This window comes from Cryptomeria japonica, chromosome 2, assembly GCF_030272615.1.
Source record: "Cryptomeria japonica chromosome 2, Sugi_1.0, whole genome shotgun sequence".
NCBI classification, from domain to species: Eukaryota; Viridiplantae; Streptophyta; class Pinopsida; order Cupressales; family Cupressaceae; genus Cryptomeria; species Cryptomeria japonica.
Genome location: NC_081406.1, coordinates 458,431,316 through 458,719,673, shown reverse-complemented (window position 1 = coordinate 458,719,673; position 288,358 = coordinate 458,431,316). Strand labels below are relative to the sequence as shown.

General features: G+C 36.0%; 1 pseudogene; it reads right to left on the bottom strand.

Moving 5' to 3' along the window:
- Positions 1–64,634: 64,634 nt before the first annotated feature.
- LOC131058820 (ATPase family AAA domain-containing protein At1g05910-like) lies at positions 64,635–217,005 on the bottom strand (annotated as a pseudogene).
- Positions 217,006–288,358: the final 71,353 nt, after the last annotated feature.

Here is a 288,358-nt window from a genome sequence, read left to right as displayed (position 1 = left end):
TTGGAACTTGCATATTTGCCTTGGAACTTGTGTTAGGGTATTGCAGTTCAATCCGAGCTGTAGATCTTCATACCGATCTTTCTTTACCATAGATTCTTTAACAATCTTCATGCAGGGCTTACCAATCATTGAATTCACTCCAGCTCATCAGCTTCCTTCATTAAATATCACATGTAAACATTTAATGCATTCTATTATAGCTCGGTTGTAACTCAGTGAATACTAAACTTTACTTGGTAGACATTCTGCCTTCATTAACCGATAGCGATAACTTTAGGGTTTACCGACTAGGTTCTTTGCCTGATAACATAGTATAGTATTAACCTTTAGATTTTACAATATATGTATGATGTTAAAACAATCTAAAACATCATGATCTCATCATTGTCTAACTCGGTAGTAGTTGCCCATTGAATAACTTATCCCCTTATTCATCATATTCTTTCCTGTGTCTTTTACCGACTTCTTTATAATCTTCATATCACACTTCTCAAGATATGGCAACATCATATTGAATTAGAAAATCAGTTTCTTGACATCAATGACAAAATAATAATATCAAGATAGTAAAACATCTTTAATCAGTTATGTCCATAATCATCAACAACCTTCTCAATATCCTTATTGAAATGTCAACAATCTTTCATTGTCTGTTATAATGTAATATTGCCAACAATCTCCCCATTTGGCATTGATGGTAAAACCAATTGATTTGACCTGTAAAAGATTTGGATTGTTGTGATTCTGAAATGCTTGAAATGCTCTCCCCCATACATTAGACTTCTCTTCTGTTTTTAGTCTTTATTTCAATATGTATTCTTCTCTCAATCTTCTCCCATATACTAGTCTTCTCCCCCTTTGGTAAGTCTTCTTCCCCATTGGTAGGTCTTCTCTCAAACATTGGTCTTCTCCCCTTTTGACAACAATGCGAAAAAAAAAGAAAAGAACTAAAACATAATTTGTTTTTGTAAGAAGTTATTTCCTGCTATTGTATATCGACTGAGTCTCGGTCAGAGCATTTGTCTTCAATTCATGTTCCCTGTATCATTCTCTGTAATATTCCAGTATTACTTCCAGTACACTTTTAGAAAACATTCTAAAGTGTATAACTCTAGCATCAACTCCCCAAAATATTTTCAATAGAGTCATCGGATTGATGTTGTTGTTCACCAAAAGTGATAACCCAAGTATACCTGCAATCCTTCTATGAAATGGCCAATTTTAGTCTATGAAACACATCAGGGCTTGGACAACATAACATAGGACCTTAATTGATCCTCCTGCACTTCAGGTTCTGCTAGACCTAGGGGGGACACCCTTTTGATGCACTGAATCAAACTTATTCACTCACCATGATAGAATCAATGAAGCAGATAGAGCATTCCACAAACTCATCCAATTTAGAAACACACTATAGATTGGATAGATCTATATAAACCACAAATGAAAAAGAGCTTGGATTGAAAGAACACAACCCCTAAACATAAAGGGAAATAGATTTTCTTTTAAAATTGTTGTTCTGAGACCATTCCCAAATCTGTCAAAGACTAGTGCCTTGTTCATTGGGCAGTAGAGTCACACACAGAACTACAAATATAAATCATAGATGCAAGTTTATTTTCCTTAAATAAGATATTCATGCATCAATACCTTATATTAATGCACTATTTGATTCATTCACAAATTTATCAAATCTGGATACATATTTCATCATTTATGACTGCCTACAGAATTTAAAACCTTCATTGAAGGATACCTATCAACAGCCACAACAATCTCCTTGAAATTGACTAATTTCATCCTCCTTGAGGATTCAATTTATGATAATGAAATACATACCTAGAGACAATATTGTGTGGAATTTACTTATGCCTGACACATGCAAGACCTGCAACTAAAACCACATTTAGAACACTGCACTGAAATCTCTATACCTTGAAACCAAAAAGAAGCATTTACAAACTTGGGTCAAGATCTTCAGAAAATGGAAGCCATGAAAAATAGATCCACTCTCATAGAATTGTGGAACCCTTACAAATGAGAAGAATTGGGAATAAGAAGGAGAGGGAACCAAATCAAATCTGCAATTGAATTGCCAAGTGTCTCCTCTCTAACTGAATTTCATTCTCGACCAAACTACTCCCAAAATATCTGATCTTCACCAAAATTAACTCCATAATCAGATTCCTCATTCCGAGAGCTTTCCGAAAACATATAACACTTTATATTTTGGCCAAAATTGAGCCCTAGGCGAATTAATTACCCATTTGTGCACATCATTTAAATTTTTCATTTATTTGATATAGTTTGCACTATGTAATTTACTGATTTTAAATTTGATTTTTGCTCTGCTTGTGCCCTGACGCTTTGCCATGTGATGGCCTCTGATTGGTCGATGGGGTCCACTGGGTGCCACCTGGGATGACACCTCGTCAATTCGCCATGTGTCCGCTTGCTTGTCGTCCACCTAGGCACCACCTCTGCACCACGTCATCGCCACCTCACCGGGACCCACCTACTAGACTACTGACTGGACCTGCCACTTGTGCACCACCTAGCTTTTGCCATTTCGCAGGGTTTATCTGACGTGCATCTTCACTCCATGAAACCGCACAGGCCGTCGATCTGCTCTGAACTTGCTCGACCTATACCATGCTGCATTTTTGCCTTTTTTGCCATTTCGCATTTCTCTATTTCACAAGGCTTAACTGGCGAGCAACTTTGGCCTGCAAAACCGGGCAGATCATCTGATCAGTTGGAACCTGCATGATATTTACCTTTTTTTCCATTTTGCAGGGTGTAACTCGCGTGCATATTCGGCCCACGAAATCACACGCTTCGTCGGATCATCTCGGACTTGCTCACTAGTTAAGCTGACCCTTCCCTGCAAAATTTGTCCATTTGTCTCGAGAAGCGTGCCTACATGAGGTCCACTTGGTCGCTGCTCAGTCACCTCCTCTGTCAACTCAAGATCTATGCCCACGTGTGGGCCCACCTTGGGCGCCCATAGGCACCGTCTATCAAAAGGCCAGATGGCTTTGACACTATGGATGTTTTTGTTTATGCTTATACACATTAAAAAGTACAACTTCCCATTGAATGTGGGGTAAAAGACTTGCCCAGAAAGTGCATCTTGCTTGAAAGTTTTACATAGAGGGAGGACTAACTCTCTTCTTTGGTGCCTTGCTTGGGGTTTTAATGGAGATTGCCTTATACACACACTGCAGAAGATCACGCGAAGGGAGGAGAAGACAACATTCCACATTAGCCACATTGCATTACTTGGAGTTTCATAAAAAAAATGCAAACCCCATACTAGCTGACAATTTCCACTTCATTTAAAATCTCTCCACCCTTCACTGGCTTCCATGAAAGGAGGAAGTTGCTGCTGTGAGTATGTTTTGCATTCTGCTGAAGCTTCAATTTCTTCTACCAGCAAGGACGAAAGAATGCTAGCAAGGGTGATGGGGTTTCTAAATGCTGAAGTTACAAAACTGTTGTTGTATCCCCTTTTACCCATACCACACCACGTCCTGGGCACTTTGCATTTGATTGTTGTTTATTAAAACAAAATGCCCATTCCACAAATTACATGGAGGATACCAACATTCTATTTTTGCTTAATGGATTCTATGGCTTTTTCACCAACCACCACGCCTAGCTTAGATTTCTTCTACAACCCTTCTCCAATCCCCACGTGGACTGCTGGGAGGATTCTGCAAACCATTTCAACTACCATGTGAGACTTGGAGGTCTAGATTTTTACATTGCCTTGGTTTCAACACTGCCCATACACCCACGTGAGGGAGGAGATTTCATTTGTTTTGGTTGCTTGTTGTTTGCACTCATTTAAGAGCTCAATGCTGGATCCTTCAAACACCACATTTCTTGTTGTTCCCTATCCACCATGTAGGGGACATTGGCACTCACCATAGCACTGCAACTCCAAAACACCACGCCCAACAAGTATTCTAGAAATTGCTTTAATTTTCAATCTGGCCCCCCCTCTTCACCATGTGAACTATCATTTTGCATTTGCCATTGAATTTGGTTGTGTGTTGTTTGCTGCTGCATTTCATCAAAACTCCAACGTTGCTCTTTTACCATCCTCCATGTCACGCAGGGGGGAGAGAAGAAGTCATTTGCTGACCATTGCATTTTCTTGAAGGTATTTGTTGGCTGCCATTACCCTACGAATTTTATTCACTAAAACATAGCAGAGATTGTCATGATGGACTATCTTTGTGTGCCTTTATCAAAATAATGAAAACTCTTCTTTACCACATTCATTTTAAGCATTTCTTTCAATGCAAGACTAACCTCTTCATTTTCATATGCGCATGCCCAATCAATAATATATATTGGTAAATTTAATATCTCTCTAAAATATTTGAGGTTTGCCACCAGAGTGCAAGAAACACACTCATCAATCCATAAAAAACAAGCAAATTGAAATCACCTCTCACCATCCCATTGGCGAATTGCAGTCGAGCCCCAAAGTGGGCCCACCTAAAAAAAAATTTGTTTTCATACAATTGACCTTTGAAATGATTCACAGACCTCAAACATACCTCTGGAAACAATCGGCATCATTTTTAGATCATTAATCTGCATTCTACGACTTTAAGGCACTTGTGCCATGTTTTCGCATTTAATCGTGAAGACATATTTTTCAAACCTATCAAAACACCTTTCTGGAGCTCGCCGTCTGACAGGCGTGTACTATGATATACAAGCATGAAATCAAAAAATTAGTTTCTCAAGATGAGTCCCGAGCGAAGAGATATTAATCGGCGAAAATGACAAACTGGCTTTGTCGACACTACGGACCTGATGAAGTCAATGTCCTGGCAACACATGACGCCTTTCTCAAAAATATCAAATGACCTCCATAGGCCCTCAAATTTGAAACATAGGTACCTTGAAGTACATATTAAAACTTATAATTCTCAGTTCAATCACCAGACTAATAGGATGCAAACGGCGCACTCACAAAAATGGCTACATTAACTAATACGACACTGAAAGTACGGAAGATTGAAAATGATGGCCAAATGAACCTGGAACAAACATTATGGCATTACGCTTACTGAGGTAACTTTTACACTTGTGCGAAACAGGGCTCTGACTAGCTGTCGAAACATGGACTAGTCAAACCACACAAACTGCAAATGGATTTGTTAGAACTTGAAATTTTGCAGGCTGACTCACATTTATGCATAGAATTGAATCCAACTTGAATTTCTCCATGACAATCAATAAGGAAAAAGATGTAATCGCTCAAAGTAAGCTACTCAATAAAATCTACATTTGTGCCTAAAATGCACTTCCAGCTCACCCCTCAAAATGGGTACCTCATTAACTTATCCAAATTGAATCTTGCAACAATACCTAGTGGATGTGCTATATCTAGCCTGTTGTGAACAACATATTGCAACTTTCCAATCATAGATCGGTAAAGTGTCTCATCAACAGATGCAGATTCATTATTCTTTGATAGTTTACAGTTGGTAGTCATAGGAGTACTTATTGGTTTTGAATCCTCCATTCCAAATTTCTTCAAGATTTCCTTTATGTACCTGGATTGAGTAATGAAAATCTCATTTTTCATTTGCTATATCTATAAACCTATAAAATACTTTATCTCACCGATTAATGACATCTCAAATTCTTTGCTCATTTTTTTTCTAAAGTTCTTGCATAAAGAGTCATTTCCACAAAATATAATATCATCAACAAATATGGCTGAGGTCAATATTCCATTTTCATCATTCTTCATGTACATGTTGTTGTTCTCACTTGTCCTTATAAAACCAATCTTAATCAAATAAGAGTGCAATCTCCCATACCATGCTCTAGGTGCTTGTTTCAAACCGTATAAAGCTTTGTTCAATTTACATACCTGATCTTTATCATTGTCTTCAACAAATCCTTCAGGTTGTTCATTGAAAACTTCATCTTCTAATATTCCATTCAGAAATGCAGATTTGACATTCATTTGATATACCTTGAAGTTATTGAAAGTAGCATATGCCAACAATGGTCTTACTCCTTCAAGTCTAGCAACAGGTGCAAAAGTCTCACCATAATCAATTCCTTCTTCTTGGGCATAACCTTTGCAAACTAGTCTTGCTTTGTTCCGAATGACCTCCCCTTTTTCATTTAGCTTGTTTCTGAAGATCCACTTTGTACCGATTACATTTTTCTCCTTCGGTCTTGGGACCAATGTCCATGTGTCATTCTTCTTGATTTGATCAATCTCTTCTGTCATAGCATTTATCCAATCTTCACTGTTAAATGCCTCTTTCACTATTCTCAGTTCAAATTTAGATATCAAACATGTGTTTTGTCTTAGTTTGTTCCTTGTCATCACTGGATCATCCTTATCTCCTAAAATCTGATTTGGTGCATGATGTCTTCTGACATACTTGGCTAATACAAGCTCGGTAGGCTCTGTATGATCTTCTTTATCACTCGGTAACTAGATATTTTCTTCATTGTCTTCAACAGTTTTCTCAGTAGGACTTCTCAGTTGCACATAGACAAATTCATCATAGTCTTTTGGTTCTTTGGAATTTCCTTCATCATTTCTTTCTGCAAATTCATCAATTTCCACATTTGCAGTTTCTACTATTTTGTTAGATGATTTGATCAGACATTTAAATGCTTTGCTTCTAGAAGAATATCCTATAAATGTTCCTTCTTCACTTTTCTGATCAAACTTGCCATTTCTATCATCTTTATGAACATAGCATTTACTTCCAAAGATTTTAAAATAGCTTACATTAGGTTTCTTGCCATACTAGATTTCATAAGGTGTCTTCAAAGTACCTTTCTTCATTGAACTTGATTCAAGGTGTAAATAGATGTGCTTATTGCTTCTCTCCAAAATGTTTGTGGAACTTTCTTCTCAATCATCAGTGCTCTAGCACAATCCACAATAGATCTGTTTCTTCTTTTAGCTATTTCATTCTGATGTGGAGTTCTTGGTGCAGAGACTTGTCTTTTAATACCATGATCATTGCAAAACAAGTTGAACTCATTAGATGTGAACTCTCCTCCTCTGTCTGATCTAAGACATTCAGTTATCTTCCTGTTTCATTTTCAACTCTAGCCTTGTACCATTTAAACATTTGAAAAGCTTCTGATTTCTCTTTTAGAAACATTACTGACATCATCCTTGAATATTCATCCACAAATAATTTGAAATACTTATCACCATAATAACTCTGAACTTTCATAGGCCCACAAAGATCAGTGTGCACAAGATCTAAAATTCCCTTAGAAGTGTAGGACTTACTTGTAAAGCTAGATCTTGTCATCTTACCCATCCGACATCCTCGACACATAACATTCTCAGGTTTTTCAAGACTTGGTAGACCTCTTACTCGGTGCTTCTTACTTATTTTGATCAGATTATAAAAATTAACATGACAAAACCTTTTATGCCATAACCAGGTATCATCAATCTTTGCATACAAACACTTATTGTGAGTTGAGTCAAGGTGAAATGTATTACCTTTTTTTTGTGTCCTAGTAGCAGCTAACTTTCCATTCTTGTCATGAACTTTGACAATTCCTTTCTGAAATTCTATTCAGTAACCTATGTTGTTTAGCTGTGCTACACTCAACAAATTGTATTTCAAACCTTCAACCCAATAAACATCATTACATCTTGCATTATCAAGAAGTGTTATAGATCCTTTACCTCTTACCAAACATGGTGCATCATTACCAAATCTAACATAGCCTCCATCATAATCTTCTAACATAACAAACTTGTGTTTATCTCCTATTATATGATGTGAGCATTCACTATCTATAATCAAAGAATCATTAGTGTTTATGTGAGATATTCGGGTTTTTTCTTCATACCTTTCTTCATCTAATCCATCCTTGATAGCCACATAAACAACTTCCTCTATATCAGTCTTATCTGATTTATCATCGTCAGATTCCTCATCAGCTATTAAGCATGTTTTTCTATCTCTTCTTCTGAAGTCTCGATGTCCTCTGTAATGGTTATCTTTCTGTCTGTCATCTCGGTAATCTCTCTTTTTAGTGAAATCTTTGTCGAGACAGTTAGAAGCCATATGTCCAATCTTACCACAATTGAAACATTTCAAAGGTAGTTTTCCTTTATACTTACCTTTGCTTCTCGGTAACCTTTTGGCCAATAGTGCTTCAAACTCTTTTTGCTTTCTGATTTCTTCATATAGTTTGTGTACTTCTTCCATGTTCTTCCGAAATATTTCACTTGCTCCACTATGATCTCCTTCAGAGTACTTATACTTTCTTTCATTGTAATCATTAGATTCATTCAGATGAAAAGAACTAAATGCAGATTCAACTTTATTTACCAATGACCCACTGTTATCAAAATTACTTAACTCAAATGCATGTAGCTTACTAATAGTAGCATCCAAGGAAACTAGCATATTAGGTACAGACCTCAATTCATTGATTGTAGAGACTCAGATTGCATAGGCAGGTAGAAGGGTTCTTAACAACTTACTTGTTACATCTTTTTCTTCAATAGTTCCTCCTGCTCCTTTAATTTGAATTACAATCTTCTTTAGTCTTGTACTGTACTGGGTTATGTTCTCACCTTCATTCATCCTCATAGATTCAAGTTCTCCTCTTAGACTATCTATTTTTTCTCTTTGAACATGTTCATCTACTCCATATATAGATATGAGCTTAGTCCACATTGCCTTTGCATCAGTACATCCTTCTAGATCATTAAACTCTGAATCAATCAATGCAGATGTTATTTCAATCATTGCTTGAATATGTTCTTGCCTCGCCTTTATCTCTTCCATAGTCAATGGATAGGTTCTCGGTGCAACAAAATAATTCTCGAGATAGTATATAGCATATTCTCCAACTCCTGATAGATGTAGCTCCATCCTTTTCTGCCATGTAGAGAAAATTGACTTGTTCAGCTTCGGTGCATCCCTCTTATACATGTTTGGATCTTTAACTCAAGTGCCTTTAAACTTTCCTTTTGGAGTCCAAAGCTCTGATACCAATTAATAGTTCTGATACTTAATATAAGTACAAATCCAATAGCCAACAAGATGAGAGGGGGGGGTGAATCATACAAACTTAATCATCCATTAAAACATCAGATTCAACCTCGGTAACATATATATCAGTCATATAACCAGAAACTGTCAAACATGCAAACTCAAAAGCATATGAACAATATAAACCTCATAACACTAGATTTAATGTGGAAACCCAAATAGGGAAAAACCACCATGGGATTTCAGACCCACTAAGAAATATACTCTTCTAGAGTATGCTCAGTTAAAAGCAAATCCTATTAAAGATTACAAACACATTGCTAGATGTGACCTGGTTAAGGGATTTCCCTCAGATCTGTTAGGATCTTCACTTTGTTAGAAGTGACCTTGTCAAAGTATTTCAAACACTCAATAAGAATGTCACCTTGCTAGAGGATTTACATATAAGACTATTAAGTCTACTCGATTAAGAGATTTTCTATCACTTTCACAAAATAACAGTAATAAAAATCTATCTACAACTTCACATCTAAAATGCTAAAGAGGATTCCTATTTGTTCAATACAATATAGACATAGAACTAATCTTGTCTATCTGTTGGGCATCTATACTCTGTTATTCTAACAGATCTTCAAGCTTTTGTGCTCGGTAATCACTATGTAGCATTCCTGTGCATACACTTGCTCACATACATTGTTTATCAATAGTTTTCTATTTATAAATAATCTTCTAACTGCTTAATCTCCTTGATCACATTTCCCATTATCAATCATAGCCATCAGATCTTCAATCTTGTCCACGTTCAATGTATTCTTTGATCTGAAAATGTTTTACCCCACCTTGGAACTTGCATATTTGCCTTGGAACTTGTGTTAGGGTGTTGCGGTTCAATCTGAGCTGTAGATCTTCATGCCGATCTTTCTTTACCATAGATTCTTTAACAATCTTCATACACGGCTTACAAATCATTGAATTCACTCCAGCTCATCAGCTTCCTTCATTAAATATCACATGTAAACATTTAATGCATTCTATTATAGCTCGGTTGTAACTCGGTGAATACTAAACTTTACTCGGTAGACATTCTGCCTTCATTAACCAATAGCGATAACCTTATGGTTTATCGACTAGGTTCCTTAGGGTTTACCGACTAGGTTCTTTGCCTGATACCATAGTATAGTATTAACCTTTACATTTTGCAACATATGTATGATGTTAAAACAATCTAAAACATCATGATCTCATCATTGTCTGACTCGCTATTAGTTGCCCATTGAATAACTTATACCCTTATTCATCATATTCTTTCCTGTGTCTTTTATCGACTTCTTTATAATCTTCATATCACACTTCTCAAGATATGGCAACATCATACTGAATTAGAAAATCAATTTCTTTATATCAATGACAAAATAATAATATCACGATAGTAAAACATCTTTAATTGGTTATGTCCATAATCATCAACAACCTTCTCAATATCCTTATTGAAATGTCAACAATCTTTCATTGTCTGTTATAATGTAATATTGCCAACAGTAAGAAGCAGTCAGACTACCAACTTGACCACCCAAAATATTACTAATTTTAATCCTCCTCTTCGAGGTATTGATAAAATAAATAAATCTTTTAGACTAGTTTATAAGTTGACCAGTGGCATTTCCATTATTATCCAAAGCCTTTTTTAATCTTCTATAATCCTTCATTGTATCTTTCCCCATTATTATAGAATCATCAACAAACTATTGATGGGAACATATTTGTTCCACCAAAGAAGGATTCAAACCACAAAACTCCCTTTTCTCAACCAGCTTTCCAATACATCTCCCCAAACATTCCGCCATAATGATAAAGATAACTGGGGATAGAGGGTCCCCCTATTTGAGACCTCTAGAAGCTTTAAAGAAAGGAGAGGGAGATCCATTCATTAAAACAAAGAAAGAAGTCGAAGAGACAAGTTGCCTGATAAGGCTAACACTTCTGGGGCTGAAGCCAAAAGAAGAGAGAACATCCATCATAAAATCCCAATCCACTCTATCATAAGCTTTAGAGAGATCAAGCTTTAGAAAAAAACCTTCCTTTTTAGAGAAACAGAAAGAGTGGATATTTTCATGGACAACGATGATTGAATCCAAAATTTGTCTACCTAGGACAAAGCAACTTAAGAATTCTAGAGGTTAGAACCTTGGAGATAATCTTATAGAGAGAGTTGCATAGACTAATAGGTCTAAAAAGATCCATTGAGTCAGCCCCCATCTTTTTGGGTATAAGACCAATAAAGGTACCATTAACTTCTTTCAACATTATTCTAGCACCAAAAAAGTCTTTCACAACTCTGGTAACATCATCTCCAATAATATGCCAGTACATTTTGAAGAAGAACATGGGAAAGCCATCCAGACCTGGGGCCTTGTTACCCTCAAAGGAGTTTACAGCTATCTGAATTTCATCATGGGAAGGGATGGCAGTCAGGTGAGCATTCTGATCATCCCCTAAAATGGTAGGAATACTATCTAGGAGGTCCCTTTGGGCCTGTATATCCAAATTCTGATCCTTAGCAAGTAAATTGGAGAAAAAATCCATAGCAGCCTTGCTCATGGAATCATCATCTACTACACATCTGACATTCATTTTAATATGAACAATTCTATTAATGGCCTTATGTCTCAAGGTGGACATATGGAATTATTTAGTATTCCTATCCCCCTCCTTCAACTAGACATTTCTCGATCTTTGTTTCCAGTAGGTTTCCTCTTTAACTATAATATCATGATATCTCATAAGAATAGCATCTTCGGTGTCTCTAGACGTATTAGTATAACAATTTTTTTGTATCTCATCCTAGATTTCCTTGAGCTCTAAGAGGATTGTAGCTTTTGAGGTAAAGATATTCCCAAAGCATTCTTTATTCCACTTCTTAACATTATCTTTAACAATCTTTAGCTTTTTGACCACTTTGTACATGGTGTTTCCTTCAATACTGACCTACCACCAGTCCTTAATCTTACTTTCTAGATCCGGGTGTCTAGTCCACATTTTTTTAAATCTATAAGGGAAATGTCTCCTTCTATTCTTTACTTCAGCCATGAAGGTTATAGGGTAATAATCTGATCCTGCCCTTATATGAGAAGATAAAGAGCAATCATGAAGGTTAAACCAATCTAAGGAAAGGAGAGCTCTATCAAGTCTAACCTGAATCAAATTTTCACCACTTCTTCTATTAGTCCAAGTGTATATGACTCCTTATAGCTCCATATAGTGAATGGCATTATTGTTTATGAAATCCATCAAGTCTAATCTATTGTCCAGATTAGCTTGACTCCCTCCCTTTTTCTAATTTTCCTTCAAGGGTGTATTGAAATCTCCCATGATTAACCAGCTGTCCTCAGCAAACCTACTTCTCAACCCACTAAGATTTCTCCACATCTCACTTCTCCCAGTCTTAGTGTTAGGCACGTATAAATTAGTTAGGACCCAAGTAGTGCAATTCTTGAGGTGCTTAAATCTTATGCAAGCTAGGTTGTTGTCCTTGATAACTCAATGATGAACCACTAGCACCAAACCGGTACTGAGAGGGGGGGGTGAATCAGTACAAACATAAAATAGTCCAAAATCGGTTTGACAACAAACACTCACAATGACTGATAAACAAAGATACTGGTAAAACAAAGTGCAACTGGTAACATCTAGTATAGCTCAGTCAGTCATCAACCGGTCACTCACTAAGCTTTTCTCTTAGCTCAATACCACATTATCATAATATTCACATGCATTAACTAGTTGACTTAACCATCAAATATTCACAACAGTGAGTTCAATATGTTTTATAGATAGGCATAGAACATAGAACCTTCATGTGCATCATAGATAAAACAAAGCATCACAAGACAAAAGCATTTCATATGACACACATATTTTTCACGTGGAAACCCAACTAGGAAAAACCATGGTGGGGATGAATACCCACAAGCTTCTTTTTGAACTCTTTAGAAGTCTGCTCTGTTAGGAGCCTTGTCTGGTTAAGAACATTACAATAGGTTTTGGTAGGAACCGATCCTGTTAGGGATCACCCGGTTAAGGAATACCCGGTTAAGGGTTAAACCCAGTAGGGTCACCTTGTTAGAGGATTTTAAGAACTCAATAGCTGAAAGGATCTCCTAAGCTTCTCTAGCTTCTTAGAACTCATTAGCTTCGAGTTACCCGGTTAAGGGATTTATAGCAAGTCGGTTAAGACCACACGATTTAAGGGATTTTGAATCAAGCCAGTTAAGGCTACCCTGTTAGGGAATTTTACAACTGTTGACGTGGTTAGAGATCAACAGGTATTACAATGATCTGTTAACAACACTTAATACTAATACAGATCCATTTAGGCTCGTCTTTCCTTCTGCACATTCACTTTGCAGGTATCTCTTCTCTCCTATGGTCTGGCAAGAATCTTGTATCGCTTTCATTGTATACACACTCACAACTTCTGCCAACAACTTCAGACAAAAACCTAACATCGACCTTAAAGGGAACATATAGGTCGGTAGCAAAAACGTAAAACCCTAAACTTGTTAGGTTGAGCAATTCAAACGGTTCGATTCTGACCATTGAAACATACTGCATTAAATGCACCAGTCTTGAGTCAAACTCAAGACATTCTCCATCTTCCATTATCCACCGTTTTCATGGCAGCTGATAACCCATCACGCATTATCACTATTTGACAGACTTTGCACATTCCCGAGGTAGATAGGAATAGTCTTCTTCATGCAAGATCCTTCACGCGCACAAAGCTTACGTGACAACATGATTTGTCCTCCATCATATTGCTAACTCATCACATAAAGATCACCGATTGAGTCACACAAACTTGAGATACTCCAACTGGAAACCCCGAAGTAGAAGCTGCCTTACCAACCGATAGTCATACAGTGCTTCCATGTGTCGGTTCCCATAACTGCATGCCAGTTCACTTTGAACAAATGTGCCACTTCACTTTGGCATATACCGGTTCACACATATGCCGATTCCTCTTTTTTCACTTATCTCATGTGTCGGTTCACACTATGTCTCATATTGACATCAATGACAACATACAATATCATTATGTCTTCATGCCAGTTTACATAAGGCTCATGTCGGTTCACATAATGCCAACAATCTCCCCCTTTAGCATTGATGGAAATATACAAAAGATATCTTCTCTGCTTCACATCTTCTCCCCATTTGCTGCAGATATCTTTTAGCTTCACTTCTTCTCCCCCTTTGACAACAATGCCAAAGTGGAGGTACAATCATCACTGTTTCCTCATGCTGCTCCCCCTAAGGAGTAGCATCCTTAAACACACCAATCAACCAAATATTTCTCTATCCAGTACCTGACTGATGTGGAAAAACCACTTTTAGTTCACCTCCTGAAGGGGCAATACCCCTAATTCACCTCTCAAAAGCACAAATGTTGTATTTGGGAGAGGCTTTGTGAATATGTCTGCTAACTGCTCCTTACTGGACACATGTTCTAGTGCAATCTCTTTATTCTGAAACTTTTCCCTCAATAAATGATACTTAAGCTCAAAATGCTTGGTTCTAGAATGTAAAACTGGATTCTTTGATATATTGATAGCACTTGTGTTATCACAGAATATACTTACCGGTTCAGACATAGGGATCTTGAAGCCTTCCAATACATGCTTCATCCAGATTGTCTGAGTGGAGTTCATGAAAGCTGCAACATACTTCGCTTCCACCGTAGACTGAGAGATGCAACTCTTCTTTTTACTCATCCATGAGACCAATCTACCACCGAGAAAGAATGCACCACTAGTTGTGCTCTTCCGGTCATCCACATTACTGGCCCAATCAGCATCTGTGAATACTTTCAAATTGAAATTATTGTTGTATGGGTACCACAATCCATAGTCAATTGTTCCCTTCAGATACCTAAGAATCCACTTGACTGCACTCAAGTGAGATTCTCTTGGACTCTTCTGGAACCTTGTAGTGATGCTAACTACATGTGCAATATCCGGTCTGCTATGCACTACATAATGCAACTTATCAATCATTGATCGGTATTCCTTCTCATCAACCAGTGTGGAATCATCCTCCTTTGTCAATTTGCAACCGGTCACCATTGGTGTACCAACCGGTTTGCTATCTTCCATGCCAAACATCTTCAACACCTCTTTGACATATTTGGACTAAGTGATGAAGATTCCATCTTTCATCTGCTGGATCTACAGTCTAATGAAGAACTTAATCTCCCCTATGAGTGACATTTCAAACTCTTTCTTCATCTCATCAGCAAACTCATGACTCATCTTGTCATCTCCACCAAAGATGATGTCATCAACAAAAACTTCATAGATCAGGATCTGATCTTCTTCAGGCTTCAAGTAGATATTGCTATCTTCACTTGTTATGTCAAATCCAATCTTCACAAGATGGGAATGTGGGTGCTAATACCATGCCCTAGGTGCTTGCTTTAGACCATATAATGCTTTGTGTAGCCTACATACCATGTCACTGTCTTCAGATAGGGTAAACCCATCTGGTTGCTCAATATATACCTACTCTTCAAGTACACCATTTAGGAATGCTGATTTTACATCCATTTGATATACCTTGAATCTCTTAAAAGCTGCATATGCAAGAAGCATACAAACTCCTTCCAATCAGGATATAGGAGCAAAGGTTTCCCCATAGTCTTCACCTTCTTCTTGAGCACATCCTTTGCATACCAGTCTGGCTTTATTCCTAATCACTGTGCCATCCTCATTCAACTTATTTTTGAACACCCATTTGGTGCCAATGACATTTTTATGCTCTGGTCTGGGTACCAAGGACCATGTACCATTTTTCTCTATCTGGTCAAGTTCTTCTCCCATTGCCTTGATCCAGTCTTCATCATTATGATCCTCTTTGAATGATTTAGGGTCAAATTCAGAGATCATACATAAGTTTTCTCTAATCTTTCTTCTTGTAAGGATTCTTGCATCCTTATCACCTATGATCTACTTGGGATCATGATTCAACTTGACATACCAAAGAATGGTCTTAATTGGTTCTTCTTTCTTTTCTTCTTCATCCTTATCTTCATCAGTATCAACATTCAACAGTTCAGGAAAACTGTTACTGGTGCTCGGTTGACTGACAACTGGTTCCTAGAAGGTTGCAACCAGTTCATTTATAACTTGCTCACTGTCGGTTTTCTCAGTCTTCTCAGAGGATTCATCAACTCTTACATTGATGCTTTCCATAATTCTCTGAGTCCTATTGTTGTAGCACTTGAAAGCTTTACTCTTGGTGGAATATCCTAGAAATATTCCTTCATCACATTTAGCTTCAAATTTGCCCTGATGTTCACTCCTCTTGATGTAAAATTTTCTACCAAAGACCTTAAAATAGTTTACCACAGGGGTCTTACCAGTCCAATACTCATAAGGAGTTTTGTCCTTGCCCTTTTTGATGAGTACCCGGTTCATAGTGTAAACTCCAGTGCTCACCGCTTCTCTCCAAAAGGTGTGAGCAACCTTTCCTTGGATCAACATAGTTCTAGCTGCTTCAACCACAGTTCGGTTATTCCTCTCTACTAGGCCATTCTGCTGTGGAGTCCGAGGGGCAGATAGCTATCTCTTGATGCCAAATTCTTCACAGTACTTGTTGAATTCACTGGAAGTGAATTCCCCTCGATCAATTCTGAGACACTTGATTTTTTTACCGCTTTCCTTTTCCACTAATGCTCTGAAAGCTTTGAATTTCCCAAAAGCTTCAGACTTGTCTTTCAAGAATGTGACCCACATCATTCTTGAGCAGTCATCAGTGAGAATCATGAAGTACCTATCACCCTGCACACTTCTAGTTTTCATAGCACCACATAAATCAGTATGCACAAGATCAAGCAAGTTGCCAGCAGTGAAAGATTTACCTTTAAAAGTTGAGGAAGACATTTTCCCCAATTGACATTCTCTACACAAGGTATTATCCAGTTTTCTCAGCACCGACAACCCTCTAACTACCTTGATCTTACTAGCCTTCACAATGTTGTCAAAGTTCACATGGCTGAATCTCCTATGCCATATCCAGCTATCATCAAGCTTAGCCATAAGACATGTACTTATATTAGCATTTAGATGAAATAGGTTACCTTTAGTCTGCATGCCAGTGGCTACCAATTTACCATCTTTACCCTTGATTTTGCAAACTCCATTCTTGAATTGCAGAGTGAGTCCACTATCATTTAACTGGGCAACACTTAGAAGGTTGTGTCTGAGACCATCAACCCAATACACATTGTCAGCACTACTCTTTCCATTCAAGGAGATGGACCCTTTGCCTTTGACCATGCATGGTGCATCATTGCCAAAGTGAACCACACCACCATCATACTCTTCTAATGATAGAAACTTGCTCCGGTCACCAGTCATATGGTGAGAGCAGCCACTGTCAATGATCCACTCATTGGAATCATCAAACCGAGAGACAAGAGCCTTCTTGTCTGTCACATCTTCCTTTACAGCAACGAACACAATGTCTTCATTCTCTTCATCTTCTGATTCCTCATTTGTGACACCTTCATCAACTACCAAAAAACAATTTCTCTGGTTTCCTCCTTTGAATTTCTTGAACCTTTCCGGTTTGTCCTTGTTGTCACTATTAGGACAGTTGATAGCAATATGTCCTATTCGGTTGCAGGAGAAACATTTCAAAGGTAGCTTACCTTTGTATTTACCAGTTCCTTTTGGGAATCTCCTGGCTAGAAGAGCTTCAAATTCCATTAGAAATTCTTCATCCTTCATTTCTTTGTTCTGACTAGGTTCCCCACTAGTGCTAGCCTCTTTTCCTTTTCTGGATGGTATAGCAGAAGCTTTAAAAGCTGATTTTGACTTTTGAATAGTACCATCAAAGCTATTCAGCTGATAGGCTGTCAACTTGGCTATGATGGAGTCCAAGGATGCCTTAGACTTGTCTATTGATCTCAGCTCCTGAATAGCAGCAACCCTTATTGCATAGACCGACAACAGGGATCTCAGGACTTTACTTACCATAGTGGAATCTTCTATTTTGCTACCTGCACTCTTTATTTCTCCAACAACTGTTTTGATTCTTATTCCATAGTGTTGAATGGTCTCTCCTTCAACCATTCTCATGTCTTCAAACTTTCCTCTCAAGCTCTCTTCCTTAGCCTGTTTTACATGCTCATCACCACCATAGATATTTTCAAGAGCATCAATAAACTCAATGTCAGATAAAGACTATTGATGAGGGCTTCCATGACTTGCCCATTTTCTTGTATCTCTCTCTTTTGGTCATCGGTGAGAGTACCAGTAGGAACAACATATATATTTTCAACATAACTCCAGTGTTGAAAACCCATGCTCTTGATGAATATCTTCATCCTGTCTTTCCATATACCAAAATTTTCCCTATTGAACTTTGGACCTTCCCTCTTCATCATTTGGCTAGGATCTTTTCCTCAAGCGGTTAAGCTTACAACTTAGAGGACCTGGAGTGCTCTGATACCAATTGATAACTCAATGATGAACCACAAGTACCAAACCGGTACTGAGAGGGGGGGGGTGAATCAGTACAGACACAAAACAGTCCAAAACCGGTTTGATAGCAAACACTCACAATGACTGATAAATAGAGATACTGGTAAAACAGAGTGCAATCGGTAACATCTAGTATAGCTCAGTCAGTCATGAACTGGTCACTCACTAAGCTTTTCTCTTAGCTCAATACCACATTATCATAATATTCACATGCATGAACTAGTTGACTTAACCATCAAATCTTCACAACAGTGAGTTCAATATGTTTTATAGACAGGCATAGAACATAGAACCTTCATGTGCATAATAGATAAAACAAAGCATCACAAGACAAAAGCATTTCATATGGCACACATATTTTTCATGTGGAAACCCAACTAGGAAAAACCACGATGGGGATGAATACCCACAAGCTTCTTTTTGAACTCTTTAGAAGTTCGCTGTGTTAGGAGCCTTGTCCGGTTAAGAACATTACAATAGGTTCTTGTAGGAACTGATCCTGTTAGGGATCACCTGGTTAAGGGATACTCGGTTAAGGGTTAAACCCGGTAGGGTCATCTTGTTAGAGGATTTTAAGAACTCATTAGCTTCGAGTTACCCGGTTAAGGGATTTACAGCAAGTCGGTTAAGACCACCCGATTTAAGGGATTTTGAATCAAGCTAGTTAAGGCTACCCTATTAGGGGATTTTACATCTGTTGAAGTGGTTAGAGATCAACAGGTATTACAATGATCTATTAACAACACTTAATACTAATACAGATCCGTTTAGGCTCCTCTTTTCCTTCTGCACATTCACTTTGCAGGTATCTCTTCTCTCCTATGGTCTGGCAAGAATCTTGTATCACTTTTGTTGTATACACACTCACAACTTTTGCCAACAACTTTAGATAGAAACCTAACATCAACCTTATAGGGAACATACAGGGCGGTAGCAAAAACCTAAAACCCTAAACTTGTTAGGTTGAGCAATTCAAATGGTTCGATCCTGACAGTTGAAACATACTGCATTAAATGCACCAGTCTTGAGTCAAACTCAAGACATTATCCATCGTCCATTATCCACCATTTTCATGGCAGTTGATAACCCATCACGCGTTATCACTATTTGATAGACTTCGCACATTCCCGAGGTAGATTGTAATACCCCTGCCCTAATCAGTTTTTAATCTCAGTTTTATCTTAGTTAGTTTATCATAATATAATGATTATAGTCAGATGTGTTGATTTAGTGCATAGCTGTTGATGTGGTTTTCGCACTAGTTGTATGCAAGTTGTTTAGTGTTCCTATTTTGTGGTATTAATATTGGGCTAACGCTTTCATTAAGTTTATATATGTATGCATGTATGACTCTTGGTTGTAGGAGATTTCAGGTACAACGACACATGAGTGTGAGGTTCGTCTTCACCTGGATTTGCAGGTTTGAGTGTACCTCTTTAATCCTTAGAGTTGGATTAGGTGATTGTAAGACCCTAGTTGACCATAGTCATGCTCAAGTGAGCATCGTCAGTTGTTGTCGGTATCCCCTTTTTGTTGGGTTTGCGAGTCATTTGTCTGGTTGACTTTCTTGGTTTGCGTGCTTGGTGTGTATGGTTAAATTGATTAATTAGTCCTTAGTATTTAATTTGATTAAATATGTGTTTGTGCATTAAAGATTATGGACTAGTTTAAACAGGATTTCTTTATGTGATTTATCGTTAATCTGAATTGCTCGATTTAAATTGGGAACAAGTTCAATTAAATGGTTAAATTTAAATATTAAATGTATTATGTTTATGCCTAAGAAAAGAAGATCTAATTTTAATTGGAATAGAATTAATTTTATCTTCTTGGTATTTTTGAAATAGAAAGGTTAAATTTAATTAATTGAGAAAATCAATTTTGAATTGAAAAGCAATTTAATTTGTTGATATAGTTGGAAAATAGTAATTTATGGGGAATTATTTTAAATAAAAATTTTAATTCCAAAATTGAAATTTTTGGTTAACCTTTCCCATATAACCTAGACTTTTGGAAATTTTGGGGATGGAATTTTTTTGGAGAAAAATATAATTTTGGAAAAATATTTTGGATGCAATTTGGGGGTTTTGGGAGGAAGAAGGTTTTTGGAGCTTGTAGGTTGGGCTCTCCTTCAAATCTCTTCTAGGAATGCGTATGGAGGTAGGAATTACCTTATTTGTCTTCCTTGTTACCAAAGAAATGGTCTGTGGTTGAAAGAAAAATGTTTGTTGTTAAAAAAATCAAGCTTTCAAATTGATTTTAGATTTAATTTGGATATGTGATTTTAAAACTATACATATGACTGGTGTTCTTGCAAAAATAGTTGAATCATTGTGTTAAAAATGATTCTTTTTGCCCATATATGGATTTTTGTTGAAAAAATTTATTTGGGGTTTTGATATTCCTCAATTTGTTTTGGGTGTTGAAACCCATCTGTGTTTGGAAGGAAGAATACCCAAAAAAAAAAAAAAAAAGAGAAACCAAAACATATTTCATACCAAACTGATTTTTATTGCAAATCGAAATTGTGTTTTAAAAAAAAAAAAATGAATATTTTAAGTCTCTGGGAGACTATTTTTTTTAGATTGTGTTTTACACAGTAAATAGTTTTTTTTTTTAAATGAAAATAAATTAAAAAATATATAAAAAAATGTGGAAACCCCAACCACGTGGGAGAGTACCCCACCACGTGGAGGGGTGCTGCTTGTCCATTGGGCAGCAGCGCTTCCCATGGGGGCTGCGTGCTCTCTTTGGGAACAACAGCGCTCCCATGGGGGCTGCGTGCTCCCAATGGGCAGCAGCATGAGGTCCCAAGGGGGGGGCCCACGTGGGGGTCCACGTGGGTACCCTCCCCCATATAATGTTGTTTTTTTTTAGTTTTAAAAAAAATGTTATTTTTTATGTATTTTTTTTTAATTCAAAAAAAATATATATATAATATTTTAATATTATTTAATGATAATTTTTAATTAAGTTTTTAATTATGATTAATGTGGCATAAATTATAATTCATGATTTATTTGAAATTAATTAATTGTATAATGGAATATATACGTTAATTAATATTCAAATTTCATTTTATGATTAACGCACTTTTTCTAATTAAATTCCAGAGTTGCTAATTTCGCAATTAAATATTAATTGGTTATATTTTGATTAATCTTGGATTAATAAATATATACCTTAATTAATAGCTAATTTGGGTATTTGTCTAATTGAGGAAGTATTGTTTTTTTTTTTTTTTAAAAAAAAATAGAATATTATTTTATTGGAAAATTGTTGAAATATGATATATTTACTAATTGATTATGTTAAATAATTTTTTTTATTCGAGAACATATCATTTGAGTAATTGAGAAGTAAATGAAATATTTTATCATTGGATATTTTGATCATTTAAACGATATACTATTGGAAATTAATAATGTATTGTTTGGAATGTTGATGAGTTAATGGCATTTTCAATTTGTAAAACAAATGGTATAGTTATAATCTTCCTCTGTTTTGAGACATAGGCGAATGGACCATTGAGATTGTGGTATTGTACTCACCTGATAACGGTGGTTTTTCTATCAATGCAATTCGAGAACTTAGATCATTAGAAAACTTGATTGACTATTAATGTTCAAATCAATATGAGAAAATATTGTCTTTTCTGGTTATTGCCTTTGCGAGTTTAATTTCTGTATTCGTTGTTGCTTAAGTAATGGCAAGTCGTGCTTTGTTTGATTGGATCCAGTCGTATGGTTGATTTGGGGTACCTATTTCAGTCCTCAGTTCCAAGTTGACTTTTGTTTTGTGGTAGTGTCGTATTTGGTCATATCCTTTGTGAGGGTGTCGAATGATGATTCGTGTTTGACCATGGTTGGTCAGGTCTCTGGTTAGAGTACTGTCAGTAAGTGTACCTCTTTTGAGTCATGTTTGACCAGATGGTTGTTCCCTCCTTCTTGAACTCCGTTCGTCTGACCATGTCTATTCCCTGGGTTTTGAGTTCGTCTGAGTATAGTCTTGTGTCGTATGAGAAAGTGGATTTCGATTGGGGGCCGCACCCAAAGTGGTTGCTGGGTAACTCGTCGAAAGTGAGTCTAATAAGTGATAACCTAACAGTAGATTAGGATGTAATCTCTAAGTAAGATAAATGTGCCTCGCACATGGGACAAGTACTAACATAGACTCGACATGCTGTGAGAAGGCCTGGAATGGCAAACCATCATCCTTGTCTTCACGAGAGGATGTGTGGGTCCACATGAGGCTTGGATGGGCCAGAGGCTTAGATTAGGTTGCCAGGGTAACCCAGTGTATGGGGCCGGGACCTATGAAGACTTGCCATGGTAACCGTACCAGGTTGTGTGATGACACTTGTCCCTACGTTCGCTAGTGTGTTGTCATTTTGTCCTGTTAGGAGCACTTTTGTGGGTCGCCCTATTGTCTTTACCCTTGTGAGTACCTGGTTTCATGTTAGACCTTGGGTGGTGATGGCTCAGTTTTGGGGATGCTCTCCTGGACCTTTGTATTAGCTTTGATTTTGTTCAGCTGGATCCTTTTCTTTTCAGGGATCGTTTATGTATTAATTGACCGATGCGGTCACTTGTATATTGTTTATGTTTCGCCTTGATGACCGGATTGTAATGGTGTAACCTCTTGTATTCCTAACTTTATTAATTATCAGAGGGGTCTTGTAGTTGAGCAAACCCGGAGATGTAGCCCTTTAGGGGTGAACTCCGAGATCATTATGGTGTTATGTGATGTTATTCTCTTATGTTTCCCTTATTCAACTTTATCATGTATGAATAGCTTATGTTAGAATGTATAAGTGGATAAGATGGAATTAACTTTAAATGTTTATATGCAGTTCTTTCTTGAATGCCATTTTGATTGAATGCATAAGTGGTTTAGATGAGATTTATCGTAGATGCATGTATGCAATCATCATTTAAATGCAATAAATTGGAATATGAAAGAATGTAACTTAGAGTAATGGAATCTATTCAGTTGTGGTTAAGGAAATTAAATATGCATGAAAAGATCTCATATGTTTACGATAAAATTCTAGTGTGTTAGAATAGCAGATGCATGGCTTATATTTTAATGAAAAGCTTGAATGAGGATTATGAATAGATCTTAATGGATGAACCTTATCTTGTGATTTATATTTCCATCTTTTGAAAGAAATTATCCTTGTTTAAGAATTATCTCGTTATAAGATAATCAGCTTATTGGATTTATTAGTGTGTTAAGTGAAATGTCTAAATTAAGTAATCACGTTGGGAAACTCTTTAGGTGTTAGTTGATGTCTTCCACTATGTAATCTGAATCTTTGATATCTTGTTGTATCTTAATGTGGTGTAACTTTAAAAAAAAAAAATTATTGCACTCTATTCTTGTGTTATGGCTTAATCCCTTTGGGGTTTCCTGGTAGGGCATTATAGGAATAGTCTTCTTCATGCAAGATCCTTCATGCGCACAAAGCTTACATGGCAACATGATCTGTCCTCCATCATACTGCTAACTCATCACACAAAGATCACCGATTGAGTCACACAGACTTGAGATACTCCAACCGGAAACCCCGAAGTAGAAGCTGCCTTACCAACTGGTAGTCATACAGTGCTTCCATGTGCCGGTTCCCATAACTGCATGCCGGTTCACTTTGAAAAAATGTGCCACTTCACTTCGACATATACTGGTTCACACATATGCCGGTACCTCTTTCTTCACTTATCTCATGTGCCGGTTTACACTATGTCTCATATTGACATCAATGACAACATCCAATATCATTATGTCTTCATGCCAGTATACATAAGGCTCATGCTGGTTCACATAATGCCAACAGTCCTGAATGAGTACCTCACCTTCTACATTGTTTTTGTTCCAGAAGGTAACAATTCCTCCCGATGCACCTTTTGAACTACCTCTGTTGACTCCTCCATTTTTGAACATATTCAGACTTTCAACTTTATCTTTTGCCATCTTAGTTTCTTGAATCAAAAAAATATCAGGATTTTTATCTTTAATCATACTTTTAACTAAATCATATTTGTGAGGTCTGTTCAGTCCCCGAATATTCCAGGAGATGATTTTCATGGGTTTTAGGAAATACCTGCCTCAAAGATGGTTCTTTTGGTACCATCTGCTATGTTCCTGCTTGTTTCCATTGATCTTTTCTTGGCATTTGAATGTCTTCTTGGAGAAGTGTGTTGCGCTCCCACATCCCCAAGCCTGCTCTTGGTGTTTCTAGTCAGCGTACTATTGATTAGGTTATTTTTATTCTTTTTTTTTGCTTATTCTTACTTTTGTCCTTTGTTGCTTCTTCATCCTCCTGCTTTGTTTCATTCTTCCCTAGTGCCTTTTTTATGTCTTCCTCATCTCCCCATTTTGGATCTTGTTCCTCCGAAAAGGCCAGCTTTACTTTTGCTGAGGTAGCTAATGAGATTTCCGATAGCCCTTGGCCTAGGATGTTATCAGGTTGAGCCTCTTGGAGCCAGTCTAGTTCTTTATCCGTATCATGAGATCTTGCAACAAGGTTAAAGTTATCTCCTTCCTCTTTGTTATCTGAGGGCTTTTGATCTACTTTACTCTCACTTTTATCTAAGACTAACTCTGTCTTGTCCTCTTCTACATCCTCTTACTAAATGTTGTCTCTTTCTTTATGCTCTGAGTCCTTATCACTTGGTTCCAACATCTGAATCTTTAGTGTTGGCATTATAACAGGCAAAGGGAGATTGTTGGCATTTCAATAAGGATATTGAGAAGGTTGTTGATGATTATGGATATAACTGATTAAGGATGTTTACCGTCTTAATATTATTATTTTGTCATTGATGTCAATAAATTGATTTTCTAATTTAGTATGATGTTGCCATATCTTAAGAAGTATGATTTGATGAGTATAAAGATGTCGGTAAAAGACACAGAAAGAATGTGATGAATAAGGGGAGGAATAAGTTATTCAATGGGCAACTATTACCAAGTTAGACAATGATGAGATCATGATGTTTTGATTGTTTTGATATCCTACATATGTTGTTGATTATAGGGTTGATACTATACTATGTTACCTAGCAAAGAACCTAGTCAGTAAACCCTCAAGAACCTAGTCGGTAAACCCTAAGGTTATCACTATCGGTTAATGAAGTCAGAATGTCTATTGAGTGAAGTTTAGTATTTACCGAGTTGCAACTGAGTAATAATAGAATGCATTGAATGAATAAAAGCATGATTTAATGAAGGAAGCTGATGAGATGGTTATGATTAAATCATTGGTATGCTGTGAATGAAGTTTGCTAAAGAATCTATGGCAAAGGAAAATTGGCAGGAAGATCTACAACTCAGATTGAACCGCAATACCCTAGCACAAGTTCCAAGAAATGTATGCAAGTTTCAAGGTGGGGTAAAACATTTTCAGATCGAAGGATACATTGAACCTAGTCATGTTTGAAGATCTGATGGCTATGATTGATCATGGGAAATGTGATCAAGGAGATTAAGCGGTTGGCAAATTGCTTATAAATAATGAACTATTGATAAACAATGTATGTGGGCAAGTGTATGCACAGGGATTCTACATAGTGATTACCGAGCATAGAAGCTTGATGACTTGTTTTGAATAACAGAGTATAGAGCCTAGTAGATGGACAAGATAAGTCCTATTGTATTGAGCAAATAAGAATCTGCGTTAGCATTTTAGATGTGAAGTTGCAGATAGATTTTTATTATTGTTATTTTGTAAAGTGACAGAAAATCTCTTAACCGAGTGGACTTAACAGTCTTATTTGTAAAACCCTCTAGCAAGGTGACATTCTGATTGAGTGTTTGAAATCCTTTAACAAGGTCACTTCTAACAAGGTGAAGATCCTAACAGATCTGAGGGAAATCCCTTAACTGGGTCACATTTAGCAATGTGTTTGTAATCTTTAACAAGATTTGCTTTTAACTAGGCATACTCTAGAAGAGTATATTTCTTAGTGGGTCTGAAATCCCACAGTGGTTTTTCCCTATTTAGGTTTCCATGTTAAATCTGGTGTTATGAGTTTTATGATTTTTATATGCTTTTGAGTTTGTATGTTTAGCAGTTTTGGTTATATTACTGAAGTATATGTTACCAAGGTTGAATTTGTTGTTTTTATGGAAGATTAAGTTTGTATGATTCACCCCCCCCTCATTGTATTAGCTTGGCATCTATACTTAACATTAAGTATCAGAACTATCAATTGGTATCAGAGCTTTGGACTCCGGAAGAAGAATTTTAAAGGCACTTGAGGAAAAGATCTAAAGATGTATAAGAGGGATGCATCAAAGCTGAACAAGTCATGTTTCTCTACATGGCAGAAAAGGATGAAGCTGCATCTATCAGGAGTTGGAGAATATGTTAAATATTATCTGGAGAATGATTTCATTACACCGAGCACCTATCAATTGACAATGGAAGAGATAAAGGAAAAGCAAGAACATATCCAAGCAATGATTGAAATAACATCTACATTGACCAGCTCAGAGTTTAATGATCTAGAAGGCTGCAATGATGCAAAAGCAATGTGGGACAAGCTCATATCTATGTATGGCGGTGATGAACATGTTCAAAGAGAAAAAGTGGATAGTCTAAGGGGAAAACTTGAATCTATGAGGATGAATGAAGGTGAGAACATAACCCAGTACAGCACAAGACTAAAGGAGATTGTCAATCAAATCAAAGGAGTAGGTGGAACTATTGAAGAAATGGATATAACAAGTAAGTTGTTAAGAAGCCTTCTACCAGCTTATGCAATCCGAGTCTCTGCAATCAATGAATTGAGGTCTGTACCCAATATGCCAGTTTCTTTGGATGCTACTATTGGTAAGCTACATGCATTTGAGTTAAGTAATTTTGATAAGAGTGGGTCTTCGGTAAATAAAGTTGAATATGCATTTAGTTCTTTTCATATTGGTGAATCTGATGATTAAAATGATAGAATGAGTAAGTACACTAAAGGGGATTACAGTGGAGCAAGTGAAAGATTTTGCAAGAACATGGAAGAAGTACATAAACTGTATGAGGAAATCAGAAAGCAAGAAGAATTTGAAGCACTATTAGCTAGAAGGTTACCGAGAGGCAAAGGTAAGTATAAAGGAAAACTACCTTTGAAATGATTCAATTGTGATAAGATAGGACATATGGCTTCTAACTGCCCTGACAAAGAATCTACTGAAAAGAGAGATTACCGAGATGACAGACAGAAAGATAATCATTACAGAGGACACCGAGATTTCAGGAGAAGAGATAGAAAGTCATGCCTAATAGCTGATGAGGAATCCAATGATGATAAATCAGATGAAACTGATCCAGAGGAAGTAGTTTATGTGGCTATCAAAGATGGATCAGATGAAGAAAGGTATGAAGAAAAAGCCCTAATATCTCACATTAATACTAATGATTCTTGGATCATAGATAGTGGATGTTCACATCACATGACGGGTGATAAACACAAGTTTTTTATGTTAGAAGATTATGATGGAGGCTATGTAAGATTTGGTAATGATGCACCATGTCTGATAAAAGGTAAAGGATCTATAACACTTCTTGACAATGCAAAATGCAATAATGTTTATTGGGTTGAAGGTTTGAAATACAATTTGTTGAGTGTAGCATAGCTAAACAACATAGGTTACTAAATAGAATTTTAGAAAGGAATTGTCAAAGTTCATGACAAGCATGGAAAGTTAGCTGCTACCGGGACAAAAACAAAAAGTAACACATTTCACCTTGACTCAACTCAGAACAAGTGTTTGTACGCAAAGATAGATGATACCTGGTTATGGCATAAAAGGTTTTGTCATGTAAATTTTTATAATCTGATCAAAATAAGTAAGAAGCACTGAGTAAGAGGTCTATCGAGTTTGGAAAAACCTCAGAATGCTATGTGCCGAGGATGCCAGATGGGTAAAATGACAAGATCAAGCTTTACAAGTAAGTCCTACACTTCTAAGGGAATTTTTGATCTTGTGCACACTGATCTTTGTGGTCCTATGAAAGTTCAAAGTTACTATGGTGATAAATATTTCATATTATTTGTGGATGATTACTCAAGGATGATGTCAGTTATGTTTTTAAAAGAAAAATTAGAAGCTTTTCAAATGTTTTAAATGGTACAAGGCAAGAGTTGAAAATGAAATAGGAAGACAACTGAAATGTCTTAGATCAGACAGAGGAGGAGAGTTCACCTCTGATGAGTTCAACTTATTCTGCAATGATCATGGTATAAAAAGACAAGTCTCTGCACTGAGAACTCCACAACAAAATGTAATTGCTGAGAGAAGAAATAGATCTATTGTAGAATGTGCCAGAACCTTGATGATTGAAAAGAAAGTGTCAGAAACATTTTGGAGAGAAGCAATAAGCACGCTAGTTTACACCCTGAATCGAGTACAACTGAAGAAAGGATCTTTGAAGACAACATATGAAATTTGGTATGACAAGAAACCTAATGTAAGTTATTTTAAAATCTTTGGAAGTAGATGCTATGTTCACAAAGATGATAGAAATGGAAAGTTTGATCAGAAAAGTGAAGAAGGAACATTTCTAGGTTATTCTTCTAGAAGAAAAGCATTGAAATGTCTGATCAAATCATCTAACAAAATAGTAGAAAGTGTAAATGTGAAAATTGATGAATTTGTGGAAAGAAATGATGAAGTAAATTCCAAGGAACTAGAAGATTATGATGAATTTGTCTATGTTCAACTGACAAGTCTTATCGAGAAAACTGTTGAAGGAAATGAAGAGAATATTCAGTTACCGAGTGATGAAGAATATCATACAGAGCCTACTAAGCCTGTATTAGCCAAGTATGTCAAAAGACATCATACATCAAGTTAGATTATAGGAGATAAGAATGATCCAGTGCTGACAAGGAACAAACTGAGATAGAACACATGTCTGATATCTGAATTTCAATCGAGGATAGTGAAAGAGGCATTTAACAGTGAAGATTGGATAAATGCTATGATAGAAGAGATTGATCAAATCAAGAAGAATGACACATGGAAATTGGTCCCAAGACCAAAGGAAAAAAATTTAATCGGTACAAACTGGATTTTCAGAAACAAGCTGAATGAAAAGGTGAGGTCATTCAAAATAAAGCAAGACTAGTTTGCAAAGGTTATGCCCAAAAAGAAGGAATTGCTTATGGTGAGACTTTTGCACCTGTGGCAAGACTTGAAGGAGTAAGAACATTATTGGTATATGCTACTTACAAGAATTTCAAGGTATATCAAATGGATGTCAAATCTGCATTTCTGAATGGTATATTAAGGAAGAAATTTTTATTGAACAACCTAAAGGATTTGTTGAAGACAAGAATAATGATCAGGTATGTAAATTGAACAAAGCTTTATATGGTTTGAAACAAGCACCTAGAGAATGGTATGAAAGATTGCACTCTTATTTAATCAAGATTGATTTTATAAGGACAAGTGAAAACAACAATATGTACATGAAGAATGATGAAAACATAATACTGATCTCAGCCATATTTGTTGATGATATTATCTTTTATGGAAATGACTCTCTATGCAAGAAATTTGGAAATGAAATGAGCAAAGAATTTGAGATGTCATTAATCAGTGAGATAAAGTATTTTATAGGTTTACAGATACTCCAAATGAAAAATGAGATTTTCATTACTCAATCCAAATATATAAAGGAAATCTTGAAGAAATTTGGAATGGAGGATTTAAAACTAGTAACTACTCCTATGACTACCAACTGTAAATTATCAAAGAATGATGAAAATGCATTTGTTGATGAGACACTTTACCAATCCCTGATTGGAAAGCTACAATATGTTGTTCATAGTAGGCCAGATATAGCTCATGCAGTAGGTATAGTTGCAAGATTCTTTGTAGATCCCAAGGAAACACATATGACAACAATCAAGACAATTTTTCAGATACTTGAAAGGCACTGAAGATTATGGCTTAGCATATTAGAAAGGAAATGTTTTTGATTTAAAAGTTTATACTGATGTTGATTGGGCAATCAACATTTATGACAGGAAAAGCACAAGTGGAGGAGCTTTCTTTTTAGGAGAAAGACTAGTGAGTTGGCGTAGCAAGAAATAAGAATGTGTTTCACAGTCAACAGCAGAAGCTGAATATGTTGTTGCAGCATTGAATTGTACCAATATAGCATGGATCAAACAACTATTGGAAGGTATAAATGAGCAATTTACTGAGCCAGTAACTATATTCTGTGACAATACTATTTCCATTAACATTTCAAAGAATCCTGTTATGCACTCTAAGACAAAGCACATCTCTATCAAATATCATTATCATAGAGAAGAAGCTCAAGAGAAGAAAGTGGTGTTGGAGTATGTTAGCACAAAGGAACAAATAGCAGATATCTTTACCGAGCCACTGCCAAGGGACACTTTTCAGTATCTCAAAGTAAGTTAGGGGTCCTACCCCTATCTTGCATTCACTGACCAAGTTCAGTGAAAGCATCAATTCGATGACTCTACAAAATATATTTTAGGATTTGATGCTGATTTACACACTTTAGGATGTTTTCTAAACGTGTGCAGGAAACAATAACAGGGAACAGGAATTGAAGACAAAATTCTTTGACCGAGACTAAGTTGACACACAACAGCAAGAAATCACTTCATATAGGAACAAAATATGTTTTAGTTCTTTACTTTTCGGCATTAATGTCAAAGGGGGAGAAGACTGAACAAAAGGGGAGAATACTAATGTATGGGGGAGAAGACTGATGATAGGGGGAGAGCATTTCAGCATTTCAGAATAGCAATCCGAATCAATTAGGTCAAATCAATTGGTTTTGCCATCAATGCCAAAGGGGGAGATTGTTGGCATTTCAATAAGGATATTGAGAAGGTTGTTGGTGATTATGGATATAACTGATTAAGGATGTTTACTGTCTTAATATTATTATTTTGTCATCGATGTCAAGAAATTGATTTTCTAATTTAGTATGATGATGCCATATCTTAAGAAGTATGATTTGATGAGTATAAAGATGTCGGTAAAAGACACAAAAAGAATGTGATGAATAAGGGGAGGAATAAGTTATTCAATGGGAAACTATTACCGAGTTAGACAATGATGAGATCATGATGTTTTGATTGTTTTGATATCCTACATATGTTGTTGATTGTAAGGTTGATACTATACTATGTTACTGAGCAAAGAACCTAGTCGGTAAACCCTAAAGAACCTAATCGTTAAACCCTAAGGTTATCACTATTGGTTAATGAAGGCAGAATGTCTACCGAGTGAAGTTTAGTATTTACTGAGTTGCAACCGAGTAATAACATAATGCATTGAATGAATAAAAGCATTATTTAATGAAGGAAGCTGATGAGATGGTTATGATTAAATGATTGGTATGCTGAGAATGAACTTGGTTAAAGAATCTATGGCAAAGGAAAATTGGCAGGAAGATCTACAGCTTAGATTGAACTGCAATACCCTAGCACAAGTTCCAAGAAATGTATGCAAGTTCCAAGGCGGGGTAAAAAATTTTCAGGTCGAAGGATACATTGAACCAAGTCATGTTTGAAGATCTAATGGCTATGATTGATCATGGGAAATGTGATCAAGGAGATTAAGCGGTTGGCAAATTGCTTATAAATAATGAACTGTTGATAAAAAATGTATGCGGGCAAGTGTATGCACAAGGATGCTACATAGTGATTACCAAGCATAGAAGCTTGAAGACCTATTTTGAATAACAGAGTATAGAGCCCAGCAAATGGACAAGATAAGTCCTATTGTATTGAGCAAATAAGAATCTTCTTTAGCATTTTAGATGTGAAGTTGCAAATAGATTTATATTATTATTATTTTGTAAAGTGATAGAGAATCTCTTAACCAAGCGGACTTAACAGTCTTATTTGTAAAACCCTCTAGCCAGGTGACATTCTAATTGAGTGTATGAAATACTTTAACAGGGTCACTTCTAACAAGGTGAAGATCCTAACGGATCTGAGGGAAATCCCTTAACCGGGTCACATTGAGCAATGTGTTTGTAATCTTTAACACGATTTTCTTTTAACCGAGCATACTCTAGAAGAGTATATTTCTTAGTGGGTCCAAAATCCCACAGTGGTTTTTCCCTATTTGGGTTTCCACATTAAATCTGGTGTTATGAGTTTTATGATGTTTAAATGCTTTTGAGTTTGTATGTTTAGCTATTTTGGTTATATTACTGAAGTATATGTTACCAAGGTTGAATCTGTTGTTTTTATGGAAGATTAAGTTTGTATGATTCATACCCCCCCTCTCTTCTTATTAGCTTGGCATTTGTACTTAATATTAAGTATCAGAATTATCATTTAGTTCATTCCCCACTTCACTAGTGAGTTCTTCCTCCACCCATCCAATCTGAGACTGTTTCTCCTGATCTGGGTCATTGGACTCCAAGGCTTTTAGAGGCTTATCCACTTTTTTCCAAATCTTAGTTTGGAGGTAGGGTTTACCCTCGATACTTGGACATTTTTTAGCCCAATGTCCAACTTTTTTACAATGAAAAAAAGAAAAGGGGATAGTTTCAAAAACAATATTCTGCTTCCACTTCCCCAGTTTAGATTATATCTCTATTTCTTCTAGCATATTCATGTCAGGTCCAACTCCAACACAAATCCTAGCATAAATCAGCCTTCTTCTTGATGTCATGATCTGGTCAATACTGATAAGCTCCTCGAAGGTATTGGCTATTCCTACAAAAACATCTTCCTCCCAAAATTCCATTGGAAGCCCAAGGAGCTTGACCCACATCGGGACTTAGATCAATAAATTATTCCCTTTTGCCACATTAGGGTGCCACTTGTGGATGTACATGATGTATTTGCCTATTGCCCAAGTCCCACTATAGACAATGTTTCTTCTATCCTCATCGCGAGAAAAAGAAAAGGATAGATAGCCTTTGTTCATTGCTACCACCTCAACCTAACCTTTCAAGAGCCACTTTCTTTTGACAAATCCATGAACTATTTCTATATTAGGTCTAGACCCAAAAAAATTACCGATCAATGTATTTTCCATTCTAGCAATGTTTTGGTCTATGATTTGATTTGGAACGATGATAGCAAACTTGCCCTTAGACACATTTGAGTTGTTTTTAATAGGAGGCGATGAGGACTTACCTTTAGGTTTAACCCCGAACATAGAGGTCCACTTACGTCTCTGTCCATTCAAATTGTGTCCCCCCTTAACATCCGTTGATGAAAGATCCCTTTCTAGATGATCTTTTCCCTCCACTGTGTTCTTCAAATCCCTAGTTGCTTGTTGTCCTTGGGCTCCTTCTGAGTTGCCATCTTCTATTTTTGAAGTTTGAACCTACCCTTTCCCGCTCTCATCTGCTAGCCTCTCTTCACGTGGTGTTGGTCCTTCCCCTGGGTCCCCCAAATCCAAGGGATCATCGAGATCCTTAGTATCTAAACCCCCCCCATCTGCAGGAATCTCTGAGTCATCTGCCTCATGTTGTCCTGACGCCAATCCAGAACTCCCACACAAATTAAGACTTTCTTTTTTTCTAAGCCTCTCTCAATGAATTCCTTAAAAGTGGACAAACAAGCTTTCCTCAAGTCATAACCAATTTATCTGTTGACATTATGTGTAAACATCTCTACCACTTGTTTTTGTGGACTTTTGCAAGAGCATCTGCTAGCTAAATTCCTCTATCTTTGAAAGAATGATGAAAATGACTCCCCATCTTTATGTTTGGTATTGCACAAAGTGGAAACTGATATATTTGTCTCTATGTTATATGATAAATGTTGGATAAATGCCTCTGCTAAGTCACCCCATGACTTAATTCCAAGTGGAAGTTGGTAGAACCATTCCATAGCTTGTTCACCTAAGCTTTATGGAAACAATCTCATCAAGTATGTTTCTTCTGCTGGTTTTGGTGTATTGATGTCCTCCATATTATTTTGTAAGTCCTTGATCTATTGTTCCAAATTGTTTTTGGGTTGATATTGACTTCTTGGACCATATCCCATGCCTGAGCCACCATGTGGAGGATGAGGATATTGCATGTATGAATCATATTGATCGTGAACATGCTCATATGGAGGGGGTCTATAATGATGATGTGTGTAGGGACCTTCTGATATAGGGCCATAATGAGGATTGGAATGTCTATTTATACCATGTTCTATAGGCATATCATGAGTTTTCTTCTGTGTATTGCCCCCAAATTTGACATGGGGTTTTCTTGTGTCCAAATTTTGAGCATGCCTATGGGTATCCAAGTGCTTTTCATGTTCCCCTATTGTTTTGTTGTCTGTGGTTTGTCTCTTAGTAATGCTATGACCTGTCCAAGGATATGAGGACACCATGAGTCTAGTATGAACTGGGGCATTCCTTGTTTGCAAGTATGTTTGTTCACCTAAGCTTTGTGGAAACAATCTCGTCAAGTATGCTTCTTCTATTGGTTTTGGTGTATTGATGTCCTCCATCTTCTTTTGTCAGTCCTTGATCTGTTGTTCTAAATTTTTTTTGGGTTGACATTGACTTCTTGGACCATATCCCATGCCTGAGCCACCGCGTGGAGGATGAGGATAATGCATGTATGAATGGTATTGATCGCAAACATGTTCATATGGATGGGGTCTATAATGATGATGTGTGTAGGGACCTTTTGATATAGGGCCATAATGAGGATTGGAATGTATGTTTATACCATGTTCTATAGGCATATCATGAGTTTGCTTTTGTGTATTGCCCCTAAATTTGAATGGGTTTTCTTGTGTCCAAATTTTGAGCATGCCTCTGGGTATCCAAGTGCTTTTGATGTTCACCTATTGTTTTGTTGTTTGTGGATTGTCTCTTAGTAATTCTATGACATGTCTAAGGATATGAGGACACAGTGAGTCTAGTATGAACTGGGGCATTCCTTGGTTGCAACTATCTAATCTCCATACAAATAGGTACAATGACTTTCTAGGTCAAACCTATATTTGGATTGTCATAACCTATTTTCCATAATAAATCTCAATGATGATAAAGCACAAGAATCTCTATCTTATTCTAGGGCCTTTGCTTGAGTGTATCTTCTTGAGTAGTTTCCTGATTGGCAACGTATGTCCTATCACAAAATTGTCAATCCCAACCCTATTTTTTATCCTTGTCTTCCCTAGAGGACCTATTTGAGTGTATCCTCTCAACAACTTATCCAATCAACATCATATGTTTATCACATAACTGTTGATTTGACCTTGAAGATGTAAACACACTTTAAACATACACAAATGTGCCTTCCCTCCACATACACACCTAAAACACACAGACGTGACTCTATCTTGCATAAGCGCACCTTCTCAATATAGACACACTTGCATCTGGCACAAACATCTTTGAAATCATAGATGTGTTTAAACTAGAAATAGATGCGCCTATCCTTCCCAAACATGCCTAGCACCAACATACGCACCTTAAAGTTTTTTTCCCCCTACTTGAAATTTTCTATCCCTACCTAACATGCATTTATGACAAAAATTAATACACCAAAGTACAAGGAGGTTTTTTGGTACTCACTGGATCTCCTACATTTGCTGGCCTCTAATATCGGCGAACACAGTTGAATCTGTGCACCAATGTCATATTTCCTAACTTCTTTTCTCTTTACTCTCTCTGCACTTTGATCTCTTAGGTATGTGGATGCCAATGAGGATGTTTTCCCTCATAGTCTATCTTATAGGCTACCCTATCCCTAGTCTCTTGTGTTAGTCTTCTTTATCTCGTGATTATGTCACTCTATCCTATCTTATCAGTCCTTTCTAGCCTTTCTTTATTATTGAGAGATTGTCTACGATCTTTTCAAACATATTCATCCAATCTCTCGAGGTGGCATATCATTCTCATCATGGGGCAACTTTGTATCAATTTATCATATCTTCTTTTAGCCAACATGACAAGATACATTGTCTCAAAGAGGGGGAAAATGAAGACACCTAAAATTGTCATGTCTTATTAAATAAATATTTTTATTTATTTAATTATTTTATCCTAAGTCTTATATTAATTAAATAAATATTTATTTAATTAATTCATTCATTAATCCTCTTCTAAGCCTTTTTCCACATTTAATTAAATAATTTTATTTATTTAAATTATCTTTTTCCTAAATTAAATAAATATTTTATTTATTTAATTGATCCCACTTCCTCTATTAATTAAATAAATATTTATTTATTTAATTAATTCATTAGACTTTTCTACCCATGACACATGGCATTCATCTCTTAATTTCTACACTAACTACCCCCTTTATTATTTAATTATTTCTTCTACCTGCCCTTTAATCCTAGCCGACCATTTATCTTTACACCTCTTAATCTTATCCCTCCATTTCCTATAGTGTCATCTATATAAGAGGATAGTCCCCTCCATTATCAACCCTAATCATTATATTTATCTAGGGAGCATTCTAATCAATCTTATGCGATCAAGCTATCAACCACATTTCCGTTCTTTGTTGAGCTCTTGTGCACACATAAAATCTAAGAGAAAATATATCAAGCAAGATCAATGGAGATTCAAACCCTAGTGGACATGTGATGGTATAATCTTTTTTATTTTGTTGGTTTGCATTGTCTTAGATAATCTTCATATGTTATGGTGGATCTTTGTTGTTGTTAGGCTAGGGTTTTGTGGTTGAATTCATTTATTATTTCAATATTATTGTTTCCATTATCCACTTTTCACCATACACATTTTGCATGACCATTGGAGGGAGAGACAGGAGACAGGCATCGAGTGGTGGGTTCCTGGGTCCTGCACCACCACTAGATAGAGGGGGCATGAGAGATGATTCTAGGGTGGTGATTTCCAGGGCTCAGACTCCATTGAGGTCGGTTGGCTCCGAGGGAGGGAGTTTATCATAGTCTTAAATGGATCCCTAAGTATCAGTTTTTTTACCGTTTTTGTATGATGATGTAAATACCTTCGAGTGATTGCAGCCATATGATTTTGAAATCATTGAATCATGACACTTATGATTTTTTAGATATATATATGAGATGATTCATCCTTTCGATAGCTATATGCATATGTACCTATGTGATGTTGCTTCTATGTGATGCATGTTTGTATGTGTTAATAAAATTTATGATTCTATGATGTATGAATGCGTATAAGATACATGTATCTATGATGTTTAATTATGATAGGAATGCAGATATATATACATAATGAAATGCAATATTTTTTGTTCTTTTATGTTTTATATGTTATACAAATATGAATGTATGAAATGCAGATGAATATGATAATGTGAATAATTATTTACATGATGAGAATATAAAATGTGCTAACATGTGTTGTGTTATTATTTTGGCATTTTATGTTTTATATGAGTATGCATATACTAACTAATGATATATGCAAAATGCAGTGCAATTGTGATATCTATATGTATGTATGAAACACTAATATGTGGTAATGCAGGAGCAATCTACATGAAATGAAAATGGTTTTGGCATGTCATTTTACTCAGTCATGTGATAACAGGCTACATGAAATCTGGAATGATGGTGGAGGTCAATCATGAAAGGGGGATGGAAGATAGAAGATATGGAAGTGAAAAATATTCTTGTGCTTTATCATCATTGATCTTTATTATGGCAAATAGGTTATGACAATCGAGGTATAGGTTCGACTCAGAAAGTCATTGTACCCATTTGCATGGAGATCAAATAGTCACAAACAAGGAATGCCCGAGTTCATACTAGACTCATAGTGTCCTCATATCCTTGGACAAGTCATACATTACTAAGAGACAATCCATAGACAAAAAAACAATAGGTGAACATATCCCATCCTCACCTTTCTAGTCAAAGACATCCTGGAGATAGAGCCTCTAGTCAGAGACATCCCAAAAAAGCTAAAAGACATTTGACCAAAAGATAAAGTCAAAAGAAAACCAAGACTCAACACCAACATCCACTGCAGTCCTCAAGTTTAGTGTCTCTTGTCACTTGTATAAGTCTATTTGATTTTGGTCACAATGTTTACTTTCATAAAAAGGATAGATAGTACTATACCATAATGTTGTCTGAGTCTGTTGAAAGATTTGATTTGTTGAAGCCCATTGCTGCTATTTACATCTCATCTGAAACTGATCAAAATGGAGAAGATAAAACTTTATTGCAGATCCGTGATGTAAGTGTTTATTTATTGTGGATTGGGCGCAGATAGACTAAAGAAAACTGGAAGAAACTCTACTCCTCGAAATGTGTGATGCTCTTAGTTCCACACCCATCACTAGACTTAGGATTTGCCCTAGCCACAAATAGTAGCTGATTTATTATGGATGAAAAGGGGTGAAAATGAATTATTATTATGAATGGCTAACCAATCTAAGGTAGATCAATAACAAGCCATGATGGGAATGGGTAAGTTTATTATGGATGGATAGGGGTGAAAAGAATGGATTATTATGAATGGCTAACCAATCTTAGGTAGATCAATAACAAGTCATGATGGGAATGGGTAAGTTTATTATGGATGGATAGGTTGTGAGTGTATGCAAAGTGGACGGATGTGATTCAATCCTAAAGGAGGGAGGAGCAATGTCTCTACAAATGGTATCAGTAACCCGGTTTTCACCATGGTACTTGCCCAGGGCGCCACCGAAGTGGTTTTCACCGTTGGACGAATTTATTTCTTTATTTTGTTTGGATTTTTTTTTGTGTCACAAGGCACCTGTTTGCTAGGTTTTCACCAAGTAACGATTTTTTATTTTTTATGATTTTTTTGTATTTTTGATCATTTTTTAATTTTTTTGTATTTTTGATTTTTTTTTTTTTTTTTGTATTGTTGATATTTTTTTTATTTTTTTTGTATTTTTGATGTTTTTGGTTTTTTTTGTATCTTTGAATTGGGATACTCTGAAGAGCTATGTGTAAAACCTGTGAAGATGCATGTTGTTGATCGGATCTTCCAAAGGTTCTCCATCTGGGGTCAAAAGTTGATATGCACCTAATCCGTAGACTATTGTGATGACATAATGACCAAGACAATTGGGTTCAAATTTTCCTTTCTTCTCTCGGTCCTGTTCATTTCTTGGATTCTACTTGAGAACTAAGTCACCTACCTCAAATGTGTGATGCTTTACCTTATGATTGTAATTGCATTGTTCCTTAACTGAATGATGTGTAGCTCAAGTGACTGTCTTATTTTATAAAGCAACTGAGAGAATTACTAGCGTGTGGACTACACACACCCATATGTGTGTCACCTCAAGAATTTTGGGCATCCCTGACAACAAATTCCTTTGAGGAAGTTCCATTAAAGGTCTATTGACATGATGTATTGCCAAAAGGGAATGGATGTGTGGAGAAAGTGGATGAGTTATGAAGGCTTATGATTGTGAAAAGAAGTGAAAGTAGGATGGCATGATGGAGACTTAGGAATAACAATTATTATTTTTGACTTGAAATTGTATAAATTTTGCCCCCAGTTATTTTGATATTAGAGGAGATCATCTCTTGCTCTTTTTCTTTCATAGGATTTTTATCCTTGACCTTGATTTTTGTAGAGTCCAATAGCTTTTAATTTTGATTTGGACTAGAGGAATTTCCTTTATTTTTGAATTTTAGAGTTTTCTTTTCATAACTTCATTTTTGATCCCCAATGAGTATGGGTTTTTGTGATTGTTGTTGATCCAACACTAGGAGATAAGTGGAAATGGAATGAATGGATGAAATGGTAAAGCTATGTGAGTTATCAAGAGGGATGATGATACACTCAATACATTCCTCGTTGGAACCACTCTTAGGACTATTGATATCAAGAGCTTCTTGCACCACTAGTTGAGATTTGCATTCAGACTTAGTAGTCACAATGCTAGGTGGCTCACACCCAATTCCTTGGCATTGCAAATTGTTTGTAGGTTTTTCATGTCGACCAAATACCCTAGGAAACAATGGGAGTTGATCAACATGAAAGATATACTCACCACATCCCATATCTTTAATCTTGAACTTTTCTTTGAGCTCTGTTTGTTTGGATGTTGAAGCTATCAAGGATTCTGGATCCACATATGTTGATGAAGGAATAGCCTCTCAATTGACTAGTATTGTTATTTCTAATCTATGTGGCAAGTTTCGCAGGTTGTTGCAATATATGAACATATTCAGGCCGCCTTTGATGATCACTTCAACTCCATTGTATGGGAATTTGATACATTAATAATATGTTGAGGGAACGACTCTCATTTTGTGAATCCATGGGCGTCCCAAGATTGTATTGTATGTGAGATCTAGATCAAGGACTTGACAAACCACATCCTTAGTTACTGGCCCAACTCTGAGAGATAAGGTGACTATGCCTTTATATGAATGCTCTTCAGCATCATATGCCTTGATGGTAATTTTGTTTGTAGTATTCACAACTTTATCTGAGTATTCCAATTGTGTTATTGTGTTCAAAGTATATATATTGAGACCAGATCCCCCATCTATCAGAACTCGTTTGATGCATTTTTTATAGATAAAGGCTTCAATATGTAGAGGTGCATTATAAGGCTAGGTTACGGATGCCTCATCAGATTCTATAAATGTGAGGGTATGTGGAATGAAAAGGTATCCCACCATGGCTTGAAACTAGTCCATGTTCAGATCAATGGGTACATAAGTTTCTCTTAGGACTTTATCAAGTATGGCTTTATGTGAAGGGGAGATACATAACAGTTCAAGGATTGAGATAAGCACGGGTGTCTTCCCAAACTGTTCTACTAGGTTGTACTCAGGTTTGGCCGAAGACAAAGTGGTAGTTTTAGTTGGAGCACCTTGCAGGGTGACCTTACCTCGACGAGTTGTGACATTACACTCAAAGGTGGATTCAGAAGAAGGTACAATTCCTTTTAGGACAACTTTGGTTCTTTGGGTAGAACTTCTAGGTGTTTTGTCCTTTACGATAATAGTAGAAACATGGTTGTCCATTGAAATGTGGTTAACAGTTGAATCATAGTCATAGGACAGTTTGGTATAGTTGACTTGATTATCTATGGCTTTGGCTTTTCCCTTGTCATGTTTAGGGAATGGTTCCTTAAACATTTCATGTTCTTGATTGGATGTATGTCCATTAATCTCAATGTCACCTCTATGAATAAGATCCTTTATAATGTTCTTCAAGTGATGGCAATTTCCTATTTTATGTCCCTTTCTCTTGTGATATTCACAGTACTCATCATCATTCCACCAATTTGGTTTGAATTTTGGTTCATATAGAGGATTGTCTAGAATTTTTATTAGCTTGTTTGCTACTAGATTCCTAAAAGATAACTCAAGTGGTTCTCCCAATGGGGTGTATTTCCTTCATGGTTTTGAAGTTCCTTGTGTATTTACTTGGTTGTTTGTAGAAGAACTTGGTCCTAAAAGAGTAGTTTTTGGTCTCACCGTGTTAGCATCAACAACACCATCATTTATTGTGTTCTTTTTCTTGTTCCAAAATCGTGGCTTGTATTTTCCTTTAAAATCTTCTTTATTTTTTAAAAATATCTTGATGGTACCTTTCTCAATTAAGACCTTCTCAGTTGCTAAGCCTCTCTCAACGACTTCCTTAAAAGTAGACAAACAAGCATTCCTCAAGTCATAACCACTTTCTCTGTTGACATTTTATGTAAACATCTCTAACAATTGTTTTTGTGGAATTTCGCAAGAGCATTTGCTACCTAATTTCCTCCATCTTTGTAAGAATGATGAAAAGGACTCCCCAACTTTGTGTTTGGTATTACAGAAAGTGGCAACTAATATATCTATCTCTATGTTATATGAGAAATGTTGGATAAATGCCTCTGCTAAGTCACCCCATGACTTAATTCTAGGTGGAAGTTGGGAGAACCATTCCATAGATTGTTCACCTAAGCTTTGTGGAAACAATCTCATCAAGTATGTTTCTTCTGCTGCTACCTCAATGCAAGCTGTGAAATATTGTCTTATATGTGCCTTAGGGTCCCCTTTGTGTCTGTAATTTTCAAAGTTTGGTGTTACAAAGTGTGTAGGAAATGGAAGCATTGGAATTTTTCTATCAAATGGATAGGGACATATATCTCTCATTTTGTAAGTTGGTTTTGGTGTATTGATGTCCTCCATCTTCTTTTGTAAGTCCTTGATCTGTTGTTCCAAATTGTTTTTGGGTGGAGTCTAAATTCTTGGACCATATCCCATGCCTGATCCACTGGGTGGAGGAGGAGGATAATGCATGTATGGATGGTATTGATCATAAACATGTTCATATGGAGGGGGTCTATAATGATAATGAATGTAGGGACCACCCGATATAGGGTCATAAGGTATATCATGATTTTTCTCTTCTGTATTGCCCCCAAATTTGACATGGGGTTTTCTTGTATCCAAATTCTGAGCACTCCTCTGGGTATCCAAGGTCTTTGTTTTTGGTCCTTAGTATTGGTGTGTGGTTGGATCTATTTATCCACATAAGATTTCCATAAGGGTCTGCGTAGATGGAATTGTTCATGAGATGTTCTTTCTTGAGTATCATAAGCTTGACCATGTGTATTTGAAATCTTGGATTTTTAAAATAAGGATGATGGTGCCTCAGGCACGAGACATGATATTCTATTACCTCGAATATTAGGTCTCCTTTGATCCATGTTGACTTAATTTTCTTGAGTAGGTCAATTTTCTATTATTTGGGACATGCCAAAATCGTGAGGTATCTTAGCTCCACTTTGTGCCATCACTTGTAGGAAATATTATCTCTCTTCTCATGATTTCTTGTATCATCTTGTTGAAATGAGGATCCATGATTGCATCTTCCACCTCTACTGAGTGTATTGAAGTGTTATCCATATTGTCATCTTGTGCATCATGATTGTTTGTATTATCCGTGTTCTCAATATTCTAAATGTTTCTATAGATGTCCATGTCAGGTAATGTGGTATGGTTAGAATTGAAAAAGATATGATTGTCGTACTCATAGCCACTCATATTTGCAGAGTCTTGAGCCTCTTTAGCTTCCATTCTAGATTTTTGGGAACGGGTTTCAACCATGAACTAGGTCTTGACCAAGATGTGTGAGACTAGATAAAAATTGAAATAGTATGGAAGACCAAGAGTTGGATGGAATGTAAATGAATCTGAGGTGTATTTGCTATGTCAAAGTGTAAGACCAAGTATGTATGTAGTAGAGTAGGTGTGAATTCCAAAGAGATGATAGATCTCTTGATGAAGTAAGTTGACCTTGACTCCAAGTAAGACCAAATGAGACCCAAAGGTGATAGACCTTGATGAGGGACCACTTAGCAAAATGTTGTTGTATGTATTGTAATGAAAAAGTAAGATGGGGACAAGCAAGTGACCTTTTGACTCAAGTTTAGAAAAATGTGAATGTAATTCAAGGTGTAAAGCAATGATGAACTCTGTGAGACCCAAAAAAAGGTTGAATGGTAGATGAAAACCTGGAGAAATAACCTAGGAATCTCAAGAATTTTGAAACTGATTGCTCTTGTTCATTGGATTGTAATTTTTCCCAATATTGAACACAGTTGTGCATGCATCCTTCACACACATGGTAATTAAAGACAAACTTGACTAGATATTGTACAAGCACGATTCTGAGAATCTTGTGAATATACAGTTTGCACGATGACACGAACGTGTTGCTATCCTACACAGGTGCGGTTAAAGTACACATATGTATTTCTATCAGACACAGACGCATTTATAAAGCCCGATTGCAATTTTTCCAATTTTTGAAGTTGTTGTTGTGACCAAATCTGAATCTTTGACCATTTTTTCATGACAAGAGGACACAATGTTGATGAGGACTCTATGTTTGCAAGTGTTTAGACTCAAAATGACTCAAAAGAAAGTGTGTTGTTTGATGTAAAAATGTTTTGCATACACTTGAATAGACAAAAGACACAATATTTTGATGGTTGGCCTTGAATGTTTGAATGTTTAAAATAAGACAAGCACAATTCTTATGGTTGGCGAGGACAATAGTTGTTGATCCCACATGGGGTTTCCCCCGAGGATACACTATTCAAAGAGGATACTTAGGTGCTTGACCCCACTAGCTCCACCCTTGACACTCACTTCTCTGGGGTAGCCAAGCACTAGTCCACATGAAAACTCCTCGTGGCAAACTTTGTACCTCTACTAAGAACTGTATGTGTGTGGGCCACTCTAGAGGTATGTGTAAGGGCATCCACTTGTGTGGCCATACATGCGACACTTTCAACTCTATAATTACAAAAGGCTCCCAGCCTGTAGGGGTTATGCCCTAATATTGATCAAATAAATTTGATCAAACGGGTTTATGGGGAGACATAGTATTGGTGTGGACTAATCAACACATGTTACCCATGGATTTCACCATGGATACAGTTCTTTATAGTGGTTCGGAAGATGGGGTATTGCCTCGCTACTACTTGGGTCATTCCCTCCTCACTAGCAGTCCTAGTGACCACGTGGGGAGGCAGACCCTCTAAAGATTAAACACAAAGAGCCTATTGCTCAAGACACAAAAGACATTGGTTCAATTTTAGTGCACCAATTGAAGTGTTTTCTAATCTATGAAAACAAAGCACACAATGAAAATCAAAATAAAACCCATGCCAAGGCCCTGCAACAAATATTTGTTAGTAATTTGGGTTGTTTCAAATAATTACCCCTTCCTAAAAGCAAACAAGTTAGGTTTATTTTAACAAAATCCCAAAACACTTTGTGAAAAATAGGGGCCTTTGATTCATGATTTGCTTCTAAAAATAAATTGCACCACTTTGTTAGTTGGATCACAAGATATTAGCTTAAATGAACCAAATCTAAAACCCTAAATGCAAGACAAAATGACGAAATAGAAACCCTAAGTGAGGAACTGAAAAATGCAGAACACAAAAAAAATGCAGAGAACACAAGCGCTATTAAACCAATAACAAACTTGATTTAAACTCATAAACACCCCTGAATACTGCATAAACGCGACTGAAATGAAAAACTGCAATCTAGAAAATAAAAATGTTGTCAAGAATACAAACACGATTTTGGAATGCGTGGACGTGATTTAAACTCACAGACGCCCCTAAAGACTGCATAGACACGACTGAAATGAAAACCTGTGATCTGTAAACTAAAAATGTTGTCAAGAACACAACGGGATTTTGGAATGTGCAGACGTGACAAAAAAACAAAAACATGATTTCAAAGGGTGCAGATGCAAAAAGTTGAAATGTCATCGGAAAATGTCAGATCTGGAAGTTCAAAAACACAAAATCTGCAACAAAAGATGTTAAATGCAAAAGGGACAAGATTCTGACCGGGCATGCCAAAATGTGTATGGTGAAAACTGGATAATAGAACAACAATATTGAAAGACTAAATGAATTCAACCACAAAACCCTACCCTAACAACAACAAAGATCCACCATAACATATGAAGATTACTTAAGACAATGCAAATCAACAAAATCAAAAAGATTATACCATCACATGTCAACTAGGGTTTGAATATTCATTCTTCTTATCTCCATTGGTCTTGCTTGATATATTTGCTCTCAGATTTTATGTATGCACAAGAGCTCAACAAAAAATGAAAATGTGGTTGATAGTTTGATCGCAAAAAGGCTTGATTGCATAAGATTGATTAGAATGCTCATTAGCTGATTTGAATGATTAGGGTTCATAATGAAAGAAGCATCCTCTTATATAGAAGACACTGTAAGAAATGGAGGGATATGATTAAGAGGTGTAAAGATAAATGGTCAGCTAGGATTAGAAGGTAGGTAGAGGAAATAATAAAATGATAAAGGGGGTAGGTAGTGTAGGAATTAAGAGATGAATGACATGTGTCATGGATAGAAAAGGCTAATGAATTAATTAAATAAATAAAGATTTATTTAATTAGTAGAGGAAATGGGATCAATTAAATAAATAAGTATTTATTTAATTTACGAATAGGAAAATTTAAATAAATAAAAGTATTTATTTAAATGAGGAAAGGCATAGAAGAGGATTAATGAATTCGTTAAATAAATAAAAAATTATTTAATTAAATAGGACAATTTTAAGTGTCTACACTATTAATGTAGTGGATTCCTCTTAAGGATTATTTGATTGTTATAATGAATAATCCCTCTACAAATTTCATAGAGTTAATTTACACCATACATACACTTGTGTGGTATTGAAGCATAAAATTTTAAGTCTCATTGATAATATAATATAATTCATATGAATTGTATGAATCATGAGGGAAATTGTTAGGTTGCTCCACTAGAATGAAATTGAAAAAGAAATGCTAACAGTATTTCATTGCATGCACAATCTAAAAATATTGAACACTAATAGGTATTCAAACATACAACTAATTATGTGATGTATACACTTATGGATATAGATCCTATGGATACAAATTTCATGTTTGTTCCTTTTTCCCATACTTCTACAGAAAAACATTTATGACTATTATTCATAAAATTTCACCTCCTCATGTACCTTTATTTATTTCATTTTACAAGGAGATCCTAAACCATAATTATTATGGTCATTATTTTCTCCATAGTCAATGTTGGCATTTGCATGAAGATTGCATTAATGATATGTTATGTTGTCATTGATATCAATTAACCAGTAATGTTATTATTGTAATGATGTTTTGTAACTGGTAGGAAGAGCTAAGTGAAGGAACCATAACTAGTAGGAAAGTTTGTGGAGTGAATTGGTATTGCTAAGTATTGGAGGGTTGAACCGGTAAACCCTACTTGTTGTTTTGATAAACCCTAACCAATAAAGTTTGGTGAATTGGTTATATTGGTTTATGAATTGATGACGAGCGGTGATGATTATGACACATATGCATATTGTATGAAGAGAGTTTCAAAGTGATTTTGGCATGTTGAGGTAACATTTTTTTTTGTATTGGGAATGAGCAAGTATATTGCATATAATGCAAAGTGGGTGATGAGTTACTGAGTTTGATGAAGCGGTGATCAAGGAGTGGTCTAAGCTTTCTTGAATGATGTGGAGAGATTGTTATGTAATCCAGCATTCATACTTAAACCTACTTGTTTGTAATCTCTATGAGAATTAAGTTTTTGTTGTGTTACCGACCTAGTTGATTTGTTTATAAGGTCGATGATTTGTTTAGTTTGAGTGTGTTGGCAAAGTTGAATTGAATGTGTGGTTGCCGAACCGGATGATGTATATGCAGTTTGAGTAAAGGAAGATAGTAGCATGAAAAGGATTTGAACAAGCAAGTGAAGTGTTATTCAAACAGATCAGAAAACTCCTATTGTTTTCTAAAAATTATAGCAGTTAAATCCCCTAACCGGGTAAGCTCTAACAAGTTCGGTGTTATTCAAATCCTATAACAAGGTGATCCATTATCTTGGATTCTAAATCCTTTACAAAGGTTACTCCTTACAAGGTATTTCTTCTAACAAGGACTTATAGTCAATCCCTTAACCGAGTGGTTCCTAATAGGATCAGTTCTTAACAAGACCTTTTGTAAAGCTTTAACAGGCTTGGCTCCTAACAAGGCAAACTTCAGAAGAGTTCAAAATTTCTTGTGACTTCCATCTCACCATGGTTTTTCCCATTTGGGTTTCCACGTCAAAAATATTGTGTCAAGTGGTGAATGTTTTTGTGGTTATGTTTCTATGGTTGATTTTCTTAACTACTTATTCCACTTTGATAAGTCATGATAACTGACAACAATATGAAATGAAGTTTTACTTATGTTAGTAAAAGTATTTGAATGGTTATAAGTTTCAAGTTGATTATTGTTATCTGTTGTAATAGTCAACCAATTTAGTTTGACAGTTTTTATCTTGACAGAGATATTGCATTGATAGTTCTAAGTTTACTTTGAGAGATTGATTTTGAGATTGGTGAAGTTTTATCAGTTTTTCTATCTACTGATTCACCCCCGCCGCTCATTAGTTGACTAGATCCTTGTTCTTTCATAATACCATCAATTGGTATCAGAGCTAGGTTCTTAGGTCCTCTAAGGTCTAATCCTAACAACTTGAGGTAAAGATCTTGTAAATCATGATGAAGAAGGAAGGCCTAAAGTTTAATAGAGAGAAGTACAGGATATGGAGTGACAGAATGAAAATTTATATCAAGTGTCTTGGAAATCAATACTGAGAGCATATTAATACTCAATATGTTGCACCTACTAGAATTATGACTGATGATCAGAAGGAAGAGCAACAAGAAAACAATCAAGCACTAGAGGCTATTATCAGTTCTTTATCTGATACTGAATATGTTGATGTTCATGTTGGTATTATGGATGTGTTGCATTGGTTTTGTCATTTATGTAAACACTTGTCAACACTTATCCTTGTGGAGATCTTTGGTTATGTTCACCGACATGTTCAGTGACTTATGCATAGTCACCGGTATCTGGTTAACCTACAGGTTATATTGTTCACCGGTACTAAGGATGATCTGTTATCATCTGGGGATTACTTGGTTATGTCAAAGACATTGTTTGGACACTTGGTTTTGGTGATTTGATTATTGGTACAATCAAGTTTGCATATTTGTTGTTATCGGCAAATAGGTCTAGGTTATGGACCGACAAGCATTATCTATTCCAGATTAGCACGACACATTATGGAGATGATTTGTTACTATTGTAAATGTATTGAGCTGACATGATGCATCGCATATTGATTCATTTGTAATTGATTTTATTGTAATATCTTAGTGAGTCAACCTACACATCTAGTCTTAGGTTTTGGTATATATGTAAGATCTTAGTTGTCAGATTATGTAGAGCAGTAAGGAAAAGGATTGTAATAAGATATATGTGAATATAAGCAGAGCTATACATGCAGACATCATTTGAAGATTTAAGGAAGGTATGAGGAAGACAAACAAAGCTTAACTGGTACTGAATCTAGCATATGAAGATGCTATTTTGAGCAGTACATTATCATTGGATTTAACCATCCAATTGTAGTCAGTGTGACTCCCATTTTGTGATTGAGCAATGAGATCTAGGAAGTTGGCCTTTCTGCATGTGCAGACCCCATTTATACACACATACTATTTGCAGTAGTATCATCTAATTGTGGGTAAGGTTTCCTACCATGGTTTTTCCCCTTATAGGGTTTCCATGTACAAATAACTATGTTATGTGTTATGTATGTTATTTGTCTTTCTGTTTCATGAATTAAACTTTACCGGTACTATTATTAACTGCTAAACTATCTACCGACATTAAGTTTGGTTAAGTTATATTTGGGTTGAAATTAATAGACAACTGATTCACCACCCCCCCTCTCAGTTGCCTCTGGGTCCTAACAATTCATGGTCTGGAGACTGCACGTGAGGTATGGAAGAAACTTGAAGAGATTTATAGTGATAATGAACATGTGAATATTTCCAAGGAAGGAGTCTAAGAGGGAATTTTGATGACATACAGATGGCAGGAGGTGAGAATATCCAACAGTATGGTCAGAGGATAAAAGAGATAGTTGGTGAGATCAAGGGTGTTGGTGGTAAAATGGATGATGCCATAGTAGGTAGTAAGATATTGAGAACCCTGCTACCAGTCTACGCTATCTGAGTTGCAGCCATTTAGGAGTTGAAATCTATTGACAAAACCAAGGTAGCCCTTGATTCCATCATTGGTAAACTTAATGCTTTTGAATTAAATGGTTATGATGGTAGTGTTCAGAAATCTGAATCACTTTTTAAAGCTTCTGTTTCTAACCCATCTATGAGAAAAAGTAGAGATGTCAGTCACAGTTATGAATCTAGATCCAGCAAAGAAGTCGATGATGAAGATAATTTATTTTAGATTGAATCTTTGTTGGCCAAGTGGTTGCCCAGAGGAACCGGTAAATATAGAGGTAAATTACCTTCGAAATGTTTTGCATGCAACAAGATTGGACACATAGATGCTAATTGTCCCAATGGTGATAATGAGCACAAGTGAGACAAGTTCAAGAAGTACAAGGGAAAAGGAAAAAGAGATTGTCTTATTGTAGTTGATGGTGGTATCACTGATGAGGAATCTGATGGTGATGCTAATGAAGACATTGTGTTTGTAGCCATTAAAGAATTATTTGATAATAAATCTTTAGTTTCACACATGGATAATTCTGATGATTGGATCTTTGATAGTGGTTGTTCACATCATATGACCAATGATCGGAGCAAATTTCTTTCTTTGAAGGAATTTGATGGTGGAGTTTCAAGATTTGGTAATGACTCACCCTGCATGATTAAAGGTAAGGGAACTATTTCTATTAATGGAAAGAGCAATGCAGATGATGTCTATTAGGTTGAAGGTCTAAAGCACAATCTATTCAATGTTGCCCAACTCAATGGTAGAGGATATCCATTGGAGTTTAAATATGGTATGTGCAAAATCTATGATAGCAAAGGTGAACTGATTGCAACCAGCAAGAAAACTAAAGGTAACCTATTTCACCTGAATCCTAAAGTTAGCAACTGTTTAATTGCTAAAATAGATGAAAGTTGGCTCTAGCATAGGAGATTTTGTCATTTGAATTTTGATAACATTGTTAAAGTGAGTAATTCAAAGTCAATGAGAGGTTTGCCTCAATTGGACAAACTGGTTAATTCTCTATCTAAGGAATGTTAATTAGGAAAGATGACATCCTCAACTTTCAAGAGAAAGTCTGTTTCAGTAGAGCAACTGTTAGATTTGGTTCATACAGACCTATGTGGACCAATAAGGACTAAAAGTATTCAAGGTGATAGATATTTTATGATCTTCACTGGTGATTTCTCAAGGATGATGTGGGTCACATTCTTGAAGGATAAAATAGAGGCATTTGGTAAATTCAAGGCATTCAGGGCCTTAGCTAAAAAGGAGAGTGGAAAGAAGATAAAGTGTCTGAGGACAACTCAAGGCGGAGAATTCACTTCTTAGGAATTCACTAGATATTGTGAAGAGAACGGTATCAAATGACAAATTTCTTTACCAAGGACACCACAATAGAATGTTATTGCAGAAAGAAACAACCAATCAGTTGTTGAAGCTGCTAGGACGATGTTGATACAAGGAGGTGTAGCGAAAATTTTTTGGAGAGAAGCTGTTAGCACAACTGTCTACACTATGAATGAGATTTTGGTAAAAAGAGGTAAGGACAAGGCTCCTTATGAATATTGGTATGGTAGATCACCTAATGTTGATTATTTTAAGATATTTGGTAGCAAATTTTTTATTAACAGAGGTGACTATATTAGCAAGTTTGAGGCTAAAAGTGATGAAGGTATATTTCTTGTTTATTCCACCAAGAGTAAGGCCTACAAGTGTTTTAACAACCAGACATAAAGAATCATTGAGAGTGTTGATGTTTGAGTGGATGAGTATCCTAAAGTCTCGGCAGAAACCAATGTAGAGAAAAAGGATGAAGACCCTTTCATTTTGTTTTTGGAACCAGAACCTGTGAAACCTTAAACTGGTAAAGGAAATTTTGATGTACCAATTCAACTAGAACAGGTAGACTCAGAAGAAGATGATGATAATGAAGATGAACCTGAAGATAATGATCATCTTATTCTGAGGTATGTGAGACTCAATAACAATCCTGAATAAATTATTGGAGATAAGGATGCTGGAGTGCAAACCAGAAGAAGAATCGTAGAAAATTCTTGCATGATCTCCACTATTGAGCCTAAACTGCTAAGGAAGCATTCGGTGATGATTATTGGGTTAAAGATATGGAGAAGGAGCTTGAACAAACTAAGAAGAACAACACATGGACTCTAGTACCTTGGTCGGTAAATAAAAATTTAATAGGTACTAAGTGGGTTTTCATGAACATGATCAATGAAGATGGTGTTGTAGTTCGCAACAAAGCTAGATTGTTTTACAAAGGTTATGCACAAGGAGAAGGAGAAGATTATGGTGAGACTTTTGTACTAGTGGCCAGACTGGAAGGTGTCAAAACTATACTGGCTTTTGTAGCTCATAAAGGATTGAGAGTATACTAGATGGATGTAAAGTCAACATTTTTGAATGGAATACTAGAAGAGGAAGTATACATTAAGCAGCTAGATGGTTATGCTTTAACAAACAAGAAGGACATGGTATTTAATTTGCACAAGGCACTATATGGTTTGAAAATAGCACCAAGAACATGGTATGAAAGGCTTCATTCACACCTAATGAAGATAGGATTTCATAGAACCAGTGAAGATAGCAAAATATATCTTAAATCTTAAGGAGATAAAATATTGGTTAGTGAAGTGTTCGTAGATGATATCATATTTGGAGGAAATGATGACATGAGCAATAACTTTGCAAATGAAATGAAAAGTGAGTTTGAAATATCTCTAGTGGGAGATAAAAAAAATTCATAGGTTTGCAAATACAACAAATGAAGAGTGGTATTTTCATCACACAGTATAAGTATGTGAAAGAGGTATTAAAGACATTTGGTATGAGTGACTATAAACCAATTGGGACACCAATGGTTATATGTTGTAAATTGTCTAAGGAAGATGAGGCCACATCTGTTGATGAGAAAGAGCATAGGTCAATGATTGGAAAATTGCACTATGTTGTTCACAGGAGAGCGGATATAGCTCATGCAGTTGGTCTAGTTGCAAGATTTCAGAAGAATCCAAAGGAAACACATTTGATAGAAACTAACAAGATTTTCAGATATTTGAAAGGTATTGTTGACTATGGATTATGCTATCCATATGGAGGAAACTTTGATTTGAAGGTGTACACAAATGCACACTGGGCAGGTAATGTTGATGACTGGAAAAGCACAATCGATGCAGCATTCTTTCTTGGAGGAAGACTTTTTTCATGGAGTAGTAAAAAGAAGAGTTGTATTTCACAATCTATTGTTGAAACTGAGTATGTTGCAGCTTATATGAATTGTACCCAGGCTATCTCGATGAAATACATTTTGGAATGTTTCAAGATGAAGTTTAGAAAACCTGTAAAGATCTTATGTGACAATACTAGTGTCATAAATATTTCAAAGAACCCTATCTTGCATGCACAAACCAAGGACATTGAATTGAAGTATCATTTCTTGAGGGAAAAAGTGCAAAGTAAAGATGTGATCTTAGAGAATGTTTCTACCAAGGAGCAACTTGCAGATATCTTTAATAAACATCTTCCTAAGACTACTTTTGAGTATCTTAGAAGTTAGTTAGGGGTTGTACCCCTTCATGAGGTAAATTGAGCATGATGTAGATTACATCAGTACCAGAGCTACTTGCAGAATTTTACAGCAAGATTGGTGTAGAAGTGGAGTTATTCCATGGGGGGAGAATCAAGTTGTAGGTTGTTGATGCTACACAATGAAGTTTTACATTGCCTGTTTTACTTTTTATTTGGCATTGTTGTCAAAGGAGGAGAAGAACTATGTGATTATTGTGAGCAGAATTATATGATGTACAACCAGCTAGTAGTTGAAGACAAATTAAAGACAAGATGAAGACAAGGAGAGTACAATGGTAAATTCTAAACCAGGATTCCTATTCACAATCACAACAATCAATGGTATTGATATTTGTATTGCCATCAATGCCAAAGGGGGAGATTGTTAGAATTTGCATGAAGAATGCATTAATGGTATGTTATTGATGTCAATTAAGCGGTAATGTTATTATTGTAATGATGTTTTGTAATAGGTAGGAAGAGCTAAGTGAAGGAACTGTAATCGGTAGGAAAGTTTTTGGAGTGAGCCGATATTGCTAAGTATTGGAGGGTTGAATCGGTAAACCCTACCTGTTGTTTTGATAAACCCTAACCAATTAAGTTTGGTTAATTGGTTATATTGGTTTATGATTTGATGACGAGCGTTAATGATTATAACATGTATGCATATTGTATGAAGAGAGTTTCAAAGTGATTTTGGTGCATTGAGGTAACATTTTTTTGTCTTGGGAATGAGCAAGTATATTGCATATAATGCAAAGTGCATGATGAGTTACTGAGTTTGATGAAGCGATGATCAAGGAGCGATTGCGGCTTTCTTGAATGACGTGTAGAGATTGTTATGTAATCCAATGGTCAAACTTGAACCGAATTATTTGGAATCTCTATGAGAATTAAGTTTTTGTTATGTTACCGACCTAGTTGATTTGTTTATAAGGTTGATGAGTTGTTTAGTTTGAGCATGTTGGAAAAGTTGGATTGAATGTGTGGTTGCCAAATGAGATGATGTATCTACAGTTTGAGTAAAGGTAGATAGGAGTGTGAAAACGATCTGAACAAGTAAATGAAGTGCTATTCAAACATATCAACAAACTCTTGTTGTTTTCTAACAATTACAGTAGTTAAATCCCCTAACCGGGTAAGCTCTAACAAGCTTGGTGTTATTCAAATCCTCTAACAAGGTGATTTATTAGTTTGGATTCTAAATCCTTTACAAAGGTTACTCCTCACAGGTTATTGCTTCTAGCAAGGCATGATGGTCAATCTCTTGACCAGGTGGTTCCTAATAGGATCAGTTCTTAATAGGAGTTTTTGTAGAGCTTTAATAGGCTTGGCTCCTAATAGGGCAAACTTCAGAAGAGTTCAAAATTTATTGTGAGTTCCATCTCATCGTGATTTTTTCCATTTGGGTTTCCACGTCAAAAATATTGTGTCAAGTGGTGAATTTTTTTTGGGTTAAATGTTTCTATGGTTGATTTTCTTAACTACTTATTCCACTTTGATAGGTCGTGATAACCGACAGCAATACGAAATGAATTTTTACTTATGTCAATAAAATTATTTGAATGGTTATAAGTTTCAAGTTGATTACTGTTATCTATTGTAACAGTCAACCGGTTTAGTTTGACAGTTTTTATCTTGACAGAGATATTGCATTGATAGTTATAAGTTTACTTTTTAGAGATTGATTTTGAGATTGGTGAAGTTCTATCAGTTTTTCTATCTAGTGATTCACCCCCCCCCCCCCTCTCAGTAGTTGACCGGATCCTTGTTCTTTCATCATACCATCAGTCAACAATGTGAAGGTATTCACATTAACCCAGACAATTAATATAGCATATGCATAGAGTAATTTGATATAATTAAAAAATTAACATCAAACAAATATAAAACTATTTATGTGTTTGTCTAAACATAGCCAACGGGGTTCTTGTGGAAACTTTAGAGAGTTTTGTATTTCCTCTTGAGATGGGGTTTAAGGAGATAGGTGAAGTTTTCCATATCGTGTTCCATTGGCTAGATTTTGTAGTTTACTTGGAATACCTTTGTTACAATAGTAATTGTGATACCCTCTCTGATACATCAATGTCTAAATTATGTTTTCCAAGAGAATATTATAGTAGTGATGAGAGATACATATATACTACTTTAAACTTGAAAATTATGTTGTCACTCGAACAAAGAAATTTATAAGATTGTAAAGGAAACAAACATCAAATAGAAACTTTGTATGAAACCAAAGAAAAAATTCATTAGTTAAATCTTTTTTGTGATAATTACAATATTTTTAAGATATTCCAAATGATTAAAATGATCATGATTACAATTTAGAGTCAAGTCACTTCACACTTGAAAATTATGTTGGACACTCTAAGTGACATTTGTTATGATTATAAGAGTAAGGAACATTAAATAGAATTTTCTTATGAACACAAATATAGAATTTATTAATTATACCAAAGGAATATATCAAAAGAATTAAAAAAAAGGGTAAAAAGGGAAAAAATAGTAGTAGACAATAATAATTTCATTCCTCCATATATGAAAACATGGAAGATTCCATATTTATGCTCCAAAGAAAAATAAGGAAGCAAATTTCACCAATCTTGATGCCACCTTATTTGAAGATGCTAATTTCAAATGGGTTCCAAAGAAAAATCAAAATATTAAGAAAGAATAACTAGAGCCTAGTCCACAAGTAAAATATTAACATAAAAAAAGGTCAATCTACTATTTTGCATACATCAAGCACATTAAACAACAATATATCATGATTAAATTGAAAATATTAAAAATGTTTGTAAAAGTACAAGATGAGAATAATCTAAAATATGATGACCCATCTAACATTATTAGTTGAGATTTGAAGCTTTTATGCTCCTTTCTTTGGTAATTAAAGTTACGGATAAGGGCATTCTCTTACTCTATTAATAATTAGATAGAATTTAAATAAAATATCACATTGATTATAGGCATGATTGAGACAATTCATATTTTCTATAACCAAAAAGGATGTAGGACAAGGTAGTGAGAAAACCCAAGATAAAAAGATAAAAAGGAAAAGAAAACAAAAAGATAAAATGATTGAGAAAGAAAGTCACACTAGAGTCATTCGAAAATAGAAGCATTAAAAACTGTGGTTGAGGGAGATATAAAAAGAATCTTATATGTTCCATAGGGGACTATCTATATATAAGATTTCATTAGGAGTAAGTGTATGAAAATGAGGAGCCCAATGGGGCTCTTAAGTGGCCACTTTTTTCTTTTAAAAAAAGAAAGACTTATAAAATTGAAAATGTATGAAAATAAGAGTTATAATGCGCCAAATTTATTTTCTAAACTACAATTTTTTTAAAAATGGTGAGAAAAAGGGGGGCCACAAAAAGTGGTCATGTTTTTTCAAAAACCATAAAATACATTTCTATAAGGATCATGATGGGACAAACTAGGCCTCTAAGTGACAATTAAAAAAAAAAGTTCAACAACTTCACATAAAAAATTGAACAAGTTATTGTACTGTCGTAAATTGTATACCTTTACAATTTGACACTAGGTTTGGAACCACTTTGGTATTTTTTCAAGTAATTTATGCCTAATTCAACTTAGTTTTACGATTGTTTCTTTAAAACTGATGCATTACCCTATTCACAACATTTTTCATGGCTCATTTTTCTAGGAATAGAGTGGGGTGCCCTTGTCCAAACAAATTAGACTTAAAATTCAAAAGATGAATGTTGACTTTGCAAATTGTGGGAATTTACTTACCTTTATTAACCTTACCTAAAAATTAAATTTGAAAAGGTTTAAAAGCTACATATAAACACAACTCTCTCTCTCTCTCTCTCTCTCTCTCTCTCTCTCTCTCTCTCTCTCTCTCTCTCTCTCTCTCTCTCTCTCTCACTCTCACACACACACACACACACACACACACACACACACACATTTCAAACTCTAAGTCTCTAAAACCAAGTTCAACCAAGCATAATCAAGCAATTCAAGTTCAAGTATGCATTCAAGGAGAAAAGCATTCAAGCATACAACTTTGTTACAAAAATCATGTTCGACTACATTGTGTTTCTCCCTGATGAAATCATGCACTAACATGTTGTGTGAATTCACCCAATCTACAACAAGGCTTGTGTGATATTTCATGCCAAGGGTTTCATATTTGGGGTAACATTTGTCAATTCAACATTTTCATTCTTATTTTGCCTCTATCCCCCTAGGACATGCACTCTTCTTAGGATGTTATGCCCCTATGATGATATTTATCTTATATAAGTTCCTTTTTGTTATTTTCTATAATTTTATAATATAAATTTAGCAAAGAGAATGGTGGCCATTGATCTTTCTTTGATCTAATGGCTTGCATATTTGTATCCATTATCAAATCACGTGAATTAGTCATTTAATCTTCACTTGATGATATAGTTGATGCAACTCCTAATCAATCCCATGAAATGTCTCAAGGCCCTCAAGCACCATTGGATGACCCCCATTTTTATTCTCCCAATTATTCTTATGGTAGCCATTATTACATAAAATTACCAAATTGCATTAACTTGCAACCTATAAGGATTGTTTGGAAATTTCCCTCCAAGTGATGTGCCAAAAAATTACTCCAAGGATCGTTTTAAATCTTGTGCTCATGTGTTTGTTGTGTTTTGTGCTTTCATGATTTATTATTGCGGTAATTTTGTATAGTTGTGACTTGAACTTTAATTTAAGATTAGAAATTATGTAAATTTTTAGGTCCAGACTAATCCCCCCCCCCCCCCACTTCTACCCTTCCCCCCCTCCCCTCTCATTCCTGTGGTATGTTCAACAAGGAGATTGTATGAGAAAAATGCTTTTCAATAACTCAAATAACAATGAATAGACATTTATAGATAAAATATATACATATCCAACCTTGACTATATGAATATTTAGGTTCAACTCCTATTGTAAGGACAATGACAAGACCTTGACTATATACACAAAATTAATACTTATTAAATTTTATAATGAGATATTGCATAGTTTCTTAGGCTCAAAAAGGTATTATAAAATAATTTAGTGGCTAAAACCTGAATTTTATTACCAATGTAGTAAGCTCCAACATTAAAAGTTATAAACTTTATCTAATGCCCTAAAGACACAACATACATTGCTAATCTTAAAAATGTTATAGTTAATATTTATTATATCATCTAATGACATCCAAAATTAATTATTGATCTTGTTTAATTGTTATCTATCACTCATGCATAACTATCATGTGGACATTACATTGACTATAATCATTTGTGCTCTATCTTTTTGCTATTATGTGCAAACAATGTGGTTTTATCAATCATGAAGAACTCGTGGCACTATTTATGCCATTGCATGATCTTACCTCTTCCACACTCAATCTAAAGCTTACTTACAAAACTTCATAAATTGTAGAATTTTACTTTCCAAAAGCACGCCCTTACACCAATAGAAAAATGAACATCACTATATCAAGTGCCTAATATTGCAAATGTAAGCCAACTGAAGTTTTGTACTAGAATGTATCTTTAAGTGTTAGCTTGATAATGGATGATAATTGATAGAAGAAAGCTAACTTTAGATTGATTTATGATATGATTGAATGACATGCATATGCAAATAAAGAGAAGAATTTTTTCAATGTTCTATCAAAACATTCTTGAATAATGTGAAAATGTCTTAGGATGAAATTTTAAAATATGTACACACTCGATATATGAAATTAAAATTTGGCATTCATATAAGTGATTAATGGTTGGATTTGAGAATTATTAGATTTGAAATATGAAAATTTGTATTTTTTTTTTTTTTAATCGATAAAAGGTTAAGGCCAAAAAATTTTATTAATTTTTTAAAAATAGATAGAATTACATTTACACCTCCATTTGGTGTGGGCATCGGTAGGAAAGAATGGAGGGAAGAAAACCTTTGGTCTAGCCCAGATCTCTCAAGGATCATAAAAAATTAAGAATGCGATATAAAATGGAGATACAAGGCCACAAAGGGAACTTGTCCAAAATAATGAAGATTGTCTGTAGAAATCCTCTGTATAATTTTATTGATGATGAATAAACTATTCAAGTAAGAAATAACATGATTCTAAACAAGAAAAAAAAATATACTATTTTAATCAACTAAATTTTAAATTAATAAATACATAAAAATAATCAAATCATATGCTAAAATTATACAAACAAAGCATTGAAATAAAATACTATAAAACTATATAAATATCACTCTACACATATAAATATCACTATACACATATATAAAACAAGATAACCTGTATATTAATATCCCACAATTATAATGTTGAATGAACTTAGTATAATTGTGAATGCAAAACCACATTTATTGTAAAGGTCAACAATATTCCTACTTTGACAAAACAAGTAATTGTCTATTGAAATATCTTACTTGAATGATAAAATTTATTGTCTATGAAAATTTCTTATCTGAATAATGAAAGTATGATCTAATTTGGGTTTAATTTTTTTTTTCATTTAAATTTTTGGGTTTACTTTTACAAATGCATGTTTAATAATATCTCTATTTTTACACAAAGGGTGTTGATCACCTTGAAGATTTATCTATGATAAAAAGAGAATACATGATCTAGTGATGGCACTATTAAGGTATGTTCTTGGGTAGTACCCCATAATCAAGAAGTTATATGGTCAAATCCAATAGTTGTAATCATTAGTTGCTTATAATTTTGATTTTAGTAGTTTTTATACTTTGTGTGTTGTGCTAAAGCACATTAGACAATAAAAAGGGTATATTTTTATTAGTACCCTAGGTATTTCATTGTAGAAAGAAGAACTAAGAAATAATTAACCATGATGCCTCATTATGTTTTAAAGCCACTCATTAATGGAGACTGGACATACATGGTCACTCTTGTGGTCACTATTGATATCATAGTAGATTTATAAATACCAAATAATGGCTATTATACGAGTGCAGAATGATAGCTATTGACTTTTTAGGTGTTTCAACTATCAACTTGTGCTTGTCCCCATTAGAGATATTGTAGGTCTCTATATACATAAACAGAAGTCTAATTAATTCAATAGATAAGGTCATGTAGATGGAATTTGATTAGCATGTATAGAACATACTATATATAATAGCCAACTCTCTATAATGTATGAAAAATACAAGGCATAAAACAAATTCAATAGTTGATAAGAATTTGATCTAGAGTAGATTTGTTGGCCACATCTATGCAAAAATGGTATTAAGATTTGAGACTAATACTAATAGGCCCTAGAGATTGTTACGTGGTCATTTGGTAGAGAATTTAAAAATGCATGATCTTTATAATCTTGTATAAAATTTCCTATTATTTTGTTTACCAACTATCAATGTTATGTTTAATAGCTAGATAATACGGACCTTCTGTTGAGTTTGGATCTATAGTGCTCACATGTAATTAAGTTATATTTTATCTTCAAAGAAATTCCTAGTATTTTAATATTCACTCATGAACATTAATGTGTATAGTATGTAATACATCAAAGTCAAACAATTGACTTGGATATGAACATATTGTTTCATAATTTAGGACTAAGGTAAGATATTAATCATTGATGCATAGAAATTAAAATTTTAAGGAACACATCAAAACTTTATTATTAAGAGACAAAGCTTAATTCATGTTTAGGTTTAACGACCTTCATCATAAGCTTAGTTTTAAGAATATATTAGACCCTTTTAATATTTATCCCCATTGGCCTCATGTTTGAAGATGTTACACCCCTATAATGACATTTTATCTATTTTTTTATACTATAGGCTCTGACTTCACACCTACCATTTAATTTGGGTTGCATGTTTCTAAAGCCTTTTCAACAAATCCATTTTGTTAATCCCCTACAATCAAGGGGTTGAGAAATTATTTCTTTGAGGCAATCTATCAAATAATTCATATTCCTTTTCTATGCTTACACTTTTTTGTATACACGGACCTGGAAGGGCATTTTCAACTACATGTAACAAAATTAATGTAAAGACATAAATCGAGCTAACTTCAAATAATAGCCGAAATACTCTTTATTCTTAAATAAACTCATAAATCAATTAATAAATCTATTTCATTCCATTTTTCCATCCATAGCTTCATTTGATCATTCTATTTAGATCGTAATAAACACAAAATTTCTATAAAAGATAAATATTCTTTATTCAAAAAATCGATAAAAGTAGTATTTCGATCATACAATACTTATGCATTTCAAGTTGTCGCAAGTTCAATAATGAAATAATACAAAGTAAAGGGTGAGATGCGTCCGTTGATCTACAACCCAAGCTATCGCCAATGCAATCTTTAGCATGAAGATGAGAACAATATTCAAGCGCTTTTTCTGCCCAACCTTGAATCTTACGCTTCCCTAGAATTCTTGGTCAATCAAGAATACCCGATCCTGCATGACTTGCTTAGCAAAAGAAATTCGAAAGGAAAGATGGAATCTGGTGCGTGCCTAGATGATACAAGCATTTTCATTTTTTTAACTCTTTTAAGAAACAAGCATTCATTATCAATCTAGGATATGGTAGAGAGGATAAAATAAAAGAATTCCATTATTTCAATGGTTAATTCAATTTGATTACTCGGTCGAGTATAATGCCATGAACAACAATAATAGATAGTTGGAAAAACAACTATTCTCTCTATAATCCAGATTCGGCACCCGTCCTGGAAGGTAACTTTCCACAAACACAAGCCTATCTAGCTTTGTTCACATAATCTAGAATAAATTCATACAGAAGACAATCTTTCACCTTTCAATTCTATCTTCCTATTTCTTGCAAGATAAAATACTATGCTAAGAAGACAATCTTTCGTTTGAATAGAAATTGATAGAGTAAATCTTTTATTACAATCAATCCTATCTGATAGGAAACAACATTTTATGGATAATAAAATATACATTTAAAAGAAAACATTCTTTTCCTTCTATCTTTCAAGCAATTTTAAAGACAAGATTAAAAATATTAAGAAGGTGTATCACATGTATGTATCTTACATATAAATTGAATAAAATGAGTACACATTCTTTTATTCAATTATCAAAACATAGCATAATCATTAACATGCATTCCATTTCTTATGGTTTAGAATTCTAAGTTTATCTCATCTAAACTCTCTCTATCTTTCCAAGTGTCATGGTTTATTTACCACTTTTCTCAAAACATCATATTTAGTTTAATACTAATATGTGACTTTTCATGATTTAAAACTTAACATGCCGACTTCACTAATTTACCATATCGAAAATCTAATATTATACAAGTTCATAAATGCCTATCTATAAGGCTTTTTAGATGAGACACTCGATAACCATCTTTACTTTTCATGCAAAATTCCAAGTGTAAGTCTTTCCTTGTGATATCAAAATAACTTCATTATTTAATAAGTCGTTATCCTATTATTTCATCTTCTTCATGGTTCAATCTCAAAGTTTCTCTCTCTATCCTCTTACTTAATTTCTAGAGGATTGGGTGATCTATGAGAGTTTCACTAAGTTTATCAACAAACTTAAGAAAGTATTTCACTATTGTATCTATATTTACATGATCGTAATTTTTGAACAATTAACAATGATTCCTTTCATGATTCTATCTCTTCCATTAGAATGTTACATAAGTCAAAAACTAGATCATCCTTTAGAGAATATCTAAAGCAACCTATGATACAATTCCTATCACTCTTTAGCATTTTCCATGCATCTTCATAGTTATTTAATCATATGTACCTCATAATACATTTCTCTATAAGGCTATTCAAAAGAGAGTTTACACAATTTTGTTCTAATCATGGCTTGTCTCAATCAAACTTTATTCTAATAAATAATTATATATAACTTCATGACTCACTCACTATCCTTGCATAATGACCCAAGAATTAAGGTAGATCTTACCTCCTTATGCTCTTGTTACTAGCTTGAGGTGATGAACTTGCTTCCCTCTTCACATTTGCCTACTCTCTTTCAAGATGGTTCACAAACTCTTTGTCGCTCTCCATCTGTCAATTCTTCTACTAACTCCGTCCTTCCTATCACTCTTTTCTATCTCTTTTATTTCTAAACTTTACTCTAAAATTTGACTCTAAATCTGAGACGATTACGACTTGATCGTAAAACACATCTAAACCTCTACTACTTTTCTCTTCTTCCTTCCATTCTCTAATCCTTAGTTGCATCTCCTCCTTTTTCCTCTTCCATCTCCCTCCCCCTCTCTTCCAACTCAATGGTCTATATATAGTGTTGTTGTCTACCTTCCTTTCCTACTTTTAGGCTATCTCTCCTAGAGGTGGATTGATTCTAAGTGACACCACTCATGATATAATTGTATCATAACAATCCTAATCATATTTGAACACCTATGTGTTCACCATGTAAAGTTCTCCATTATCTACTTCGTGACACCAACTGCACATGTCGTTGCAAAAGGTTTCTAAGTACTCATGATGCCAAGTTGACTATGACGTAGTAGTAATTGCAGCAACCAACTCTTCTCATTCAAATTCAATGAGTTTGACATCTCTTCAAATACATCATGTTTGCAAGGTCCGATCATCTTAAACTCTACATGTTTGTTTCCATGCATAGTCGTTACCAACCCAACAACTACCTTCTCTTAACTCGCTGTTTTCTCTGAGTCGCCATTAATACTGATCCTTTTGTAAGTAATTTCCAAGTCTTTGTGGCTTTTACTTCCTGCCAAGTCGACTAGTATTGACATGCAAGGTTTAGCTAAATTAACTTCTTACTATTCACATTGATTAAGGTAGACATTGGAGGATTTACGTGGGCTGCTAACCCACATTACCATTAATGCATGCCACATGTTTTGGCAGATTGTAATGTGGATAATCTTTTATTTAATTAAAAAGGAGTGGTTGGTGTTAATATTGTTTAAAATCTGCAAACTGTTTTCTAAGTCCCTTTTTGCCACATCGACTCCTTCTATAATACGCATGCCTTGCATGAAGGCATCTTGTTTTTAGAGTATTCTGCCCAGGAGTATCAATCTCCATGGGTTGTGATCTGTCCTCAGCAAATGGATCAGAGTCCCCAGCCACAACTTTACCTGTAGAAAAAACACATTCTGAGAATTTCAATACAATTGTGCTTCTAATTGTAAATATCAAAAATTAAAAAGGATTACAAGTGGCATGGTGCAAAGCATAATTCCACCTTGATCAGGATCACTATTCTGCTTTGAGCGCTTCAAGACCTCATAACTTTGAGATACATTCATATCAGGCTGAACGTTGCGTAAGCATTCACTTGCTCTTGTAATATGAACTGGTTGAGCAACAGGATTCGAAGGAAAATTTGTAGTTGAATCCTCTGACAAATGAGTTGGCCCACCCTGAGCAGCAATTTTATCACAAAAGGCAACTAGTGCAGGATCCATTTGGGAAAGCATGCTAAGATTTTGATTATGCGTAAGACAAGGATTAACAAAGTGAACAATAAATGCTTACTACTTGACATAAAACATTTGAACTTCGATTACTGTATGTCTCTATTATTAGCATATTTAACCATACCGCATCCCTTAGTGCATATGCTCTGCTGACAATTCAAGCTCCATTGTAGTCATCACCATTATATGCCTGTTATGCAAAACTAATGATAGTTATTATCAGGAATGAATGGAAAACAAATTTTTGTTCAACCCCATAAAGCTGATAGGGTCATAGGCATGTCCAATCATGCTTACTTTTGCATTGACTGGAATTAGTTCCACATCTTGCAGGAATGCTGAGCATGTCAAGTAACGTCGATTATCTACTCGCTGCAGTAAAGTAGTGATATCCATTGGATTTTGAGCTATTGCATAATAGTGAGGAGCGTCTTCATCCATGACAGAGTAATGGAAGACACTGAACCGTTTTTCATATAGAAGTCTGCACATTGTATGTGGATACATATAAGCACTCAAAATTAATTTTCACTTGGTAAACACATCCTCAACAAATGAATCAAATAATGATTGATGCATCACTACAAAACCTGCTGCAGACATCCCGAAAACACATTTGGAGTCGTCGAATAGCATGCTCCTCTGCTTCTACCTTGGCACGTAGCTCAGTTTCACTTGGTCCTCTTGCTGCTTTTGGTACCTTTGGAAGTTCAGGATTAGAAACATTCTTTTTAGGAGTAATTACTACTTGTTGATAGGGATAGTAAGAACAACATCAATCAGTTGCGAGATGAATCTACACCTGTCATCTGAACTTGGTTTTTCTACTTGGTAACTGCACATAAAGCAAAAGAATGTAATCCATTCAGGATTTTACCTTCTATTATACTAAACCAAAATAAAATTGCAATGCATTCAAGGTGTACCAGATACCATAGAATTCATGTACACTCAATTCAATGACAAATTCAATTTATACAGAGTCAGAAGCTAATGAGGTACCTGGTACTCAATGCTATACAAAAAAGGATTCACATGCCTTAGCATAATCTTGAACACACTAAGCAGAAAAAATACAAAAACTAAGACAATGATGTCCTTGATACATACATATAGCGACGACCAAACAAGGATGCAACTTCTCCATCCAATTCATCAGAGGGTACAGAGGAGGTTGCAAGAAGTAATAAAGGAAGGTCTGATGGCAATTCTTCCAGTATAGATAGTAGAACAGCTCTTAGCTGATCATGGGCCTATGAAGCTCAGTGAAACAAACAAAATCAGATGTATGGTCATTTTAGGAAGCTCTAGCAATAAAAACAAAGAGATTTCAAATATATCACAGGAAATCCCAAAGGTGTAGAGCTTTAAAAGTATAAGTGTACTAATGTAATGATATACACACCGTCTCCCACCAAAGTTGAAGTTGAGGCAGATACAAGATAGAAGGAGTAGTCCTCCTTGCTTCTCCCACAATGTGTACTAGTGCTTCCTCAGGGGTCCGTGCACTTGGGTCGGACAAAAGTGATGGAAGCCCAAGACAATGCACAAGGAACCTCTCTAATTCATGTAAAACTGCAGGGCCAATGTGATCTTGGCAAGAAAAGTAGAAATATAGCATCATTCAGAAATGTAGCTCGATTAGAAGCCAGCCAATTCAAAAGTTTTAAAAAATAGACTCATGTTATAGATGTGTAAACATCTATGAAAGCAATTTCTAACCGTACCAAGCCAGCACCCTCCTTCCCACAAAGTAGAAGTCTTGGTCTGTAAACAAATGGAATGGAAGAACCATAAGAAATCCAAGTAACTTGGCAAGATGGAGAGAACTGTCATTCAACGAATCTTTTTTATCACCATTGGCCACTACATAGAAGATGTCAGAAATATAATCACTGGTTATTTTTAGATATCCTTGTAAGCATGGAGCTATTACTGGGGACAATGGCCTTGACTGTACTGTTGCACCTCTATGGGTAGCAGGAGTAATAGTAGACATAGCTTCCAAGAAATCATGCTTCTCTACTTTCACAAAATCCAAATCTATGACAAACTTATCATCACTAGTGTATATTTGAGGATATTTCTCATGAAAAACATTAATTGCAGCTTCTGTGCACAAAGATTTTAAATTAGCACCACAATACCCCATACAAGTTGTTGCTAATTCCATTCTTAATTCCTTTAATAAAGGATTCTTCCACTTTCTTGTGTGGATCTTTAATATCTCAGCTTATGCTTTACAATCGGGTAAGGAAAATACAAATTCACAATCAAATCGACCAAGCCGGCGAAGAGCTCCATCAATAGCATCAATCCTGTTTATCGCTCCAATAAGCACTACTTGACCTCTAGAGTCTAGACCATCCATTAGAGCAAGAAGCGTAGATACAATAGAATTGTGAATTTGTTGTTGTTTACTAGACCTCACTAGGGCAAGACCATCTATTTCATCAAAAAATATTATGGATGGTTGGTTCCTTTGTGCTTCTTCAAATAGTAATTTTAGCTGCCGCTCAGCTTCCCCAACCCACTTGCTGAGCACATCAGCTCCCTTTCGCATGTAAAAGTTTACTTTCTGTCCTACCTTGGAAGCTGCACATGCTAAAGCCCTTGCAATCAACATTTTTCTAGTTCCCGGAGGACCACACAATATGACTCCCCTTGGAGGACAGATGTGATAATTTGCAAAGAAATCAGGATAGAGAAGAGGGAAAAAAACCATTTCTTTCAATGCATCAATGTGGTTAGAAAGCCCTCCAATATCATCAAAACTCACTATTTCATCAACCTGCAAGGGTTGAATGTCAGCTCCACCTTTTGAACTAGGCTCAGCAGGTTGTGCACCTACACCTCCATAACCAAATGTATCACCTTGGTGTCCCCATCTAGATGCTGCAACTTTCAAACCCCATGCAGTTGCGTTATGCATGTCAAGTCCACCACAAACCCATTGCTGACCAAAGTTTGTATTTCCCACATGCATCCATGATGATGAACCAATAGAACCCTAATCCATCTCATCCACAAGAAGAGAATCATCTGAATCATCAACTCTTTGTGCACAACGATGTTTTTCTGCCCTTGAGCCAGCTCGTCTTCCATCACGTGCATTTTTCATTCCCATTCCTTTATGCAGTACTTTACATGGTGGAAATTGCAGTCGTTGCTTTTCTTCTTTTTCAAGAGAAAAACTCCTCACCTCAGTGCGATTTTAGAGAGCATACCGTCTCCTTCCTTCTTGTTATTTACCCTCCTCCCCCTCTTCCTCAACTTCATCTTCCTCTCCTCCAACCCTAGCCTCCCCTTTATTTCTATCATCTTCCTCCTCTGTGCATTCTTGGTCTTCAGAATCTTGAGAAGAATGTCGGATGGTTGACTTTCAAGGCCGAAGTCCTTCTAGTCATGGCAAAGATATAGTATCTCTTGTCCTCTTCTCTTGCATTGGACTGGACTGCTCATCCTAGCTAGGGTTATTCTCAACTTTAATAGTACCTGGCCGATATGTTTGTCTCTGCAACCATTGATACCCAAACTTATAATATTATGCAACAAAGTATTGGGCAAGAGAAGTTATATCTTCACAAAAACCAGAAACAATGGAGATTGGAGAAAATCCTACCATCAGATCTGCATCCTCTGTGTCTATGTTATCTGTTTCATAATCCTCTAAATTGATAGAATTTGTCCTATTTCTTGTAGAACAAGGTGGAGTGGACATATGTGACTACCAGTATAAGCAACTTCAGCATACAAATTTAATCATGAAAGATGCCTACATATTTGACAACGTAACGAGTACAAATTTCTTGGAAAGAGCAGTTGAGAACTCTATCGGTTACCTGGACATTCATGCTCTCTGTCTGATTCGAAGGACCAGCAGTTTTATGCACCTGAGAAAAGAAATCAAAATAATTTAGAGACTTTTACAAGATAAATGAGAAATCCACAATGATCTACATAAAAAAGCATAGAATGACGGATGTATTGTAATAAACAAAAGTCTCAAGTATCCGTGACTCAAAAAGCATAGATCAATGAGAAGCGAAGAAAATTTTCAAAGTAAAAATGATTTATTATTTAAATTCGCATAAATATTCATCTCTGCCAAGTAAAATGCTGAAGAACACTAGCATACTAAAACAAAGAAGAAAATAGACTCAATTTAAAACTTACATAAACAAATTATAGAGCTTTAGTATGGTAGTTGTAGCCTAACACCTTAATTGTGAGATTATCATGCTAACTATGCCTTATAGAATGGGGCCCTTAGAAATTTGTTAACTGAATATTATTGTTTTGTATGGTAGTTTTAGCCTAACACCATTGCTGGAGAGATGATAAAATGCTATAACATTTGTAAAGGGGTTTGATATCGTGGTAGATGATTATGTTCAGTATTGTTTTTGAGTATCACTTCTGATTGCAAGAGTTATTGTAAGGAAACCACAAATGATGATTTTACTCTATCATTACATACTATTCATGTGAGGAATACATATATGAGATATGTCTAAATTTATTGATTTATAATTTGTTGGATCAATATGTCTGAATCCCCAATTAGAGGGATAAATTTCCCAAAATGTAGAGGTTGTATTAATTAGAGAATGTGCAAGATGTTTGATCTAGATGACAACATGAGAAGTTAATAATAATAACTTGGCTTAATCTTAACATCCATAAAGAGTATGTATTAATATTGGAAAATGTTTAGTCAATGAGAAATTTCAGGTCGGTAGCATGAATGTCACTGACATCATCATTACCAAATAGAGGTGGGTAATGAATAAGATCTCAATTAATTAAGTCTGGTATCACTCCTTCGTGTCGTACAGTCTGTAACCATATAGATTGTTATGATTGGATACTGACGTATTGGTAAACTTAGGTGGTAGATTGGTATTAGATATATCACGAATATATTGAACATGGCTAATATTATCTTTGTCTGACTGCATTCTCAACATGTTTCCTTTCTCCTCTTATGAGGATTTATGGGCAAAATCTCTATACTCATCAAGTTCTTGTATTATCACCTCATGGTTTGAGAAATTATACTCTTACACATTCTTCCTTCATATATTACTCTTACACATTCTTCCATGCTATAGATTTTCATAGTATCGTCATGTTTCAGTAATCCCTATGTTGTCCTTCCCATGTTATTAGGAGTATGAAACCCATGTTTGCAAAAAGAAAGGCCCAGGTGATTTAAAACAATCACCCCATTTATAAGTACTCATAAAGCATACTCATGGAATAACTAAGCATATTCAATCATGTTGAAACATTTAAGATAAGGGGCATTCGTTCAAAACAAAAAGAATTCATGCTGAAAGTACATGAAACAATTGCATAAGATACAAAGCACATCCATGGATGAACACATGGGAGGCAATACACATAGAGGCGGAAGCATACATGAGAAAGGTATACAGAAACACTTTATGAATGAATCCAATACATCAAGTATAAATGAATCCAATACGTCAAGTATGAAGCATACGGATGAATACATAAGGCATGAGTCATACACACGAATACACGTAAGGTGTAAAGTAAAAAGTATACAAATGAATTACATAAGGCAAGAAGCATCCATGCAAAACATAGAATATACACATAAGGCACGAATACATGTAAAGCATGAAGTGTACGCATGAATTATACACATGAATTCACTTAAAGCATGAAGAAAGTATACATAAGTACCATAAGACATGAAGTGCACATACGCATGAAATAATGGATACATGTAAGCCAAGAAGCAACATACATGACTATATGCAAGGCATGAACGAGCTATGTAAAGCACAAACCATACATATGAATACATGCAAGACATGAATCATACATGTAAACCATGAAGTAATACATAAATACACAAAAGGTACAAGCATATATGAGAAAGGTACTTGTGTAGTGGACATGCTGAAGAAACATCGATCATGAAGCATACAAGAGAGAGGTATTCATGGAATAGACATCTAAAAACATCTCATTCATGAAGTAACACAAATACACATAAGATATAAAACACATATGCTAGACACATGATAGACATGGTGCAAGCACAAGGTATACATGACGAAAGTGTACATATAAAACACCCATGGAGTAGGCATGCTCAAAACACATAAGAAACACGTAAGACACGAAGCAGTTAAAGGCACACTCATAAGAATGCAATGTTGGCCTAACCAATTCAATTTTTTATTTATTTGAGAAGAGATTGGAAGAATTAGTCCCAACTGAGTAGTTGTTTTGTCCAACAGGCTGGCAGAATCATGCTCTGATACCACTGTAATGTCCCCTAATTAGTTACACTTTAAGTTAATCTAAATTTGGCCAAATCTATAAATAGGTAATTGTGTTTTATAGGTGTACCTTTGTATACTGTTTTCCTGCAACAAAATTAGAGAACATATATGAAATAATACTTAAATTGAAAAATGAACTATATTAAATGATATCAAATTTTCTATATTAATGGTTGTTAGAATTATAATTGTGGGATATAATCTAAGTTACCGGTTCGGGTTCGAAGAACCCGGTACGCCGGTATGGCAAAATTTTTAAAATGGGTTTGGGTTCGTTAGTACAAAAACATGTAAATTATATATATATATATATATATATGCAGCGCCCCTCGCAGGGTCCCGGGGCAGCACCTAGGGCACGCTCCCTGTCGCTATAGAGGGAGGGGTCAAGGGGCTATTCCCCCATTGCCAACACCAAATTACAACCTTCAAACCCACGCAGAACTCCATGACGTGCATCAATTTTTTGCTTTTTTAAGATGTCAAGAACAAGGCCAAAGAAGTCAAAATTCTGATCAAGGTGCATTCTCCCAAATGGGAATTGTGGTTTCTAACTTGTTCTTTCGTAAAGACTTGTGCTTCTCTCTTGTTTGTAAGATGTATAGGTGTGTGGCTTGAGACATAGGGTCATTTTAATTTTTTATGTGGTGGATTTCAAAAAAAAAAAATTGGCAAAAAAAAAAATCCATTTTTGGATTGTCAGACCCCTGGGTTTGTCTTGGGTCCTCTTGGGTTCGACCCTGGGTCATCTTGGGTTTGCCCTAGTTCGAACTAGGCCTATGAACCACAAAACTTGTTCAAAACATAGGCGAACCGGACCCAAACCCCGAACCAGGACCGTATCGGACCAGTACCAAGGGTCTAGGGGGCTGAACCCAGTAACTCAGGTTATAATCATATTATTATATTTCCTAAATGAGATCAGATTATTATATAAAGTTAGTTTGTGAGTCAGTTACTAATCAATTCCTTTAGTCCATTAGTTGGATAGGTTGTCCTAGAAACCATCCCTCCTAGGCCCAAGGGCAGAATACCATATCCCCCTTGGCTCCATATGGTAGGTGTTAGGCATCCATCATGGAGTGGCATACCCAGCGAGGTGTTCTATCATTGTTCCCCCTCATCACAACTTCCTTCTCTCTTAAGCCCAAGAGAAGATGCTTGACCCCTCTTGGCTCCATGTGGCAGGTGTTAGGCATCCACTATGGAGTGGCATACTTAAGAGAGTCCCTCAATTACAATGAACCTTTTGTGATATTCCAATGAAGTCATATTTGTCATTCAGTTGAACTAATTATGATAATTAATTTGTGCTTGACATAGTTATTATACTTCATCATATTATATTGCCTTAGTGTCCTATATCAGATTGTTAACAGTTATTTCTGTTAGTATTACTTTAAATCAGAATTATTCATTAATTGTTATTGTTGTATTTTATGTTATTAGCATGGTACAGTATTAAAGCAACTCATACAAACTGAATTTGATTGCCTTATTCCTTCTAAATTCATTAACAGATATATATGTGTGTGTCTTATGTCTAATAGTGTTCTCATGTATAATCATTTTAATGCTATTTTAATAATTATACTTTATTTGCTTCTGAACTTTATATCATATTAATTCCATTAATTTAATTAAGACCATAAAAAAATTTATATATATAATATTAGCTATTATATTCCATTACAAGCCCTCTTCTCTTTTATTATCCTTGCTGGCAGTTTCTGTACATTTCTCTATCCTTGCTGGCAGATTTGACTTTCTTCTTCCCCTCCTGTATTCTCCCTATTCCCATTTGCATAGGGGGGTATTTATCCTACCTCCCCATGTGGTGAAGAGCCACGATGGTCTCCTAATAGGCAGCACCCCCCTTTTTGAAGAGTTGATGTCCCTCTATTTCTGACGGCTCTTTTCAAGAAGAGCATCACTTCATATAAAACCCAATTTGGAACTATTCAAACCACCCTTTAAAGAATGGTTATCGGGCCTTGGTAAATATAGGGGTTAATTGGTTAATAGAAATAATATAAGTTTTAATACAAAGCACCATTATAATATAATGTGTATTGTTAATATAATAAAATAATTCAATAAAAAATGTAAATTGATAATATAATATTATTTATTGTTAATATAATAACATCATTCAATATAATATGTAAATTGATAATATATAATATTATTTTAATGTTAATGTGATATAATATAATTTTGATATGTTTTTAACATATAATTTTATATGGCAAAAACTATATTAATTATTTCTACTATAAATGTGGGGACATGACAGTCTTCCCTTCCCCAGATTGCTTGTCCTCAAGCAATTTCAAATTATGGTGATCACAATGGTAGTGCTCAAGATGACTCTACTTTGATATTACTACATGTTGTAGGTTTGAATTAAGGCATATATGTTTTTACCTTGAGTGTGAGTTATAACTAGTAGTGGGAAATTTGCATGATTTAACTTAAGACAAGCCCGCTCTCTTCTAGAGGAAAGGATCAAGGCCATCCAATTGTGTTTGCAAAAACTGGTTAGGTTGCCAATATGATGATTTGAAAAATGACCTTAATTGTGAGATTATCATGCTGCTTATGCCTTATAGAATGGGGCCCTTAGAAATTTGTTCATTGAATATTGTTGTTTTGTATGGTAGTTGTAGCCTAACACCATTGCTCGAGAGATGATAAAATGCTATAACATTTGTAAAGGGGTTTGATATCATGGAAGATGATTATGTTCAGTCATGCTTGGTACAAATTTTGAACATAACAATTTGTGATAAGCAGTTTGCGAAATGATAAATACTGTTTTTGAGTATCACTTCTGATTGTAGGAGTTATTGTAAGGAAACCACAAATGATGATTTTACTCTATCATTACATACTGTTCATGAGAGGAATACACATATGAGATATGTCTAAATTTATTGATTTATAATTTGTTGGATGAATATGTCTGAATCCCCAATTAGAGGGATAAATTTCCCAAAATGTAGAGGTTGTATTAATTAGAGAATGTGCAAGTTGTTTGATCTAGATGACAACTTGAAAAGTTAATAATAATAACTTGGCTTAATCTTAACATCCATAAAGAGTATGTATTAATATTGGAAAACGTTTAGTCAATGAGAAATTTCAGTGGGCAGCGTGAATGTCACTAACATCATAGTTACCAAATAGAGGTGGGTAATGAATAAGATCTCAATTAATTAAGTCTTGTATCACTCCTTCGTGTCGTACAGTCTGTAACCATATAGATTGTTATGATTGGATATTGACATATTGGTAAACTTAGGTGGTAGATTGGTATTAAATATAACATGAATAAATTGAACATGGCTAATATTATCTTTGTCTGATTGCATTCTCAACATGTTTCCTTTCTCCTCTTATGACGCTTTATGGGGAAAATCTCTATACTCATCAAGTTCTTATATTATCACCTCATGGTCTGAGCAATTATACTCTTACACATTCTTCCTTCCTATATTACTCTTACACATTCTTCCATCCTATAGATTTTCATAGTATCGTCATGTTTCAGTAATCCCTATGTTGTCCTTCCCATGTTATTAGGAGTATGAAACCCATGTTTGCAAAAACAAGGGCCTAGGTGATTTAAAACAATGACCCCATTTATAAGTACTCACAAAGCATACTCATGGAATAACTAAGCATATTCAATCACGTTGAAACATGTAAGATAAGGGGCATTCATTCAAAACAAAAAGAATTCATGCTGAAAGTACATGAAACAATTGCATAAGATACAAAGCACATCCATGGATGAACACATGGGTGGCAATACACATAGAGGCGGAAGCATACATGAGAAAGGTATACAAAAACACTTTATGAATGAATCCAATACATCAAGTATGAAGCATACGCATGAATACATAAGGCATGAGTCATACACACGAATACACGTAAGGTGTAAAGTACAAATTATACAAATGAATTACATAAGGCAAGAAGCATCCATGCAAAACATAGAATATACACATAAGGCACATATACATGTAAAGCATGAAGTGTACACATGAAGTATACACATGAATTCACTTAAGGCATGAACCAAGTATACATAAGTACCATAAGACATGAAGTGCACATAGGCATGAAATATAATCCAAGAAATTATAATAATGTCCACCATTAACAAAGAATTTGGTTTACATTTATATGATTTATTTCTTCATTGGGCTACAAACACTACATTGTTATTGACATGTCTTTACAATAAGTGTTCATTAACTATGATATCAACTAAAGTTGTTAAGACTTAAGAATATAACAACAAATGCCCCTGGAGCAGGGGATTATTCTACCCTATGTAAAGCTGAAAAAATGTTATATATCTTCCAAACTTCAAGTTCATGGACAATCAGATAACTTCATAGACATCTAAAAAGAAAATTAGGAGGACAACTCCTATACTAGATCACCACCAAACAGGATATCAGTTTTTTAAGATCACCACCAAACAAGACACCATTTTGATGTATGAGAGTACACTCATGCAAGCGTTCCACTAGATGATTTGTTTTTTCCATTTACCTTATGTTGCTTTGAACTATAAAACCCTACCCACTCCAAATTTATAAATAAGACCTTAGTTATATTCCATAACAAAACCTAAGCCATTGCAAAAATTGAAACCATCAATGGAACTGTAGCGTACAAGTTGGAGCAATCATCAAAAGGAAAGTGTTCAATTCTTGTGGGTTTAGGTCCCTGGTGATAAACCCAAGCGAATTGAAAATTGGATATAGCCAGAATTATACATCCTCTTGAAAGAGGGGAAAATAAAAATAGAAGGGGTTTTCGCATACACTAAAACATCATCTAAATCTGAGTTGCAAATACATAAGATTAGATACAATGAGAATTATACATCCTCGTGAAAGAGGGGAAAAAAGAAAATAGAAGGGGTTTTCACATACACTAAAACATCATCTAAATCTGAGTTGCAAATACACAAGAATGATAAATCATGAACCCATACAAATAGAAAAAAGCTTATGACACAAGGAAACATCCTCTGGAAAAAGAAAGTTTTTTTGATTCTAAACCGCGTGCATTTTCGCATACAATTAAAATACGAGGAGAAATATGGTGGCAAATCGGGGCAAACTAAAACATTGCACACAAGGAGTGAAACACCATCTTAGGAACACAACCAATTATTTCTCTGCACGTCACTTGTTGGATTTTCCAGCCATGATAAAAATAAAGACGCATTGTAAGAGATTGACTTACACTTAAATAAGCCACATTGCGTAGATTAGGTGTGGGCTACAACATTTCGGCGAGGTGAGATGCCGATACAAGGCACCTTTTCTTGAGCTTGGGACTATGCTCATGCTTATGCTTGTCATGATACATTTGCATGCTGTGGTGGAGATTCTACCTCCTGCGCAGGGCTCTCTTTTGCGAATTCTTCTTCTCCTTTGTTTCTATTTCTTTGACTCTCCATTGCATTTTGTGGGCGAAGGGGAAGTTGACACTTTTCCATCCATAGCTCATACAAAATAAAGCAGCTGCAGACAGTGACTCTTTCTTCTTCTTTGTTTTTTTGTTGTTAAGACAACGACTCTTTCTTCTTCTTTGTTTTTTTGTTGTTAAGACATAATTCCCTGGATTTGTCCCTCCAATACATTTCTTCTCTCAGGAGTATTTCTGCCAGTTCCGCTTTAAGGGAATTCTCTTCATTGAATTCTTGATTCGTCATCCTCTTCTCTATCACCAGATTATTAATCCTATTTAGTTCCTCTTCCACTCTGATTTTTTCAACAAAGATGTTCTTGAAGGAAGCCACGTTCCATATTTTGATCTTCTTTTTGAGATATTTTAACTTTTGAACAAAACAAAAACTAGGAGTGCCTTTAATATCTTTACATTCTTTCCACCATTTTTCCATGTTTTCTTCAAAGTTTGAATCTCTCCACCACATGCTTAAGAACTTGAAGTTGCCTTCACCTTCATCAATGGTATTGTGCAAGTTAACTGAACCGGGTAATGGTCCGAAAGTGTTATGGGCTGGATTTTTGATTCCAGATCAAAACTACCTCTTATCCTAAATGAACCAACAAATATTTTGTCCAATCTCTCAGAAATTCTGCAAAAATTTGCCCTCCTATTGGTCCAAGTGAAATTTCTAGTTTTAGGAACAACATCAAAAAGGTTATTATTTTCTACAAAATCTTTGAAATCTTCCATCACTCGGGTATTCATTCTTAAACCTCCACATTTTTCATCATTGTTGAGGATTGCATTAAAATCTCCTGCTACAATTGTTTTCTCCGGATCGAACATTCCGATCTAATCTGTAATTTCTTTCCAAACCCTTTTCTTTTCCTCTATCTTTGTCAGTCCATAAACATTGATTAGGGAGAATTCCAAATCTTCTTGCAATGTTCTTTCTTTACAGTGCATCCAATTATCTTGCTTATTAATCAATTCTACTGTCACTTTATCTAGATTCCATAGAGTTGCCAGTCCACTCATGGAGCCTTTTCCCTCTTGAAAGACACTATCCCACATCCTACTTAAAGATTTGAAAAAGAAAGCTTTTTCTTCATTGAGCTTGGTCTCTTGCAACATGATGATGTCTCCTGAAATTGTTTGAAAAGCCCTCTTGACCAAGCATTTTTTGTCAGGGGCCGATAGACCCCTGACATTCCAAGTTGTTATTTTCATTGATTTCCAAGGGAGACTCCTCCTCCCTTGGTTTTCTTTATGTAATCCAGCACACCAATAATACCCTTCACTTTGGCTCTATCCTCTCTCTTTTGTTTATTGCTTCTTCTGCCCCTTATAGTGTATTAGCGATTTTTATCTACCATTTGAAAATTATTTAATTTTATTGGCTAATATTTTTTTATTTATGGAAAACTAAATATTTTATTGGCAATTTCATAAATTCATTGCCATTTTCGTTATCTATTAATAGCCATTTTTCGTTATCTAATTAATGCAACATCGCGACGAGTTCGAACTCTACACTAATTTAATTAATTATTTAATTTAAAAAATTATATTTATACAATTATCTAATAATATTAGTGTAGACACCTAAAAATATCTCATTAATTCTACACTAATTATTCATCTATTTAATTAAGTAATTCTTTAACTATTCAATTAAGTTAAATATTTAATCTAATTAGAACATTTAACTTTTAATTATCGAATTCTTATCATTTCATCATTTAATCAATTAACCCTATCTCAATTATTAATTAAATATCAATTATTTAATTAATTGCAAAAATTTCTCTAGTTAAATAATCGTTATGATTTAATTAATTCAATTTCCTATGATTAAATAATTTCATTTCAATTAATTAATTAATTAATTCTTCCAATCCCCAAATTATATTTCCAATTAATTTCATCTAATTTCATGTCATTTTCCACTAATTTGAATTTCACTTCATTTCAATTAATTTCATTTCTTCCAAATTTATTTTTCACCAAATCTGAATTTCAGTTAATTTCATGTGCATTTTAGCATTTGAAAGTCCAAATTTAAATCCAAATTGAAAATGAAAATCAAATTCAATTTTAAATCCCTACAACACATGATAAAATCTGAATTGATTGATCAAATCTGTTATCTAATTAGTTAATGTAGCTAACTCATCAATCACCTTTTCTAAATGATCAATTAATCTACTTATCTCTCCAATCAATTCAGGCATCTGATTCAACAACTCAGTCAACTAGCTAGTCTATTCAGTCTACTAGTTAATCAATTGAGTTGACTCCTCAATCAATTCTATTAATAGATCAATCTAATGAGTTAATAGATCAATCAATTTCAGTTGTCTATCAATCAACAATTGAGTTCAAATTCTCACCTTCTTTGTGTTGAAAATATATAAATTCAACCTCTTTTTCTCAATTCAAGCTAGAATCAGAGTCTTCAAAGTTATTGTCCATCTTATGTAGGAAATCAGTGCAATACTTGAGAGCCACCTACACCAACAATTATGGAGAAGAACAATGGAAGCACAAGTGGAAAATATGGAGTTTTAATTTTGTTTAATCTTTCTATTTCTATCATTTATTTCATTATACAGTGTTTAAAATCGATTTAATTAGTTAAGGATTTTGTGATTCATCCTTTTAGTCTAATTAGCTTGGATTTGATGATTTCATACATTAGAACAATTGGTGAACCTAACGTGAATTAGATCTAACCTTCCTCTATTGTTTTAATTGGTTTTGCAAATACGTGCGTGCACAGAAAACCAGAATCCACAATTGATCAGACAAAAATTTGCAATTGCAAATATTTATCCGCAATTGCCATCAAAATCCATTGCAATTGACAGTAAAATCCACCGCAATTGCTCAAAAAAGGGGAAAAATAATTGTTTATTTGTTGTTTCTTAATTAGTTGATCTTGCGCACCTAACCCATAAAAATCTTTCAATTTTGAGAATATTTTATTTTTTGCATAAATTGTGTTTAATCCAATGGTAGGAAAGGTAACCTTTGAAATCTCAAGTGCAAGGAGGGAAATACAAGATAGGATAGAACAAAGAGCATACCAAAGACTCCTAAAAGAAGATAGAGAGCTTCAGGAAATTGAAGAAAAAGAAGCAATCGCCCAATATCATAGAAGCATCCATTGATTCATTGCCAAATACAAATTTTATGACGACATTAATGTGATGGCTCGTTTGATTTTGGATAAAATCATTACAAAATCAAATTTCTATCTTCTGTCTTTTGTTGTTGTTTATTTAAAAATAAATAAAAAATTTCTTTTTGCATTTAACTAATGAGCAATTAACCTGATATTGCTACACAATTGCTCAGATATCAATTTGCAATTTCTATCATTGTAATTCATAATTGCTAGTTTAGGATTTTTGCATTCTATCTCTATTTAGTTCTGGTTTTTATCAAGATTGCTCTCTATTTGTGAAAATATATAGATTTTTAATTGAGAAAATTAGGCTGGATAGCCCACCATATGTCTACTTACATTATTTTCTCTGCAAGGTTAGAGTAGAATTTTTTTTTTGGTGTTGTTAAAAAGAACAATACAATTTTCATCATTGCTATGATAGTTAAAATGAACCCCATGCCTTTTTGGAGTAACATCTCTAATGTTTAGAAAACATTGCAATGAAGGTTTAAAAGGAATCATTGTTCTTCCTGTCTTCAAGGTGAAAGGTATATGCTCTCCCCTTTTTTGGGTAATCAAAAAGTCATACCCACCTTTTTCATGCTTTATTTCATTTACTACATTAGGATAACACCTTTAGAAGGCTCGCCTCCCAAGTATCCCATAAGGCCAAGTGAGAGGGAACGACCTAAGTGGCAACGACTAAAGCCAATTAATCCAAGCCATTCTAAATAAATGCGTATGTGATAAAAATCATATGCGATGAGTGTTACATGTTGTCACAACAACATTATGCCTCCCTCAGTGCCTATATGGTACGTTAAAATCTATAGAGTGTAACTTCTACAGACTGGGAGACCTCCCTCAATAGAGTGTAAAATAATGCTAATTGTGACCACTCGAACAGAACTCTTTCTAAACACCTTAGAAATTAGAAGCCCAACTAAGTCAATAACTAGACACTTGGATTATCATAGTGCAAGGGTGGGGAACAATTTCCCCCTGAGACACTCACCATATATCTCCTAGGATAATAGGCCAATGGAGGAGCAATCTTCTTTGGTCAAATTTCCTAAAAAAGGTAAAAAAATGGGCGCACCCTAGGGTGTGACAGGGTTGTTTGAGCTAATGGAGTATCAAGATGTGGTTTGTGGTAATACTTGTGACCTTTTGACCATTAGGAGAGTCTACTTGATGTTCTATCGATTGACCAATTACAACGAAAACAAAATGGGGTTTTGAAAAAGACTCCAACATTCATAAGAATTTGAAAAAGTTCTTTAAACAAGTATTATTTTTGTGTTATTATTCTTTTTGATGTGTCTATTGTGTCCTTTGCTACATTTCACCAAATTCAAACACTTTAGAAAATACCAAAAACAAAGTGGAACCTCAACCAGGTTTAGTCAAAACATCAACAAGATCAAGTCCCTCAACAAAGTCAAGTGTCAACATCAACACTAACATCAAACCAAAACTTTTGCAAAATTCAAAGATACAAAACATGTCTTTCTCAAGTGATCTTAAGTCATAGACATCTAGTTAATGTATAAGTCCTTTAGTGTTATCATACTGCACAAAGTGTTTGCACAAGTCCTCACATCACAAAAAGAGTAGTCTTCAATCGAGTTGCATCTGCTCATATAGAATTAAGTATTGCATTAGAGTCTAAGAAACATACCTCAATACATGGGTCTGAAAGTAGATGACAAATTTCCATTTGAGCAACCCGATCTTGGGCCAAACAATGACCAATTAGGAATAATTGATAGTTTGGACGACCTTGCTTGGAAACTAAAAGTTGATCGTGCTTAGTACGATATAGTTGAGACCATCACAGATAATGAGATCCGGAAATCTATTCATCTTGATGAAAAATTAGGTAAAAAGATTAAAAAAAAAAAAGGCATCTCAAAAGGAAGCCATCAGACAATTGGCTAAAAAGACTATAGCAGAGTTTCTAAATCCTTGTTAGATTCCTTAAAAAAAGTGTCAATCATTCCTAGGTTTTCCATATAGTTTTCATTATAATCTTTAGCATATAGGTCTAAAAGGAGATGAGAAATTCCCATTTGAGCAACCCAATCTTGGGTCAAACAATGTTCAATTAGAAATAATTGATTGTTTAAATATTCTTGCTGAAGAATTGATAGTTTGTCAAGACCAATACGACATAGTCCAAGCTGTCATAGATGAGGAAGTTTGAAAGTCAATACAAATTGACATAGACCTTGAAAATAAAATCAAAGAAGAGGAAGATTTTGAAGCATTTCAGCAATACGCTGAAGATGTTGTGTTTGAATTCTGAAATCCTTGATAGCAAGTCTTCACTCATAGATTGCATTGTCTACATTTTAGTCTTTAGAAAGTCTTAGAAGCATACCTGGTTACATTTAGTTGAGTCTTGCATTCGCATTTTAGAGAGTCTTAAAGAGTCAAGATCATGTTGAAATAACATTCATGCCATTAGCATGTGCTCAAAAGGCAAAACATCAGATCGAACCTAATAATGACCCTTCGGTTAACCAAACATGGAATATGAACTTGTCCACAAATCAACAAACACTGGGTTGGAGACCCACAAACTTATCAACAAACATAAACATGATGCCCTCCATTGATGAAATACAACATAATCTAACTAAAAAAGAATTGGAAGCATCCCAACAAGATCTTGCAATGCTCTCATCAATAAAGATAGAGACAAATATCTCACACGATTAGTCCAAAATGGGGCCAAATTACCTCCAGGAGTGAACATTTCGGCTATATTGCCGCCAGGTGTGACATTGCATTAATTTTGTTCCTTGAGTACCTACTATTACACAGACTCAACCAACACTTGCAACATCAACCTAGGGTGTATCTCAAAATACTCAACCAACTACAACTTCAACACTATCAACAGTTGCATTGGCAAGTACTAATGTTAAATCTCAAACAATGCCTAGTGTAACAATACAAGCTAAAATAGCTCAAAACCCTTCTTCAACAAGTATAACCCAACCTTCAGTGGCTAAAATGTGAATCAACGGATAACAAGATCAACTCAGTCGAATTTCAATACACAAATTTGCATACTTTACACAACCTAGTGGGAATTATGGTACACAACGACATGGTCAATCTACATTTCAGAAAGCTCAAGTTACTCCAATATTGCTCCTTTTGTGAGAAATACTCATCAAGTCAGTACACCATTGATGCAAACATAGATCCTGACTCAACAAATGGAGAATCTTCAGAAACATATGACTAGTATGCAAACAGTCAATGATAAAAGGAGCTATACAATGGAGGACCTTTGTCCATATCCTTTTGACAAAAAGTTATACATGCCACCTTTCCCATGCATTTTGAAACTCCAAGTTTTGACAAATATAGAGGGAAAGGTGATCCTTGAGATCATGTCAGTGAATTCTTCATGATATGTATCGAGGTAGCCCATGATGATACATACTTATAGAGGCTATTTTCCAAAAGTCTTGGAGAGACAACATTAGAATAGTTTTCACACCTCCTACCAAAGATTGCTTCGTGGGGTGAACTGGTTGAGTTATTCATATAAAAATTTGCATTCAATATAGATATTCCAGTTACCTTGATAGATTTATGTGCAACAAAGAAAAAGAAAGGAGAAACCTTTACTACATTCTTGCAAAGCTGGAGAGGTTTATACCGAAGATGTCTTATTTACATCCCTAAAGCTGAGAAAGTAGACATGGGTCTGAAAGTAGATGACGAATTTCCATTTGAGCAACACGATCTTGGGCCAAACAATGACCAATTAGGAATAATTGATAGTTTGGATGACCTTGCTTGGAAAATAAAAGTTTATCGTGCTCAGTATGATATAGTTGAGACCATCATAGATAATGAGATCCGGAAAAATGTTCATCTTGATGAAAAATAGAGTAAAAATATTATAAAAAAAAAATAGGCATCTCAAAAGGAAGCCATCAGACAATTGGCTGAAAAGACTATAGCAGAGTTTCTAAATCCTTGTTAGATTCCTTAAAACAAAGTGTAAATCATTCCTAGGTTTTCCATATAGTTTGCATTATAATCTTTAGCATATGGGTCTAAAAGGAGATGATAAATTCCCATTTGAGCAACCCAATCTTGGGTCAAACAATGTCCAACTAGAAATAATTGATGGTTTAAATATTCTTGCTGAAGAATTGATAGTTTATCAAGACCAATATGACATAGTCCAAGCTGTCATAGATGAGGAAGATTGAAAGTCAATGCAAATTGACATAGACCTCGAAAATCAAATCAAAGAAGAGGAATATTTTGAAGCATTTCAGCAATACGTTGGAGATCTTGTGTTTGAATTCTGAAATCCTTGATAGCAAGTCTTCACTCATAGATTGCATTGTCTACATTTTAGTCTTTAGAAAGTCTTAGAAGCATACCTGGTTACATTTAGTTGAGTCTTGCATTCGCATTTTAGAGAGTCTTAAAGAGTCAAGATCATGTTGAAATAACATTCATGCCCTTAGCATGTGCTCAAAAGGCAAAACATTAGATGGAACCTAATAATGACCCTTCGGTTAACCCAACATGGAATATGAACTTGTCCACAAATCAACAAACACCAGGTTGGAGACCCACAAACTTATCAACAAACATAAACATGATGCCTTCCATTGATGAAATACAACATAATCTAACTAAAAAAGAATTGGAAGCATCCCAACAAGATCTTGCAATGCTCTCATCAATAAAGATAGAGACAAATATCTCACACGATTAGTCCAAAATGGGGCCAAATTACCTCCAGGAGTGAACATTTTGGCTATATTGCCGCCAGGTGTGACATTGCATTAATTTTGTTCCTTGAGTACCTACTATTACACAGACTCAACCAACACTTGCAACATCAACCTAGGGTGTATCTCAAAATACTCAACCAACTACAACTTCAACACTATCAACAGTTGCATTGGCAAGTACTAATGTTAAATCTCAAACAATGCCTAGTGTAACAATACAAGCTAAAATAGCTCAAAACCCTTCTTCAACAAGTATAACCCAACCTTCAGTGGCTAAAATGTGAATCAACGGATAACAAGATCAACTCAGTCGAATTTCAATACACAATTTGCATACTTTACACAACCTAGTGGGAATTATGGTACACAACGACATGGTCAATCTACATTTCAGAAAGCTCAAGTTACTCCAATATTGCTCCTTTTGTGAGAAATACTCATCAAGTCAGTACACCATTGATGCAAACATAGATCCTGACTCAACAAATGGAGAATCTTCAGAAACATATGACTAGTATGCAAACAGTCAATGATAAAAGGAGCTATACAATGGAGGACCTTTGTCCATATCCTTTTGACAAAAAGTTATACATGCCACCTTTCCCATGCATTTTGAAACTCCAAGTTTTGACAAATATAGAGGGAAAGGTGATCCTTGAGATCATGTCAGTGAATTCTTCATGATATGTATCGAGGTAGCCCATGATGATACATACTTATAGAGGCTATTTTCCAAAAGTCTTGGAGAGACAACATTAGAATAGTTTTCACACCTCCCACCTAAGATTGCTTCGTGGGGTGAACTGGTTGTGTTATTCATATAAAAATTTGCATTCAATATAGATATTCTAGTTACCTTGATAGATTTATGTGCAACAAAGAAAAAGAAAGGAGAAACCTTTACTACATTCTTGCAAAGCTGGAGAGGTTTATACCGAAGATGTCTTATTTACATCCCTAAAGCTGAGAAAGTAGACATGGGTCTGAAAGTAGATGACGAATTTCCATTTGAGCAACCCGATCTTGGGCCAAACAATGACCAATTAGGAATAATTGATAGTTTGGACGACCTTGCTTGGAAAATAAAAGTTTATCGTGCTCAGTATGATATAGTTCAGACCATCATAGATAATGAGATCCGGAAATATTTTCATCTTAATGAAAAATAGAGTAAAAATATTATAAAAAAAAAACAGGCATCTCAAAAGGAAGCCATCAGACAATTGGCTGAAAAGACTATAGCAGAGTTTCTAAGTCCTTGTTAGATTCCTTAAAACAAAGTGTCAATCATTCCTAGGTTTTCCATATAGTTTGCATTATAATCTTTAGCATATGGGTCTAAAAGGAGATGAGAAATTCCCATTTGAGCAACCCAATCTTGGGTCAAACAATGTCCAACTAGAAATAATTGATGGTTTAAATATTCTTGCTGAAGAATTGATAGTTTATCAAGACCAATATGACATAGTCCAAGCTGTCATAGATGAGGAAGATTGAAAGTCAATGCAAATTGACATAGACCTCGAAAATCAAATCAAAGAAGAGGAATATTTTGAAGCATTTCAGCAATACGCTGGAGATCTTGTGTTTGAATTCTGAAATCCTTGATAGCAAGTCTTCACTCATAGATTGCATTGTCTACATTTTAGATTGCATTGGTTACATTTAGTTGAGTCTTGCATTTGCATTTTAGAGAGTCTTAAAGAGTAAAGATCATGTTGAAATAACATTCATGCCATTAGCATGTGCTCAAAAGGCAAAACGTCAGATGGAACCTAATAATGACCCTTCAGTTAACCCAACATGGAATATGAACTTGTCCACAAATCAACAAACATCGGGTTGGAGACCCACAAACTTATCAACAAACATAAACATGATACCCTGCATTGATGAAATACAACATAATCGAACTAAAAAAGAATTGGAAGCATCCCAACAAGATCTTGCAACGCTCTCATCAATAATGATAGAGACAAATATCTCGCACGATTAGTCCAAAATGGGGCCAAATTACCTCCAGGAGTGAACATTTTGGCTATATTGCCGCCAGGTGTGACATTGCATTAATTTTGTTCCTTGAGTACCTACTATTACACAGACTCAAGCAACACTTGCAACATCAACCTAGGGTGTATCTCAAAATACTCAAGCAAGTACTAATGTTAAATCTCAAACAATGCCTAGTTTAACAATGCAAGCTAAAATAGCTCAAAACCCTTCTTCAACAAGTATAACCCAACCTTCAGTTTTAGGTGGATCTACCTACAGTTGCTAAAATGTGAATCAAGGGATAACAAGATCAACTTAGTCGAATGTCAATACACAATTTCCATACTTTACACAACCTAGTGGGAATTATGGTACACAACTACATGGTCAATCTACATTTTGGAAAGCTCAAGTTACTCCAATATTGTTCCTTTTGTGAGAAATACTCATCAAGTCAGTACACCATTGATGCAAACATAGATCTTGACTCAATAAATGGAGAATCTTCAGAAACAGATGACCAGTATGAAAACAGTCAATGATAAAAGGAGCTATACAATGGAGGACCTTTGTCCATATCCTTTTGACAAAAAGTTATACATGCCACCTTTTCCCATGCATTTTGAAACTCCAAGTTTTGACAAATATAGAGGGAAAGGTGATCCTTGAGATCATGTTAGTGAATTCTTCATGATATGTATCGAGGTAGTCCATGATGATACATACTTAATGAGGCTATTTTCCAAAAGTCTTGGAGGGACAACATTAGAATGGTTTTCACACCTCCCACCTAAGATTGCTTCGTTGGGTGAACTGGTTGAGTTATTCATATCAAAATTTGCATTCAATATAGATATTCCAGTTGCCTTGATAGATTTATGTGCAACAAAGAAAAAGAAAGGAGAAACCTTTACTACATTCTTGCAAAGCTGGAGAGGTTTATACCGCAGATGTCTTAGTCATATCCCTGAAGTTGAGAAAGTAGACATTTTCAATGAAAATCGTGTACCTCCAATTAAGTATCGATTACAAATGCAATGCCTAAACAATTTTAAAGACATCACGGAAAAAGGCATCAAATGTGAAACAGGCATATTAGAGCAAGGGATAATGAAACACCACAAAGATAATGGGCCAAACACAAGTACAAACAATGAAAGACCAAAATTCTGGTCTAGGAACAAGAATGTCACAAATGATGGAGTTGTTGATGCATGTGTTGTAAATAGAGCTCAACCAATAGTATCTCTACAAGGACTAGTTGATCTTGCTAGTAAGAATCTAAATCAGATAAACAACACCAATGCACTACAATCAAGCAATCCAAGACCACCAAGGGCAAGCGCACCCAGAAGAAGATTTACACCCCTTGGTGAACCTATTGAATTAACACTCAAAAAATTGATACCAAGTAATTCCATAACTTTACCAAAAGTCAGATCTTATGAACTAGGTCCATTTTGATGAATAATGATGAACAACGTATACCCTTACTGGTACTAAGAGGGGGGGGTGAATCAGTATAGTCAAAGGCTTTCTAACAATCTTTTCAAGATAAAACAACACTAACTGGTTGTCTTCATTACTAAACTTAACCATGGAAATACCGGTTAAACACAGTAAGACTTCAGACAACATAGACCGGTAAGTCTGAACACTTCAAATACATTTAATACTTGATAGCTACTTTACCCATAAACATATGCATGTGGTGTGTCACCAATACCATAACCGTTAGCTCTGCATGCATAATCACTTAAACAAAGAGCACTTAATCATCGCATGAAAAGTGCACAACACATGACACACAGATTTTTCATGTGGAAACCCAAATGGGAAAAACCACGGTGGGAATGAATATCCACAAGCTTGTTTTTGAACTCTTTTGAAGCTTGCTTTTTTAGGAGCCTATTTTGGTTAAAGACTTTACAATAAGGTTCTGCTAGGAACCAATCCTGTTAAAGATCACCCGATTAAGGGATGGCTATATACCCTGTTAAAGGTTACCTTGCTAGAGGATTTGAAGAACTTAATGAATCTTGAGTCACTTAGTTAGAGGATTTGTAGTAAGCCTGTTTAAGGTACCCAACAAAGGGATTTTCCTTCTGTTGAAATGGTTAGAAGACAACAAGTAAAGCTTTGATCTGATAAAAACACTATATGCTAAGGCAGATCCTTTTCAGTTCCTATACTTCTACAATCACACTCTATAGTTTTCTCTAACTGGTCTGTCAAGTATCTCATCACTCGGATACACACACAACATTAGACAACAACTTACAATAACAAACATCATCGACCTTATAGACAATAATTAGGTCAGTAGCATAAACCCTAAACCCTAAGCATTTTAGGTTTACAATACAAGCAGTCCAATCCTGACCGTCCAAACACTTTGCATAGAGAAATACAATTTCAAATAGATCACAAGACAATCTGCATCGTCCATTCTTCACCGCACATAGAAATCAGTACCTCATCACGCTTTCTTCTCATACCACTAAGAAGAATGTTCATTCTCGAGGTAGACATTTAATGCAGTCAATCTTCTCATGCAAGATCCTCAAGGAAATCCTTCACATGCACATAGCTGACGTGGCATCACAATATCATCTTCATCTCTTAGCTAACTTAACTCAAAATGTTATCAGTTGCATCGCACAAGCAAGATTGCCAAACTGAAAACCCTAGAATTGAGATTACCAATCGATAGTCACACTCAATGAAACCCCAACACTGGTTCACTGCATTTCTTCATACCAGTTCACCAACTTCTTTTAATCTACATACCGATTCACTTACACTTATTGACATCAATGACAACATACATTATCATCATATCATCATGTCGATTCATCATATGCCAACAATCTCCCCCTTTGGCATTGATGGCAATACTCAGTGTAGCATTGTAACTATAGACATCATAGACCAGTGTATTCTACATCATCAGATATCTTCTCTCCATACATCAGATATCTTCTCCCCCTTTGACAACAATGCCAAAGTGGAGGCACAAGCTTCCATTCTCCACTATGCTGCTCCCCCTATGGAGTAGCATCCTTCAACACATCAATCTTGAAAGATTTGACACTGTAGTACCTGACTGATGTGGATCACACGACTTTAGTTGACTTCATGAAGGGGCAGAACCCCTAATTCACCTCTCAAATAGGTAAATGTAGTCTTCGGTAAGGGCTTAGTGAATATATCTGATAGTTGCTCCTTACTGGAAACATGTTCTAGTACAAGCTCCTTATTCTGAACCTTTTCTCTCAAGAAGTGATACTTAAGCTCAATGTGCTTATTTCTAGCATGCAATACCAGATTCTTAGAAATATTTATTGCACTTGTGTTGTCACAAAATATATTCATCGGTTCAGATATAGGTACTTTTAAAACCTTCCAATACATGTTTCATCCAGATTGCTTGAGTGCAGTTCATAAATGCTACCACATATTCTGCTTCAACTGTAGACTAAGAAATATAGCTCTGCTTCTTACTTATCCACGAGACTAGTCTTCCACCAAGAAAGAATGCTCCACTAGTTGTTCTCTTTCGGTCATCCACATTACCTGCCCAATTAGCATTAGTATATACTTTGAGGTTAAAGTCACCATTATATAGATACCACAATCCATAGTCAACTGTTCCTTTTAGATATCTAAGAATCCACTTGATAGCTACCAAGTGGGATTCTCTTGGAGTTTTTTGAAAACGAGCTACTATGCCCACTGCATGAGCAATATCTAGTCTGTTGAGCACCACATAGTGCAGCCTACCAATCATTGATCGGTACTCCTTCTCATTCACCAACACTGAATCATCTTCCTTAGTCATTTTATAGCCAGTCACCATCGGTGTACCAATCGGTTTGCTCTCCTCCATGCCAAAGGTCTTCAATACCTCTTTGACATACTTCGACTGGGTAATAAAGATACACTATTTCATCTGTTGAATCTTTAAACCAATGAAGAACTTTATCTCTCTAATTAGAGACATCTCAAGCTCTTTCTTCATTCCATCTACAAAAGCATGACTCATTTTATCATCTCCTCTAAAGATTATGTCATCTACAAATACTTCATAGATCAAAATATGATCACCTTCAAATTTTAGATAGATGTTGCTATCCTCACTTGTTCTCTGAAATCCAATCTTCACAAGATGAGAGTGTAACCATTCATACCATGCCCTAGGTGTTTGTTTTAATCCATACAGGGCTTTGTGTAATCTACACACCATGTTACTATCTTTTGATAAGGCAAACCCTTCCGGTTGCTCAATATATACTTCCTCTTCTAGGATTCCATTGAAAAACATAGACTTCACATCCATCTGATAAACCTTAAATCCCTTAAATGCTACAAATGCAAGTAGCATTCAGACACCTTCCAGTCTAGCCACAGGAGCAAAGGTTTCTCCATAGTCTTCTCCCTCTTCTTGAGCATATCCTTTGCATACAAGTCTTTCCTTGTTCCTCACAACTATGCCTTCATCATTTAGCTTATTCCTGAAGACCCATTTGGTACCTATGACATTCTTGTGTTCTGGTCTGGGTACCAAGGACCATGTTGCATTCTTTTCTATTTGGTCTAGCTCCTCTTCCATTTCTTTAATCCAGTCTTCATATGTAAGTGCTTCTCTGGAAGTCTTGGGCTCTAATTCAAAAATCATGCAAGAGTTTTCTTTCACCTTTCTTCTTGTGTGTATCCCTACATCTTTATCTCCTATGATTTGCTTCAGATCATGATGCAATTTTACATACCTAGGAATGACTTTAGCTTGTGCTGCTAGTTTTTCTTCTTCTTCTTCACTTACCTCTTCTTCTTCTCCTACTGCAACTTCTATTGGTACAGGAACACCGAGATCTTTACTTGTTTCTTTCTTAACCGGTTCCTAGAAGGCTATATGTGGTTCATCTTCCACTTCTTCCCTACAGGTTTCCTTAGGTTTTTCAGGGGATTTATCAACCCTGACATTGATACTGTCAACAATTTTCTATGTTTTATTGTTGTAGCACTTGAGAGCTTTGCTCTTAGTGGAATATCCCAGAAATATTCCTTCATCACTTTTAGCATCAAATTTGCTTAGATGATCACCTCTCTTGATATAACACTTACTAGCAAACACTTTAAAATAACTCACAGTGGGAGTTTTCCCGGTCCAATACTCATAAGGGATTTTAACTCTACCTTTCTTGATGAGTACCCAGTTCATAGTATAGACTGCAGTGCTCATCGCTTCTCTCCAAAAAGTGTGAGCAACCTTTCCTTGGATCAACATTGTTCTAGCCACTTCAATTACAGTCCTGTTATTCCTTTCTACTATGCCATTTTTTTGTGGTATCCTTGGGGCAAACAACTGCCTCTTGATACCGCTATCTTCACAGTACTTGTTGAATTCATCAGAAGTGAATTCACCTCCTTGATCAGTTCTTAGGCATTTTATCTTTTGACCACTTTCCCTCTCTACTAATGCTCTAAAGGCTTTTAACTTTCCAAACGCCTCAAACTTGTCTTTCAAGAATGTGACCCACATCATTCTTGAGCAGTCATCAGTAAGAATCACGAAATACCTATCTCCCTGAATACTTGTAGTTTTCATAGAACCACACAAATCAGTATGCACAAGATCAAGTAAGTTTTCTGTTGAAAAAGACTTACCTTTGAAAGTTGAGGAAGACATCTTCCCAAGTTGACATTTTCTGCACAAAGAATTATCTGGTTTGTTTGGCAAAGGCAATCCTCTTACTGCCTTGATCTTACTAGCCTTTACAATATTATCAAAGTTCATATGACAAAGTCTCCTATGCCATATCCAACTGTCATCAAACTTCACCATCAGGCACCGACTTATCTTGGCATTCAACTGAAACAGGTTACCTCTGGTTTACTTACCGATGGCAATAAGTTCACCACTTTTACCATTTATATTGCTGACTCCACCTTTGAATTCTAGAACTAGTCCTTTATCATTTAGCTGAGCAACACTCAATAGGTTATGCTCAAGACCTTCTACCCAGTAGACATCATCTACACTACTTTTTTCAGTCAGTGAGATGGATCCTTTACCTTTCACCAAACATGGTGCATCATTGCCAAATCTGACAACACCTCCATCATATTCTTCTAGAGACAAAAACTTTCTCCTATCACCGGTCATGTGGTGAGAAAAACCACTATCAATTATCCACTCATTAGAGTTGTGAATGCAAGAGACAAGTTCTTTCTTGTCAGACACTTCTTCCTTTATAGCTACAAATACCGTGTCTTCATTTTCTTCATCCTCAGATTCTTCATCAGTAATACCTTCATCCACTGCAACAAGACGATTTCTTATATTTCCTCCTTTATACTTTCTAAACCTATCTAGTTTATCCTTATTCTCATTGTTAGGATAGTTAACAGCTATATGTCCTATCTTATTGCAGGAAAAACATTTTAAAGGAAGCTTACCTCTGTATTTTCTAGTACCTTTTGGAAGTCTCTTGGCAAGAAGAGCTTCAAACTCAATTAGAATTTCTTCATCATCCATACCTCTTCTTTGCATGGATTCATAACTGGTACTTGCTTCTTTTCCTTTTTCGGTTGGTGCAACAGATTCTCTAAAAGATGACTTAGTCTTTTGAACACTGCCATCATAGCTATTCAACTCATATGTAGTTAACTTTGCAATGATAGAGTCTAAGGATACCTTGGGTTTGTCAATAGACCTTAGTTCCTGAATAGCAGCAACTCTGATTGCATGGACCAGTAACAATGATCTCAAGACTTTACTGACAATGGTGGCATCATCAATTGTTCCACCAATTTTCTTGATATCTCCAACAACAGTCTTGATTCTTATGCCATATTGTTGAATGGTCTCACCTTCAACCATCCTCATGTCTTCAAATTTTCCTCTAAGGCTCTCTTCCTTAGATTGTCTAACATGCTCATCACCACTATAAATAGTTTCCAATGTGTCCCACACATCTTTAGGAATGTCCTTATCTTGTACATCAATGAACTCAATATTAGACAAAATGCTAATCAGGGCTTCCATGACTTTCCCATTTTCTTGAATCTCTCTTTTTTTATCATCAGTTAAAGTGCCAGTGGAAATTACATAGACATTTTCAACATAGCTCCAGTGTTGAGCACCCAAACTCTTGATATAGATCTTCATTCCATCCTTCCATATTTTAAAGTTATCTCTATTAAACTTAGGACCTTCCCTCTTCATCATTAAGGTGGGATATTTTACCTCAAGTGGTTAAGCTTATATCACCGAGGACCTGGAGTTGCTCTAATACCAATTGATGACTAATGATGAACAATAGATTCCCTAACTGTTACTGAGAGGGGGGGGGGCTGAATCAGTACAATCAAATACTTTCTAACAATCTTTTCAAGCTAAAACAACACTAACCGGTTGTCTTCATTACTAAACTTAACCATGGCAATACTGGTTAAACACAGTAAGACTTCAGACAACATAGACCGGTAAGTCTGAACACTTCAAATACATTTAATACTTGATAACTACTTTACCCATAAACATATGCATGTGGTGTGTCACCAATACCATAACCATTAGCTCTACATGCATAATCACTTAAACAAAAGAACACTTAATCATCACATGAAAAATGCACAACACATGACACACAAATTTTTCACATGGAAACCCAAATGGGAAAAACCATGGTGGGGATGAATACCCACAAGCTTGTTTTTGAACTCTTTTGAAGCTCCCTCTGTTAGGAGCCTAGTTCGGTTAAAAACTTTACAATAAAGTTTTGCTCGGAACCGATCCTATTAAAGATCACCCGGTTAAGGGATGGCTATATACCCTGTTAAAGGCTGAAACCCTGTTAAAAGTTACCTTGCTAGAGGATTTGAAGAACTCAATGAATCTTGAGTCACCTGGTTAGAGGATTTACAGTAAGCCTATTAAAGCTAACCAACAAAGGGATTTTCCTTCTGTTGAAATGGTTAGAATACAATAGGTAAAGCTTTGATATGATAAAAACACTATATTGTAAGGCAGATCCTTTTCAGTTCCTCTACTTCTGCAATCACACTCTGCAGTTTTCTCTTACTGGTCTGGCAAGTATCTCATTGCTTGGATACACACACAAAATTTGCCAACAACTTACAATAACAAACATCATCGACCTTCTAAACCCTAAACCCTAAGCATTTTAGGTTTACAATATAAGCGGTCCAATCCTAACCGTCCAAACACTTTGCATAGAGAAATACAATTTCAAACATATCACAAGACAATATGCATCATCTAATCTTCACCGCACATAGAAATCAGTAACTCATCACACTTTCTTCTCATACCGCTAATAAGAATGTTCATTCCCGAGGTAGACATTTAATGTAGTCTATCTTCTCATGCAAGATCCTCAAGGAAATCCTTCACATGCACAAAGCTGACATGGCATCACGATCTCATTTTCATCTCTTAGCTAACTTAACATAGAATGTCATCGGTTGCATCGCACAAGTGAGATTTCCAAACTGGAAACCCTATAACTGAGACTACCAACCGATAGTCACACTCAGTGAAACCCTGACACTGGTTCACTTCACATTTCTTCATACCAGTTCGCCAACTCCTTCCAATCTACATACCGGTTCACTTACACTTATTGACATCAATGAAAACATACATTATCATCATATCAACATGTCGGTTCATCATATGCCAACACATTTAAGCCCGCTTGGTGGAATGACAATGATTTTTGTGAATACCACCACAATAAAGGTCATAATACAACAAGTTGCTACAAACTAGAGAACCTCATACAAGATCTCATTGATCAAGGTGACATTACTATGGATTCTAGTAAGACACAAAAAAAAATCATACCATCTTCAAAGATCAAAGGAAAGGCTTCTAGTTCCAATGCACAAAACAATAATGCCAATTATACTAATTTTGCATTTTATTATGCCATAAACGCACTTAGTGCAGTATATGACATAGTGGTTGTCACCACTAGAAGATCAAAGGTCACATTGCAAGGGGTAACTTCAAATCCCCCTTCAACAAATAGCATTTACAATATGGTGGATCAGTTGAAGAGAAATCTACCTCAAATTTTATTATTTGAGTTACTGCGCATCTCACCAGCTCACAAGGCAGTCCTTGACAAAGCATTACAAGATTCAGTTGTTGCCAGAGATATTAACAAGAACACATTCCATTCCATGGTTGGAAACTTGGCAAATTCAAAGGTCGCATTCACTAAGCAGGATGTACCTACATATTGACCCATGCATAATGATCCCTTACACTTGAAAGCTTTGATTGACCAAAAGAAAGTTCAAAGAGTATTTATAGATGGTGGAGTTGGCCTTAACATACACACATTGCGTTTGATTAAAGCTTTAGGATATTCTGAACATTATATTGATTCTACTAAGAGAATCAATATCAAAGCTTATGATGACGAGGAACACCCTTCTAAGGGTGTAGTGACTTTTCCAATACAAATAGGACCAGTCACAACAGACATCACCTTTCATGTCCTAAACAAAGAATTGGGGTACAATATTCTATTAGGTCATTAATGGATACATGCCATGTAGGAAGTACCTTCAACTTTTTACCAATGTGTGAAGTTCCCATACAATGGCATTGAGATCACCGTTCATGGCGACCCAAACCCTTTTCAACACTGAAATTATTTAAGGGCAAGCATAGACAATCAAGTACCAAACAATCAAACATATCCACTTCACTTACAATTGGAATCATTGAAAGTCAAAAAAATAGAAAAAAATACACCTACCACATCTTCTTTACAAATTAAGGAAGTTGGTTGTGGGTAATATTCCATTTCAAGTACCTTGAATGGTAGACAATCATCCCTTTTGCCTAGGTCTTTTGGGAAGCCTCAAAACATAGTGATGAAGCAAGATAAAGGAAAAGAGATATTGAAGTACTCAGATTCATACTCTTTCATTATATGGGGAGACTTACAAGAAGAATCTATAAAGGGAGATTTTAATTAATGGATATATAGAGAAGAAGACGACATAACAATACCCAAGTTACCTCTACACCAATATGGCAATAGTTTCAAGATGCTACAAAAACATGGGCACGATGGTACCACAGGATTGGGATTAAAGAAGCAAGGTAGATTAGAACCTGTTTTACCACATGAAAACCCAAATAATCAAGGTTTGGGATATAAACATGTACCAAAGATAACAAAGGCAAGGCAATGTACACTAGATATACTGAACAAGCCTAGGATACCCTCAAAATACATACCTCATAATTTATTAACAATACGAGTATTTCCCTCTTCATCTCAAAGAAGCAGGAGAGCACCAACATATCCTAGTATGGAATCAGATGGTGAAGATATGAGGCAAATTCTACAAGAAACTAACACAAAATCATCTAGCAATATAGTACCAAAAACATCTGAACAAGCAAATATGGTAATAGATATTGTCATGCGTGTGAAGTAGGGTTGCTGCAACTACAAAACAAACACTCCATAGATCATTACAAGCACGGCTAACAAATTGAAATCAAACAAAAGATAAACCGTGACAAAGAGACCTATCACCTCCTAAGAGATGCGAGTATGGATTTGCTCTCAGATTTGGATAAGCAATCCCAGTGACTTGACTACACGTAGACGAAGGATTTTAAATGATGATGATATGAAAGCTAGATGAGACTGATTATGATAGATTGATCCAAGAGTATAATTAAGCTAATGATATGCATGATTAAACTATGATGTTGATGCAGTTAAGCTAGAAAATGATCAAATTAAACTAGATCTAAGATGAAATTGCCTATAATAACAATGCTCAAATGATATTCTAGAATGGATATGCGTATAGTAACAATGCCTAAATTAATATGAGATGGGATCCTTTGTGCTCCAAAGTGGGGGATATTTATAAGTGTAGATGGAGGAAATGGATTGAATACAAGATTCAATCTTCCAACATCCAACAATGAAGTACCTGCAAAACACACACATGCAAATGCAAATATCTAAGCTAAAATACACATGCATGCAACAAAAATCTACTCCATTGCACTCCTATTCCTCAAGATTTTACATTTAATATATATTTTCTCTCAGAAGCACTTATGCGAAAAGCTATGAGGAAATCAAGATTTGAGAATGCAAAGATAGCGGATAAGATGTTAAGATAATGGGATGCAAATTGACATAAGTTTGACGAATAAAGATGAGATTCCCAAATAAGAGAGGGGGCCTTGTTTAAATAAATTCTCTGCTGGCGAGTTCATGTTGTCAGATGAATATGGGATAATGCAAGATGAGTGGTATAGGGAAGATGAGTGGTAAATGGGAAATGGTAAGTGGTAGGAGGAGACATTTAAGGGTTTTATTAAATAAATAGAGAAATGTGTATAACGTGAATGCATGAAGGTGTATGCATGAATATGATATAATTTTTTATTTAATAAATTTAATGGATAAATGATAAGATATTAATAATAATATAATAAAAGATGGAAATTATGAATAATGAATTATGGAGAAATAATAATGTAATATTAAGGACTCGGCCAATGTTCGGAGAAATTTAAAATTAAATGAGGAAAAATTAATGGAAATTTTTATGTGTCTACATTTTGCCCCTCTTTGAGACAATGCAGCTTGTCACATTGTTTCAAAGAAAATGATCAACTGATATATGCCCCAAAGGTGTCCTGGTAAGGATAATGATTGATTGGCTATGCCCCCTTGAGATATTGATCGAACATAATGATGGAGATTGATCTCTCAATAGATCACAAGAGAGAATATTGGATGATTGATATTGCACAAGTGATTAGATTGAGATGTACATTTAATAGAAATGCACAGTTGATGAGGCGTAACTGAACAATTGATGGAAATGAACAGTATAGTCGAATTTATAAGTTGATTAAGCTGATTGAGCTAATTAAGTTGATAGGGATTGATGCTAGTGCAAGATAAGGTGATCCAATGATTGATTGATTGATACAGGGCATTGAGATTGCAAGAAGCAAGGTGGTTGATAAAGAGATTAAAGATTCAAAGACATTGCATCAATTAGATAAAGTGTTTGATTGACCACACTAGAATAAGAAGAATGAAGAAGATGATGAAAGAAATGATGAAAAAGATAGATGAGAAGGAGGATGAGAAGAGAAAAGTAATGATCATGAGAATGATTAGAAAGAGGATATAAAAGTGATGAGAATTCTTGTGCTTCTGAAGTGCTTGTATCATCATCGATCCTACTATAGCAAAAGGCAGAAAATCATTTGGATATCAATTAGACAAAAATGAATCAGTCACACCAATTACAAGAAAGAAAATATATCAAACAGTAAAGGAATGCCTCAGTGTGTATCAAACCAATATGTCCTTGATGATCTTAAGTGATCATGCCCTAAGACATGTCATCATATTCCTAAGGAATATCCCACAAGTAGCAAACAAGTGAACATGCCCCATCCTCGCCTTTATAGTCAATGACATCCTGGAGATAAAATCTCTAGTCAGAGACATCCTGGAAAAGCTAAAAGATATGTCACCAAAAAAGAAAATCAGAAACAATCAAGAGAAAATAGGCAAACAAGAAAACAATATGTTTCATGCCAAATGTTTTTTTTGTTCACAGTTAATGTGTTTAGTTTTAATAAGTCAATCAGATGTTTTTATGTTTTCTGAATCATAATCTTGTCATGTCATGAATTCGTTGAAGTGCAAAACTCCATGCTTCTTGTAATTCCCTGCCAGGTAACCCTAAAGGGATAAAGCCATAACACAAGAATAGAGTGCAATAATTTTCTTTTTTTAAAGTTACACAACATTAAGATACAACAAGATATCAAAGATTCAGATAACATAGCGGAAGACATCAACTACCACCTAAAGAGTTTCCCAACGTGATTACTTAATTATAAAATTAACTTAACTCACACAATTAATCTAATAAGTTGATTATCCTATAACGAGAGAATTCCTAAACAAGGATAATTTCTTTTAGATAGATGAAAATATAAATCACATGCTAATGTTTATCCATTATGATTCATTCATACCTTACATTCAAGCTTTTCATTAAAATATAAGCCATGCATCTAATATTCTAACACACTAGAATTTCATCATAAACATATGAGATCTTTCATGCACACTTAATTTCCTTAATAATGATTGAATATAATCCATTATCCTAAGCTACATTCTTTCATATTCCAATTTACTGCATTCAAGAAAGGACTGCATATAAGCATTTAAAGTTAATTCTATCTTATCCACTTATGCATTCTAACATAAGCTATTCATACATGATAACACTAAACATGAAACATAAGGACAAAAGCATCACATAACAACAAGATGATCTCGGAGTTCACCCCTAGAGGGCTATATCTCTAGGTCTGCTCAACTACAAGACCCCTTTGATAATTAATAAAGTTACAAATACATGAGGTTCTCATAATTTACAATCCTGCCATCAAGGCGAAACATAATCAATATACAAACGACCACATCTCTCAATAAATACATAAATGATCCCTGAAAAGGAAAGGATCCAACTGAAAATAATCGAAGCTAATACAAGGTCCATAAGAGCATCCACAAAACTGAGTCATCACCACCCAAGGTCTAACATGAAACAAGGTACTCACAAGGGCATAAGCAACAGGACGACTCCACAAAAGTGTTCCTATCAAGACCATACATCAACACACACTAGCGAACATAGAGACAAGTGTCATCACACAACCTGGTATGGCTACCCTAGTAGGTCTTCATAGGTTTCAGCCCCATACACTGGGTTACCCTGGCAAACTTATCCAAACCTCCGACCCATCCAAGCCTCATGTGGACCCACACATCCTTTCGTGAAGACAAGGATGATGGTTTGCCATTTCAGGCCTTCTCACAACATGTCGAGTCTATGTTAGCACTCGTCTCATGTGTGAGGCACAATTATCTTACTTAGAGATTACATTATAATCTACTGTTAGGTTATCACTTATTAGACTCACTTTCGATGGGTTACCCAGCAACCACTTTGGGCACGGCCCCCAATCGAAAGCCACTTCCCATACAACACAAGACTATACTCAAGCGACCTCAGAAACCAAGGAATACACATGGTCAGATGAACAGAGTTCAAAAAGGAGGGAACATCCATTTGGTCAATCACGACTCAAAAGAGGCACTCACAAAAGGGATGTGACCAAATATGACACCACCACAAAACTACAGTCAAACTCAAGACCGAGGACTGAAACAGGTACCCAAATCAACCATACGATAGGGTCCAATCAAACAAAGCAAGGCTTGCCATTACTAAAGCAAAAGCGAATACATAAATTAAACTCGCATAGGCAATAACCAGAGGATACAATCTTTCTCCAAATTAATTTAGACATTAAATGTCGATCAAGTTTTCTAAATGATCTAAGACAGATTGTAGTTATCTACCTCCTCTAGGTATAGGTTGTTCCTGGTTTTCTAACTCTCTAAGGTTCATTGCATCGAACACACATAATAAGCCATAATGAGTTCTTAAACCAAGTTCACATAAATATAATCAGACAACCATTAACCAATTAAATAAGATATTTAATCTTCAATTAAAACATCATTGACATACTAGTTCAAAATAAATCCTACAAATTTGTCTTTTCTAGAACCAATTTATACTATACAGATCAAGTAAATATACATATTTAAGGAAGCCAAATAAAGAAAATCCATTCCCAAATTAACAGATTGTTTCCTTGAGCATATAAAGAAAATTACTAAAATTAACTATTAATTAATGAATATATTTATTAATCCACAATTAATTAAATATAACAAATTAATAATTAATAGCAGAATTAACAAATTAAGTATTTAATTACAAAAATATGTATTAATAATAAAATACAATTTTGAAAATTAATTAATGTATATTGCCTCTCATACAATTAATTAATAACAACTAATCGTAATTTATTAATTAATTGCCATATTTAAGCTTTATTAAAACTTAATTTAAAAAACATATTAATAATAATAAATTATTATTATATATATATATATATATATATTTTTATTTATATAAAAAAAATATTAAAAAAAAAATTATTTTTAACGAAAATATTATATAAATATATATTTTTTTCAAATAATTAAAAAAAACATTTTAATTTGCAAGAATACAAAAAATACAGGGGAGGGTACCCATGTGGACCCCCACGTGGGCCCCCCCCTTGGGAGCTCACGCTTCCCTTGGGAAAGCGCTGCTTCCCAATGGGAGCACTGCTTTTCCCTAAAGGAGCACACAACCCCCATGGGAAGCGTTGTTGTTCCCAAAGGGACACGCAGCACCCCCTTTCCACGAGGTGGGGGGGTTTACCCAATATAAAATTTATTTTATTTTATTTTTTTAATTTTATTTTTAAAAATAAATTACTGTCTAAACACAGTAAAAATAAATAAATAAACAGTCTCATAGAGACTTAAAACCAATTCCCAGCAACATGGTTATTTTTACAAACCCTCATTTTTTTAAACAGTCTCATTGTGAGACTTAAAATGAAAATTTTCAGCAAGAAGAGGTTTCCAAAATTGGAAGGATTTGTTGGAATAACCAGCCAAATAAATAATCTTTTGGGCATAAGGAAGCTCATTTTTCATAGAAGAAACAAGCAATCAGCCAATCTTAACCAATATCAACTAATTCCACAATGATTCATAACCTTGAGGCAATCAATGGAGAAATTAAAACAAAATAGCATGAAGAACATCCAATGCCCATTTTTTTTAAATTTAAACAATAACTAATTGATAACCAGAATTCCTACCTCAATAAGCATTCCTAGAAACGATCTGATGAAGAGCCCCAACCTGCAGCTCAAGAAATCCTTCTCCTTCCAAAATCCCCAAATCTTTCATCCAACATATTTTCCAAAAAAAATATTTTTTTCTCCAAAAAAATTCAATCCCCCATATTTTCCAAAAGTCTAGGTTATATGGAAAAGTTTGACCAAAAATCCCATTTTTGGATTTAAAATTTTTATTTAAAATAAATCACAAAAATATTTATTTTCCAACTATATCAATAAATTAAATTGCTTTTCAATTCAAAATTGATTTTCTCAATTAATTCAATTTAACCTTTCTATTTCCAAAATGCCAAGAAGATAAAATTAATTCTATTTCAATTAAAATTAAATCTTTCTTTTCTTAGGCATAAACATAATACATTTAATATTTAAATTTAACCATTTAATTGAACTTGCTCCCAATTTAAATCGAGCAATTCAAATTAACGATAAATCACCTAAAGAAATCCTGTTTAAATTAGTCCATTAATCTTTAATGCACAAACACATATTTAATCAAATTAAATACTAAGGACTAAATTACTTAATTTAACCATACACACCAAACACGCAAACCAAGAAGGTCAACCAGACGGACGACTCACAAACCCAAACAAAAGGGAATACCGACGATGACTGACGATGCTCACTTGAGCACAACTATGTTCAACTAGGGTCTTACGACCACCTAATCCAACTCTAAGGATTAAAGAGGTCCACTCAAACCTGAAAATCTAGGTGAAGATGAACCTCGCACTCATGCGGCCTTGTACCTGAAATCTCCTGTAACCAAGAGTCATACATGCATACATATATAAACTTATTGAAAGCGTTAGCCCGATATAATAACACGAAATAGGAACACTAAACAACTTGCATGCAACTATTGCGAAAACCATATTAACAGATATGCACTAAATCAACACATCTGACTATAATCATTATATTATGATAAACTAACCAAGATTAAACCGAGATTATAAATTGATTAGGGCAGGGATACTACATTCTCCCCCCCTAGGTTCTGACTTACTCCTGGAAGTCATAAGGCTAGATGCAGAACATGTCGCACGCATAAGCCCTGAAACTCATTCAACAAATATCAAATTGCACATAGGAATTTTTCCATAAATAAATGAAATATTATTACTAAATCCTTTATGAATGCCATTACTCATTGGCAAGATACATCTAAATCCATACATTTCTTATAACATTATAGGAATTATCCACAATCATAGAAGAGAAATAAGAATCTTCTCCCTTTCATTACAGCAAATTAATGCATTACAAAAAGGTAGACAACAATTACCATACTCATCTATCAATCATGACAAGAAAACATGCCATCATGATCAATTTCTTTTACCAATCCATCATTTTCATAAAAATTTATTGCAAAGGACTAGCTTCAAAATTCAATTTCTACAACCAAGTTAAACTTTCATGAAATAAGAGCAACATAAATAACTCAATTGTTTACACTTGCTAGGCATAAGAAAGCCTTCCAATGACTATGTCCCATAACATAGTGACAAGTTAGCACAATTTACTCCATGATACACATAATAACCATCCACATAACTGGAATGCACAACTCAAAAGGCCACATGTGAGCAAGTCTAATGCTCGGTCAAAGATAACATGCATGATCAACATCTCTATGCCTGATCTCAGAACAACAATATGATCATAAATATCCAATATCTCACTCAAAGGCTCAATGGTGTTAGGCACACCATAGTGGTGCTACCTTCCATACAAGATTTTCGTGAACATCCCTTGTTGAGTAAGGTGGTTAGCCTCCAAGAGATAGTCACCATACATAGGTAGGTAGTGGATCCTAGCTGCATCACAGCCTCACATACCCCCATCCTCAAGGTTCCTTATTTCCACTTCCTCGTACACACTCTACCAAGTTCATATCATATGTCCTTGGAGAGGAATTTCACATTTCAACACAAGACCAACATACGAAAACAATAAGGATAAACCAGTTTAGCCAGAAAAGTACAGATGAATAAAGATAATAAATCATCGATTCCAATAGTAAGGCAATAAAATAATCCGGAATTGCAACACCAAATCAAAAGTGCAAAAGATCACAATATCATGCCTAAACCTTCAAAGTCAAAGTAAAATAAATTGTTGGTCCCCAAAGAAATATAAAGAATATCACAACTGCACATAACACCACTATGTCACTAGCGTCTAGCCACCAACGAGGAAGGAAGGAACAATCGTCTAGCTATTGCAGTAGCTCTTCATGTGGTGTGATATAGTCACACTACCCACATGGCATGGTGGTGTGCACCTCGACATCACCCCGCATCACGTCGTCATGCGGTATGGCAATACCCCTAGCGGAGAAGACAAGCAATGGACGTATCCTGCATGGTAGTGTACCTCACGAAAAAAAAAGCACACACGGGTCACGTCCCATATAGCGACGTATCTAATAGGATACTCATCGTAAGTTAGAGGTATACCTAACTAAGGTCCACCCACATGCCCACCAACACATACTAACTGGCAGCTCATGTGGATAAACCTACCTTTCATGAAGACAAGGCAAAGGATCCTCCAAAATACAGCATCACTATGCTCAAGAAATGCCATCAAAATGCTCAAATAAAGGAAAGGAATAGGCTGCCACACATAAACCTATAAATAGATTCATCAAAAGGGAAAGTGACTTCTAATACTACCCCTTAACATACTAAGTTACCCACAACCCGAGGTTTGGTACTCAGTAGGGAAACAAATAAGCAACATCACATAAACAGTATGGTTTCCCATACTCATAAGCAACATATCCTCCATGGTTGATTACTTCACCAATCCATTGGCACATATAATAAGTACTAGTTTCTTACAATACACATGAGTACACCAGCACTGGTTTAGTCACATTTACGGGGAGTACTTTTCAGTACACTAACATCTATTCAAGGAAGATTTTAATTATGCTCCCCACATGAATAACTGAATCAAGCTTATTCTAGAAACAAGTACTGAAATTATTAACAATTATCATTCCTATATATTTCTCGAATCTCACTAAGCATTCAAAACCACATTACTAACTATGCAAATTCTTTTCCAAAAAGGACTTCCATCTTTCAATATGAAGCCAAAATGCAATAGTACAATTTCACATGCATTATAAACATTCTATTTAAATCAATGCATTCTTTAATACCATTTCTAAAAAATCTTATAATCTAGGCAAAGAGAAGGGAAAGAGAGTTTGATAATCAAACTATTTCCTACAAAGACACAAGATCAACAAGGTCACACTACAATATAAAATTGCTCACTATAAGCCTATCATTTTAATTGCATGGTTTTCATTTCGTTACCGTTTTAGAAGAGTATCAATCGAACTAACATGAAATTTCCAATTATTATGGTTGCAACAGAATATTCTAGTTTTCCAAACAACAGAGATTAAAATAGGTAATCTTATCGATGATGCAAGGTCTCTTGAGAACACTCACTACTATAATACAATACAGACACATGTCATAATTTGCAACCTATCATTGAAAATCAAATTATGATCAAAAGGTAAGTGAGGAGCTATCACCAAAATAATACATATTAATGCATGCACATCAAACAAGCTTGCCATTCACACTTTCTAAACATAATAAGGTAATTACATATATCCAAAAGCAAGTTCAATGGAGCATTGCTAAAATAGATCCTCGGTTCAACTAGTTTAATGCAACACATAAAACAATCTTTCGCAAAACACATTAATATATTCTCAAAGCTACTATAACATGTTCCCTTTAATACTTCTTTTTACAAACAAAGTAGTTTCCCATAACAACTATCCGCATATTAATGCACATTACATAAGATAGAATTTAATTATGTTACTCCTACATTACACATGGAGAATTCTTTAATGTAAACATACAGTTTTCTCCCAACAACCAATATTAACTTTCAACCCGAAGCCCTTTTATTATCTAAACACATAAGCGTCATAGGGTTCACACAAGGGTTCAAGAAGTCACAACCTTTCTTTTGCAAAAAGGAAAACTCAAATCTAAGATAATTACACATACCCCAAATATTTTAATTTTCAGAAAGAGGGAGAGAGAGGAGGAAGGGTTATAACCATTCAATTTGCTCCAAAATAAAAATTCAATATCTACCATACAAGTCCTTCAAGTGGACAACACTAAGCTAGATCATATGCTTAAACAAGCACAGTTCACACTTTTAGATTCAAGACAAGCACAAACCAACCCAAATGGATTAGTATAAAGAGCACAACAATCAATAAGGAAGGTACATACAACTCTCTTTCAGAATATGAGTAATCGTAGACCAAGACATCAATAAGCACATATAATCATTCAAAACACCAACATCAAGAAGGTGAGAACAAGGTGTGAACACACATGTTACACACAAGTTAAGGTCTGTTCAATCACTCACATACACAAGGGAGGACAAGCATGCATGTAAGGTCGATACACCTCACAACAACTAAGGGCACAACGAAACCAGAGATCCTAGTGTTTGTAACATGGGCTCTGATACCAAATGTAATTCCCCACCAGGAAACCCTGAAGGGATAAAGCCATAACACAAGAATAGAGTGCAATAATTTTATTTTTTAAAGTTACACAACATTAAGATACAACAAGATATCAAATATTTAGATTACATAGCGGAAGACATCAACTACCACCTAAAGAGTTTCCCAACATGATTACTTAATTATAAAATTAACTTAACTCACACAATTAATCCAATAAGCTGATTATCCTATAGCGAGAGAATTCCTAAACAAGATTAATTTCTTTCAGATAGATGAAAATATAAATCACATGCTAATGTTTATCCATTATGATTCATTCATACCTTACATTCAAGCTTTTCATTAAAATATAAGCCATGCATCTAATATTCTAACACACTAGAATTTTCATCATAAACATATGAGATCTTTCATGCACACTTAATTTCCTTAATAATGATTCCATATAATCCATTATCCTAAGCTACATTCTTTCATATTCCAATTTACAACATTCAAGAAAGGACTGCATATAAGCATTTAAAGTTAATTCCATCTTATCCACTTATGCATTCTAACATAAGCTATTCATACATGATAACACTAAACATGAAACATAAGGACAAAAGCATCACATAACACCAAGATGATCTTAGAGTTCACCCCTAAAGGGCTACATCTCCAGGTCTGCTCAACTGCAAGACCCCTCTGATAATTAATAAAGTTACGAATACATGAGGTTCTCATAATTTACAATCCTGCCATCAAGGCGAAACATAATCAATATACAAATGACCACATCGGTCAATAAATACATAAACGGTCCCTGAAAAGGAAAGGATCCAGCTGAACATAATCGAAGCTAATACAAGGTCCATAAGAGCATCCACAAAACTGAGTCATCACCACCCAAGGTCTAACATGAAACCAGGTACGCACAAGGGCATAAGAAACAGGACGACTCCACAAAAGTGCTCCTATCAAGACCATACATCAACACACACTAGCGAACGCAGAGACAAGTGTCATCACACAACCTGGTATGGCTACCCTCGTAGGTCTTCATAGGTTTCGGCCCAATACACTAGGTTACCCTGGCAACCTAATCCAAACCTCCAGCCCATCCAAGCCTCATGTGGACCCACACATCCTTTCGTGAAGACAAGGATGATTGTTTGCCATTTCAGGCCTTCTCACAGCATGTCGAGTCTGTGTTAGCACTCATCTCATCTGTGAGGCACAATTATCTTACTTAGAGATTACATTCTAATCTACTGTTAGGTTATCACTTATTAGACTCACTTTCGATGGGTTACCCAACAACCACTTTGGGTGTGACCCCCAATCGAAAGCCACTTCCGATACGACACAAGACTATACTCAAGCGACCTCAGAAACCAAGGAATACACATGGTTATATGAACGGAGTTCAAAAAGGAGGGAACATCCATTTGGTCAATCACGACTCAAAAGAGGCACTCACAAAAGGGATATGGCCAAATACGACACCACCACTAAACTACAGTCAAACTCAAGACCGAGGATTGAAACAGGTATCCAAATCAACCATACGACAAGGTCTAATCAAACAAAGCAAGGCTTGCCATTACTAAAGCAAAAGTGAATACATAAATTAAACTCACATAGGCAATAACCAGAGGATACAATCTGTCTCGAAATTAATTTAGACATTAAATGTCGATCAAGTTTTCTAAATGATCTAAGATAGATTGCAGTTATCTACCTCCTCTAGGTATAGGTTGTTCTTGTTTTTCTAACTCTCTAAAGTTCATTGCATCGAACACACATAATAAGCCATAATGAGTTCTTAAACCAAGTTCACATGAATATAATCAGACAACCATTAACCAATTTAATCTTCAATTAAAACATCATTGACATACTAGTTCAAAATAAAACCTACAAATTTGTCTTTTCCAGAACCAATTTATACTATACAGATCAAGGAAATATACATATTTAAGGAAGCCAAATAAAGAAAATCCTTTCCCAGATTAACAGATTGTTTGCTTGAGCATATAAAGAAAATTATTAAAATTAACTATTAATTAATGAATATATTTATTAATCCACGATTAATTAAATATAACAAATTAATAATTAATAGCGGAATTAACAAATTAAGTATTTAATTACAAAAATATGCATTAATAATAAAATACAATTTTGAAAATTAATTAATGTATATTGCCTCTCATACAATTAATTAATTACAACTAATTGTAATTTATTAATTAATTGCCATATTTAAGCTTTATTAAAATTTAATTTATAAAACCTATTAATAATAATAAATTATTGTTATATATATATATTTTTATTTATATAAAAAAATATATTATAAAAAACATTTCTTTTTAAAGAAAATATTATATAAATATATTATTTTTTAAATAATAAAAAAAAATATTAAAAAAAAACATTTTAATTTGCAAGAATACAAAAAATACGGGGGAGGGTACCCACATGGACCCCCATGTGTGACCCCCCCTTGGGAGCTCACGCTTCCCTTGGGAAAGCACTAATTCCCAATGGGAGCACGCAACCCCCATGGGAGCACTGTTGTTCCCAAAGGGAGCACGTAGCCCCCATGGGAAGCGCTGTTGTTCCCAAAGGGACACGCAGCACCCCCTTTCCACGAGGTGGGGGGGGGGTTTACCCAATATAAAATTTATTTTATTTTATTTTTTTAATTTTATTTTTAAAAATAAATTACTGTCTAAACACGGTAAAAATAAATAAATAAATAGTCTCGCAGAGACTTAAAACCAATTCCCAGCAACATGGTTTTTTTTTGGTTTTTTTTTAATATAAAAAGTTTTCCAAAAGACAAACCCTCATTTTTTTAAATAGTCTCATTTTGAGACTTAAAATGAAAATTTCCAGCAAGAAGAGGTTTCCAAAATTGGAAGGATTTGTTGGAATAACCAACCAAATAAATAATCTTTTGGGCATAAGGAAGATCATTTTTCATACAAGAAACAAGAAATCAGCCAATCTTAACCAATATCAACTAATTCCACAATGATTCATAACCTTGAGGCAATCAATGGAGAAATTAAAACCAAATAGCATGAAGAACATCCAATGCCCATTTTTAAAAAGTTTAAACAATAACTAATTGATAACCAGAATTCCTACCTCAATAAGCATTCCTGGAAAGGATCTGATGAAGAGCTGCAACCTGCAGTTCAAGGAATCCTTCTCCTTCCAAAATCCCCAAATCTTTCATCCAACATATTTTCCAAAAAAAATATTTTTTTCTCCAGAAAAATTCAATCCCCCATATTTTCCAAAAGTCTAGGTTATATGGAAAAGTTTGACCAAAAATCCCATTTTTTGATTTAAATTTTTTATTTAAAATAAATCACAAAAATCTTTATTTTCCAACTATATCAATAAATTAAATTGCTTTTCAATTCAAAATTGATTTTCTCAATTAATTCAATTTAACCTTTCTATTTCCAAAATGCCAAGAAGATAAAATTAATTCTATTTCAATTAAAATTAAATCTTTCTTTTCTTAGGAATAAACATAATACATTTAATATTTAAATTTAACCATTTAATTGAACTTGCTCCCCATTTAAATCGAGCAATTCAAATTAACGATAAATCACCTAAAGAAATCCTGTTTAATTTAGTCCATTAATCTTTAATGCACAAACACATATTTAATTAAATTAAATACTAGGGAATAAATTACTCAATTTAACCATACACACCAAACACGCAAACCAAGAAGGTCAATCAGACAGACGACTCACAAACCCAAACAAAAGGGAATACCGACAACGACTGACAATGCTCACTTGAGCATGACTATGGTCAACTAGGGTCTTACGACCACCTAATCCAAGTCTAAGGATTAAAGAGGTACACTCAAACCTGCAAATTGCGGTGAAGACGAACCTCACACTCATGCGGCGTTGTACCTGAAATCTCCTGCAACCAAGAGTCATACATGCATACATATATAAACTTAATGAAAGTGTTAGCCCGATATAATAACACGAAATAGGAACACTAAACAACTTGCATACAATTGGTGTGAAAACCACATTAACAGATATGCACTAAATCAACACATCTGACTATAATCATTATATTATGATAAACTAACCAAGATTATGTTGGTATTTTGGTATGGTTTTGTCATTGATGTGAACACCTACTAAATACACCTACTTTGGACATCCAGCAACATTCACCGGCAAACAGTAAACTGTGCAATAGTTACCGGTATATGATTAACCGGCAGGATATAATGTTCACCGGTACCTGGAATGACATGGAAGACACTTGGTAATGTCGAAGACATCATGTGGACACTTTATTTTGAAGTAATAATCATTGGTATATTCTGATTTGCATATTTTCTTTTACCGACAAATAGGTCTAGGTTATCTAGGGTTACACCGGCAGGTTTATCATTTCCAGATCAGCATGGCACGCTATGGAGATGATTTATTATTGTTGTAAATGCATTAAGCCAACATGTTTAATTGGTTATTGCATTGGATATTATATTATTTGTAAAATGTTTTTATTGTAATATCTTTTAGAGCTGACCTACTAAAATTGGTCTTAGGGTATGGTATAAATGTAAGATCTTATTCGTAAGATCAAGTGTGGAATGCGAAAAGAATTGTGAGAAGGTATATGCAAGATTAAGAAGAGCTATACACGAAGACATCATTTGAAGGTGAAGTTAGGTTTTTGTGGAAGCATATCAACATTACACCGGTACTAAATCTAGCATATGAAGATGTGATTTTGTGCAGTACATTCTTATTGGATTTAACCATCCAGCTGTAGTTAGTGTGACTCCCATTTGTGATTGAGCAGTGAGCTCTAGGCTTTTGGCCTTTCTGCATGTGCAAACCCCTCTTGTACACTTACTATCTGCAGTAGTATCATCTGATTGTGGGTAAGGTTTCCCACCATGGTTTTTCCCTTACAGGGTTTCCACGTACAAATATTGGTGTCATGTGCTGTGGATGACTTTGTGCTTATGTTTCATGCATTAATTCTTACTGGTATAGCAATTTACTGTTAACACTATCTACCAGCATACTTAACTGATTTACCGATATTAAGTATTAAGTTGGATAATAAGTTTTTGGTTTGAATTTATTAGACAACTGATTTGCCCCCCCCCCCCCCCCCCTTCTCAGTTGTCTTCGGGACCTACAATTGGTATCAGAGCCTAGTCCTCTTTTTGCAGAAGTTTAACAACTTGAGGAGATCCAATGTCTACTAATTATTTCAGAATGGATAGTCCTAAACGTGATGCAACCAACTATGGGATATTGAAAATCAGAATGGAGACACATCTGAATTGCATTGGTAAAGACATCTAGGAAGTTACTAAGAATGGTTATACTACTGCTGTAGTTGGTCAAACTGCTCCCACTACTTTAGCTAAAGATGAAGAAAATGATTGCAAAGCAAGAGAAGCACTCTTGAGTGCATTATCAGATCAACAAATCATGGGATTATCAGATAGGTCCATTGCAAAAGCTATTTGGGATCATTTGGAAACACTAAATGAAGGGGATTCCACAGTCAAAATTGCAAAACTTGAAAGCTTCCTAGTCAGGTATGAACATTTGAAAATGGAAGAAGATGAAAGGATTTCTGCTTTTATGGAAAGAGTAAATGAAATTGTTTTGGGTATCAAATGTTGTGGAGGAACCTTGAGTGAAGATGAGATTGTTTCAAAAATCTTAAGAGGTTTGCCACCGGCATATAAAATGAAGGTTACTGCTACAAATGAGTTGAGAACAATGCCTAATACATCAATAACTAGGGATACATTGATTGGAAAACTTTCAGCTTTTGAAATTGAGGAATTTGGTCCTGTTACTACTATAAAAACTAATTTGGCCTACAAAGCATCAACAACATCTGCTCCATCCTTTGACAAATCAGACTGGAGAGCCTTTTATGTAAGAGAACTTGAAGAAACTAGGAAGGAGAATGAAGAGCTTGAAGAACTTGAAGCACTATTTGTAAGAAAAATGCCAAAAGGCCCAATTGAAAGTAAGTATGAAGGTAAAGCACCCTTTAAATGTTTTAACTGCAAATAAGATTGGTCATATGGCTTCAAGATGCCCTGATAGACATGCTAGACTAAGAGAAGAAGCTAGAAGAACATACAAACCTAATCCTGAATATCAGAGATACAGATTTAAGAAAAACAAAGATAAATCTTGTTACACTATTGATGAAGGTGTGACTGATGATTCTGATGAGGATCTAGCAGACAATGGATGGGTCTTTGTTTCTATAACAGAAGATCAACTGGTACCTATTGCTCAATCGGTAGAACAAGCCCTAGCAGCTAAAGTTGAATAAAAGGATGAATGGATTATTGACTCAGGATGCTCACATCACATGACTGGAGACAAAGGTAAATTCTTGAACTTTCAAGAATACAATGGAGGTTTAGTAAGATTCAGAGATGACAAAGCCTGTTCAATCAAAGGTAAGGGTTCAATAGCTCTTGATGGTAAACATAACACTGACAATGTCTACTATGTTGAAGGATTAAAACATAATCTTTTAAGTGTTGGTCAATTAGTTGAGAAAGGTTTTCAGTTACAATTTAAAAATGGAAAATGCAAAATCATGAATAGAACTGGTTTGGAAATTGCAACCGGTAATCAGACTAGAGGTAATATCTTTCATTTGAATAACAGTGAAAAGGCATGCTTAATTGCACATATAGATGAAAGTTGGCTATGGCATAAAAGACCATGTCATGTAAATTTTGATTGCATGGTAAAAATCAGTACTTCTAAGGCAGTTAGAGATCTACCTAAAATTGTGAAACCTCATAATACAATTTGCAAGGAATGTCAATTTGGAAAACAAGTTAGAGCCAGTTTCAAAAGTATTCCAGAAAAATCCAATAATGCCCTTGATTTAATTCACACTGATTTATGTGGTCTAGCTAGATCTAAAAGCTTACAAGGTGATAGATATTTCATGCTAATTATTGATGATTATTCTAGAATGTGTTGGGTTACTTTTCTCAGAGAAAAATCAGAAGCACTTGGGAAGTTCAAACTATTCAAAGCAATGGTTGAAAATGAAACCGGTAAGAAAATTAAATGTTTAAGATCAGATCAAGGAGGAGAATTCACTTCTAAAGATTTTAATACATTCTGTGAAGTAAATGGAATCAAAAGACAGTTATTAGCACCTCGGACACCACAATAGAATGGAGTTGTTGAAAGAAAAAACAAAACTATTTTGGATGCAGCAAGAAGTATGTTATCAAAAGCAAATCTACCACATGTGTACTGGAGAGAGGCAGTAAGCACTGCTGTCTATACATTCAACAAAGTTCACATCAAAGGTGAAACCGATAAGACCCCTCATGAACTATGGTTTGGTAATACTCCTACTCTTAAGTATTTCATAATTTTTGGAAGTAAATGTTATATTAGAAGAGATGAGTATATTGGCAAGTTTGATACTAGAAGTGATGAAGGAATATTTCTTTGTTATTCATCTAAGAGTAAAGCATATAGATGTTTTAATAAAAGATTACAAAATATTGTTGAGAGTACAAATGTAAAGATTGATGAACAATTCAGAGGAACTTCAAGGTATATAGACTCTGAACTGGGAATAGAAATTATGATAAATGGACCTACAATAAGTCCACAAGTACAGAATGATGATCCAGTTACTCTGGTATCATCAGAGGATTCCACAGTAATTGAAGAACAACAACAGACTAAGACACCCTGGTATGTAAGATTGAATCACTCTGAAGATCAGATAATTGGAAGAAAACTTAAAGGAGTCATGTCAGGAGGAAGATTGGCAAATGAAGAGGTATGTCTTATTTCTCAAATTGAACCATTATGTATCAATGAGGCATGTGAAGATAAATTTTGGATTAAAGCTATGGAAGAAGAATTAGGACAAATTGAGAAAAATAATACTTGGACATTAGGTCCCCGACCTAAAAATAAAAATGTAAATGGAACCAAATGGGTATTTAGAAACAAACTCAATGAAGATGGTAAGGTTGTCAGAAATAAAGCAAGACTAGTGTGTAAGGGATATTCTCAGAAAGAAGGAGTTGATTACAATGAAACCTTTGCACCGGTAGCTAGAATTGAGGCAGTTAGATTATTCTTGGCTTTTGCAGCTCACAAGGATTACAAAGTTTATCAAATGGATATTAAATGTGCATTTTTTAATGGAGATCTTGAAGAGGAAGTCTATATTGAACAACCTGATGGATTTTCCTTGATAGATGACAGTGATATGGTTTGCAGATTAAGAAAAGCTCTGTATGGATTAAAACAAGCTCCAAGAGCTTGGTATGCAAGATTGGATAAGTATCTTTTAAGGATTGGTTTTACTAAAGGAAATGCAGATAGCAATTTATATTACAAAGTAACTAATGATGACATCTTGATTATTGAATTATTTGTTGATGATATAATCTTTGGAGGAGAAGATGAATTATGCAAAGAATTTTCTCTTGAAATGCAGCAAGAATTTGAAATGTCTATGATCGGAGAAATAAAATTCTTTTTAGGATTGCAGATTTTATAGACTGATAAAGGCATATTTTTTAGTCAATCTAAGTACTTGAAAGAACTACTTAAGAAATTTGGGATGGAGAACTCTAAACTGGTAAGCACACCTATGACTACAAATGACAAATTATCTCAAAGGGATGAATCTACACCTGTTAATCCAACTAGATACAAATCTATGATAGGAGATTTACTATATTTGACACAAACCAGACCTGATATTATGAATGCAGTATGTATAGTTTCTAGATTTTAGATTAATCCTAGGGAAAATCATGAATCAGCAGTAAAAGGGATTTTCCGGTACTGACAAGGCACAACAAATCTTGGATTATGGTATCCTAAAGATGAAAATTTTGATCTATATGCATACACAGATGCAAATTGGGTAGGAGATTTGGATGATAGAAAAAGCACCACTGGAGGAGCATTCTTTCTTGGAAAGAGATTAGTTTCTTGGTTAAGTAAGAAACAGAGTTGTACATCTTTATCAATAGCAGAATCAGAATATGTTGCAGCAGCAACAAACTATACACAGGTACTTTGGCTTAAGCAAATGTTGAAAGACATAAAGGTAAAATGCAAGGAGCCTATTACTATATATTGTGATAACACTGTAGCAATTGATATATCTAAGAGTCTAGTATTACATTCTAAAACAAAACATGTTTCTATCAAACTGAACTTTCTAAGGGAAAAAGTTGAAGAAAAGGAGATAAAACTAGTTTATGTGAATACTAAAGAACAACTTGCAGATAGTTTCACAAAACCTTTGCCTAAGGAAAGTTTTAAGTATCTCAAAGATCAGCTCGGAGTCATACCTCCATTGGTAGAGACTTAGATAGTTGATGATTGTCATCAACTAGCAGAATTAAATGGACAAATCTTTTATTCCAGTATTTGATGAGGAAGCTACTTCTTAGGGGGAGTAGTTGGTAATTTTGTATGGACTTAAATTTTGTAGCTTTGGCATTTGATGTCAAAGGGGGAGAGATATATGGAAAAACACATTATCAATTGAGGAGAGATATCTATGGTGAAAATTGGTACAGGATAACATCAAATTGCTTCCAGGGGGAGAGATTGTCACCTTGAGGAGTTTGTTGGTTTTACACTTGGCATTTCTATTTTGGCACTTTGATGGTTTTTCCATCTTATGTTGCCATCAATGCCAAAGGGGGAGATTGTTGGTATTTTGGTATGGTTTTTTCATTGATGTCAACACCTACTAAATACACCTACTTTGGAGATCCAACAACATTCACCAGCAAACAGTAAACTATGCAACAATTACCGGTATATGATTAACCGGCAGGATATAATGTTCACTGGTACCTGGAATGGCATGGAAGACACTTGGTAATGTCGAAGACGTCATGTGGACACTTTATTTTGAAGTAACAATCACTGGTATATTCTTATTTTCATATTTTCTTTTACCGGCAAATAGGTCCAGGTTATCTAGGGTTACACCGACAGGTTTATCTTTTCCAGATCAGCATGGCACGCTATGGAGATGATTTATTATTGTTGTAAATGCATTAAGCCGACATGTTTAATCGGTTATTGCATCACATATTATATTATTTGTAAAATGTTTTTATTGTAATATCTTGTAGAGCCGACCTACTAAAATTGGTCTTAGGGTATGATATAAATGTAAGATCTTATTCGTAAGATCAAGTGTGGAATATGAAAAGAATTGTGAGAAGGTATATGTGATATTAAGCAGAGCTATACATGAAGACATCACTTGAAGGTGAAGTTAGGTTTTTGTGGAAGCATATCAGCATTACACCAGTACTGAATCTAGCATATGAAGATACAATTTTGTGCAGTACATTCTTATTGGATTTAACCATCCAACTGTAGTCAGTGTGACTCCCATTTGTAATTGAGCAGTGAGCTCTACACTGTTGGCCTTTCTGCATGTGCAGACCCCTCTTGTACACTTACTATCTGCAGTAGTATCATCTGATTGTGGGTAAGGTTTCCCACCGTGGTTTTTCCCTTACAGGGTTTCCATGTACAAATATTGGTGTCATGTGTTGTCGATGACTTTGTGCTTATGTTTCATGCATTAATTCTTACCGATATAGCAATTTACTATTAACACTGTCTATCGGCATACTTAACTGATTTACCGGTATTAAGCATTAAGTTGGTTAATAAGTTTTTGGTTTGAATTTATTAGACAACTTATTCACCCCCCGCCCCTCTCAGTTTTCTCTGGGACCTACATATTAAATCGAGATTATAAATTGATTAGGGCAAGGGTACCACACTTGTCTTAAGTGTTCATGTCTTAACAATGTTTATTACATATTTTTGGATGTTTACGGGTTTTTTAGGCTTTTTATGAATGTTTTAATTTGTAGGCTTTTTTCAAGATATTTTATGATTTTTATGGTTTTTTTCAGGACATTTTATGATTTTTATGATTTTTTCAGGACATTTTATGATTTTTAAGATTTGTCCAGGACATTTTATGATTTTTAAGATCTTTTTCAGGACATTTTATGATTTTGCAGTCAAAAGGATATTTTGGTATATACAAGGGACACTTGATTATGGACTATGGTACCCCAAGAAAGGGGATTTAATCTTGCATGCTTACACTAATGTTGATTTGGTAGGCTGCATTGATGACTATAAGAGAACAAGTGGTGGTGCATTCCTCATAGGTAATTGGTTGGTCATGGCATAGTAAGAAGCAGGATTCAATTTCTCTATCTACTGTTGAGGCATAATATATTATTGCTGCCACATGCTATTCTCAAGTGCTATGGATGAAGAAGACCCTCAAGGATATTCAAGTAGAGATGTCTGACCCTATTTCCATCTAGTGTGACAATTTTGGTGTAATTAACATATCAAAGAATCGAGTTATGCACTCAAGGACAAAGCATATTTCCATCAAATATCATTTTCCCAGAGAGGTGACAGATCTATGAAGTCAAGGTAGAGTATGTCTCTATAGGTAAACAAGTGGTTGATATCTTCACCAAGCCTCTACTACTAAAGAGTTTTGAGTATCTTAGACACAAGTTAGGAGTGGTATCACCTATTTCATGCACTTAAATGTGTATGAATATCTATGGTTCATGGGGAGTTCATTGTAAAATCTCCTATCTCTTGGACCATATGTTGGACATAGGGGGAGATCAAGTGATTATGCTACAGTACCGACATGCTTGAGCTTTTGGGTAGTACTCATTGGTCATCATTTGAAAGTTCCTTCAATGTCTATTCAATTTTTACTTTGATAAAAATCACAATTGGACCATCGGGTGAAAGGAACACTAGACAGGTGTATTGGAAGTACAAATTGCAGAAGAAGGAAATTATTGTAGGAATACCCAAGAGAATTTCATGATTAGGAGAATATAATTTCCCAATTGGTAGCACTCATAGTACAATCACATTTGATTCTTATGAACAATTGATGTCAGTTGGTGTCTCTATCCTCCATCTTATATGTTGTTGGTTGAGTGGATAGAAATCAAACGGGGAGAATACACTATATAACCATTGGAGAATGAATTAGATGGAAGGATTCCCCGACCCATTGTCATTGTTGTCAAAGGGGGAGAATGGTCCAATGGGTAGGGTGAAGGAATAGAGTGTGTTGACATCAATGCCAAACAAGGAGATTGTTGGTATTGTGTTGTCATTGATGTCAACCGGTATGGGATTATAACTGACAAGTAAGTATTAGATGTTTGAAAACAATGAATCCAAGAACACTGAGAGGGAGCGGTGAATCGATGTTCTACTGGTAATATAAGATTTTACCTTATTACAACATACACATATAAACCGGTAAATGAAGAAACATATAACATGAAGTAAATAAACAAGCCACATGAATGAAAATCACAACACACAGAATTTATACATGGAAAACCTCAAAGAGGAAAAACCATGGTGGGATTTATGACCCACAATATCAATTCACTGGCCATGTGAAAGATATTGCATAGTATGGGGGCCTACACATGCAGGAAGGCACACTGCCTAGAGCACACTACTCAACACAAAATAAGTCTCACTGACTACAAGCTTATGCTAAGATAAAACAAGAATGGTGAGCTCACAAAATGCATCTGCTATGCCAAAAAGAGTTTCGGTTATAGCTCTTTTCTATACCAGTTCTTAAACCCTTTTACTGATATCTCATTTTCTCCAAGAATGCTTTACAAACCATCTACTGATCATTGCATGATATTACTTTCACATACAAATGATATATATAGATGTCCTTAGCATCACACTATTTTGCTTCCTTGTCCTACACACTCTTCTATATCACAATGACCTAATAAACTGACTTATATACCCTTTACAAACAATATGCCTTATGTCAGATTACAATACATTACAAAAGATATTCAATGCCAACCCTATACAATAATTATAAAATGATTAAATAAAACTTTTCAGATCCCAGACTGATGTCGGATTCACATAAGTGTTGGATGTCAGTGTTGGTGCTAGTTATGACCTTGATTACTCCAATGCCAGTATCTACCGATGTATGCATCCAATGCTAGTGTATGCCTTCTACAGAATCTTGCTGCCTTCAATGACCACATATGAATCCAATGAGTATGAATTGACAATATTGGAAACTGGTATGAAATGACAATTGGTAGGTATGTTACTAGTATGAAGATGCAATAAGGAGATCCACTGGTGAGCATGTATGGACATGAAGAAGAAAAACCAACATAGTGAATGATTGTTGGATCACATGAAGTATGGACACAAAACCAGAAGAATTCCGAGTCAATATGATCTATCAGTAGGGTATATGAGCCGGTAAAACACTAATCATGTGTCTTGGTCAGTGAATGAACTGAAATCAACATAGAAGACTGGGTTGAGTTGGATGGTGTCTGAGGATGACACGTAGGTTCCATGTGGCAGACATGCAGTGGTAGGAAAATCATCCATTGATGTGATAGGTGATGAGCAGGTCAACTTTAAATAAAGAACCCATGAATCATAGGTCAATGACAGAAGAAGTGTGGCTTGAGGCAGATCGAGATGTAGAAGGTTTTTGGTGAGATAAATCAAGTAGGACAATTCGATATTTGTGCTCGATGGTCAAAGGAAATACCTAAGGCATTAGTGGTGAATGATAGAGAAAGGTTGGAAAAACAAGTTGCAAGTTGCTAAAGATAGAAAGTGCGTATAGATGTCATCAGAAATGGTGGTGGTGTTTGATCTAATGCAAATCATCAATCAAGGAGAGGAGATCTGATTAGATTTAATACAGACATACTCGATGGAGAAAAAACCATAACATGCCTAGTTTGAATCTAGGTGTTGATGGGAATAATCAAGTATAAATATGTAGACTAAAGACTTAAGATGATGATGCTTGATGCCGATAAAAATAGGGTAACTGAGAGAGTAGAGAGTGGTCAGAGAGAAGATCAAAACCATCAGAGTCTTGGATTTTTTGATAGAGAGGTAGAACCTGTAGAAGGTTTATTAGAGGTTTTACCGACAAGGTTAGAGCAATCGGCAAGCTGCCAAATAGAACTACAATTGTTTAAACTAACAAGGGGGATTCGGGAAGAAATTTGCAAAAGGTGAAGGAGATAAGAGAGTGTACCAGTGAAGGCTATGCAAGATAAAATATGGGTAGAAAAAGGTATAAACAAAGAACAAAGAACCGACAGAGAACTGAGAAAGGGAGAACTGATTGAGAAGAGTTAAACTGGTGAAGTTTTTCATTGTAAGAGTTACAAAACTCATTTGTAACAAGATTAAAACTATTGTATTAATCTGATCTTTAGTACATCACTAATTTGGAGCTCAATGCAAGGGTTGGTTCTCCTTGGGTTGGTGCCCTAAACTTTGTAATCAGTGCTTATTGTGAGGTTGTATCGGAGCAGTAGTCTCCAACAACATTTCTCACCGAGGGTTTTCCCACATTGGGTTTTCCTCATATATCTAGTGTTATGTATTGAGTATCTTTGTGTTTTTTCATTTGATCTCTTTCCTTAGCTCACCGGTATATCCTCCTTGTGCCTGATTTGCTAGTTGGTACCAAGAGTTTGGTTTAAAAGGTTTAATATATTGGGAACCACTGATTCACCCCCCTCCCAATGGTACATTGTGTTCAACAAATTTTTCTTCATTGCCAATAAACTTTCTTCCCTTTGTCTTTAATGAAAGATCTTCCAGAGCTCCTTTTCTTATCTCCATCGGTTTCACTATAGGGACATTTTGTAGCAAAGTGTCATATTTTACCATAGTTGAAGCATTTGAGTGGCAACTTTCCTTTATACTTACCAGATCCTCTTTTGAGATTTCTAACAAAGTTTGCTACCTCTACATCCGAGTCTTCACTGGATCCTTTATGAGAAACCTCTTCCTTTCCCTTTTTGATGGATTTGAAAGCAACTTCTTTCCTTGAAGATCCTTCTCTGGTTGTCCTCATCTCATAGGCAATTAAGGAGCCAAATAACTCATCCATTGTGAAGGTTTTTTAGATCCTTGGCTTCATATATAGCAGAAACCTTAGTATCATACTTAGATGTGAGTGATCTAAGTACCTTTTTGACAGTAACTTCATCAACAACCTCTTCTCCAAGTTCCCTAATGGAGCTCACAGTTTCATCTACCCTGTAAAGATAATCTACAATCTTTTCTTCATCTTTGTTGGTGTAAATAAATATTCACTTTGGATATTAATACACTTTACTTAAGTTAACTTAGGATAATGCATCTCTTCGTAGTTTGGATTTGAGACACTTAGGGAAGTGTGCACATAGGGATAGAGCTTGTAGGAGAAATTCCACCTTTTGTGGTCTTATTTTGCTGTTACACTCCACATTCGGTGGGTCATCCACCTCTTGTGGAATATTATATTATTTCTCCTACCTGCCCCTAGTATTTCTTACCTACCCTTGTTTCTCATTGAGCCACATGTCATAATTGTGTGCTCATATATCCATATGGCCTTGCCTATATAAGCAGGCCTATATTCATTGTATTGGTTAATCTAGTTGATCATTTGCATATTGATGAGAATACAGTTTGTTCTTGTCACTCTATCATCTCTTTTTATGCTTTTCATTGTGCCCTTGATCTTGGCAAAATCCTACATGGTATTAGAGCTATTGGGGCTTCATTGATTAGTTTTTTGGAGACACTTTGGAGGCTTCTTTTTTTGGATTTGGGGATCTTCATTTTTTGGGGGCGTCGTACAGCGATTTCGACATCACCGTTGAATCTAGGAGGACGTTTCCATAAATTTCAACTATAAAGTCGACCTATTTTGGTGAGGAAATTTTTTTCCCCATTTTGGCTATTATTGTACGGATTTCAAAATTTTTTTCATATTTTCTGAAAAAAAAAAATTAAAAAAAATTAAAAAAAAGGGCGATCAAAATTTGAAAAATAAAAAAATCAAATTAAAAAAAAAAAAATATATATATATATTTTTGGGGGGTCCGCAGACCCCCCCCGTGCCCTTTGTACCTACGTGTTGCAGGTTGCAGGTCGTACCCTGTTGTACTCTGCAGCGCCTGCCGTGTACCTCCCGCGCTGACATGTACCAGCCACAGCCATGACCCGTGCCACTGAGACCCACGCCACCCAGCTACCATGCTGTCGGGACCCCGCCAGCCGCCGCCCACACTCTCCAGCAGCTCCCTCCACCTCCGGCTCTCCGGCAGCTTCCTCCACCTCCAACGATGCTACAAAACTGACGGAATCCACGCTCGCCATGTGGCAGGCGGCCACTGGCCCGCAGTCTACAGTCTGTACACACAATCACCGCACCATGCAGTCCAGCCATACGCCACGTCACCCGCCATGCAGAGCTGACGTAGACTGCCACATCAGCCTGTTCGTACAGTACGGACGCCCAGTCAGCAGGGAGGCGAAGTTTTCATGACGGTCATACGATCGTCAAATTTAAGATAGTGAAATGCTGATGTCAGCACCACATCAGCAGCTTTTTGAAATTTTTGGACCCCCTCTCCATTGAGCCTTTCAGTTTTGCAGTCCAACTTTAAAAGGCCATATCTTGCTCATTTTTGCTCCTTTTTTGGTGCAGTTTTTTTTGAAATGGGCTAAAATTTCATGATCTTCGCAGTGGTATGGTTATTTTATGATTTTGGTGCATAGGGTTTTTGGAATTTTCGGATTCTCTCAATTGTACCTGTCCAATTCTCAATTCTGCAACTTCAAAGGCCTCGTTTGAGCTCATACGACCTCCTTTGCAGGTGCCGTTTTTTTTGAAAGTGCATATTTTTTTGTCTACTTTCATAATCTATGATCAAATTTTAGAGATTTTAAGTGGAAATTATACTTTTAGACATTGGTCTTATTTGGCCTATTAGGTGCTTATAATGTGCTTGGATCTTAGTTTAGATCTCTTGCATTATCAGTTTGAGTCTCTTTTGGCCTTATTGAGGTAGTTGTAAAATTTTAATCAGAAGTCCACTTTGCCATCTTTTGCAAGTGGCCCATTGTATACGCACTAATTATAAAGTGCCAAATCATCACTTTTGGGGGGGGTTCTTTGATTGAGTGAATTTGGGGGGGTGTCTTGTGTGATTGTGCCTCTCTTTGTGCTCTTTCCATTTTTGTTGCAATGAGTCCTAATAAATTTCCACCTTTAACTCCACATAATTATGCATCATGGAAAATTAAAGTATGGAGTAAATTAATGGAAAAGGGTCTCACACATTACATAGATGGAACAATAACAACACCACCTAATCCTAAGGCTGATCCAAATGCTCAAATAGAATGGCTCACAAAGAATTGCATGGCTCTTGGAACTTTGCACAAGTATGTATCAGATGACCTCATTTTTCACATTGAGAAGTGTAAAACAATCAAAGAGGCTTGGGATATGTTTCAGAAATTGTATGGTCAAGTTGATGAAATTAGAGGCTATCAGATTGACAATGAACTCACCAACTTGGATCCCAAGAGTTTTTATACAATCCAAGATTATGTCACCAAAGCAAATGAGCTAAGAGCAAAGCTTAAGGATTGTGGAATTGACAAAAAGGATGCTCAGTTGATATTCAACTTGGTTGACAAGTTTGCACTAGAATATGTAGCACTTGTGTCTAGCTTCCAAACTCATTGTTTGATAGTGGGGAGTTCCTATGTTATGCCTTCATTTGATGCTTTCACAGAAATGTTGATATTGGAACAATCTAAGTTGTTGAGCATGGGGCTTCTCAAGTCTTCAAAGTCCAAGGCTTTGGTGGCTAATCAAGGGAATCAAGGAAGTCAAGGCAAAGATTCCAACAAGAAGAAGAAGCACTCTAAGTCTAAGCCACACCAGGAAAAAGGACAATCATCCTCTCCATCACAAGGTGATTTTTCATCCTCTTCCAAGAAGGGGACACCACCTAAGAAGGATAAACCAACTTGTGAATATTGCAAGAAGTATGGTCATGATGAGCATCGATGCCACGCAAAGCAAGTTGATGAGTTAACTAATCTTCTCAAGAAAAACAACATCAACTTGCCATCCGCCTACACAAAGAAGGATTCATCTCCTTCCTCTTCCTCACAGTCTAAGGGAAAAGGGCAAGCATTTGTGGCTACAACAGGTTCTTCACAGCAATGGATACTTGACATGGGTGCCTCATATCACATGGGTTCTACAAAGAAGCAGTTTTCTTCATTGGAGCCATCTAAGGTACCTCACATTTACATAGGTGATGATACACAAGTAGAGGTTGAAGGGAAAGGTTCAGTTGACATGGATGATGGAACATTTGAGAATGTTCTCTATGTTCCTAACTTGTCTACCAACCTTCTCTCCATCTACCAAATCACTCACTATGGGAATGGGAAAAAGGTTGAGTTTACACCAGATTTAGTTGTGGTAAAGGAACTTGATGATGATGCCTTGGTAGCAGTGGGACGAGTCAATAACAACTCAAGGCTTTATTCATTCTCCCACTTTGTGCCAAGTTCACCTTCTAGGGCCTTGCTTACTCATTCAAATTCAGAAAGTAAGCTATCGCATGAGCGGTTTGGTCACCTCAACTACTGCTATCTTCAATAGCTCAGCACTAAAGACATGGTCATAGGTCTACCTCGAATCAGTTTTTCAGAGGGTGTATGTTTAGGTTGTTCCATGGGTAAGCATCCCGATGAGAAGTTTGATAAGGGGAAAGCTTGGAGAGCTTTGGAAGTTCTTCAACTTGTTCACAGCGATGTAGCAGGTCCATTTCCAGCACCTTCATTTAGTAAGGCCCGCTATGTTCTTACCTTCATTGATGACTACTCCCACTTCACTTGGGTCTACTTTATCATTCATAAGAGTGAAGTATTTGACAGATTTCAGGACTTCAAGACTCGTGTGGAGAAGCAATCAGGGAAAGTGGTCAAGATTCTTCACACAGATAATGGAAGGGAATATGTGAACAAAAGACTTGAGGACTTTTGTACATTTGAGGGGATTGATCTTCAGCATTCTGTCGAATACACTCCACAGTAGAATGGGGTTGTAGAGCGCAAGAATAGAACTCTCAAAGAAATGGCTAGCTGTATGATACATGCACATTCTCTTGATCCCGCCTTTTGGGCAGAGGCTATCAGTTGTGCCACACACATCCAAAATCAGGTTCCTCACAAAGCTTTGCAAGGTATTACTCCTTTTGAAGCTTGGGCTGGTAGGAAACCGATTGTGAGACATTTCAGAGTCTTTGGGTGTCCAGCATGGGCTCACATACCTCTGCAGAAACGCAAGGCATTGGAACCACAAAGTCTACCTTGCATATTTGTTGGATATCCTGAGGGTGTTAAGGCATACAGATTGATGGATCCAAAGACACATGAGGTGTTCATTGAGAGGAGTGTTCACTTTGAGGAAAGCTCTCCTAGCTTAGCCTCTCTACCTCCTCCACCTTCCTCCATTATGGATAGTGATGTTAGTGATTCAGATGATGAGACTCCTTTAACTCCGACTTGCAGGGTTAGACCTCTGCAGGGTCCACTCATAGTTGAGGAGCCTCATTCTCCACCTCCACCTAGACCTCATTGGGCTCGACAGACACTTGAATCTGCGGGTTCTCTTGTTGGGGATCCTTCAGATACATAGAGAAGTCAGTCATAGCATCAGGATCTACCACATGCATTCATTGCTACCGCTTCTGATCCACAGACATTTAGGGAAGCATCAGGGGTTCCTGAGTGGGACCAAGCTATGGAGGAAGAGTATAGTTCCTTGATGAGGAACAACACATGGGATTTAGTCCATCTCCCTAAGGGGAGAAAGATGGTTCGATGTAAGTGGATCTATCGGACCAAGTATGCAGCGGATGGTAGTGTGGATAAGTATAAGGCTCAGCTTGTTGCGAAAGGTTTCTCTCAGGTTGCAGGTGTTGACTATACTGAGACCTTTGCACCTGTAGCCAAGATGAACTCCATTCATTTGGCACTTGCTATTGCTACAGCTCATGGTTGGGTTGTACATCAGATGGATGTGAAGAGTGCTTTTCTTCATGGTGATTTTGATGAGGAGATTTATATGGAGCAACCACAGGGTTTCATCTAGGATACTTCCTTGGTTTGCAGACTAAGGAAATCTCTCTATGGCCTTAAGTAGGCCCCCAGGGCTTGGTACGCCAAGATGGATTCCTTTCTTCTCTCCGCAGCGTTCACCAGGTGTCATTCCGATCTGAATGTCTACATTTTATGACAGGATGACTCTCACTTGATACTTGTCTTGTATGTTGATGACTTGATCATTATAGGGAGTACTTCATCCATCATTAGCAGAGTCAAATCTGCTTTGCATGACAGATTTGCTATGACTGACTTGGGTCTTCTGCACTACTTTCTCGGGATAGAGATTTCATAGTCACCTTCTGGGATTACATTATTGCAGCCCAAGTATGCTCTTGATCTACTTGCACGCTTTCATATGGCTGATTGTAAGCCTGCCCCGACTCCCTTTCTTTCAGGAGTCAAGCTTGAGGCTTAGTGTTCTTCTCCACCAGTTGATGCCACTTTGTATCGTCAGCTTGTGGGTAGTCTCATCTACTTGACCCATACATGCCCTGATATTTCATTTGTAGTTGGCATGGTTTCTTGCTTCATGCAGGAACCACATGAGCTTCATTGGAAAGCCACCAAATGCATCCTTCATTACATCCAGGGTACATATCACTATGGGATTCACTATGCAGTAGGCACATGACTTCACTTGGTTGGTTACACAGACTCCAATTGGGCTGGCGATCTTGATGATGGTAAGTCTACTTCTGGTTATAGTTTTCACCTTGGTTCAGGCCCCATTTGTTGGTAGAGAAAGAATCAACATGCTATTGCTCTCTCTTCAACTGAGGCTGAGTATCGAGGTGCTGTTAATGCAACAACTGAGACCATTTGGCTCCAGCAGATTCTCACAGAGTTTGGATTCACCACTCCATGGCTGATAGTTCTACATTGCAACAATCAGAGTGCTATTGCAATCTTGAAGAACCTGGTCTAGCACCAGCAGACCAAACACATCGAGATTCATATGCACTATATCCAAGAGCTCATCCAGGAGCAGGTCATTGATTTGTAGTATTGTCCTACAACAGAGCAGGTTGCGGACATATTCACCAAACCTTTCACCGAGAGTAAGCTCCAACAGTTGCAAGCTCTCTTGGGGGTGTAGGATGTGTCATTAGGGGGGGTCAGCTAACTTCTCCTTCCTCTCTTATGGGGGGGACTTTTTCCTCCTTGAGGTTTTGTCCTTCTTCTTTGAGAGTCTTTTTTACATTCATCTCTCTTTTGGGGGGGAGTTTTTTCCCACTGGGTTTTCTCCCTTTCTTTGTTTGTGAGAGATTGCATTGCATTGTTTTGCTTGCATTTGCATATTGTACATGGGTACCAATCATGGCCTAGTAGCCAGGACCCATCTTGCATTGTTGACTTGAGTCTTCATTCCCCTGAGTTGCACTTAAGGGGGGGTGTTGGTGTAAATAAATATTCACTTTGGATATTATTACACTTTACTTAAGTTAACTTAGGATAATGCATCTCTTCATAGTTTGGACTTGAGACACTTAGGGAATTGTGCACATAGGGATAGAGCTTGTAGGAGAAATTCCACCCTTTGTGGTCTTATTTTGCTGTTACACTCCACATTTGGTGGGTCATCCACCTCTTGTGGTATATTATATTATTTCTAGTACCTACCCCTAGTATTTCTTACCTACCCTTGTTTCTCACTAAGCCACATGTCATAATTGTGTGCTCGTACATCCATATGGCCTTGCCTATATAAGTAGGCCTATATTCATTGTATTGGTTAATCTAGTTGATCATTTGCATATTGATGAGAATACAGTTTGTTCTTGTCATTCTATTGTCTCTTTTTATGCTTTTCAATGTGCCCTTGATCTTGGCAAAATCCTACAATCTTTCATCTTCAAGCCTTCAAGATGACCTCTTAGTGATTGCAGCTTGGCCTCCTTGACTTTAGCATCTCCTTCAAATAATCTCTATAATTTATTCCAAGTCTCCTTGGCAGACGATTAGTGCATAACCATAACAAACTAATTATCTAATAGTCTACTGAGAATAACATGTTTAGCCTTTGCATTGTTCTCATACTCCTTCTTATAATCCAAGTTAGTGGGAGGAACACTAGGGACAATATACACATTCTTTATAGACATACAAACATCAAATCCTAGAGAGGACATATCTGTTTCCATTATTCTGCACGAAAAAACATTGTTGGTTCCATCAAACATGGGAGCTTTAGAAGAGGAGGAGAACTCATTTCTTGCCATTGTGTTCTAAGACCAGAATTTACCCAAGACAGAGAAAACTTATATGATCGGGAACCTAGGCTCTAATACTAATTTTTGAACACAATGTACCATTGAGAGGGGGGTCAATCAATGGTTCCCAATATTATAAACCTTTTAAATCTAAATCTTGGTATCGGTTAGCAAATCAAACACAAGGAGGATATAATGGTGAGATAAGGAAAGTGATCAAATGCAAACACACAAGGACACACAACACATAACATCGGATATACGAGAAAAACCCAATGTGGGAAAAACCTCGGTGACAAATTCTATTGGATTCTACTACTCCAATCTAGCCTCACAATAAACACAGTTACAATATTTAGGGAACCAACCCAAGGAGCACCAACCCCTGCACCGAGCTCCAACTCAGTGATCACAATGATCATAAACAATACAATAGTTATAGTCTTGTTACAAATAAGTTTTGTAACACTTGCAATCTAAATATGTCACCAATTTAACTCTTCTCTACTGATTCTCCTTTGCTCAGTTCTCTACTGGTTCACTGTCCTCTATTTATATCCTTTTCGCCCTCATTCTGTCTTGCATGACCTCCACCGGTACACTCTCTTTTCTCCTTCACCTTCAACAACTTTCTTCCTGAATCTCCCTTCCCGATTCACACAAATTTTATCCTTTTTGGTATCTTGTCAGTTGCTCTAATCTTACCGGTAAAACCTCTGATAAACCCTCTTACCAGTTCTACTTTTCTTTCAGTCAACTCCAACACTTATATGCTTTTGATCTTCTCTTTAATCACTCTTTTCTCTCTTGGTTACTTTGTCTTTTCCGACATCCAGCATCATCTTCTTTCATTTTTGGTCTGCATATTTGTACTTGGCTTTCCTGCCAAGACTAGAGTTCAAACGGTGGCGTGCTAGGGATTTTCTCCAACAACTCAGTCCGTATAAAATCTGATCGGATCTCATCTCTTCAATTGATGATCTATAGTAGATCAAACATCACTACTATTTTTCATATGACATCTATACACACTTTCTATATTTAGCAACCTGCAACTTATTTTTTGACTTTGCTATGTCAATCACCATTAATGCCTAAGTTGCTTCCTTCAACCAATGAGAATGAAGATTGGATTGTCTTGCTTGGTTTACATAAAAAATATTCTACATCTTGATCTTCCTTGAGCTACACATCTTTTGTCATTGACCCTTGATTTACAAGTTCCTTATTTAAAGACGACCTACTCATCACCTACCATGTTGATGGACACTTCACCGACCTCTGGATGCTTGCCACTTGGTATCCACCTGTCATCCTTGTTGGTATCCACCTCTATTTAGTCCACTGAGTTGGTTTAGATTCATTCACCAACCAAGAAATATTATGAGTGCTTGCTCACCGGTTCACTAACCATGTCGGTACATGTCACCTTACCGATTATCCTTCATGCCTTCTTTCCTATATTATGTTGCTGGTTCAACTTGAATTTTCATCAGACACACCAATTCTTCCACTAAGTCTATTTACCGGTGATATTACACTTGCCTTCATACCGGTATTATCCTTGAGTAAAATATGTCATTAATGCACATCCTTATAATCATGCCTATGGTGGATTACACTCTTCTCTGTTGTATTACGCTTTCTTACCGATGGTCATGTTGAGTTACCAGTGAACATCCATGCTGGTAACATCTCCTTCTTGCATCCTGCATTCACCTTGCATACCGGTAACCAGCCATACTGGTGACATGTTATACATACTGGTTGACATCAATGAAAATATAATGCCAACAATGAGCTCTAGGCTCTTGGCCTGATTGCAAGTGTAATCCCCATTGTAATTATTTCACATACTACTACATAAGTATTATCTAGTTGTGGGTAGGGTTTACCACCATGTTTTTTCCCTTTACCGAGTTTTCCATGTCAAAATATTGGTGTCATGTTTACTGTTCTTTCATGCTTTATCTTTCATTGTGTTGTTCTTCAGTATAAATCTTATAATTTGCATTAACTGCCATACTTGTGAGAAAATTGATTCACCCCCCTCTCAGTTTTCTACCAATATAATTTCATTCCAACAATTGGTATTAGAGCAAGGTCATCTCTGCAGAATCTTTACTGGTTGAGGAGATTTGATGGCATTAGCATCAAGTTCTACATTCAACCCCTATCAGAAGGAGAGTCCTAGATTTGATGGTACAAATTATAAAATATGGAAGGAGCGAATGAAGATTCATTTGAGATGTATTGGAAATGGAGTTTGGGAGACAATGGAGAAATGGTATATACCTCATGATCCTGATTCTGGAACACGAACGTCTATTGATGAATAGAAGAGATGGAAGTTAGAGAAAAATAAGCATTGTTGAGTGCCCTATCTGATGAAAAGCTATTGAATGTCATAGAGTTGGAGAATGCAAAGTAGATTTGGTTTAAGCTTGAAAATATTTATGAAGGTGACCAAGCAGTAAAGATTGCAAAACTTGAAGGTTTCTAGGTGAGATATGAAACTTTGAAGATGAAGGAAGATGAGAAGATTAGTTCTTTCATGGATAGAATAAATGAAATTGTCATGGGAATCAAATGTTGTGATGGATCAGTTAGTAAGGATGAGGTTGTGTCAAATATTTTGAGAGTTCTACCTTCGGCATACAAGATGAAGGTTGTCATAATTAATGAACTCCAAACAATGTCAAGTTCCCCTTTTACTAGAGATACATTACTTGGGAAATTGACTGCTTTTGAGCTTGAGGAACTTGGAGTTTGAAGTGCTACTAAAACTAAAACTGCATTTAAAGCATTTGCCTCCAGTAATTAGAAGATAGATTGGAAGGAGTTGTATGCTAAATATTTGGAGGACATTGAAAGAGAAGAGAAAGAACTTGAAGAGTTGGAAGCCCTGATTGCTAGAAGAATTCCTAAGGGATCGGATGGAAGTAAGTATGAAGGAAAAGTCCCTTTTAAATGTTTTTCATGCAATAATATTGTTCATTTTTCTTCTAGATGTCCTGAAAGAGCTGCTAGGAATTATGAAAGATTTGTGAGGAGTTATAAGCCTAATCCAGAATATTAGAGTAGACCTAGACTTAGAAGGAATAAGGATAAATCATGTTATTATGTTGGTTATGATGATTTTGTCATTACTGCTAATGACAATGATGAACCTATAAGTGAAACCAATAATGGAAGCTCTAGTAAAGATTGAGTCTTTATTGTTATCAAGGATGATTCTCCTAAACTTGTCATTGAACCAACTCATATTGACGAGAAGGCTTTAGCTACTAAAATTAAAGAAAATGATGAATGGGTTATAGATAGTGGCTGCTCAGATCACATGACTAGTGACAAGAGAAATTTTTTAACACTGCAAGAATTTGATGGAGAACTAGTTAGATTTGGAGACAACAAGGCATGTAGGATGAAAGGCAAAGGAACAATATCATTGGATGGTAAGACTAATACTAATAATGTTTACTATGTTGAAGGATTAAAGAGAAGCCTTTTAAGTGTAGGTCAGATGGTGGATAGAGGGTTTTATTTACAATTCAAGGATGGAAAATGCAAGATCATCAATAGATCTGGATTGGCAATTGCTTCCGGAACCTAGACCAAAGGAAAAATCCTTCATTTAGCCTCCAATGAGAAGGCTTGTTTGATTTCTTAGATTAATGAAAGTTGGTTTGGCATAAGAGGATGTGTTGTGTAAATTTTGATTGCATTGTGAAGATCAGTTCAACATAGGATGTCATAGATTCGCCCAAAATTGTTAAACCTCTTAATCCTATATGTAGAGAATGTCAAATGGGTAAGCAAGTTAGAACTTCTTTTAGAAGAATACATGATAAATCAAATGAAATTCTTGATCTTATTTATATTGATCTGTGTGGACCGACAAGGACTAAATTTTTTCAAGGTGATAGATATTTATGTTAATGATGACTATTCTAGAATGATGTGGGTTGCATTTTTAAAAGAAAAATCAGAAGCGCTTGAGAAATTTAAAGTCTTCAAAGCTATTATTGAGACTGAGACAGGACTGAAGATAAAGTGTTTAAGATCAGATCAAGGCGGTGAGTTTACATCCAGTGAGTTTAACAACTTTTTTGGAAATAACGAAATCAAAAGACAACTTTTTGCACCTAGAACTCCTCAACAAAATGGATTAGTGGAAAGAAAGAATATAACCATATTGGATACTACAAGGACAATGATGATTGAAGCTAAATTGCCTGATATCTATTGGATGGAAGCTATCAATACTAAGGTATACACTTTCAATAGAGTACACATAAAAGGTGATACCGGTAAGACTCCTTATGAATTATGGTTTGGTCATACTCCTACTGTTAGATATTTCAGAAATTTTGGAAGTAAATGCTACATTAGAAGAGATGACGCATTAGGAAAATTTGATCCTAGAAGTGATGAAGAAATATTTTTTGGTTATTCTACTAAGAGTAAAACATATAGATATAACAGAATATTGAATAGGAGAATGGAGAGCATAAATGTTAAGGTGTATGAGGAAGATAGTAATTAGATCAAATCATACGACTATGGACCAGAAGATGAATTTATCAGACCATAACTAATAATGAAAGAATCTATCCAAAGCATTGAACCAGTGACTTGGACAACATCAGAAAATTCAACAATGACTGTTGAACAATAGAAAGAGTCAGTAAATCAAGAAAATTCAAAGACTCCCAAGTATGTGAACTAAATCATTATGAAGATTAGATCATTAGAGATTAAAGGAAAGGTGTGATGACTAGAAAAAGGTTAGTTGCTGAAGAGGTATGTTTAATTTATCAAATTGAACTAGAATTATTTATTGAAGCAAGTAAAGATGAAAATTGGATGAAAGCAATGGAAAAATAATTAGATAAGATAGAAAAGAATAAGACATGGGAATTAGTTCCCAGACCTAAAGATAAGAATATTATTGAAACTAAATGGGTTTTCAGGAACCAATTAAATGAGGAAGGTCAGATTGTAAGAAACAAGGCTATATTGGTTTGAAAAGGTTATTTACAGGAAGAAGGAGTTGATTACTTATATTCTGGTTGCAATAATTGAAGCAATAAGACTATTTCTTGCCTATGTTGCACACAAGAACTACAAATTATATCAGATGGATGTCAAATGTGCATTTATAAATGAAGATCTTGAGGAGGAAGTCTAAATTGAGAAACCTGATGGATTTTCTTTATCAGAAGATAAGGACATGGTTTGCAGGTTGAAGAAATCTTTATATGGATTAAAACAAGCCCCTAGAGCATGGTATACTAGATTGGATAGATATCTTTCAAAGCTTAGTTTTAGCAAAGGTAATGCTGATGGTAACCTATGTTATAAAATTGATCATCATGACATATTAATTATTGAAGTCTTTGTTGATGATATCTTTTTTGGAGGTGAACAAAGTCTATGTATGAAATTTGTTGATGATATGAAGAATGAATTTGAAATGTCTATGATTGGTGAGATGAATTTTTTCTTAGGTTTGTAGATTACTCAGACTGATAAAGGTATTTTCATTTGTCAAACTAAGTATGTGAAGGAATTTCTTAAGAAATTTGGACTTGAGAATTCTAAGCCTGAAAATACTCATACGATAACCGGTTGCAAATTGTCAAAGGATGATGAATCTCCTAAACTGAATCCAAGTAGATACAAATCAATGATTGGTGGATTGTTGTATTTAGCTCAGACTAGACCTTATATAAGGAATGTTGTTTGTATTACTTTCAGATTTCAGTCAGGTCCTAGAGGAACCCATGATATTGTCATTAAGAGGATATTCAGATATTTGGCAGGTACAAAAAACTCTGGGTTATGGTATCCAAAGAATGATGATTTCAGACTATGTGCCTATACAAACTCTGATTGGGCAGGAGATGTGGATGACCAAAAGAGCACTCCTGGTGGTGCATTATTTCTTGAAAAAAAGTTGGTTTCATGGGTTAGTAAGAAACAATCATGCACTTCATTATGTACTGCTGAAGCGAAATATGTAGTTGCTATAACCAATTGTACTGAGATTTTATGGATGAAACAAATGTTGAAAGATATAAGGGTAAGTTATGATGAGCCTATTGTTATTCACTATGATAATACTACTTCTATTGATATGTCAAAAAATCTGGTATTTCCTTCTAAATAGAAACACATTTCTATAAGGTATAATTTCTTGAAAGAAAAGGTTGAAGCAAAGAATGCACTTTCTCTAGTTCCCTTCTCCATAAATCTTCTCAATCTGCTAACAAGTTCACCAAAGAAACAATCAAACTCTCTTTTGTGTTTTTGTTTCTCTCCAAATGTGCTCATGAAAATGCAAGGTGAGAAATGAAACTATAAAATAGCTTTTTATTCAACTTCATTTAATGCAATACCAATTGAACTTACACTAATCACCATTCAACCCTAAAACTTGTTACCAGCTCACATGACACATTAAAATATACCAGTTTGATCAGAAAATCACTTCATAACAACATAACGCATCAAAGTTTGTAGATTTTACTTACCTCACACCATTTAGGGGGTTTGGAAATGGATCTAATAATCCGCTCCCTATAAGCTACAAACATAGCTTAGTTTACCAGTGAGGGATTCTCCACACTAGGTGAATAATTGCAGTCCTTTGATGGTTTCTCCTGACTTTTCTTCCCTCATATCTTATTCATCTCTCTTATGGTTTCTTCCACATCTACCTTCTTCTTTCCTTTCTGGTCAATAAATAGATTAACCGGTTGGTTCATTCTATCTTTACAAAACTTTGCAAGGTGTCCTGGTTTGTGACAATGGAAACATGCCATTCCAGATGCTCTCCAGGGTCTAGCATTGCCTCTACCAGTTCTTCTTTGGTAGTTCATAGCAATATGACCATAGTTGTGACAGATTGAACATGTCACATTCCATCCATTCTCCATTTCATAAGGACTAGACCGGTTCACATAAGGTCTCTGCCAATTAAGTAGGGTTTCTTCGATTTGTAATATCTTTGCCATTCACCATTAGACCTCAAATTCATGTAAGATCTCTGATTGATCACTCTTGACCTACACTTTACATATCTATGCCCATACTTGTTGTAACTGAAGCAATATCCATCAAAAGTAATAGGCTTATAACCTTGACATGCATTAGGTCTATATCCATCAAAAGGACTGGATCTACTTCTACAAACATTAGCAGTATGACCTACTTATGATAGTTAAAACATACTGGTTTGTAGGTTCTCTTATCGGTGATATTCTTGGTCTTTGGTGTTGATTTGGCTTCATGCATGTTGTTCTTGGTACTAGATGACTCTCTTTGTTCAAAGGTTGTGTATCTGAAGCCATGTGTATCTCCATTATTCCTTTGTGTATGAATCTTCTCATCAAGCATAACAGTGCTCTTGTTGAATTTAGCTAGTAACTCATTAGCATCAACCAACTCCTTGGTAAGCTCCTCATTCTTCTTTGTAAGACTTTCTTTAAGACACATAGCCATGTCTAGATCAACTTGTGTCTCCTCTTTTTCTTCTTTTTCCTCATGAAGATGTGCATGCAGGTTACTAATCTCTCGGTTCATCTTAATGATCTTATGCTCCTGATCTCTTATTTTGTCTTCATCTGTTCTCCTGGCTTCCAACTCTTGGCTCATCCTTATGGTAAGGGCTTCCAACTCTCTCCTCACATTTGAATTTTTATCATTCATTCTTTCCACCTCATTATCCAAGGCATCAATGTTTGCTTCCTCAGATGAACTATTTTCATTGAGTTCCAACAACTACTCAACCAACTCTTTTCTCTTAGCTAATGAATCTTTGTACTTGACCTTTAGTTCATTATACGCTTCTTCATATTCTGCAAGTCTATTTGAAATCTCTCTGTAACTCATTGAACCTTCACCCATGTTATCCTTAAAGATCCTTCCCAAGCCGTTAAGCCTTATGGGAATTAGGCTCTGATACCAATTGATAAACTTATAAGGCACTAAGAGGGGGGGGGGTGAATCAGTGCAAGAAAAAACTTAATAAATTTGATAACAAGTTTCACTAATCTGAAAAAATCAATATCCATGTAAGAAATATAACCACATAATAAAATATCCAACAAAGCATGCAAACCCTAACACAATGATTTTTCACATGGAAACCCAAATGGGAAAAACCATGGTGGGAATTAGTACCCTCAAGGATCAACTATCTATAGAATAGAGATCTGGCCAGTTAAGGTCATACAACACCCTGTTAGGGGTGACACCTAGTTAAGAGTACTTTATCCTGGTTAAGAGCTATTACAATAAGGCCTATTAGGACCCAACCCTATTAGGAGCTACCTTGCTAGAGGATTTAAAAAAAAGAAGCTAATGTGTCATCTTGTTAGAGGATTTTAACCTTTCGACATGTTAGGATCCTACTGCACCATGTTAGGAGTGACCTTGTGAGAAGATTTTCTTGCTGCAACTATTAAGGAACAACAAGTTTGACTGATCTATTGTTAGCATCTCTATACCTGATTAGATCCACTTCTTCTTAACTTCTATCATCGACTAAACATCAAAACCTAACTTCTCCTTCCACCACATGATCAAATTCTCACTCTTGATCCATGAAATCTTACAACTTTCATCTCCTTATAAAGACTCTATTAAGTTGGCTAAGAACCTTGGAACAATTCCACAGGTTCATTGAATCTAGTCACCTTATTCATTTTTTCACTCATTACACTTTACTTATATCATCCAACAAAACATAAATAAAAAATATAATATAAACTCTACCGATAGCCGATCAAAGTAACTCTTCTTTACCAGTTCTCTGTTCTTCCTGCCTGTGACTATACTTCCGATCATAACATGCTCAATACTCTCAATCTACTGATGCGGTTCCAATCAAATACTCCATGCCAATGTCATAAACATATGTTCCAAACCGCAACATCTAACTATTCTCCAATCTTCCATACTGGTTGTTTGAGCATTGCTTTATTCTTGTTTACCGGTTTAATGACAACTTAGCAGTTTTGTTGTCTGAAAGATTCTACTATCAGTTAAGCTATACTGGTTGGTCTAACAGACTTAGATAACTAAGAAAACATGGTTTCCATCAATGACAACACAAAAAAATTCATCAATCAACCTATTACAACTCTATTATCATGATCAAGCCAACACAATTTTCCTAATTCTTTTATTTGTGAAAGTTATAGGTGATTGTTCTTTTCTTTGCATGAATATTTGTCTAATTAAGTCTATTCAAGAAGTAGAACAATCAAGTTTTAAAGAATTTTGTACAAAGTAACCTACCTTGTTTTTGAGATATGTTTTATAAGGTCCAAATGGGTGTTTGAAACCATGTTTACATTTTTTATTTCACGTCTGCATTGAAAATTATGGCCGGAAAACCCAATTTATTGTCTTAATTAGGTGTAGGGAAGAAATAGGACAATCAATTTTTGGATCCCTTCATGCCAAAGTAACCCCTATCTATTTAAATATATGTTGTAAAATTATAAAAAGGGTATCCTAAGTGGTGATCATATTTTTTATTTGTGACTTGGTTGGGAAATTATGCTAGAAAAACCCTGTTTGTTGTCCTACAAGGCCTAGTGTCAAATTATGAAGAAAATCACTTTATTTGAAGTGTTAGGATTTTGGAAAAGTGGTGTTTGAGTTGGTTAACCACCCTAATTTTAATTAGTGATGAGTACCTTTATTTCTCTTTCAAATATATATGCAATGCAATTATGACCTCAATGTTTTTTGCTTGGAGTTTTGAATTGAAGGCAAAGGATATAGTGAAATGGTTGGTGGATAGCTGCCTCACAGAGGAGTGGTGTGGGGATTTTTAGATTCTTATGGACATTTTATTTGAAGGGAAGGGGTTTGTCTTCCATGTGGTATGTGGTTATAGGTGAGTGAATTCATGCCCCCCTTCTCCCCTTCCTTATTTCAAGTGCAAACAATAATAAGGTCTTAAGGGCCTCAATACAAGTTGGCATGGTGGGTGTGAAGGATTATTTGAAGGAAATGGAGGCAAGGAGAATATAGTGGGAGCTAGAGAAATGGGATCCTTAGATAAGTTCTCAGCTCCTGCTTATGTTTCTTCCTTCTCATGGCACAAATAGGCTAGGTTGATGGGCTCTATGAAGAAGTCGAGTCGAACATTATGGATTGGTTTCCCTCCTAAGAATCGTTAGGATGTAGGTTCATATAAATTGATGCTCAAAGGGTGTCTCCATGCACAAAAGGTAAGGAAATTGTGATAGTAAATTAAGTTTTTTTATTATAGTATATACACCATGTTTCATTTTGTCTTCTAAAAGTGGCTCACTGCAAGTCTGAATGTATATGTTTTGTAACTGTTTAGGCTAGATATCATGGGGTGATATAATGGAAAAATTCCTGATGGATGGGGGTGCTTTTGTCCTAGTTACATTAGATTGTTTTTGATGGACTATTTGGGGAGATTTTTAGACTCAATTTTTCTCCCTCAATGATTATGTAATTATTTATCACTATTAATATATTAGACTCTTTAAACCAATCAAAACTAAAAAGAGAATCATACATAATAATGTGTTGTAGCTAGCTCCAACATTGGTCCACTAAAGCCTACTCAAATCATATCAATATGTTTACATTGCATCATCCTCCATATGGAGTGTTCTTAATACATAGTTTTCCAATTATTACAATGATCAAATCAAATTACATTTACTTAGAAAACCAACAATGTAGAAAGAGGAAGAACAAGTAACCATAAGGGTGAATAAACTCTTTAAGGTGCTTGTGAATATGTCCACCAGTCCCCAATGGTGATTTGTTCAATTCCACCCGACCTTGTGGTGTTGGAAAAATGGCAAAAAACTTAGAGGGGGGGTGAATTAGTCTGCACAAAAAATTTACTCAACTTAATCACAAATTGAGATCTGATAATTAATAGTTAAAGTACAAATCAACACCATATCAATAACACACATAATACCAAGATTTTTTACGTGGAAAACTCAGTTAAGGGAAAAACCACAGTGGAAGATTACCCACAATGAGATAGCACCCTATTAGGAGTAGATAAAATATTACAATGGGGAATGCACATGCATTTAGGCACACTGCCTATAGCTCATTGCTCAAACCACATAACCTGAGAAGGGCTACAACCTTGAGGAAGACTAACTATCTTACAAAAAATTTCGGATTACATTTGAAGGATCATGAACTGATGAAATAATATCTTCTCATGGTTGGTTATAGTTCTAGTTAAGCACATTGATTGATCTTCTTTGCCAAACTTCTTCACACTTCCAAAAGATCAAAACACTTGCTTGCACTTTTATCTAATGACACACATTCAAATACACTCACAGATAAATTTATTACATGACTATTATATTTATTTATACAAGTCATCAACCTATATTCCAAGGTCATCTCAACACTCATCACAAATTACAAGAGCACGCTACATCATAATATGCAGACCAAAACAATGTCGACTAAGACATAGTCTGGACCCAAATAAACTCCTAGATCATACAACACCTCAAATAATTAAGCCATGAACATCCACAACACACTACAATCATCATTAATATCGCATTAATCAAACAACACCACCAGTTCAAGAAAATGATCAATAAAGTTCACAATGATCAATGCAGACCATCAACATGAATAGAAAACAATCTAAAAACATCCACAAGCAATGTGAATTACCACAACAGCAACTGCAACATCACCACTTACTATAATATTCATCATCATTATATTGAACCTCAAGAACATGCATTAAACAGACTGACAAACTGAAAGATTCACTTGTGGATTTCCAAATTACGAACCATCTAAATTGAGCACACATATGAACGTCCCAGATATGTAAACTAATATATTGCAATTCCAGAGCAATGTAGAGAAGAATCTAGAACATTGAACACCACAAACAACTAAAAAACCAACCTCATTACCGGATCTCATAACTCGATCAAATCATCATGTAGACCACTAAAAAATTTAACTGAATCAACTAGAGATACCTATCTCAAAACCCATTAAACTGCAACAACTCATATGTAGCACACTGGCCAAACCAACTCATTTAATTTGCCTGCAACACTGGAATACATAGAGGAATATGTTGACATTAATGACCAAACATTGTTCCACAAACTTTTCAATAATATCCAACATGTGGTACCCTCAAGTCCACCGCTTGTTCTGATGGAGATAGTCACATGGCCCAAACACTCAAGCAAGTCAACCACTCAATCATGAGGTCACAATAGGGTCTCTACTCAATCTCTAAAAGGGCTATATGTTAAGGAGATAAATGGTGAAGTATCAAGTGTAGCTCCAATAACTCACACAAAGTTTAGGTAATCCTCTTGTGTAGACAAGGAGCCCGCTAACATCATCCATCCATGGATGGTCTCATTCCTCCAACTTATCCCAAGCCCTCACAAGAATTTCAACATAAGGGAGACGTATGCATACTAATGCTACACAATGCACCATCTAATGTTATTTAAATCATAAGTCCCACAATAATGTCCACCTCGCAACTGTCTCTATGAACTAAGCCCTAGGCACATCAGGCTCATTATGAACACGAGAACTCAAATGCACACACATGTGCAACCTAAGGCTTCAATCACAATAAGTTTCCATTAAGCATATAGTATACATTTTCTTTTACTTATAACATAAACTATTGGTTGGAAGCACTCAAGGAGGCATGGTTCAAGTATCAAATACGACACCTTAATGTAGCAATGGTCTTGATAGTCAAAGCCACTTTGGATAACATATAAGAACAATGCATATATACCTATTACAGTCAACATAACAATAAGAATATCATAAATAATCTCTCAAAATACATAACACTGCATTCAGTCTCACAACCAAGGATAAATTGTAGGGTCTCAAAATAAGGAAATAGATCCAAATCGACCCCAAATCAATCATACAACTATTATTATTATTGCCACATCATAAATTCATGCTAAAATCATCTTAGGTTAAACAATTCCAAATAGTGACTACTGGCCAAAACAGATCAAAGGCACCACATTTGTGATCAATTGAACCACTTTGGGCTTCAATTGTTACATTTTGGGTTTCCATGGAACCATATTTGATCAATTAGACCACTCTACATAGAAGATGCATACCTACATGCCAAAAGCACCAATTTGGGTTAGAACTTGGGGTTTGACTCTAAGAGACTATCTAGGGCATCAATTTTACAATTGGGGTTAGAACTGGGCTAAATTTGGCTCCCACTCATTTGATAAATACCTCTAGGAAACAAAAAATTGAAATAAAAAGTCCCTACGAATAATCATGAAAAATTGGGAATCAAAATCCCCCAAAACACCCATTTTCTCAATCAGACAATGCACACATTAAAATCCAATGAATAAGAACAATCTCATTTGAGGAAGAGGGTGATAATTAAAATAAAAACAAATCTTAAGCATGGGAAAATAATTTCAAGTAGGGAAGTCAATCAAAGAATAAGAACTCCTACCTCAGGCTTGAGAAGAAACTTCAAATGCAAAGAGGAAGGCCTACACTCTACAAAGCTCCTCAAATTCAAACAACATGTCAAGCTCCACAAATTTAATCCTTCCAATCCAATTCCCATAAAATTCTACCCACAAAGAATCAAATTCTTTGCATTTTCATACACTCCTCACAAGGTTTGAGAGCAAAAACAAGAGAAAAGACTAAGTGTTTTTCAATGAATTCCAAAACAACATTATATGTTCAGTTTATGGTGGAATATAAAATAATAAAAAATTCAAATTTAAATTCACAAGATCAATAAACTCCTAGAATTCCCCTAAAATAAAATCACTTAAATTACTTTAAATTGAATTTTCATAAAACACCGTGTCCATTAAAATATTGCATTATTGCACTAAAGATGAAATATCAATAATATTCATACTATAATAGCAATAATGGATGACTAATTGACTATGCACAGACACTCTTCACTAGTCATTTACTATAAGCATAAGGGTAACTGGTCATCACCTCAATGGTGACCCAGAGGTGTAATCATGAGAATTAGGGATGAATCATCCTAATTAGAAATGATGGGTTAGGCTAGGTAATAATGTTTGGCCATTTTACTATCTCCTATAACCATCATTGGGGAATATAGGCACACTTAGACCCGTGAAGCCAAGTGGAGTCAATGTTGTGTACTTGCATGGATTAGAATATACAAACACTTGTGTATACTGATGGTATGATGAAATAATAAGTATCTGGTAGAATACTGAGAGGGGGGGGGTGAAACAGAATATTGAAAAACTAATACAAAGTTCCCAAACTTAAATTCAATCACACAAAGTAAACATATCTCAGTCAAGATCAATATTCATAAGAATACTTGACATCAACCAGTTTGACTATTGTGATAACTTAATAGTAAACAATTTCAATCTTGTAAACATCAACAATGCTTAATCATAACTCAACATATTCATTTCTCAATGCTTCTAGTTATCATGCCTTATCAGAAGTTAATCAAATCAAAAAATAAAATCATAACCACAAAAACATTCACCACTTGATACAAATGTTTATACATGGAAAACCTAAATAGGTAAAAACTACGATGAGATGAGACTCACAAGGATAGCTATTTGAACTCTTCTGAAGTTTGCCCTATTAGGAGCCAATCCCGTTAAAGGTTTACAATAAGTCCTATTAAGAACTAATTCCAGTTAGGAATTACCCAGTTAAGATATTTACAAATATGCCTTGATGAAAGCCACAATATCCTGTTAGGAGTAATCTTGTTGGAGGATTTAAGAATCCAAGCTAATGTACCACCTTGATAGAGCTTACCCAGTTAAGGGATTTCACTTCTGCTATAATTGTTAGAAAACAATAGGTTTTCTTGATCTGTCTGAATAACACTACATTTTCTTGATCAAATCCTTTTAAGCTTCAATCTGCCTTCACTCAAAGTGCAGATCCATTCACTGGTTAGGCAACTACACATTCAACAGGTTTCTATCAATCTTTCCAACAACCTTTACAAACAACTTCATCGACCTTAAATACAAATCAATTAGGTTGGTAACACAACAAAACCTAATTCTCATCATCAAGATTACAAACAAGTCAATACATTCTTGACCATTAGAAATCATGACAATCTCTTCACATTCTTCAAGAAAATTACAACCGCTCTATGATCACCGCTTCATAGGAGTTTGTAACTCATCACACATTGTGCATTAGATGCAATCCACTTTTCTCCTTCCCTAGACAATAAACAAATGTGCCAAAACAATTTAAACTTATCCTCATACAATGATCACACATATCTCCATCATTATTGCTCATCATAATAAACCAACAAACTTTATCGGTTAGGGTTTAACAACTGATAGGTTTTATTGGTTACAATGCATAGAAAGGTTTAACTCGTTACACTGGTTTACCGGTTCAACTTAGAAACTTACCATACTGCTTCACATCTTCCACAAAGCTCTTCTAACCGGTTAGTAGCCAATATAAAAAACAACAATATCAACAATAACATGAATACTATTACCGGTTCAATTGACATCAATGACAACATATCATTAATGTAGTCTTTATGCAAAATGCCAACAAACTCAAAATGCCAGCACATACATATCCACATAATACAAAATAGTAAAAACATCATTAACCATTCTCCAATCAAGGTCACATCATAACATTCTAAGTAACCTCATAAAACATCTAAAAATTACATCATTATAAAATTTGTTGCCCAAAGACACTGTATAGATCATTTGATGTTTTCATTGATGGAAAAAGAAGTCAAATATTGTATCTACAATGTGTGATCTGATGCTACCGAAAGTCAGAATGAAGATTTGGTTAAGTTCGGTGAAGTTAGAATAGTGGATCTAGAAGTTTACAGTGTTTTGGTTGGTGTTTCATTTCATTTGAAGATATTGTGTTGCGGAGCTAGAGGAAGGTTGTTATATGTTTGGAGCACCTTATTCTAGAATCTTAGCATCTAGTGTTGATTCTTGACTAAGCTAGAAGATCCGGTATATAGGTTTTTAGGATGAATAGTGTTGTATGAAAGTTTTGGTTAGTTGATCATTGTGTGGAATTAGTAGAGTAATTTTGGTGTTCAAGGATGTTTGGCAAACATTCGGGAAGCATGTGGGTAATTCTTTTTGGTCTCCATATGCATTGGAGCTAGGATTGAGCCAACTATGTATGCATGTTTCAATATTTTGATAATGTTCTTTTAGCCGATATGTAGAAGACTTAATTTCGTGGTGCGGATATAACAGACTAGTGGATATGACCATTTTTTATATTAGTGTGTGCGTGAAAAGTGTTTGTGATCGATTGTACACATTTTCACATGCGCAATTGAAGGAATTATGCTCTAGAATAAAGTAGAATAGTGGAACAAAGCGACTAGAGAATAAGTGTTTTGTGCTTAACCGGAAATGTACGTTGGCATTTTTAGATGCTATTTTTCATTTCAAGCATTCCAATTATCTTTTTTTAAAGATTTTGTAAGGTAGTGAGCCTTCTGAGGTTAATTCCCTTATTTCTTTTGTGTAGTGAGCTCTAGGTAGTGTGCCTGAGTGCATGTGCATTTCCATTGCAATATTTGTATACTTATACAGAGTATACTTATATTGTGGGTCTCATCCCCATAGTGGTTTTTCCCTTTACTTGGTTTTCCATGTACAAAATTTGGTGTTATGGCGTTGTTGTTGTTTTCTTTGTGTTTCTACATCTTTCTTTTGTTCATTTGCATTAAGTGGTTGAAAGGACAAGTTAATAAGATTAAAAATTACAGAACACTGATTTAGTCCCTCCCTCAGTGTTCCTTGATTCCAACAAAAGCATCATCAAATAATCATATTTTAATTAGTATAATCAAAACATTCTCCTACTGTTATCCAAACATCAACATATACATATAAATAACTAAAGTGTTAAAATCATTGGAAGAAAATTTTAATATCACATGCATTCTCATATATTTGAATGTTTTGACATCACCCCTTTCTATCTAAGTATCCATTGAAACATAACCATAATACTTGCAGATAATTAACTGAATTTATAACATCATGATCATAGTGATTACTATATCTAACATATATTTTTGTCTACATTGATTAACATTTCAATATAAATAATACTTACTACATTTGTATCTAAGCATAGGTTCAACATCATGATACCTTCTTAACCGTGTTATAGTTAGAGAGGCATTACACCCCATAATTCCATACACCAATAATCCTTCTAATATCATTGTTGCTAGCATAACATTTCTAAAACACTTTGCAAGAGCACCAACTCTCCCATCACCCTTTACTTCTTTATTCAAGAGGAGGGAGAAATAACTCCCAAATTCTTTTAGAGATGCTCAAAAGTATCATGAGAAAGGGTTTTTTGTAAAAATATCTAGAATTTGTTAATGTTAAGATAACAAGAGAACAACTGAGAGGGGGGGGTGAATCAGTTGTTAATAGATTATGTGAATTAAAGCACTTAAAACCTTATATACCAGTATAACCGATTAAGCATTAAAGCATAAATAAAAACAAGAGAATCAATACCATGCAACAATAACACATAACACCATAATTTATACATGGAAAACCTGGAAAGGGAAAAACCATAGTGGGAAACCCAACCCACAGTCAGATGATACTTCTACAATAAGTATATGATTACAATAGGGGCCTGCACCTAGAGTGCACTGCTCATTACAATGGAGTCTTACTGACTATAGAGATGTCAACCACCTCAAGATATTTGGACTACAATCTAGAGAGAAGAATTTTTGGTGATAGCCTCAAACATGCTAGATTACATTTCTGGTTAAGCTCAATACTAGAGGTCTAAAACCTCTTACATAAACCCAACTCAATCACCTATGATTGACCAAATCCTCTACACATATTATCATTACATTATTCGCTCATCTCCTATATGATCTTCAATGAAATCTTACATATATTTATACTAACCCAGAACCTAACCAATTAGGTCGGCCACACAAATGATAGTTTAATAGATCCATTACATAATCTTGAAACAAAATCATAAATCATGTTGGAATAAGGATAAACAAATATCATCCAATTAATAAAACATCCTGGAAGCTCATCAGAGGATCCACCAACATGTTACATGCAAACCGATCCATAACCTAGATAACACTGGACCTAGAATAGATCCACACACGTCAAATAAATGACACCAATCAAATGAGGCACGACCACAATAACCATCAAGATTTTGAATCCCTTCGAGAAGCTACACCAACACCACTTATGCATTACATCAAAGATCTTCAATAAATCTCTATCGATGAAACCCTTACTGGACCAGTAAAGAAAGCTTACTAGAACATAAGATAGCATCCGATCATCAAAACAATACCAACTGACTGAAACATACTTCAGAAGCATATGAACCATCCATACAAACTTATTCCATCAACCAAATCATACCGGTGACAATCAACTGATTATCTTTCCAATCCAATCCTTCTACCAGAAGCAGGTAAACAACCATAACAACAAGTGTTGACATCAATGACAAAACATCAATGCAACACATAATCAATTCCATTATATGACCAACAATCTCCCCCTTTGGCATTGATGGCAACAGTAGATGTGAAAAACATCTAAGTGCCAAGAAAATGCCAAACAAGTCTCCCCCAATGGAAGATCACCAACAATCTCCTATAAAATATGTTAGGATTCCCCAAGATATTGAGAGGCGGGGGGGGGGGGGGTGATTCAACAATGGTTACCCTTCTAGCTTCTAGTCTTCTATACAAATTACTGGGTATTTCATCAACAATTTCCATTAAAAATTTCTTGTATATATCCAAGTGTAAAATTACACTATTTTCTATGCTTTCTTTGTCATCAGTGGAAAGTGTGTTGTACAGTTTGCTAAAGTTTTTCAACTTTCCATCTTTTGTTATTTCACTAAGGAGTTTATCCAGTGGAGCAATATCTTGTTTTACCTTCTTCTTCTTCTTCTTCTTCTTCTTCTTCTTAGGAGTTAACTTCTTAACTGGAGGCCTCATTGCCTATTGCTTTTGTCTTGTTTTTCTAGGAGTGGGTGAGGGTACCTGTGAGGGCTTTCAATTCCTTTCTACCCTTTTGAATACCTCTAGCATATCACTCTCAGAGGAAGTTGCAACCAGTGAAAGAAGAGTTTCCGGTTGAAGTCCTTCCAACTCACTTTCTTTGATACCAATTGTTAGGATTCCCAAAGATACTAAGAGGGGGGGTGAATCAGTATCTGACCGGTAAAATAATTTTCTTAACTTATAACATGAAAAGCATATTAAAACTATGTACCGATAAACCAAAAATAATGCAACAAATAAGAACAACAACCACAATATGAAAAGCACACCATAACACAATATTTTAATGAGGAAACCTGGTGTGGGAAAAACCTCGGTGGGATTTGTGACCCACAATATTCACTTACTGGCCAATAAGAGACTATTACTGTTTACAATAGGGGCCTGCACATGCAGGAAGGCCAAGTGCCTAGAGCTCATTGCTCAATTATAAAAGAAGTCACACTGACATAAAAAATTGGATTATACAAATCCAATGTCTTGTACTACTTCAGATCAGTATCTGCTATGCCAGATTCAGTACCGGTTTAAGATCTGCAATATACATAAACCCTTATCCAATAATTTGCATATTAGATATGCTATATTCCTTTCATACTTCGCATTATACACACCTTATAAATGATCTACAATGATCTCATACATATATGAGTCACATTACAATCCGTCGTGTTGGCTTACAAAAGATTTTACAATTAATTACAAAATACATTTATTCAAAATTCTTGTCGGCCAGGGTGCCAGTAATCTTCTTTTTGGTGCCAGTGATCTGTATGCCAGTGTAGAGTCTGTCGGTGCCAGTGCTTATGTCTGCCTGCTGCTATCACATGATTGTAAGGTTTCCATCAATGACAATACCTTCAATCACCTACAATTTCTCATTGGAGTGTGCATTTGCCAACAAAATAATATAACAATGAAGCTCTAAACCAAATTTGAAACAAAAGACCAAATACCACCAAAATCCTCCTAAGGAGTGCAATCAGTAAATAAGAATAATTATTCACATATATTTCTCCCCATTTGACAACAGTGCCAAAGAATCAAACAAAATAAAAAAACTCTACATCTCGAGGTTGACTACTCTCCCTGAGTAGTAGAATTATTTTATCAATCCAGAACAAAGGATAGCTCTGATAATGCATACCAGAATGATGCACATTTGCATCATTTAAGTCTCTACCAGAGGGGTAGAAACCCCCAATCTATTTCTCAAATACTCAAATGATTCCTGAGACAAAGGTTTAGTGAATATGTTTGCTATCTTCTCTTTAGTGTTCATATAAACTAATCTGACTTCTTTTGCTTCCACCTTTTCCTTCAAAATGTTATACCTGATTGATATGTTCTTATTCTTGGAGTGAAATATTGGATTATTTGATATATCAATAATTGCAGAGTTATCACAATGGATAACTACCAGATCATTACAACTCACTTGTATATCCTTCAACTTCTATTTCATCCATAGAGATTGAGTACAATTGGTTCAACAGTAGATAAAGAAATGCATGGCTCCTTCTTGTTGATCCATGAGACACACTACTTCCCAAGGAAGAATGTTCCACTGGATGTGCTCTTCCGGTCATCAACATCACCTGCCCAATCCGCATCTGTATATGCACATAAAGTGAAGTCATCCTCTTTAGGGTACCAAAAACCATATTCAATTGTTCTTTGCAAATAACGAAATATCTGTTTTGTTTCACTTTCATGATTCTCTTGGATTAATTTGAAATCTTGATACAATTCTGACTGCATTCATTATATCCGGTGTAGTCTGAGTTAAATATAGCAAACCACCAATCATGGATTTATATCTTGTAGAATTTACTAAAGGGGATACATCCTTAATTGATAATTTTTCACTTGTAACCATAGGAGTACTAACCGGTTTTAGAATTTTCCATACCAAACTTCTTCAACAATTCCTTGAGATACTTAGTTTGACAGATAAAGATGCCTTTGTCAGTCTGAGTAATCTTCAAACCTAGAAAAAATCTTATTTCTCTAGTCATGGACATTTCAAATTCACTCTGCATATTATTAGAAAATTTCATGCACAATTTTTCTTCACCTCCAAAAATGATATCATCAACAAATAGTTCAATAATCAGAATATCATCATTAGTGATCTTATAATATAGGTTGATGTCAACATTACCTTTTATAAAATCAAGCTTCAAAAGATACTTATCCAGCCTTGCATACCAAGCTCTAGGAGCTTGTTTTAATCCATATAGGGCTTTCCTTAATCTGCAAACCATATTTTTGTCATCTATCAGTAAAAATCCATCAGGTTTCTCAATAAACAATTCCTCTTCAGGTTATCCATTCAAGAATGCACACTTAACATCCATCTGATAGACCTTGTAGTTCTTATAGGCTACATAAGCAAGAAATAGTCTAAAAACTTCAATTCTAGCTACAGGTGCAAAATTTTCACCATAATCAATTCCTTCCTTCTAAGAATATCCTTTGCAAAAAAAATCTAGCCTTATTTCTTACAACTTGTCCATTCTCACTCTGTTTGTTTATAAAAATCTATTTTGATCCAATAACATTCTTATTTTTACGTTGGGGAACTAAATTCAAAGTACTGTTCTTTTCTACATGATCTAATTCATCTTCCATATATTTCATCCAACATTCATATTTAGAGGCTTCAATTACTGATGTCGGTTCAATCTGAGAAATGAAACATACCTCTTGATTTGCCAATATTCTCCTTGTCATAACTCCCATGTTTTTGTCTCCAATGATCTCATTTTTCGAATGGTTTAGCCTTGCATACCTTGGTGTTTTCTAATTTTCAGGCTCTCTGTGCTTCTCTTCAGTTACAGTTCAGTTTTCTAATGATGTCGGTATTAGATAGTTCATATAACCGGAAGACAAATGAGAGCGGGGGTGAATCAGTTGTCATATATTACCTAAAGCATTATCAATTCAAAACCACAGTACCAGAATAGCAGTTAATCCAATTAAGCATAAACAATAATCATAGAATAAAATCCATCCACACAACACCAATATTTGTACGTGGAAAACCTGGTAAAGGGAAAAACCACAGTGGGAAGCCTACCCATAATTAGATAATAATTTTATAGTAAGTATGTGAATTTACAATGAAGGGTCTTGCACTTGCAGGAAGGCCAACATCCTAGAGCATGCACTTCTCATCAAAAAAAAGAGTCTCACTGACTACATACAAATCTAGACTACAATCTAGAAAAGTGTTGAACTTCAAAAGAGAGCATCTCCTATGCCTGAGTCCAGTTCTGGTCAAGCTCAATACTGGAAGACTAAATCCTCTTACACATCCAATTAGATCTCCATTGATCGACCAACTCCTCTGTCTAAATGACATTACAATTTTTGCATATTACATTCCTTGACCATGACCTCTTACAAAAACCATGATGATCTACAATGAGATCTTACATCTTATTTATACAAACCCTCGACCATAAACAATCAGGTGAGCTACCAGAAAATAAACCAATTACATCACTAAAAGCCATGTTGGTCTTAGACTAAAACAAAAGACATCCTGGAAATACAACAATAATTCTTCCACATGTTACATTAATGTCGGTCCATAACCTAAATCAACCAGGACCAAGTATAGGCCCACACTCTTCAACAATGATCTCCAAATGCCAAGTCTTGAACAAGATTACCAACAACATCCTAAAACTCAATGACAAAATATCAATGCAACATATAATCAATTCCACCAAATGGCCAACAATCTCCCCCTTTGGCATTGATGGCAACACTAGATATGAAAAAAATCTAAGTACCAAGAAATTCCAAACAAGTCTCCCCCTATGGAAGACAACCAACAATCTCCTGCATATAGATCTGAATATCAATGTCTCTCCACCCATGAATAATATCTCTACAAAGTTTTGACTTAATTTTTCACATCGCTATCTCTCCCCCTATGATTTTCTTTTTTCTTTCTTTATCTTTTTCACATCAATATCTCTCCCCCTTTGACATGAATGCCACAAATCTGATAGAAATATCAAAGAAAAAATGTTAGCCTATGAATCTCAAAGTTGACTACTCCCTCTGAGCAGCAGCATCCCACATCAGTGATGGAATGAATAGTGTTTCTAATAATGCATATCGGACTGAAGCCAAACTGCGTCAATCAAGTCTCTATTAGAGGGGCAAAAACCCCCAATCTATCTCTCAGGTACTCAAAAGATTCCTTAGATAAAGGTTTAGTGAAAAAATCTGCAATTTGTTCTTTAGTGTTCACATAAACCAGTTTAACTTCATTTGCTTCCACCTTATCCTTCAAAAAGTTATACTTGATAGATATATCAATAGCAGAAGAGTTATCACAATGAATAACTACCAGTGCATCACAATCCACCTTTATATCCTTCAACATTTGCTTCATCCATAAAAACTTGTGTACGATTAGTAGTAGCAACAACATACTCAGCTCAAGCAGTAGATAAAGAAGTATATGACTATTTCTTGCTGATCCATGAAACCAACTTCTTTCCAAGAAAGAAAGTTCCACCAGAAGTACTTTTCTAGTCATCAACATCTCCAACCCTATCAGCATATGCATATGCACATAAAGTGAAGTTATCATTCTTAGGATAGCACAAACCATATTGTGATGTACCTTGCAAGTATCTAAAAATCTTTTTTACTGCCATCTCATGATTTTCTCTAGGATTGCTCTAAAATCTTGAAACAATACAAACAACATTCATAATGTCAGGTGTAGTCTGAGTTAAATAAAGTAGACCTCCAATCATAGATTTGTATCTTGTAGGATTTATCAGCACAGAAACATATTTCCTTGTCAATTTCTCACTTGTAACCATAGGTGTACTTACTAGTTTAGAATCTCCCATAATAAATTTCTTCAACAATTTCTTAACATATTTAGTTTTATAGATAAAAATACCTTTGTCAGTCTGAGTAATCTGCAAAACTAAGAAAAATTTCATCTCACCAATCATAGACATCTCAAATTCTTTCTCCATTTTCTTAGAAAATTCTATGCATAATTTATCTTCACCTCCAAAAATAATGTCATCAACAAATACTTCAACAATCAGTATATCATCATTAGTGATTTTATAATATAAATTACTATCAGCACTGCCCTTAGTAATTGATTTAAAGAAGGAATGGTGTAATTTCCAGGAATGATGATAATTATCCAAAAGAGATTGAAAATTAAAATTAGGGTGTCCTGAAAAATCTGTTAATTTTATAAATTCAAAGTTGTTGAATTGAAATTTTTTAATTTAAAATTAGGGTTGTTCTTAATTAACCACTTAATTTTAAACTATATCTTGAAAATTGAATGTTGAAAGTGGAGATTATTTTTAATGTTAGAGGGAACAAAATTCGACAAAATCAGCCAATTTTCTAGAATTGAGCAGTAAAACATAGTCCAACAGTCTCCCAAAATTTCAAGAAAAAAGCCAGGGACTGTGCGTAAGTTATGCACGAACCCTTCAACTCTTTTTGAATTTTTTAGGGATGATAGATACAATGATTTTATTACTAATTCCAAAAAATTTAGTGATTTTATGATCTATAGATAGGTGAATTTAAGCTCAGAATGTGAAAATAGGACCTAATTAGGGTTTTGTGAAATATGATGAATTGAAAGAAAATTTTGAAGAATACCAGACCTAATGGATAGGGCCAACTTGGAAAATGTTTAGAGGACTAAAAATTAATGAATTTGATTGAAATTTGCACAAACTCCAATTTATTTTAAAAATTAGGGTTTTAGATCCTAACCAATTGATTTTGAAATTTTGCCAAAAGGAGGGAATTGAAATTTTGAATATTTTTAGTAAGAAGACAAATCTGAAAATAATGATAAATCTAAAAAATTGAATTAAGATCCAAATTTTGCACAAGTTCAATTTCAAATCTAGATTTTTTGTAAATTGCAAGGAAATCAAACATGCAATTTTGATTTTTTTTCGACCTTAGGAGGTTTAAAAATTGATAGAATCAACCAAATCTCTGGATTTAAGTAGTAAAATACAGTCAAATCCAACTCCCAAATTTTAGAATAAATGTCAAGGACTGTGCGTAAATTATGCACGGTCCAACAAACATTTTTTGAAAATTTCAGAGATGAAAGATATTGTTATTCTACTACAAATTCCAGAAAATTGTCTGGTTTGGAGATGTTTAGATAGATCAAATAAGCAGTCAAAGGTCGAAATAGGAGATCCCTTAAAATTTAGGGTTTTACTGTTTAACCACTTAATTTTTATAATAAAAAGACTGATTTTAATTGCAAATTTGAAATAGAAATCAGATCTGAAACAAACAATAAAAATATATACTTCACATGCTTAATTTCCTCAAAATGAAAAATTAGGGTTTTTATGCAATTAACCTCTAAATTTCACAAAAAGATCAAACTCAAAAATGAAATTTTAAAGTTCACATTGCAATTATTTAGATCTAACAAATAAGAAATCAAAATTAAGATATAGGACGTCGGGTTCACCAAAATGTAAAGTGGAAAATTGAACCCTAGTGATTCCCCACCTAGGAGAGAGAAAGGAAATCACTAGGATGATTTTCACTTGGGAGATACTTTACATTTAAAAGAGGGGTTGAATTCACTAGATCCAAACCCTAGAGTGAATAAGGATCTAAATACTAAGTGAATTTCAAGGGTGCAATGCAATTTATCCTCTTTTGTAAGTTGAAGAGTTGACTTGTTGACTATGCAGAAAATGAAGACAAAATGGGTGAAATAAGGAGCTACCGATTTGAGATAGCACTGTAACTTTGGATCTGAGGTATTTAGACTTATAAAGACCTTCCCTATAAATTTAGAGAAAATTCATCAGGACCGTGCATAAGTTATGCACGGTCCTTCAAAAAATCCACGAGACGAAAAGGGTTTTTCCATATTTGCAAATGAATCCTAAATTTACAATTACAATCACGTACCTGCAACTTGTGTTGGTATTTTAGATATGTTGATATGGTTTTTTCATTGATGTAAACACTTATCAACTCTAGTCAAGCCTACTAGCATTTGGAGATTTGGGAATGTTCACCGGCAAGCAAGTGACTTTATGCACAATCACTGGTATCTTATTCATCGGCAAGATATATTATTCAGCGGCCCTTGAAATGACATGGAAAACACTTGGTTATGTCGAAGACATCATTTGGATAGTTTTTCTTGGTGATTTGTTCATTGGTATATTCATGTTTGCATATTTGTTGTTGCCGCCAAATAGGTCTAGGATAAACACCGACAGGCCTATCTATTCCAGATCAGCAAGACACACTATGGAGATGATTTATTATTGTTGTAAATGCATTAAGACAACATGTTGAATCAGATATTGCATTGGTTATTGATTTAATTGTAAATTTTTTTATTGTAATATCTTTTGTAAAGTCGACCTATACATTTTGGTCCTAGGTTTTGGTATATATGTAAGATCTTATTTGTAAGATCAATATGCGATTGGGAAAAATATTTGTATAAAGGTATATGTGAGAATAAGAAGAGCAATACACGTAGACATCATTTGAAGGTTGAAGGAAGGTTTTTGTGAAGACATATCAGAACTACACTAGTACTGAATCTAGCATATGAAGATGTTATTTTAAGCAGTACATCATTATTGGATTTAACAATCCAATTGTAGTCAGCGTGACTCCCATTTGTGTTTGAGCAGTGAGCTCTAGGTGCTTGGCCTTTCTGCATGTGCAGACCCCCTATTGTATACACATACTATATGTAGTAGTATCATCTGATTGTGGGTAAGCGTTCCCACCTTGGTTTTTCCCCTTAAAGGGTCTCCATGTACAAATATTGGTGTTATGTGTTGTGGATGATATTGTCTTTCTATTTCATGCATTAATCTTTACCGGTACTGCAATTAATTGATAAATTGTCTACTGGCATTAAGTTTGGTTTACCAGTATTAAGCATTAAGTTTGGTTAATTTGTTTTGGTTTGAATTTATTTGACAATTGATTCACCCCCCCCCCCCCCCCCTCTCAGTTGCCTCCGGGACCTAATAATTGGTATGTCTTATTTCTCAAATTGAGCCAGCATCAATTAATGAGGGATGTGAAGATAAACACTGGATTAAAGCTATGGAAGAAGAATTAAAACAAATTGAGAAGAATAACACATGGACATTAGTTCCCCGGCCTAAAGACAAAAATGTAATTGGAACAAAATGGGTATTCAGAAACAAACTCAATGACTATGGTAAGGTAATCGGAAATAAAGAAAGACTAGTATGTAAGGGATATTCACAGAAAGAAGGAATTGATTACAATGAAAGCTTTGCACCGGTAGCCAAAATTGAGGTAGTCAAATTATTCTTGGCTTTTGTAGCACACAAGAAATACAAAGTATATCAAATGGATATTAAATGTGCATTTCTGAATGGAGATCTTGAAGAAGAAGATTACTTTGAGAAACCTAATGGATTTTCTTTGATAGATAACAAAGATATGGTTTGCAGGTTAAGGAAAGCTTTGTATGGGTTGAAGCAAGCTCCAAGAGCTTGGTATTCTAGATTGGATAAATATCTTTTGAAGATTGGTTTTTCTAAAGGTAATGTTGATAGCAACTTATACTATAAAGTGACTAATGATGACATCTTGGTTATAGAAGTTTTTGTTGATGATATAATCTTTGGAGGAGAAGATGGTTTGTGTAAAGACTTTTCAATTGAAATGCAGCAAGAATTTGAAATGTCTATGATTGAAGAGATAAAATTCTTTATAGGATAACAGATTTCATAGATTGATAAAGGTATATTCTTGAGTCAATCTAAGTACTTAAAGGAGTTACTAAAGAAATTTGGGATGGAAAACTCTAAACTGGTAAGCACACCTATGACTACAACTGATAAATTATCACTAAGGGATGAATCTACACCTATTAATATAACTAGGTACAAATCTATGATAGGAGGTCCATTGTATTTGACACAAACAAGACTTGATATTATGAATGCAGTATGTATTGTTTCAAGATTTCAGAGTAATCCCAAAGAAAATCATGAATCAGCAGTAAAAAGGATTTTTCGGTACTTACAAGGCACTACAAATATTTGCCTATGGTATCCTAGAGATGAAAACTTTGAATTATGTGCATACACAGATGCAAATTGGGTAGGAGATATAGATGACAGAAAAAGCACCACCAGCAAAGCATTTATTCTTGGAAGCATATTAATTTCTTGGTTGAGTAAGAAACAAAGTTGCACATCTTTATCGACAGTAGAATCAGAATATGTTGTAGTAGCAACTAACTATCCACAAGTATTATGGCTTAAGCAAATGTTGAAGGACATAAAGGTAAAATGAAAAGAACCTATAACTATCTATTGTGATAATACAACATCAATTGATATATCTAAGAATCTGGTACTACATTCTAAACCTAAACATGTCTCTATCAAACTTAATTTTCTAAAAGAGAATGTTGAAGCAAAAGAAGTAAAACTGGTTTATGTGAATACTAAAGAGTAGATTGCAGATATTTTCACTAAGTGTTTGCCTAAGAAGACTTTTGAATATCTCAGAGAACAGCTTGGGGTCATACCCCCACCAGTAGAAACTTAGACAGATGATGTTTGTCATCAACCAATAGAACTAATAGAGAAATCTTGTACTCTGGTTTTGATGAGGAGAGCTACTTCACAGGGGGATTAGTTGGTATACTAAATAAGTTGGTATTTTGTATTTGAACCTAGATTTTGTATTGCTTTGGAATTTGATGTCAAAGGGGGAGAGATTGATATGGAAAATCACATGTCACTCCTAGGGGGAGAGACTTTATCTCTTGGGGAGAGTTTTTTATTTTGGGAGAGATTGATTACTCTCTGAATTTTGATCTCTGGTTATGTTGTTTTTTCTGGCATTTCTTTTTTGACACTTTGATGGTTTTTCCATCTTGTTTTGCCATCAATGCCAAAGGGGGAGATTGTTGGTGTTTTGGATATGTTGATATGGTTTTGTCATCGATGTCAACACTTATCAACTCTGGTCAAGCCTACTGGCACTTGGAGATTTGGCAATGTTCACCGGCAAGCAAGTGACTTTATGCATAGTCACTGGTATCTTATTCACTGGCAGGATATATTGTTCACTAACACTTGAAATGATATGGAAAGCACTTGGTTATATCAAAGACATCATTTGGATAGTTTGTCTTGGAGATTTGTTCATTGGTATATTCGTGTTTCCATATTTGTTGCTACTGGCAAATAGGTCGAGGATAAACACCAGCAGGCCTATCTATTCCAGATCAGCACGGCATGCTATGGAGATGATTTATTATTGTTGTAAATGCATTAAGCCAACATGTTGAATCATATATTTCATTGGGTATTGATTTAATTGTAAATTGTTTTATTGTAATATCTTTTGTAAAGCCGACCTATACATTTTGGTCCTAGGTTTTGGTATATATGTAAGATCTTATTTGTAAGATCGATATGCAATTGGGAAAAATATTTTTATTAAGGTATATGTGAGAATAAGCAAAGAAATACACACAAACATCATTTGAAGGTTGAAGGAAGGTTTTTGTGAAGACATATCAGAACTACACCGATACTGAATCCAGCATATGAAGATGCTATTTTAAGCAGTACATCATTATTGGATTTAACCATCCAATTGTAGTTAGTGTGACTCCCATTTGTGTTTGAGCAGTGAACTCTAGGCGCTTAGCCTTTCTGCATGTGCAGACCCCCTATTGTATACACATACTATTTGCAGTAGTATCATCTGATTGTGGGTAATGTTTCCCACCATGGTTTTTCCCCTTATAGGGTTTCCACGTATAAATATTGGTGTTATATGTTGTGGATGATATTGTCTTTCTGTTTCATGCATTAATATTTACCGCTACTACAATTAACTGATAAACAGTCTACCAGCATTAAGTTTGGTTTATTGGTATTAAGCATTAAGTTTGGTTAAGTTGTTTTGGTTTGAATTTATTTGACAATTGATTCACCCGCCCTGCCTCTCAGTTGCCTCCAGGACCTAACAACTTGCACATAGAAATGAAGGGAAGAAGGGTTGTGGATAGGGGTTTGCCTTAGTCAAACCTCGATTGAGTAATTTGTTGTCCATTTAGAGGAATTGATTATGTGTTGCATTGATGTTTTCTCATTAATGTCAACACTAGTTGTTTTGGATGCTTTATCGACACCCTTCTGGTCCCAGTAGGTTGAGTAGTTTTTGGTTGGTTTGGATCCGGTATGGTTTGGTTATGGAATTGGCTTATTCATGATATTCATGTTCATATTGAGTTAGTTAGTTTTGGTCTGGTGATCAGATGCTATCCTATTTGCCTGGAATTTTGATTTGTTGTTCTGGCGAGGGTTTCACCGACAAATCTTTTAATGAAGATCTTTGATGATATGCATAAGTGGTGTTGGTGCAGCCTTTGGTATGGATTAAGGATGTTGATGGTGATCATGTTTGAGACTTGGTGGATGGAGATCATTTCTTTAGCATGTGGACCTATATTGGGTCCCAGTTGATCTAGGTTATGGACTGGCTTAATGTAACGTGTGGATTGGACCTCTCGATGTATTTTCGGGATGTCTTATGTGTTGGATATTATTTGTTTGGTCTAAGGCCGACATGTGTTGTAATTATGTAATTGGTTTATTGTCTGGTGGCCAACCTAATTGTTTATGGTCAAGGGTTTGTATATATATGATGTAAGATCTCATTTTAGATCACATATGGGAATGCGATTAGGAGATTATCTATGTGAATAATGTAATATCATTCAGGCAAAGGATTTGGTCGATTATTGGAGATCAAGTTGGGTTTATGTAAGAGGATTTAGTCCTCTGGTGTTGAGCTTAACTGAAACTGTACTCAGGCATAGGAGACGATATCATTGCAGTTCATTCATTATTTTGGATTGTAGTTTGGATTTCTATCTAGTCAGTGAGACTCCTTTTGTGATGAGTAGTGCACTCTAGATTTTTGGTCTTCCTACAAGTGCAAGCCCCTCAATTGTAATTCACATACCTATTGTAGAAGTATTATCTGACTGTGGGTAGGATTCCCACCGTGGTTTTTGCCTTTATCGGGTTTTCCACATATAAATCTTGGTGTCATGTGGATGGTATCTATTCTCTTATTATTGGTTATGCTTAATTGGTTTAACTGATATTCCAGTATTTTCCTTAACCATTTCAGTATTAATGTTTTGGGTTTCGGTATTAAAGATTTAATTGCTAAATGTTCTGGTAATTTATGACAACCGATTCACCCCCCCTCTAGGTTGCTTTCCGATTATTTGAGCTGTCTAACAATTTGTGTCAGAGATTTGCTCCTCTCTAAAGAAATCTTAACCACTTGAGGAAGATCCTATGGCAGCTAATAGTTCAAGTTCATCCAGTTCATCTAGAGCTATCTTTCAGAGAGATATTCCTAGGCTTGATGGAAATAATTACACAGTATGGAAGATTCAGATGGACACTGATCTGAGATGTCTTGGTAAGGAGATTTGGGAGATCACGCCAAATGGTGTTACACCTCATAATATGGAATCTGGAAATCCTCCTCCCGAAAACTTGGATAAGGAGCTTGAGAATGATTGTAGAGCAACAAAATCCCTCTTGTGTGCACTTTTTGATCAACAAATAATGGGATTAACTGACAAATCATCTGGAAGGGCTATATGGGATAAGTTGGAGACTCTTATGTTAAAATTGTAAAACTTGATGGTTACTTGGTGAGATATGAGAACCTAAAGATGGAAGAAGATGAAAGGATTACTGCTTTCAAGGAAAGGGTAAATGAGATTGTTATGGGAATTCAATGTTGTGGTGGAACTCTGAGTGAAGATGAAATTGTTTCTAAAGTTTTGAGAGCCCTACCACCAACTTACAAGATGAAGGCTACTGCAATTAATGAGTTGAGGACAATGGCTAATACATCTATCAATAGAGATACTTTGGTTGGGAAATTATCTGTTGTTGAGCTTGTAGAATTTGGACCTTTTGGAGCTATGAAGTCTAAACCTTCTTTTCATGCATCTACATCATTAACCGACAAGCAAGATTGGAAAGCTTTGTATGCAAAAGAATCAAATGATATGAAGAGAGAAGATGAAGAGTTTGACAAACTTGAAGTCATATTTTCTAGAAGGGTACCTAAAGGACCGACAGGAAGTAAGTATGAAGGAAAAAACCTTTTAAATGTTTTGCATGTAATAAGATAGGTCATTTTGCATCTAGATGTCCTAAAAGGAATTCAAGATTTGAAGAAAGAGTTAGAAGATCTTTTAAGCCTAACCCTGGATATCAGAACAAGTATAAGTACAAGCAAAACAGAGACAAATCATGCTACATAGTGGATGAGAAAGGCATTTCTGATTCTAATGATGAACCGACAAAAGATTTTGCTAGTAGTTTCAGCAATGGAAAGGAATGGGTGTTCCTGGCTATCAAGGAAGATGTTTTGACACTAGAAGAGAATGTACCAGAAGAGAAGGCACTTGCTGCTAAAATTGAAGACAAGGATGAATGGGTAATTGATAGTGGTTGTTCACATCATATAATTGGAGATAAAGGGAAGTTTCTATCTTTGCAAGAATTTGACGGTGGTCTGGTTAGATTTGGAAATGACAAAGCATGTATGATCAAAGGAAAAGGAACTATATCATTGGATGGTAAGAACAATACTAATAATTTTTATGATATTGAAGGTTTAAGGCATAATATTTTGAGTGTAGGACAATTGGTGGATAAAGGATTTCAATTACAGTTCAAGGATGGAAAATGAAAAATCACTAGCAGATCTAGTTTGGAGATTGCCATAGGCACATAGACAAAAGGTAATATATTTCATTTGAATTCTGATGAGAAGACATGTTCAATTGCATAGATTGATGAAAGTTGGCTATGGCATAAGAGGCTATGTCATGTGAATTTTTATTGCATTGTGAAGATCAGTTCTACTAAGGCAGTTAGAGATATACCTAAGATTGTGAAGCCCTATAATCTGGTATGTATAGAATGTCAAATGGGTAAACAGGTCAGAACCTCTTTTAGGAGTATAATAGATAAATATAATGATGTTCTTGATCTTATTCATACTGATTTGTGTGGCTTTGCTAGAGTTAAAATTTTTCAAGGTGATAGATATTTCATGCTAATCATTGATGATTATTATAGAATGATGTGGGTTGCTTTTATAAGGGAGAAATCTGAGGCATTTGAAAAGTTTAAAATCTTTAAGGCTAAAGTGGAAACTGAGATAGGATTGAAGATTAAATGTTTGAGGTTAGATCATGGTGGAGAATTCACATCTGGTGAGTTTAATAACTTTAGTGAGAAGCATGGCATAAGGAGACAATTTTCTGCTCCCCAGACACCTCAGTAAAATGGAGTTGTGGAAAGAAAGAATGAAACTATCTTGGATGCAGCTAGGACAATGATGATGGAAGCTAGTCTACCTCATATCTAATGGAGACAAGTTGTGATCACGATGATTGATACATTCAACAAAGTACATATCAAAGGAGAAACCAGTAAGACACCTTATGAATTATGGTTTGGCAATACACCTACAGTTAAGTATTTCACAATATTTGGTAGTAAATGTTATATTAGGAGAGATGATATCATAGGCAAATTTAATCCTAGATGTGATGAAGGCATATTTCTTGGTTATTCTAATGAAAGAAAGGCATATAGATGTTATAGCAAAAGATTTCAGAGAATTATGGAGAGTGCTAATGTCAAGGTGGATGAGATGAATAGAGGTCAAATCAGAGTTTATGAGAAGGAACCGACAGTGGAAATGATTATATCTGAATTAGTAGCATCTTTACCAGAACAGAGTGTTGAACCACTTACTCCAACAGTATCAGAAAATTCTACAGTAACTCAAGAACCTAGAAGAGGAAAAGGGAGTTAGAATACTTCTAGGTATGTGAGATTGAATCATTCAGATGATCATATTATTGGGGATAAAAACCATGGAGTAATGACAAGAAGAATACTGGCAACTAATGAGGTATGTTTAATTTCTCAAGTTGAACCCATATCAGTAATTAAGGCATGTAAAGATGAATATTGGTCAAAAGCTATGAAAGAAGAATTAGATCAGATTTAGAAGAATAACACATAGACTTTAGTTCCTTGGCCTAAAAATAAGAATGTTATTGGAACTAAATGGGTTTTAGAAATAAATTAAATGAGGATGGTCAAGTTGTAAGGAGTAAGACTAGATTGGTTTGTAAAGGATATTATTAGAAGGAAGGAATTGATTATGGTGAGAATTTTGCACCTCTAGCTAGGATTGAAGTTGTAAGATTATTTCTGGCCTATGTTTCCCATAAGAACAACAAGGTTTATTAGATGGATGTTAAGTGTGCAGTTTTTTAATGAGGATCTTGATGAGGAAGTTTATATTAAGAAACCTTATGGTTTTTCACTATCAGATGATACAAAAATGGTTTGTAGGTTAAAAAAGGCTTTATATAGTTTAAAACAGGCACTCAGAGCTTGGCAAGGTTGGATAAATATCTTTTGAAGCTTGGTTTTACTAAAGGTAATGCTGACAGTAATTTATCTTATAATATCACTAATGATGATATATTGATTATTGAACTATTTGTTGATGAGATTATTTTGGAGGTGAAGATAAGTTGTGTAACGAATTCGCTAACAATATGAAGAATGAATTTGAGATGTCTATGATTGGAGAAATTAAATTTTTCTTAGGTTTGCAACTTACTCAGATTGGCAAAGGTATTTTTATCTATCAAACTAAGTATGTTTAGGGAATTATTGAATAAATTTGGTATGAGAGATTCTAAACTGGTAAGAACTCCTATGGTTACAAGTGAGAAATTGACAGGGAAAGATGTTTCTGCACTAGAAAATCCTACAAGATACAAATCTATGATTGGAGGTTTGATTTATTTGACTCAGACTAGGCCTGACATAATGAATGTTATTTGTATTATATCAAGATTTCAGAGTGATCCTAGAGAAAATCATGAGAGTGAGATGAAAAGGATTTTTAGATACTTACAAGGTACATCAGAATATGGTTTGTGGTACCCTAAGGATGATGACTTTTCTTTATGTGCATATACTAATGTTGATTGGGCTGGAGATGTTAATGACCGGAAAAGTATATCCAGTGGAGCTTTCTATCTTGGAAAGAAGTTGGTTTCATGGATTCGCAAGAAATAGCCATGTACTTCTTTATCTACTGCTGAAGCTAAGTATGTTGTTGCTGCTACTAACTGTACATAGGTTCTATGGATGAAGCAAATGTTGAAGGATATAAAGGTGGATTGTAATGAATTGGTAGCTATTTACTATGATAACTCTGCTACTATTGATATATCAAAGAATTCGGTATTTCATTCTAAGACGAAGCACATATCTATCGAGTATAACTTTTTAAAGGAAAAGGTGGAAGCAAATGAAGTTAGACTGGTTCATGTAAACACTAAAGAGAAAATTGTAGATATCTTCACTAAACCTTTGCCTAAGGAATCATTTGAGTACTTCAAAGATAGATTGGGAGTTTATGCCCTTCTAGTAGAGACTTGATCGATGCTTTTTGGCATAAGTCCGGTATGCATTATCAATGATATTTTTCATTTCGGCACTGATGTGGGGATGTTGCTACTCAGGGGGAGTAATTATCTTTATGATTCAATGGTTTATGTTTTTGCTTTGCTATTTTTGTCAGATTTTTGACATTGATGTCAAAGGGAGAGAAATACTGATGTGAAAAAGAAAAACTTAAGGAGTTGTATATATTAGGGGGAGAGATATATGTGTAATTTAGAGATTTACAAGATATCATTCACAACAGGAGTTTGGTCTTTGTTTCATAACTTCATTGCTATATCTTTATGTGGGAGATTGTTGGCTATCTTCCACTGGGGGGAACTTGTTTGGCATTTCTTGGTACTTAGATATTTTTCACATCTAGTGTTTCCATCAATTGCAAAGGGTGAGATTGTTGGAAATTTGGAGGAATGGATTATGTGTTGCATTGATGTTTTGTCATTGATGTCAACACTAGCTGTTTTGGTTTTGGATGCTTTACCGACACCCTATTGGTCCTGGTAGGTTGAGTAGTTTCTAGTTGGTTTGGATCGGACATGATTCTGTATGCTCTGGTATGGTTTGGTTATTGAATTGGCTTATTCATGATACTCATGTTCATATTTCAGTCAGTTGGTTTTGGTCTAGTGATCGGATGCTATCTTGTTTGCTTGGAAGCTTGATTTGTTGTTCCGACGATGGTTTCACCAGCAAAGCTTTTAATGAAGATCTTTCATGATATTCATAAGTGGTGTTGGTGCAGCTTCTAGTATAGATTCAAGATGCTAATGGTGATCATGTTTGAGACTTGGTGGATGGAGATAATTTCTTTAGCATGTGGACCTATATTGAGTCTTGGTTGATCTAGGTTATGGATCAGCAATGTAACGTGTGTATTGGACCTCTCGATGTGTTTTCGGGATGTCTTATGTGTTGGATATTATTTGTTTGGTCTAAGGCTGACATGTTTTGTAATTATGTAATTGGTTTATTGTTTGGTGGCCGACCTGAATGTTTATGGTCAAGGGTTTGTATATATATGATGTAAGATCTCATTGTAGATCACATATAGGAATGGGATTAGGAGATTATCTATCAGGATGTCTTATGTGTTGGATATTATTTGTTTGGTCTAAGGCCGACATGTTTTGTAATTATGTAATTGGTTTATTGTCTAGTGGTCGACCTGATTGTTTATGGTCAAGGGTTTGTATATATATGATGTAAGGTCTCATTGTAGATCACATATGAGAATGGGATTAGGAGATTATATGTCTGAGTAATGTAATATCATTTAGGTAGAGGATTTGGTGAATCATTGGAGATCAACTTGGGTTTATGTAAGAGGATTTAGTCCTCTGGTATTGAGCTTAACTGTAACTGTACGCAGGCATAGGAGATGCTATCATGGTAGATTATTCATTATTCTAGATTGTAGTCTGGATTTCTATGTAGTCAGTGAGACTCCTTTTATAATGAGCAGTGCGCTCTAGGTTGTTGGCATTCTTGCAAGTGCAGGCCCCTAAATTGTAATTCACATACTTACTATAGAAGTATAATCTGACTGTGGGTAGGCTTCCCACCGCGGTTTTTCCCTTTACCGGGTTTTCCATGTATAAATCTAGGTGTCATGTGGATGGTATTTATTCTCTGATTATTGTTTATGTTGGAATCCAATAACAATGAGAGGGGGGGGTGAATCAATGTTATACGAGAATAGTAGATTTTAGCCTTAGCAAAACATTCATACACCAAACGGTATACCGGTATAAACAAAATTGAAAGAAGTAAAGAAACCAATAAGCCAAACACATAAATGAGAATCATAACACATAGATTTATATGTGGAAAACCTCAAAGAGGAAAAATTGTGAGATTTTGCCAAGATCAAGTGCTCAATGAAAAATACAATAGAGAGACAAAATAGATGATAGAAATAAACTGTATTCTATCAAGATGAAAATACTGATCAACTGGATCATCAAGCATTACATACAATGAATATGAGTCTGCTTATATAGGCAAGGCTATATGGATATGTGAGCACACAAACATGACATGTGGCTGAATAAGAAACAAGGATAGGTAGGAGAAACAATATAATATTACACATGAGGTGGATCACCAACCGAAGGTGGAATGTAACAACAAGATAAGACCACAAAAGGTGGAAATTCTCCTACACACACTATCCCAATGTGGCACAAACACCCAAGTGTCTCATACCCAAACTACTATGAAATAAATTTCCTAACTAAACTTAAGTAAGGTGTAATAATATCCAAGATAAATAATTATTTGCACCAACACCCCCCCTTAAGTGCAACTTAGGGGAATGCACTTAAGTCTACAATGCAACTAGGCAATACAAGATGGCTCCCGACTACTAGGCCATGTTAGGTACCCATGTACAAATGCAAATGCATGCAAACCAATGCAATGAAATCTCTCACAAAGCGAGGAAAGAGAGAAAACCCAATGGGAAAAAAACCCTCCCCCAAAAGAGAGATGAAAACTACATACAAAGAACTCTCATAGAAGTATGTGAAGGACAAAACCCCATGTGAGGAAAAAGTCCCCCCCATATGAGAGAAGAAGAAGAGAGACTGGGAATCCCCCCGTCAATGTGGAATCTGCACCAATGATAGAAGCTTGATGATTAATGAAGAAAATGTTCCACAAACATCGAACCACGTTCCTCCCCTTAGGAAGAAACCAAACCAGAGGTGTATCCATGAAGTCTCCCCAATCATGAAAGGAAGATGTATGAAAAATACTCATGATGAAAGGAATATCTAAAAAATTGCTCAAGTTTCTCCATGTCAATGTTGAAAGTTACCCCCTCCAAAGGTGGTAAACTACACCACACTGCTGAAAAAGGCACTCCAAGATCTAGTGGAGAAGAATGTAGAACAATATCCAAAGAATCGTATGTCTCCTCCAACTGCTGGACAAAAGTATCCACAATCATGTCAATCTCTAAAGATTGATCATGTAGAGAATGCACAAGAGGGTCAAAGTGATCCCTCACAACAATTGAAGAAGGATCATCTTCATCAAAGAGAAGATGAATGTCATCAATGATGTCTCCCAAATCTAAAATGTAGGACTCTACAAACAAACCTTCAATGTCTATCAAGTAGGCATCCCAATCAATTGAAGCTGGAAGACATGGAATATATTGTTACACTGAATCACAAGAAGGCAAAATTGTCACACTAGCTGCATCATCAGGTGCAATAGGTGGTGTGATATCAATAGAAGGAGATGAAAGGAACGGCTCAAGAATGGGGTCACATGTGAGAATCCCCAAGTTCAAGTGCCCAATGTTTTCCTCAAAATCTAAATCATCAACATAGGAAGAATCAACCTCATCAATAGGACCAAAATGTGAAAATGAGTACAACCGAGATGCATGATCAATCACCCCAGTCGCAATGATGGCTCCACTCTCCAAGTCTCTAATGATAACTGAATCAAGTGTGAACTCCACAGTTTTCCTAGTTGCCCCATGTGTGATTTGATAGATTGAAATAAGATTGTTTGTCAAGTGGGGTACACACAACAAATCATAGAAGGAGTTATACCCAATGGTAATAGATTCTTTCCCAATCACATCCATGTATGTATGATTGCCTATAAAAATCTACGGCATGTGGCAAGGCTCAAATGTAGAAAACATAGACTGTGAAGATGCCATATGATGAGAAGAACCTGAATCTAGAAACCATCTCCCTGAATCATGACTTGTAGTAGAACAAAGAGCTTGTCCCTTTCCTTTATCTGTCCCAAAAGAGTGATCCTTTCCTTTATCCTTATCCTTGGAAGAAGAAGCTGACATAGACATTCTGGATGGTAGGTTGATTTTGTTCTTCTTAAGAAGATTCTTCAACTCATCAATATCCTTCTTATAACAATGATGTTCATCATGTCCTAACTTCTTGCAATATCCACAAAAAAGATTGTCCTTATATGATTTCCTCTTAGGTGAGAATGGTGAATCACCTTGTTATGGAAAGGAAGAATGTGCTCCATCTTGATGTGGTTTTGACTTAGGTTGCTTTTGATTCTTGCCTTTTCCTTGATTGTTTTGATTCCCTTTGTTAGCTAGCAAAGCTTGTGACTGTGAAGATTTGAGAATCCCCATCTTAGTCAACTTAGATTTCTCAAGTATCAACATCTCCGTGAATGAATTAAATGAGGGAGAAGTGTATGAGGAACCTTGAGATAACCTATGGGTGTGAAAGCTAGATACAAAGGCTGCATACTCTGAAGGAAGCTTGTCCAACAAGTTATAAACCAATTGAGCATCCTTTTTGTCAATTCCACAATCCTTTGCTTTGCTCTTAGCTCATTTTCTTTTGTGACATAATCTTGGATTGTATCAAAATCCTTGGGATCCAAAGTTGTGAGTTCACTATCAAGCTTGTAGCCCTTAATCTCATCAACTTGACCATATAATTTCTGAAAAATATCCCAAGCTTCTTTAATTGTGGTACACTTATCAATGTGAAAAATGAGGTCATCTAATACATACTTTCTAAGAGTTCCAAGTGTCATAACATTCTTAGTAAGCCATTCAATTTGAGCATTAGGATTAGGTGGTGTTGTAATAGTTCCATTTACATAATGAATGAGTCCTTTTTCCATTAGTTTACTCCATGCCTTAATCTTCCATGATGCATAATTATGAGGAGTTAAAAGTGGAAATTTAGGAGAACACGTAGCACCAAAATGAAAAAAACACAAGATAGAGAGAGGCACAATCACACAAGAAACCCCCCCCCCCAAAAAAAATGGTGATTTGGCACTTTATACTTAGTGCGTATACAATGGGCCACGTGCAAAACAAGGAAAAGTGGACTTCTGATTTCAATTTACAACTTCTCAAAATGAGATCTAAGATACCTCAACAAGTACTGCTAGTGATCTAAACTGAGATCCAAGTGAAATACAAGTACCAAATAGGCCAAAAATGACCAAATACTAAACGTACAATTTCTACTCAAAATAACTACAAACAAATGGTAGATTATGAAAGTAGACAAAAAATTATGCACCTTTGAAAAAAATGGCACCTGAAAAGGAGGTTGTATGACCCCAAATGAAGCCTCTGAAGTTGCAAAATCAGGGATTAGACAGGTACAGTGATGAAGATCTGCAATTTCTAAAACATCCATCCATCAAAATTACAAAATTCTTCCACCACTATGCTGAGCACAAAATTATAGCCCATTTCAAAAAAAATTGCACCAAAAAAGGAGCAAAAATGAGCAAGATATGGCCTTCCAAAGTTGAACTGCAAAACTGAAAAGCTCAATGAGAGGGGGTTAAAAAATTTCAAAATAATGCTAATGTCAGGAAATGACGAGATTAAATTTGATGGCCGTCTTACCGTCAAAAAAACTTCGCATCCATGGCTATGTTGATGCTTGTACTCTATGGAAAATATGTCGTGGCGAGCGTTGAATGGGTCATACATGATGATGTGGCAAATCTATTGACTGGGTTGACTGTACGCTTACGTGGCAAGGTGTGTGTCTTGTCCACATGGCAAAGGGGCTCGACTGCTAAGGTGGCGGCGGTCAGAGGGCCAGTGGAAGGTCTGTCGGTGGCAGGGCCGAGGGGCCAGCGGACGGTGGTTGTTGTCTGTCGATAGGCGGTGTCGGGGGTGGGTCAGAGCAGCGGCGCCAAAACAAAGGGCCACCGGGGAAGGTGAGGTCACTGATAGGGGAGCCGCTAGTTGTTGGGGCTGGAGCAGAAGCCTGAAGGACTGTGGGGACTGCTGGGACTGGGAGGAGATACGGTCGTCGAAGGAGCACGAATGGTATGGTGGCAATGGCAGTATAGACGGTGGGGGCACAAAGCTGTAGAAAAACCCTGTGGTACAAAGATCACGAGGGGGGGGGGTCTGCAGACCCCACAAAAGATTTTTTTTTATTTTTTTCAAAAAATCTTTTACACCCTTTTTTTGAAAATTTTCCAAATTTTTCTTGTAGAAATGAAAAAACATTTTGCAAAAAGAAATAAATTTTTTTTTAAAATTTGAAATCCGTACGACTATAGCCAAAATAGGAAAAAAAAAATTCTCACCAAATATAGTCGACTTTATAGTCAAAATTTATGGAAACAACCTCCCAGACTCAACCATGATGTCCAAATCATTGTATGACGCCCCCAAAAAATGAAGATCCCCAAATCCAAAAATTGAAGCCTCCACAATGTCTCCAAAAGACTAATCAATGAAGCCCTATAGGCTCTGATACCATGTGAGATTTTTCCAAGATCAAGGGCTCAATGAAAAATACAATAGAGAGACAAAATAGATGATAGAAATAAGCTGTATTCTATCAAGATGGAAATACTGATCAATTAGATCATCAAGCGTTACATACAATGAATATGAGCCTGCTTATATAGGCAAGGCTATATGGATATGTGAGCACACAAACATGACATGTGGCTCAATAATAAACAAGGGTAGTTAGGAAATAGGTGTGGGTAGGTAGGAGAAACAATATAATATTCCACATGAGGTGGATCACCCACCGAAGGTGGAATGTAACAACAAGATAAGACCACAAAAGGTGAAAATTATCCTACACCCACTATCCCAATGTGGCACAAACACCCAAGTGTCTCATACCCAAACTACTATGAAATGAATTTCCTAAGTAAACGTAAGTAAGGTGTAATAATATCCAAGATGAATAATTATTTACACCAACAAAAACCATGGTGGGATTTGTGACCCACAATATCAATCCACTAGCCATATGAAGAGATATTATAATATATGAGGACCCTGCACTTGTGGGAAGACTTACAACCTACAGCACAATGCTCAATCACAATAGGAGCCTTACTGACTACATAGAATTCTAGACAACAATCTAGAGAAGTGTGAACTGCTAAGATAGCATCTTCTATGCCAGAATCTAGTTTCAGTTTAAGCTCTGTCTATTTCAGTTGAAACCCTAAACCCCTTTACCGGAATAACCCTTACAATAAATTCCTCAAATACATAATCTCTCTAAATTTTTTCACATCATATTACATTTTCATATCCATTCTAAGTCACATACAAAATGATCTATCAAACTGACCTATATACCCTATACAACGTGTATGCCTTATGTTGGCTTACAAAGATATATACAATATCAGATTACATGTCGGCTAGATAATATAAATGTATAAACATTAAAACAAATTACCAATGCCATATCCAAGATGTTTCATCCTCCAATACCGATATCCTTTACTATACCATGTCGGTATGCATTGCGGATGACCAAAGAAATCTTATGTCGTGTCGGTGCCAGTGTAGAATCTGTGAAGTGCCTGCTGGTACACCATATAAAGCCAAAACACAAAATCATGTTGCCATCAATGACAACATAGTGAAACCAACCAATAGAGTGTCAATTGCCAACAGTTTAAGATTAATTGGTTTAACTGATATTCTAGTATTTGGGTTAAGCATTCTAGTATTAAAGTTTTAATTGCTAAATGTTTTTGTAATCTATGACAACTAATTTACTCCCCCCTCTCAATTGTATTCTAGTTATTTGAACTGTCTAACAGAATTGATCTTGAAAGAAAGTAATTGCAAATTCTTAAATGCAAATAATGAAAATGCATACCTTGTAGATCCATAATTTGTTGATGATGGTTGCTTTTCTTCTTGAATGTAATCACAAGTGTTGCATGAAATGGCATATAACATAAAAAAACCCTAACACACACATGCTTGCAAATGAATGTTGTAATGTTGCTCCAATGGATGAATGAAGAAGACTAATGAAGAAGAAGACTTGATGGATGCTTGAACACTTGAATGCTTGATGATGATAATGGAGACCTTCTGCTTGTTTTCCCAATTTTCTCTTTTGCAAATGAGAGGACTAGATCCCCTTTTATACTTGCCTTGGAGGTTTAATTATCCCTTCACAAAAGGACAACATAGGGGGGGATTTAATTCCTAAAAGATAATTTATGTCCAAGGGTCAGATGGAACCATTTTGGGGCCACACAAAGAGGGAGGACAAGGGCACCATGCCCCTATCCTAAGGGGATTGGTGTGCCACTCAATGGTCATGCCCATTTTCAGGGCCTGAAATAGGGTCTAAACAAGTTGTAAAGTGTGGAAATAAGGCCCAGTTCCATTTTGGAGGCATAGATAGATCCCAATCAAGTGTGGGAGATGAGATCACCAAGGTAAGGGGCCTAAAATGCGGTCAAAATTGCAAGGGTGCAATTTTATGATGCTACAATGTGGAAACCCAGGATTGGAAAAACTATTGTGAGAATAGTGGTTTGGATCTACTACCCAAATCTAGCCATACAAAATAATGAATTACTTGCAATGATTTAATGGGCACCAACCTATGGGAGAAGCCAATACTCTAATGTACTTGTGAGAACGAACCCACTAGAGACACCAATCTCATATGCCTAAATATGATGAAGAGTTCAAAAACCAAGACTTCAATCTCAACAATATGAATGAAATGAATTTAGTACCTTCAACATCAATACTCAACTTGCATTTGAACTTCACACATACATCAGGATGATACACACATCATTCTCGAATTCACATTATATGAACTTGTCACCTTAGAAATGCACTTACAACTATACACTAGAAATGAATTTATGTGTTACATCTATAATTACATTTGTAAGTCGGCCTAATACATACTAAATATTTTTTAGGTCATATGCACAAAAATTTCTTTACAAAACATGTAGTAGGCTAGTTCCAATTATCTCACATGTTGCTCAAAACAAAGAAACATGCTACACACTTCACAAGGTGGCTTAATCTTGTCCCAAAGGTTGTTTATTTACAATCTTTGGCAAACACCCATGCAATATATCATTGTAAGTTGGCTTCATCTAATGTGTAATAATTTTGCCCCCAAAAGCTCATACACAATTCCACACAAGGGAAGACAACTTGCAGATACTGTTGAGGATATCTCTAGTCTCAAAAATATCCAACCTTAATCTTCGACAACACAAGAATCAAATTGCTTTAAAATCATTCCAAAACATGAACTAGGTCAACTAGTAACACAACAAAAAAATGATAAAATAAGAATTATGTTTCATTTCATGACAACAATAGAAAATCTACACAATGATAAAACATGCAAAGACATACTCTCCATTTAAACCATGTGAGATAACTTGTAAGCATGAGAAAATACGAAATACAAGTTACCAGACTAGGCTCACTATCTAGGTAACATACTTCAATCACTCCAAATTAAACTTCTCGGACACTTTCTTCAACATGAGTAGACGCACATAGATGATATTATATACATATCTCAACTGATCCTAGAATGAATTAAATGTACTACTGCAACTCAAAATGCTCTAACATGACATGACAGTAAAATATTTTTTTCGACCTTCTAGATGCCACTAAAGTAAGAAACATGCATGTTTAATGTTGGGAAAATGGTTAGCACTCTCCTCGAGATTCATGACAAGGGACTAATGACCTCTCATGCGATCCATATCTCTATAGTTGGTATGGGGAATTGAGAGATCAATATTTTGACACGAGAAAAATGGGCCAACAAATGGTATCAGAGTGTTGGGTCATGAGTTTGAATCCCCTCGAGTAACGTTGAGGGGGGAATTGTTGGAAAAATGGTCAATGCTCCCCTCGAGATTCATGACAAGGCACTAACTACCTCTTGTGTGATCCATATCTCTATAGTTTGTATCGAGTGTTGACAGATCGGTCTTTTGAAGCAATGACAAATTGGGCCAATAGTTTAATACTCAAATCATAACAATTTTCCAACAATCTGTCTCAAAGACAATCATCATTTTGACATCAACGATAACATATGTCCAAAAATATTCCATTTTGTTGATTTCTCTCTCTTTGACGTCAATGGAAAAGACCAATTGCTATTAATTTCTCCATTGTCCTATTCTCAAAAAAATTATCTTCCAAAAATACTCCCCGTGTAATGCCTCGCCAAGGAACCCTAGAGGACAAGAGAAAACACACTAGAAATACATGTTTTTTTAAAGTAATTAAGTGAGTACATACACACAAACTAAGCTCACATCTCAAGATAAGATGAAAATTCATCAACAACCACATAATGCGGAACACTAAATATTTAATAACCCCATCTATGCTATCTAAATCACTCTAATTTAAGACAAGATACCTCTAAGGGTTCCAAGACATCATTACCTACAATGCAACCCAAATAGATGTCAACACAAGATGACACTGGGAGATGAATAAATCAGTCTCCAAGTCTACACTAGATAGTCTATGTTCATTTTAATGCACCAATTGAAGTGTTCCTGTGATAACATATTAATATAGAGACAAGTGAGAAGCATACATAATCGTATGTGGTAGTTAGTTTCAACATCATTCCACTAAAGCCTACTCTAATCATATCAATATGTTTACATTAAATCATCCTCCATATAAAGTGTTTTTAATATATGGTTTTCCAATTATAACAATGATTAAATGAAATTATATTTACTTATACAACCAAAAATGCAGAAAGAGGAAGAACAAGTAATTGGAAAGGTGAAGAAGCTCTTCAAGGTTCTCACGAACATGTCCATTAGTCCCCAATGGTGATGTGAAATGCCACCCGACCATGTGGTAACCTTAGGTCCACCCCTTGTGCTCATGGAGATAGTCACAAGGACCAAAAACTCAAGCAAGTCAACAATAGACAATAGGCTAATCATTCACACCATAAATAGAGAATATACACCACAACATAGCATATGAGTAAGAAATGCACTATCCATGATAAGAATGATACTCAATGATGAGGTCACAATAGGGTCTCTATTCAATATCTATTAGGGATAGATGATAAGGAGATCAATGGAAAATTATCGAGCATATCTCAAACAACTCAAACAGAGTTTAGGAGATCCTCTCATGTAGATGAGGAGTCCGCTAACATTGACAATCCATGGATGGTCCCATTCCTCCAACTTATCCCAAGCGCTCACAAGCACTTAGGAATTAGGGAAAAATACACATACTAATGCTACACAATCCATCATCTCATGTTAATTCAATAATAAGTCCCACAATAAGGTCCACCTCTCAATTGTCTCCATGAACTAAAACCCTTGGTACATCGGACTCATTATGAACAAAAGAACTATGGACACAATCCTAAAGAGGGTGAAAAGCCAAATAAATGTATACAATGGTTAGTAAATCAAATGGAGTACTCAAAACATATAATCAAAACCATTATACCTTTCCATTACCTTCTCCTTCAGATTGAGCAAATGATGAAGTGGAAATACACCCAAGTGCTCCACTTGATTGGATATGCTCATTTGATTGAATGTGGTTTCTCTCCAATGCACAATAAATTGGATGGATTGATATGATAAGTGGGTGATTGCAAAGATGGATGAAGGATGTGGGCAATAACTAAAATTACCTATAGTATGGATGCAAAAGATGGAATTCAAAAGCTAGATGAGCAGCATAAGATTACTTGAAAATGAGATGAGAAATGAAGGGGAGGAGACCCCAATTTATAAATTTGAAGATGGTTGAGATTGAAAGTAGATCAAGGGTGGAGATTGAAACAAGGTGGGGACATGGATTGAAGGGACATGGTGTGGAGACCAAGAGATTTTCCATAAAGGCATTTCTTGTCTCCACACTCCATAATGTACATGGGGAAGAGATCCTCAAGTACATGGGGAAGACATTAAAGAATAAAAAATTCCTAGGGGGAGGACAAGGGAATTAAAAATTCCAAAATAATGAGATGTATGGGGAAAGAAATGAGAAAAGGATTTAAAAATTCCTTGGGAAGATGAGAGTGCATGGGAGAATGAGAAATTTTCAAATCCATGAAATGACCAAAGTTGTTGCATTTAATGTTGGGGGTTGAGAGGGGACAAGCCATTTATGGAAATTGGTTGACTTTGTGGCTAATCATGAGGATTACCCACTATAAAATAATTATCGAAGGTGATTAGGAAAATTAATAAGGGATTAGAAGACAAGTGGGGAAGTAAGAGGACTTGACAAGAGAAGAGAGAATAAGTGAAGGAATTAAAAACTAGGAAATAATGTTAAGTGAGCTTCTATAAGAATTAATTAGGATAAGTGACGATTAGAGGTAAGTAGTTTGTAGGAGTCACATGATTAGTTAATTAATTTAATTAAAGGGAATTTAGAAGAATAGGTAATAATTGATTTATTTAATAAATCAATTATTGGACTATAGTGACATAATTAATTAAATTAGATTTAATTAATACTAAGAAGAATAAAGGATAACATAATTAAGTTGATTAACTAGTAGGAAGGATAAATTAATTAAATATTTAATTTATTTTAGACATCTACATTTTGCCCCTCTTTTACGCAGCAGCAAAATTGGCGATGGGTAAAAGAAAAGAAAAGGGTGCCCCAACATGAAGACGCAGGTGGTATATGCCCCCTCGAGATTTTTTGGGGAAATTATCAAAAAATGAAGAAAATGAGTAAAGTAGAAGAGAAGGCGAGAAAGGAAAAGAAAAAATGAGAGAAAATGAGGAAGATGGAAGAAGTACGAGAAAATGGGGCCATGTGGGACCCTATATAAGCCACACAAGGCCCAAGGAAGGGTCATTGTCACATATACATTTACAAGACTTGGAGAGCACAAATGCTTAGGAGCAAGATGGACCACATCCCACACGATGAGCACTGTGCAAAGAGGGTTAGATGACATGAGCGACCGACCGAGTATGGCCCATAGGTATGTACCCAAACCCCACTTTCTGATTTAGTAGGTAGGGCATGTATTAGAGCATTAAATGAGATTAGCAAGTGGGTAGGGCAGAGATATTGATTGTCATTTCAACATATCCGTATAGGGATTGACATTTTTGCAGGTGGTTAATGCCTACGTAGGCATTGAAGAGGGGTTGGAAGGGGAACACCACCTGCGTGGCTGAATTAACGTCCATGTAGACGTCGGTCTGCGGCAAGGGGAGTGAATGGGGGTGGAGACTATATTTCAATGTCTCTGCATGTGGCATGACACATGCACCATGGATTTAATGTCTTCATTGGGGGGATCAACATTTCCGTTGGGGAGGATAGGGAGAGGAAAACGGGGGATGGGGAAAGACTCAAAGGGGTTCAATGGGGTGCACACATGCCCCATAGATGGGATAGGATATAAATAAGGTAGAATAGACTATAATAGGACAAAATAAATAGGCTAATGAGGTGAATTACTTGGTTGCAGGAGAAGGTGGGACTGCTCACATCATGAGAGCACTGGCCTTTGACGATGAGGCTATATAGACGATTGAGGGTGAATGTGAGGGAGATTCTAAGCACAATAGGCATGACGTTTGTCGGGAGATGGTTGTGGATCAGAGCGCATACTGCAATGATGACAACACTCATAGAGTGCTTTGACAAGAAGACATGCATGTTCCATCAGTCGATTGGGGTGGCAACGATCATATTATTAGATGTTTGGAGGATCTTGAATATCCCCATCAGAGGCATAGTCCCCGAGTATAGAATAGATGGGGGGGAATACTACCTACACCAGGTGTGTGAGTATGATGTGCTATCAATGGAGGGTACATAGATGCACCTTGGGGGGCGATGCAGATACAACATATCCCTTGTTTGGTATTATTTATATGTGGATTGTTTAGTGGATGGATTATGCCAAACCTCAATAGGCATGGATTTTCTATTGGTTGGGCTCATTGTGTGTACTATATGGTGGAAGACTACATGACCTATACATGGGAAGTAGTGATGCTTGGTCATCTATTCCATGAAATTCATCTTTGTGTATATTGAGGTTATAGGAACCTTGACACAGGGATCACACTGCTACACATATAGGCTTGGGAGCATATTGCAGTGACGAGGCCAATGGGAGTTTAGGATAGGAGGATCCAGGATGCACATGTGCATACACTTATTGGTGGGAGGCCCACAGACCAGTGTGGCTGAATATACCCGGGGTCTTGGAGGAGGATGAACTACGACCCTTAGTTGACGAGGTAGTAGGTGAAGAGAAAAATGGGCCCGCATACAGAGTAGTAGCAGGAGGGGGAGTATAGAGAGGTAGGGAACAGAGACATGTTCTTCAAAGGAGGGGTAAACAAGTACCTCAAGTGGGGGGGACCACTACAGGTTCAACCACCAGAAACACAGATTGGTGGGATGAGGATAGAGGAGGAAGGAGGGGAGGATAGGTCGAAGCCCATGGATATACGAGAGATAAAGGTACATGATGATGAGGGTAGACAATCCTAGCAGGTAGAGGGATAGGTGTCATTGTAGGCATGTTGGGTCTCTTAGATAGAGTATAACATTCTGGTCAGGGAGAGGGAGCAGAGGTTGGAGGAGGAACTGCGAGGGAGCGATGTAGCGAGGGAGAGGTCTCAGAGATTTGAGGGGTAGCTGGGGATTAAGAGGGCTTGAGCCGATAACATGTAGGTGGAGGTGGACTGACTGAGGAGGGAGGTCAATGCTCTGAGAGAGGATCTCCAAACTACCATGATGAACAAGGACAACATGTAGAGGAACAAGGAAAAGACCAAGCAACTCCTAGAGAAGGCGAGGAGTGGAGAGGCCATCTCACAAAAAATGGCAAAGTTAGAGAGGATGGATGAGGATCTAGAGACACTCCGCTCCTAGTTGAGTAGGGAAGAGGCCGATGTGGTGAGGCTGTGGGGTGAGAGAGATGTGGACTGATGAATGTTGGAGCTAGCAGGTCTCATACAAGTGTTTGTTGATGTCATTGTAGGACAACAATGTGCAAAGAGATTAGCTTGTGAGGCTTAGTACTACAAGGATTTGTACTATCAGGTCATGATAGGAGACCAGTAAGCACCTTTGTATGCAGAGAGCACCCAGTCTCATAGGACATAGACCTTTCGTTCAAGCACTTCTATAGGGATGAGGGGACCACGACCTTTAGGTGGGCCCTCACGTTCAACAACAGGGGCAAATGATTGAGAGAGCACATGCTATTGATGTAGATGTATGTGACACAACATTTTTTACCCTTTGGGAATTATATCATTGTACTCTGATTTGACACATTCATATTTTTGAGATATATATATATATATATACTTTATTATGGACTCTCATGGACTTTGATTATTGTTTAACTTTGTGATAGATGATGATTTCATGATATGATGATGCACATGATCTGACCTATTTATGATGCAATATGTATGATCATAAAATGTATGTATGCATGTGTTATTTATGATGTCGTTAACATGTTTGTGGATGCAGGATGCATGTGTATGATGTATGCCTATATGATATGCCATTTTTTAATTTTTTCATGATAATGCTTATGTTATGGTGTAATGCAGATGAGTATGATATGTATATATGTGATATGTAGTTATGTGATAAATTAAAATTAGATATAATAAATGCTTCTAACAATGAAATGCACCTAAAATGATAAGTGAATGAATGGATCTATAATGTATGTGATAACTAAATGGTATGCAACTAAATGAATGCAAAATGCACTAATGTTCTGTGTAATGTAATGAAAACCATTATTTAACCACTAAAAAAATAACAAACCAAAATAGTGTGGTCGATTGATGACTTACATGACCATTCGCGTAGAAAATTAATGTTTGAATGGGATCCTATTTCATGCACCTGAGATATAATGCACCTAAAATGCAAATAAAGATGCAATTATCTAACAAGGTAATGATATTATTTTTAAATGTTTTAAATTGAATGGTGTGATTATTAATGATTGCAACACTACATGAGATACTAATGTTTGAATGGGATTTTATTAAACTTACATCAGTATTTATAATGTATTGAACCTAAATGTAATGTACCTAAAATGCAATTTCAAATGATATGATAATGTCGCTATATAAAACATGATGCATTGTGTCCATTGTTTCATAAAGAGAGCATAAAAATAATAATTCACATTTTCATAAAGAAAAGAATTTCCAACTTTACATAAATAAAAAAAATTGAATTTTTTTTAACTATTTTAATTCAAGAGATGGAATGTATGAAGCATCATTTGAATGACATTATAGAAACAAGAGACTCAATGCGTCAAGTTCCTACCAATATTGTTATAATATGTATTTAGAGTTATGATTAGGTAGAATTAGTAGTGTTTTGTTGTATTCGTCCGCATAATTTCAAACCATTAATTTTATTGTGGTTTATTTTATAGCCCATGTTTAAATTAACACAATCCATATAACCTGTTTGGAATCTGAAGCAACATAGTGTCAAAATATTAAGAATACACTTAAATATATGTATGTTGCAAATATTAATCTTCTCTATTCAACAAGGTCATTTTTTCTTTTATATTATGTGAAGTTTGTTTTATAAACAACTTTCAAAACTACATATAATTGTTTTTCAATTTTTTTTGTTAAATTTAAATTAGATTTTAAAAATTAAAATAATTAAATATTATCTTAAGTAATTAAGGTTTCTTTTTAAACATCTTTCATATGTATATATGTATATGTATATGTGTAGACATCTAAAAATGGTCAACGCTTGTGGAGTCATACTTTAACATTTGTGCATTGCCTTATTTTAGGGTTCTTGCATCGCATTAACATTTCTTCTATGTTGTGCACTTGGTCTTTATCATTTGCGAGCATCGAGTCCTTCTTCTGCATTCCTTATTCTTCTCGCTTTCGAATTAGGTCTTGTTGAAAGCAATCTTCAGTCATGATTTTGGTTGATCTTGTCAATCTCTTATCAACTTGTCAATCTCATCATTTTGTGATTGATTCATCATTGATCCTTGTCCTTTTCAATCATGTCAATTTGGATCGATTAGTCATTGTTCCTCGTCAATTGGCGCCTATAAATTTGATCTCCTTGTCAATCTTGGTCAATTTGTCATTGATTTTTGTCAACCAATCTCAATCATTTATCAACATTGGTCCTTTGTCAATTAGAATCATGATCGAACCTAAATTAATTTCTTGTTGTCTTGACCTAATTCCTTGTCCTCTTATTTCTAGGGTTTTATGATTTGTTCATTTAATCCTTTTCTTCTTATTTGTGGGTTAAATAAATCTATTTATTTAGTCCTAGGTCTCTTTCATGAATTAATTAATGGATGAAAACCTATTAATTAATTCACCTAATTTCTATTTCATCTATTTCCTCAATTTTCTAATTTGCTAATTTCTCCTAATTCCTAATTTCTATTTCTCCTATTTTGTTTAATTTTTCTAATATTTCCCCTAATTTCATGGGAATGGCATTTCAATCTTGTCATTATTTGTCATACATCTTGCATACCAACTTGTCATAATTTGTGCATAATTTGTCATACGCCTTGCATAGAAATTGTCATACATTTGTTATAATTTGGCCATTTTTTATTTGAATTTCCTTTCAAATCTCTTCATGCTAATCTTGTCCTCTCTCCAATTTGTCTATAAATTGGATATTTTCTTCAATGAAGAAATCAATCAATCACATTTTTGAGTAACCTTATACTATGAATTTCATCTCTCAACAACTTGCTTTCCACTTGTAGGTGAGATCCACATCAAATTTGAAGGTGAAAGAAGAACAATGGAGCCACATGAAGGAGATGTCTGCGTCGGTTTGCTCTGATTTCATTTGATTTGAATATCTTGTCTTTATGTCTTCATTGATTGGATTGGGATTGCTTTCATAGCAGCGTTAGGTTTTGTGGTTATCCTAATTGCTATTCTTTTGATGACTACCAATTTTTTGATCTACATTTTGGTGAACTTGACATGAACTAACCCCTTAACCATGTTTTGAGTGATTTTGAGTTGTTTGCAGGTGAAAAACTCAAGAAACAAGGTGACTAGGAGCTATCTGGGCACTTCTGCGCCTGTGTTGATGGGTTATGTGCCTGTGTTGAGGCATTTTGCACCTGTGTTGAAGTTTTATGCGCCTATGTTGATGGGTTCTGCGCCTGTGTTGAGGCATTCTGCGCCTATGCAAGGCTAGAAACAGAGGTGAAATCGGTTGTTTTTACTTGCAAATTTGTTTGTTTTCATTCTATTTCTTGCATTCTGGTTTTTCTTTGGTGCTAATTCTCTGTGCAACATCTTGGCATTACATGTGACGAAGACTAAAAATGCAACTACTAACGAATCTTATGCAGGATGTGGTCAAAGACTCTCATTAAAACATCTTGCTTGCGATTTTTAAAGTAGTTGCACATTTCATTTCTTAAAGGTTAATGAACACCATTCATGATTTGTCTATTTTTAATTTGATTGCATGTTTTAACCCTTAGAACTGGGCCTGCCTCCCGATTTGCCTGGCACTTCGTACAGGCATTGGTGAGAGGGAACGAACCAAAGTGGTGATGGGCTAAAGCCAAGCTCTTCCAAACCACTCTAAATAACTGTGGATGCAATGAAAGTTGTAGACAACAGGTGCTAGAATGGTATTGCGATGATTTATTCGCCGGATCAATACCCACCCAAACGAATGCCCTTTCTAGAATCTCTTGTTTTTAGATGCCAAAATCCTTCTATCTGTTGGCTCAGGCATTGTGATACATGCATGCCAAAGACACCTCTCATGTACTCATGAGTTAGAGATAGCAAGTTCTTGGGAAGTGATGCCCCTTGAACTCGAAGCTTGGTATGCCCGAGAAGTGAGTGCACTGTAAGGGGGAGCCAGTGCTACCAAGCATCTAGCTATCTAGCTGAGTGTTGTATTTTATGGTTAGAGGATTCAACAGATATTGCCCTTGCCAACCATAGGATTTGTTGTGAATGTGCTTGATTGTCTTGAGTCAAAGTCAAACAAACATTTTGTCTTCCGTGATTGTCAAAAGTTAAATCAAATACAAACTTTCAAAAGTGCTCATAATCAACTTGTGTTTTCAAAATCAACAACCTTCAATTCAAAACAAAATCCAAACAAAAGTCCAAATTTTTCCAAGTATTCATCCAACATTTGAACATGGCTTGTCAAAACATTGAATGTCTTTGTTTCAAAATTCATGTCACTTTAGGCTAGGTTTTGCATAGTCCAACTTAGGTCCTAGGACATATTGTCATCTCCCTTCATTTTAGTCCTTTTCATTGCAAGCGTCCTCATTTTGCACTTAGGTTCAAAATCATTTCCCTAAGTTTGCATTTCATTGTCATATCTAAGCTAGATTTCCATTTAGGTGACATTCGTACATTATCCTTGTCATGCTAAAATTAGGTCTTGCCTAGGTTGCATTTTGCATATTCCAAGTCATTAGTCTTCGCATATCCTTATCATTGTATTGTCAACTTGTCTTGGCTTCATCTTGTCATATCATATCCTTAGATCATTTTCATGTCATAGCCTAAGTCATTGTCATAATCATTGCCTTCTTGCATTTAGTCTCAAAAATTTGGTTTGTCAAACTTAAAAAAATCAAAACTTTGGATGATACCCTAAGTTGTTGTTAAGGAGTCTTGACCTTGTCTAAGATTTGTCCTTTCATTAATATCATTTTTGTCAAAACCTAGCTTAGTATCCAAGCATATAGGTGAGACATTATCAATTTGTCCTATTGTCATTTGGTCCTTTGTCCTTTAATGTCTTGACTTCATTTCAATTTCCCAAGGTTGTGTCTTTAGCTTTGCATTTCAAAAGTTTGTCTCCAAATATTCAAAAGGTACAAAAACATTAAGTTACATTGTCATCCTTTTAGGTTGCATTTGTCAATCCCATTAGTTGCATTGCATAGTGACATGTTTGTTGAAATGAGGTCTCAACCTTCTTATGAAGCCATGTCATCACAATTTCGAAATCAATCATGTCAATCCAATCTCTACTTGTCTCAAAACTTGGATCAAACTTATCATGATGATGAAAATGTCCAAATACAAAAACTAGAGGAGAAACTAGCTCAAGAAAAGGAGATTTTGGAACAAAAAGTGAAAAACATTGAGAAGAATAGATCACAAATGTCCAAAATGTTTCAAAAATTTCCAGGTCAAAATCCAAAGATTGAGCCAATTGATGTAAGACCTCTTATTGAACAATCAAACATACCAGATCTCCTCTCACAAATAGAGATGATGAAACAATTTCAAGAAAAGAGACAACAACATTATGTGCCTCCACAACAAGAACAAGAAGGTGTTTACTATCAATCACATTTTCAACCATCACAACCAATTGTTCAACAGTTCCAACATTTCCAACAGACACAACCAATGATCCAACATATACAACCAATGGTCCAATTTCAACAATATGTCCAACCAACTGTTAATTATCGACAACAAATTCAGTATCAACAACTACAATCACAAATTCAAAAACAAAACTTGCAACATGCACCAAGCCAAATTTTGAACATGTCAAACCAATTTGATCAACATCTAGTTCGAAATCAAAACATGACATTAGACCAGAACCAACTCCTTTCCAAACAAGTTCAAATTCCAAATACAACTATGTCAAAACCTCGAAAGAAAGGTGGCCTTACTGCAAGGATCTTAAGGAAATTACCAAGTGAGTTCTTTGAGGAAGATCAAGATAATACACTTATGTCTAGCAATGCCTCATCCCCCCACAAACAAATTGACTCTCCAGTGGCATCTATCCCTACACCTTTAGAAGTTTCACAAGAACCTTCCATATTGTCCTCATCAAATAATACACCCAAGGATGCAATTATCCAAGGGCTATCCATAATTGATTGCCAAAATAATCCAATTCATGATGCACATCCTTGTCATGTTTCAGAAATACTAGACCCAATGCAACCATGCACTTTATTGCCATTACCTATTTTAGAGGACCCCATTCGAAGTCCCTCTTCCTCATGTTCAAGCATTGATTCCTTGCCAGAATCCATCACAAATGTTCAAAGTGCATTTCCTTCAAGCCAAAACATTGATCCCTTGTCAGAATCCCCCATGCATATCCAAAGTCCAACCCCATGTCAAGAGGATAATTTAGAGCATGAAGAAACGTGTCTTAAAAAAGATCAAGATCAAGATCCTGAAACCTTATCATCCCATCCAATTGTTGACCTGGACCCCATGTTCCTAGACACTCACAATGATTCACTTATTCCTGTCAATTCTATCCAAGAACACAATGTCCTTTCAAATCCCATTGACATTCCACTTCCTAAGAAAGATCAAGATATCCCTTCGATCCTTTCCAGTGATCCCATTAAAAGTCAAGAGCAAAGCACCTTTAAAGAGGATTCCAATGATCTTCCTCCTTGTCAAGATCAAATTATTCCTTTAAATCCTCCACAAGATCCTTTTGTTTCTCCATCTCCTTCTCTTAATGCTCCATATACACTCCAAGATCTCATTTCTTTTAATGATCCCATTATTTATCCCATTCCATCTCTTGAAGAGCCTGTCATTGAACCATGTCCACCACACAATCCTAGTCCCCCTCACAATCCTAGTCCACCTCATGATCCTAATCCCCCTCATGATTCTAACATGGTGCAAGATGTTCATGAACCCCTAACATTAACAATGGGTTCTTCCTCTTTGGTCCAATCTGATCCACTTCATGATCTCATTATTTCTCTCATAGCATATCAACCTAATAATGGACTTTCCTCTTCCTCTAAAAGAAAAGAGTATCCTACAAGTCAAGATATTCATAAAGGCCAAGGGGTAGACCTTCACAAGAAAGAACTCCTCAATATGAAAGAAAATGTTAAGGGTCATGTCAACACAACTCACTCTCAAGACGTTGGTATCCCTCCATCAAAATCAAAACATACGCCTTCCCCATCATACTTTCCATCCATCTTAGGTCCTTATATTCCTTCGTCCTCTATGCAAGGTCAGCTAAGGCACACATCCTTGAGTAAATTTCGTGAATCCAAAAGAACTCCATTTCATTCATATCCATCCATGCATTCCTTTCCCCCTCCAAGCAATTTGGATGCCAAGTATAAAAGTCATAAGTCTAGAAATCCACATGTATTCAAGGATCAACATGTCCAATATAATCGACATGTCAAAAAAAAGAACAATATGATCTATAAAGACAAGGAAAAATCCAAAAGGTCACAAAGGCCCATTGCTCAAAAACAAAAGTTAAAATCTATATGGGTTCCTAAATCCCTTGTGTTGGCAATGCACTCCAAGGAACCACAAAATCATGAAAAATCAAAAACCATGTGGATCCCTATGCAGCTTCTTGAAGCACAAAAAGAAAAATCCAACTTGGCATCCAAAATTGATATTTCTCCATCCAAACCTCTCAAATTTGTTCCTCCATCACCTCCTTCTTCCATTTTGGGTCCTTATGTCCACAAATCCCTAGCTATTTCTTCATCAAAATCTCCATATCCAAAACCCACTCTTCATCCATCAGTCCATCACCCCTCAAGGTGTGTGCCAATGTTGATCTTGCCTAAATTTCCATCCACTGAAGCCCAATTCTTCCAATACCCTATCCATTATCCAATGCATATTTTTCATCCTTCGATCCCTTTGATCCAATCCTTCACATAAATCCTTGCCTTAGTTTCATCTTATTTTCCATGGCCTTATCCTACCAACATCTTTGAGCATACTTTTAAAGGTCATGGTCCATTTTTTCAAGGCTACTATCCAAAAAAAAAGATGCTTGAGTCCTTCTTCCATCCCCTATCATGTGTCCATCTTCTATTGAAAAAGTCAAAATACAAAAAAATCAAAAAAAGTGAAAAATTGAAAAAAAAAAGTAAAGAAAAATAATTCGCCCTCTAGTGAAAACCTGGCAAATAGGCGCTTTGGGCAAGTACCATGATAAAAACCTGGCAAATAGGTGTCATGCGTAATCTATGAACTTCTTGCATACCGTACTTGGGGATAGGTTTTATCCTATCATATCCTTTTGTCCTTCATTGTTCCATTATCCTATCTAACCCCTGTCATTAACCTCCATTATCCTATTGTCCCTCATGTCCATTTCCTCTTTCCACCTTTGATCTTGACAAGGCTGAGGATCGTCATCAGCATCATGCATCTTGTTTGCAGCTTTTAGCTTTTAGTCTATCATAGCTTTTGGTCTTTATCCATTTGCTTATTAGAACCTTTCATCCATATTCCCTGGCTTATTGCAACTTTCTGCCACTATCCCTTAGCCTACCCTGACCTTCAATCCATGTCCCTTATCCATTCCTGGTCTCACTTATCCTATCTATATCTTATCACTGTCCATACACTGCTTTTGTCCCTTGATCTTGATCTGACATAAGGACGTGAAATGCAAAATATGTTTTTCAAAACCTCAACATATCCCTCATGCCATGTCACTGCTTTACATTGCCATATCCAATCTCTTGTCCCATTGTCTCCATAATAAAAGGCCTTTGTCTTCCCTCTATCCACCATCATTTTGGAAAGCCTATTTATTCACCTGTCACATTCCTTTCCTTGCTAGACACTAGGGGTAAAATCATAAAAAATCCCTAAAAATCAAATAATGTCCTGAAAAAATCCCTAAAAATTATATAATGTCCTGAAAAAATCCCTAAAAATCAAATAATGTCTTGAAAAAATCCCTAAAAAGTCAAATAAAGTCCTGAAAAACAAACAAAAAAATTGTAAAAAAACTCGAAATTCCTACAAAGTGAAAAACATCAAAATCCAAAAACAATTTCTTTGGCATTTTGCATTTTGTCAATAAATGGTCCCCTTTGTGCATAGACAGATTACTAAGCATACATCCAATGACAATCAATCAAACATTGTGCTTTACTGAAATCATGCATTAACAGATGAACTGTTCGACCAAGCAAGCATTCAACCTGATCACAGTTATCACATCAATTCAAATAGCATCAAAATTACCATTGGTCCTTGTCAACATTATCATGGGTCTTATACAGGGTGTGGTATACTCGAAACCAGACTATGTCCTGTCTTTGACGGGGTACTGCATTCCCTGAAACCAGACAGCATGATCATTCTTGTTTTCCACTTTTGACAATGACGATCAGACTGTTTGTTTGACTTGGTTGAATTTGTGCGTCTTATCTTTTTACTGATTTATCTTTGGCTTCGATCATGTTCCTATGTTGCTCGATGATGTCACTGAGTGATTTAGAGTGACCGGGATGGTTCATGGTCCCTTTCCTTTTTTTATTGTGTTTGTTGTTTGTGGAATATTTGTCACAAACTGGGGCAACTATATCATTGTGTGTCTGTAATAAGTACATTCGCTTTGTGAACACCACACAGACCTCAACCCTTGATGTATGCACCCTAGGATTCTTCCCTCATTCCTTGTGTGCGATGTGTTTGTCTTTTGCAAAAGGGGTTGCGTTCCAGCTCTGGCCTTCAATGCCATGATGCTCTGTATCTGCTATGCTACAATAAATAAAGGTTCTCACCTACTTATGTGCATTTGTGAAAGCAAGTTTTTCTTCATCTCTAATTGTCCTCTGTCTAATTTCTTCTTACTAACATTTCTTCCATCAATCTTGGCAATCCGTTAAGTCTAGTTTGGTCATAAGTGCACAATTGCGCTTGTGCACACTGTCTTGCGCTTGTGCAACATGAAGTTGCACTTGTGTACCTTACACAGGCACATAACATCTCTACACAGGCGCAAAACATCTCCACACAAGCGTAGATCTACATTTTTCCCTCCCTTGTGGGCCCCTCAATGTCCCGCAATCAAGCAAAATTCATGAAATTGAACATATGGGTTTTTGAGCTACATATCACTACTCCCACATCGTCCAATCATCTATAGGTGCATACACGTTCCCCAAGGTGATCTCCCATTGGAATGTTCGCCATCTCTCTGCAAGGGTCCTTTTTCCTGAGCAACAACTCCTCCACTTTGGCCAGTGCAAATGAACTCTTTTCCTTCTCCTTGTCTCTTATATAGATCTTTGTTAGTACCTAGATGGAAGTGCATACTCTCCATCTTATGATGGTTGCGGTCTTTTGCGCCTTCCAAGGCTTGTTCTTTGTGCATCTGACCTTCGATTTTTGATCCATTCAAACCTATTATCTTCTGTCATTCTTATCGATCACTTGGCCTCTTTTCTGGATTTTTCCGGCCAATTCCTTGAGGGGGCATGCATATGTTATTGTTATTGTCTAGGACATTTTCATTATTGTTCTTTGAAGCAATGCTTAGAATCAGATTGTCTCAAAGAGTGGCAAAATGTAGACATCTAAAAATGGTCAACGCTTGTGGAGTCATACTTTAACATTTGCGCATTGCCTTATTTTAGGGTTCTTGTGTCGCATTAACATTTCTTCTATGTTGCACACTTGGTCTTTATCATTTTCAAGCATTGAGTCCTTCTTCTGCATTCCTCATTCTTCTCGCTTTTGAATTAGGTCTTGTCGATAACAATCTTCAGTCATGATTTTGGTCGATCTTGTCAATCTCTTATCAACTTGTCAATCTCGTCATTTTGCGACCAATTCGTCATCGATCCTTGTCCTTTTCAATCATGTCAATTTGGATCGATTAGTCATTGTTCCTCGTCAATTGGCACCTATCAATTTGATCTCCTTGTCAATCTTGGTCAATTTGTCATTGATTTTTGTCAACCAATCTCAATCATTTATCAACATTGGTCCTTTGTCAATCAGAATCATGATCGAACCTACATTAATTCCTTGTTGTCTTGACCTAATTCCTTGTCCTCTTATTTCTAGGGTTTTATGATTTGTTCATTTAATCCTTTTCTTCTTCTTTGTGGGTTAAATAAATCTATTTATTTAGTCCTAGGTCTCTTTCATGAATTAATTAATGGATGAAAACCTATTAATTAATTCACCTAATTTCTATTTCATCTTTTTCCTCAATTTTCTAATTTGCTAATTTATCCTAATTCCTAATTTCTATTTGTCCTATTTTCTTTAAATTTTTCTAATATTTCCCCTATTTTCATGGGAATGGCATTTCAATCTTGTCATAATTTGTCATACACCTTGCATAGCAACTTGTCATAACTTGTGCATAATTTGTCATATGCCTTGCATAGAAATTGTTATACATTTGTCATAATTTGGCCATTTTTTATTTGAATTTCCTTTCAAATCTCTTCATGCTAATCTTGTCCTCTCTCCAATTTGTCTATAAATTGGATGATTTTCTTCAATGAAGAAATCAATCAATCACATTTTTGAGTAACCTTATACTGCAAATTTCATCTCTCAACAACTTGCTTTCCACTTGCATTTTGAACTTGTAGGTGAGATCCACATCAAATTTGAAGGTGAAAGAAGAACAATGGAGCCACATGAAGGAGATATCTGTGTCGGTTTGCTCCGATTTCATTTGATTTGAATATCTTGTCTTTATGTCTTCATTGATTGGATTGGGATTGCTTTCATAGCAGCTTTAGGTTTTGTGGTTGTCCTAATTGCTATTGTTTTGATGATTGCCAATTTTGTAATCTACAATATGTATATGTATATGTATATGTATATGTATATATATATGTATATGTATATGTATATGTGAATGTATATATGTACATGCACATGTACATGTATATGTCTATATGTACATGCACATGTACATGTACATGCATATGTACATGTACATGCATATGCATATGTATATGTATATGTATATGTATATGTATATGTATATGTTTATATGTACATATACATGTACATGTATATGTATATGTATGTATGTATATATGTATGTATCTATATATATGTTTGTATCTATATATATACATATATATGTATATATGTATATATGTATACATACATACATACATATATACATACATACATACATACATACATACATACATGGTGAGATCAACATGACATCATCAAATGATGATAAATTCTCCTTCTTTCAAATAATGGTGATCATAGTATTATTGAAATCCTTCAACATAAAACTAATGCTCTAGTCTCTTCAAACCCCCCCACATAAAATCTCCTTCAAAAGATCCAAAAATTTAGGGAAAACAAAGACAAAAAGCCATCTAGACCAAGGGCTTTATCCCCATCCATAGAAAAAGGGTCCACTTAAATTTCTCCAAACTATTGAGGCTTGGAGCATAGAATTTTTTTCTTCAGGATCCAAATAAAGGATAACTTCCAAAATATCCCCAAAATCCCTTAACTCTATAATTCCATTTGTAGATAAAATATTTTTAAAGAAACTCACCACCTCATTATTGACATCTTCAGTATTAACCAACCAATCTCCTTCAATATTCTTAGTGGTGTGAATAAAATTACATGACCTTCTTGCTTTCACTGAGTTATGAAAAAAAATTGTGTTTTGGTCACCTTCTTTCAACCAATGCTCTCTCAACTTCTATCTCCAAAAAATCTCCTCCCTAGCAAAAACCTCTAAATATTGAGAATTTAACATTTTTTCTTCAACAAAATCCACTTCTTTGATACCTTTATGTATAAATTTGTTTTCCAATTTTTCAATTTTTTTATCAAGACAAAGTTTCTCAACAAGGGTATCTTTGAAATGAGATCGAATACATTGTTTCAAAAATGATGTAATGTATTGAAGTCTTTTGAAAAAGATAAAAGCTTAATTACCTTCTTGAACAGGGGTGTTCAACCACTACTGTTTTATCTTGTCTTTGTACCTATTAGCTCAAAGCCATGTATTCTCAAATCTAGAAGGGAACCTTAATGAGATTGGATTTTCTCTGAAGGAAGAGGGAGATTGGATAATGATCTAAACCCAAGTAGGGAAGGATCATTACCCCAAAAATCATAGGAAGATCAGCCGACTTCCTTGAACGAAATAAAAAATCAAACTTTTCAACAATATTCAAGAAGCCTTTCCTCCTATTCAGCCATGTAAAATCACCCTTGTTATATTTGACTTTTAGTAAACCACAATTAGTAACAAAATTATATTTGACCTCTAGAAAACCACTATTAGCAACAAAATTCTGAAAATCTGTTTGGATCTTCCCAAAACATACCTTGCCTTCTCTCTTATCTACAACCTCAAGAGTTGCATTGAAATCCCTTCCAAAGATCAAAATTGAATTTCCATGATATTGAATAGTATTTGTTATATTCTGCCACAACTCTCTTTTTTTTATCAAAATAGTTGGACCATACACATTGAGGCAAATAAATCCCCCAATGAAGTCCTTTGAAACCATCTTGATCATCTATTAGTTCTTACATTTCTCAACCATCTTGACCCTAATAGTGGTTAGATCCACAAAAACCCAAGGCCCCCCAAAGCCCATTTCATCTCACTAAAGCACCCCTACCAAAATTTTAAACTTTTAACAAATTTATTCACCTCTAGAGAGTTAAGATACATTTTAGAATCATAACAACATTTAGTCTTGTTTGATCAAAATAACACTTGATTAGACACCTCTTGTTAAAGACATTGTAGCCCCTAACATTCCAAGATAAGGTTATCATAGCTACCTAAGAAGGAAGATAATCCCTTCCCAAATCTTAGTTTTCTCTATCCTTTGGCACTATCTACAATTTCCAACTTCACCTTAACCACTTTGGGCCCCTTTCCTTTTTCTTGCCTACATTTACCTTGTTGGTTCTAGAGTAAGTCTAATTTATGATTCTTTTTTTCAAAATGCCTTCCTCATCCGTAAGCCCTAAAAGATCCTCTTCTTTTGAAAGAAAAAGATCTAAAATACCTCTATCCCTTTCACTTAGGGAATGATAACTTTGCGCATCACCTAGATTGGGAAATTTTCTCTAGGGAAATTTGAATATCCATGATAAGAATATCAAGACCAATCTCCCCCTCAGCTAACTAAAATTTCTCCCTCCTTCATCACCATGAGTGAGAATTTTTCCAACTCTAAGACATCCAACTTTTCCAAAGTTGGATCCACTGTCTCAACTTTCAAGCAAATCCTTCCCTCGCTGAGATGAATGTTGACTGAGATATTCCTCCTCTACCAACCCCAATTTTTCCACCCCCTAAGCCTTTGAAATTCATGTTGTATCAATCTCTATACTCGAACTAATCTCTATTCCCATGGTTTCCTTCTCTTGATATTTCTTCACTTTTTTCATACTATACTAATTGGTGTTTGACAAGCCATCTTGATGAGCCCCTTTCGAATGATTTAGGATACCAAAACCTATGCTCTCTTTCAATATATCCTTTAACTCTTTCTCCAAGTTTTCAATAGGGTGGAAACCATGGACCTCTTCCTCCAGAGACACTAGATGGCAATTCTCTTTTCTTAAAGGGGGCTCTCCTTCCTCATCTCATGGTTGGTAAATGTCAAACACTCTAACTACCATTACCTAATCAACATTGGCTAACTTGCTGAGAAGAAGGTCATCCTCCCAACCTTTTCCTTTTTTAAAAACCACACAATCCTTTGTTGGGTGCCATAAATATTTACACGCTTTGCAATTCTCAACAATCTCTTCTACTTCTATATGTTGCCACCAAAGGTCTTTTTTGTCCCAATCTCTATATCCTTAGGTGAGGGAGGATGAGGTCTCCAAAGAATATAGATCCAAGCATACATCCTACAATCCTGATTTTCCAAAGCTTCATTTACCTTTAAGAATTTACCAATTCTATTATCAATGATTTACAATGTTTCCATATCCTAATATTCTTGCGATAAATTATAAAGATGAACCCAGATAGGGATTTCATAAATAGTGGCTTTGGTTGGGTCAAAATTTGGGTACTAGTCTCTAATAAAAAACCTCACCCCAACCATAAAAAAGGGTCATTGTTTAGGATCCACAACTTCTCCCTAGCTTTCACAACTAACCATTAGGAAGGGTTACTAGAATAAAATTCTTACCCCATTGTTCACCACACTACTTGCACACCCTAGTGCACATAATCCATTCCATGAGGGCTTCACTAAAAAGGCAATATCATATCACGTGCATTCATATTGGGGGGTTTAATATCCCAAAAATGAGGGTGCAATATATTGCCCATTGGTGAATAGGGAGGTTTTTAATTCGGGCTATGAAAAATGTAATATTTTGGACAAATAAGAGGGCTTTTAATTCAGGTTGTGTATTGGGAGGGGGTGGAAAAAAAGGATTTTAGGGCAATTTTTTTGATAGGGGGATTCTTTAGTATGTCATGAACGTAGGTGATATAACATAGGTTCACTGAGTGAAGCCCCCTTTATCCATTTTCTGGCCCATTTCATGAAGAAATCCGTTTCTCAGAGCATTTTGACTACATATTGCTAGGCTTCATTTCCTATTTGAACTATAATCATTTTTTTGGGATCATTTCAACCTACACCTTCTCGCCTAATTTTGGCATGACCTTCTCTTTTGGTCACCCCATTTTATCTTGAAATTTCTTAAAACCTCCTTCAGGACAAGAAAAGATTTTAGCAAAGCCTAAAAGATTTTGGATGTTTGGGGATGGTCCGAGAAAAATTGTTGTTTCCCCAAAATTGGCAATTGCCTTTCCTTTAGGTGATCCTCCCAAGAATGCTCATAACGCCATTGAATAGGATTTTGAAAGATTTGGTTCAAATATCTATCATGAAACTATGCAAAACAACCATGTCTAAAGCCATGAAACTCTAACCTCCTCCCTCACATCGCCATCCATGATGCTTTCCTACTATTTAACAAAATAAACAATCATGGAAGTTCTCTTATGATAAGTAAAATTAATCCCTCAACCTAACCCTAACTTAAAGCTATTTAATTTAACCCTAATTTAAATATAATCATAACTCTAATTAAACCCTATCTTAGCCATAACTACAATTATATCCCTTATTATACTCAAATCTTTAATCAAATTGTAATTGAACCATATCCCTAACCCAAATCAGAACCTAATTATGTACTATAATATCTAATTCAAGTACCATAATTAAAATTTATTATGTTTTTATTATTAATATATTTTCATTGTTTTTATTTTTTTTGGAATATATTTTCATTTTTATTATGTTATGCTATATTATTATTATTTTATTCTATTATATCCTATTATTATTATTATGAGAATGAGAGTTAAAGGTATAGTTGAATTCATAAGGGATTATAATTCTAATAATAATATTATTAAGGATAGTGTTTTTTATGGCAGTTACAATTGTATAAAGTTCATATAAATTTTATATTTATATTTATATTATTTATTTTTATATTATTTGTATTATATTTTATATTTTATATTATATTAATGCTATTAGTACTATATGGTTATCATACTATTAATACTATATTTTTTATTATACTATTATATGTTATTATATCCCTATGTTACATCATTTTTAGTAATATAAATTACTTAATAATAATATCATAAAAACCCACCTCCTTTTTTATAATATAAATAATTATTAAATTACTTTAAACTTATTTAATACTACATTAAACAATAATGAGAGAGACACAAATATAAGAATACTAACATTAAATATAAAACCTATTAACAAAATTTACATCGCCCAAATAAATAATTATTATATTTTTAATCATAATTATTAATATCAATATTTATTTAAAATTAATAATATCTCTATATTTAAAAATATAAATAACATTTTAGAAATAATATAGCTTTTCTCACTAATATAAATAGAATTTTAGATATTACAAACCATAAATCATTCATTAAATTTTATATTTTAAATTGCTTATCCTATTCCTTACATGTCTCAAGCCTATATTCATAATTCATAACTACCTTATTTTTTCTTTCCCAACACTTATGGAAAAGGAAAGGTTGGCATTTGTGGGTCCCGCCACCTTAACAACAAACTTCAATGTGTCTATTAACTTTAACTTCAATGTCTCCTCGGCATAGGAAAACCAAAATTCAAAAAAGGAGCAAATAGAAGAAACAGGAAGTCAAGGTGTAACGTCATAAATTGTACGCACTTGCTAAAGCAGTACAATTTAATACCTAGTTTAGCACCCACCTTGGCGTAGTTGCATTTTGCATTTCATTTCCCCTTTAGCACTTAATTAATCAAATTAATTAGGTCTAAAGGTTCTATTTCATCATTTTCAACATCATAAAGTTGGGCCCTTTCATTAAAGCGTGCCCCTTTCATTTTATTCTTCCAATACACTACTTAATCAAAAACCCTAATTAGGCCCTATTCTGAGCTTGGGGGCTTGATTTCGGGGGTCAAAACATCTCGAAATCACCTGTAACTTCGGTATTCTCTCTAAAATTATCATATCTAACGGCCCTGAAAATTTGGTGAAAAGTTGTTGGGACCGTGGCGCCCGGAGTGCACACGGTCCCGGACATTTTTCCCAGAATTTTAGGAGCGCGATCCAATCATAAAATAAAGCTTAACCCCAAGAAATTGGTGGGATATTCAATCTCTATGTCGGCCAAAAGACGAAATTATGACCTAGGGTTTCATACATAAGAGCTCTCTTTCTTCATTTGAAGGGATCTGAATTTTGTTTTCAGGAACCTCATATGCAGTGAAAGAGCAGATCTTTGAAGACTTCAACAACATTCAACATCCCTCTATCAAGCATTTATCAATTCTATTCATTTATTTAGGGCTTGGAAGACATTGAAGAACAATAGGAGATCACCGACTGAAGATTGGCTTGTACTCCTCCCTTGAGGGTTGGGTATGATTTCATGTTGTTTTCATGTCTTTGCATAAACTTCAATATCTCATTTATTCATGCTTTAGATCACTTTGCATCTTGATTTGGAGCATTTACATTATCATTAACAAGCAATTAGGGTTTACTTTCTAGGTTGCTCTAGTTTGCTTACTTGCATTTTAGATCTTGCACACACACAAGGTCTGCACACACATTACTTTTACAATACAACTTGGCTATTCGTGGAGGTGGAAATCACCGAAGCGGGGGTTTGACTAAGGCAAAACCCTATATAGCTGCCCAAACACCTTTTTCAGATATAAGTGCAGGTTTCGAGACTCCGACGACGCCGCAGGTTGCAGATCCGAAAAAAGCAGGTCGAGACAGCACCCCACATCAAATTGCAGAGCAGAACACCAGGACAGGGGCGTGGGGTGCCCTGGTCCTGCTAGGATAGGGGTGCTAGGCACCCTGGTCCCTGGGACAAATGCACTGGGCGCCCTGGTCCTCCTGACAGACAGCATTTCAGACAGCTTCTAGAGTGCAAAACAGCAGTTTCAGGTGCAGTTTCAGGTGCAGTTTCAGGTGTAGAATCAGGACAGTAGCGCCCGCGCCCCCGTCCCGAACATTTCCACTCAGATTTTGACTCCAGGTATGCATTTGCATTCTTTTCTTATCCTTGTGTTTACAGCTTTCCATTGTTTAAGTTCAATTCTGCAATCTTGTTGTTAGCTCATACTTGCATTTTAGGGTTAAGAATTGAACTTGCATAGTCTTACCTTTCAATTACAACAAAGGAATAGAAATCCTAATAGGTAGCCCGTGGCTCTATCTTTCACAAAAAGAAGTAGCCAATTGTGTGATACCTCTAGGCTCTTTCGTATTCCGTAATGTGTGACAAAAGGTAGGATTAGGGCATGATAACCTAGTCTCGCTTTTTCCCCCACACATTTTGGTGAACCCGATGTGAATCTATCATTGCTTCTTCTTGAATTGCATTTGTTAGATCTAGATCTAGATCTAGTGTGTTTTCATTTCATTTTTATTAAAAAGAAAAAAAAAAGAGTGTGTTTCTTTGCATTGTCTTTTTAAATTTCATGCAATTTTTATTTCAAAATGTCCGACTTTTATTTGCAAAATGTTCATGCTTATGATGATTATTATGAGTATAGCCAAGATGAATTAGATGAAGCTTTAGATGAGTTTTTGAACCCTAAAGATGCCAAACCTTCATTTTACCAAAAACTCATAAACGTTGTTACTATGCCATTTCGTTGTGATGAGAAAGATAAGTTGAATGAGTCCTCTCAAGGGTACATTCCTATCAACTCTTCCACTAAATCTAGTAACATGGTTGTTTTCAACAATCCCCTCTATGAGGAGATGTCTCCTTTTGAATCAAAAGATAAACCTTTTAATAGATATGATCATGCTTTGTTGGATGATGCTCTTGATGACTTTGTGGCTTTATCGAAATCTCTAAACAAAAACAAAACCTCTAAATTGGTTAACATGATAAACTTGAATGAGCATAAAAAGCCTCTCTTTGAAGTCCAAGGTGCTTATCCTTCTCCCACCTTTCAAGGTCCTAAATCACCTCTCCTTACTGTCCAAGGAGGGTATGATCATGATTCCTTTCGTACTCCGAATAAGCCAATCATCACTATGCAAGGAAGAAAACCTATAAGTCCTTATAGTTATGCCAAGAAAATAACTAGAGAGAGTTATCATGCGGTTGCCCATACTTATCATACCAGAAATAATAGGCAGCCTAGTCCTCCTCCTGTTATTCCAGTTTCTCTTCTGAATCCTCAACCAATTCCTCCGCAAGCTCCACGTATTTCACAAGTTCTTGGCAAGGAATATGATCTCATAGAACAACTTAAAGCTACCCCTGCTAAGATATCCCTTTGGGATTTGATTCAAACTTCTTCCGCTCATCATGGAATGTTACAAGATGCCTTGAAAGATTTGAATGTTCCTCCACCGAATACATCTAGTAATATAGCATCTTTGGTTAACTCTGTGATGAATCCTAAAGCTCAAATTGTGTTTACCCAAGACGAGTTGCCTACTAGTGAAATCCAACATCAATATGATCCCTTGATGATTGTGGTTATCATGAAAGACACTGCTATAAGACGAACACTAGTAGATAATGGCTCTGGTCTTAATGTGTGTAGCATTAATCTTTTGCATAAGATGAATGTGGATACATCTCTAATTGAGCTGGACTCTCGTCCTATTCGAGGCTTTGATAATGTGGCTAAAACGTCATTAGGTACTATCACCTTACCCATCACAGTGGGGCCTATTACTTTGCCTACTCCTATCCATGTTATGTCAGGAAATCTAACATATAACTTGCTATTAGGGAGACCATGGATTCACAGTATGCAAGTTGTTCCCTCTACATTGCACAGACAAGTTAAGTTTATCTACAACAATAAGACATATACCTTGATAGGTGATACCAACTTTCAAGCTTGTTTACAAACATCTACTTCCAAAGGGGCTGCCTCTAAGCCGCCCTCGTCTAGTGGTGACTCCTTAAACAAGATACCTATCAGTGAATCCTCACTCTCTGATGATCAAAATTCTTTGGATAAGTCTGGAGCTCCTGAAGAAGACTCTTCTCGACTTGAAACTACACATAAGAAGGATTGTGATCCTGAGAAAGTTCTTGCAGACGACGATTGGGGATCCCTTGATTTTAATCCTACCTTTGTAGGTGAATATAAGGTTCCTTCTAGAGAGCTTAAAGCTGAAAAGGAGGAAGAAGCTAAAAATCAATCAACACTACCTGAACCTATGAGTAATAACTTTGTGGCCGCTTCTCAAACTTCTTCTACCCGCACCTCTAATTCTGAAGAGTTTGAGTCTTTGTCTTATGAAAGACCACCTTCTCTGTCTGAAATGGCTGATCGTTATGGTCATGGTTTTCGCATTTTTGCTAAGCATGGGTATCATGGAAATTGTTGTGGCTCTCACGAACAAGGAATAAAGGTTCCCCTATAGAATAATCTTCACAACCATGCCTTTGGACTTGGCTATAATCCCTGTAAGCGCACTAAAGCTTCTAGAAGACCCTGTATTAGTGTTAATGCTATTTCTACCTCTCTATCAATGCAACACCCCGAGTACATTGATGAGGATCCCTCGTGTGCTTGTTCTTTTGATGTTTTCCCTACCGATGATGCTTTAGCTGAATTTTTAGGAGCATATGATACTCTTCCTCGTTATCATCACAATAGGGGACTCCCTTATTGTTTGAACACTGAAGCCTATTTTGGAAAAGAGACGGATAACGATGAGATTGTGAAAGAATTCCCTCAGCTAAAGGATACTCCTCAACAAAGTAATCTTCTCATAACTAACACCACTAATGTTAAGATGGATCCTTCCAATGAAGAAAAAGTTATTAAAATTGGAAAATGTTTGGATGAAGAGGAACAAAAACAATATGAAGATTTATTGCATGAATTCCCCGAGATCTTTGCTTGGACATACTCTGACATGCCTGGTATAGATCCTAAGATTTTTACTCATAATATTGTCTTAGTCCCTGATGCTAAGCCCGTGAAACAAAAGATTCGAAAAATGAATCCTAAGGTGGCTCTGCTTGTTAAGGCTGAGATTGAAAAGTTATTGGAGGCTGGATTTATCCGCCCTATTGATTATTCCCCATGGATTTCAAATATCATCACTGTGGCTAAACCAGATAATAAAATAAGAATGTGTACCGATTTCCAAGATTTAAATAAGGCTTCTTTAAAAGATGATTTCCCTCTTCCAAACATTGACATGATAGTTGATTCTACGGCAGGACATGCCTTATTATCCTTCATGGATGGTTTTTCAGGATACAATCAAATTTTCATTAACCCTCAAGATCAATTCAAGACTGCTTTCACCACTCCTTGGGGTATGTTTTGTTGGATAATGATGCCTTTCGGACTTAAAAATGCTGGTGCAACTTATCAACGAGCGATGACCCTTATCTTTCATGATTACATGCATAAGACTCTAGAAGACTATGTTGATGATGTTTTAGCCAAATCCATTCTTCACATAGATCATATTAAGATCCTTCGTCAAACCTTTGAAAGGATTCATAAATATCACATGCGCTTGAATCCCCAAAAATGTGTTTTTGGTGTGGATAGTGGAAAACTATTAGGATTCATAGTTTCACATCGTGGGATTGAGGTGGATACTAAGAAAATAGATGCTATTGTCAACATGCCACCTCCTAGAAATGTGTCTCAACTCAAAAGCTTACAAGGAAAAATTCAAGCTATTCGTAGGTTTGTATCTCAACTTGCGGATCGTACTTTTCCTTTCACTCAACTTCTCAAAAAGAATATCACTTTTCAATGGAATGAGGATTGTCAGCAAGCATTTGAAGATTTAAAAATGTATTTGGCTAATCCTCCTATCCTTCGACCAGCCGAACCTTCTAAACCCTTCCTTCTTTATACGGCTGCGTCCTGTCATACTCTTGCAGCATTATTGGCACAACATGATAAAGATGGTAAGGAGTGTCCGGTTTATTATATAAGTCGTACCTTACTCGATTATGAGACCCGATATTCTGCGATAGAAAGACAATGCTTGGCCTTGGTGTTTGCGACTCAGAAATTGAGACATTATCTCTTAAATTCAGAAGTCCACGTCATGGTATAGTTTGATCCGTTGAAGCATCTTTTCTCTAAAACTGATTTATCAGGACGCCTAGCTAAGTGGGTTATGATGTTAACTGAATTTGACCTTAAATTTGTTTCACAAAGGGCAATTAAAGGGCAAGCGTTGACCGATCACTTAGTTGAGGCCCCTTCACCTTTCTTCTTCCCTAACCCTGAGTCTTTTCTCGACGATTTCATCCTTTGTACAGAGAAAGATGAAACTTGGGAGTTATACTTTGATGGCTCTAAGTGTCGTACGGGATCGGGGGTAGGTGTTGTTCTGATTTCTCCTACAAAAAAGTCTATTCCCTCATCTTACCATCTCAATTTCTTATGTACCAATAACATTGCTGAGTATGAGGCTCTTATAGCAGGAATAAAGGCAGCCTTAGCTTTGAATATAAAACACATACATATTTTTGGAGATTCTCAACTGATTATAAGATAGGTAATAGGACTGTATCAAGCAAAACAAGACAAGTTATCACAATATAAAGACCTTGCTATCTCTTTATTACAAAAATTTGATTCATACACCATAGAACCTGTTCCTCAAAAAGATAATCGACATGCGGACGCAATGGCATGTGTGGCTTCTCTTGTATCTTTAGAGGACCCCGTGGTTGATCTTAAATTTGTCATTCACAACCTTACTTCTCCAGCTATTGTAGATGATTCCAGCCTGGTGACATGTTGTGACTTCGTAGACTCAGATGAATGGTACTCGCATATCATAAGATACTTGACTGATGGTACCTTTCCTGATTCCACCAATAGGAACACCAGGGCTAGAGTTCGCAAGATGTTTTCTAGGTATATCATTCTTTCTAATGTTCTTTACCGAAGGGGTTATAACGGTCTTCTCCTTCGCTGTCTTAACAAATCAGAAATCCCTATTGCTCTTGAAGAGGTGCATTTAGGTGCCTGTGGGGGGCATTTTGGAGGTAAATCCTTGGTTCAAAGATTACTTCGAATGGGATATTATTGGCAAACTATGCAGCAGGATTCTTTTTCATTTGTTAAGAAATGTCATCAATGTCAACAACACAATAATTTGATTCATGCTCCTGCCCAAGAACTCCGTTCTCAGGTAGCTTCTTGGCCTTTCTCTGCATGGGGGTTGGATCTCATTGGTAAAATCTCTCCTCCTTCATCTCAAGGACATGTTTTCATTATAACCGCAACAGATTACTTTACAAAGTGGGTAGAAGCTATTCCTCTTCGCTCTACTACTGCTGAAGTGATTTGTCAATTTCTTCTAGAAAACATTATTTCTCGATTCGGGATACCTTCCACTATAATCTCAGATAATGGGACGTCCTTTAAAAACAAAGACGTGAAGCAATTCCTCGAGAAATATCATATCAAACATCGATTTTCTACACCATACTATCCTCAATCAAATGGTCAAGCCGAATCATCCAATAAAATAATCGAACAAATTCTTCGTAAAACCATAAATAAGCATGGTAAGGATTGGAGTACTCAGCTAATCTATGCTCTTTGGGCCTACTGAACAAGTGTATGAATTGCCACGGGAACTACTCCTTATAATCTTGTTTATGGTGCTGATGCTATCATGCCTTTAGAATTAGAGATTCTGTCACTTAGAGTTTCTCTCAAAGGTATAATAGATGATGACTCCTATAGAGAACAAAGACTTCAACAGCTTGAGATGCTTGATGAACAGCGTATAAATGCTCTTGAGCATATTCAAGCATATCAAAAAACTCTACAACGAAACTATAATGATAAGGTTATTCAACGTTCCTTCTCAGTGGGTGACTTAGTGCTCTATGAGAATCAGCGCAATGTGAATGCCTTACCAGAAGAAAAGGGAAAATTCAGTCCTAATTGGCTTGGACCGTATATCGTTATTGAAGATTATGAATTAGGTGCTTACAAAATAGCGGATGTAGATGGTACGCCTCTTAAAGACCCTATAAATGCTATGCACTTGCGTAGATACTATGCTTAATTCCTCATTCCTTATCATTTATCTATTTCCTTTCTCACTTCTTCAAAATTGGATAATATGTTAACATATCTTTGTTAGAGCAAGTAGAATTAAATGATGTTTTGTTTAATCTATATTGCTTCATTCCTGACAAGCATGTGTCTTTACTTTATGGTTTGTCTTGAATTCATTTATGTAAATTACAAAAGATTTACATTTTCATTATGTTGACATATTATACAATGTTTTTATGTGTTAAGTTGAATCATGTCATGTTGTGTTTAAATTCAAATTAAATCACATTGGTTATATGATTTGTAGGCTTAATACATACTTTCTTCCTTATCATCAATGTAGTACTTGATTAAATATTTTAATTAAGTCACACATGTATCAATTTAATCATGGAGCATTGAGAAATCAATCACATGGAAATTAAATTCAGAACATACATGTACATCTACCAAATGTATTAACTTTAATCACAATACACATTGTTTAGGCATTAAAGATAACACATTTGAAACAAAGAAGCATGTATATATATATGTGGATCAATATACAAAGGTAGGTCACTACACATCCAAAATGTGACCTACCCTACATCATAAAATCATCTCCTATCCCTAGGGATGGTGGCTGGAGAGTGACGACTAGATGCTCCCTCCTGATCCGGCCGTGCAGGTGGACCCATGGGGGTATACCATGATATAGATCGTGAATGGCTCCGAGAGGAACTCCTACGATCCCTATCCATAAGGATAGCGCGATACGAGGTAGCCTCGGCCTGAGCTGTTGCTAGATCACGCTGTGCTCACTGAAGGTCCTCTGATAGAGCCCGCTCTCTCTCCCTCCATATCTCTACCTGTACTCAAAATGGGGAAAACAAATCATCATGCCGACCCGCGTTCCCTTGAGGTCTATAAGCAACCTGTGAGGAACTAGGGATCTGTGCTGTCGTGGAGATATCTGTCACTGCTTGCTGGATCAAGGAGCACCACTCTTGTACATTAGCTATAGCAGTAGAGTAGATTTTGTGTCAATACCATTTTATATCATCAAAACATCAATCAATCAATTTAAACCTATTATACCTAGATCTCCCTCACGCCAGTAAGGATCGTGATATGGTAGCATCTGTGACTGGGAACTACTAGGCTCCCCACGCTCGAACGATCTGTGTGCGATAGGTGCAGGTCTTCGTAGCACCTTGTGTTCCCCCTTTTGGGGAATAACGGGAGGGTCTAAGGCTACGATATCATCCCCTGAATGGTGAGGAGCTACATCTGACTCCTCCTCATCATCTCTATCCTCCTCCTCCTCTCTATCCTCATCCTCCTCGTCATCCTCATCCTCATCTGCATCCTCGTTCTCCTCATCATCATCTCTCTCCTCCTCATTGTCATCCTCGTCCTCCTCCTCCTCGGCACTAGGTTGATCTCCTATAGGCGGATCAGGACCTCTGCCTCCTCATGACCCTCTCCCTCCTCTGGCTCCTCTGACCTGGATCCCTGATCCTCATCTCGATCTCCATGCCTCCATGGACCTGGATGGCCTATCGGGTGATCTGGTGGAAAGATAGGCCCTAGGTATGATCTCACAAACCAGGAATGATACCTGCGCTGTGCCCCAGGGTCTGCAGCATAATCAGTGACCACATCCTGATCAGACCCCTCTATATCTGTGATCTCGATATCATCTATAGTCGGTCTCGCTACTGCTCTGGGTCTCGGAAGGACTCGCGAGTGTCGAGTGTAGATGGGCACATCGGCTGGGACACACTGCTCTAGCCCGAACTGCCTCCGTACTTGGTCAAAGTAGAATGGGACTATGATGTGTGGATATCATCCTCTCAGTAGGTGGTTCCTCTGTAGGCATGCTAACTGTCTCTCCATCCCATCCCATCTGTGCATCCACAGATATGGTCTCCACACGGTCACCTCAGCTGTCAATCTGTCAACTATCACTCTCCAATACAATAGATCTCCAAATCTCCACTCGCTGGTAAGTGGATAAGCAAATACCCTAGGTCGCTTGCTAGCCGTACTCATCGAATAACCGACAAGCCTAGTGCATGTAAAGTGCTCAAATATCCACACCTGTAGAAGTGTGCATGTCATCAAGCTGCAACCCTGTTCGAAAACATATTCCTCGAGGTCGTGATAGAGATGTGCAAGCATACTCCAACCCAAGGCATATACTCTCCTATGTCTCTCCATAGCCCTGATACACCACGTGAGACCCCCATGCATGTGTGTACCTTGCCCATTAGGGCAGACAACTAGTGCAATGATGGCTATCATAAGACGTCTCATGAGGGGCACCTCTCCTGTAGGATGTAAGAGCCAGCTGACCATGATACGACCTCTTGTCTCGCTCGGCATGACTCTTCCTATGCAATATACCTGCTCCCTCTGATGATCCTCTACTGACCAATCGGTCGCATATGTCACAGTAGCTCCTCTGATCGGTAGGCGAAGAATGTGGTACACATCCTCAAGTGTCACCGTCATCTCCCCTACTGGAAGCTGGAACGTGCATGTGTCAGGATCCCACCGTTCCATGAATGCCATCAGCATCGCGGGATGAAATCGGATGGCCGGCATAAGAATCATAGACCACAAACCTACTATCGACAATGTGTCTCTCTCTACCTGAGTGAGTCGGGGAATCTGATCTCGCAAACTGCGAAGAATCTGTCTCGCCGTGTGCTCTCTCATAGACGGGAGACCCTACATCACAAAATCATAACTATAATCAGTACTCAATCATCAAAAATCATTCATGCAAAACTATCGAACATCGTATGCTAACCCTGGCATCTCTCGCCAAGTCCTGATTGGGGCCATGGTGTCTTGTCAGGGACCATGGCGCCCTGTCAGGGACCATGGCGCCCTGAAGGGACCATGGCGCCCTGTCAGGGACCATGGTGCCCTCAAGGGACCATGGCACCCTGAAGGGACCATGGCACCCTACAGGGACCATGGCGCCCTGTGTGGGACCCACGATCGGGTTCCAGGGCCCGCAAATGATCATAGAAAGTCAAATGCAGAAAATCAAAAGTCAACGTTCAGTCAACTCACCTCGTCCAGTGGCTCGTCGTCGATCACGGCCTGTCGCATGATCTCAATCCTCGTGGGATGCTCCGGTCATCATGAAGGCATGATGATGGCTATGTGGGCTCTGCTGCAATGAACAATACTCAGAATCAACAAAGTGACAAATGCAAATGTCTCTTTCAAGGTATATACGTTCATTCCTTTACATTTACTTTCAAAACCCTAATTTTCCTCTTTCACTCATTTCATCATAACTTCAGTTTGGGAGATGCGATTTTCGAACCGTTTGTTGCGTAGGAATCATATTTTCGTTCCCCTACTCTCGGGATGTTCCAAAAAGTGCTCTGATGAAGCCTTTTCAGTGAACATCCCTCATCAATACTCTCTTACACAATTTGTCGTAAGTAAACATGCTACCCTGTTTCACCTCCCTAATAAGCAAGTCGAAACAAGGGGGGGCATATAGCTACTTGCAAATTTCATCACCTTCCTTAGTAAGCATTAGGTGATTTTGTCATCTAATGTGTGTTTTGTAGGGTGCGGTTCCTAACTATGTACTACAGATACCACTGGGGGCTTCGTCCGACAACTTATGGATATATCCTTTTTCAAATGATGTTTACTTTCTGTACTTTAGCTTGCATATGCACGTAGTACTCATATGACCGCTAAAGTGGGGGCTAAATGTAATGTCATAAATTGTATGCACTTGCTAAAGCAGTACAATTTAATACCTAGTTTAGCACCCGCCTTGGCGCAGTTGCATTTTGCATTTCATTTCCCCTTTAGCACTTAATTAATCAAATTAATTAGGTCTAAAGGTTCTATTTCATCATTTTCCACATCATAAAGTCGGGCCCTTTCATTAAAGTGTGCCCCTTTCATTTTATTCTTCCAATACACTACTTAATCAAAAACCCTAATTAGGCCCTATTCTGAGCTTGGGGGCTTGATTTCGGGGGTCAAGACATCTCAAAATCACCTGTAACTTCGGGATTCTCTCTAAAATCATCATATCTGATGGCCCTGAAAATTTGGTGAAAAGTTGTCAAGACCGTGGCGCCCGGAGTGGACACGGTCCCGGACATTTTTCCTGAAATTTTAGGAGCGTGATCCAATCATAAAATAAAGCTTAACCCCAAGAAATTGGCAGGATATTCAATCTCTAGGTCGGCCAAAAGATGAAATTACGACCTAGGGTTTCATACATAAGAGCTCTCTTTCTTCATTTGAAGGGATCCGAATTTTGTTTTCACGAACCTCATATGCAGCGAAAGAGCAAATCTTTGAAGACTTCAACAACATTCAACATCCCTCTATCAAGCATTTATCAATTCTATTCATTCATTTAGGGTTTGGAAGACATTGAAGAACAATAGGAGATCACCAACTAAAGATTGGCTTGTACTCCTCCCTTGAGGGTTGGGTATGATTTCATGTTGTTTTCATGTCTTTGCATAAGCTTCAATATCTCATTTATTCATGCTTTAGATCACTTTGCATCTTGATTTGGAGCATTTACATTATCATTAACAAGCAATTAGGGTTTACTTTCTAGGTTGCTCTAGTTTGCTTACTTGCATTTTAGATCTTGCACACACACAAGGTTTGCACACACATTACTTTTACAATACAACTTGGCTATTTGTGGAGGTGGAAATCACCGAAGCGGGGTTTGACTAAGGTAAAACCCTATATAGCCGCCCAAACACCTTTTTCAGATATAAGTGCAGGTTTCAAGACTCGGACGACGCCGCAGGTTGCAGATCCGGAAAAAGCAGGTCGAGACAGCACCCCACATCAAATTGCAGAGCAGAACACCAGGACAGGGGCGTGGGGCGCCCTGGTCCTGCCAGGACAGGGGCATTGGGCGCCCTGGTCCCTGCGATAGAGGTGCTGGGCGCCCTGGTCCTCCTGACAGAAAGCATTTTAGACAGTTTCCAGAGTGCAAAACAACAGTTTTAGGTGCAGTTTCAGGTGCAGAATCAAGACAGTGGTGCCCGCGCCCCCGTCCCGAACATTTTCACTCAGATTTTGACTCCGGGTATGCATTTGCATTCTTGTCTTATCCTTGTGTTTATAGCTTTCCATTGTTTAAGTTCAATTCTGCAATCTTGTTGTTAGCTCATACTTGCATTTTAGGGTTAGGAATTGAACTTGCATAGTCTTACCTTTCAATTACAACAAAGGAATAAAAATCCTAATAGGTAGCCCATGGCTCTATCTTTCACAAAAAGAAGTAGCCAATTGTGTGATACCTCTAGGCTCTTTCGTATTCCGTAATGTGTGACAAAAGGTAGGATTAGGGCATGATAACCTAGTCTCACTTTTTCCCCCACACACAAGGTTATGGAGCTAGAGGAACAAGTGCAGAGAAAGAATCCAGAAGTCGACCAAAATTTGGAGGAGACCACTAGGGAAGGTTTTGAATAGAGGATCGATGGAAAAGTTGATAAAATCACTGTTGGTGACATCTCCAATAAGGATCAGGATAATTCTAGTGAGAAATCACCCTCCTCAAATCCTCCTCCTAAGGGTTTGAAAGGTTTTGTGGACACCATTGATTGGCTAATTACCAGTTACAAGAAAATTGTGGAGGATAATAAGAAGCTTAACCACAGAGTCCAAATCCTGGAAACTATCAATATTGGCGGAGGCAAATCTATGGTAGAATATGTTGAGGATTTGACTAAAACTACTTCCAGAGCCAAAGAGATCAGAGATTCCTTCAACCCCAGGTTCGAGTAAATGGAGAAAGACCTGACTGAGAGAAAAACTAATGATAATGGTATGGATCAAAGAATGGCAGAAACTGATAAAAAAGTCAACAAAATTGAAGAATGCCTTAAAATCATTATAGAACAAAGCTTAAACATACTGGAGGCCTTAGCTGGTAATACAAAAATCCTCATCAGCAAACTAGAGAAAGAGAAGGACTCCCTGGAGATTGAAACTAACATTGAAGGCACGGGAGAAGTGCAAGGACCTAGAACAAGCACCAGAGGTAAAAAGAAGGAGAAGAAGCCAAACAAGAACATGGAAGAACTCAAAGCTACTATGGCAAACTATGACCAACTAGTGAATAAGGTGACGGATCTCCTTAAGTCTTTTTAGTTGTGTTGTGCTTTCTTTGGTTTTTCTGCTTTGTCGTTCCTTTCTTTTGTTGTCCTTTCGGTTGACTGGCCTTTTTGCCAGTCATTTTGTAAGTTGTTCCTAGTAGGACTGGATGCTTATCGATGAACTTTTATATGCTCCTTTGTTAAAGGTTTCGGGTCCTTAAAACCTATTCTTCTTATTAATCAGAACTTTAACTTCAATGAAATTCATTATGTCTATTAAAAATTGAGAATACATATACGGATTTTAAAATATTCAGATAAACATATTCTAACAATGCTCTAATGATATTATCTACCTTTATCTTTTAAATATTTATTTATAACTCTTTAGCTCATATCATGTAAATATATAGAATGTCATTTGTAACTAATAAATATATTTTAAATGATTTTATAACTAATAATACTCACAGACAAATTCTTTTTTTATCCCTCCCTATCCCTATCTCTCTATGTCTATCTTTATTTCTAACTACTCCCCCTCTATCTTTTTCTTCAAATATCTCCTCTCCCTCTCTATCTATGTCTCATTATCTAGATATCTCTCTCTTATTTGCTCCATTCATTCCATCTCTCTCTCTCTCTCTCTCTCTCTCTCTCTCTCTCTCTCTCTCTCTCTCTCTCTCTCTCTCTCTCTCTCTCTCTCTCTCTCTCTCTCTCTCTTCACATCCTTTGACTACCCCACCCCCCTCTCTCTCAACACTATTGATAGGAACTTGATGCATTGTGTCCCTTGTTTCATAAATAAAACATAAATAAAATAATTTACATTTTCATAAAGAAAATAATTTCCAACTTTACATAAATAAAAAAAATTGAATTTTTTCTAACTATTTTAATTCAAGAGATGAAATGTATGAAGCATCATATAAATGACATTACAGAAACAAGGGACTCAATGCGTCAAGTTCCTACCAATAGTGTTAGAATATACATTTAGAGTTAGGATTAGGTAGAATTAGTAGTGTGTTGTTGTATTCACTCATAATTTCAAACCATTGATTTTATTGTGCTTTATTTTATAGCCTATGTTTAAATTAACACAATCCATCATCATTCTCTTGCAAAGCATGGTCCACCTTAGCTTCAATGTCTTCCTTGCAACCTGAAAAATCAATGGATTCATATGAACATATGTTTGTTTCAATATGGGAGATTGAATCTCCAACAACCTTCTTAAAATCACAGTCACTCTCTAGAAGAAAAAAAATTGACCCCCAAGATGGTCATATTTATCTATATTTTGGCTATCGTGACATTCCATTTCAGGTGTGCATTCCTCATCTATCTGTTATTCACAAATAATATTTATCTCTAGTTAACAATGTGTTTCTTCTTTAACTATGAATAGGGCATCACTACCAATCTGCATATTCTCATCACTTTCTTGTTCCATCTTTTCATTGTCAGCAAATTGATGTTCATTATTAAGTGCAATCTTAGACTTGAAACCTTCAATCATGTCAATCCATCCAATAATATGATCTAGACCAACTAGTTTCAACTCCTTTGGCCAATGAATAGCATTAGGTTCATAAATTTGCAAGAATAAATCATTCCATGTTGAATCTTCAAGTGTGAAGCTTACGAGAATGTTTTGCAATTCCTTCCAAAACCTTGACAATAGTGCATGTGCTAATTTACCTCTAACCTTTTGATATTCATCTACACACTAACATATGCCACTGGATTCATAAGACTTGGACTACATTCATATGTGACTCAAGGTTGACAAAAATTCTCATAATATTGAGGAATATACATAGGCATAGCAGGGACATTCACATATTGAAAAGCATTATCAACACTTGACACATGTTGCTGTTGTGCATACACTACATTCTCATATGTTGGTACATTTTGAGACTCAAAGGGTTATCCATAGAATTCATCGTCATCATCGAACCAACTCAAGAATAGCCTTTGAAATCATGCCATGAAGATATACTTTGCGAGGGTAGACTTTCATACCAATCCTTCACACTATCTCTCAAAGAGCTCACAAAAAACTTCATGACAACATCTTCAGCATGAATCTAAAAATATTCAACAAACTCATTGAATGAATGTATGTGCTTGGTTGTTCACTCAGAATCACTTGCATGAAACAAGGGTACTTGATCTTTGAGCTCCATGGGAAAGGGATTTGGGTATCCTTGAATGTGTGAAATTTAAAGGTCTATATCTCTAAGGGATGAACATTGTTCTAGATGGACCTTTCTCAAGTTGTTGATTATTCATTATGCCTAGATCAAAACTAGGACAATACATATTTCTTGACTTTACAACTCTTCATAAAAACAATTTGCAGTTGCAGTTTTACCATGACTCTTTCCTTTCAAACAAAGTCTTAAGCAAAGATGATACAATAATCACTGAAAATAGGACTTAAGGACTCTCTAAATGAACCTATGACAACATAACACACATCTTTCAACATAAAACATTGACTAAAACTTAGCACAAAGAAGCATGAAAGTTGGAAACTAACTATTTTTCCCTTCTTACCAGTGTTGTAACACCAAATAACAGTTCATTTTAGAACTTTATACATTATGGTTTTCACAAAAACTTCAAAAGAAAATACTTGGAAAAGTAGCAGCAGTTGATGGCTTATTTCTTTGGCTGAAAAGATCTTCAAATCTAAGCTCTTCGATTTGTTCTTGAGGTTCTTTAATGTGAGAGTCACCACCTATTTGTCAAGGAATGTTCTTTTGAACAACTGAAAGTTATTCAAGGTCTTCTTTCATTCTGTGTCTTCTTTTCTTTAGCAAAGCAACCTGAAACTTCTTCAAACATGCTTCTATAAGAGACCATCTAGGCTGAAAGCCACTCAACATCTAAAACAAAAGTTTAGATTCTTCACTTTGCTGACTCTTCCCATATGGATTTATGACTTTGATCCCCAGTAGAGTTGCCAATTTGTTGGTTGCATCTCAGATGGGGAGGCCACTAGAATCTTTAGAATGATAAATTAATAATATTATACTGGAGACTTAAGACATTTCATTATCTTATCCCCAACAGAGTCGCCAGTTTTTTGGTTCCCAAATCAACAGATACCCAAACCCTAGAGATTTATCCACTTTCCCATCCATAGGTTTATGGATGGATTTGGCCAATGAATGAGATTCAGTCAAAAAATTGAAATCTCCAACACTTTTGGATCTGCAAGACCAAGGAAGGTAGACCTAAGCAATGCCAAAATAACTTATAGCTGCCAACACTCAAGGCATCACTAATTTCAGTAGATATCCCAATGTGTATATGCCAAGGAAAGTGCATGAAACTGAGATTTGGCTACAATCCTGGCTTGTCAACTACCACTCAACATTTGGGATAAGTTTTCTACTCTACACCTACTCCTATGATCTGAAAATAAAAGAGACTTGGAGATAAAATGATTATGAAAATCTAAAAATAAACACATAACAAGTGCCTTCATCTAGTGGGAAGCAGAGTCTACTCTCAATATGCAACCTTACACCCAAATTATTTGAATTGTAATTAGTAAAATCTAAGTATTAATGCCTTACATCAACACCCATTAGCTTAGTTTTTCTTGCAATAGTACTTAATGATCCTGCATGTAAAAGACATTACGCAACATCCTACTCAAGCATTTTAATCTCTTCCTTAAAGAGAAGCAAAAATAGAATGAACACCAGACTTGCTGGGACAAACCAAATAATCCTTGATTATCTATTTCATAAATAAATCCAATACATGTTGGAGACAATAGTAAAGAAACCAATATTCATTAATTGCATCTTTGATTATGACTATTAATGACATAAAGCATATAAAAACTAAAAACAAAACTCTAACTGTCATTTAGCCCTACACAATGCATTACATTGCTCACTTCTGAGCACAAATTCTAGAGCCTCTAACTCCTAAACTTGTTACTAGCTAAAACTACTCTAAAAACCGAGCATGAGAAAAGAAAGAGAAATGAGACGCACAATAAAACCCTATAGAAACCCTAGGATGCATCCTCTTAGCTCATACATTTTCAAGAATTTAAAATTCCTGCTTGAAAATCTACACTTCTTCCTATTGAATTTTGCAAATTCAAAATTCTGCACTTTTCCCGTTGGTTGTCCTGCACCTTCTCCTTGAGATTGCTATAGATTTCCTTGAAAATTTAAAAAATATATCACTTAGGTAGCTTGTTTAATTTCAAAATCTACACTTTGTCCTAAACCTTCCATTAATAGCATGTTATCCTCTTTGTCTCAGTTCACTTTCCCTTTGGATTGGAAATGGCAAAAGTCCATCTTTGGCTAAAGATGCTCAGTAATTTCTCACATGTGATCCCTTTTGGAAATAAAATCGCAGTTTAATAAAAATACCCCAATCTGCAATGATTTAAAACCTAAGTGAAAAATAACCATTTCACACAAAATGAATTGGCCCCCTTGGTAGAACAAACTTATTCACTATGAATCATAGTTCTTCAAAATAATCCCTCATGCACCCGGTCATAGCCAATTACCCTTTATATCTCAAATATATGCTTCTATATACTTTCTATGCTTTATAAATAATAATAAAACTTTCCCTCAAAATACACAACACACTTTCACTTACAATTGCACCATTAAGTAGAAAGTCATTTCTCCCTTGGTGAAAGCATTTTACCCTTAAGTAAACCTTTGAAGACATTTCACCTGTGATGAAAAGCATTTACTATCATGCTCATTTCCTCTTTCAGTGGAGCACTTCCCATAATTACCACATGGTAATTGAATACTTCTCCCTGTGAAACAAATCTCACCACCATTGAAATATTATTCTCATACACAAACAACGAAAGATACAAAGATAGTATTTCACCTCCATTGGTGAAAATGCTTTCCTCTGCCTGTTCATAACACCCAAGACATTCAACAATTGCCATCTATGTAATACTCTGCCCTATTGTAACACATTTTGTCAATTTGTCATCTCATATAGTTCCACTTGTTGTGCATTTAGGGTAAAACAATATTTATTTTTTATGGAAAACTAAGGTAGTCTCACCTTCTCAAAATAATCATCCACATATGACATAATATCCCCAAAATATAATTTTGTACTTCTCCACAATGTTAGCAATGACCTTGTTCTGCATACATAATCTACACTGGAGCATCATGTGCCATTACTATTTCCATATTTCTCATCTGTAGGCTATTTATTGTACATTATAACTGAGCCTAATTTTTTTGAAAAAGAATTCAAATTGTTGCATATAGTGGAAATATAAAAGAGCACTTTTACTATTCCTGCCAATGTACCCCTTGCAACATGTCAAAAAATTCAAATTGTTGCATATAGTGGAAATATAAAAGAGCACTTTTACTATTCCTGCCAATGTCACCCCTTGCAACATGTGTCTTATTTGATGATGACAACATCCACATGAGTGCCCCTTTGCCAAAATTCGATGCTTGGAAGCATTCTACATGAAACAATAAGCCCCCAAATTTTTTGTGTTTCCCCTTCTTCAAGGTGAATGCCAATTGAGACAATGAGACCGACTGCTGAAGGGCCTACGTTTTCCGTCTCATGCTCATAGATGCATTTTCTATATATACACATTATTGATTCTAATTCTATTTCTATATGAAATTCACCCGTTATTTGCCATTGACTCCTATATACGACATCCTCCCTTGAAATTTTCTCATGCCCTTTCATGTTAGCCTTCATTTGTTTTATATCGGGCACTTTCCCATCTTTTGGAAATATCATGGGGCACAATGTTTGAAAACCTTAGGTATAATGATCAGACACCTTTCAAAGCTAGGCAGGAGCTCACGACTTCACCTTAACAAACCTTTGTGGTCAATTTTTCCTTTGCAAATTGTCCAAAAAAGCATTTGGACAGCTTCTCACAGCAAGAACAAGTCCTACTATGATAATAACCTGCAAACAATAAAAGGTATTCACAACAGCAATGCGCTCATCTGCATATGTGAATAATTCATATTTGATTTGGAGACTACTGGGAATGTGTAATATCACGTTGCCCATCTTTCTAAAATGCCTCTCTCTTACCTTCGAACCTCTTCGCGCTTACATCAAACAATGATCATGCAAATATTAACCATACCCAAACGACATGATCGCCTCCCATATTTCATTATTGGTAAATTCATAACCTGTGAACCAATCTCAAGTAGCCATGTGCTCATTTAGACTGGGGATCCCAATTATCTCCCATATTTTCAACATAGCCGAGCCACTAGGTGTCTGGGACCGGGGAAATAAAACAAATAAGAGCATGCAAAATGCAAAGATTTCTCATGGATCCAAACCCTGGCAACATGCTTCATTAATAAGAGGCAAAATCTTTAGCTATTTACCATCTATGAATTCTCAACACATATGAGTTGCTTTCTTATTTGCTCTGAGTACAATCTTGAGTGTTGCCCATATCTCCATACACAGAAAATAATGCATAGGACCATACAGATTGTTTGAGTCTTTAAACTGCGCACCTATCTTCTCATAAATTCCAATTACAATCCATAAAAGACACGATGCATGGAGGTGAAAAACTCACAGCCTGCACTTTGAAAGGTCTGGATTTGCACTTAGTCTCTGTGATGGCGTTGATTCGAAGAATCACTGGGCATGGAGGCCATTCACATAGCTCCAAATTGATATTTGATAATCATCCTCCACCCACTGAGCAGATAATGATTTCCATTTTATGAGATTATGGCGCGGGGGAAGGATCTCCGCTAAGTTCTCTGCTAAAGGGGATGACTCCCTGCAACAATGGCGGCTGTGGGAGCATTTTTTTTTTTACACAACTCTAAACTTCACCTTCAAATTATGTTGCCCTAATCTTGTTCTATCCCGTTTTCATTTCTTTGACTTGCGTTTGTTTCTTAGTTTCTGTCAAGCTTATCCCGCATGGTGTCTTGGGCCGCCTCTTCTACCACGTGAGATAAGAAGATCACTGCCATTGCTCTGCATACCCACTTAGCCCACATGGTGCTTGAGATACTCTATTGTGGGTTGCGGGATAGCACAGAGAGGTTTGCCCCTCCATCCAAACCTTACCTTGTGCAGTATATTGAGTCACTCAGTATTTGCCCCAAACTTACCCTACATGACCATCTCAACTACCTTGCTTGTCACGTTAGATGTCTCAAAAGAATTCCTACATGACCATCTCAACTACCGTGAGTGATGTCTTTCGATGCTCTGGGTGCTACGCAGGGTAGATGGGAGTCCTCCTCCTCACGCCCATCCCTTATCGCACGTGGTTCTTTACTCGCTTTGATACTAAGTACGGGATAGTAAAAAATTAATGCTTATTATCTCGCAATACACCTTGGCATTCATATTACATGTTGCGGGATAATAAACTTGTAAAAAGCTTCAATTATTTTTCACCAATGATGCCTCCAAAGAAAGGGCCCACCATTCACGATGGATGCTTCGTCATTTGTTGGATGATTGAACATTGAACATATTGGGACCTTATTATATATTTTTACTTTTAACAAATCATTGAAACATGTATGTTAATCATTGATCTCATTTCTCGTATAAATTTTTTAACAATATTCTCGTAAAATTATATATTTTTACTTTTACCAAATCATTGAAACATGTATATTCATCATTGATCTCATTTCTCGTATAAATTCTTAACAATATTCTAGTAAATCATTTAATAATGATTAAATATATCATTTTCAATGATTTGAATAATCTTGCTTGTTTCGCCACTCAAATTAAACTGCACAAGTGATTTAATTTTCTTTTTTTGTGTCTTTATTTGAACCAATACCATATACAACATTATTTAAATTGGAATGATTTAAATAATATATTTTCTTAATGAACTTTATTCTGCATCTTTGGGCTTCATCAACTGTCGGGCCCTAGGTGGGTTCGACTAAGATTTTTTTTTATTTTTGGGCAATTGAACCTGGAGAAATTCTCTAAAACACTAAGTGGATGCATCCGGGATGTGAGAAATTGAATGTGTGGTCATCAAACTTGGCATTTTGCAACTTTGAAATTTTGCTGAAAACACCTGAGTAGCCCCTTGAATCAACTTCAAAAATTGATCAAAACACCTGATTAGGGTCTGCACACTGGCACACTGATTGAATGTAATACAAATAATCCAGGGCATCAGATGTATCATCAAAATGACAACTGAGGAAAAATATATTAACCTTCAAAGTCGCCTACTCAGGTTTATCTAAAGCTAAACTTGATAAATCAACTTGAGTACCATCAAAAACCTGAGTTGTAAGAATATCAAATTTTTCATCTCATGAGCTGCCACTTGGCAGGCTAGTACATCAAGTTACCATGAATAGGTGTGGATGAGGGTTTGACCTGATTACGTCACATGTGAAAAATATTAACCTTCAAAGTTGCCTCTAAAAAATTGAGCATGCTAATCATGGAACCCTGGAAAAGTTCATTTGGAATGGGCTTGAAAAATTGATCAAACGAGGAGTTGGGGGACTATAAACTGGGAAAATGGAAAATAATTTTATAGATAATCATAGGGTACAACCACTTTGAAAATCAAGTCAACTAGGTGTGAAATAAAAATTCACAAAGAAGGCTCCTGACTGCCATTTGACACAGTCCAGTTTGCAAAACTAAACTTTTTGCAATTGAAATCAACTTGGAAATCCTGTCAAACAGATCATGGGGCTTCAATAAATAGTACACAATCATAAGAAAATATTAGTCTGGCATGGCGATCATTTGACACGAATATACAACTGTTCAAAGTGAGTTACTCAGAAATGTGCAAAAGGTGCAAACAACAACCCTAACCTTAGGACCTTCAAACGAGACTTCACAAACACATCAAATCTGATCTAGGAAAGATGAAAATGGAATAATGGCATCTTTTCAAGGTGTATAACAATCTCTCAAGAGGATTTTACATGACATTTCACTGGTGCAAAAATATGAGCTCACAAACTGAGCTACTTAGGCCTGTTCTACAAGGCAATTATGAATACATTTAACAAAATTTTGAACCTGGGTCTTCAAAATTTGACCAATATTTTGAAGTCCCAACACATACCTCATTTTTGAAAAAAAAAAAAAAAGAAGTTATAATGACATATTTCGAAAAAACACAATTTTCAAAAATCAAAGAGAAATCTCATAAATATCCAAGATGATATCACCATTTTAAAAAATTAGGAGGATATTCTACAAGTAATAATTAAAAAAGAAGATATTATCCTCATATGAGAATATAATTGGAAAATTAAATAAATAAAGATATTTATTTAATTTTGATGACATACTTAGCTAATTGAATAATTCAAATAAATTAGTCAACTATAAGGCATTAGAAATGAAATTTTTTAATTAAATAATTAAAATCATTTAATAAAGGTGATGAATCAAAATTAATTAAATTATTTAATATTATTTAGTTATTATTAAAAAGTGAAATGTTTGATTAAATGATGAAAGATTTAAAGAAGAAGAATTAGTAAGAAGAGGCTTAATTAATTAAAGAATTAATTAAACCTAAAAGGGCAATTAGTCAACCTGATGCTCAAAGACCTTAATTAGGTAAAATTAAGTCAATTTTGGTCAAAATAGGTGAATTTGGAAAGAATTGGGAAGTTTCAGACAAAAAATGGAAAGATTTGAGCAAAGATTGAAAAATTAGGTCATACTAGATAAAACCAAGCAATAATAGGTAAATTGGGTCAAAGCGGGTCATCGGACGAAGAAGGAATGAATGCGACACTATGGGGTTAAAGAAGAGGTCAAAATGGAACCTCAAAACAATAATAGGGAAGAAATGAAGCCAACATGACTGAAAATGGAAAGCGAGAGGCAGTATAGGTCAAAAATTAACATCACTAGATCGAGAGGGTAATGATCTGACCCAAAGGGGACAAGTTGAGGATAAATGAAATGTCAAACTTGAAATAGGAAGAAAATGGAAGGATCTGGACATGAAATGGAAAAGGCGAAATGGGAGGACTGAATCAGGAATGATTTTTTTAGTGGCTAATATTAGCTAATTGGCTATTTTTTTAAATTTGGAAATCAAAATTTGGCTAATAAGTTTTACTTTTAAGGAGACTCGATTCACCACATTTTTACAAATTTTTATTTCAGCGTTATTTAAATCGCCAAAGAACCTAAAATTTAACTCAAAGATTCGCCAAAATATTCAATACATGGTTGGATCAGATTCGCCAATATTTTATAATTTGTTGTAGAAATCTAAATTAATTCGCCAATAATATATCATAATTATTAGTTACTTTAGGATTATATCAACAATCTTTAGTTGCCACAATTGATTTAAAATATAATATAATGACCTTCATTGTATTGCATGAGGTAAATTGTACTTACAAGTTGTAATGCTTGTTGGTATTGAAATTATTTTTGAATTGTTGACCTCAATGAAAATCAATGGTCTAAAAAGAATTTTTTGCCCCATGAGTATTACAAATTGTTGGTACATTTTATCTCACGAAATGCAAAGAGGGCTATTAGATTATTTTAAATTAATGGTAGAAACTAAATAAAGTAGAGTCTACCCCTTAAACTCATTAATGATTTCCACCTTCAGGCCTTTACTTTTCTATAAAAAAAAAAATTTTAAATGAAAAGATTTGCAATATTAATCAATGCATACTCTTATTATTTTATAAGATTCACCAATATTTTCTACTAATAAAATTTGATATAAAAAAAAATTGCCAGTAAAATTAATTATTTTCTTTAAAAATAGAAAAGATTTGCCAATAAAAATATTATTTTCTAGAAAAAAAATTAAATATTCGTCAAGATGTTATACATTTTTTTGAGAGGGGGTTTCTTAAAGTTAGCACTAGCCGAATGAGGAGCAAAAAACCCTAATCGGGACAAAATTAGGCAAAATGACATGGCAAAAGTGACAAGGGAAAGATCTAACGCAAGGGGGTTGAATTTAAGGGTAAAATGAAACCGCAAACCTAAAATGGGAAGGAAATGAAATTATTTGGATAGGAAATGTAAAGGGGGCAATAGGATAGGTTGGTGCGAATAATGAATATTATACGCGTGATTAGGTTAAAAATGGAGAATTGGAGGTGATATCGATTTTTAGCGCCTACAATTAGAATAACCACAATGGTTGGTGCTAGCACTTGCACTCATAGTATCACTCTTATGCTCACTAGATGATAAATGCAACAAGGTGTTAAAAGGTAGCACCCAAGGTGATATGCCTTGCCTCAATATCCCACTTCTTTGTCCCCTTCCTTTTAGTTACTTTGCGTGACAATAGACACAAGTTGGAATGCAGATACACTAAGTCCTTTACCATTTGTAAGTACACACTGTTACACTTTACTAACTGGTTGAATGAGCATGTGCTCCAATTCCTCTTTGATGCAAATGAACTAGCTATTTATTAAATCTAAATTAGAGAATTGGAGTTGTAAATTCAGAATTTTAAATTCTCAAGTTGTAAACAAAAATATCATAGAATGAACTTGCAATAAAATTTTGATCTCAAAAGCTTATAGGTGTTGATTGTTTGGACATGGAAGTGCCACCACCAATGAACATCAACATTGAACTTGTTATGGAGCACATCAATACAATAGTCATTGAAGTGTACAAAATCCATCAATTCAAGTCCAATTATATCCCACATGTCAAGTCAATAGGGTTTAATTCAATTAATTGAAGTATGTTTTTGGTAGCATAAGGTTAAGAGAGTGGAACGTAAAAGGTGTCCAAAACATATCAATGACTTGATCAGACATTTTGAGGCCCTAGTTTCTCAAAGGATTGACAATAATATTAACAGTAGTTGCACCACCCTTCACCTCCACCATCACAATCCATTTTCTTCAAAATATAATGCCCTGTGAAGGGAGGAATTTTACCCCTGCCAATTTCTTTTGGTTAAAATTAGCAAAAATGATTGAAGGCATTGGAGGCCTGTCTTAAACATCACACACTATTTATATGTGGTAACTATGGGCAACGGCCATTCCTGTTCAATTCATGTTAATTTCAAATGCAAACTTTTTCCACTTAAAAGTCATTGGTTGCAAGGTATTTGAAGCAGCGATATTGAGCGCATTGACACCCATCAGAATCGGATCATAAGGGAAGGGGATTAGTTATAGTTGGAAATACTCTGGCTTTTCCACATCCTCTAAGTGGCATTCATACTCAGTTTTAATGGGTGCTTCACTTTTTTTCTCATCTGTGTTATGCATTTGCCATGATTTTTGAGATTCATGCCTCAACTTCTTCTTCAACAAAAAAAACACTAAGCAAGCAATTGGCCTAAAATGTGGTCTCACTGAATACTATGATTGCAGGATAAGAAAAAAATATGTTACACACTTTCAAACAATTACGCAGGTGTAAGGCCAAACTCTAAAACCTTTTCTAGCATCCTCCTAGACTGTGCCAAAACCAGAGCTTTGGAACATGGTATGAACATCCATTACATGTAAACAATGGAGGAATTTTGTCAGATGTTGTAGCTGCAACTGACCTGGCACAAAAGGGTAAGAATAGACAAGGTACATAAACTATTTGACAGAATGTCATAATTATAGGATATGCAAAACTTGAAAACATAGATAAGGAAGCTGAACTGTTTGACATAATGCCTCCAAAAAAATTGTTTTGAGCCTCTTGATTGCAAGATATTAACAAAATGGATATGTTTTGAGCCTCTTGATTGCAACCAAATTCTAAATGCAGACTCTACTACCTTTACTAGCATCTTCCTTGCCTGTACCAAATGGGGGCTTCAGAATAGGGTATAAACATCTTTAAATCATAAAGGATAAAATAATTATATCAAATGTAGTTGAGGAATAAAATGATATCTAAGTTTATATGGAGTTGAGAAAGGTTTAGATTTAATGGTATATAGGAAGGTTGAAATAATTATTGTGTATTATGCGCATGATTTGTAATGTTATTAAATTGTCATAATTTATTTTTAAGTTATATTTTTAATTTAAAGTTGGATTTTGTTTATTCATATTCATAAAGTATTTCTACTATTTCTCGTATCATTATTTATTATCATTTTATGACAAATATATATTTATGGTGTGATTTTTCTTTCCACTATCATTCCATTCTTTCTTACCTCTTGCTCTCTTTAGACATCCTCTATTCTACCAATGCTTCTTATATCACTACTAGTTGAACTTTTAGTGATCCTTTAATAAACTAGTCAAGTAGTTTAATCAACTTAAGAAGAAGGTGGATACTATGCATGTATCTTTGACTCTATTGCATATAATCCTCCACATTGCACATCTTTTGCATTCAAAGTTGTTACACACTGATTGCCAATTGGATTTATTGTAGCTATATTTGAACTATATTATGAGAATGTTGGTCACAAAGTTCACCCAAGTTTTCAATGATACATGCTAGATATTGCATATGAAGATAAAATATTACCTAAATTATTTCCATGAACTCTAAGGGCGATGCCCTTGAATAATTCTAATCTTTAGCTCCTATTTATATCCGTTATATTGGCAAGTTAGCCCCCACTCTCATACAATACTTATGTATCAATATGTGCTTATAAACAACTAACTAATTTAACTAAATGGTCCTAGAGACATAGTGAGTCTACTAATAACTATGAAATTAGCTTCAAGTATTCATGTGGTATAATTTGTGTGTTCATGTAAAAATAATTGAACTTTAACTCTTTGAATCTAATGATTGGAATTGTGGGGCCTCACCTAGTTCCTCGAACCCTTCAAATTGTCAACAATAATATATTTTAAAAAAGGAAATGGCAAGAAAGAATATAAATATAGTTCCAATCAAATGTCTACAACATCAAATTTTATCATTCAAACATTAAGGGAATAGGAAATTTGCAAATCTTAGAAAACCATTCGATAATGTTCTTCAAACCTTCTTAATATTTTTTGTCAACCTTAATTCTATCCGTGTATGGTGAAAAGTTGATAATGGAACAACAATATTGAAAGACTAAATGAATTCAACCACAAAATCCTAGCCTAACAATAACAAAGATTCACCATAACATATGAAGATTACCTGAGACAATGCAAATCAACAAAATCAAAAAGATTATACCATCACATGTCAACTAGGGTTTGAATCTTCATTCTTCCTATCTCCATTGATCTTGGTTGATATATTTTCTCTCAGATTTTAGGTGTTCTTAAGAGCCCAACAAAGAACGGAAATCTGGTTGATAGTTTGATAGCAAAAAGGCTTGATTGCATAAGATCGATTAGAATTCTCATTAGTTAACTCGAATGATTAGGGTTCATAATGAAAGAAGCATCCTCTTATATAGAAGACACTATAAGAAATGGAGGGATAAGATTAAGCGGTGTAAAGATAAATGGTCGGATAGGATTAGAGTGTAGGTAGAGGAAATAATAAAATGATAAAGGGGGTAGGTAGTGTAGGAATTAAGAGATGAATGACATCTATCATGGGTAGAAAAGGATAATGAATTAATTAAATAAATAAAGATTTATTTAATTAGTAGAAGAAATGGGATCAATTAGATAAATAAGTATTTATTTAATTTGGGAAAAGGACAATTTAAATAAATAAAAGTATTTATTTAAATGAGGAAATACTTAGAAGAGGATTAATGAATGAATTAATTAATTAACGATTTATTTAATTAATAGAAGAATTAGGCTTAAAAAATTAAATAAATAAAAATATTTATTTAATTAAACAAGATAATTTTAGGTATCTACATCTTGCCCCTCTTTGAGACAATGTAGCTTGTCGTGTTGACTCAAAAAGAAGATAAGATAAACTGATACAAAGTTGCCCCATTATAGGAATGATATTCCCCCTCGAGAGATTGCATGAAAATGTTTGAAAAGATCACAGACAATCTCTCGATAAGAAAGAAAGGCTAGAAAGGAATAACAAGATAGGATAGAGTGACAGAGTCACGGGATAAAGAAGACTGACTCGGGAGACTAGGGATAGGGTAGTCTATAAGATAGACCATGAGGGAAAACATCCTCATTGTCATTTACACACCTAAGAGATCAGAGTGCAGAGAGAGCAGAGAGAAGTCAGCAGCGATGACATTGGTACATTGATTCGACCGTGTTCACCGATATCAGAGACCAACATATGCAAGAGAGTTGGTGAGCACCACAAAACCTCCTTTTATGTTGGTATATTAATTGTTATCATAAATGCATGCTAGGTAGGGCTATAAAATGCCAAGTGGAGGGAAAAAAAGCTAAGGTGTGTTTGTGTTGGTACCAAGCGCATCTGGGAAGGATAGGCGTGTCTATGTCTAGTTTAAATGCATCTATGATTTCAAAGGCATTTGTGCCACATGTGAGTGTGTCTATATTGAGAAGACACACTTATGAAAGATAGAGACACGTCTGTGTGTTTTAGGCATGTATGTGTAGGGAAGGCACATTTGTGTAAGTTTAAAGCATGTTTACACCTTCAAGGTCAAATTGACAGTTATGTGATAAACATGCATTGTCGATTGGATAAGTTGTTGAGAGGATACACTCAAATAGGTCCTCTAGGGAAGACTAGGATAATAGATAGGGCTAGGATTGAAAATTGTGTGATAGAACATATGTTGTCAATCAGGAAACTACTCGAGAAGATACACTCAAGCAGAGGCCCTAAGATAGGATAGAGCGAGGCACTTTGTGATGAACAGGGTGTACCAAATAAATTGAAAATTATGTGATAAAACATACATTGTCAATTGGATTGGGCTAACATTGACAATTCTATGATAAAACATACGTTGTCAATTGGATAAGATACTCAAGAGGATGCACTCAAGTAGGCGCCCTAAAAGATAAGATAAAAGCAACACTTTGTGATGAACCAGGAGTACTACTAGGATAGAGTTTTGTATGATAAATATAAGCACTAGGATAAAAAAGCAGCACTTTGTGATGAACAGGGAGTACTACTAGGATTGACATAGTTGATTTGATTGGCTGCAAGAGGACCTACTGATGCTCAAGTCATGGGAGAGATATCCTTTGACTCAGGGATTACGACCAGAGTTGATAGTGGAGGATAGAGTCGTAGTTGAGGCCATGAGATTGCAATATATTATAAATATGCCTGAGTTTCAAGCAAACATGGGTTTGTTAACTACATTAACCAAGAGATGGTACTCAGAGACATGCACATTTCATTTTCCGATGGGTGAGATGACAATCACTTTAGAGGATATGTATAAGATACTACAGATACCGATCGATGGGGAGTTGGTTCCCTATGATCAAGAGGGAGATAGGAAGGCATTGAGATCAGTGTTCTAGGATCCAGGACTAGAAATGAGGGCACGACATGTGGCCTGGGATACAATGATAGTTGATGAATACTAAGAGGGGGGGGTGAATTAGTATGCCAAAAATCTATGTCCTTAAACACTTATACAGTCTGAAGATAAATCAGTAAAATAGTCTACCAGACAGACCGGTTATCACACATGCAAACCAAAATGCGAATAAAGCATTCACCCACAAAAGCAATACAACCATAACACAAGATATTTGACATGGAAACCCAATTGGGATAAACCTCGGTGAGATGGAACTCACAAGTCACTATCTGTAGAATAGAAACCAGACCGGTTAAGGTCTTACAATGTTTTTCACCAGAACAGATCCTCTTAGGAATCTCAATCTCTGTTAGGAGATAAGTCCGATTAAAGACTACCTTGTTAGAGGATTTTAGATTCACAGAAGTGAACCACCTTGTTAGAGGATTTTACAAAGGCTTTGAGGCCTACTCGGTTAAGGGCTATAGACTTGTCAAAGATGTGAGTAATCAACAAGTGTTTGATCTATCTTATAGCACAAACTACTTGATTAGATCTAGTATAGTTCACTGCTAATGCACTCCAGCATTACTTCAATCTTCTCTATCTCTTTCTGTCTACAACTCAATCTTCTCAGATAAGATTGCTCTTACAACAAATCAACAATCACCTTAACCCTAGCCACAACATAAACCCTTTCAACAATAGTTTCAACAACTCAAAACCCTAGACATGATGTTCTTTTAAATGAATCTAATTTCATGTCGGCCCAATAGGATTACATTACAATTTCCTAGGTTCAATGAATCTAGACATACTCAGTAACACGACACAAAAGGCACTGTCAGTGTGTCGGCACCGTCAATCAATCGGTGGGTTGGTAACTCATCACAGAGTATTACCGGTTCATACAAAATACCGGTTGCCGGTTTGACAAAAATGAAGACTGGTAAGAATGTGTTGTGCCACTTTGCTCCCTTGTATCGGTTGAGATCTACAAACCACTTGGGGTCGTCACGCCACTTTAGACCGGGAAACACATTCTGCAAAATCATTAGTCTAAAGACTAGAATACAACATACCGGTTGGAACAAATACCGGTTGAGCTCTAGCTCATACATACAAAGGGGATCTCAATACATGTGTGTGTCCATCAAAGACAAGCACAACATAAACATCAAAAATGCCAACAATCTCCCCTTTGGCATTGATGGCAACACTTAGGAAAATAAAATTTTGACATCTAAATGTTTTTCAACAAAAACTTGCCATAAACAAAATTGCTCCCCCTAAGCATATACGGTATCCCTTAATCAACACAATGTATAGCAATTTTGCATACAAAGCATAATCATTGAGACATCAGAGCATATAGCATATATCAAAACATATATCAAAATTTTGAAAACAAATGCTTCTCCCTATTTGTCTTCAAAATAGATAGAGTACTTCTCCCCCTGTATTAGAAGATCAAAATTTTAAAACCAAAAATAGACACTTCTCCCCCTTTGCCAACAATGACAAAGTATCGCTGAACAACCCTATTTCCATTTGATATAAATAAAAATTTTATGACAACAATGAATAATATTTGTCAAAAACTGATTTATAGTCCTGCAAAAATTGTTTCATGGATAGAGACCAGGACTCAAGTAAAGAGGTGGCCACTTCTTTTTCTGTTTGCATTTGGTATACCTATTCCTCCATGGCATCAACTGTGCTCAGCTCCTACGTGACTGTCAAGGCATCCAGGTTCAGATAACACTTCTGAAGAATTTGCAGATGTGGAAGTAAAACAAGTTGTAGCTCTTGCAAATCTTTAGATCGTGTACTGATCTCTTGCTCTATTTTGGCTGACTAGATCTGGAACCGGTGAATAGTTTGCCCATATGTTGCAAAGGAATCATAAGGTGTCTTAAATGTGCCCAAGTAGGACTATAAGTCCATTTGAAGTTGTTGCTTCTTAGCTAGCACATCATCGCAGAACAGATGAGGTTGATAGATTTTGCTTAGTAGCAAGTTTCCCTCATCCAAGGCATTCCTTATGTCCTTTTGGTCTTTCAGTAGTTCAGTCCTAAGCTCATTCATCTTTTTCACCAGAGCAATGTTAAGAGCCTTTTGATGCTCTTTCTTGACATTTGCCTCAGCTGCTTCTTCCAGGCTCTGCACCTGATCATCCACTACAGTACATAGTAGTTTGAGTTGTGCTAGTGATGATTTAGTGTTAGGAAGATTGGTACCAGGGATTAAACTGGTAAGGGTGTCTACAGCCGCCTAAATTATGTCCTGTTCCTTTTTCCTGCGAATGATCTCAAGGCGCTCTTAAGAAACCTTGATGCTTTGCATAAGCTCCGACTCACTTGCAGATTGGAGATTGATAGGACTGGAGATATCAGCCAGTTTGGCTTGACTCCCGGTTTCCTTCGGAGTCTCCATCTGAGTGCTCTCCATTGCTTTTGCTGCCTTGTCTGCTTCTTCCTTCTTCCTTTTCTCTACTTCTTTCTTTTGTTCCTTGTCTTCTTCTTTCCTCTTTTCCTCTTCTTTCTCTTTTTCTTCCTTCTTCTTCTTTTCTTGTTCTTCCATCTTTTTCTTCTCTTCCTCTTCCTTCTTCTTCTTTTCTTCCTCTTCCTTCTTCTCTTCCTCTTCCTCTTCCTTCTTCTTCTTTTCTTCCTCTTCTTTCTTCCTCTTCTCTTCCTTACCCTCTTCTTCTTTCTTCTTCCTTTTCTCTTCTTGCTTCTTCTCTTCTTCATATTTTTGTTTCTCCTCTTCCTCTTTTCTCTTCTCTTCCTCTTTTCTCTTTTTCTCATCTTCATCCCTCTTCTTCTTGTCTTCCTGTTTGTCCTTAGCTTGCTCACCACCCTGTTCGACTTGTTGCCCCTGTTTTGTTCCCTCAAAAGGTATGTCCTGAGTGACATCATCTACATCTAGGGCATCGACATCAATAGTGTCGATTGGTTCTTCAACCAAGTTTCCTTCCTCATCAAAGACTTCATCTGGTTTGGAAAAAACCAATTCTTTTTCTGCTTGGAGGTTGGCCATTTTTGCTTTGTGAGAATTGATAGCATAATCCATATGCTGATGAGTATCTTTTTCAACATCATCAATTCTCCCCTCTAACAACTAGAGTCTTCTTCTCCTTGTGAAGAAGAGACCTTTATTTTGGTCCAACACATCAAACAATTTTGAATTTAAGAGGTCGGGAAAGTACTGTGCAAATAATTTCTCCCTAGTCTCCTATTCCTTTTCAATGGCAATGTGCCATTTATTATCTAATGCTTTAAATAAAGAATTTGGTGTCTGAGATTTAATCTCTGATGGCGACCGATCATTTTTACACAAATAAATGATGATTTCCTGTAATACTTCTTCCTTTTCCTCATCACTAAAATCATCATAATAATCTACTAAATCATGAAGCAGTTTTCTCCTAATATTCTTAAATGTCCTTTGAAAATGTGTCAAAGGTGTGTATGAGGAGATGCCAATATTTACTGGTGCGGATGCTGCCGGTTCATTCTTCTTCATTTTCTTTGTTCTGTCTGGCCTTCTTTGCCTTTTCATCAAACTCAGTCTCTTTAGAGTCCAGTTCATTTGTCTTCATCTTCCTTTTTGTTTCAAAGACTTTTGTCGTTGTCTCCTCCGATTTCTTCTTTTCCGGTGACCGCTTGGTCACTCTTGGAGTTGCAGTGGTAGCTGGTGCCAATGCTGCAGGCACTGCTTTGGCTTTCTTTGTGGTTCTTTTCCTTTCTTAACTGATGGTTCTTCAACCGGTGCAATCCTCTCCAAGTAGGTTCCGGTCCTCTTAGCCTTTGGATCAAGAGGTGAGGCAATAAGGGTTGAGGCATACCCTTCGAGCATATCATACATAACTTCATAGCCCATTGGCTCTACTTCCTCCATTCTAGGCTCAACAACCTCCATTAAACATTTGTCCACCTGAATGGTGAAACAGATGTCATCTTCATATTTCTTAACTATATCACCTAATATCCTTACCATTTGACTCATCTTTCTTCTGAACTCATAAAAATATTTGTTCAGTACTTCAGGGTAACCGATTCTAATGGCTTGTATGCTTTCCTTGATCTACTTGGTTACCGGTTGGTTAGGAGACCACTAGACATCTCCTACTCTAGGAAAGTAGCCTTGGAAATAGAAGAAAAACCCTATCAGTAGTTGTCCAAACTTAAACCTCAGTGCATTGTCCTATTTGATTGCCTTTAGATTCAACATGAGTTGTCTCTACATACCAGTGCATAAGTCAAAAGATGCATCCTCTTTAATCATCCGGTAAGCGGCATTTACTGCTGCATCAGATACATAATTAATCCTGCTAGCTGAAAACATTCTGTAGCCTATCACCATGCAGGCGTATTTCACCAGATCATCCTTGATAGGATTAACTCTCATACCCCGTGAGTCACTTGTTGAACCAGTGAGCTTGGCCATTTCGGTTTTACTTACCGTTCTTAGGGCTGGCACTTCCCCTATGTTGCAAAAACCGGTGACTGCATGAATTGCCTGAGGCATGATATCATGCGTCCTCTCCAGGTACATCTTGTCACCGTGGACTCTGCTCAAAATGATCCTAATGTGATCCTCCGTAAAATCTTCTAGAAAGTATACTGCATTATAGAGTTTCTTCTTCTATAGGATACTAAACTCCGGTTTGATCTTTTTGTCCTTTCCGCAAAATAAACCTAACTGGGTGTGAATAGCTAAAGACCCTAGGTCTTCTATTTTGTAATCAATATAATCAGAAATTCCTTCTTCAACTATGATTCCAGCCAGAACTTGTGATAAGGTATTATATTTGGACTTCTTATGAATAAAACTTTCCAACTCAATGGATGTACTAGAACTGGTATGAGATGCGGAAGCCATTGTTGAGTATTTTCAAGAACATGAAAAATACCTTTACAACGTGAATTTAGGGCTTCCTGATTTTGCTTCACTCCACTCTCCGTCGGTTGCCGAATCACCGCTTTGTGTTCTCCACGACCGTTTGCAAATTGGATTTGAATCTCCTTCAAGATTTATCAATTTCTTGAAATCTTAGCTCAAATCGCCTTTTCTTCGCTCTGCACTTGAAAACTTTTCTTCACTCGAAAACAGATAGTGAGAAATGATTTGAAATATTCTTTTATACATGTCTCTCACCTACCACCATTAATGCTCCTCTATTAGGGCGAAAACCCTAATTTGCCTCCTTTAGCATTTCCAATCTTCTGCCAAGCAACAGGTATCACGTACTGGTTAAGGTCTTTTACCAGTGTAATCAGGGGTTCACAATCATTTCGTCGTTTGCTCCCCCTAAGCTTCTTTGGAGCTTAGTTTACTGGTTCCAATATTTCCACACTAGGTGCAGAAACTGGTTCCTCTTCCAACATTGTTGGTTTCTTCCTCCAGGTTTTGTTCATGTCCGCTTGAACTTTTTTAACATCAACTTCTCCTTTCTGAGTGATTGGTATATCATCAGATATACTCTTTCTACTTCTGCAGAATCTTGCAATGTGACCCGGTTTGTTGCAGTGATAGCAAACCAATCCAGGTGCTCTCCAAGGTCCATTGTTCATATTTCCATTCTTCCTTCTGCATGTAGCCACAGTGTGTCCATGTCCATGACAAATCCAAAAAATTTCTCTCCATCTGGTTGCCGATTGATAACCATTGTTGCTTGACTAATAATTATAGGCATCGAACCAGTTAGGGTTCCAGTTTACAAAAGATTCTAGATCAGCTCCTAGGGTCCTCTGAGGATATCTTCCGGTATTGTTCATGATAGACCTACATTCAGATGCTCTATGCCCAAACTTGTTGCATGCATAACAATTACCATTGAACTTATTGGATCTAGGTACATTGCTGATAAAATATGGAAAATTATTGTAGGCTTTGCTCCTACATACATTGGCAGTGTGTCCTTCTTTAAGACAGTTAAAGAAAACAGGTTTGAATTTTTGCTTATGTTTTCCTTTGAGTGTCGGTTGCTTCTTTGATGCTTCAACATTTGTTCCTGAGGATTCTCCTTCCTCATGTCCAGAGAAACCAAGACCATTGGTATTCTTTGCCGGTCTAGATGACTTAAGCTTTTGCTCTAGCTTGATAGTACTTTTGCCAAACTTAGCAAGTATTTCCTTTGACTCAGAGAGTTCTTTGGAAATAGTAGTATTTGTCTCCATTAGACTTGCATTTTCAGAGATGGCTATTTTCAATTCACCTTGCATGTCTTCCTTTTCCATCCTGCTCTCATGAAGGTGAGTAGTTAGTGCACTAATCTCTTGTTTCAACTTGGAGATCTCATGATCTTTGTCGTTTACTCGATCTTCAACTTTCCTACTGTTTTCAAGCTCTTGACTAAACCGGATAGTCAGTCCTTCTAACTCCTTTCTCAGATTGGAGTTTGAATCATTCAACTTATTCACTTCTATAATCATGGCTTCCATATTACCTTCATCTTTAGAACTACTTTCAAATAGCTCCATCAACTTTTCTGCATGTTCTCTCCTTTTTGCTTGAGATGCCTTGTATTTGACCATAAGATAATCATAGGCTTGCTCAGACTTAGTGAGCCGTTGAGTAAGTCCCCTCAAAGTGTATTCCCCCATATCTCTTTCCAAGTGGTTAAACTTATAGAAAGGTTGGCTCTGATACCAATTGATGAATACTAAGATGGGGGGTGAATTAGTATGCCAAAAATATTTGTCCTTAAACACTTACACAGTCTGAAGATAAACTGGTAAAATAGTCTAACAGACAGACTGGTTATCACACATGCAAACCAAAATGCGAATAAAGAATTCACCCACAAAAGAAATACAACCATAACACAAGATATTTGACATGGAAACCCAACTGGGAAAAACCATGGTGAGATGGAACTCACAAGTCACTATCTATAGAATAGAAACTAGACCGGCTAAGGTCGGACTGGTTAAGGTCTTACAATGTTCTTCACCTGAACAGATCCTGTTAGGAATCTCAATCTTCATTAGGAGATAAGTCCGATTAAAGACTAGCTTGTTAGAGGATTTTAGATTCACAAAAGTGAACCACCTTGTTAGAGGATTTTACAAAGGCTTTGAGGCCTACCCGATTAAGGGCTACAAACTTGTCAAAGATGTGAGTAATCAACAAGTGTTTGATCTATCTTATAGGACAAACTTCTACCCTAGCCACAACATAAACCCTTTCAGCAACAGTTTCAACAACTCAAAACCCTAGACATGATGTCCTTTTAAAGGAATCTGATTTCATGTCGGTCCAATAGGATTACATTACAATTTCCTAGGTTCAATGAATCTAGACATACTTAGTAACATGACACAAAAAGAACTGTCAGTGTGTTGAATCTATCAATGAATCGGTGGGTTGGTAACTTATCACAAAATGTCGGCTAGTAACTCATCATAGAGTATTACTGGTTCATACAAAATACTAGTTGTGTGTTTGGCAAAAATGAAGACTGGTAAGAATGTGTTGTGCCGCTTTTCTCCCTTGTACCGGTTGAGATCTACGAACCACTTGGGGTCGTCATGCCGCTTCAGACCGGGAAACACATTCTGCAAAATCATTAGTCTAAAGACTAGAATACAACATACCAGTTGGAACAAATATTGGTTGAGCTCTAGCTCATACATACAAAGGCGATCTCAATACAAGTGTGTGTCCATCAATGACAATCACAAAATAAAAATAAAAAATGCCAACAATAGCTACAGGATTGGCTCTACCGGTGGTGCTCGCAAGAGTTATCAATGGGTTTTTCTATATGGACAGGGCGACACAAGGGTTGGTTGTGGGATGGGGAAGGACTCTGGAGACATTGGTGATTGAGCACACCAGTTTTGCATGGGGGTCATGTCTACTATCACACTTGTGTTATAAGCTGCATCAGTTTGTGTATCATAGATCAGTGGGATTGGGGTGTGGAGTGACATTATTGCAGGTATGGGCATATGAGCATCTTCTGGTTACATGAATGATACACTTTAGAGGCAGGGGACATGGGCACAGTTATGTACATTTGTATGATATGATTACTTCCTAGCCATGAATTGGGAGGCTAGAGTATTGGCGCTAAGTGATTGATGAGATAGACAGTGTAGTATGGAGGCCTTACCGAGATTATGAGGAGTGGGAGGATGATGTAGTCGATCTGCCATATGTGTTTAGGATTAGGTATCTAATCAGGAGGACACCATATATCATTGAGTGACAATTGATAGATAGAGTATGCAGGCAGTTCAATAGGAGACATTGGATGCCACATGGCTCAGGGATGTATGCACGGATAGTGAGAGATCAGCCACATTTAGGTCTGTTATTGTCTTATGATCAGGTAGTGCCACAAATGCAAGATGGTCCCATGCCTTGGGTTATTTTGGCAGATGTGGAGGATGCAGGGATGGATGTCGAGTACAATGCATATTACGCAGATCATCCATTTCAATGGCTGATAGATCTAGGAGAGATAATAGAGGGTGATGGTGGGGATGGTGGAGATGATAGCAAGGATGGTAAAAGTAGAGGTAGATGATGGAGGCAAGGTGCAGTAGGAGAGAGGAGGGTAGTTCAGACAATAGATGGAGGAGAGGAGAGATAGGCGCATGTAGTCATAGGTAGAGGTGTACTGCCTTTCCAGGTCCCAACAACATAGGTTCCAGGATAGGGACAAGGATAGGGACAACCACAGGGACAAGGTGAGGAGGGAGGAGAGGAGGAGGATGAGCTACTCTCCCTAAGAGAGATCTACCAGGGACAGGAAAATGAGATTCAGGATCTAGAGAGGGATGTGGCTAGGCTCAGGATACAACTGTGGGACACTAAGCAAGGGAGGGATCTAGCTATCCAATGCTACACGGAGGCTGAGGAGGCATTAAGGGAAGGTAGGCGAGAAACAGAGGATACTGGGGCCAGATATTCCTATGTTCTACAAGCATGGGAGGACATAGCCTATGATTTAAAAAATATTTATTTATTTGTATAATCCTTCCTTTTCACTCCTTTCCATCCATTATAAATTAGCTCCTAAATCCTAAGACTAGTGATGGTTGTGGAACTAAGAGTATCACACATTTCAAGGAGTACAATTTCTCCCAGTTTTCTTCAGTCTATCTGCTCACAATCTAGAATAAAGCAACACTTACATCAAAGTTCAGCAATAAAGTTTCATCTTCTTCGTAATAAAGTATCAATTTTATGGATTAAATCAGTTTTAGATGAGATTTAAACAACAACAATGGGCTTCAACAAATCAAATCTTTCAGTAGACTCAAACAACATTATGGTTTAGTTCTATCTATCCTTTTTTTGAAAGTAAACATTATGATCAAAATTAAATAGACTTATGCAAGTGACAAGAGACACTAAACTTGAGGACTACAATGGCTGTTGGTGTCGAGTCTTGGTTTTCTTTTTATTTTATCTTTTGGTGACATGTCTTTTGGCTTTTTCGGGATGTCTCTGACCAGAAATTCTATGTCTAGGATGTCTTTGACTAGAAAGATAAGGATAGGATATGTTCACCTATTGTTTTGTTGTTTGTGGATTGTCTCTTAGTAATGTTGTGACTTGTCCAAGGATATTAGGACACTCTAAGTATAGTATAAACTAGGACATTCCTTGTTTGTGACTGTCTGATCTCCATGCAAATGGGTACAATGACTTTCTGGGTCGAACCTATGCCTTGATTGTCATAACCTATTTTCCATAATAAAGCTCAATGATGATAAAGCACAAGAATCTCTTTCACTTCCATATCTTCTATCTTCTATCCCCCTTTCATGATTGACCTCCATCATCCTTCCTGACTCCGTGTAGCCTACTATCACATGACTGAGTATAATGACATGCCAAAAATATCTTCATTTCATGTAGATTGCACCTGCATTATCACATATTAGCTTTTCATACATACATATATATATCACAATTGCATTGCATCTTGCATATATCATTAGTTAGTATCTGCATTCTCATATACAACATAAAATGCCAGAATAATAACACAACACATGTTAACACATTTTACATTCTCATCATGTAAATAGTTACTTGCATTATCACATTCATCTATATTTCATACATTCACATTTTCATAACATATAAAACATAAAAGAATGTAAAAATATTGAATTTCATCATGTATATATTACTGCATTCCTATCGTAAACATCATAGATACATGTATCTCATAAGCATCGATACATCATAGAATCATAAATTGCATTAACACATAGAAACATACATCACATAGAAGCAACATCACATAGGTACATATACATCTAGTTTCCACAAGGATGAATCATCTCATATTAGTATCTCAAAAAGCATAAGTTTCATGATACAATGATGTCAAAATCATATAGCTTCAATCACTCAAAAGTGTCTGCACCATCATACAAAAATGATACAAAAAACTAATACTTTGGGAGCCATCTAAGGCTATGATGAACTCCCTCCCTCGGAGCCAATTGACCTTGATGGAGTTTGAGCCCTGGAAATCCCCGCTCTAGAATCATCTCTCCTTCCCCCTCTATCTATTGGTGGTGGAGGACCCATGACCCCACCATTAGATGCATGACTCCTATCTCTCCCTCCAGTGGTTGTTGTAGCCCATGATGGTATCTGGAAGCTCCTAGTCCGCTGATCAAGTGGCACAACTCCATAATACAAGTTTCTCTAGTAGGCTATCTCCTCCCCTGCTCGTAGAACATAGGAATATCCAGCCCCAATGTCCTCTGTTGCTCGCCTACCTGCCCTATATGCCTCCTCATCCTTCATGTAGCATTGAATAGCCTAATCTGTCTCTTGCTCAGTGTCCCTCAGCTGACTCCTAAGCCTAGCCACATCCCTCTCTAGATCCTAAATCTCATTTGCCTGTCCTTGGTAGATCTTTCTCGAGGATAGTAGCTCATCCTCCTCCTCTCCTATCTCCTCACTTTATCCCTTTCTCTATCCCTGTCTGGGAACCTGCATTGTCGGCACCTGTAACGGCAGCCCACCTCTACCTCTGACTACATGTGCATGTCTCTCCTCTCTCCATCTCTCCTCTGAACTACCCTCCTCTCTACTACTGCACCTCACCTTTGTCATCTGCCTCTATCTCCACCATCCCATGAAAGATATATTCACCACATCCCAGGTCTTTAATATTGAACTTTTCTTTGATCTCTGTTTGTTTGGATGTAGAAGCTTTCAACGATTCAGGATCAACCTATGTTGAAGATGGAACAACTTATCGATTGACTGGGATTGTTATTTATAATCTTGCTCGCAAGTTATTACAATATATGAATGGATTTAGATCACATTTGATGGTCACTTCAAATCTATTGTATGGGAACTTGATACATTGATGATATATTGAGGGAATAACTCTTATTTCATGAATCCATGTGCATCCCAAGAGTATATTTTATGTGAGATCTACATCAAGGACTTGACAAACCACATCCTTCATGAATGACCTTACTCTGATAGGTAAGGTGACTATGCCATTGGATGAACGCCCTTCATCATCATATGATTTTATGGTTATTGCATGTGTAGAATTCATAGCTTTTTCAGAATATCCCAATTGTTTAATAGTGCTCAATGTACAAATGTTTAGACCTGCTCCTCCATCTATAAGACTCGTTTGAGGTAGTTTTTATAGATAAAGGCTTCAATATGTAAAGGTGAATTATGAGGCTAGGTTACGGAAGCATCATCAGCTTATGTAAATGTAAGAATATGCGGAACGGAAAGGTATCCCACCATGACTAGAAATTGGTCCACGTTCAGATCAGTGGGTACAAAATTTTCTCTTAGGACTTTGTCAAGTATGGTTTTATGTGAAGCAAAGATACGCAATAGTTCTAGGATTGAGATAAGTGCGGGTTTCTTCCCTAACTGTTCTACTAGGTTGTACTCAGGTTTGGCCGATGAGGAAGTGGTGGTTTTAGCTAGAGCACCTTACAGGGTGACCTTACCACGATGAATTATGACATTACATTAAAATTTAGATTCAGAAGAAGTTCCAATGCCTTTTACGATAACTTTGGTTCTTTGGGTAGAACTCTCAAGCATTTTGTCCTTTATGATAATAGTAGAAACATACTTGTCCATTGAAATATGGTTAATGATTGGATCATAGTCATAGGACATTTTGTTATAGCTGGCTTGATTATCTGTGGCTTTGGATTTTCCCTTGTCATGTTTAGGGAATGGTTCCTTAAAAATCTTATGTTCTTGATTGGATGTATGTCCATCAATCACAATGTCACCTTTATCAATAAGATCTTTAATAATGTTCTTCAAGTGATGGCAATTTCTTGTTTTATGTCCCTTGCTCTTGTGATATTCGCAATACTCATCATCATTCTACCAATTTGGTTTGAATTTTTGTTCATATGGAGGATTGTCTGGAATTGTTATTAGCTTGTTTTCTACTAGCTTCCTAAAAGCCAACTCAAGTGGTTCTCCCAATGGGGTGTATTTCCCTCATGGTTTTGAAGTTTCTTGAGTATTTACTTTGTTGTTTATAGAAGAACTTGGTCCTGAAAGAGTGATTTTTGGTCTCACTGTGTTAGAATCTAAAATGCCATCATTTACTGTGTTCTTGTTATTGTTCCAAAATCGTGGCTTATCATTTCCTTTCAAATCTTTTTTATTTTCTTTGAATATATTGATGATACCTTTCTCAATTAAGACCTTATTTATTTTGATTAAGTAAAAGCGGGTATTTGAAAGGTACCTGAACCTTGTACAAACTAGGAAAACAAATCAGCTATAAAAAGTGTCTGATCAATTTTAAAAGACAAAATGAGCCCATCGACAGGGATCAGCTAACATAACATAACATTAAAAACCCAGAACAAACAGCGAAATGAAAGCACATAGACAACAAAAAGATAGAGGTCAGGACACCAACTGAAATCTAAATACTATTCATAATTTTCTCAGTGTGAACAACCATTTGTTTCATGTTGTTCGCTGAGGTCTTCAGTTCCTCCAGCTCACGACCTTTTATGTTGCCCTTAATCTTTGTGTTGGCTCTGGTCCTCCTTTCATTACCTTTCTTGTCCAACTGCTCTTTATCACCACCCTTCTCGGCTTTTTCCTTGAACCTATTGATAAGGATGTTCATGTTGTCCACCGACAATTTGAGGATTTGGAAATTTTGGTCAGCAATCTTCTTGATGTTGTGTTCCAACCTATCAATTCTGCTATTGAAATCATTCATTTTGATTTCCATTTTCTTTCTATCTCCCATATCATTGACCTTTTTTTCTGTAGCTATGATTTTTCCAACCATACATTCAATAGCTTCCGCATAATGCAGAATAGCAACCAATTCTTTAACATGTTCAGCCAAGGGCTTATCACCAACCGTAAGTCTAGCAATAGCCTAAGTATCTATTTTCAAACTACTGATATCCTTCACCATGGTCGCGATGGTCTCACAGAAGGCCTTAACAGTATCATTGTCACCACTGCCACTTTTATCCCCTTTATCCTCCTTATGCAGACTTGTGGTATTCACTGCCTCTATATTGTCCATAACCGAGTTGCCCTCCCCATCTTTATCCTGACTCTCAACCTTCTTGTTTTCTTCAGTCTCCTCCTTAGAATCAACCAAAATATGGTTGATATCAGAATTATTACCCTTTTTAGTATTCTTTCTCTGAGCCTATTTTCCAGTAGCTTTCCCTTTCTTTTTTTTAACAATTTTTTTTCTCAAAGGAGTCGGTTTCAAAATCTGACATACATGATTCCACAATAATCCTTCTCTTCTTGGCCCTATTCCTCCCTTTTTTGCTAGTTTCTTCTGATTCTCCCTCGGTCTCTGATTCAAAGTTAAAACCACTAGCTTCACTCTCCATTGTCACATCTCTTGCATTTTTGCCCTTAATAGGCTTTTCAATGCACTTCCCCTTGAGAATTTTATAAACCAGGACCATGAGCCCCTGATGGAGGGCATGATCACCCTTAGGGTCCTTCTGGATCTCTTTTATAGTATGATCCATTGAGCATGCAAGGTAATAAGGAAGGCTAACATTTTCCCCATGATGGAAATGGTTGAGTAAAACGAATTGATGCCCGTAGGCTCTGGTAAACCTACCATCTAAGGTAATGTATTCAATAGAAGTGAATAAGACAAACCTCCATGGCCTGCAAATTCTCTTTGGGGCATGGTAGGAGTTGTCGATTTTAATCATCTTTCTCCTCTCTTCATACATAATAGTAAACTTGTCTGCTGCTTTATCTGATATGCCTCTGTCCCTATAAAATTTCATTCCCTCGGTTGTCATCCCTGTGGCCTCGGTGATGACCTCCTCATCAATATTCACCATCTAGGATCCGATAAGAATTTTGTCATTTTTCCAGTTCTTGATGAAATAGCCAGTGATTGTGGGATCTTTCCCACTTAGCCATTCCATGAAAACATTCAGACCCCCCTGTCTACCCCAACTATAATGATAATAATAATACCTCTAATTGAAATCTCAATCCGAAGTTTGGACATTCATATGGTAGAGTTTACTATTTTCATGGTTGGTGTTCATTTAGTTATCAATCCAGGAATGTAAAACTTGAAATGGGTCTGCAATATATATGCACTAAGCTCCTTAAATGATTATTCTGCATTACTGCAGTGACTAACATTATGTAGAAAGGAAAGGCAGGAATGGAAATCATAAAAGGCTACATGAAAGCTTCACAAAACACTACTGAAATGATCTAATGAAAATAACAGAAATCACACCGTTCTGTCTTGGCTGTAGGAACAGTCAAAGGATCTATTTCCAATGGCTGCAGGAACAATCCAGTCATGAACTTCTACTGCAACTAAGTAAAAACTAACTTCAATGATGATAAACATAGGATCACTCACCAAGTGGGTCCCCTTGCATGAGTGATATCAAACTCCGAGCAAAGTACTATTAACAGATCAGAACAACATATTCTTATTCATTTCTTCCTGAAAATGATTACATATTCTACAGGAGTGCCCAATCACCAACTTTGATTTTCTTTTCTCTGATATATTTATCATGCCATCATGCTCTTTGGTTTTGAATCAATTCTGTCTGTTGAATAGCTATCTTCCTCCATTCATCAAGAACATTTAACTGTTGAATGCGTTCCTTCTGTGCTTTAGACAATGTCATATTCAGTTGTAGAGTTGTTCTCAAGGTTTTATGCTCAAATTCAATAGGCATCATTTCCGTTTTCCCATAAACCATCTCAAAAGGTGTGAATCCAATTAATGTTTTCCATGTTGTTCTATATGCCCAAATTGCCTCTGAAAGTTGATGAGACCAATGTTTCTTGTGGATAGACACTATCTTTGTGAGAATAGCCTCAAGCTCTCTATTGCTAACTTCTACTTATCCATTAGACTGTGGATGATATGGAGTAGATTTCCTATGTCTTATATTGTATTCATTGACCAAAGCTTTTATCAATGTTGATGTAAATTGAGGTCCCTGATCTGAGACAATTTTCCTTGGTACTCCATACCTTGTAAATATTTCTTCATAGACAAACTCAGCCACCTTATTATCTCTTGCATGTTGCATAGCTCTAGCTTCTACCCATTTTGTCACATAGTTTGTACATACCAAGATATAAGATTTGCCATTAGAAGGTGGCTCAATGGGGCCAACAAAATCTAATCCCCACTTGTCAAATGATGTAACAGATATTTGAGGATATAGTGACATCTCATCAGATTTTATAGGTCTGCCCATTCACTGACATCTGTCACATTTCCTTGTGTCCTGAGTTGCATCCTTGTGTAATGTAGGCCAATAGTATCTGGTATTGAGTATTTTCAATGATGTCCTTTTGGCAGCAAAATGACCTCCACATGGCTCATCATGACATGCATGTAGGATGTCATATGTTTCATCTTCTCTGACACATCTTCACATGACTTGGTTAGGTCCAGTATAAAATAGACAATCAACAATCCATGAAAAGTTAAAACTTTTTTCAACTAGCAACCTTCTTTCCTTAGGAGAAAAATAAATTGACATTTTAGTTGCAGCTAAATAGTTGGCAATATCAGCATACCATGGAGTATGAGCCTGTATGAGAAACAAATGCTCATCTAGAAAAGTGTCATCTATCATTGTAGAATCTTCCTGAAATTGAAGACGTGAAAGATAATCTGCAACAACATTAGACTTCCCTGGTTTATCAACAACTGTGATATCAAATTCCTACATCAACAATAACCAGTGAGCCAGTCTTCCGGTGATTGATGGCTTATTCATGAGATATCTAATTGCAGTATGATCTGTATGCACAAATATGGGATACCCTATAATATAGTGTCTAAACTTGTTAAGAGCCTATATGATAGCTAGCATTTCCTTTTTAGTAACTGTATAATTCAATTCAGGTCCCTGCAAATTCTTGCTGATATAATATATTGCATTTTCCAACTTGTCAACTTTTTGTCCCAGCACTGCTCCTACAACATAATTAGATGCATTAGTATGGATTTGGAATGGTAGAGACCAATTAGGTCCTTTTAGAACTAGTGCTTGAGTCAAAACATGCTTAAGCTTTAAAAAAACTTCATTGTATGCTGAGGTCCATTTAAATTCTGCATCTTTAGTAAGTAGTGAATATAAGGGACTTGCAATTTTGCTGAAATCTTTGATAAACCTTCTGTAGTATCTAGCATGGCCAAGAAAACTTCTCACATCTTGCTGCTTCACAGGGTCATTAATATGCTGAATAACCTCAATCTTTGCTCGATCCACTTGTATGCCATGTACAGATATATGATGACCAAGGAATATTCCTTCTTCCATCATAATGAAACACTTCTCATTGTTTAGAGACAAGTTGTAGTCTTCACACCGCTACAAAACTTTCTTCAAATTACCTAATGCTTGATCAAATTCAGAGCCATAAGTTGTAAAGTCATCCATGTAAATTTCCATAATATCTTGAGAAATATCGAAAAAAATACTAATCACTGCCCTTTGAAAAGTGGCTGGAGCATTACACAACCCAAAAGGAAGAATAGAATATGCATAAGTGCCCCATGGGCAAGTAAATGTTGTTTTCTCCTGATCCTCAAGAGCTATTTGTATCTGATTATAGCCACTAAATCCATCCAGGAATGAAAAATATCTCTTACCAGCAAGAGAATCCAATACCTGATCCACAAATGGTAGTGGAAAATGATCCTTCCTTGTGGCTAAGTTCAAGTCTCTATAATCAACACATACTCTCCATTTGCCTCCCTTTTTAGGAGCTATCACCAAAGGTGATACCCATTGACTGTCAGAGATAGGATAGATAAACCCAGCTTTCAACAATTTATGCAATTCTTCTTTAACTATCTCCTTCAAGGCAGGGTTGACTCTTCTTTGAGGTTGTCTGAGGGGGCAACTCTCATCCTTTATGTAAATGCGATGAGTACAAACTGCTAGATCAATTCCATTCATATCCTTGTAATCCCATGCAAAAGCATTTCTATGGAGTTTCAGCAAGTCTACTAGGCTATCCTTTTGAGTGTCTGCTATATTCTTATTGATGTTCAAATATTTATTCCATTCCACCTCTATCTTGATAGTAAGATCAATCTGATTTATATCAGAAAAATGAGAATAAGACAATTCCTGTGGCAACAAGGTATGCAAGATATCAGTGGCCGCAGGAAAGTCCAAACCTACAATATTCGGAACCAATTCCTGCAATTCTTGGTCTTCGATTAATTCATTTATCAGGACCTTATAAAGAATTGATTCTTCATCATATAGCTGCATGAGTGGCACTTGATTAATCATCATAAGGTGATTAATAGAGTCAATTTCTTCAGATTCCTCGCCCAAAATAGGCCAAACAGCCTATTGTTGCTCAAGCTGAGGTTGTGCTGGGGAATACAAGGCTAATGTTTTTGTGGAACTGCCATCTGAAATAGTCACATCCCCTAATCTACACTCAATATATGCATCAGTTGTGGCAAACCATGGTCTTCCCAAAATGACTGGATATCCCCCCAATGTTGCTTTTGGAGATAAAATCATAAAGTCTACAGGATATTCCCAGGAATTTAGAATAACTACTATATCCTCTATGATACCATCAGGTCTTACCACAAAGCCATCAGCAAGTTGGAGAACTGTGGGTGTAGCCCTTAAACTATCTATCTCTAGATGTTTCATTACTTCCCTTGTCATTACATTAATGGCTGCCCCTAGATCAACTAAAACATTTTTTATTTGACTGCCATTAATGACTATACTCACAACAGGACTACCTGGATCAAAATACTGTGGAATAGCAATTTTTCCTAACATAATATCAACCAATTTACCCATAACATGAACTATTTGTGGATCCTTTTTCTTTCTACCAGGTTTCTTTAGGCATGCTTCTCTCAATGCCTTACCATATATTGGGACATCCTGTATTGCTTGCAACAATGAAATTTTAACACAAATGTGCTTTAGTTGATCAAGAATATCAAAGCTTTGCTATTGTTCAGTGGAAACTTCTTTGTCTTTCAATCTATGGGGAAATGGTGGTAATATTTGATTATGAGGTATTACATCTTTAGAATTAGAGATTGGCTGCTCTTCTTGTACCTTAGTAATAACCGGATGAGAGGGATTAGGTAGAGTTGTCCAAGATCGAAGGTGAATATCATCTAGTGATAAAGAATAGGTTGGGTATTGATTAGCATCAGCTAAATAAGCTTGTTGTTGTTGCTGAGATTTGATATTTGGATTAGGCAACGGTTGAGTAGGTAGTTGCCTTGGCTTAGGAGGTGCAGCTGTAGCTGTAGGAGGAGGCATTAAAGTAGGAGGTTGTGGCTGCTGAGCAGCGGGCTGATATCTAGAAGATTGGGATGACCATGATGGGTTTCCCCTCCATTGAGAGGTAGGTTGTCAATTCCCTTGAAACTAGTTCCCTAAACCCTGAGGTGGATACTAGTTTCCCTGTGGCTGCTGCCACTGGGGGATTTGATTAGAAAATTGTTGTCCTTAGCCTTGTGATCCATACCAATGTGGATAGTTACCAAAATTTTGAGAATACTGTGGTTGCCATTGGTTATTTGGTGCATAAGAATTACCACTATAACCAGAAAAATAAAGTGGATCAGGTGGCATACCTTGTCTTTGAAAATTTGGTCTTCTTTGAGCAACATAGAAGACTTGTTCATCCTCACCTTGAATTGGTTTGAAATCAAGTACCTCAACATTTGCAGCCATCTTACATCTGCAATCTTTCTTCCACTGCTTACAATGAGGACAGAATTCTACAAGAAATGCATCAGCTTCCTCATGCTTCTTCTTAGTTGCCAATGTATCCAACTGAGTAGCCATATTGTTTATAATATCCTCCTTGAAATCTTTTAATAGATGGCTATGTTCCAATCTAGAAACTCAAGTTCAAGATGATGATAATGGTGCCCCTGGCTTAAATCTCCTATTCTTCTTAGAAGTAGATCTAGAATACTTCTTGCAAATTTGTCTTATTTCAGCCCAAGTAGATTGTGTAATGTCACCTCCTCCCATGAGATCTAAGGAATTGGTGCATTCATCACTGATACCCCTCAAGAATATCAATTTGAGGGAATCTTCATTCAGAGTACTATGCTTGGACTTCTTGACACTAAACAAAAACCTTTCCAGATAATCCTCAAGGCTCTCACCTTCAGTTTGTGTCATTCTAAAGATATCATCCCCATGACGATCAATGCCTCTACAATAATCTTTATATTTTGCAAGAAACAACCATTTCATCTCATCCCATGTGTTGATTGTGCTACTACCCAAGCTCATAAACCATCTCAAGGATGACTCCTTCAAAGTGGCTAGAAAAATTATGAGTCTATGGGCATATGTAGTATAGTCAAAACTCCTACAAAGAATATCAAACTCAAACAAAAATGTATCTGGATCCTCTGTCACTAACCCATGGAATTTAGGAAGTGAAGATGTTGGAATGTTCTTGAGGTTAGCATTATCATGTTGGTCAGAAATGGGAAACTCAAATGTTGGACCAGGTGGTGGTGGTGGATTATTCCCAACAGGAGGTGGGTTCCCTTGCATTGGACTTGTGGGGGTTGTTACTATAGGAAATTCTTCTTCTTGTAGACCAAAAAGGAACTGAAGACTACCTTCTAGAAATTTAGACTCGGGGTGATTCAAATTCTGTGGGACTTGATACAATATAGCAAAAGGGTTTATTTTTCTGGCACCTTCCTTGCAATTCCTTCTCTCAATTTGATAGCCTCTCCTCTGGTTTCTATGCTTATTTTATAATAGCGCCCAGTATTTGTGCCAAATAATAATGATAAGGCACCTATATAAATGCTCATTATCTTCAAAAAAACCCTGCATCAAAAAAGGTGGAAAGGTCATTAAAAATAATGATTAAAAGTACCACATTGCCTTGTCTGGCTCTGGTCCTGACTGAGCAAGCATTTCATTTCACTTGTAATCTCCATTTCACCATAACTAGTAATGGTGTCTCTCATTTATCAAGCCAGGTTGGCTGCCTAGTCAATGCAGGAGTTGACCTCCCTATACACGTGTACAAACACACATTTCAAATTCTTCGCTGATTTTCCTAGTTGCTTTAATAGCATTACTAATTGACCAAGAAGGTGGGAATTTCATATTTAAGTAATTGATTATGTTTAAGGAGTCTCCTTCACACCAAAATTTAGTGCATTTGGCTTCCTTGGCAAGGTTCATCCCATGGTAAGCCGCCATGGCTTCGGCAACATGATTAGTCTGATTTCCTATGGGAATACATTTTATGATTTTGCATATTCCCCATTCATCCCTTAGGACCATACCACAGCCTGCAACACCCAGGTTACCCTTTGAGGCCCCATCAAAATTGATTTTCATCCATCCCCTGGGCAGGCTGATCCATATCACTCCCTCCCTAGGGTTTCTCTGAAAGCACTCTTGAACCTTTAATCTCCACTTTTTGTAAATAAATTGATCATCCTTATTATGAGGAGTATCTATACTGCCTATGATATTCATATTTTCCACTATACTTCTTATTTTTTCAAACACAATTTTAGCCTTAGTAGTCTTTTCTCTGAAAACTCTATCATTTGTCTCTTTCCATATGCCCCAACACATGTGAGGCAAATCAATTTTCCATAATAAGGTAGTGGTTTTGTTATTTGAAGGATGATGCCATGAATTGAAAATCTCCTTAATTGAGTTGGGGAAACCCGAACTGACTTTGAAGTGATCCAGACAACTTCCCCAAACATCAACAGAGAAAGGGCAATGAAAGAGCATATAGTTTATAGTCTCCTCATTCTGCTTACATAGAATACAGAAACTAGGCATGCTAAAACCTCTTTTCTAGAAGGGCTATTCTCAGTAGTAAGAATTTTATCTTGAAGGGCTATCTAGAAGAAAATGTCTATCTTAGGTGTGAGGCCTTTCACCCATGCTTTAGCCCAGCATGGACTTTCCATGTTGTAGAACTGTTGATGATCCAGAGAGGCGGTTGTACAAGAACCACTAGCTGTGAGTTTCCAAATTAAATTGTCTTCTTCTTTAATCCTCACCATAGAGTTCATGACTGGTCCACCTGAGACAAGTCCTTCCACTGTCCATCTTTCCAGTAATCCTCCACCTTGGTTCTAAATCTTTCATTGCATTGATTCTAAAATTTGTTCCACTCAGAATTTTCATTCAAAGGGGTCTCCAGAAGCCAAGGGTCTTCCTAGAATCAGATAAGATTCCCTTTTCCCAATTTCCTTTTTGTACCTTTGGCAATTAAGTCTCTTGTCCTAGATACATTTTTCCATATGTTGGATCCAATTGGGATAATCTCCGCCTTGAGGAAGCTTTGAAGGTTCGGACATTGACTTTTATATTTGTTATCCCATATCGTTTTCCACTCTCCTTGATTTCTATAACCTCTCCAAATCCGCTTGGCCATAAGGTAATTATTCATGTCTCTTATTCTTCTAAGGCCCAAACCTCCTTTCTTTATAGACTTGCAGACCTTCTCCCAAGCAATCAAGTTCATTCTCTTCTTCTCCTCAACCCCTGTCCATAAAAAGGATCTCTGAATTTTTTCAATGGCCTCAACATACTTATCAAGAATCCTAAACAGACTGATAGCATAGAGAGGAATACTTTGAAGAGTGGATCTCAGTAATTGAACCTTACCTGCTTGACTAAGAAGAGCACCCTTCCATCCAGACATCTTTTTGTGGAATTTATCCACCAAGGCTCCCCAAAAGGTATCTGGAGGATCATGTCATAAGGGGAGCCCCAAGTAAGTGATAGTTCTGATAATTAATATAAGTACAGATCCAATAGCCAACAAGAAAAGAGGGGGGGGTGAATCATTCAAACTTAATCATCCATTAAAACATCAGATTCAACCTCGGTAACATATATATCATTCATATAACCAAAAACTGTCAAACATGCAAACTCAAAAGCATATGAACAATATAAACCTCATAACACTAGATTTAACATGGAAACCCAAATAGGGAAAAACCACTGTGGGATTTCGGACCCACTAAGAAATATACTCTTCTAGAGTATGCTCGGTTAAAAGCAAATCCTGTTAAAGATTACAAACATATTGCTAGATGTGACCCGGTTAAGGGATTTCCCTCAGATCTGTTAGGATCTTCACTTTGTTAGAAGTGACCTTGTCAAAGGATTTCAAACACTCAATAAGAATGTCACCTTACTAGAGGATTTACATATAAGGTTGTTAAGTCCACTCGGTTAAGAGATTTTCTGTCAGTTTCACAAAATAACAGTAATAAAAATCTATCTGCAACTTCACATCTAAAATCCTAAAGAAGATTCCTATTTGTTCAATACAATATAGACATAGAACTAATCTTGTCTATCTGCTGGGCATCTATACTCTGTTATTCTAATAGGTCTTCAAGCTTCTGTGCTTGGTAATCACTATGTAGCATCCCTGTGCATACACTTGCCTACATACATTGTTTAATCAACAGTTTCCTATTTATAAACAATCTTCTAACCGCTTAATCTCCTTGATCACATTTCCCATGATCAATCATAGCCATCAGATCTTTAGTCTTGTCCAGGTTCAATGTATTCTTTGATTTGAAAATGTTTCACCCCACCTTGGAACTTGCATATTTGCCTTGGAACTTGTGTTAGGGTATTGCAGTTCAATCCAAGCTGTAGATCTTCATACCGATCTTTCTTTACCAGAGATTCTTTAACAATCTTCATGCATGGCTTACCAATCATTGAATTCACTCCAGCTCATCAGCTTCCTTCATTAAATATCACATGTAAACATTTAATGCATTCTGTTATAGCTCGGTTGTAACTCAGTGAATACTAAACTTTACTCGGTAGACATTCTGCCTTCATTAACTGATGGCGATAACCTTAGGGTTTACCGACTAGGTTCTTTGCTTGATAACATAGTATAGTATTAACCTTTACATTTTACAATATATGTATGATGTTAAAACAATCTAAAACATCATGATCTCATCATTGTCTAACTGAGTAGTAGTTGCCCATTGAATAACTTATCCCCTTATTCATCATATTCTTTCTTGTGTCTTTTACCGACTTCTTTATAATCTTCATATCACACTTCTCAAGATATGGAAACATCATATTGAATTAGAAAATCAATTTCTTGACATCAATGACAAAATAATAATATCAAGATAGTAAAACATCTTTAATCAGTTATGTCCATAATCATCAACAACCTTCTCAATATCTTTATTGAAATGTCAACAATCTTTCATTGTCTGTTATAATGTAATATTGCCAACAATCTCCCCATTTGGCATTGATGGTAAAACCAATTGATTTGACCTTTAAAAGATTCGAATTGTTGTGATTCTAAAATGCTTGAAATGCTCTCCCCCATACATTAGACTTCTCTTCTGTTTACAGTCTTTATTTCAATATGTAGTCTTCTCTCAGTCTTCTCCCATATACTAGTCTTCTCTTAGTCTTCTCCCATATACTAGTCTTCTCCCCTTTTGGTAGGTCTTCTCCCCCATTGGTAGGTCTTCTCTCATACATTGGTCTTCTCCCCCTTTGACAACAATGCCAAAAAAAAAGAAAAGAACTAAAACATAATTTGTTTTTGTAAGAAGTTATTTCCTGCTGTTGTTTATCAACTCAGTCTCGGTCAGAGCATTTGTCTTCAATTCATGTTCCCTGTATCATTCTCTGTAATATTCCAGTATTACTTCCAGTACACTTTTAGAAAACATTCTAAAGTGTATAACTCTAGCATCAACTACCCAAAATATTTTCAATAGAGTCATCGGATTGATGCTGTTGTTCACCAAAAGTGATAACCCAAGTATACCTACAATCCTTCTATTAAATGGCCAATTTCAGTCCATGAAACACACTCAAGGCTTGGACAACATAACATTGGACCTTAATTGATCCTCCTGCACTTTAGGTTCTACTAGACATAGGGGGGGACACCCTTTTGATGCACTGAATCAAACTTATTCACTCACCATGATAGAATCAATGAAGCAGATAGAGCATTCCACAAACTCATCCAATTTAGAAACACACTATAGATTGGCTAGATCTATATAGACCACAAATGAAAAAGAGCTTGGAATGAAAGAACACAACCCCTAAACATAAAGGGAAATAGATTTTCTTTTAAAACTGTTGTTCTGAGACCATTCCCAAATCTGTCAAAGACTAGTGCCTTGTTCATTGGGCAGCAGAGTCACACACAAAAATACAAATATAAATCATAGATGCAAGTTTATTTTCCTTAAACAAGATATTCATGCATCAATACCTTATATTAATGCACTATTTGATTCATTCACAAATTTATCAGATCTGGATACATATTTCATCATTTATGACTGCCTATAGAATTTAAAACCTTCACTGAAGGATACCTATCAACAGCCACAACAATCTCCTTAAAATTGACTAATTTCATCCTCCTTGAGGATTCAATTTATGATAATGAAATACATACCTAGAGACAATATTGTGTGGAATTTACTTATGCCTGACACAAGCAAGACCTGCAACTAAAACCACATTTACAACACTGCACTGAAATCTCTATACCTTGAAACCAAAAAGAAGCATTTACAAACTTGGGTCAAGATCTTGAGAAAATGGAAGCCATGAAAACTGGAGCCACTCTCACAAAATTCTGGAACCCTTACAAATGAGAAGAATTGGGAATAAGAAGGAGAGGGAACCAAATCAAATCTACAACTGAATTGCCAAGTGTCTCCTCTCTAACTCAATTTCATTCTTGACCAAACTACTCCCAAAATATCTGATCTTCGCCAAAATTAACTCCATAATCAGATTCCTCATTCCGAGAGCTTTCCAAAAAAATATAACACTTTATATTTTGGCCAAAATTGAGCCCTGGGTGAATTAATTCCCCATTTGCGCACATCATTTAAATTTTTCATTTATTTGATATAGTTTGCACTATGTAATTTACTGATTTTAAATTTAATTTTTGCTCTGATTGTGCCCTGATGCTTTGCCACGTGATGGCCTCTAATTGGTCGATGGGGTCCACTGGGCACCACCTGGGATGACACCTCATCACTTCGCCACATGTCCGCTTGCTTGTCATCCACCTAGGCACCACCTCTGCACCACGTCATCGCCACCTCACCAGGACCCGCCTACTGGACTGCTGACTGGACCTGCCACTTGTGCACCACCTGGCTTTTGCCATTTCGCAGGGTTTATCCGGCGTACATCTTCACTCCACGAAACTACACAGGCCATCGATCTGCTCTGAAATTGCTCGACCTATACCATGTTGTATTTTCGCCTTTTTCGCCATTTCGCATTTTGCTATTTCACAGGGCTTAACTGGCGAGCAACTTCGGCCTGCAAAACTGCGCAAACCGTCTGATCAGTTGGAACCTGCATGATCTTTACCTTTTTCGCCATTTCGCAGGGTGTAACTCGCGTGCATCTTCGGCCCGCGAAATCACACGCTTCGTCGGATCATCTCGGACATGCTCACTAGTTAAGCCGACCCCTCCCTGCAAAATTTGTCTATTTGCCTCGAGAAGCGTGCCTACATGGGGTCCACTTGGTCGCCGCTCAGTCACCTCCTCCATCACCTCAGGATCTGTGCCCATGCATGGGCCCACCTTGGGCGCCCATAGGCACCGTCTGTCAAAAGCCCAGATGGCTTTGACACTATGGATGTGTTTGTTTATGCTTATAAACATTTAAAAGTACCACTTCGCATTGAATGTGGGATAAAAGACTTGCCTAGAAAGTGCATCTTGCTTGAAATTTTTACATGGAGGGAGGACTAACTCTCTTCTTTGGCGCCTTGCTTGGGGTTTTAATGGAGATTGCCTTATACACACACTGTAGAAGATCACGCAAAGGGAGGAGAAGACAACATTCCACATTAGCCACATTGCATTACTTGGAGTTTCATAAAAAAAATGGAAACCCCATACTGGCGAACAATTTCCACTTCGTTTAAAATCTCTCCACCCTTCATTGGCTTCCACGAAAGGAGGAAGTTGCTGCTTTGAGTATGTTTTGCATTCTACTGAAGCTTCAATTTCTTCTACCAGCAAGGAGGAAAGAATGCTAGCAAGGGCGATGGGGTTTCTGAATGCTGAAGTTACAAAACTGTTGTTGTATCCCCTTTTACCCATACCACACCACGTGCTGGGCACTTTGCATTTGATTGTTGTTTATTAAAACAAAACGCCCATTCCACAAATTACATGGAGGATACCAACATTCTATTTTTGCTTAATGGTTTCTATGGCTTTTTCACCAGCCACCATGCCCAGCTTAGATTTCTTCTACAACCCTTCTCCAATCCCCATGTGGACTGCTGGGAGGATTCTGCAAACCATTTCAACTACCACGTGAGACTTGGAGGTCTAGATTTTTACATTGCCTTGGTTTCAACACTACCCATACACCCACGTGAGGGAGGAGATTTCATTTGTTTTGGTTGCTTGTTTGCACTCATTTAAGAGCTCAATGCTGGTTCCTTCAAACATCAGATTTCTTGTTGTTCCCTATCCACCACGTAGGGGACATTGGCACTCACCATAGCGCTGCAACTCCAAAACACCACGCCCAATAAGTATTCTAGCAATTGCTTTAATTTTCAATCTACCCCCCCCCTCTTCACCACGTGAACTATCATTTTTCATTTGCCATTGAATTTGGTTGTGTGTTGTTTGCTGCTGCATTTCATCAAAACTCCAACACTGCTCTTTTACCATCCTCCATGTCACGCAGGGGGGAGAGAAGAAGTCATTTGCTGACCATTGCATTTTCTTGAAGGTATTTGTTGGCTGCCATTACCCTGAGAATTTTAATCACTGAAACATAGCAGAGATTGTCATGATGGACTATCTTTGTGTGCCTTTATCAAAATAATGAAAACTCTTCTTTACCACATTCATTTTAAGCATTTCTTTCAATGCAAGACTAACCTCTTCATTTTCATATGCGCATGCCCAATCAATAATATATATTGGTAAATTTACAATCTCTCTGAAATATTTGAGGTTTGCCACCAGAGTGCAAGAAACACACTCATCAATCCATAAAAAACAAGCAAACTGAAATCACCTCTCACCATCCCATTGGCGAATTGCAATCGAGCCCCGAAGTGGGCCCGACTAAAAAAAAATTCATTTTCATACAACTGACCTTTTAAATGCTTCACGGACCTCAAACATACCTCTGGAAACGATCGCCATCATTTTCAAATCATTAATCCGCATTCTACGACTTTCAGGCACTTGTGCCATGTTTTCGCATTTAGTCGTGAAGACGTATTTTTCAAACCTATCAAAACACCTTTCTGGAGCTCGCCGTCTGACAGGTGTGTACTATGATATGCAAGCATGAAATATAAAAAATAGTTTCTCAAGATGAGTCCTGAGCGAAGAGATATTAATTGGCGAAAATGACAAACTGGCTTTGTCGACACTGCGGACCTAATGAAGTCAATGTCCTGGCAACACATGACACCTTTTTCAAAAATATCAAAAGACCTCCGTAGGCCCTCAAATTTGAAACATAGGTACCTTGAAGTACATATTAAAACTTATAATTCTCATTTCGATCACCAGACTGATAGGATGTAAACGGCACACTCACAAAAATGGCTACATTAGCTGATACGACACTGAAAGTACGGAAGACTAAAAATGATGGCCAAATGAACCCTTTTCAAAATTGATCAAATAGATTGACATAGGCTTGAAATTTGAAACGTAGCTCATCATTTATACCAGTAATAACCTGGAACAAACATTATGGCATTACGCTTACTGAGGCAACTTTTACACTTGTGCGAAACAGGGCTCCGACTAGCTGTCGAAACAGGGACTAGTCAAACCACACAAACTGCAAATGGATTCGTTAGAACTTGAAATTTTGCAGGCTGACTCACATTTATGCATAGAATTGAATCCAATTTGAATTTCTCCATGATGATCAATAGGGAAAAATATGTAATCACTCAAAGTAGGCTACTCAATAAAATCTGCATTTGTGCCTAAAATGCACTTCCAGCTCACCCCTCAAAATGGGTACCTCATTAACTTATCCAAACTAAATCTTGCAACAATACCTACTGGATGTGCTATATCTAGCCTGCTATGAACAACATATTGCAACTTTCCAATCATAGATCGGTAAAGTGTCTCATCAACAGATGCAGATTCATCATTCTTTGATAGTTTACAGTTGGTAGTCATAGGAGAACTTACTGGTTTTGAATCCTCCATTCCAAATTTCTTCAAGATTTCCTTTATGTACTTAGATTGAGTAATGAAAATCTCTTTTTTCATTTGCAGTATCTATAAACCTATAAAATACTTTATCTCACCGATTAATGACATCTCAAATTCTTTGCTCATTTCATTTCTAAAGTTCTTGCATAAAGAGTCATTTCCACAAAATATAATATCATCAACAAATATGGCTGAGATCAGTATTCCATTTTCATCATTCTTCATGTACATGTTGTTGTTCTCACTTGTCCTTATAAAACCAATCTTAATCAAATAAGAGTGCAATCTCCCATACCATGCTCTAGGTGCTTGTTTCAGACCATATAAAGCTTTGTTCAATTTACATACCTGATCTTTATCATTGTCTTCAACAAATCCTTCAGGTTGTTCATTGAAAACTTCTTCTTCTAATATTCCATTCAGAAATGCAGATTTGACATTCATTTGATATACCTTGAAGTTATTGAAAGTAGCATATGCCAACAATGGTCTTACTCCTTCAAGTCTAGCAACAGGTGCAAAAGTCTCACCATAATCAATTCCTTCTTCTTGGGCATAACCTTTGCAAACTAGTCTTGCTTTGTTCCGAATGACCTCCCCTTTTTCATTTAGCTTGTTTCTGAAGATCCACTTTGTACTGATTACATTTTTCTCCTTCGGTCTTGGGACCAGTGTCCATGTGTCATTCTTCTTGATTTGATCAATCTCTTCTATCATAGCATTTATCCAATCTTCATTGTTAAATGCCTCTTTCACTATTCTCGGTTCAAATTCAGATATCAATCATGTGTTTTGTCTTAGTTTGTTCCTTATCATCACTGGATCATCCTTATCTCCTATAATCTGACTTGGTGCATGATGTCTTCTGACATACTTGGCTAATACAGGCTTGGTAGGCTCTGTATGATCTTCTTTATCACTCGGTAATTGGAAATTTTCTTCATTTTCTTCAACAGTTTTCTCAGTAGGACTTCTCGGTTGCACATAGACAAATTCATCAAAGTCTTCTAGTTCTTTGGAATTTCCTTCATCATTTCTTTCTGCAAATTCATCAATTTTCACATTTGCACTTTCTACTATTTTGTTAGATGATTTGATCAGACATTTAAATGCTTTGCTTCTAAAAGAATATCCTAGAAATGTTCCTTCTTCACTTTTCTGATCAAACTTGCCATTTCTATCATCTTTATGAACATAGCATTTACTTCCAAAGATTTTAAAATAGCTTACATTAGGTTTCTTGCCATACTAGATTTCATAAGGTGTCTTCAAAGTACCTTTCTTCAATTGAACTCGGTTCAAGGTGTAAACAGATGTGCTTATTTCTTCTCTCCAAAATGTTTGTGGAACTTTCTTCTCAATCATCAGTGCTCTAGCACAATCCACAATAGATCTGTTTCTTCTTTCAGCTATTCCATTCTGATGTGGAGTTCTTGGTGCAGAGACTTGTCTTTTAATACCATGATCATTGCAGAACAAGTTGAACTCATCAGATGTGAACTCTCCTCCTCTGTCTGATCTAAGACATTCAGTTATCTTCCTATTTCATTTTCAACTCTAGCCTTGTACCATTTAAACATTTGAAAAGCTTCTGATTTCTCTTTTAGAAACATTACTGACATCATCCTTGAATATTCATCCACAAATAATTTGAAATACTTATCACCATAATAACTCTAAACTTTCATAGGACCACAAAGATCAGTGTGCACAAGATCTAAAATTCCCTTAGAAGTGTAGGACTTACTTGTAAAGCTAGATCTTGTCATCTTACCCATCTGGCATCCTCGGCACATAACATTCTCAGGTTTTTCAAGACGCGGTAGGCCTCTTACTCGGTGCTTCTTACTTATTTTGATCAGATTATAAAAATTAACATGACAAAACCTTTTATGCCATAACCAGGTATCATCAATCTTTGCATACAAACACTTATTATGAGTTGAGTCAAGGTGAAATGTATTACCTTTTTTTTGTGTCCTGGTAGCAGCTAACTTTCCATTCTTGTCATGAACTTTGACAATTCCTTTCTGAAATTCTATTCGGTAACCTGTGTTGTTTAGCTGTGCTACACTCAACAAATTGTATTTCAAACCTTCAACCCAATAAACATCATTGCATCTTGCATTATCAAGAAGTGTTATAGATCCTTTACCTCTTACCGAACATGGTGCATCATTACCAAATCTAACATAGCCTCCATCATAATCTTCTAATATAACAAACTTGTGTTTATCTCCTGTTATATGATGTGAGCATTCACTATCTATAATCAAAGAATCATTAGTGTTTATGTGAGATATTCAGATTTTTTCTTCATACCTTTCTTCATCTGATCCATCCTTGATAGCCACATAAACAACTTCCTCTGTATCAGTCTTATCTGATTTATCATCGTCAGATTCCTCATCAACTATTAAGCATGTCTTTCTATCTCTTCTTCTAAAGTCTCAATGTCCTCTGTAATGGTTATCTTTCTGTCTGTCATCTCAGTAATCTCTCTTTTCAGTGAAATCTTTGTCAGGATAGTTAGAAACCATATGTCCAATCTTATCATAATTGAAACATTTCAAAGGTAGTTTTCCTTTATACTTACCTTTGCTTCTCGGTAACCTTTTGGCCAATAGTGCTTCAAACTCTTCTTGCTTTCTGATTTCTTCATACAGTTTGTCTACTTTTTCCATGTTCTTCCGAAATATTTCACTTGCTCCACTATGATCTCCTTCAGAGTACTTATACTTTCTTTCATTGTAATCATTAGATTAATTCAGATGAAAAGAACTAAATGCAGATTCAACTTTATTTACTGATGACCCACTGTTATCAATATTACTTAACTCAAATGCATGTAGCTTACCAATAGTAGCATCCAAGGAAACTAGCATATTAGGTACAGACCTCAATTCATTGATTGCAGAGACTTGGATTGCATAGGTAGGTAGAAGGGTTCTTAACAACTTACTTGTTACATCCTTTTCTTCAATAGTTCCTCCTGCTCCTTTAATTTGATTTACAATCTCCTTTAGTCTTGTACTGTACTGGGTTATGTTCTCACCTTCATTCATCCTCATAGATTCAAGTTGTCCTCTTAGACTATCTACTTTTGCTCTTTGAACATGTTCATCTACTCCATATATAGATATGAGATTAGTCCACATTGCCTTTGCATCAGTACATCCTTCTAGATCATTAAACTCTGAATTGGTCAATGCAGATGTTATTTCAATCATTGCTTGAATATGTTCTTGCTTCGCCTTTATCTCTTCCATAGTCAATGGATAGGTTCTCAGTGCAAGAAAATCATTCTCCAGATAGTATATAGCATATTCTCCAACTCCTAATAGATGTAGCTTCATCCTTTTCTGCCATGTAGAGAAACTTGACTTGTTCAGCTTCGGTGCATCCCTCTTATACATCTTTGGATCTTTAACTCAAGTGCCTTTAAACTTTCCTTTTGGAGTCCAAAGCTCTGATACCAATTGATAGTTCTGATACTTAATATAAGTACAGATCCAATAGCCAACAAGATGAGAGGAGGGGGTGAATCATACAAACTTAATCATCCATTAAAACATCAGATTCAACCTCGGTAACATATATATCAGTCATATAACTAGAAACTGTCAAACATGCAAACTCAAAAGCATATGAACAATATAAACCTCATAACACCAGATTTAATGTGGAAACCCAAATAGGGAAAAACCACTGTGGTATTTTAGACCCACTAAAAAATATACTCTTCTAGAGTATGCTCGGTTAAAAGCAAATCCTATTAAAGATTACAAACACATTGCTAGATGTGACCCGGTTAAGGGATTTCCCTCAGATCTGTTAGGATCTTCACTTTGTTAGAAGTGACCTTGTCAAAGGATTTCAAACACTCAATAAGAATGTCACCTTGCTAGAGGATTTACATATAAAACTATTAAGTCCACTCGATTAAGAGATTTTCTGTCACTTTCACAAAATAATAGTAATAAAAATCTATTTGCAACTTCACATCTAAAATGCTAAAGCAGATTCCTATTTGTTCAATACAATATAGACATAGAACTAATCTTGTCTATCTGTTGGGCATCTATACTCTGTTATTCTAATAGGTCTTCAAGCTTCTGTGCTCGGTAATCACTATGTAGCATTCATGTGCATACACTTGCTCGCATACATTGTTTATCAACAGTTTCCTATTTATAAACAATCTTCTAACCACTTAATCTCCTTGATCACATTTCCCATGATCAATCATAGCCATTAGATCTTCAATCTTGTCCACATTCAATGTATTCTTTGATCTGAAAATGTTTTACCCCACCTTGGAACTTACATATTTGCCTTGGAACTTGTGTTAGGGTGTTGCGGTTCAATATGAGCTGTAGATCTTCATGCCGATCTTTCTTTACCATAGATTCTTTAACAATCTTCATACACGGCTTACAAATCATTGAATTCACTCTATCTCATCAGCTTCCTTCATTAAATATCACATGTAAACATTTAATGCATTCTGTTATAGCTCGATTGTAACTCGGTGAATACTAAACTTTACTCAGTAGACATTCTGTCTTCATTAACTGATAGCGATAACCTTAGGGTTTATCAACTAGGTTCCTTAGGGTTTACTGACTAGGTTCTTTGCCTGATACCATAGTATAGTATTAACCTTTACATTTTACAACATATGTATGATGTTAAAACAATCTAAAACATCATGATCTCATCATTGTTTGACTCGGTAGTAGTTGCCAATTGAATAACTTATCCCCTTATTCATCATATTCTTTCCTATGTCTTTTACCAACTTCTTTATAATCTTCATATCACACTTCTCAAGATATGGCAACATCATACTGAATTAGAAAATCAATTTCTTTACGTCAATGACAAAATAATAATATCAAGATAGTAAAACATCTTTAATCGGTTATGTCCATAATCATCAGCAACCTTCTCAATATCCTTATTGAAATGTCAACAATCTTTCATTGTCTGTTATAATGTAATATTGCCAACAATAAGAAGCAGTGAGACTACCAACTTGACCACCCGAAATATTACTAATTTTAATCCTCCTCTCCGGGGTATTGATAAAATAAATAAATCTTTTAGACCAGTTTATAAGTTGACCAGTGGCATTTCCATAGTTATCCAAAGCCTTTTTTAATCTTCTATAATCCTTCATTGTATCTTTCCCCATTATTATAGAATCATCAACAAACTGTTGATGGGAACATATTTGATCTGCCGAAGAAGGATTCAAACCACAAATCTCCCTTTTCTCAACCAGCTTTCCAATACATCTCCCCAAACATTCCGCCATAATGATAAAGATAACTGGGGATAGAGGGTCCCCCTATTTGAGACCTCTAGAAGCTTTAAAGAAAGGAGAGGGAGATCCATTCATTAAAACAAAGAAAGAAGCCGAAGAGACAAGTTGCCTGATAACGCTAACACTTCTGGGGCTGAAGTCCAAAAGAGGAGAGAACATCCATCATAAAATCCCAATCCACTCTATCATAAGCTTTAGAGAGATCAAGCTTCAGAAAAAAACCTTCTTTTTTAGAGAAATAGAAAGAGTGGATATTTTCATGGACAACGATGATTGAATCCAAAATTTGTCTACCTAGGACAAAGCTGCTTTGCTGAGGCAAAATGATGTAGGGGAGAAACTTAAGAATTCTAGAGGTTAGAACCTTGGAGATAATCTTAGAGACAGAGTTGCATAGACTAATAGGTCTAAAAAGATCCATTGAGTCAGCCCCCATCTTTTTGGGTATAAGACCAATAAAGGTACCATTAACTTCATTCAACATTTTTCTAGTACCAAAAAAATCTTTCACAACTTTGGTAACATCATCTCCAATAATATGCCAGTACATTTTGAAGAAGAACATGGGAAAGCCATCCGGACCTGGGGCCTTGTTACCCTCAAAGGAGTTTACAACTATCTGAATTTCATCATGGGAAGGGATGGCAGTCAGGTGAGCATTCAGATCATCCCCTAAAATATTAGGAATACTGTCTAGGAGGTCCCTTTGGGCCTGTATATCCAAATTCTAATCCTTAGCAAGTAAATTGGAGAAAAAATCCATAGCAGCCTTGCTCATGGAATCATCATCTACTACACATCTGACATTCATTTTAATATGAACAATTCTATTAATGGCCTTATGTCTCAAGGTGGACATATGGAATTATTTAGTATTCCTGTCCCCCTCCTTCAACCAGACATTTCTCGATCTTTGTTTCCAGTAGGTTTCCTCTTTAACTATAATATCATGATATCTCATAAGAATAGGATCTTCGGTGTCTCTAGACGTATTAGTATAACCATTATTTTGTATCTCATCCTAGATTTCCTTGAGCTCTAAGAGGATTGTAGCTTTTGAGGTAAAGATATTCCCAAAGCATTCTTTATTCCACTTCTTAACATTATCTTTAACAATCTTCAGCTTTTTGACCACTTTGTACATGGTGTTTCCTTCAATACTGACCTGCCACCAGTCCTTAATCTTACTTTCCAGATCCGAGTGTCTAGTCCACATTTTTTTAAATCTATAAGGGAAATGTCTCCTTCTATTCTTTACTTCAGCCATGAAGGTTATAGGGTAATAATCTAATCCTGCCCTTATATGAGAAGATAAAGAGCAGTCATGAAGGTTAAACCAATCTAAGGAAAGGAGAGCTCTATCAAGTCTAACCTGAATCAAATTTTCACCACTTCTTCTGTTAGTCCAAGTGTATATGACTCCTTACAGCTCCATATCGTGAATGACATTATTGTTTATGAAATCCATCAAGTCTAATCTACTGTCCAGATTAGCTTGACTCCCTCCCTTTTTCTAATTTTCCTTCAAGGGTGTATTGAAATCTCCCATGATTAACCAGCTATCCTCAGCAAACCTACTTCTCAACCCAGTAAGATTTCTCCACATCTCACTTCTCCCAGTCTTAGTGTTAGGTGCGTATAAATTAGTTAGGACCCAAGTAGTGCAATTCTTGAGGTGCTTAAATCTTATGCAAGATAGGTTGTTGTCCTTGATAACTCAATGATGAACCACTAGTACCAAACCGGTACTGAGAGGGGGGGGTGAATTAGTACAGACACAAAATAGTCCAAAATCGGTTTGACAGCAAACACTCACAATGACTGATAAACATAGATACTTAAAAAATAGAGTGCAACCGGTAACATCTAGTATAGCTCAGTCAGTCATGAACCAGTCACTCACTAAGCTTTTCTCTTAGCTCAACACCACATTATCATAATATTCACATGCATTAACTAGTTGACTTAACCATCAAATTTTCATAATAGTGAGTTCAATATGTTTTATAGACAGGCATAGAACATACAACCTTCATGTGCATAACAGATAAAACAAAGCATCACAAGACAAAAGCATTTCATATGACACACATATTTTTCACATGGAAACCCAACTAGGAAAAACCATGGTGGGGATGAATACCCACAAGCTGCTTTTTCAACTCTTTAGAAGTTTGCTCTTTTAGGAGCCTTGTCTGGTTAAGAACATTACAATAGGTTCTAGTAGGAACCGATCCTGTTAGGGATCACCTGGTTAAGGGATACCCGGTTAAGGGTTAAACCCGGTAGGGTCACCTTGTTAGAGGATTTTAAGAACTCAATAGTTGAAAGGATCTCCTAAGCTTCTCTAGCTTCTCAGAACTCATTAGCTTCGAGTTACCCGGTTAAGGGATTTATAGCAAGTCGGTTAAGACCACCCAATTTAAGGGATTTTGAATCAAGCCAGTTAAGGCTACCCTGTTAGGGGAATTTACAACTGTTGAAGTGGTTAGAGATCAATAGGTATTACAATGATCTGTTAACAACACTTAATACTAATATAGATCCATTTAGGCTCCTCTTTTCCTTCTGCACATTCACTTTCCAGGTATCTCTTCTCTTCTATGGTCTGGCAAGAATCTTGTATCGCTTTCATTGTATACACACTCACAACTTTTGCCAACAACTTCAGACAGAAACCTAACATCGACCTTATAAGGAACATACAGGTCGGTAGCAAAAACCTAAAACCCTAAACTTGTTAGGTTGAGCAATTCAAACAGTTTGATCCTGACCGTTGAAACATACTGCATTAAATGCACCAGTCTTGAGTCAAACTCAAGACATTCTCCATCTTCCATTATCCACCGTTTTCATGGCAGCTGATAACCCATCACGCGTTATCACTATTTGACAGACTTCACACATTCCCGAGGTAGATAGGAATAGTCTTCTTCATGCAAGATCCTTCACGCGCACAGAGCTTACATGGGAACATGATCTGTCCTCCATCATACTACTAACTCATCACACAAAGATCACCGATTGAGTCACACAGACTTGAGATACTCCAACCGGAAACCCCGAAGTAGAAGCTGCCTTAACAACTTATAGTCATACAGTGCTTCCATGTGCCTGTTCCCATAACTGCATGCCAGTTCACTTTGAACAAATGTGCCACTTCACTTTGGCATATACCGGTTCCTCTTTCTTCACTTATCTCATGTGCTGGTCCACACTATGTCTCATATTGACATCAATGACAACATACAATATCATTATGTCTTCATGCCAGTTTACATAAGGCTCATGTCGGTTCACATAATGCCAACAATCTCCCCCTTTGACATTGATGGCAATATACAAAAGATATCTTCTTTGCTTCACATCTTCTCCCCATTTGCTGTAGATATATTTTCGCTTCACTTCTTCTCCCCCTTTGACAACAATGCCAAAGTGGAGGTACAATCATCACTGTTTCCTCATGCTACTCCCCCTAAGGAGTAGCACCCTTAAACACACCAATCAACCAAATATTTGTCTATCCAGTACATGACTGATGTGGAACAACCACTTTTAGTTCACCTCCTGAAGGGGCAATACCCCTAATTCACCTCTCAAATGCACAAATGTTGTATTTCAGAGAGGCTTTGTGAATATGTTTGCTAACTGCTCCTTACTGGACACATGTTCTAGTGCAATCTCTTTATTTTGAACCTTTTCCCTCAAGAAATGATACTTAAGCTCAAAATGCTTGGTTCTAGAATGTAAAACCGGATTCTTTGATATATTGATAGCACTTGTGTTATCACATAATATACTTATCGGTTCATACACAGGGATCTTGAAGCCTTCCAATACATGCTTCATCCAGATTGTCTAAGTGCAGTTCATGAAAGCTGCAACATACTTCGCTTCCGCTGTAGACTGAGAGATGCAACTCTTCTTTTTACTCATCCATGAGACCAATCTACCACCGAGAAAGAATGCACCACCGGTTGTGCTCTTCGGCTCATCCACACTACCAGCCCAATCAACATCTGTGAATCCTTTCAGATTGAAATTATTGTTGTATGGGTACCACAATCCATAGTCAATTGTTCCCTTAAGATACCTAAGAATCCGCTTGACTGCACTCAAGTGAGATTCTCTTGGACTCTTCTGGAACCTTGCAGTGATGCCAACTACATGTGTAATATCCGGTCTGCTATGCACTACATAATGCAACTTACCAATCATTGATCGGTATTCCTTCTCATCAACCAGTGCAGAATCATCCTCCTTTGTCAATTTGCAACCGGTCACCATTGGTGTACCAACCAGTTTGCTATCTTCCATGCCAAACGTCTTCAACACCTCTTTGACATATTTGGACTGAGTGATGAAGATTCCATCTTTCATCTGCTGGATCTGCAGTCCAATGAAGAACTTAATCTCCCCTATGAGTGACATTTCAAACTCTTTCTTCATCTCATCAGCAAACTCATGACTCATCTTGTCATCTCCACCAAAGATGATGTCATCAACAAAAACTTCACAGATCAGGATCTGATCTTCTTCAGGCTTCAAGTAGATATTGCTATCTTCACTTGTTCTCTCAAATCCAATCTTCACAAGATGGGAATGTGGGCACTCATACCATGCCCTAGGTGCTTGCTTTAGACCATATAATGCTTTGTGTAGCCTACATACCATGTCACTGTCTTCAGATAGGGTAAACCCATCTGGTTGCTCAATATATACCTCCTCTTCAAGTACATCATTTAGGAATGCAGATTTTACATCCATTTGATATACCTTGAATCTCTTAAAAGCTGCATATGCAAGAAGCATATGAACTCCTTCCAATCTGGCTACAGGAGCAAAGGTTTCCCCATAGTCTTCACCTTCTTCTTGAGCATATCCTTTGCATACTAGTCTGGCTTTAATCCTAATCACTGTGCCATCCTCATTCAACTTATTTCTGAACACCCATTTGGTGTCAATGACATTTTTATGCTCTAGTCTGGGTACCAAGGACCATGTACCATTTTTCTCTATCTGGTCAAGTTCTTCTCCCATTGCCTTGATCCAGTCTTCATCATAATGAGCCTCTTTGAATGATTTAGGCTCAAATTTAGAGATCATACATAATTTTTCTCTGATCTTTCTTCTTTTAAGGATTCCTGCATCCTTATCACCTATGATCTGCTTGGGATCATGATTCAACTTGACATACTGAGGAATGGTCTTAATTGGTTCTTCTTGCTTTTCTTCTTCATCCTTATCTTCATCAGTATCAACATTCACCGGTTCAAGAACACTATTACTGGTGCCCAGTTGACTGACAACTGGTTCCTAGAAGGTTGCAACAGGTTCATTTACAACTTGCTCACTACCAGTTTTCTCAGTCTTCTCAAAGGATTCATCAACTCTTACATTGATGCTTTCCATAATTCTCTGAGTCCTATTGTTGTAGCACTTGAAAGCTTTACTCTTGGTGGAATATCCTAGAAATATTCCTTCATCACATTTAGCTTCAAATTTGCCTTGATGTTCACTCCTCTTGATGTAACATTTGCTACCAAAGACCTTAAAATAGTTTACCATAGGGGTCTTACCAGTCTAATACTCATAAGGAGTTTTGTCCTTGCTCTTTTTGATGAGTAGCTGGTTCATAGTGTAAACTGCAGTGCTCACCGCTTCTCTCCAAAAGGTGTGAGCAACCTTTCCTTGGATCAACATAGTTCTAGCTGTTTCAACCATAGTTCGGTTATTCCTCTCTACTAGGTCATTCTGCTGTGGAGTCCGAGGGGCAGACAGCTATCTCTTGATGCCAAATTCTTCACAGTACTTGTTCAATTCATTGGAAGTGAATTCCCCTCCTTGATCAGTTCTGAGACACTTTATCCTTTTACCACTTTCCTTTCCACTAATGCTCTGAAAGCTTTGAATTTCCCAAAAGCTTCAAACTTGTCTTTCAAGAATGTGACCCACATCATTCTTGAGTAGTCATCAGTGAGAATCATGAAGTACCTATCACCCTGCACACTTCTAGTTTTCATAGCACCACATAAATCAGTATGCACAAGATCAAGCAAGTTGCCAACAGTGAAAGATTTACCTTTAAAAGTTGAGGAAGACATTTTCCCCAATTGACATTCTCTACACAAGGTATTACCCGGTTTGCTCAGCATCGACAACCCTCTAACTGACTTGATCTTACTAGCCTTCACAATGTTGTCAAAGTTCACATGGCAGAATCTCCTATGCCATATCCAGCTATCATCAAGCTTAGCCATAAGACATGTACTTATATTAGCATTTAGATGAAATAGGTTACCTTTAGTCTACATGCCAGTGGCTACCAATTTACCATCTTTACCTTTGATTTTGCAAACTCCATTCTTGAATTGCAGAGTGAGTCCACTTTCATTTAACTAGGCAACACTTAGAAGGTTGTGTCTGAGACCATCAAGCCAATACACATTGTTAGCACTACTCTTTCCATTCAAGGAGATGGACCCTCTACCTTTGACCATGCATGGTGCATCATTGCCAAAGTGAACCACACCACCATCATACTCTTCTAATGATAGAAACTTGCTTCGGTCACCAATCATATGGTGAGAGCAGCCACTATCAATGATCCACTCATTAGAATCATCAAACTGGGAGACAAGAGCCTTCTTGTCTGTCACATCTTCCTTTATAGTAATGAACACAATGTCTTCATTCTCTTCATCTTTTGATTCCTCATCTGTGACACCTTAACCAACTACCACAAAACAATTTCTCTGGTTTCCTCCTTTGAATTTCTTAAACCTTTCCGGTTTGTCCTTGTTGTCACTATTAGGATAGTTGATAGCAATATGTCCTATCCGGTTGCAGGAGAAACATTTCAAAGGTAGCTTACCTTTGTATTTACCAGTTCCTTTTGGGAATCTCCTGGCTAGAAGAGCTTCAAATTCCATTAGAAATTCTTCATCCTTCATTTCTCTATCCTGACTAGGTTCCCCACTAGTGCTAGCCTCTTTTCCTTTTCTGGATGGTATAGTAGAAGCTTTAAAAGCTGATTCTGACTTTTGAACACTACCATCAAAGCTATTTAGCTCATAGGTTGTCAACTTGGCTATGATGGATTCCAAGGATGCCTTAGACTTGTCTATTGATCTCAGCTCCTGAATAGCAGCAACCCTTATTGCATAGACAGGCAACAGGGATCTCAGGACTTTACTTACCATAGTGGAATCTTCTATTTTGCCACCTGCACTCTTTATTTCTCCAACAACTGTTTTGATTCTTATTCCATACTGTTGAATGGTCTCTCCTTCAACCATTCTCATGTCTTCAAACTTTCCTTTCAAGCTCTCTTCCTTAGCCTGTTTTACATGCTCATCATCACCATAGATATTTTCAAGAGCATCCCATACTTCTTTGGGATTTGCCTTGTCTTGAACATCAATAAACTCAATGTCAGATAGACTACTGATGAGGGCTTCCATGACTTGCCCATTTTCTTATATCTCTCTCTTTTGGTCATTGGTGAGAGTACCAGTAGGAACAACATATATATTTTCAACATAACTCCAGTGTTGAACACCCATGCTTTTGATGAATATCTTCATCCTGTCTTTCCATATAACAAAGTTTTCCCTATTGAACTTTGGACCTTCCCTCTTCATCATTTGGCTAGGATCTTTTCCTCAAGCGGTTAAGCATACAACTCAGAGGACCTAGAGTGCTCTGATACCAATTGATAAATCAATGATGAACCACAAGTACCAAACCATTACTGAGAGGTGGGGGGTGAATCAGTATAGACACAAAACAGTCCAAAACAAATTCGACAGCAAACACTCACAATGACTGATAAATAGAGATACTGTAAAACAAAGTGCAACCTATAACATCTAGTATAACTCAGTCAGTCATGAACCGGTCACTCACTAAGCTTTTCTCTTAGCTCAATACCACATTATCATAATATTCACATGCATGAACTAGTTGACTTAACCATCAAATCTTCACAACAGTGAGTTCAATATGTTTTATAGACAGGCATAGAACATAGAACCTTCATGTGCATAATAGATAAAACAAAGCATCACAAGACAAAAGCATTTCATATGGCACACATATTTTTCATGTGGAAACCCAATTGGGAAAAACCACAGTGGGGATGAATACCCACAAGCTTCTTTTTGAACTCTTTAGAAGTCCGCTGTGTTAGGAGCCTTGTCCGGTTAAGAACATTACAATAGGTTCTGGTAGGAACCGATCCTGTTAGGGATCACCCGGTTAAGGGATACCCGGTTAAGGGTTAAACCCGGTAGGGTCAACTTGTTAGAGGATTTTAAGAACTCATTAGCTTTGAGTTACCATAGCAAGCCAGTTAAGACCACCCGATTTAAGGGATTTTGAATCAAGCTAGTTAAGGCTACCCTGTTAGGGGATTTTACAACTGTTGAAGTGGTTAGAGATCAACAGGTATTACAATGATATGTTAACAACACTTAATACTAATACAGATCCATTTAGGCTCCTCTTTTCCTTTTGCACATTCACTTTGTAGGTATCTCTTCTCTCCTATGGTCTGGCAAGAATCTTGTATCACTTTTGTTATATACACACTCACAACTTTTGCCAACAACTTCAGACAGAAACCTAACATCGACCTTATAGGGAACATACAGATTGGTAGCAAAAACCTAAAACCCTAAACTTGTTAGGTTGAGCAATTCATACGGTTCGATCCTGACCATTGAAACATACTGCATTAAATGCACTAGTCTTGAGTCAAACTCAAGACATTCTCCATCATCCATTATCCACCATTTTCATGGCAGTTGATAACCCATCACGCGTTATCACTATTTGATAGACTTTGCACATTCCCAAGGTAGATAGGAATAGTCTTTTTCATGCAAGATCCTTCATGACACAGAGCTTACATGGCAACATGATCTGTCCTCCATCATACTGCTAACTCATCACACAAAGATCACCAATTGAGTCACATAGACTTGAGATACTCTAGCCGGAAACCCCGAAGTAGAAGCTGCCTTACCAACTGGTAGTCATACAGTGCTTCCATGTGCCGATTCCCATAACTGCATGCCAGTTCACTTTGGCATATACTAGTTCACACATATGTTGGTACCTCTTTCTTCACTTATCTCATGTGTCGGTTTACACTATGTCTCATATTGACATCAATGACAACATACAATATCATTATGTCTTCATGCCAGTTTACATAAGGCTCATGCCGGTTCACATAATGCAAACAGTCTTGAATGAGCACCTCACCTTCTACATTGTTTTTGTTCCAGAAGGTAACAATTCCTCCCGATGCACCTTTTGAACTACCTCCGCTGACTCCTCCATTTTTTAACATATTCAGAATTTCAACTTTATCTTTTGCCATCTTAGTTTCTTGAATCAAAACAATATCAGGATTTTTATCTTTAATCATACTTGTAACTAAATCATATTTGTGAGGTTTGTTCAGTCCCCAAATATTCCAGGAGATGATTTTCATGGATTTTTGGAAATACCTGCCTCAAAGATGGTTCTTTGGGTACCATCTGCTATATTCCTGCTTCTTTCCATTGATCTTTTCTTGGCATTTGAATGTCTTCTTGGAGAAGTGTGTTGCGCTCCCACATCCCCAAGCCTGCTCCCGGTGTTTCTAGTCAGCGTACTATTGATTAGGTTATTGTTATTCTTTTTTTTTTGCTTATTCTTACTTTTGTCCTTTGTTGCTTCTTCATCCTCTTGCTTTGTTTCATTCTTCCCTAGTCCCTTTTTGATGTCTTCCTCATCTCCCCATTTTGGATCTTGTTCCTCCAAAAAGGCCAGCTTTACTTTTGCTGCAGTAGCTAATGAGATTTGCGATAGCCCTTGGCCTAGGATGTTATCAGGTTGAGCCTCCTGGAGCCAGTCTAATTCTTTATCCGGATCATGAGATCTTGCAACAAGGTTAAAGTTATCTCCTTCCTCTTTGTTATCTGAGGGCTTTTGATCTACTTTACTCTCACTTCTATCTAAGACTAACTCTGTCTTGTCCTCTTCTAGATCCTCTTGCTGAATGTTGTCTCTTTCTTTATGCTCTGAGTCCTTATCACTTGGTTCCAACATCTGAATCTTTAGTGTTGGCATTATAACAGATAAAGGGAGATTGTTGGCATTTCAATAAGGATATTGAGAAGGTTGTTGATGATTATGGATATAACTGATTAAAGATGTTTACTGTCTTAATATTATTATTTTGTCATTAATGTCAATAAATTGATTTTCTAATTCAGTATGATGTTGCCATATCTTAAGAAGTATGATTTGATGAGTATAAAGATGTCGGTAAAAGACACAGAAAGAATGTGATGAATAAGGGGAGGAATAAGTTATTCAATGGGCAACTATTATCGAGTTAGATAATGATGAGATCATGATGTTTTGATTGTTTTGATATCCTACATATGTTTTTGATTGTAGGGTTGATACTATACTATGTTACCGAGCAAAGAACCTAGTCAGTAAACCCTCAAGAACCTAGTCGGTAAACCCTAAGGAACCTAGTCGTTAAACCCTAAGGTTATCGCTATCGGTTAATGAAGGCAGAATGTCTACCGAGTGAAGTTTAGTATTTACCGAGTTGCAATTGAGTAATAACAGAATGCATTGAATGAATAAAAGCATGATTTAATGAAGGAAGCTGATGAGATGGTTATGATTAAATGATTGGTATGCTGTGAATGAAGTTTGTTAAAGAATCTATGACAAAGAAAAATCGGCAGGAAGATCTACAACTCAGATTGAACTGCAATACCCTAGCACAAGTTCCAAGAAATGTATGCAAGTTTCAAGGCGGGGTAAAACATTTTCAGATCGAAGGATACATTGAACCTAGTCATGTTTGAAGATCTGATGGCTATGATTGATCATGGGAAATGTGATCAAGGAGATTAAGCAGTTGGCAAATTGCTTATAAATAATGAACTGTTGATAAACAATGTATGTGGGCAAGTGTATGCACAGGGATGCTACATAGTGATTACCGAGCACAGAAGCTTGAAGACTTGTTTTGAATAACAGAGTATAGAGCCTAGCAGATGGACAAGATAAGTCCTATTGTATTGAGCAAATAAGAATCTGCTTTAGCATTTTAGATGTGAAGTTGCAGATAGATTTTTATTACTGTTATTTTGTAAAGTGACAGAAAATCTCTTAACCGAGTGGACTTAACAGTCTTATTTGTAAAACCCTCTAGCAAGGTGACATTCTGATTGAGTGTTTGAAATCCTTTAACAAGGTCACTTCTAACAAGGTGAAGATCCTAACAGATCTGAGGGAAATCCCTTAACCGGGTCACATTTAGCAATGTGTTTGTAATCTTTAACAAGATTTGCTTTTAACCGGGTCACATTCCCTATTTTGGTTTCCACGTTAAATCTGGTGTTATGAGTTTTATGATGTTTATATGCTTTTGAGTTTGTATGTTTAGCAGTTTTGGTTATATTACTGGAGTATATGTTACCAAGGTTGAATCTGTTGTTTTTATGGAAGATTAAGTTTGTATGATTCACCCCCCCCCCCTCTCATCTTATTAGTTTGGCATCTGTACTTAACATTAATTATCAAAACTATCAATTGGTATCAGAGCTTTGGACTCCGGAAGAAAAATTTTAAAGGCACTTGAGGAAAAGATCTAAACATGTATAAGAGGGATGCACCGAAGCTGAACAAGTCATGTTTCTCTACATGGCTGAAAAGGATGAAGCTGCATCTATCAGGAGTTGGAGAATATGTTAAATATTATCTGGAGAATGATTTCATTACACTGAGCACCTATCCATTGACAATGGAAGAGATAAAGGTAAAGCAAGAACATATCCAAGCAATGATTGAAATAACATCTACATTGACCAGCTTAGAGTTTAATGATCTAGAAGGCTGCAATGATGCAAAGGAAATGTGGGACAAGCTCATATCTATGTATGGTAGTGATGAACATGTTCAAAGAGAAAACATGGACAATCTAAGAGGAAAAATTGAATCTATGAGGATGAATGAAGGTGAGAACATAACCTAGTACAATACAAGACTAAAGGAGATTGTCAATCAAATCAAAGGAGCAGGTGGAACTATTGAAGAAAATGATATAACAAGTAAGTTGTTAAGAACCCTTCTACCAGCTTATGCAATCCGAGTCTCTGCAATCAATGAATTGAGGTCTATACCCAATATGCCAGTTTCTTTGGGTGCTACTACTGGTAAGCTACATGTAGTTGAGTTAAGTAATTTTGATAAGAGTGGGTCTTCGGTAAATAAAGTTGAATATGCATTTAGTTCTTTTCATATTGGTGAATCTGATGATTCCAATGATAGAATGAGTAAGTACACTAAAGGGGAACACAGTGGAGCAAGTGAAAGATTTTGCAAGAACATGGAAGAAGTACATAAACTGTATGAGGAAATTAGAAAGCAAGAAGAATTTAAAGCACTATTAGCCAGAAGGTTACCGAGAGGCAAAGGTAAGTATAAAGGAAAAATACCTTTGAAATGATTCAATTGTGATAAGATAGGACATATGGCTTCTAACTGCCCTGACAAAGAATATATTGAAAACAGAGATTACCGAGATGACAGACAGAAAGATAATCATTACAGAGGACACCGAGATTTCAGGAGAAGAGATAGAAAGTCATGCCTAATAGCTGATGAGGAATCCAATGATGATAAATCAGATGAAACTGATCCAGAGGAAGTAGTTTATGTGGCTATCAAAGATGGATCAGATGAAGAAAGGTATGTAAGATTTGGTAATGATGCACCATGTCCGATAAAAGGTAAAGGATCTATAACACTTCTTGACAATGCAAAATGCAATGATGTTTATTGGGTTGAAGGTTTGAAATACAATTTGTTGAGTGTAGCATAGCTAAACAACACAGGTTATTGAATAGAATTTCAGAAAGGAATTGTCAAAGTTCATGACAAGCATGGAAAGTTAGCTGCTACTGGGACATAAACAAAAAGTAACACATTTCACCTTGACTCAACTCAAAACAAGTGTTTGTAAGCAAAGATAGATGATACCTGGTTATGGCATAAAAGGTTTTGTCATGTAAAATTTTATAATCTGATCAAAATAAGTAAGAAGCACAAAGTAAGAGGTCTATCGAGTTTGGAAAAACTTGAGAATGCTATGTGCCAAGGATGCCAGAAGGGTAAAATGACAAGATCTAGCTTTACAAGTAAGTCCTACACTTCTAAGGGAATTTTAGATCTTGTGCACACTGATCTTTGTGGTCCTATGAAAGTTCAAAGTTACTATGGTGATAAATATTTCATATTATTTGTGGATAATTACTCAAGGATGATGTCAGTTATGTTTTAAAAAGAAAAATCAGAAGCTTTTCAAATGTTTAAATGGTACAAGGCAAGAGTTGAAAATGAAATAGGAAGACAATTGAAATGTCTTAGATCAGACAGAGGAGGAGAGTTCACTTCTGATGAGTTCAACTTATTCTGCAATGATCATGGTATAAAAAGACAAGTCTCTGCACTGAGAACTCCACAACAAAATGGAATTGCTGAGAGAAGAAATAGATCTATTGTAGATTGTGCCAGAACCCTGATGATTGAAAAGAATGTGTCACAAACATTTTGGAGAGAAGCAATAAGCACAACAGTTTACACCCTGAACCGAGTACAACTGAAGAAAGGATCTTTGAAGACACCATATGAAATCTAGTATGACAAGAAACCTAATGTAAGTTATTTTAAAATCTTTGGAAGTAGATGCTATGTTCACAAAGATGATAGAAATGGAAAGTTTGATCAAAAAAGTGAAGAAGGAACATTTCTAGGTTATTCTTCTAGAAGAAAAGCATTGAAATGTCTGATCAAATCATCTAAGAAAATAGTAGAAAGTGTAAATGTGAAAATTGATGAATTTGCGGAAAGAAATGATGAAGTAAATTCCAAGGAACCAGAAGATGATGATGAATTTGTCTATGTTCAACTGACAAGTCTTATCAAGAAAACTGTTGAAGGAAATGAAGAGAATATTCAGTTACCGAGTGATGAAGAATATCATACAGAGCCTACCGAGCCTATATTAGCCAAGTATGTCAGAAGACATCATACATCAAGTTAGATTATAGGAGATAAGAATGATCCAGTGATGACAAGATAAAACTAAGATAGAACACATGTCTGATATCTGAATTTCAACTCAGGATAGTGAAAGAGGCATTTAACAGTGAAGATTGGATAAATGCTATGACAGAAGAGATTGATCAAATCAAGAAGAATGACACATGGAAATTGGTCCCAAGACCGAAGGACAAAAATGTAATCGGTACAAACTGGATTTTCAAAAACAAGCTGAATGAAAAAGGTGAGGTCATTCAAAATAAAGCAAGACTAGTTTGCAAAGGTTATGCCCAAAAAGAAGGAATTGCTTATGGTGAGACTTTTGCACCTGTGGCAAGATTTGAAGGAGTAAGAACATTATTGGTATATGCTGCTTACAAGAATTTCAAGGTATATCAAATGGATGTCAAATCTGCATTTCTAAATGGTATATTAGAGGAAGAAGTTTTTATTGAACAACTTGAAGGATTTGTTGAAAACAAGAATAATGATTAGGTATGTAAATTGAACAAAGCTTTATATGGTTTGAAACAAGCACCTAGAGCATGGTATGAAAGATTGCACTCTTATTTAATCAAGATTGGTTTTATAAGGACAAGTGAAAACAACAATTTGTTAATGAAGAATGATGAAAATAGAATACCGATCTCAGCCATATTTGTTGATGATATTATCTTTTATGGAAATGAATCTCTATGCAAGAAATTTGGAAATGAAATGAGCAAAGAATTTGAGATGTCATTAATCGGTGAGATAAAGTATTTTATAGGTTTACAGATACTCCAAATGAAAAATGAGATTTTCATTACTCAATCCAAATACATAAAGGAAATCTTGAAGAAATTTGGAATGGAGGATTCAAAACCAGTAACTACTCCTATGACTACCAACTGTAAATTATCAAAGAATGATGAATCTACATCTGTTGATGAGACACTTTACCATTCCCTGATTGGAAAGCTACAATATGTTGTTCATAGCAGGCCAGATATAGCACATGCAGTAGGTATAGTTGCAAGATTCTTTGCAGATCCCAAGGAAACACATATGACAGCAATCAAGAGAATTTTTTAGATACTTGAAAGGCACTGAAGATTATGGCTTAGCATATCAGAAAGGAAATGTTTTTGATTTAAACGTTTATACTGATGTTGATTGGGCAATCAACATTGATGATAGGAAAAGCACAAGTGGAGGAGCTTTATTTTTAGGAGAAAGACTAGTGAGTTGGCTTAGCAAGTAACAAGGATGTGTTTCACAGTCAACAGCAGAAGCTGAATACGTTGTTGTAGCATTGAATTGTACCAATATAGCATGGATCAAACAACTGTTGGAAGGTATAAATGAGCAAGTTACCGAGCCAGTAACTATATTCTGTGACAATACTAGTGCCATTAACATTTCAAAGAATCTTGTTATGCACTCTAAGACAAAGCACATCTCTATCAAATATCATTATCTTAGAGAAGAAGCTCAAGAGAAGAAAGTGGTGTTGGAGTATGTTAGCACAAAGGAACAAATAGCATATATCTTTACCGAGCCACTGCCAAGGGACACTTTTCAGTATCTCAAAAGTAAGTTAGGGGTCCTACCCCTATCTTCCATTCACTGACCAAGTTCGGTGAAAGCATCAATTCGACGACTCTACAGAATATCTTTTAGGAGTTGATGCTGATTTACACACTTTAGGATGTTTTCTAAATGTGTGCAGGAAACAATAATAGGGAACAAGAATTGAAGACAAAATGCTCTGACCGAGACTAAGTTGACACACAACAGCAAGAAATCACTTCATACAGGAAGAAAATATGTTTTAGTTCTTTACTTTTTGGCATTGTTGTCAAAGGGGGAGAAGACTAAAGAAAAGGGGAGAAGACTAATTTATGGGGGAGAAGACTGATGACAGGGGGAGAGCATTTTAGCATTTCAGAATAGCAATCCAAATCAATTAGGTCAAATCAATTGGTTTTTCCATCAATGCCAAAGGGAGAGATTGTTGGCATTTCAATAAGGATATTGAGAAGGTTGTTGATGATTATGGATATAACTGATTAAGGATGTTTACTGTCTTAATAATATTATTTTGTCATCGATGTCAAGAAATTGATTTTCTAATTCAGTATGATGTTGCCATATCTTAATAAGTATGATTTGATGTTTATAAAGATGTCGGTAAAAGACACAGAAAGAATGTGATGAATAAGGGGAGGAATAAGTTATTCAATGGGAAACTATTACCAAGTTAGACAATGATGAGATCATGATGTTTTGATTGTTTTGATATCCTACATATGTTGTTGATTGTAAGGTTGATACTATACTATGTTACTGAGCAAAGAACCTAGTCGGTAAACCCTAAAGAACCTAGTCGGTAAAACCTAAGGAACCTAGTCGGTAAACCCTAAGGTTATCGCTATCGGTTAATGAAGGCAGAATGTCTACCACGTGAAGTTTAGTATTTACCAAGTTGCAACCGAGTAATAACAAAATGCATTGAATGAATAAAAGCATTATTTAATGAAGGAAGCTGATTAGATGGTTATGATTAAATGATTGGTATGCTATGAATGAACTTGGTTAAAGAATCTATGGTAAAGGAAAATTGGGAGGAAGATCTACAACTTGGATTGAACTGCAATACCCTAGCACAAGTTCCAAGAAATGTATGCAAGTTCAAAGGTGGGGTAAAACATTTTCAGGTCGAAGGCTACATTGAACCTAGTCATGTTTGAAGATCTGATGGCTATGATTGATCATGGGAAATGTGATCAAGGAGATTAAGCAGTTGGCAAATTGCTTATAAATAATGAACTGTTCATAAAAAATGTATGCGGGCAAGTGTATGCATAGGGATGCTACATAGTGATTACCGAGCATAGATGCTTGAAGACCTATTTTGAATAACAGAGTATAGAGCCCAGCAGATGGACAAGATAAGTCCTATTGTATTGAGCAAATAAGAATCTTCTTTAGCATTTTAGATGTGAAGTTGCAGATAGATTTTTATTACTGTTATTTTGTAAAGTGAAAGAGAATCTCTTAACCGAGTGGACTTAATAGTCTTATTTGTAAAACCCTCTAGCCAGGTGGCATTCTAATTGAGTGTTTGAAATCCTTTAACAAGGTCACTTCTAACAAGGTGAAGATCCTAGCAGATGTGAGGGAAATCCCTTAACCGGGTCACATTGAGAAATGTGTTTGTAATCTTTAACATGATTTTCTTTTAATCGAGCATACTCTAGAAGAGTATATTTCTTAGTGGGTCCAAAATCCCACAGTGGTTTTTCCCTATTTGGGTTTCCACATTAAATCTGGTGTTATGAGTTTTATGATGTTTATATGCTTTTGAGTTTGTATGTTTAGCTATTTTGGTTATATTACTAAAGTATATGTTACCAAGGTTGAATCTATTGTTTTTATGGAAGATTAAGTTTGTATGATTCACCCCCCCCTCTCATCTTATTAGCTTGGCATTTGTACTTAATATTAAGTATCAGAACTATCATTTAGTTCATTCCCCACTTCACTGGTGATTTCTTCCTCCACCCATCCAATCTGAGACTGTTTCTCTTGATCCGGGTCATTGGACTCCAAGGCTTTTAGAGGCTTATCCACTTTTTTCCAAACCTTAGTTTGGAGGTAGGGTTTACCCTCGATACTTGGACATTTTTTAGCCCAATGTCCAACTTTTTTACAATGAAAAAAAGCAAAGGGGATAGTTTCAAAAACAATATTCTGCTTCCACTTCCCTAGTTTAGATTATATCTCTATTTCTTCTGGCATATTCATGTCAGGTCCAACTCCAAGACAAATCCTAGCATAAATCAGCCTTCTTCTTGATGTCGTGATCTGGTCAATAGTGATAAGCTCCCCGAAGGTATTGGCTATTCTTGCAAAAACATCTTCCTCCCAGAATCCATTGGAAGCCCAAGGAGCTTGACCCACATCGGGACTTAGATCAATAAATTCTTCCCTTTTGCCACATTAGGGTGCCACTTGTGGATGTACATGATGTATTTGCCTATTGCCCAAGTCCCACTATAGAGAATGTTTCTTCTATCCTCATCGCCAGAAAAAGAAAAGGATAGATAGCCTTTGTTCATTGCTACCACCTCAACCTAACCTTTCAAGAGCCACTTTCTTTTGACAAATCCATGAACTATTTCTATATTAGGTATAGACCCAAAAAAATTACCGATCAATGTATTTTCCATTCTAGCAATGTTTTGGTCTATGATTTGATCTAGAACAATGATAGCAAACTTGTCCTTAGACACATTCGAGGTGTTTTTAAACTAAGGCGATGAGGACTTACCTTTAGGTTTAACCCTGAACATAGAGGTCCACTTACGTGTCTGTCCATTCAAATTGGGTCCCCCCTTAACATCTGTTGACGAAAGATCCTTTTCTAGATGATCTTTTCCCTCCACCGTGTTCTTCGAACCCCTAGTTGCTTGCTATCCTTGGGCTCGTTCCGAGTTGCCATCTTCTATTTTTGAAGTTTGAACCTGCCCTTTCTCACTCTCATCTGCTAGCCTCTCTTCACATGGTGTTGGTCCTTCCCCTGGGTCCCCCAAATCCAAGGGATCATCGAGATCCTTAGTATCTAAACCCCCTCCATCTGCAGGAATCTCTAAGTCATCTGTCTCATGTTGTCCTGACGTCGATCCAGAACTCCCACACAAATTAAGACGTTCTTTTGTCCTAAGCCTCTCTCAATGAATTCCTTAAAAGTGGACAAACAAGCTTTCCTCAAGTCATAACCAATTTATCTGTTGACACTATGTGTAAACATCTCTACCACTTGTTTTTGTGGACTCTTGCAAGAGCATCTGCTGGCTAAATTCCTCTATCTTTGAAAGAATGATGAAAATGATTCTCCGTCTTTATGTTTGGTATTGAACAAAGTGGAAACTGATATATTTGTCTCTATGTTATATGATAAATGTTGGATAAATGCCTCTGCTAAGTCACCCCATGACTTAATTCCAAGTTGAAGTTGGTAGAACCATTCCATAGCTTGTTCACCTAAGCTTTGTGGAAACAATCTCATCAAGTATGTTTCTTCTGCTCGTTTTGGTGTATTGATGTCCTCCATATTCTTTTGTAAGTCCTTGATCTATTGTTCCAAATTGTTTTTGGGTTGATATTGACTTCTTGGACCATATCCCATGCCTGAGCCACCACGTGGAGGATGAGGATATTGCATGTATGAATCATATTGATTGTAAACATGCTCATATCGAGGGGGTCTATAATGATGATGTGTGTAGGGACCTTCTAATATAGGGCCATAATGAGGATTGGAATGTCTATTTATACCATGTTCTATAGGCATATCATGAGTTTGCTTTTGTGTATTGCCCCCAAATTTGACACGGGGTTTTCTTGTATCTAAATTTTGAGCATGCCTATGGGTATCCAAGTGCTTTTCATGTTCACCTATTGTTTTGTTGTTTATGGTTTGTCTCTTAGTAATGCTATGACCTAGCCAAGGATATGAGGACACCGTGAGTCTAGTATGAACTGGGGCATTCCTTGTTTGCAAGTATGTTTGTTCACCTAAGCTTTGTGGAAACAATCTCATCAAGTATGCTTCTTCTGTTGGTTTTGGTGTATTGATGTCCTCCATCTTCTTTTGTAAGTCCTTGATCTGTTGTTCCAAAAATTTTTTGGGTCGACATTGACTTCTTGGACCATATCCCATGCCTGAGCCACCACGTGGAGGATGAGGATAATGCATGTATGAATGGTATTGATCGTAAACACATTCATATGGATGGGGTCTATAATGATGATGTGTGTAGGGACCTCTTGATATAGGGCCATAATGAGGATTGGAATGTATGTTTATACCATGTTCTATAGGCATATCATGAGTTTTCTTCTGTGTATTGCCGCTAAATTTGAACGGGGTTTTCTTGTGTCCAAATTTTGAGTATGCCTCTGGGTATCCAAGTGCTTTTGATGTTCACCTATTGTTTTGTTCTTTGTGGATTGTCTCTTAGTAATTCTATGACATGTCTAAGGATATGAGGACACAGTGAGTCTAGTATGAACTGGGGCATTCCTTGGTTGCAACTATCTGATCTCCATACAAACAGGTACAATGAATTTCTAGGTCAAACCTATATTTGGATTGTCATAACCTATTTTCCATAATAAATCTCAATGATGATAAAGCACAAGAATCTCTATCCTATTCTAGGGCCTCTGCTTGAGTGTATCTTCTTGAGTAGTTTCCTGATTAGCAACGTATGTCCTATCACAGAATTGTCAATCCCAACCCTATTTGTTATCCTTGTCTTCCCTAGAGGACCTATTTGAGTGTATCCTCTCAACAACTTATCCAATCAACATCATATGTTTATCATAGAACTGTTGATTTGACCTTGAAGACGTAAACACGCTTTAAACATACACAAATGTGCCTTCCCTGCACACACACACCTAAAACACACAGACATGACTCTATCTTGCATAAGCGCACCTTCTCAATATAGACACGCTTGCATCTAGCACAAACATCTTTGAAATCATAGATGCGTTTAAACTAGAAACAGACATGCCTATCCTTCCCAAACGTGCCTGGCACCAACATATGCACCTTAAAGTTTTTTTCCCCCTTCTTGAAATTTTCTATCCCTACCTAACATGCATTTATGACAACAATTAATACACCAAAGTAGAAGGAGGTTTTTTGGTACTCACTGGCTCTCCTACATTTGCTGGCCTCTAATATCGGCGAACACGGTTGAATCTGTGCACCAATGTCATATTTCCTGACTTCTCTTCTCTTTACTCTCTCTACACTTTGATCTCTTAGGTATGTGGATGCCAATGAGGATGTTTTCCCTCATAGTCTATCTTATAGGCTACCCTATCCCTAGTCTCTTGTGTTAGTGTTCTTTATCTCGTGACTATGTCACTCTATCCTATCTTGTCAATCCTTTCTAGCCTTTCTTTATTATCGAGAGATTGTCTGCGATCTTTTCAAACATATTCATCCAATCTCTCAAGATGGCATATCATTCTCATCATGGGGAAACTTTGTATCGTTTTATCATATCTTCTTTTAGCCAACGTGACAAGATACATTGTCTCAAAGAGGGGGAAAATGAAGACACCTAAAATTGTCATGTCTTATTAAATAAATATTTTTATTTAATTAATTATTTTATCCTAAGTCTTATATTAATTAAATAAATATTTATTTAATTCATTCATTCATTAATCCTCTTCTAAGCCTTTTTCCACATTTAATTAAATAATTTTATTTATTTAAATTGTCTTTTTCCTAAATTAAATAAATATTTTATTTATTTAATTGATCCCACTTCCTCTATTAATTAAATAAATATTTATTTATTTAATTAATTCATTAGACTTTTCTACCCATGACACATGGCATTCATCTCTTAATTTCTACACTAACTACCCCCTTTATTATTTAATTATTTCTTCTACCTGCCCTTTAATCCTAGCCGACCATTTATCTTTACACCTCTTAATCTTATCCCTCCATTTCCTATAGTGTCATCTATATAAGAGGATACTCCCCTCCATTATCAACCCTAATCATTATATTTATCTAGGGAGCATTCTAATCAATCTTATGTGATCAAGCTATCAACCACATTTCCGTTCTTTGTTGAGCTCTTGTGCACACATAAAATCTAAGAGAAAATCTATCAAGCAAGATTAATGGAGATAGGAAGAATGGAGATTCAAACCCTAGTGGACATGTGATGGTATAATCTTTTTTATTTTGTTGGTTTGCATTGTCTTAGATAATCTTCATATGTTATGGTGGATCTTTGTTGTTGTTAGGCTAGGGTTTTGTGGTTGAATTCATTTATTATTTCAATATTATTGTTTCCATTATCCACTTTTCACCATACACATTTTGCACAACCATTGGAGGGAGAGATAGGAGAGATGTGATGTTGCTTCTATGTGATGCATGTTTGTATGTGTTAATAAAATTTATGATTCTATGATGTATGAATGCGTATAAGATACATGTATCTATGATGTTTAATTATGATAGGAATGCAGATATATATACATGATGAAATGCAATATTTTTTGTTCTTTTATGTTTTATATGTTATACAAATATGAATGTATGAAATGCAGATGAATATGATAATGCGAATAATTATTTACATGATGAGAATATAAAATGTGCTAACATGTGTTGCGTTATTATTTTGGCATTTTATGTTTTATATGAGAATGCATTTACTAACTAATGATATATGCAAAATGCAGTGCGATTCTGATATCTATATGTATGTATGAAACACTAATATGTGGTAATGCAAGTGCAATCTACATGAAATGCAAATGGTTTTGGCATGTCATTTTACTCAATCATGTCATAACAGGCTACACGAAATCTAGAAGGATGATGGAGGTCAATCACGAAAGGGGGATGGAAGATAGAAGATATGGAAGTGAAAAATATTCTTGTGCTTTATCATCATTGATCTTTATTATGGCAAATAGGTTATGACAATCGAGGTATAGGTTCGACCCAAAAAGTCATTGTACCCGTTTGCATGGAGATCAAATAGTCACAAACAAGGAATGCCCCAGTTCATACTAGACTCATAGTGTCCTCATATCCTTGGACAAGTCATACATTACTAAGAGACAATCCACAGACAACAAAACAATAGGTGAACATATCCCATCCTCACCTTTCTAGTCAAAGACATCCTGGAGATAGAGCCTCTAGTCAGAGACATCCCAAAAAAGCTAAAAGACATGTGACCAAAAGATAAAGTCAAAAGTAAACCAAGACTCGACACCAACATCCACTGTAGTCCTCAAATTTAGTGTCTCTTGTCACTTGTATAATTCTATTTGATTTTGGTCACAATGTTTACTTTCATAAAAAGGATAGATAGTACTAAACCATAATGTTGTCTGAGTCTATTGAAAGATTTGATTTGTTGAAGCCCATTGCTGCTATTTACATCTCATCTGAAACTGATCAAAATGGAGAAGACAAAACTTTAATGCAGATCCGTGATGTAAGTGTTTATTTATTGTGGATTGGGCACAGATACACTAAAGAAAATTGGAAGAAACTCTACTCCTTAGAATGTGTGATGCTCTTAGTTCCACACCCATCACTAGACTTAGGATTTGCCCTTGCCACGAATAGTAGCTGATTTATTATGGATGAAAAGGGGTGAAAATGAATTATTATTATGAATGGCTAACCAATCTAAGGTAGATCAATAACAAGCCATGATGGGAATGGGTAAGTTTATTATGGATGGATAGGGGTGAAAAGAATGGAATATTATGAATGGCTAACCAATCTTAGGTAGATCAATAACAAGTCATGATGGGAATGGGTAAGTTTATTATGAATCGATAGGTTGTGAGTGTATGCAAAGTGGAGGGATGCGATTCAATGCTAAAGGAGGGAGGAGCAATGTCTCTATACATGGTATCAGTAACCCAGTTTTCACCATGATACTTGCCCAGGGCGCCACCGAAGTGGTTTTCACCATTGGACGAATTTATTTCTTTATTTTGTTTGGATTTTTTTTTGTGTCACAAGGCACCTGTTTGCTAGGTTTTCACCAAGTAATGATTTTTTGTTTTTTATGATTTTTTTGTATTTTTGATCATTTTTTAATTTTTTTGTATTTTTGATATTTTTTTATTTTTTTGTATTGTTGATATTTTTTTTAATTTTTTTTTTGTATTTTTGATGTTTTTGGTTTTTTTTGTATCTTTGAATTGGGATACTTTGAAGAGCTATGTGTAAAACCTGTGAAGATGCATGTTGTTGATCGGATCTTCCAAAGGTTCTCCATCTGGGGTCAAAAGTTGATATGCACCTAATCCGTAGACTATTGTGATGACATAATGACCAAGACAATTGGGTTCAAATTTTCCTTTCTTCTCTCGGTCCTGTTCATTTCTTGGATTCTACTTGAGAACTAAGTCACCTACCTCAAATGTGTGATGCTTTATCTTATGATTGTAATTGCATTGTTCCTTAACTGAATGATGTGTAGCTCGAGTGACTATCTTCTTTTATAAAGTAATTGAGAGAATTACTAGCGTGTGGACTACACACACCCATATGTGTGTCACCTAAAGAATTTTGGGCATCCCTGACAACAAATTCCTTCGAGGAAGTTCCATTAAAGGTCTATTGACATGATGTATTGCCAAAAGGGAATGGATGTGTGGAGAAAGTGGATGAGTTATGAAGGCTTATGATTGCAAAAAGAAGTGAAGGTAGGATGACATGATGGAGACTTAGGATCAACAAGTATTCTTTTTGACTTGAAATTGTATAAATTTTGCCCCCAGTTATTTTGATATTAGAGGAGATCATCTCTTGCTCTTTTTCTTTCATAGGATTTTTATCCTTGACCTTTATTTTTGTAGAGTCCAATAGCTTTTAATTTTGATTTGGACTAGAGGACTTTCCTTTATTTTTGAATTTTAGATTTTTCTTTTCATAACTTCATTTTTGATCCCCAATGAGTATGGGCTTTTGTGATTATTAAAGCTATGTGAGTTATCAAGAGGGATGATGATACACTCAATAGATTCCTCGTTGGAACCACTCTTAGGACTATTGATATCAAGAGCTTCTTACACCACTAGAGGAGATTTGCATTCAGACTTAGTAGTCACAATGCTAGGTGACTCACACCCAATTCCTTGGCATTGCAAATTGTTTGTAGGTTTTTCATGTTGACCAAATACCCTAGGAAACAATGGGAGTTGATCAACATGAAAGATATACTCACCACATCCCATATCTTTAATCTTGAACTTTTCTTTGAGCTCTATTTGTTTGGATGTTGAAGCTATCAAGGATTCTGGATCCACATATGTTGATGAAGGAATAGCCTCTCGATTGACTGGTATTGTTATTTCTGATCTATGTCACAAGTTTCGCAGGTTGTTGCAATATATGAACATATTCAGGCCGCCTTTGACGATCACTTCAACTCCATTGTATGGGAATTTGATACATTAATAATATGTTGAGGGAACGACTCTCATTTTGTGAATCCATGGGCATCCCAAGATTGTATTGTATGTGACATCTAGATCAAGGACTTGACAAACCACATCCTTAGTTACTGGCCCAACTCTGAGAGATAAAGTGACTATGCCTTTAGATGAATGCTCTTCATCATCATATGCCTTGATGGTAATTTTGTTCGTAGCATTCACAACTTTATCCGAGTATTCCAATTGTGTTATTGTGTTCAAAGTATATATAGTGAGACCAGATCCCTCATCTATCAGAACTTGTTTGATGCATTTTTTATAGATAAAGGCTTCAATATGTAGAGGTGCATTATAAGGCTAGGTTACAGATGCCTCATCAGATTCTGTAAATGTGAGGGTATGTAGAATGAAAAGGTATCCCACCATGGCTTGAAACTAGTCCATGTTCAGATTAGTGGGTACATAAGTTTCTCTTAGGACTTTGTCAAGTATGGCTTTATGTGAAGGAGAGATACGTAATAGTTCAAGGATTGAGATAAGCGCGGGTGTCTTCGCAAACTATTCTACTAGGTTGTACTCAGGTTTGGCCGAAGACAAAGTGGTGGTTTTAGCTGGAGCACCTTGTAGGGTGACCTTACCTCGATGAGTTGTGACATTACATTCAGAGGTGGATTCAGAAGAAGGTACAATTCCTTTTAGGACAACTTTGTTTCTTTGGGTAGAACTTCTAGGTGGTTTGTCCTTTACGATAATAGTAGAAACATGGTTGTCCATTGAAATGTAGTTAACAGTTGAATCATAGTCATAGGATAGTTTGGTATAGTTGGCTTGATTATCTATGGCTTTGGCTTTTCCCTTGTCATGTTTAGGGAATGGTTCCTTAAACATTTCATGTTCTTGATTGGATGTATGTCCATTAATCTCAATGTCACCTCTATGAATAAGATCCTTTATAATGTTCTTCAAGTGATGGCAATTTCCTATTTTATGTCCCTTTCTCTTGTGATATTCAAAGTACTCATTGTCATTCCACCAATTTGGTTTGAATTTTGGTTCATATAGAGGATTGTTTGGAATTTTTATTAGCTTGTTTGCTACTAGATTCCTAAAAGCTGACTCAAGTGGTTCTCCCAATGGGGTGAATTTCCCTCATGGTTTTGAAGTCCTTGTGTATTTACTTGGTTGTTTGTAGAAGAACTTGGTCCTAAAAGAGTGGTTTTTGGTCTCACTATTTTAGCATCAACAACGCCATCATTTATTGTCTTCTTTTTCTTGTTCCAAAATTGTGGTTTGTATTTTCCTTTAAAATCTTCTTTATTTTTTAAAAATATCTTGATGATACCTTTCTCAGTTAAGACCTTCTCAATTGCTAAGCCTCTCTCAATGACTTCCTTAAAAGTAGACAAACAAGCTTTCCTCAAGTCATAACCACTTTCTCTATTGACATTTTGTGTAAACATCTCTACCAATTGTTTTTGTGGAATTTCACAAGAGCATTTGCTGGCTAAATTCCTCCATCTTTGTAAGAATGATGAAAAGGACTCCCCAACTTTGTGTTTGGTATTACAGAAAGTGGCAACGAATATATCTATCTCTATGTTATATGAGAAATGTTGGATAAATGCCTCTGCTAAGCCACCCCATGACTTAATTCTAGGTGGAAGTTGGGAGAAGCATTCCATAGATTGTTCACCTAAGCTTTGTGGAAACAATCTCATCAAGTATGTTTCTTCTGCTGCTACCTCAATGCAAGCTATGAAATATTGTCTTATATGTGCCTTAGGGTCCCCTTTGCATCTATAATTTTCAAAGTTTGGTGTTACAAAGTGTGTAGGAAATGGAAGCATTGGAATTTTTCTATCAAATGGATAGGGACATATATCTCTCATTGTGTAAGTTGGTTTTGGTGTATTGATGTCCTCCATCTTCTTTTGTAAGTCCTTGATCTGTTGTTCCAAATTGTTTTTGGGTGGAGTCGAAATTCTTGGA